This window comes from Macrotis lagotis, chromosome 1 (genome assembly GCF_037893015.1).
Source record: "Macrotis lagotis isolate mMagLag1 chromosome 1, bilby.v1.9.chrom.fasta, whole genome shotgun sequence".
Taxonomy (NCBI): Eukaryota; Metazoa; Chordata; class Mammalia; order Peramelemorphia; family Peramelidae; genus Macrotis; species Macrotis lagotis.
This window is the reverse complement of record NC_133658.1, coordinates 698042817-698331174: the sequence shown is the minus strand read 5'-3', so window position 1 is coordinate 698331174 and position 288358 is coordinate 698042817. Positions and strand designations below refer to the sequence as shown.

Here is a 288358-nt window from a genome sequence, read left to right as displayed (position 1 = left end):
GAACTCAGGTGCTCCTGACTCCAGGGCCAGTGCTCTATCCACTGCACCACCTAGCTGCCCCACTGCACCACCTAGCTGCCCCACTGCACCACCTAGCTGCCCCCAAATTTTTTAACAAATAGTGAGCTTTTATGCCAGAAGCTGTTGTCTTTGTGTTTGTCAAATAGTAGATTGCTGTAGTCATTTACTGCAACTTCTTTAGAACTTCTCCTAATCCAATTTTCCATTGTGCTATTTCCTAACTAGTACCAGGAAGTTTGGATGACTGCCACTTTATAGTTTTAGATCTGATAGAGCCAGGTCACCTTCCTTTACATTTTTTTCATTGGTTTACTTGCTATTCTTGCCCTTCTGTTGCTCCATATGAATTTTGTTACTATTTTTCCTAGCTTAGTAAAGTAGTTATTTGGTAGTTTGATTGGTATGGCACTGAATAAGTAATTTAATTTGGGACGAATTGCCATTTTTATTATATTAGCTTTACCTAACCATGAGCATTTGGGTGTTTGTGTTTGTTTGTTTGTGTGTGTGTGTGTGTGTGTGTGTGTGTATAAATGTGGTTAAGTGATTTGCCCAAGATCACACAGCTAGTCAGTATCAAGTGTCTAAGTTTGTATTTGAACTCAAGTTCTCCAGACTCCAGGAAAGAAGGACCTTGCTTGTTTTCATTGATAACTTTCCCACAATTCTCTGCTCAGAAATACCTATTAAATAACTATTCTTAGGAATTTTATGAGGTGATAAAGTACAATGAGTCTCTGTTTTGAAAAAAACTGAAATCCTAATGTAAGAATATCTCCCTCTTAAAGTCTTCTATCTCTGAATCACTGCTTTATATTTATTAGATGACCTATTCTCTTTTATTCTCTATCTATAGGTACTCTGTTTAAAAAACACCTCCTTATACTTTTAGTTTCCTACCCACCAAAAAGCTCTCAAAGGGGTCACAAATAATTTTCCATTATGTAGTTCAACATAAAAATAATTTTTTATTGGTTTCCTTGCTATTCTTGCCCTTCTGTTGCTCCATATGAATTTTACTTATTGCATTATCCAGCATTCTTCATTCAGTTCAAAGAGACATAATTGAAACAAATGCATTTTATGACCCTGAGAAGACTCTTATATAGCATTTGGCTGATGACTTTGAAGATTGACTCCTTTCACAAACAATGATTTTAGAGAAACAAAAACAAAAGAAAAAGAAAAATCTCTCTTTTTAGTCAACCAGTTCTTGGGTTTCAAATTACATTATCACTCATGCTGATTATAAACTTATAAAGGCATTATAAATTAAATGACATAACTATCATTAACTATTACAATTGGCTATTCTTTTTATTTTGCTTTTTAACATTTTATTGGTTTTCCAATTATATATCACGGTAATATGCACCTATCATATTTTGTAAGGTTTTGAATTTTACAATTTCCCCTCCTTCCCTCACCCCCCACAGAAGGCTGTCTGATAGTCTATACATTGTTTCCATGCTATACATTGATGTAAATTGAATGTGTTATAAAAGTAAACATAAGAGTCAACATAAAACCCCTCCCCCATAAGAAGATGAGAAACCTCAAGAATAGAGAAAGAGAGAAAAAAATGTACTTCAGTCTGTGTTCAGATTTCAATGGCTCTGTCTCTGGGGTGAGTTGTTTTCTTTATCATAAGTCCACCAAAGAAGTTGCTTCAGTATTTTCCCCACAGTTGCTATCACTAGCTGGACCTCCACTCTATTCTTCCCCACCCTCATTTATTCTATTCTCTTTCTCCTTTCATAGGCCTAAACTGGTTTTTGACATATTATTTTCTTCAGGATTTTGTTGTATATCTTTCCACCAAGCTTTTGATTTGGTTTTCATGATTTTTCTGTATCACTTTCGTTTCTCCTCCCAATTTTTCCTCCACCTCCCTTAATTGCTTTTCAAAGTCTTTTTTTGAGCTTATCTATAGTCTGAGTCCATTTTCTATTTCTCTTTGAGGTTTTGGTTACAGAAGCTTCAATTCTGTTGCCATCCTGAGTATGTGTTTTGATCTTCCATGGGAATAAAATAATTCTCTAATGGTCAGATTCTTCTTTTTCTATTGTTTAGTCATTTCCTCAGCCCAAGACTAATTTACAGCACTTCCAAGGTTTGGGGTATTTTTTGTGGGGGACACCCCACTGGGACCGTTATTCCTCCAAGGTCTTATGCTCTCTAGCCTGTGCTTTGATATGTAGATGCCCTGCCCCACTTCCCTCTGCCCTATAAGGAGGGAACCAGCTTGGCTGCTTAGTGTGGAAGCCCAAACTACAACCTGAATCTGAGTGTAGGCTCGCAGCAGAGTCCTACCATGAGGGAGAGCAGAAATCTCTGCAGAATTCCCTTACCTAAGTCTCTGGGGGTGCAGACTGCTTTCTTTAGATTCTCACTGCAGATTCTGTGGCCCTGCTCCTCACTGCACACTCATTCTGGTGAAAAAGAGTTCTCTCAACGCCCCTTCAAGCTGTTAGGGATGATCTCTGAGCTTCACTACAGCTGCTGCTTTTTTACAACCCCCTCATCCTGGTGAAACACCTTTCCCATAGAACTTCTAAGTTATCTTGGACTGGGAAAATGTATCACTCAGTCTTTCTGTGGGTTCTGCCTCTCTAAAATTTGGCTAGAGTCTTCGTTTGTTTTTTTGAGTTTGTGGGGAATGGAGTTTCTGGAAAATGCTGCCTTCACACCACCATCTTGGCTCTGTCCCCACAATTTGCTATTCTTACAAATACTGTAGAGAAAACAACTTTATATCCAATGATATAACTTTCTTACTTTATATTGTCCTTATTCCTATAATTTTAAACTGCCTACAATCAGAGAGATTAGAGGTGAATGTGGCAAGGTTATTAGAAAACATGACTCAAAGCCAATAAAATCTGAATTCAAGATCTGAATTTGATTACACATCAGCTTTATGATCATTGCCAAGTTACTTAACATCTAAGTTCTCTAGGTAACCCTCTAATTCTGTAAATTGCAGAAAAGATGCTGACTTACAGTGATAGGAGTTTCTTCTATAGTTATCTATTCCAATGAAGTTATAGGCCTATTTCAAGTAATTATACTGAAAAAAAGAATTGTCACCAAACCAATGTCTAGGTATCACTAAAACCATATTGAAAATTTCAGCTTTTAACACCATTAGATGATGTTAAGCCTTTTCTTTTCCTTCTTCCCATTTGCTAGGATAGCAAGCTGCACATTTAATAAGGAACTTTCTGTTAGCAACTGGTATCCTTGAAACAATGACCCTAGACTTTTCATGCTAGATGGCTAATCATTCAATATTAAATTAAAGCATATTTTTTTCCTCTAAAGAAGCTGCAAAAATGCTTTCCAAAACTCCATTATATTCATTTTTACATACATAAAATTGAGAAGGTGAAATGTGCTGGAAAAAAGGTGATACCTCTTGTGAGTTCAGAATTTCTCTTCTAATATTACATTCTACTAACATTTGCCTTATGTTCGTCCTTCCTTCCTTCCTTCCTTCCTTCCTTCCTTCCTTCCTTCCTTCCTTCCTTCCTTCCTTCCTTCTTTCTTTCTTTCTTTCTTTCTTTCTTTCTTTCTTTCTTTCTTTCTTTCTTTCTTTCTTTCTTTCTTTCCTTTTTTTTCTTTCCTCAGATACTTAATAATTCCTAGCTGTGTGACTTTGGGCAAGTCACTTAACCCTCCCCCCCATTACCTTGCAAAAACCAAAAAGATATTGTCAGTTATACCTTAGTGGTCACTGCTTGTTTTCAGGAGGTAAGAATGAATGTAACCAAAGAAGAATCAACTATTTATTGCTAAAGTATAATGGGAACAGTAATTCTCAGGGTATGAATTCCTTTTTTGGAAATTACTCAGATAAAGATAGAAATGATGGCAGTAAATCATATAAGAACATATAAGAATATAGAAAGAGTTGTCAGAGTAAATTTCTATCCCAATAGAAACTACATCTCAATGTTTCAACTGCACACTGATGAACATGTAAGGAACAGAGACCTGAACAATCTCAAAAAAATCATAGCATATATTGACATATAATAAATTAAAATATCATATACCAGAATTTTTCTGGTACTCCATCATAAATGATGCCCATGTAAAATATTATTATTATTGTTTTTTTGCATCAAAATCACATTAACCAACAGAATTTTGCTTTGGACCTTTCAAAGATGGGAAAGATACTTAAAAGATACAGCTTTTAAATCTTTCAGATCAAAGTAAAGAGAGCTTATCAAGTAATTATGTGTTCATCTGAGAAGATCTCTGAGAATGCTCAAATTCACTGTCAAGAACTGCAACAAAGTAATGTTTTCCTGGGAAGTCTCAGGACTAAAAACAACAAAAAAAAAACTAGTATCTTTCAATATATATAAGAAACATGTTTTAAGGGTTTTTGCAAGGCAGTGGGGTTAAGTGGCTTGCTCAAGGCCAAACAGCTAGGTAATTATTAAATGTCTGAGACTGGATTTGAACTCAGGTACTCCTGACTTGAGGCCCGGTGCTCTATTCACTCCACCACCTAGCCACCCCCTAGAAACATATTTGAAGCAAACAGCTACTCAAGGGGTAAAGGTAAAAGACTGGAGCAAAATATAGCATGTTTCAACAGAAGTAAAAAAAAAAATCAAGGATACCAATGCTAATCTCAGACAAAGCAAAAACAAAAAATAGATCTCATTAAAAGGGATAAGGAAGGAAACTACATCTTCTTAAAAGGCACCACAGGCAATGAAGTTATATCATTATTAAACAAAAATGCACCAAGTGATATAACATCCAGATTCTTAGAAGAGAAACTGAATGAAATAAAAGGAAACATAGACTGCAAAACTATAATAGTGGGGAACCTCAACTCCCTTCTCTTAGTAGTAGATAAATCTAATGCAAAGTAACCAAGAAGGAAGTTAAAAAGGTGAATAAAATCTTGGAAAACTTAAGATATGATTTATCTCTGGAAAATTTGAATGGGGATAGTACATGGCCCCTATACCAAAAAATGACTATGTATTAGGGCAGAAAAACCTTCCCATCAAATATAGAAATGCAGAAATTATAAATGCATGCTTTTCAGATCATGATGCAATAAAAATTACATGTAATAAAAGGTCAAGGAAAGGAAAACCAAAAATTCATTGAAAACTAAACAACCTAATTTTAAAGAATGAGGGGATCAAACAACAAATCAAATACATAATCAACCATTTCTTCTAAGAAAAGCACAATCATGAGCATCATACCAAAATTTATGGTATGCAGTCAAAGCAGTTTTTAGGGGAAATTTTATATACCTCTAAATTCTTATATGAATAAAATAGAGAAAGAGGAGATCGATGAATTGGGCATGCAACTAAAAAAGTTAGAAAAAAGAACAAAATAAAGATCCCCAATTAAATATAGAATTAGAAATTCTAAAAAATCAAAGGAGAGAATAATATATTTGAAAGCAAGAAAAACCATTGATCTAATAAATAAAAGTGTGTTGGCTTTTTGAAAAACCCAACAGAATAGATACACCTTTGGTTGATCTAATTTAAAAAAAAGAAAGGAAAAATACCAAATTACCAATGTCAAAAATGAAAAGGGCAAACTTGCCACCAATGAGGACATTAATTTTGTCCAACTATATGCTAATAAATTTGACAACCTGAGTGAAATGGATGAATATTTTCAAAAATATAAACTACCCAGATTAGCTGAAGAGGAAATAAAAAACTTAACCCCATTTCAGAAAAAGAAAATGAAGAAACCATTAACAAGTTCACTAAGAAAAGGTCTTCAGATCCAGATGGCTTTACAAGTGAATTCTTCCAAACATTTAAGGAACAATTAATTTCAAATCTAAACAAACTACTTTTTAAAAAGAGAATCAGGAGTTTTGCCAAATTCCTTTTATGACACTAATATGGTGCTGATACTTAAAACTGGAAGAGACAAAACAGACAACTAAAATTATAGGTCATTCTCCCTAATGAACATTGAGGCACAAATGTTAAATAACATTTTAGCAAAGAGATTACAACAAGTTATTAATAGGATAATACACCATGATCAGTTGGGCTTTATACCAGGTAGGTGGGATGGCCCAATATTAAGAAAACACTCAACACAATAGAATATATCAATAACAATACCAACAGAAATCATATAGTTATCTCAATAGAAGCTGAAAAGTCTTTGGCAACATCGATTTCTATTAAAATTTCTAGAGTATAGTAATAAATGGAGTTTTCCTTAAAATGATAAGAAGCATCTTTTTTATAACCAGCAGCAAACATGATATGTAATGAGGATAAATGAAGGATAAACATTTTCAATAAGATAAGGGGTGAAATTAGGATACTCATTATCACCACTACTATTCAATAAAGTATTTGAAAATTTAACTGTAGCAATAAAGAGAAGGAAAAGAATTTGAAAAAAATAGAATTGACACTGAGGAAGCAAAACTTTCACTCTTTGAAGAACATATGAAGGTATACTTAGAGAATCCTAGAAAATCAATTAAAAATTACTTAAAGCAATTAACAGCTTCAGCACAGTAAGTTTAAAAAATAAACCCACATAAATCATCTTCATTTCTATATATAAATCCCAAAGTTCAAGGGAATGAACAGAAAAAGAAACTCCATTTTAAGTAACTACAAACAGGCTAAAATACTTGGGAATCTACCTCCCAAGACAAACCTAGGAACTATATACACAAATACAAAATACTTTTCACACAAATAAATTTAGATCTAAATAATTTTTAAAATGTCAGTTAGTCACAGTAATTGAAATAACAATTCTATCCAAATTCAATTACTTATTCAGTGTCAGACCGATTAAACTACTAAAAAACTATTTCACAGAGCTAGAAAAAATAGCATTGAAATTCATCTGGAGCAATAAAAAGTCAAGAATATCAAGGGAATTGAAAAGAATGCAATGAAAGATACACTAGGTGTACCATACCTAAAACTATACTATAAAAAAGCAGTCATCAAAACTATCTGGTATTGGTTAAGAAATAGGAAAAATAGACAGTAGACTAGAATAAGTACAAAAGAAAAAAGAAATGGCTAAAAATCTTCTGCTTGATAAGCAAACATCCATTATCTTCTGGGATAAGAACTCATTATTTGTAAAAAACTATTGGAAAAATTGGAAAATATTATGGCAAAAACTAGGCTAAGAGTCATATCTCATACCCTATACCAAAATAAAGTCAAAATGGGTACAGGATTTAGACATAAACGGCAATATCATAGACCAATTAATAGATCAAGAAATACTGAATCTGTTGCATCTAACAAAAGGGAAGAAATATATGATCAAACAAGAGAAGGGTACATTTTTAAATTATAAAATTAATTATTTTACTATATTAAATTTAAAAATTTTTGCACTACTAAAACAATGCAGCCAAGACCAGAAGGAAAACAGGAAGTTGGGGAACAATTTTCATAACTAGGGAAACTGATAAAGGTCTCATTTAAAAATATATAGAAAAATGAATCAAATTTCAAAGGTTACAAGTTGTTCCCTAATTGATAAATGGCTAAAAGTTATTTACAGACAGTTTTCAAATGAAGAAATTAAAGCTATATATAATAATATGAAAAAAATGTATCAAATCAATATTGATAAAAGAAATACAAATTAAAACAACTATGGGGTATTGCCTCATACCTATCAGATCAGTTAAGATGATAAGAAGGAAAAATGATCAATACTGGAGAGGTTGTGAGAATATTTGGACATTAATGTACTGTGAGTGGAGTTGTGAACTAATCCAGACATTCTAGAGAACAAAAAGTGATTATTCCCTTTGACCCAGCAATACCTATACTAGATCTATATCCAAAAGAACTTTATATAGTACCAAAGAATTAGAAATTGATAGGATATTCATCAACTGGGGAATAATGGTTGAATAAGTTATGATACATGAATGTTATGGGTACTATCTTTTATAAGAAACTATGAATGATCAGACTTTAGAGAAGCATGGAAAGAATTACACAAACTGAAGCTGGACAAAAGGTACAGATTCAAGAGAAAATTGAACACATTCCCATCAGCAGTGAGTTGGTCAGCTGTGATTGGTGCAGCTCCTCTCAGCAATTTAGAGATCTAGGGCAACTCTGGGAGACTTGCAATAGGCAAAGTAATAGAAAATGCCATCTACATGCAGAGGTACAACAAAACAAAACAAAACACAGAATCTGTATGGATACTATGTTCACTTTTTAAGAACTTCTCTTATATTTTCCTTCCTATTCCATGATTTTCTTTCTTTCCTCTTAGTTCTAATTCCTCATACACAAAATGACTAATATGAAATAATATGCAATAAATATGCAACAACATGTACATCATAAATGAAATAGGTAAACTCACCACCAGTGAGGAGGAAATAAAAGTAATAATTTGCAATTATTTTGCCCAACTCTATGCCAATAAATTTGATAATCTAAGTGAAATGCATGAATATTTACAAAAATATAAGTTGCCCACTTTGAATGAAGAGGAAACTAAATACCTAAATAAACCTATCTCAGAAAAAGAAATTCAACAAGCCATTATTAAACTCCCTAAGAAAAAATCTTGAGGGCCAGATGGATTCATTAACATTTAAGGAACAATTGATTCTAATTCTTCTCTTTTAGAAAATAGGTGAAGAAAGAACTGTATGTAACTCTTTCTATGCCACCAATATGGTGTTGATACCTAAAGGAAGAATTAATACAGACAAAGAAAGTTATAGACCTACCTCTCTGATGAATATAAATGCAAAAATCTTAAATAAAAACTTAGCAAAATGATTACAAAGTTATCACTAGGATAATAGATTATAACCAAGTAAGATTTATTCCAGGAATGCAGGATGTTTCAATATTAGGAAACCTGTTAATAAAACCAATTATATCAATAACAAACCTATCAGAAATCATGATTATATCAATAGATATTGAAAAAAACTTTGGACAAAATTTAGCACCCATTCCTACTAAAACACTAGAGCATAAGCAGTATCTATCTGAAACCATCAAGAAGCATTATATGCAGTGGGGATAGGCTAGAGGCATTCCCAATAAGACCAGGGGTGAAACGAGGATGCCCATTATCACCACTATTATTCAATATTGTATTAGAAATGTTAGCTGTAGCAGTAAGAGAAGGAAAAGAAATTGAAGGAATTAGAATAGGGAAGGAAGAGATAAAACTCTCACTCTTTGCAGATGACATGATGGTCTACCTAGAGAATCCAAAAAAATCATCTAAAAACTACTAGAAATAATTAGCAACTTTAGCAAAATAGCAGGATATAAAATAAACCCTCATAAATCCTCAACATTTCTATATATATGACTAGCAAGATACAGCAGAAAGAGCTAGAAGGAGAAATCCCATTCAAAGTAACCTCAGACAAAAATAAAATACCTGGGAGTCTACCTGCCAAGGCAGACTCAAAAACATTTTGAAAACAATTACAAAACACTTTTCATACAAATAAAATCAGATTTAAATAACTGGGCAAATATCAACTGCTTATGGATAGGCAGAGCTAATATAATAAAATGACCATTCTACCAAAATTAAACTACTTATTTAGTTCCCTACCAATCAAACTTACAAAATAACTTAATGAGTTAGAAAAAATTATAAGTAAATTCATATGGAAAAATAAAAAAGTCAAGAATTTCTATGGATTTATTGAAAAAAGTACAAAGTGGCTTAGCTTTACAATATCTAAAATTATATTATAATCATTATCAAAACTCTCTGGTACTAACTATGAAATAGAGTAGTGGATCAGTGGAATTGAGTAGTACAAAAAAGACAGCAGGAAATGATTATAGTAATCTGTTGTTTGATAAACCCAAAGAATCCAGCTATTGGAATAAGAACATTCTTCTCAATAAAAACGTCTGGGAAAATTGGAAATTAGTAATGGCAGAAACTTGGATTAGACCAATATCTCATACCCAATACTAAGATAAGTTCAAATGGGTGTAGTATTTAAGACATAAAAGACAATATTATAAGTAAACTAGGAGAACAAGGAATAGTTTACCTGTCAGATCAATGGAAAGGGAATCAGTTTATGGCCAAGGAAGAGATGGAGAACATCATTAAAAAACTAGATAATTTTGATTACATTAAATTAAAAAGCTTTTGTACAGAGAAAACCAATGTAACCAAGATCAAAAGAAACGTAGTAAATTGGGAAACAATTTTTACAACTAGTATTTCTGACAAAGGATTCATTTCTAAAATATACAGAGAACTAAGTCAATTAAAAAAAAAAAACAAGCTATTCCTCAACTGACAAATGGTCAAAGGATAGGCAAATGCAATTTACAGTTGAGGAAATCAAAGTAATTTATAGTCATATGAAAAATTGCTCCAAATCACAAATTATAAGAGAAATGCAAATTAAAGCATCTCTGAGGTACCACTTCACACCTCTCAGACTGGTCAATATGACCAGAAAGGACAATGATCAATATTGGAAGAGATGTGGGAAATCTGGGACAAGAATACATTGTCGGAGCTGTTAACTCATCCAACCTTTCTGGAGAACAATGTGGAATTTCTCCCAAAGGGCAACAAAAATATGTATACCGCTTGATCCAACAATAACTCTACTGCATCTATACCCTGAAAAGATGATGAAAAAGGGTTAAAATCATCACTTGTACAAAAAATATTCATAGCAGCCATGCTTGTGGTGGCAAAGAACTGGAAATTGAGTGAATATCCATCAATTGGGGAATGGCTTAATAAAATGTGGTATATTTATGTGATGGAAAACTATTATTCTATTATTAGAAACCAGGAGGGATGGGAGTTCAGGGAAGCCTGGAAGGATTTGCATGAACTGATGCTGAGTGAGAAGAGAAGAACCAGAAGAACATTGCACACCCTAAGAGCAACATGGGGGTGATGATCAAACTTAATGAACTTGCTCATTCTACAAGTGCAACAACCTGGCACAATTTTAGCATATCTGAGATGGAGAATACCATCTTTATTCAGAGGAAGAATTCTGGCATTTGACCAAAGATCAAATACTATTACCTTTAATTTAAAAAAAACCCTGTTATATTATTATGTAAATTTTGTTATCTCTTATACTTTATTTTTCTTCCTCAAGGATATGATTTATCTCTCTCATTACATTCAATTTAGATTGAAACTATGGAAACAATGTAAAGACTAACAGACTGCCTTCTCTGGAGGGGTGTGGTGGGGGCAGGGAAGTGAGGTTAGGGGGAAAAATTGTAAAATTTAAAATAAATAAATAAATTTAAATAAATGAATGATAGTACATGTACAACTCTGACAAGACTATTTACTGCTGAGGGGAGAGGGATGGGAAGGGAGAGTGTTAGAAAATTGTTTAAATTTTAAAAATGCAAGTTGAATGAATATTGAAAAACTTTCATAATATGCAATTTGAATAAGAAAATATCATAAAAATACGCAAAATTAGCTCAATGTTGGATTTCATGAGGCAGAGTAAAAGAGACATTGCATTATTACAATGGCATGATAAGTGTGAGTCTATGCAAGGGCATAGAAGTAGAAAATGGTAAGTTATAAAAGAGGAATAACAAGAAGTCTAATTTGACTAGAACATAGTATGATAGGGAGGAATTTGCAGTTAACCTGAAAAGATAGGTTGAGGTCAGAATGTTAGGGGCTTGAAATGTCAAATATGAGGGTTTATACTTTACTCCAGAGACAATAGAGAGATAGTTTTCTGAGAAGAGCCTTGACATGATTAGATCTGTCATAGGAATATTATTTGAACAGATATACCTTATATTGAATTATAAATTAAACTAAAACAATTCATATGTACACCTTACATTGAATTATATACATATTATATATTATATATAATATATATATAATTCATATGAATATGAAAGTAAGTGACTATTTCATACAAAGCATTATTGTAGATACCTGACATTAGGTAAAAATGTCCTAATGGCAAAGAAAACTGAGAATGCTATTATAAATTTGAAGAGAGAAAGATCACATTTACTTAGTTCAGGAAGGAGACAGAATTGTGTTCATAAAGAATATGAAATCTTATTGCCTTATCCTGGGCAGTTTACAAACTTATGATCAGGGAATAAAACTTTTTTTTCCTATTTTTTAAATCCCACAAAGTAAGGTAAACAAATATAATCTAACAACTATTCAAATAAATGCTTGCCAACCAACTCTTTGTGTTCCACTGTAGAGATGTTCATGGCTTTTCTTTCACTCACATCACCCTAGTTGCAAAAGGGAAGAGGCTAATATGCTTGCTTGCACCCAACTTATAGCATCTTGATTCAATAAAAACATAACTTATTTCACAATAGTCATAAAGATAGCAACAGGAATCAATTCTTTTATCAAGATGAATTAGAGTCACCTGGAAACACTGGCAAATTTTTAATTTGAATGCAAACATTTTCTTGGGGAAAAAAATTTTCAAACTGTTAGGAAGCCTTTCCCTCACCCCCCACCCCCAAAAAAGAAGAAAAATGGAAGAATATGGTCACTCTAGGAAATTTGAACCCATAAAATGTTGCTGGGAGCAGATATACCAAAACTCTGAGCAGTATGGACCTTTTTTCCATTCCACTGAATGGCTATAAGTAACAAAGGGTATTCCTGTTAAGTTACCCAGGTAGCTAAATCTTAATCAAATGAACTCTGTTTTGTGGTTTCTTTGGAAGATCCTTATTTCCACCTTTGAACAACTATATTAACTTGGAAGATAAATGACTTTGATTTTAAAATATTTCTTTTTAAAAAGTTAGAAACAAAATTCTGTTTTTAATCATAGATCTCTAATCAATATACAGGGTTTACCTTTTATTAATGGTTTTCTTAAAAATTATTTTCTTTGCATTCTTTTTACACCTTTTCATTGCTCTTACGATTGTTCTCTTCACCATCTTTATCTTTCATCTATTTTTTTTTAAAAAACCAACTGACAGATTTGGAGTTGGAGTTGATCACCTACAACACCATTATTTGTAGTTAAGAAATCTGAGATTGAGGGAGATGAATTGACTTGCCCAAGATCTCACATGTGGTAAGTAGCAGAGTTCGGTTGCTTAGTGCCATAGATTTAGACTGGAGGGTACCATTAAGGTCATTGAACCCTATCAGTTTACAGATGAGGAGACTGATGGACAGAATAATCAGGTTTTTTTCTTATGATCCCAGTGTAATAAAAATCTACAGCAGGATTCAATCAAGGTCCATTACATATTACAATACTATTTTCGATTTCTTTGACCTCAAAGAAATCATGTTTCATTTATTGAAAAAGAATTTATTTTGATCTCTTTAATTACTTCTCATATGATTTTTAAATCCAGTGATATGACTTTCTAATAATTTCTTTGAGAATATGGTTTAATTATATTGCATATGAGTTTGTTTTCTAAAATAACTTTTTACATATATTGGTAATATTTACTTATCTTTATGTGATCTACTTTTTCATAATTAACTCACATTACCTGAGAAACGTAAACTTCCAAAAATCACATTAAACATTACTAGAACTAAAGAAATAATATAACATCAGCAGGGTGGGAAAAAAAACCCACAGTAATTATGAACTCTTACTAGGTTCCTTTTTGATGAGTTGGGTTGGAAAGGCTATTACCTAAGATTGCCACAAGGTGGCACTACCATATAAATTTTTAGGAAGGACAGACTGGAGGGAAATAAAAGTTCATCTTGGCTAGTGGTTCATAACTATTTTTAATACCCTTTGGCAGTCTAGTGAAGTCTGTTGACATCTTTCAGAATCATGTCTTAAAATATATAAAATAAGATAATAGGAAATCAATTATATATATATATATATATATATATATATATATATATATATATATATATGTATATAAATTTTATGGACTCCAGATGAAAATGGTATGATATAGACAACTCAGTCATTGCAAAAATAAGGAAATTGGAAGACAAATTGGAAAAAAAATAAAGTATACGAGATAACAAAATTTACATAATAAGATAATAGTAGTTTGCCCAAGGTTACCCAGGTAGCAAGCATCAGAAACAGGATTTGAATAGAAATCCTCTAATTGCTAACAGGCTTAATGATAAAAAAAAAAGTTTAAGGACTCTTGCTCCAACATCATGTTTTTGGGAACAAAAAGTCCATTTGAACACCTGGGGTGGGTACTTTAAACTTATGCAACTCACATTTCCTTTGGAGTTGCTTCATTTCTGACATGCTCAAAGAGCACAGCACCATGTTGAACAATCATTTCCAAAGTTCTTAAGAGAAACCTGTGTGAGTTCTCCACAAAATAATCTTTTTGGCAAGCCGTACATTTATCATTCAAACAATTCAACATGGCCAACCCATCAGAGTTGTGTTCTTTGTAGTAATGTTTGAGCTCTTGGCAATTTAGGTCAAGAAAGGACCTCAGTGCCTGGTATCTGATCCTGCAAGTTATCTTCAGAATCTTCCTGAAAATATTTAAATGGAAGTAATTCAATTTTCCGACATGGCTTTGTTATGCTGCCAGTTTTCACACACATATAACAATGCTCTGAAGACCTTCAATTTGGTTGTCAAATTAATACCTCATTCTCTCCCATACTTTCTTTTGAAGCCTAATAAATACTGAGCTAGCTCTCGCAATGCATATGTCGATCTCTTTGTTAACTTGTACCTCCTTGGAATGTATACCACCAAGGTAAATGAACTTATTCACAATTCTTAAAACTTCTCTATTTGCTGGAATCAATGGTTCTACATATGAATGGTGTGGTGCTGGTTGATGGAGTACCTGGTTTTCTTGGTATTAATTGTTAGACCAAATTTAGCATAAGCAACAGAAAATCAATTCATACTTTGTTATGTTTGAGCTTGAGAGGCTGCATTGAGTGCATAATCATCTGCAAATAGAACATGCACCAACACTCTCTCCTCTTTGGTCTTGTTTTATAACCTTTTTGAGTTGAAGAATTTGCCATCAGTGAAGTGGCTGACCTTGATGCCATATTCATCTGCAATGAAAACATTTGATAATGTGACTGCAAGCATCATACTAAAAAGCAGGGGAGCATGGACACATCCTTGTTTCACTCCACTGGTGACTGAGAAATCTTGAGAGCATCATCTGTTATCCAGAAGCTTGGTAATCATGATGTCATAGAATTGATGTACTGGCTACACTGATGAACTTCTTCAGGGTACCAAATTTTGATATAATTTTCTGTAAAACCTCATGACTGATAGTATCAAAGTTCTTGATCAGATCTTCAAATATTACATACAGATTTTTTTTACATTCCTGGTATTTTCCTGAAGTTGTTTGGCAGTAAATGTTGACTGTTCCTCAATCCTTTCTGAAGCCACACTAGCTTTCAGGGAGGTGATCATCTTCCAAGTGTAGGATCAGTCTATTGAGGAGGACTCTGGCAAAAATCTTACCAGTAATGAATAAGAGAGAAACTCCCCTGTGATTGTCACAGGAAAATCTATTCCATTTACTTTTATAGAGATGGACTGTGGTGGCATCCTTGAATTCCACATAACTTGGAAAACTTCAGTCATGCTTTGATGAGCTATGGAGTCCACAACTTGTAAATCTCTGTTGAAATAGAATCAGTACCAGGTACTTCGCCATTTGAAAGGAGTTTATTAGCATTCAAAACCTCTTCTTCAATTGGAACTTCAGCTAGGGAGGGGATTGACTTCAACTTGAGGTTAACAGAAAATGACTTTTGCATTGATTGATGACATCCTGTTAAGAATACTGTGGAAGTGTTCAGCTCATCTCCTTGAATCTCTCTAAGTTTCACTTGTACTTTACTTTTGATTGGAATAAAATGCTGCCTTCTTGGAAATGAATGAGTTGTTATCCTGAGGAATTCTCATTTTTCATTTCGTACCTTCTGTATTTACCGATCATTTTTATCAAATCAGTTTTGATGTTTCCAAGTGTTCTGACTCAGATGAGCAAATACAGTGCTATACACCAACTATCTGAACACTGCCTTCCCCTTTTCTGTTCCACTATTGTCAACTGTGTGTTGGTTCAATCTCCCCTCACCCTCCAAGGTAGCAGCAAATTTTTCCCCCTTAAATAAGTATTCTAATTTCTTGACTTTAATTCTTGTAGTAGTCATTTGCCTTGGGACCACCGATCTGATTGAATGTGAATATTTAGCTTGGGAAGGCTGAATCTGGAATGTACCACACATTGATTTTGTCATTCTCACATCCTGTCTGTCTCCTCATAATCACACAGTTTATTAGATGCCAATATGTGCGGCAAGGGTGACTTCAAGAAGTTTTTTGTTGTTGTTGTATTTGAGTAAACAGAAGACTGTGATGAAAAGGTCATGAGATGCACAAGTCTTCAGTAGGAGGTGACCATTGTTGCTGTTTCTAATCCATTCCTCCCAAAGACTCCTTGCCATGTCTGGGTAGTCTGAGGAGTCTACTCTAGCATTAAATTCACCCAGAATTATAAGTTTGTCCTCTTTTGACACATTGATGATAAGGATCTCCAGGTCTTCAAAACTTTTTCTTTGACCTCATCAGTGTTTGTCATGGTGGGAGCACAGGCACAGATGATGGTTTTGTGACATTTTCTTAAAAGTGGCTATCTCATTGTTATAACCTTGTTCCCTCTTTTTGGTAGGCATACAAGCTTACTGACAGCCACAGTTTTACTACTGCAACTGTTGCTGGTATTACCTCCTGAAACTAATATAGCTGCAGCTGTAGCTACTTGTACTACTACTACTACTACTACTACTACTACTACTACTGAAAATAATAATGGTCATCATATCACAAAAATGTTTTTTGCTGCCTAGTTTGTGACTGCCATGCCTTAACAGTTTGTAAGGGGATAATAGACAGAGTAAGTGGCCATGAGGAGTTCATCCTGAGAGTCATTGAGACCTGGGACAACAGGAATGTCCATACCAGAGTGCTCTGAACTCAGGAAGGAGCTCTGGCCCTTCTCTCTCTTTGTTCTCCTGCCTTTCATCCTTATCTTGTTGAATATTCTCAGGAAGGACCTTTTGTCCTTATCCCTCTGCCTTTCATCCTCATATTGTTCAACTGTCCCAGGAAGGAGTTCTGGTACTTATCTCTCTTTATCTTGTTAAAGATTCCACATTTTTCCAGGATACAGACCTTTTGTGGCATACCCATTATACTTCCACAGGCCTGGAGATGAGGGATGCTGATACAAGGGGACTAGGCTTATATATACCCTTATTTCAACTATGTGAGTCAGAGATGTAGCATATGCCTGCAATAAATTCCTTGCTTATCTCTCACTGGCTGACTGACTTTCATTATTGAACATGCGGGACATGTCCGGCGGAGCTCCCCGAAGAGTTGTGTGAAATAAACTGAGACCCGGCTGCCCAGAGTGGACCGCAACAGAATTGGCGTCCAACGTGGGACTAAAGGTAAGGGCAGGAAAGAGAACCGGGACCTTGTCAGTAGGACAAGAAGATAGTGAAAGTACCTTCGCTACTTGAGTAGGCGGGGAAGATGGGGAATAGGTTCCCATGGTTAAGCCAGAGGAAAGTGAAATTTGGGCCAGACAGTTATACAAAGTTATCAAGAAACAAGGGATTACTATACAACTAAAAGAATCATGGACATTCATTTAAAAAATACAGACTATATCACCATGGGCCCAGAATATAGAAATAACAAAAGATAAATGGCAGGTAATAGGAAAACAGATGACTAGCTATGAATAAGAATGCCCTGATTATCTTAAAGAACTAGATTTCTTGATAATTAGTATAGTGAAAAATGCTTTTGAGGGAATGGAGCGACATTTCTCTATAGAAAGCCAAACAGACAGTAAAACTATATTAAAAAAAAGAAAAGAAAAGAAAAGAAAAGAAGAGAAGAGAAGAGAAGAGAAGAGAAGAGAAGAGAAGAGAAGAGAAGAGAAAAGAGAAGAAAAGAAAAGAAAAGAAAAGAAAAGAAAAGAAAAGAAAAGAAAAGAAAAGAAAAGAAAAGAAAAGAAAAGAAAAGGAAAGAAAAGGAAAGGAAAGAAATAAAGTTGTACAGGAGGATGAAATTTGGCCTCCTCCTCCCCTGCCAGCTCCTTCTTACTAGTTTAAGAGAGAATCTCCCTTCACGGCATTCCTGAGACGTCAGGAATTTGCCATTGGTCTGTGTTTGTGGATATGTGTTGAGATTGTCAGTTTGGAAAATTCTATTGTGCTTGTGTAAACTGTGCTTGTGCCTTGTCTGTCTTTATGTGTTTAGATTGTCTGTTTACTTGTGTGTTCGGGTTCTTCTATTGATTTGCTAGATGGGGAGAAAAGTTCCCCTAAAATTGTCCTTGAGTTGCCTCATTTAAATTGCTGCTCTTTGTTATTTTGGCATCTAATACCCTCACTGGCTCTCCCCTTGAGCCTGCTTTCTGTGAGTAATCTGATCCCCCTCCTCTTCCAGGATTTTTTGTTTTTATTTTAAAAAAGGAATGGATTTTGGTGTTAAATTGACTGAGGCCAAACTACTCACCCTGTTATTTTACTATTATGAGGAGCCCCCCCCCCCAATTCCTTTTTATGTTCCCTTCTCTTTCCCATTCTCCTTGATTCTGTGCTGCAGGTGTGTTTCCCCCTCCCTCCCACTTTCAGGAGGGAGAGCTACTTCAGGAAGAATTAGTAAAGTAAGTGTTAAAAAGGACATTGAAGTTAAAGAAACAGCAAATATTACCAAATATGTTAAACAAAGAAATCATAGAAAGAAATGCTATTTTAATTTGAAAATAGGGAAAATAAATTTCAGAAAGACAAGAGAGTCAGATTAATCCTAAAGTGTATAATGTGGTTACCAAAATGCCCATATAGGGGAAATTAAATAATTAATTTTTTTTTTCCAGAATGATATGGCATCATTAGAACTTCAGGAGTTTATCAATATAGATTCAGATATTGTTAGTTATTACAGAAAATTATGGGACATGTAAGGGTTGAAGAATAGAAGACCACCACCCCCAGAAAGAATCTAGGATGGTCTCTCTCTATAAAAGTTATTTAGTTTACTCTATTTGAAGAAGGGGGCAGGGAATATTCTAATTAGGCTAAGGGATTTTTGAATGACTGCCTTCTCCAGGATTTTAGCAGTTGTAATCAAGAAATGTTAAATATTAAAACCTTGGAAGGAAAAATGCATTGTGAAAAGTGGAATCATATCTGTAGTTATATAGCTGTATAAGCTATGTGACTCTAGTTCGGAATAGTATGAATTAAAGTCAAGAAGAGCTAATGAAAAGGAATGGTGGAAAAATGTGAGTGGTATAGTTTGAGTAAGAGATTCTGAAAGTACTGGAAAGAAAATCCAGACTTAGAGACAATTGGGGTTTCTTTTGAAACATTTGTTAAGTATGGAAAGGTTTGAGCAGGGTTGACTTTGTATACAAAAAATGGATTTTGGGAACTTTGGAAAATGGTGTACAAATCATTATAAGAAAAGAAGAAAGTATAGAACTGTAAGTCTATAGGGACATATATGTTTATATGAGGTTGGGCTGATTTAAAATTGCATTAAATTGGTAATTTTTGCAATGTTTGGCAATGAATTGATTAGAAAAATAATAAACCCCATAAAGTAAAAAGTTTGATATGAAAGCAATTGTAAGGTAAATGTTAATTATGTTATTATTGATCCTATAGTATGCTAATCTAAAGATACATGTAAATTGAATTAAGGGGTTTGTAAAGAATATGTTTAAGTTTGGATTCTGATGTTTTATGGCTCCTCCAGAGTTATGGGAGTCAGGACAGACTTGTAAGTTAGCTTTAGAATAATTAAGAGGAAGTTAATATTTTACACTGATTGGAATGTGGATCATGTATCTGGGAAGAATCTGGAATGAGTGAGTAATGATAAACACTAAAGGTAAAGAATTAGTACATATCACTTTGATATCTCAAATTGTGGGGAATCTCTCATTCCCAGAATATAGAATGTTTTAATATTAAGAATTTAATTTAATAATAAGAATTTAATATTAAGAAATGTTGGTCAGAAGGATAGAAAGATTTTATAAATGAAAGCATTGAGAAGTTAGTATTGCACTGATAAAGATAAGAATTTGCAAAGTTTTTAGGCTTTTGAAAAGAAGATGATTTAAAACGAATTTGAATATGACTTTTGGAATTTAAGAGAAGTAGGAAGAAAATCTTATAGTCATAAGAAGGGATTTTTAGCAACAATTGGTCTTAAGAAATCTTTGTAATTTAAAAGTTTTAGGGAATAAAGCATGTCACTGGAATTCCTTACAATCCTACATGTCAGGCCATAGTGGAACATGCTAACAGAAATATTAAGGCGATCCTCGCTAAACAAGAAAGGGGAAGAGGACATCTATCACAAGGAATTCTAGACAAAGCAATATATATATGTATAATTTTTTACAAATTTCTAAATTGGACAATTTGTCTCCAGCCATGAGACATTTTATATAAATTAAGAAACAGTTGGAAAGAAAATACTTTAAAAATAATTCTGAAAATAAAATCTATGGTATTGGTAAAGGAGTTCGATGGCTCATGGTATGGACCTTACAGAGTATTAATATGGGGTCCAGGTTTTCTTTGTGTTTCCACAGATCATGGAGACAAATGGGTTTCTGCAAAAAGAATAAGAAATGTGGAAACTGAGGAAGAATCGACAAAAGAGAAGGCAAGGCAAAAGAGGAAGAAAGAATCATGCTCATAAAGACAAAGATACTCATAAGAACATTTATGATGATGCACGTGTTAACTGTAGGAAAGGCTAATATGACTGATCGTTGATGGGCTCTCATTCCATCTTCACCGTGGTTGAAAACACTATCCTGGACAGATACTATGCTAGAATTTATTTTACATGGAAATCTTTCTTGAATGTACGATGAAGGGAGTGTTGAAGAAATAACAAGTAATGAATCCATACAGAACTCTAACAAAACAATGACTTTCATGGGATTGATTAAAGGATTTCCTGTGTACTTGCAGAAACAAATAGGAGGAATCTGGTTGAGTACTGAATGGAATTACACTAAAAGTATTGTACCTGCTGATAGATGGTATACTCAGATTGTGGATGGAAGGATATATTTGTGGGATATTGCTGTAAAAACAAATAAGAATTCTATACAAATTGACACCAGGAAATATCACTTATATACATGGAGATTAAATGGTACTGAGATACCCTTGAATGAAACTAAGCAATATCAAGGAAACAGGTTAAGTTCTTGTAATTCTATTCACTTATGTATCATTATCCTGGTTTCATGCCCTTTAAATATTGTCATACTCATCAGTGCATCAAAGTACCTTTAGACTTTATGAATTATACAGAATATTTAATATCTTGTCATAATACCACAAGAGACATGCAAGATAGAGGAGCAGTAAATGATCCTCGACTGCAATATACATACATATATATATACATATATGTGTATATATATATATATATATATATATATATATATATATATATATATATGGATCTGGAATAGAGGTTAAAGGGATAGAAACATTTGTTGCATTGGTTGGGGGACATACTGTGCAAGGAATGCCTGAATTGGTTAATATTGATATAAGGAATAATATAACTAGTAATATTGCTATTAGTGCCAGGGTATGCTTGGGTAAGGAATATGCATTTTTAGTAGAAGGAAAATCTAATATTACATTAACTAAATATTCTGATGGGGTGTTCAATTTAACCTGTATGAATTGTTTAGTAAGAACCTGCATAGGCCCTAAATTTGCTGTAGGTAGAAAAGTTTTCAAAGTAACATGACCACATTATGCATTTACTATTGTAAAAACAAAAAAAAATGTTATAGAACATATAGTGATCATATTTTTGAGACAATTAATGAGAAAATATTATCCTTACAACAGAGAAACAGAAGATATATTTTTTTTGTGTTATTTTGGGTATTACATTACTGGTAGAAGCCATTGTGGCTTCTACAGCCTTTGCTATGTCAATATCTAATACTTAGAATCAAATAGTTGAATCACAGGGATTACAAGAATTAATGCAGAATGTTTCAGTGGAAATTAAATGCCAGCTTCAGGTAGATGAGCAATTTTATAAAGCATTATATCAATTGCAGAAAGCCACTATGTTTTTGGGAGAAGAAGTACAACATTTGGAATTACAACAAAGGTTACAATGTGATTATAGATATAATCAATATTGTTTGACCAAAGCACAATATAATGAATCTCAAGTAGAATGGAATGTTATTAGAGCCCAGCTGTATGGATAGAGTATGGAAAATGTTACGTTAGAATTGTCAAAATTAGCCCAAATAGCAGATTATATTGACCAGGCAGCAGATTCTGATCAGTTCTTTCATGCTCAATCTGGTGGTCTGTTGCATGTATTTTTACCGTATATATTGTTTGGTATTGGACTTTTATTATTTTGCTTGTGTGTGCCCCTTGTGATGTAAGTCCTCATCTCATGTATAAGAAAGGTTCTGATTGATGTTTTTGTTGATCCTCCAAGACAACGCTTTTCTGGGAATCTATAGGGCCCTTTGCGCTTAAACAAGAAAGGGGAATTGTAAGGGGATAATAGACAGAGTAAGTGGCCATGAGGAGTTCATCCTGAGAGTCATTGAGACCTGGGACAACAGGAATGTCCATACCAGAGTGCTCTGAACTCAGGAAGGAGCTCTGGCCCTTCTCTCTCTTTGTTCTCCTGCCTTTCATCCTTATCTTGTTGAATATTCTCAGGAAGGACCTTTTGTCCTTATCCCTCTGCCTTTCATCCTCATATTGTTCAACTGTCCCAGGAAGGAGTTCTGGTACTTATCTCTCTTTATCTTGTTAAAGATTCCACATTTTTTCAGGATACAGACCTTTTGTGGCATACCCATTATACTTCCACAGGCCTGGAGATGAGAGATGCTGATACAAGGGGACTAGGCTTATATATACCCTTATTTCAACTATGTGAGTCAGAGATGTAGCATATACCTGCAATAAATTCCTTGCTTATCTCTCACTGGCTGACTGACTTTCATTATTGAACATGCAGGACATGTCCGGCGGAGCTCCCCGAAGAGTTGTGTGAAATAAACTGAGACCCGGCTGCCCAGAGTGGACCGCAACAACAGTTCACATTGGTTTCTGGCTCTTAGACCCTACTCCTTGATATAGAAGGTGTGCTAAAACTTTAAATATAGTTTTAAAATACATTTGAGTCTAAAACTGAATAAGACTTTGGGACATCCTGTATTTAAAGATATATTTGCAATTTAGCGTTTTTATGACTGTAAATGCTATCAATATTCTGAATATGAAAATAATAACACTGATCTTATTAAATACATAGGACTTCCAAGGTGAAGTCACAATGGTAGCATGAAGCTAGTATGCTCCCAGAGCTTTTCCCTACACAAAGCTAAATGAAACCTCTGCACAGTCATTAAAGCTAAAGATCCCACCAAAAAAAGACAAGATCCAAAGACGTTTTCAATGGTAGACATCATGGAGAATATTCAGTGAATATTTGTCTCTTTGGGGTAAAAGGGGAAGTAAAACCCAGTGAAGCAGGAGAGTAGGAAAGCCAGCTAGAGACTTTTAGGTACAAAGCAGTCCAGGTCCAGGTTCCCAAAACTTGAGAACAGCATAGGTCCTGGCAGCTATACAGCAAACCAGCAGCGAGGGTTCCAGCCTCAAAGAAAATTTGAAGTCTGGGAACACTGGGATAAAAGACAGGACTGGGTTGGCAACAAACCTCTGTAAAGGCAAGACCTGGATGGCTTAGGCAATATCTTGACCAATGAAAAGTCAAGTTCCAATATAAAAAAGCTTGGATCTATACTCCCTATACCCTAGGAGCAGAGCTCAGAGAATAAAGATAAGCAGAAAAGCTAAAAGAGATAACAATACCACCTCAGAAGAAGAAAAAAGTGAAAAATTACCTACTGGAGACATCTCAAAAGAGACTATGAATTGAACTAAAATCCAAAAGCTCACAGAAGAACTTGCAAAAGAAATTAAAAACCAAAGAAGAGAGGAAGAAAAAAAATGGAAAAAAAAAAGAAATGGAGATGAAAAAATGAGCAAAGAAATTAACTCCCTTAAAAGTAAAAATAAGCAAATGAAAAATGTAACTTTAAAAATAAAAATGACTAACTAGAAAAGGAAACACAAAATCTAGCTGAAGAAAATAAAACCATAAAAATTAAAATAGTACAACTAGAAATCAATTGAATCTATGAGACTACAAGATTTCATCCAACGAAATAAAAATGTTGAAAAAAATTGAAGAAACCATAAATAACTTTTAGGAAAAACAAACAATCTGAAAAATAGAACCAGGAGAGATAGTTAACAAATTTTTGAACTACTGGAAAGCATAGATCAAAATAAGAACCTGAAAAATATCTTTCAGTAAATTATCAGGGAAAACAGTCTAAATCTGCTAAAGCAAGAAGACAAAATAGCAACTGAAATAATAATACACAGAACTCCTCTAGAAAGAGACCCCAGCATAAAAACTCCAAGGGCTATCGTAGCCAAATTCCAAAATTCTCAAATAAATGAGAAAATACTGCAAGCAATAAAAAAGAAGCTATTTAAATACAAAGTAAATACAATACTATTTACACAGGACTTATCTACTTCAACACTAAAGTAATACAATATATTTGGGGGTGAAGGAACTTGGATGGCAACCAAGAATTTACTACCCTGAAAAATTCAGAATATTCTGTCAGGGGAAAGAGAGACGTTCAATGAAATAGAGGACTTCCAAAAGTTTCTGATAAAAAAGACCAGAACTGAACAGAGTATTCAATCTCCAAATGTAAGACTCAAGAGGTACATAAAAGGAAAGCAAAAATAGGGAAAAAAGAAAACCAAACCAAATGTTTATCAAGAATGATTCTTAATAATTTTATTTCTCTAAGGATATTTGAAGGGTTGAAATTAATTGAAGAGAGTAGATTTAGAGGATATGGGTATGATTGTTTCTTGTCTTTCCATTAAATAAGATGACATCACTATGTTTGAGACAAAAAAGCCAAGATGAAAAGTTGAGGTGTTTCCTCTAAACTTTTCTATGTAAGTTTTCTTTGATCCAATCAGCACTTTCTCTGATAAGGATATCCTATGCTGGTTAGTCCAGAGAGTCAATGTCTCTCAAACCTTACAATCTAGTGTAAAGTTCTTAAAAGAGAGCTTCAGAGTGTCTCCCTACTCAGAACACTTAGAGACTCTAGTTAATTAAATGAGAAGTGACTTTAGATGCAGGGGGTGGGAGCCCACCAAGAAGGATGGAACTTAGTTCATATTTCGGTTAAATACCATGGTTGGGAAACCAAAGAAGGGGAATGTGGGAGAGAGCAAGTTTGGTATAAATGATTCATGAAATGATTTGGCTTTGCATGATGCTTTGACTCATGAGGTTTGTGTGTCCTTGGAGGGTAAATGAAAAGGAAATATGTGATAAAATGATTATAATTTGATATGATTCATGACTTTTGAGAAGTGTATTTCTAATGAGACAGAAGAGAGGAGGGTACTTAATGACTGTGAGGTAATTCTGGGTATCAAAAAATCAATCAATTTGTGATTGTACATTGACAGACTGAGTTTATCAAGCAATCCATTAATCAATCTTTGATTATTGGCACTTTGATTATAGTACTTGATTGATAGTACTTTTGTTAAACAATAACACCAGTCAAGGAGGCACAAAGAGTTATTATAGCAGAGGGAAACAAGGGAGGGTATGAACACTGAGTAAATTCTATACAAGAGATATGGCCCAGAGAGGAATAAGATACATTCCCCCTTGGGTTTAAAAAAAAATCTATCCTACTCTACAGGGAAGTGGGGCAGGGAGAGGAAAAGAAAAGGGAAGATGGAACTGGTAAAAGGGAAGGTGAAGATACAAGTGAAAATAAACTGAAAGTTAAAATTTTTAGAAAAGTTAAAGGGGAAAGGGAGTAAAACTTTGGTGAGAAGGAATAAGAGGAAAGAAAAGAGAAAACTAAAATGTGGAAAGGGAGTATGGAGGGAAATACAAAATTAGTATTCTTAATTATAAAAGTGAATGGGCTAAAAACCATAATCCGACAATATGTTGTTTACACATTTGAAGCAGAGAGATACATACTAGGTAAAAGTAAAAGGCTGGAGCAAAATATATTATGCTTCAGCTGAAGTAAAAACATCAGGGGTAGCAATCCTGAACTCAGATAAAGCAAAAGCGAAAATTAATCTCATTAAAAGGGATAAGGAAGGAAACTACATCTTCTTAAAAGGTACCATAGGAAATGAAGTTATATCATTATTAAATATGTATGTAATCAGTGGTATAGCATCAAATTCCTAGAGGAAAAGATGAGTGAAATATAAGGAGACATAGACAACAGAACTTCTATAATGGGGAACCTTAACCTCCCTCTCTCAGAACTTGATAAATCTAACCACAAAATAAAAAGGAAGTTAAAAAGGAGAATAAAATCTTAGAAAACTTAAATATGATATACCTCTGAAAAAATCTTACTGGGAATAGAAAAGAATATCCTTTTTTTCTCTGCAATATTTGGCACCTATACCAAAATTGACCATGTTCTAGTGTAAAGTCCCACCTCCTGGACTCCCTCAATCTTCCCCAGTTGAGTGTTAGAGGGGGGTGGGAGACACGAATTACAAAGGATTACAAAAATCCTATCAAGATCTCCAAGTGCTCCATATTCTCCATATTTTCCCTTTATTCAACAAAGCAACAGTGCCTAAATACCTTTTCCAGTCTCTAATCCACTCCCACTCCCATGGTACTTAACCAAACAATGTTCTGATGCTCAAAGGCAACAGGTGATGATAATAATAATTTACAATGGTTCCCAACATAATAGGGTAGAAAAACCTTAATAATCAAATGCAGAAAGGTAGAAATAATAAATGCATACTTCTCAGATCATGATACAATAAAATTATAGTTAATAAAGGGTCATGGAAAGATTAGTAAGAATTAATTGGAAACTAACTTAATTTTAAAGAAAGAGTGGATTAAACAACAATCATAGAAATAATCAATAATTACATCCAAGAAAATGATAACAATGAGACATCATATCAAAATTTATGGGATGCAGCCAAGGCAGTTTTTAGGGAAAATTTTATGTCTCTAAATGTTTATATAAATAAAATAGAGAAAAAGGAGATCAATAAATTGTATATGCAATTAAAAAAATAAAAAAAGAACAAATTAAATTAAATGAAATTACTAAATAATTATATACTATTAAATACTAAATTAAATACTATTAAATACTAAATACCCAGTTAAATTCTAAAATAAAGATTCCAAAAATCAAAAGACAGATTAATAAAACTGAAATCAAGAAAATCATTGACCTAATAAAACTTAGTTGGTTTTATGAAAAAAAAAGCAGAAAAATAGATAAACCTTTAGTCAATCTGATTAAAAGAAAGAGCATAATCAAATTATCAGAATCAAAAATGAGAAGGGTGAAATAACCACCATTGAGGAGGATATTAAAAAGATAATTCAGAGCTATTTTATCAAGCTATATATATATATATATATATATGTGTCAATAAATTTGATTACTTGAGTGATATATATTAATATTTATAAAAGCATAAACTTCCCAGATTAACAAAAGAGGAAATAAAATGCTTAAATAACTTCATTTCAGAAAAAGAAATTGAAGAAACCATGGTTAAACTCCCTAAGAAAAAGCTTCCAGGTTCTGATGGATTTACAATTGAATTCTATCAAACATTTAAGGAACAATTAATTCCTACTCTACATAAACTAATTAAAAAATAGGAGGAGTTCTGCCAAATTCCTTTTATGGCACCAATATGGTGCAATAGACAAAGAAAAGTATAGAGCAATCTCCCTAATGAATATTGATGCAAAAATCTTAAATGAAATTTTAGTAAAGGGATTACAGCAAATTTTTACTAGCATAATACACTATGATCAGATAGGATTTATATCAGGTTGGCAGGGGTGGTTCAATATTATGAAAACACTCAATATAATTGAACATATCAATAATAAATCCAACAGAAGTCATATGATTATCTTGATGTCAAAAGAGCCTTTGATAAAAAAAAATCCATTCCTATTATAAACACTAGAAAGTATAGGAATAAATAGAATTTTCATTAAAAAATAAGCAACATCTATTTAAAACCAACAAGAAATATTATATGAAATGGGGATAAACTAGGAGCTTTTCCAATAAGATCAGGGATGAAACAAGGATGCCCATTATCACCACCATTACTTTTCAATATAGTATTAGAAATAGTAACTTTAGCAATTAGAGAAGAAAAAGAAATTGAATGTATCAGAATTGGCAAAGAGGAAAAAAAACTTTAAATCTTTGCAGATGATATGATGATATATTTAGAGAAACCAAGAAAATCATCTAAAAAAGTACTTGAAACAATTAACAAATTAAACAAAGTAGCAGTGAATAAATAAACTCACATAAATCACCAGCATTTCTATATATAAACAGCAAAGCCCAAGAACAAGGGATAGAAAGAGAAATTCCATTTAAAGTAATTGCAAGGCAAACCCAGAAACTGCACAAACACAATTACAACGCACTTCTTACTCAAATAAAGTCAGATCTAAACAACTGGAAAAATGTCACTTGTTTGTGGTTAGGCCAAGCCAATAAATATGATAAACTACTTATTCAGTGTCATACCAATCAACTACTAAATAACTATTTTACTGAGATAGGAAAAATAGTAACAAAATTCGTCTGGAGCAAGAAAAGATCAAGAATATCAAGGAGACTGATAAAAAAAAAATTGTAAAGGAAGGTAGCCCAGCTCTACCAGATCTGAAACTTTACTATAAAGCAGCAGTAATCAAAGCTGTTTGGTACTGGTTAAGAAATAGAGCAATGGATCAGTGGATTAGGATAGGTTCAAAAGAAACAGTAATAACTGACTGCATTAATCTACTGATTGGCAAACCTAAAGACATTACTTCCTGGGATAAGAACTCATTATTCAACAAAAATTGTTAGGAAAACTGGATAGTATAGCAAAAATTAGGGATAGACCCCACACTTCACACCCTACCAAAATAAGGTCAAAATGGGCAAAGATATTAGGTATAAAGTGTGATATCATAGACTAATTAACAAAGCAAGAAATACTCTTTCTATCTGAAAGCAGCGAAATTTATTACAAAGAAATAGAGTACATTATAAATTGCAAAATGGATGATTTTGACAATATTAAATTAAAAAGGGTTTGCACTAATAAAATCAATGTTTTCAAAATTAGAAGGAAAACAGAAAACTGGGGGAAAAGATCTTCAGTTAGGGGCTCTGATAAAGGTCCAATATCTAAAACATACAGAGAATTCCATCAAATTTATAAGGTTACAAGTCATTCCCCAATTGATAAATGGTCAAAGTATATGAACAGACAGTTTTCAAATGAAGAAATCAAAACTATATATAATCCTATGAAAAAAAATGATCTAAATCATTACTTCTTAGAGAAATGCAAATTTAAACAACTATTTGATAAATCTAGCCACAACTTTAGGATGTTTGTACAGTATTTCAGTTTGTAGAGAATTTAAGTTTGTGCATAGTTTATCACTGTGGCTGCTGAGACCCCTCTCAAATTCAAACTACACCAATGGGCAAAACTACAAGGGAAGTTAGAACCCTCTAATCAAAGAAGCTATTACTTTTGCCTGGGGCCAATGCTCATAGAAGAAGCTTGAGAAGGAGCAAGTCTTAGTACAAGTTTCAGACCTAGGGGCTAGGATTCAAGGGATAATTACTGGAAATCCATTCAATTAATGCAAATGCTCTTTAGAATGAAATGCCAATGTCACAATTCCTTCAGCTGGCAATAACAATCAGAAAATACTATGAATTAGTAAAGCTGTATACATAAATGTTTCAGATTTGTCAATGAGACGAAGCCGAGGAAATTATAAGTAACAGTAATAATAAGGCATGTAAGAGTGTGTGTATGAGTGAAGATAAGTTCATAAACATGCAAATAGCAAAGACAGAGGGATCCATTCCCACAATGAAGTTGGCTGAACACAGTCAGCACAACATCTAACCTAGCCTTTCCTAGGCAGGTAAGGTGTATCAACAACAGAGGAGAAAAAATATATTTGTCTCCTCCTCTCCACAAAAAATAATTTAAATAAAGGATGCAATTCTTCAGATATCTGTTAATGTATTTCTTTCACTAGTTTTCTTCCAACTATCAGCAACAACAGAAACACCTGAATCTCCATAAGATTAAAATATCACTAATATAATGAAAGAGTGATTCTACTTCAAAACTGACTGGACAAAAGTCCATTCCCATCAGTGATCAGGTTCATCAGCAATGAATTTAGGAATAAACCTTTGAATTATTGAGATACAAAGTGCTGATGCAAGTGTTACAAAAATAATGAGGCATATTCAGTAAGATTGGTCTTACTGTTAAAACAATATCTTTAGATAGAGCAAATAATCTTTGATGTTTTTTTCTTTTTTTCCTCAAGGTTTTCCCCCTTAGTTCTAACTAATTTCTCTTTCACAACATGACTCATATGGAAATATGTTCAACATAATTGTACATATATAAGGTTGTTTAATGCCATGGGGAGGGGAAGAGAGAAGGGAGAGTAGAAGAAAAATGTGGAACGAAAGAAGCTTGCAAAATTATCATTGCATGTAATTGGAAAAAAGCAAGATAAAAAAAACCAAATTAAAAAATAGATACTAAATATCCATTTTTAGTTCATTATTTCTATTTTTTCATTGAATTTGTAATGATCAACATATATTGCTACAATAATATCTGTAATCAATTTATAAGAAAATTTATCTATATTTAGAGAAAAGCTCAAAATTTTTTTTTCCTGATAAAAATTGTTTTTTAATCATTTTTTAGTCATGTTTGACTCTTTGTGACCCCATTTGGGATTTTTCTAGTAAAGATACTAGCATGGTTAGACACTTCTTTCTCTAGATCATTTTACAGGTGAAGAAAATGAGGTAAATGAGCTTAAGTGAGTTCACCAGAATCACACAGCTAGTATATATCCAATTTGCATTAAAAAAAAAGTCTGGTCTTCTTGACTCTAGGCCCAGCTCTCTATCCACTATGCAACCTCACTGCCAAAGTGTTTTTGTTAGAAAAATTAATAATTTTTGGAGATCACTTGTCTAGGATATATAGATGAGATGAGACCTTATTTATGAACCTAGAATAGATTAGACATATTGTAGAAGCACTTGGAAAAATTGAAGAAATTTGTCTGTTTGGTCTTTGTAGTCACAATTAAAAAAAATCTTCAATGAATCCCACCAAGACTTTATATGTGGATTATTTTTCATGTTTCTGTTGCCTTTCCAATTTAACAAACTGCACGTGGACAAAAAAAAATATCATCCTTTCAGAATCAAGAAATAAGCCTCTAATCCTGATGTACTCATATATTAATCATCTAAAACTTTTCCAATTGACAGTAGGAGAGTGAAATCCATTAAAATTTGATTCTAATGCCTCCTTGGCATAGAGATGATCTAGGCCCATGGCACAATCAGAGAGTTATTGTTGTGACATATCTTACTAAGCTAGAAAGACAATAAATATGAATGTGATGTCTATTTTTCTGAAAACCTGCCTAACTAAATTAATAGAAATTGATCAGTAGGAGACTGACTTTTAAGTTGATTACACTTTCATTGAGTATACCTATGGAAGTATGAATGGATTTTGATCTATGAAACCAAAAGGAGCTCACATACTAATGAATCATTGTTTTGAAGAGGAAGGAAGGAAGGAATGAAAGAAGGAAGGAAGGGTGGAAGGAAGGAAGGAAGGATGGAAGGGTGAAAGGAAGGAAGAGAAGAAGGGAGGGAAAAGAAAGATAAAAAGTAAAGAAGGAAAGTAGAAGAGGGGAGAGGGATAGAGAGAGGAGGAGGAGGTGGAGGAGGAGGGGAGTAGGAAGGGGAGGAGGGGGAGGAGCAATAACAGTAATACCACTACTAGATCTGTATCCCAAAGAAATGATAAGAAAGGACAAAATCCTTCATATAAAAAAAAATATTTATGTCAACTCTTTTTGTAGTGGAAAAAATTTGGAAATTGAGGTAATGCCCATCAATTGAGGAATGGTTAAATAAATTATGATACATGAATGTGTTGGAGAACTGTTGTTTTGAAAGAAATCATGAGTGGCTGGACTTCAGAAAAGCCTGGAAAGACTTTCATGAACTGATGTTGAGTCAAGTGAGCAGAACCAGAGATCATTTTAAGTATTAGCAGTGACACTGTATGTTGATCAACTTCCCAGCAGAACATAATCAAAGACAATTCAAAAGAACTTATGATGGAAACTACCATCCACATCCAGAGCAGGAACTTCAGAGTCTGAATCTAGACCAAAGCATACTATTTTCAGTTATTAAAATTTGTTTTATGTTTCATGTTTTTTTCCTCTCATGACTTTTTCCCTTTTTGTTTTGATTCTTCTTTCATAGCATGGCTAATATGGAAATATTATAGCATGGTTATACATGTATTACCTATATTAGATTACTCTATCTATAGGAGGGGGAGGGAAGATAGGGACAGAGAAAAATGTTGAATTTAAAAACCTTACCCAAAAAATGAATTTTGAAAACTATTCTTACACACAGATGGAAAATAAATTTATTTGAAAAATTTCACAAGAAAATAAAGAGTTTGGTTTAAATCTGGTCTTAGACATTACATGATCTTGATCAAGTCATTGAACTTCTATTTGCCTCAATATTCTCAGTTATAAAATTGCAATAAATAAAACTTCCCTCCATGGGTTGATGTGAGGATCAAATTAAATAATATTTGCAAAATGCTTAGCACAGTGACCAACACAAAGTAGGCCTGGCATAAATGTTAGTTATTATTATTATTGAAAGTTAGGTAAGAGATCAAAGCAAAGCTTCTTTTTAGAAAGCAGGTGGAGAGATCATCCTATTGTGTATCAAATGTGTGCAGATATTATCAGCATTTATTAAATGCTCACTACAAGTCAGGCAATGTGCTAAGCTATGAGAATACAAAGAATTGCAAAAATACATTTTCTTCCCTGAAAGAGCTCACCAACTAATAGAGGAGACAACTAAGTCTACAAAATACATCTAGAGAGGATGCTTCGAAGGTAATTTCAGATGTCAAAGGATAACAAAGCAGGCATATGCTAAGCTATTGGGCATACTCTTATTGGTATGGCAGGTGAAAAATGAAATGACTGAACTGAGCAAGTTCAAGCTTCAGCCATATTAATTTATTAACCAATGAATGCCAGTTGTTCAACAAATGGGGAACCAGCAGCCTTTCCTCAGTTTTGACACTGGACATTGGACAGGGGGTGACAAATTTTAATGCATTAAAAACAAATAATCAAATAAAACTAATTAGTTAAAGGAAATAATTGACCAGTATAAAAAATAGGCAATCTGATTTTTAATTGGAGTAAAGATTAGGGACTTTCCAAGTTGGAAAGAGGAGAGCAAACAGGTGCAATTCCCCGGAATCAGCACAAGAGGTATTCCGCTCCCCCCAAGTGTCTATAAACAAAGGGACATGGAAACAAGTGATTGATCAGTACTTGGGCCAGTCTTCAGATAAGACATATGGGCTGCTTGAGATATATGATTGTGAGAAAACTCTTGCATCAATTTCCAGATATAACTGGGATCTGGTCAACATAATCTAGGCCCTTAATTAAGGATGTCTGAGTAATAGAGGCGGTCCAGTTTTCCAGTCATGCAGTGAAAGTTCAAACTATACTATGACTTTTTCCTCACAATTACCATAATTGAATAAAGTTTTTGCACAATCTAGAAACTGAACTAGATGCATAATTCAATTGAAAGAAAAGCTAGCTGCGGAACTGAGTCAGAAGATGGAGTCCATGAAGTCCACTCCATTCCCAGTATCACTTACTGCTCCAGTCGCCTCAATGCTCTCAGTGGGCGGCGGCGCTGAGTAATTGGGAGGTACAGAGTATCTATGGCCCTCATGGTCCTAGCTCTCATCTGGCTTAAAGTCTAGAAGGAGAACTGGTAGTAACAGAGTTTCTTATAATTCAGCCATTAAGTTTTTCCTCTTTTCCGCCGGCCAGGAACATGCCTTCCCGACGGAGGAAGATGTGGAAACTCCGCGGGCGCTTGAGCCACGGCCACGGTCTCAGTGGCAAGCCCCAGAAGTACCCGGGAGATCGCGCCAATGCGGGAGGGCGGCATCGTCCCCGCATCAGCTTCGGCAAATATCCAGGTTACCTCGGGAAAGTTGGCATGAGGCACTAGCACTTGAAGAGGAACCAAAGCTACTGCCCAACTGTCCACCTTGATAAGCTGTGGACACTGGTCAGTGAGCAGACCAGGATTAACGCAGCTGAAAACAAAGAGGGGCTTGCCCCATTACTGATGTGCAGTCGGGGTACTACAAAGTCCTAGGAAAAGGGAAGCTCCCCAAGCAGCCAGTCATCCTGAAGGCAAAGTTCTTCAGCAGAAGGGCAGAGATAAAAATGAAGGGGGTGATTGGAGCCTGTGTCCTAGTGGCATAAAAATCCAATGTTGTCAAATAAAACAAATTTCCTTATTAAAAATAATAATAGTACCAACAACAACAACAACAATAATAATAATAATTTAGACATTAAAATGCAGGGACAGCTAAGTGGCACAGTGAATAGAGAACCCGCCCTGGAGTCAGGAGGACCTGAGTTCAAATTTGACCCCAGACACTTAAAACTGGCTGTGTGACCTTGGGCAAGTCACTTAACTCCATTGCCTTGCAAAAAAAACCCCAAACAAACCCAAAATGCAGGAGACATTCAGTACTAATTGAAGACAACTCAGATTGCTTACAAGTGGAATGCTGGCAGGCTCTAGAGTAACCCATATTCATACATGTAAACCCTAGTTACAAAACAAATGGTCTCACTAGAATGACATTCAAAGCAGGTCAAGCAGACAGATTCCAAAAACAGACAGATAGACTGGGAAATGAGAAAAGAGCGATAAGAATGTTCCTTATACTTCTTACAAAACAACTGGCACCCAGTCAAAGACAAAAGCTCTTTGAGACCCCTTAAACTTGCAACTTCCATCTCTTTCTGTCCCTTTCAGCATTTCCTCAATTGCTCCTTTGAACTGTCTACCATTCACTGAATCTCTGGGGATTCTTTCAGGTAGATCTGAACTGGTACTACCTAAGAGGTGAGAGTTTGTAGCAAATACCAGGGCTGCTTCTTATTATCCCCCTTCCTTTCAGATTCATAATTATTCTCTTCTGGCAAAGACTATAGTCTGGTATCCTTTCTTCCAACCCCTAATTTTTCTCCCAGAATACCTCCCACATCCTGTGTGAGTTAAAAGAGGGGGGGGGCCTGCAGATTTCACAAGATGTTCTGAGAATGCTTTTTTTCCCCCCTCAGAAATGTAGTTGAATTTTTCCCAAAGGCCCCATTCAGTATCTATGGTCAACTTCATGAAGTTTATGTAATGGATAAAATGACTGAAATAAAAACAATAACAAAGCCAATCCATGAGGGAAAGGGGGGGGGGTTGGAAGAGAAAAATAAAAGATAGAGTAGCCATTATCCAAATATTTCCAAAGAATAGATACTGCCAGAAGGTCCTTCACTTTCTGTAAAGAGCCCCAAATTTAGAGTTGATAAAAACCTACCTCAGGCACTTATAATCCAAATAATCTTGAGCAATTTATCTATAAAACAGATGCTGCACTGAAATCTAAAATTCCCTCTAGTTATAAAGCTGTGATTCTATGAGTCATTTGCTTCTTTAAAATAAATTATTGATATCATTCATTTTTATATCAACTATATTTCCCAATATATACTTCCTCCAATCCCAAAAATATGACTTTTGTTTTCAAATTGGCAATTTTAACATCACATCAGTCAAATATGAATATACATACTTATACATATATTAGATATGTATGAATTATTAGACATATTAGATATGTATGAATAGAAAGCTATGATAGGTACTTTAAAAGTACAGCTATTATATGAAAGTCAGTTGATATTCTCATCTAGCTTAAAGTCCAGAAGATGTGATAGTAACAAAGGCAACTATAAATCAGACATCAAAATGCAAGATACAGTTAGTATTGTAGACTAGATAATCTTTAAATTCTCTCCAAATTCTAGATAGATAGATATATATTGAATTTTATATTATATATTATATGTCAGTATGTATGTACATATATGTTTACATACAAACATATACTAATATTACTAAACTCTTAAGTATATTCTGTGAATAGCCATTTTTGAAAATATATCTCCCTAAACAATTCTATGTTTTCCCTCTGAAATTATCAAGTTAAACAAATAATGCTATGATCATATCATGGATTTTGAGGTTGAAAGACAACTTTACTTCAATCATTTCAATGAGACCTGTGGAGATTAAATGCTTTACTAAAGGTTACATAGGCATTATTTGAAGTGGGATTTGAACCTAGGTCATCTTACTTCAAGCCAGTGCTAGTTCTAGTGCACCCCACTTCCTTTCAAAATTTCAGTAGGATTCTCACAGCTTCAAGATAATCATTTCACTCCTTCCTAATCAGTTTTCTGTGGAACTCTACACAGTAACAGTTTTAATCCTCCTAAGTCTCCGACCCCAGCTTTTCCCAACAATCTAAATCAGAAGATCTTGCCTTTTACTTTTTGGAGAAAATAATATTCACTCCGAATTCCAGAACTCATCATCTTAAAACGTCTAAATGTCTTCCCTCTTTCTGTTCTCTTTTACTCCAATCTTTAATGGCCTCTCTTGCAAAAGTTAAATTCTGTAATTGTATCCTGGTTCCTCCTTTCTCGCATATCATCTAACAAATCTTCCTAAATATCCCTTTTCTTTTGCTAACCATAAATATCTCCCATTAACTCATTCCCTTCAGACTATCAGCATATTCAATTCTTCTCCATTTTTAAAACAAACAAAAATCAAACACCATCTCTTGATGCTAACATCACTTCAAGCTAGTATCCTGTATCATTCCTCAGAATTTTAAGTCAAACAATTAAAAAAATCTGACTCTCCTGGCCTCTACTTCTCTTTACTCAAAATCTTCTTTTCCCTTGCTCTTCAAACCTTTGCACTCTGGCTTTGGATTTCAGCACTCAACTAAATATGCTGTCTTCTAAATTAAGAGATTTAAAATTTTCCAATCCATTGGTCTTTTCTCAATCTTCAACTTTCTTGACCTTCCTCTTCTCTATATTCTTTTTCTCTAAGTTTTTAATCATACTACTTTTCTTTGGTTTTCCTGCTACCTCACTTACCAATCCTTTCCAGTCTTCATTACTGGTTCATCATTTATATCATGCCCTTATCTGTGGGCATATTATGAAGTTCTCTAATGATTCTCATTTTTATATTTAGACTGCCTCTTATCTGTCTCATTGACTCCATGAAATTAATTATCAGGTACGAAAGACCTGAGAAATATATTTTCATTCCTAATTCCTCTCCTGAGCTCCACTACATTATTATTGTTTGGAATTCTCAACCTATCTAATAATTATCTCAAATTCACTATACATAAGACATACTTTATATTTCCTTCCAAACTATTCTTATTCTAAATTTCCTGTCTTCTTTGAGAGTACTATTATCCTTCTAGTTGACCAGATTTTCAACATTAGCATCATCCTTGACTCCTTATTCTCCCTCATCCCACATATTCAACAAGTTACCAATTCTGCATGTTTCCTTCTAATTCACTAGATATCAATGGTTTCACAGTCTGCTTCCCCATCTCCATTCCTTGCCCTCTGCAATTCATTCTCTGCTCAGCTATTAACATAATATTCCTTAGACTCAGATTTTCATTATTTTACCCCACTCCTGTGGCTACCTGTTTCCTTTGGAATCAAATATTAACATCATTTTTGGAGTTTAAAACCCTTCATATTCTGTCTCCAAACTACTTTTCCAGGCTTAATTTATATTACTATTCTTCTTCAGATGAGACAAATTGTCTTATTGTACCTCCAAAAGATTTTTCATCTTCTGTCTCCATGTATTTGTATAAACTGTCAACTTAATTGCAATACATTCCTTCCTCCCCCACAAGGGCAGCTAAGCGGTGCAGTGAATAGAGCACTGGCCTTGGTGTCAGGAGGACAGGAGTTTGAATCGAAATTCAGAAATTTGTCTCTCTCTCTCTAACTGTGTGATATGGTGCAAGTTCCTTAACCCTCATTACCAGGGCTATCTCCAGTCATCCTGATTCATAACTGGTCATTGTACCCAAATGGCTCTGGAGGAGAAAGTAAGACTGGTGACAGCACAACCTTCCTTACTGAACTCTAATTCATGTTCTTGTATCCCTGATGTTGTTCTCTTCTTTGAAAATGAAGGACAAACATTATTAATATTATTATTATTCCCCATACCTCCACCTCTTAAAATCCATAATTTTAGGGGCAGCTAGATGATGAAGTAGATAGAGCACTGACACTGGAGTTATGAGGACCTGAGTTCAAATGTGACCTCAGACACTTAACAAACAGCTGTGTGACCTTTGGCAAGTCACTTAACCCACTGCCTTGCAAAAACTAAAAAAAAAAATCTATAATTTCTTTCAAAGCCCTGGTCAAATATTGCTTTCTAGGTGAAACCATTTTTGATCCCTCCCATTTACTATATCCTTTCTTCCAAAATCATCAGCATTTGTATTTTCTTCCATATATACATATTTGTCCCTTTTGAATAAACTCTTTGAGGGTAGGTCCTCCTTATTTTTGATATGTTTCAGCATGGTGCATTATAAACAACAGATACTTAATAAAGGTTTTTTGACTGAGAAAGTATATGTTTTAAATGACTTTTTTGGAAATTCTTTGTATTTATATGCTTGGTGGCTTGAATAGCACCATTTCCCCCCACAGATATTGCCACTAGTGCTTCTTATATATGAGGAGAGAAGAATTTATTTAAAAGGGCTAATCAAACCAGTGCCCAACAATTTTTCCATGTCATGTCATGGAAAATGGAAAAAAAATTCAAATTGAAATTGTACATGCCTAGTTCATCATAATATAACAAAGCAAAATAGAAAGAGAATTGGACTTGGAGTTATAAAGGTTTTGGATCAAATCCTAATCTCTTTGTTGCATGTATTGTCCTAGAATGGGTCACGAAACCATATTATGTACAAGGCTCCTTATGTACAAAATGGTAGCATTGAAGTAAATGAACTCTAAGACCCTTTCTATATTAGATCTTTGGTTTCTAACATTAGCAAATGTTTCCATCTGAAAGAGAATGATAGATAATTTAATAGATGTAATATCTTTGGTTTGAAAGACTCTTAGAAGTCATCTATTTCAACTATTCACCTTAGGCAGGAATTCAATCTGGAGAAATCATCTGGAGTAATTCAATCTGTAGAAGCCATCTGGAGAAATTCAATCTGGAGATTACCATGTAATATTTATTTGAATACTGCAATGATAGGGCACTCACATCTCACAAGACAATACATTCCTGTTTGAGGATGTTTTTTTCTTTTAAGTAGTTTTTTTGTTCAGTCATTTTTTTTCTGGGCAAAGGTGGCCTGTGCTTGTGATTTCACATAAAACTTGGGACAGTAAGTGGGTAAATAACTTATTCAGAGTCACAGAGCCAGGAGGAGTCAATCAGAACTTAAATCCAATTTTTAAATCAGGCCAATTTTTAAACCAACCAACTCATTTGGCATCTAGGTGACTGGATAGATAGTGGGGCAGGCATGAAGTCAGGAAGACTCATCTTCCTGAGTGCAAATCTGGTCTTAGACATTGGCTGATTGACCTTGTGCAAGTCATTTTTTAATTTTTGTCCCAGTTTCCTGATGTAAAATGAGTTGGAGAAGGAAATGGCAAACCATTCCAGTACCTTTACCAGGAAAATCTTAAATGGGGTTATGAACAATACAACATGGCTTAAAAACAAATAAAAATACCAAGTTACCCCTCTTATGTTAATATTTTCCTCCAGATCTTCTCCACTAACCTAGTTCTATCTTCTGGAAATACAAAAAATTAAGCTAATATTTCTATTATAGTTCCTCAAATATTTCAAGTTTACTCACTGGTTACCTCCAAATATTCATTTCTCTCTACTCAGCATTGATTTCAACAAATTATCTCATGGACTTATTTTAAGTTCTCCCACCTTGACTACCCTTTTCTTGTTGTTTTTCAGGTGTGCCTGATTCTTCCTGACTTTATTTGAGGTTTTCTTGTCAAAGACACTGGAATGTTTTAACATTTCCTTTTCCAGTTTATTTTACAGATGAGGAATTGAGAAAAATGAGATTAATTAGTGACCAGCCCAGGGTCATGTAGGATCATGCAGTGATTAAGGTCAGATTTGAACACATAAAGATGAGTCTTACTGACTCCAGCACCTGACACATTGTCCACTGGCTACCTACCTTTTCTAGGCACATGTACTCCAACTTTACAGGGGAATTGAAAATATTTTTTATCAATGAACTTCCTAAGGGATATTTCTACTTTTACTCTTCTATCAGAAGTCTTCCTGGAAAATCCTGCTCTAAGACAGGATTAAGACACACACACACACATACACATACACACACACACACACACACACACACACACACACAAACACACACATCTTCTTAATTTTAATTCAACCAAGACCTCTGTTGGTATAATAAGGAGTACTTTTTTTTATCTAGGAAGATCATGAAAGACGAGGGGCAGAGTAAATCAAATCAATGAGAGTAGATATTTCTTTCTTTGTATTTGTCTTCTTTTCAACTAGCATACTGTTTCATAACTAGGCACATAAATGTTTGTTTATTTATAAACAGGTTAAAGGAGGAAGTGTGGTGTAGTGGAAAGTCTTCTGTCTCTGTAGTCAGAAGATTCTACTTTTGATGCTTACTACTTATATTACCTTGGGCATGTCACTCCCTGAGTCTCAGTTTCCCAAATCTGTAAAATGAAGGAATAGAAGTTGATAGTCTCATTCAGTTCTAAGTTTATGATCCTAAAAAAAATGAAGTTTAAAAAGTCATGGAGATTGTCTCCAGATAACTTTTTCGAAGCCAAATTTAGAAACGGTTTTCTTAATTTTTTTACCTACTTTCAATTCCTGGCCAATAGCTTAGAACTCTTCCTGGGTCAGTATTTTCTCATATTTTCTATCTCTACTTCATATTTATGCCTTATCTAGGACTTTCCTATTTAGAACCTAAAGACTATTTTACTTTGAAGCTGTGAATGAGCCTCCCACTTATGTTGTTTTTAAACTGTTTTTAGTTTCAATGCTCTGGTCCCCCTTCCTCACTTTTTTCTTTTGGAAACTCCCATCCAAGGATTCAGAAAATTCTCGTTTAAAAGATTGTCCAAAAATGTTTAAAATTCAGTCCAAATGAAGGCATTATGGATGATATTTGTGATATTTTAAAAGTTCTTTCCAGAGGTGTCACTTTGACAGATTGACCACAAGTCAACGATACTGGTATTAGAATATGATGATAACAAGGATCCTAGTGTTTTCTCCAAGCACTGTTATATCTAGTTACCTTTTCACTATTCTCTATGTCTGGATCCTTCTCTTGCCTATAGTCTCATTGCTATGATTTGTGTTCCCATCTCATAAGGAAGTTGACTTTCCCTTGAAGCCTATTTTTATAAAAATCACTGTTTTAAATAGACAGCATTAGTAGAGTCAAAGTCCACCACAATCAGAGAAGCTTATTTCAATTATATGGTTTTAAATCGTTGCCTTAAAATGTAGGGATGCCAGGACTGAAGACTATACCAGATGAATTCAGACTGATAGAGATAATACTCTACTTTTATCTATGTAGCCAATATTGATTTAAGGGGTATTTCTCTGTCCTATCAAATTGTCTACTAAATCTACTACAAACTGGTTAAATCTGCTATGTCCTCCCTACAAAATTTGCTAATATTATGCTTCTTAAAATTCATTTTTTAAATTTCTACCCGCATTCAATCCTGAAAATTCTTCCCCTACAGAACTGAAAGGTAAGAGATACAGCACTTACTTGCTGCCCCGCCCTGGTTAGCAGTCTGCCACTTCCACCTGAATGAGCTTGGGAAGACCCAGGATCAGATTCGTCCTCCTTCTGTATCTCTATCCTCACTCCTCCCTCTCTGTCTGCCAGCTGGGCTCTGCTGAGTAGGAAACAACTGGAGCAGACTGCTCCGCAACTTCAGTTTGTTCTTTCTCACAGAGCCCCACCCTCCTGTGGGTTGGGACTTTTCTATTTCCTCATCTCCCACCCCTCAAATGCTCACCCTGGATCTCAAGGCTTCCTTTCCCCATTCCTGCCTGCAGGACGGTGGTTGTACAGAGAACAGCAATAATGCTTCTTAGTGTTGTTTTAGTCCTTCATTCTGGATGAAGACCATGACATCAGGGAAGTGATGTCATGATAAGTGCGTGAATTGGATTTGAGTGAGGGGGTGCTGTGCTAGGTCACCAGCCTCACTTTCTCCTCCAGAGCCATATGAATCTAGTGGCCAGATAAGAATCAGGACAACTGGAGATGGTCCTGGATACAAGGCTGTCAGGGTTAAGTGACTTGTCCAAGGTCTCACAGCTAGTCAATGTCAAGTTTCTGAGGCTGGATTGGAAATGAGGTCCTCCTGACTTCAGAGTTGGTGCTCTACCCGCTGCACCACTAGCTGCTCCCAACCTGCCCTGCTTCTTAAAATGCCAAGGATTAAAGAATCACTGGGTTGGATTATTGTCCCTAGGACTCATGACCTGCTAAAGGGTGATAGTTGGGACACACCACTTAGAGCCACTGTGACCTCAGCAGCAGAATGAGCCACTTAAATCAGTTAATAAACATTATTAAGGACCAGTCAATCACATAATTTTTTTTTCAGTTTCCACATAAAGTGGACTGGGGAAATAAGTTAGCCTCTGAGCCTTTACATTTATCTTATCTTTGCAGTATCCCATGTACTACAGCTTCTCAAAAGAGGTTAAGGAGCCTTACCAGTAAAGATTAAATGGGGGGGGGGTAACAGCTTGGATGTCCCTCCTCCACACACACACACACACACACACACACACACACACACACACACACAGCAAGGACAAATACACAGTTGCCTGGAGGGTGAAGAGGTTCGATTCATCATGGAGGACCATTTCTCAAAGATGCTGAAGCCAGGACAGCCCTTGCTTCTGGAGGTTTGCTGATCTGAGCCTTGCAAGCACATATTGGAGGCCTTTCTGAAGAGATCATTAGTAAAGATGGATAGGGTGAACTAGATATGATGAACATTGAACCTGTGTTTGAGGAGTGGCTGTGACCAGGGGTAGGGGTGTGAAAGCTACTCAGATGCTGGCCAGTGTCAAGGCTGTACGCATCTCACTCTGTGTGATGGGTTGAGTGCCAGCTGCCCCACTTTACCCTGGAGATACTTGGAATGATCTATACATGTTCCTGGACGGTGTGGCCCTCATACTTGCATGAAGGTCACCTTCATCATCAGAGAGTCTTTTAAAAAATAAACCACTTGCCATGTCCCTGAAGGGCATGGAAGGCAAGCAGGAGGAAAAGGGGTCTACCACTGGGGACAGAATGCTGCTCCTCTCCCCTGGACAATGGTATACACTAGAGCAGGTGAGCTGGAAATGGGGTATCTAGAATAATAGCATCAGTGAAGACTGAGAAAGAGACTCTTCTCCTGGAGCACCACCATTGCAGTGGAACCACTACTGAGGCCTGTGGTGGACACAATGATCCAACCCAGGGATTCTTTATTCCTTGCCATCTTAAAGACAACATTTTGATGGGTAGAGATGCTGTACAAAACTGTGCATAAGACCTGGAACTCCAGCAGGGCAGCCACTTGGTCCACAGTCTACAGATGTCTGGGAAGGTAAAATTGAGTCAGGAATAGAGGTAGAGATCATGAGGGAAGTGGACTGAGGAAAGTCTGTCTTTATAAATTTGGTTCCCACCTGGTGAGCTCAGTAGTACCATGTTGTTGTCCAGGACTTTGCCCAAAAACATGAGGGCAAGGAAATTGCTGAGATCTTGGTGAGACCAGTGGTAATCTGTTGCTGGGGCAGAGATTGATATGTTTTATATTATCTTACTGTTTGCACAATTTTCCCAGATGAGAGGATATATCATTTAGTGTGATAAGACTGAAGGGACTTGGAGAAAAGTGGGTGCCTTCTTTGATTTACAAATCAGTTTTCTTCAGTGCTCCACCCACTCCTTTTTGTAGCCTAAATACTTTGGAAGAGAGTGTCAACTCTGAAAGAAGGTGGGCAATAATATCCCCAAAAAAGACCTAGGCAAATTTGAAAAAGAAAGCAGCCTATGAAAGAAAGAAAGAAAGAAAGAAAGAAAGAAAGAAAGAAAGAAAGAAAGAAAGAAAGAAAGAATTGGAATGTTTATTTTCAAGAAATTAGCATAATTTTCTCATAATAGAATAAAAAATGAAGACAAGAAATTAGAATCCCCTCATTTTGGGTAGAAATTCAGACTTGTCTAAGGAAATTTAGAGGAGAGTGGCTTGTTTGGGATCCTCTGGTCATTCCAGACCAGAAAAGCAAACCTTGTTCATAATTTTAAATTAGTGACAGATTTTTTTTATAAAGAATTCTTGTATACCTATACACTTACACTTGCACACTTAAGCGTTGTTGCCTTTGGTAAATAATGCTAAGATATGAAGTAAAGTGGGAAACTACCATTTGTAGTTTTTTAGAATGTCAAATTACTCAAATTGTTTCCATTTTTTAAAATAGAGAACAAAATGGTAAACAATGCCCTTTAGAGGAATTTAGCATGCCAGATCCCTTGAATCATTCCTATTTTTTTTTATTAAGAATGATGTATTCCTAGCAGAAAGTGACAGTTTGGCATCTGTTTTGTCCACTAAGTGGCATTAATATTGGAGGGTTGTGGAAAAATTAAGCTTGTTAGGAGCTATTCACCCTCCCCCAATGGCTTCTATTAATTGGAAGCATTGATTCTTTTTTTGAAAAGAAGCTCTGCCCTCTCCACATTCCTAGGGTGAGGCCACAGCTACTCGTGCCAGGCAATTGGTAAAATGACTTTTAACTGAACAAAAACCAGAGAACCAAACAAACATATTGCTCATGCAACTTTGAGAGTGTTAGCCTTTGGAATTCACAAATATAGTGATGATATTTTTCTTTCATATTCTCCCAACAATATGTGGTTCAAAATTCTGCACAAAGTGCTGATGCTCTCCATGAGTTTGGTATTAATAAAAATTAAATGAACATATATTTAACTCCAGAATTTGTACTAATAAAGGACAAATAGAATTAAGTCAACATGTGTAAGCCTCCATAGTTTCGTTTTAAGAAAGAACAAACAGAATTAGATTAACATATGTATTTATTGACGTCTCTAATTTTGTGGATTACATACAAATGAGTAGGTGCCTGGCTAGAAAACTGAACCCAAAATGGTGTTATGGGGGACACTCATACAATTACACAATCCGAAGGTGGGAATCTGATAAAGCTGCTTCTATACTTGTCCATCAAGGGAATAGCCCTTAAGTCAGGACATCAGTGTGCTCTAGTGACTGTTGATACAATGAGGAGATTCATATTTGTTAATGATATAGATAAAGGCAAATTTTATATTTTTTTGAATGATAATGACAGTGGACACACAGAAAATGCTTATAGATTGATAATAATTATGGAGATGATGATAATGATAACAATAACAATAATAATTTCATTCATACCTGTGCAAAAGAGCTTAAACAAATATTGTATACATTTAAAAAATAAGATATAACCCTACTGCCACCTGGTGTTTCAAAGAAACTTACTGTAGATGTACTTCATTTAATATTAATTAGTTCCAGGAAAACACAACTTTAGGTGAAATGATGATGCAGGGGATATTTAGTTTCATAGAAATAATGTTATAAATAGAAGATACATTTGTTACCATCAAAGGAAACCCTCTAAAAACATCTTGATCCCATCCCCTCTGATCTTCTCAAGCCTTCACTAATAATAACAGCTAGCACTTACACAGCACTTGAAGATCTGCAAAATCACACACACATATACACACAAATCTATATGTATACATACATATGTGTATATATGTATTTATAAAACATATGCATATATGTATATCTTAATTTATCCTCATATCATTGGAGGAAATTGCTTTTACCAATTCCATTTACAGATCATTAAACTGAGGCAGAAGTTAAGTGATTTCCAGGGTCAAACAGTTAATAACTGTCTGATACAAAATTTGAACTCAGATTTTCCTGGGTTCAGCACTAAATTGATCTAACTTCCCAGCTTCTTATCATCCTCAGCCTTGTTCTCATCTTTAATCTATCTTTATTTCCTTGATCCTATGTAGTAGCCTACAAACAAGTCCATGTTTCCCCAGTCATCAATAAAAAAAAATCTCTTGAAATTTGGAAGTAGTATTAAATTAACAACTAAATTCACTCCTTTTCAATGAAGGTATTCCATTCTGTTGCAAGGAAGGAAGAAAAACTGTGATTGGTTTGGGTGATGAAATCACCAGTCTTCTGACACAGGAAGGTAAGAAAGGTATAGACTTTAATTCACAGGTTGTACAAATGGTTTTCAAGTTACTACAAAAAAAGTCCAGAGGCTACCACATAAAAAGTTCACAAGTTAGGTTCTTTGGAAAAGCAGCCAGATAGTGAATTTCAGTGCTGCTGTGAGCCAAAGGGAAGGAGAAACTTAAAGGACAGGCTGATTAGCAGTAGTTGAGGGAAAGATATGCTAAAGCCATTGTAGGAAACTTGATCCCTAATGAGGGAGAGTAGTCACATGGAAATCAAGAAGGCAAGTTTCTAAGAATGTAATAAAGTTAAACAAAAAGAGATGATTACAAACTGAGATAAAAGGCAAGTTTCTAAGGAGATAGTCAAATTAAGGTGACAGTTACAAACTGGGAAAGAAAATTAGTTTCTAAGAAGATAGTCAACTTAAACAAGGAGAGACAGCTGGGGGAGTTAGCAAAGACAGTTATAAAAAGGAAACAAGGGGCAGCTAGGTGAAGCAGAGGATAGAACACTGGCTCTGGAGTCAGGAGGACCTAAATTAAAATTTGAACTCAGACACTTAATGATGATCTAGCTGTTTGACCTTGGACAAGTCACTTAACCTCATTACCTTGCAAAAATCCCCCCCCCCCCAATAAAGAAAAGGAAATGGAAACAAAGAATCATCATGGATCCAGCAGCATAGACTGGTCTCACATGGTTCTAATAGCATGGATTTGGAGCATGTTGATCCAGGTTAGAAAAGGAAGAGTAGGAGGAACTGGGAAGCAGCTTCCTGGCTAAGTCAAAAGGAAAAAGAGAGCAAGTCAAAGCAGAAACTTGCTTAAATAAATTTCTGAGGGGGGGTGAAATGAGGATGGCATGGGGGTGATGTTTAAGGAGTAGCAGCTTCTGCTGTACATACTCCAAGGGCAGAGCTTAATTAATACCTGGAATACATTAGCATTTTACTGTGCATAAGTGGCAACTGTTGTGCGTGCTCCCAAGGTGTGACCAAGATCATACACCTGGCTACTCACCAAATCTAGGCATTCAGATACATGAAGTAAGTTTCTAAAAAAGCAATTTTACAGTACAGAAAAATTACAAGAAAAAAAGACTGAATAATGTGAAAAATGAATTCCACCTATCTTGCTGTTTTTAGTCTTCCTAATTCACTATCAAGAGTTTATTAATCTAAATTTTCTTAAAATGTGGCATCCAGGTTAAAAGCAATTGATTTTCCTTACCCTGTGACTTCCTCTTTATTTTATCTGCAAGATATTATTTCAAATTCTTTTAAATGTTTAATTTACCTTTTATATATACAAATGAAGTTATAAATGATTGTCATTTCATACATTATTATTATTATTAATGTCAGATATTGCTCAAAAGCTGCTTTCTGCTAAATCACTTTCTAGATTTCTGAACAGATTTTATTCAACCAAATGTAGTTTGTCTTCTTGAATTCACTGAACACTATTAATTGTTTACCTGGAAGTCTTGTCTTTTTATTTTATTTTTTGCTTTTCTGCTTTATTCAGTGCTAAACAATTGCTGATGACTATTGCTTTGTAGTTAATTTAAAATCTAATATTTTGATGTCATTTTAATTTTTGTGTTATTCCTCTTGAGTTTCTTGACTATATTGTTGAAAATGAATCTTATTTTTATAGAATTTGTTTAGTTTAATAAAGAATTGCTTTACTATTGCTGTTTCATTAGTATTTTAAGGTTGCTTTCTATCCTTGCATTATATTTTCCCTGCCATTGTGTGCTTTTCTAGTTTTTTTTTTACTCATCTTTACTTCTTTTGTCATGAGTATCTTTGCAGATTTATCTTTTAGGATATTAGGTTTATTTCAAACTTTTATTTCTCTTTTGTTGTTACTCTTACCTACCCCAGCATGATCTGATAAGTTATCATTGCTTTAGACTTTCATATACCCCCTGGAATGAAAAATATAGCCTTTGATGTATCTTTATCTCTGTTATCATATCATGATTCCATTATCTTTATTTTTCTCTCATATTGAATCATCTGAGATAAACAATTTCAATTATACTTCAGTTATATAGAGCTCAGCATGGAAACCCTAAGCTTTTAGTTGACATTTCCCTTTGTAGGTTCTTATTTTTCTCCATCGGTAAATGTTTCTCATTTCCTTTACAGGACTGGAAAAATTCAATGAATTCCCTAAGTCACTGCCTTAAAAATACAGAATCAAAATCACTACAACTGAAGTTTGAAATGTAAATCTACCAGGTTCTATACTGGTATAGACTAGGGCTGGTTACAGTTATTGTGATCTTTAGCTTATTTTCTACAGTTATTTTAGGTTTTATATTGGTTATAGATGTTTTCCATCTTTTTTTTCTTATGTAAATCTTAATTACCATATTCTTAATACATGCATTATTGTCTTGGAGTTGTAGAATAATGGGGATATGCTAAGAGTTACTTTTAAAAAATATTTCTGGTCTCATGATTCTAGTTTTGATTTCTTAAGAGGGAAGGTGGATGCTTCTTCTAAATGCATTTCATCTAATGTACTTAGAAATGACATCTTCCAAAAATGATGAGAAGAGTTGGGAGAACATAAAGCTTCCCCAAGGGGAAACTGGGCTTGCTGCCTATGTCGATGGTATTAAGAAGTCATAAGAAGCTTGCTTTAATTGTTTCTTCCAATCTTCATTGTAACCTTTTGCACTCACTGAAGATAAAATGCCAAGTAATCATAAGGTAGGCCAACAAACCTCATAGTCATTCGGGTCTTAGCTCTCCTAATTCCTGATGGAATCTGTAATAGATCATTTATTAAAACAAGCATAGATATTCTATAATTCAATATTTCATTGTCCTCACAAAAACTAGAGGACCTGAGTCTTTTTGACAGAAATACACATCTCAAGTTCTAGAGATAGAACTAGAAAGATAAATTGATATTGATGAATTTTAACTAATAGTGTTTGCTAAGTAGAATTTGAATATTTTCCTTTCATTCACTTCTGGATTTTAGAGCAAGCATAAATCATAATCATTAAACAAGCTATTAGGAAAAAATATTAGATAGATTCATGTTTTATGTTTCTTCTGTGAAACTATTTATTTTGCTAAATATTAACAACCTTAGTGACCATTTGGACCATTAAGAAGAAAATTCAAATGGATCACTCCCAATTCAGCTTTTCAAATGGTTAATTATTTCACATCTTATGCATGATGCCTCTATATGGAATTTCTAGAATGGTTGAAGTATGCACATACATTTATAATGTGACACCCATTCTCGGAAACTAAAAGGCAGAGGGGCAGAGCCAAGATGGAAGCCTGAAGGCAGGAATTCCCAGAAACTGGACCCTAAAGCCATCAAATTATGACCAACAAAACTGTAGAAGGGCATAACCCACAGAAAGACTGCATGATACAAATACCCACTCCAAAACAGCTTAGAAGATCTGTGGGAAAGGTCTATTTCACCAGACTGGGGGGTGGAAAGAGCTGCAGCATAGCTAAGTCATAGCCACACCAGGCAGAGCAAACCAGCTCCAGTCTTCCCGGAAAAGACTGGGGGGTGCCTGGGTCTGTGACAGTGGGAGTGATTTCCTGACATCTTGAGCACTGGGGCCTGCTTGAAGGGCTGGTGAGAGAATTCTCCTACACCACACTAAGTGTGGAGCCTGACACAGCACAGGGCTAGGAGTAGCCCTGCGATGGAAAGCTGCAGGGCCACCCAAAACTTTCAGAGCTCTGTATCCACAGATCTTAAGGGAGTGGGGAGAGACTGCAGGGGTCTCCCTGCTATCCTTGGGGCAGCAATCTGCTACTTTTCCCATTCACAGATTCAGGTTGCATTCTGGGCCCCCATACTACCATAGAGGAACAGGAACCCTCCTTACAGTTTCAGGGCAGAGGGAGGTGCCTGTGGTCATCCACATACCAGAACACAGGCCAGGAGAGCAAAGTCTCTTATAAGACCTTGAAAGAATTTAGACTCCATGGGGGGGGGGTCCCATAACCCCCAAGACCTTGGAAATGTGGTAAATCAAATCATAGGCAGAGAAAATGAACAAACAATAAAAACTGAGACCTGACTATAGAAAATTACTTTGGTCACATGGAGGATCAAAATGTATACTGAGAAGATGACAAAGTCAAAGCTTCTGTATCCAAATCCTCCAAGAGAAGTAGGAAATGGGTTCAGGTTATCAATGAGCTTAGAAAAGATTTTGAAAAGCAAGTAAGAGAAGTAAAGCAAAAATTGAGAAGAGAAATGAGAATGATGCAGGTAAATTATGATAATCAAATCTGCAGATCGGTGAAGGAAATACAAAAAAATAACGAAGAAAATAACATGTTAAAAACCAGTTTAGGCCAAATGGAAAAAGTAACCCAAAAGGCAAATGAGGAGAAGAATGCCTTTAAAAAAGCAGAATTGGCCAGTTGGAAAAGGAGATAAAAAAACTCTCAGAAGAAAATAATTCCTTCAATTGTAGAATGGACTTAAAGGAAGCTGATGACCTTGTGAGAAATCAAGAAAAAATAAAACAATAGTAAAAGAATGAAAAATTAGAGGAAAATGTGAAATATCTCATCGGAAAACAACTGACCTGGAAAACAGATCTAGAAGAGATAATTTAAAAATTATTGGGCTACCTGATGGGAAAAGAGTCTAGGCTTCATTTTTCAAGAAATAATGCAACAAAATTGCTCTGGGATCCTAGAAGCAGAGGGTAAAAATCGAAAGTGAGGGAATACACCAATCACCTCCAGAAAGAGACCTCCCCCAAAGGAATATGAGAGTCAAATTCCAAAACTTCTAAGTCAAAGATAAAATACTACAAGGTGAAATAATGAAAAAAATCAATTGTCATTGGTGCTACAGTCAGGAATATACAGAATTTGGCAGCATCTACATTAAGGGTTTATAGGCTTGGAATATGATGTTCTGGAAATAAAAAACAGCTTGTTTTCCATCCGTGAATCAAGTACTCAGCAAAAATTAACATCCTCTTTCAGGGGAAAAGATGGATTTTCAATGAAACAGGGGACTTTCAAACTTTCTTGTTGAAATGACTAGGGATTAATAGAAAGTTTGATCCCCAATACAGGACTCAGATGAGAGGTTGGTTGGGAAGGACTAATTACAAGGAACTTAATGTTGAACTGCATTTATTTCTGCATGGGAAGAAGCTACTGATAACTCATATAAAGCATTTCTTTAATAAGAGAAGTAAGAAGGAGTATATATAGACAAAGCACGGGAATTGAATATAGCATAATATAGTATAAAGTTGGAGTCAATGGGTGATAAAAGAAAGTACTGGGAGAAAGGGAAAGGAGAAGTGGAATGATTTAAGATATTTCACATAAAGGGGTCAAAGAAAAAGTTTTTGCAATAGAGTGGGAGGGGGGCAGGCTAGGGTGAATGAGTGTGTCTTCATTCTCATAAGATATGGTTAAGTGAAGAAATTGCATACACACTCAATAGGGTTTAGAAACCTATCTTACCTTAAAGAAAAATGAGAGGAAAGGGATGGGCTAAGGGGGACAGGGGGAGGGGGGAAGTAGATGATCGAATAGAGGGAAGATTGTGGGAGAGGGTAGTCAGATGCGACACACTTCTGGGGAAGAACAGGGAGAGAGGGAGAATAGAATAAATGCAGATGGGGAGGAATAGAATAGAGGGAAATATAGTTAGTAATAGCAACTGTGGGAAAAGATATTGAAGCAAATGCTCTGATGGACTTATGATAAAGAAGGCAACTTGAATTCTGGACAAGATGTTGGATAGAAGCTACACTGTGCTAAGGTCTCCTGACTTTCCCTCAGAATTAATATGAATCAAGCCTCTTAACAGACAAACCTCAGAGCTGCCTCAGAAGCCTTGGATTTGTGAACAGGCAGGAGAGCAGTGCAGTGGGTGAGGGAGCTCCAGCATGGTGACTAGATATCAATATGATCAGCTCCACTGGCCTGGAAGACCAGGGCTGTGAGCCCCATATTTTCAGCAGAGTCCATGTATTTTCAATAGCCCCTCCATTCCTGTGAGAGAAAGGGACACTTCCTAGAACAAATACAGTCTGCCAGCCCCCACCCCCAGGCTCAAGTGTGGCCAACAGACTTCTCTCAGTACTGAGATTAACTAAATAGCCCAAGGACCCAGCCCACACTGTTCAAGGGGTATGAATATACCCCTGCTGCTTCCGCCCATCCCCCTGGCCTAGGAAGTGGACCACAAATCAAACTTACACACACTCCAGAGAAAGCCTCTACCACCCCTAATGGATGGCCCACTTGTAGTTTCTAAGCCCAGTGAGCAAAGCCTCTAGGGTTTTCAAAACCAAAAGTCTGTGAACAAGGCCCCCCCCCAAAAAAAGATCCTAGGAAAATGAAGAATGGCCAGCAGGAGGGGGGGGCATTTTGAAAGCTGCTTTGAAGACAAAGACCTTAACTGAGAGAGAGCCAGAACTCCTGATTAGAATATGAATTGGTGTCTAACCCAGAAAGACATCTTAGAAGAATTCATGAAGTAGTTTAAAAATCCATCGGAAAAAGTGGGAAAAAAAAACTCAAGAGAAAATTAACACCTTGTAACAAGAAAACAAAGCCTTAGAAAATACAACTGGGCAAATGCAAAAAGAAAATAATTCTCTCACATCCTGAACTACGCAAATGCAAAAAGAAAATAATTCTCTCAAAGCCTTAATTGGGTAAACGGCAAACTCCTTCAAAAATAGAAGTGACCAATTGGAAAGCAATTATGAAAAGGTAAATGAAGAAATTCTTTTCTTAAAAAAAAGAATTGAATCTGTGGAAAATGTAAAATACCTCATTAGGAAAACCACTCAACTCAAGAATAGATCCAATAGAAGCAACTTAAGAATCATTGGGCTTCCAGAAAACACTGAAGAGAAAAAAAGCCTGGAATCAATATTAGAGGATTTAGTGTTGGAAAAATGCCCTGTATCATGGAATGAGAAGGCAAAATAGTTATTGAAAGAATACATTGATTCCCTCCTGAAAGGGATCCTCAAAGGAAAACACCAAGGAATGTTGTAGCCAAATTCCAGAACTATCAGATAAAACAGAAATTCCTGCAAGCGGCCAGAAAGAAACAATTTAGATACCAAGGATCCACAGTAAGGATTACATAGGACTTGGCTGCATCAACATTAGGGATCAAAGGGTCTGGAATGTAATATTCCCAAGAGCAAGGGAGCTTAGAATGCAGCCAAGAATCTGCTATCCCTCAAAACTGAGCCTTCTCTTCTAGGGGAAAAGATGGATATTTCATGAAGTAGGGGACTGCCAACTTTTCCTGATCTAAGACCAAAACTAAATAGAAAATTTGGACTTCAGACAGGAAATTCAAGAGACACATGAAAAGGTTAAAAAAAGGAAAAGGGAGAAAATTGCTATACAAATAAGATGCAGGAAGAGAGAGAATAGGAATAAATACAAATGGTGAGCAATAGAACAGAGGGAAACAATTGTAACTCTATTGGAGAGAATAGACAAGCCAGAAGTGGTAGACACTCATGACTTATCCATGAATTTGATAGAATGAGTTAAAAACAATGTCTTCTTAAAAAGAGGGGACAGTAATGAAACAGGAGGATGGAGCCGATTGAATGAGGTAAATCACATTACATAAAGAGGTATAAAGGACGTATTGCAATAGAGGGGAAGAAGGGAGGAGGATCAGAACTGCATGAATCTTACTCTCATCAGACTTGGCTTAAAGTTGACATATACACACTCACTTATGAAACTTATCTTACCTTTCAAGTAAAAAAAAGGGAAGGGGAGGGGAAAGAAAAAAGGAATTAACAGAAGTAAAGAAAGGAAGAAGGAGCAAAGGGAAAGGGGAAAGAAAGGGGATGGGATTGGATATGAGGAAGCAAACAAACTGTAGTTAGTGGTATTGACAAACAAAATGCTGGGGAATATGGATAAATAAAAAAAGGGAAAAAACATAAACAGAAGGAAAATAGCATGGAGGGAAATAAAGAATTAGTGATTATAACCTGAATGTAAATGGGATGAAATTTCCCATAAAACGTAAGTGAATAGCAGACCAGAATCCTATGATATGCTACTTAAAAGGAACTCATTTGAAGCAGAGATACATATAGAGTAAAGGTAAAAGGTGGAGCAAAATATATTTTGCTTCAGCTGAAGTGAAAAAAGCAGGGGTAGCAATCCTTATCTCAGACAGAGGAGCTTCAAAAATAGATCTCATTAAAAGAGATAAGGAAGGAATTTATATCCTCCTAAAAGGTACCATAGACAATGTAGCTATTTCAATACTAAATATGTATGCTACAAGTGATATTGCATCCAAATTCTTAGAGGAGAAGCTGAATGAGTTACAGGAAGACATAAGCAGCAAAACTCCACTGGTAGGAGACCTCAACCTCCCACTCTCAGATTTAGATAAATCTAACCATAAAATAAAAAAAAAAGAAAGAAGTTAAGGAGGTAGATAGAATGTTAGATAAACTAGACATGATAGATCATTTGAAAGAAATTGAATGGGGATAGAAAGGAATAAACTATGTTTTTCTGCAGTACATGGCACTTACACAAATACTGACCATGTACTAGGGCATAAAACCTTATAATCAAATGCAGAAAGGCAGAAATAGTGAATACATCCTTCTTAGATCATAATGCCATAAAAGTCCAATGCAATAATGAGCCATGGAGAGATAGACTTAAAACTAACTGGAATTGAAATAGCCTCATTTTAAAGAATGAGTTGATCAAACAACAAATTATAGAAAGAATTAATTATTTTATCCCAGATAATGACTATAGCAAGACAATAGACAGACAATACAAAATACTGGGGGGGGGGGTCTATCTGCCAAGGCAGATACAAAAACTCCATGTATAAAATGCTTCTTTTATACAAATAAAATCAGACTTAAATAAATGGGCAAATATCAACTGCTCATGGATAGGTTGAGGTAATGTAATAAAAATGACAATTTTACCTAAATTTAACTACTTATTTAGTGCCTTACCAATCAAACTTCCAAAAAATTACTGTAATGAATTAGAAAAAAATGCAACTAAATTTATATGGAGAAACAAAAAAGTCCAGAATATCAAAGGATTTCATGAAAAAAGTGGAAAAGAAGGTGGCTTAGCCTTATCATATCTCAAATTCTATTATAATTATCATCAAAACTGTCTGGTACTGGCTAAGAAACAGAATGGTGGATTATTGGAATAGACTAGTACAAAAGAGACAGCAAGAGAAGATTATAGTAATCTGCTGTTTGATAAACCAAAAGAGTCCAGCTTGTGGAATAAGAACATTTCTCTCAATAAAAACTGTTGGGAAAATTGGAAGTTAGTATGGCAGAAACTTGGATTAGACAAACCTCTCATACCCAAAATACTAAGATAAGTTCAAATGGGTGAAGAAGTTAAGACATAAAAGATAATATTATAAGCACACTAAGATAACAAGGAATCTGATTCATGGAACAGGAACCAGTTCATGACCAAAGAAGAGTTGGAGAACATCAATAAAAATAAACTGGATAATTTTATTTACATTAAATGTGAAAATTTTTGCACAAACTAAACCACTGTAATCAATATCAAAAGAAATGTAGTAAATTGAGAAACAATTTTTACAATTAGGGTTTATGACAAAAGATTCATTTCTGAAACATTTATTAGTCATTCTCCAATTGACAAATAGTCAAAGGATATGCAAAGGCAATTTGCAGATGAGGAAATCAAAGCTCTTTATAGTCATATGAAAAATTCTTCTAAATCATTACTTATTGGAAAAAATACAGTTTAAAGTATCTCTGAGGTACCACCTCATACCTCTCAGACTGGTCAATATGACCAGAAAGGAAAATGATCAATGTTTGAAGAGATATAGGAAATCTGGGACACTAATGCATTATTGGTGGAGCTGTGAACTGATCCAACCATTCTGGAGAGCAATTTGGAATTATGCCCAAAAGGCAATAAGAATGTGAATACCCTTTGATCCAGTAATACCACCACTGGGTCTTTATCCTGATGAGATCATGAAAAATGGTAAAAACATTACTTGTACAGAAATATTCATACCAGCTCTATAGTGGTAATGAATCAGGAATTGAGGGTATGTTCATCAATTGGGGAATTATTAAATAAATTCATACATATATATATATATATATATATATATATATATATATATATATATATATATCTTAGTATTTTGGGTGTGAGAGGTTGGTCTAATCCGTGTATGTTTGGGTGTGTGTGTGTGTGTGTGTGTGTGTGTGTGTGTGTCTGTGTGCATGTGTGTGTGGTGTGTTATGGAATACTATTGTTCTATTAGAAAACTTGAGGGATAGAATCTCAGAGAAACCTGGCAAAACTTGCATGAACTGATGGTGAGTGAGATGAGCAGAACCAGAACATTATATGCCCTAACAGCAACATAGGGGTGATGATCCAACTTAATCAGTGCAATAATCAGGGACAATTTTAGGGGATCTGTGACAGAGGATACCATCTATATCCAGAAAAACAATTGTGGAGTTTAAACAAAGACCAATGATTATTACCTTCAACTTTTTAAAAAAGTTGGCTTATGTAATATATGTTTGTTATCTCTAATATTTTATCTTTTCCTCAAAATATGTTTTTTTTTCTCTCAACACATTCAATTTTGATCAATTCATAACATGGAAACAATATGAAGATTATCAGATTGCCTTCTGGGGGGGGGAGAGAAGGAAGGGGGGGAAGTGTAAAATTCAAATCCTTACCAAAAATGATAGGTAGAAATTGCTATTGTATATAATTTGAAATCAAGTAAAATATTTATATAATAAAAAAAAGATTAGGCTATTTAGTTCTCAACTGGTTTTAGAGCTATCTCTCTATGGTCCTTTATATCACATGATTTTTCTTGCATTATGTCTGAAAAGGATGCATTTAATATTGTGTGGGGTATTGAGACCCTAACCCAAAATGACTACTTGAAGTCCTCTCAAAGTGGCAGCAAAGAGTCAAAATTTATTTTGATTCTTGCAGGAAGCAGGGCAGGTTCTAACTCTCTATGAGAGAGAGAGAGCAGGAAAAGTTAAATTACAGAAGCTGAAGCAGGGTTAAAAAAACACAAAAACCACAACCCCCTTCTCCTCTTTTCTGCTGACTTTTACAATTGGTTAAACTTGATGGTCTGAAGAGAAGGGGGGCTGTCTTTGTTTACATCTTTTATGGTTAGGGTGACCTAATTTTTCTAGCCAGAGATCGGGGTTGTCATGCTCACCTGATTCTTGAGAAATAGAAACTGAGGCCTATGGTTTAGACTAATTTAGCACTATGTTTCTGAAAAGTCAGCATTTTGCCCTTCACAATATTTCTGCCTTTCTGCATTAAATTATGATATTTTTATACCCTAGCACATGGTCAAGTTTTGTGTAGGTGCTGTGTATTGCAGAAAATAATATATACTCCCTTTCTACCCCTGTTTAATTTTTTTTTTATAGATTTTTGCAAAGGAAATGGCATTATGTGGCTTGCCCAAGGCCACACAACTAGGTAATTAATTATAAAGTGTCTGAGGCTGGATTTGAACTAAAGTACTCCTGAGTCCAGGGTTAGTGCTCTACCCACTAAGCCGCCTAGCCACCCCTCCCTGTTCAGTTTTCACCAGAGGTCTATCATATCTATATTTTTAAAAATTTTACTCACATCCTTAACTTCTGGCTTATTTTATGGTTAGATTTATCTAATTCTGAAAAAAGGAAAGTTGAGGTCTTCCACCAGTAGAGTTTTGTTATCTGTCTTTCTAGGGAACTGAAGAATCTGGATGCTGTACCACTTGGTACATACATATTAGTATTGTACTTACTTCATTGTCTATGGTACATTTTAGGAGGCTATTGTTTGTTTCCTTATCTCTTTTAATGAGATCAATTTTTGCAGCTGTTTTGTCTGAGATAAGGATTGCTACCTCTTTCTTTTTCACTTCAACTGAAACATAATATATCCTACTCTAATCTTTTATCTTCATCTTGTGTGAATCTCTCTGCTTCGAATTGTTTGTTATAGGCAGCATATTGTGGGATTCTGGTTTTTAATCCACTCTGCTATCAAATTCCATTTTATGGGAGAGTTCATTCCATTCACATTCAAAGTTATAATTACTAACTCATTATGGTCTTCCATGTTATCATCCCTCCATTTATAATTTTCACCTTTATTTATCTTATCCCTATTCTCCAGTAATTTGCTTCTGAATTCCACCTCCTTCTGTGTGTTTAACCTCTTCTATCCAAAACCTCCTCCCTTTTCTTTACCCTTTTCCTACATTCCTTCTTCATTCACTTCCTTCTGTCTGTCCCTCCTTTCCTCCCCTCCTTCCCCTTTTCCCTCTTAATACTTGAAGGGAAAGATAAGTTTCTAAACTCATATGAACATATATGTTAATCCCTCTTTGAGCCAAATTTTCCTTCTTCTCCTCTATTACAATAGGTCCTTTGTACCTCTTCATGTGATGTAATTCTATTTCCCTCTTCATGTGATGTAATTTTATTTCTCTCTTCTTCCTGTCTCTTCATTATTCCCCCTTTTTTCAATGAGATATTATTTTTAAATCTTTCCGTCAAAGTCATGGATTTATTATGAATGTCCATTCCTTCTGCCTAAATATATTCCCTTGAATAGAGTTAAAATACTCAAGAATCTTCCTCCATGTGGAGATGTTATCAATTTAATCTGATTGTATAATAACTTTTTTCTTTTCCTCTATTAACTTTTTCATGTGTCTCTTGAGTCTCTTATTGAAGAAATTTTGAAAAAAATTTTTGTTTAGCTCTGGTCTTTTCATCAGGAAAGCTTGAAAGTCTCCTTTTTTTGTTAAATGTCTATCTTTTCCCTTGAAATAGAAAGCTCAGTACTACTGCATAATGGTTAGCTGTAATTCAACTTCCCTTGCTCTCTGAAATATCATTTTCTAGGGCCTTTGATACTTTAATGTTGATGCAGTCAGGTCCTATGTTATTCTGACTGTGACTCCATGGTATTTGAATTATTTCTTTCTTGTCACTTGCAGGATATTCTCCTTGATCTGATTGTTCTGGAGTTTCTCCACAATATTCCTTGGTGTTTTCATTTTGGGTTCCCTTTCAGGAGGGCATTCAGGTATTCTTTCACTATTTCCTCCTCTGATTCCAGGATATCAGGGCATTTCCCTTTCCCTATATCCTGAAGTGAATAGTCTAGTCTTTTTTTTTTTCCTCAAGGTTTTCAAGTAGATATAACATTCTTAAACTGTCTCTTCCAGATCTGTTTTCCAGGTCAGTTGTTTTGTCAGTGAGGCATTTTACATTTTCTTCTATTTTTTTGGTTTTTGAAAAAATTTAAGCAATTCTTGATGTCTCACAGAGTCATTGGTTTCCACAAAATCCAATCTATTTTTTAGAGAAAGTTTTCCTAATTTACCTTTGCATCTCTCCTTTTCCATTTGGTCAATTCTTTTTTTTTTGATGCAGTTATCTTTTTCTACTTGTCCAAACTATATTTTTGAGAGAATTATTTTCTTTTTCGTACTTGTTCAATTGTATTTTTTTTATTTCATTGTGCTAATTTTCTCTTGCATTTCTTTCCCCAGTTTTTCCATTTGATTTTTAAACTCCTTTCTGATCTTCTAAGAAGTCTTCCTGGGCTGGAGACCAAATCATATACTTGTCTGGAGCTCCATCATTTTCTGATCTAGTATCGTTATTTCCAATGTAACATGCAATAGACTCCACTTTGCACTAGCCTTTCTTCATTTTGGACCCTTTCCCTAGATTCTGTATTGAAGGAACACCTGGTTTGCAGACCTTTGATATTGAGATCCTTAGAAGCGTTGCTCCCTGGGTTTAGGAACTCCAGGGGGTTACTCAGTGGGCCCTCTAGTAAGGAATGGCAGAAGCATTCTATGGATTATCTGTTGTAGCTGTCAGTGATCCTCTCCCTAGACCTGGGGATAGATCTGTGTCAGAGGCTGTCTCTGGGTAATCAGCACTGGGGAAGATCTGGGGCACACATGCAGACCTTGGGGGTGTGAACACCTGGGCTATTTCTTTTTGTTCAGGAGAAAGAATCTCTCAGTGGAGGAAGGTGGGGTAAGGCTCACCTAGAAACAAAGGGGCTCCTTCACTGAAAATATGGTGGGGGGCTCTTGGGCTGGGTTTTCCAGACTAGTCAAGCTGGGCAGATAGATGCCTGGCTCTTTGCACCGAAGCTTTCCTGACCACCACCATGCACAGGGTAAACATTTCTGCTACTATTCTCAGGTCAGTCCCCCAGTCTCATTCCACTACCTCTGCACTGGCTTTCTACCCTAGGCATTCCCATACTTCCCAGTAACAGACTTTGCTGGGAGATGTCCCACTCTGCTCTTCTGTGGGTGCTGTGTATCCAAAATCTTGTTAAGAGGCTTGATTCATGTCAGGAAAGCTTAAAACAGAGCCTGGCTTCTCCACGCCATCTTGACTGGAAGTCATTTTTTACCCTTTTTCATGATCTCTTCAGGATACAAACCCAGTAGTGGCATTGATGAATCAAAAGGTATGCTCATTTTTATTTCCCTTTACATGCCCTATTATAACTTTCAGCATAATTCAAGACTGATATCCAGAAAAGTTGGATCTGTTCACAGCTCCACCAACAATGTATCAGTGTCCCAGATTTCCTACATCCCCTCCAACATTGATTACTTTCCTTTCTGTTCATATAGGCCAATCTGAAAAAGTGTGAGGTGGTATCTTTGAGATGCTTTAATTGGCATTTCTCTAATAAATAATAATTTAGAGCAATTTTTCCTATGACTATAGATAGCTTTGATTTCTTTATCTGAGATTTGCCTTTTCATATCCTTTGACCATTTATCAATTGAGGAAGAACTTTTTTTTTTATAAATTTGACTCTGTACTCTGTATATTTTAGAAATGAGTCTTTTGTCAGAGTCCTTTGTAAAAATCATTTCCCAACTTATTCATTTCTTTTTATCTTGGTTTAAGTGTTTTTGTTTATGTAAAAACTTTTTAATTTGATGCAGTCAAAATTATCCAATTTGTTTTTATAATATTCTCTATCTCTTCTTTGGTCATAGACTGCACAGAGATGACAGGTAAATTGTTCCTTGTCCTCCAACTTGCTCTATAATGTTAGCTTTTATGTCTAAACCTATACCATTTCCATCTTTTCTTGGTAAAGGATGTGAAATGTTGCTCTATGCCTAGTTTCTGTCATACTATGTTCCAGTTTTCCCAGTAGTTTTTACCAGAGTGCATTTTTTAATCCAAGAAGCTGGGGTCTTTGGGTTTATCAAATAATTGATTACTATAGCCATTTACTGCAGTCTCTTTCCTAATCTATTCCATTCATCCACTACTCTATTTCTTAGCCAGTACCAGATAGTTTTAATGCTTGATGTTTTATAATATAATATTAGATATGATGTGATTAGGTCACCTTCCTTTACTTTTTAAAATTCATTCCCTTGGTCAATCTGTAGACTCTTTTCAAGTGGTAAAGTGCCTGGTACTGATTTCATCTCAGCAGAGCTATAATTGAGGCAAACTAATACTTATACAGAAGTTGGCTGACATTTTTTGATTTATATAGCAGAAGAAGTTATCTTCAAGAGATTAAGGATGTCTCCATTGTTCATCTCTATAAATTAAAATGAAACAGGCTGTCCTGTTACAATCACAGGAGGATTTCTGAGTTATTGTTGGCAAGATCCTTCACCTGGAAGATGATGATCTCTCTGAGAGCCAGTTTGGCTTTTAGAAAGAGCCAAGAAATGATCAATATGGTATTTGCTGCCAGACAACTTCAAAAGAAATGACAAGAGAAGAAATGTTTGTTGATGTTACCAAGGCCTTTGATAGTGTAAGTTTTGAAGGCTTGCAGAAAAGCATGGTAAAAATTTATTTACCCAGGAAAGTTCATCAGTATTTTGTTTCATTTTCATGTTCACATTCTTAAATGGATTGTGGATGAACAATGATGCTCTTACTCTCTACCTGTCACCAAGGGAGTGAATCAGGGCTCTGTGCTTACTCCTATGCTTTGTATCATGCTTATTTCTGTGATGTTTAAAGAGATACTTCAATGAGGATGAAAATGGCATCAAGGTCAGCTACTGAAATGATGTTAAACTATTTTACTTGAAAAGGCTATAAGTCAATACCCAATTGGAAAGAGTTGTTGTGTGACCTTTTGTTCATAGATGATGGTTACACTTAAAACAGTATCTGAGACTGATATGAAACAGAGTATAAATCACTTCTCTTCTGTTTGTGCTAATTTTGTCCTGATAAGCAGTACTAAGGAAACAGAGGTCTTCCACCAGTCAGCACTGCACCATCCATACATGAAATCATTAGTCACAGTAAATGAAGAAACTTTGAATGTTGTGGATAAGTTCATTTAGCAGTCTACTTTCCAGGGATGTACATACAGATGATGAGGCTGAGGTATGCATTATCAGAAATAGGTAGGAGTTTGGGAAGCTATGAAAGAAAGTGTGGGAGAGAAGAACTATTAGCCTGTACCCCAAACTGAAGATCTATTGAGCCATTGTTCTGACTTCGCAATTGTATACCTGCAAAACTTGGATAGTCTATCAGTACCATCTCAGAAACTTGCACTGTTTCAATTTAAAGTATTTTAGGAAGATTCTTAAGATTATGCGGCAAGATAGGGTATGATAATGTGAGATCAACTGCAAACTATTCAGACTCTATTACAGAAAATGCAAGTGTGAAGGATTGCTTATGCAGTCTAAATGCCAAATAAATAATTCCCTAAAATATTATTTTATAGAAATTTTGCACAAGGCAAGTCCTCACATTTTGGTCAGAAGTGGTACAAGGACACGCTCAATGTCTGATAAAACATGGGGGAGATACTGGCACAGAGCCATCCAGCATGGCATGCCCCATCAAAGAAGGCACGTAATTCCATGAGCAAATTTGTAGCACAAAGCAAACATTAGATGCATGAATCCAGGCACATTTCCAATATAATTGTTTTAACAGACAGCCTGTGCCCAACCTGCAACAGGACCTTCCAAACTCAAATTGGACTGCTCAGCTATAGCCAAACAAATGGTACCCTGATCCCAACACTGTGATAACATTAATCTTCTTTGAAAATAAAAGGTGAATAACACTCTAGACAGCACAAACGCTCAGCTTCTGTGCGCTACTTATAATAACTCTCAAGTTCACAGAATCTTAGAGTTGGAAGCAATTTAGTCCTAAACTAATCCATAATTTCTCAATAAAAATTCTTTCCACAACATCTCTAACAAGAGATAAGTCATTCTCCATTTGAAGATTTTCTATGAGGAGAAGGACACTACTTTTCCATTTCACTTCAGGATAGCTTACTTTGGTAGGAAGCCTTTTCTTAAGCTGAACCTAAATCTATCGCACCTCCTGACTTTTTTTTCCCATTTTCCATCCATTTCCAGTTTTATCTTATGGAGCAAAACAGAAAAAAAAAACAAATAAATTCAATTTCCCCTTCCATATGGAAATCTTTCAAACACATTAGCTATCACCTTCCAGTTCTTCCCTGGTTTAAACAATTAAGATGAAGATAAGATGAAGTTTATAGAAATCTGTTCTTCCCATAGAAATAGTGACTTCATCTGACCTGTGACTTCACTGATACCAAGGAACTCTGAGTAATAAATTTACTTTAGATTTCAATTGCAGCTTAGATTAAGTGACTATCTAGGGTTACATAGTATCAGAGGAGGGTTCTGAACCCATGTCAGCTTGGCTTTTTTGGTCAGCTCTCAATTATGCAATTCTACTTCCTGCCTATAAGATAAAAAAAAATTCTTCTGTTAATTAAATAGAAGTTGCTATAAAATAATATCTAGTGAAAAGCAAGTGGAATTCCTTAATTGATTTTGCTCAGCTTTTTATTACAAATGAGAAAGCTTAGGTAATTTTATAATCACACCAATATATCAAGTTGACTTAATAACATTTATTAAGCACCTATTCTGAACCAGGTCCTATGCTGATTCTCAGGAAACAGAGAAAGGCAATAGAATCCCTCTTCTAAAGGAGATCACCTAGTATATGACCATTCCATTATATTATTTAATAATAGGATAAGATGGCAATTTCTTTGAAAAATGTTTCTTATCCTGTTATTAAACAAGCTATTGGAATGCTCGTATAATTGATGTCATTTATGATGAGTGACAGTCATACAGAACTGTGTCTGGACAAAAGTCACTTCAGTATCTGCTATTTTGCAGGAGAGTAAGGTATAGCTGTTTGCCTCTGAAGAAATTTTGAAAAGTTTTCATTTTTTTCTATGAAGAAACCTAAAAGACTTTGTTCTAATGTAAATTTGCAGAGGGTTAATGAAAAGACATAAGTGAATTGAGGGAGTTGAAAGCTCCGGCCATTCTGGAGTGTCTTACATATATTTGCATAATGTTCATACATGAAATTTTAACCAGAAATTCTGACACTACACCAAGGTTATATGATGTTCTAATCTTTCTATGAGTTAACCAAATGTATTCATCTTTAGTTTTAGTGGTAGCCAAGATGACTTGGCACATGTGTTAGTAGCTGATGTTAGTGATGTGGATTTGTTTCCAGGGGGAATTTCTACCAATGGCAGAGTCTAGTTCCAGGGATTCAATAGCATGTATGGTGAATATTGTGGCAGAAATTAAAATAAAAAACAAACTACAAGAAAACACTCACTTAACATCATAGAACAGTTTTTTTTAAATTTGCAAATGAGGGAGGTTGTGTATATGTGTATGAACATATATATGTTTTGAGTATAAGCTCTCTCCTAGATTTTATATAGAACACTTAATAAATAATTCTTAAAAGAACTGTTACATCAGGAAACATATTATGTACCAGGGAAATATCAAAATCTGCTGATGAAATCCTTACTCTTGAAGATGTTATATTATACTTAGTCTCCTATAGCTATTTATCGTATACCAGACACTGAATTGAACTGAAAATAAGAAGACATACATGGGTAAAATCCCTTCTTTCTGAGTGATTATACTTACTTGCTTGAGACAACATACATATCAAAGTATGTGAAACAAAAAATAAAGATGGACATGTTGGAAATGGATTAGTAGTTAGGGGAGTCATGAAAGGCTTATTGCAGAAAGTGGTAATTAAGTTAAATCATGAATGAAGAGATCATATATAAAATGGAACTGAAAAGAAAAATACTGATCAAAAGCAGTGATATAAGCATTGGTAAGATTAATATTTGATTGCTATCTATTAAGCAGAATTGTATTCCTGTAAGAAGTGAATCATATTTATATTGTTGTTTTGTCATTTCAATCATGGTTGCCTGTGATCCTATTTAGGTTTTCTTGGCAGTGGTTTGCCATTTCCTTTTCCATTTAATTTTACAGATAAGGAAACTGAGGCAAACAAGATTAAGTGAAAAGTCAAGAGTCAGGCAAATAACAGGTACCTGAGGTCAGCATTGAACTGAGGAGGATGACTCTTCTTAACTATAGGCCCCACACTTTAACTACAATGTCACCTAGTTGCCCTATAGTTATTGTTATATACAGAAATAAAAAATATAAAGGACATAAAAACAAAAACCTTGTGCCTGAATAAGACAATTCAGGGATTCTCTTCAAAGAAAGAAATAAAAAAAATCTATTGAATTGACTTCATCTTGAATAAGATGATAATTACACATCTTCTATAGCCAATCAGATTGCTGATTCTACCTTTCAAATATAACTCATGACCATTCACTTTTCTTTACTTCCTAGTTCTACTTCTCCTCACTTTCCCTTAAGCCTTCTGTAATAGCCTTCTAATTGGTTGATTGATCTCTAATCCAGTTACCATATAGAAGCCAAAATTAGCCTCAGAAGTCACATATCATTTTCTTTCTCAAATACTTTCAGTGGTTCCCTATTTTTACTTGATTAAAATGCAAACTCCCCAGTCTGACATATCAAGTACTCTGCAATTAGTCTCCCATGAAACTTTCCTACTGTTTTTTTATTACTCAATATCAGGCACTTTGTGTCCATCTCTTGAATCCCAAATTTTCTACATGATCAACCTACATCATTTCTGCATCTGTCTCTCTCTCTCTCTCTCTCTCTCTCTCTCTCTCTCTCTCTCTCTCTCTCTCTCTTTATCTATCTATCTATCTATCTATCTATCATCGAACTAGATATATGTATATGTTTGTCTATGTTTATTTATGTCCTTGATAATATATCTTCTGCCTCTTCCTGCTTACAAGCCATTGCTAGTTAAATTCTATAAACTTTTACAAATGTGATTCTATTGTTCTTTTGGTTATTTATTTTAGTTATTTTATTATAAAATATAACTATGAAACAAATAATTAAATAAACTATAGAAATAGAAACACAGAATATAACATAGCACACAACTCAACATTTAGAGAAGTAGAATTTAATAATTTAATTAAATTACAAATAAGGAAAAAATGTTTTTTCTATGTTCTATTCCATATTTTTCTAAAATGCTATCTTCTCAGCTTCCTCCCCCTTCTTCCCTCCCTTCCTTTCCTCCTTCCTTCCTTCCTTCCTTTTTTCAACCATCCTTCCTACTTCTTGTCTCCTCATATTGTCTTAATCACTAGAAATAGATATTTCCATATTTCCTCTTATATTTCATATTAATAATTTCACAGAAGTATAACATACTTTCCTTCTTATGGGGTTACTAATATTTGCCATTTCTTTCTTTGCAAATTATCTTTTTATTTTAACTTTGAATTGTGTACAATTTTGATTCTTCTAAGATGGTATATTTTATAATTCATAATCATAGAACATCAGGAGAAAATTATTATCATTAAAGATATCAAAACTGATAATAGCTAACATTTATATAATGCATTAAAGTTGAAAAGTATTTTTCAAATATTATCTTATTTTTCTCTTCAAAACAAGACTGAGTGCTGCATGCTATTATTATCATGCTAATTTTATAGATGAGGAAATTGATTTAGAGGTAAAAGACTAGGCCAAAGTCACCTCTGTTATGAGGGTAGATTTGAAATCAGGTCTTCCAAAATCAATGTTTAGTTCCCTATCCAATATACCACCTACTGATAGAGGTAGGCATTCAAAATAACAACCCATTTAGAGGCATTGATAACACTGAACAATTTCCTCTTTTGCTATCTGTCCCGGGGTCCTGGTGTTTCTGTAGGATGTTGTTATGTATGACAGGTCTAAGCTATCTGAATGTTTGCAAAAATAAACTGTTGCTGAATGCAAATTTTCCAAATAACTGAAGTTAATTCATTTTAAAACTAAACATATCTAATGTAATCATTTTTAGATAAAAATCATCCTAAAGTGAATTTTTCACTTCCCTATATTCTTACATAGATTAAAGGAATAGGAGGCAGGAGACTTGTGTTTGAATTTCATTCAAACCTTAACAGTTATGTGATCCTGTGTATTATGTGTAAATTCTTTGGCTTCCTGTTGTCTTAGAAGTCAAATAAAGGAATTGAAATAATTGACCCTCTAAGCTGAAAGGTAGTTGTAGGGATAGAAGACTGTTAGGGAAATATCATTCTCTGATACTTATCAGTTATCTCACCCTGGACAAGTCACTTTATCCTATTTGCCTCAGATTCTTCATCTATAAAATGAGCTGTAGATGGAAATAGCAAACCACTCCATTATCTTTGCAAAGAAAACTCCAAATGAGATCATAAAGAGTCTGACATGACTGAAACAATTGAAGAATAGCAAGCCAAAATACCTCTCCAAATCTAAATCTTGGTGTCCTTAATGAAAACCAAATATAGTACTATGGTGTTTTGTGATACTCCTCAGTGGTATTGCCTCTTCAATAAAGAAAGAATTCAAATATTTGCAGAATGGAATGGATCAAGTGCAATTGAGTTCTATTGAATTGTTGAGGTGTAAAATGTTGCTTGTTTTTACAATAAATGGTTCTACTTTTAATTTTTTTTCTCTATGAGTAGCAGTCATCACTTCTTTTGCCATTGTCCTGTCTATAGCTGCAGTATGCTTATCCTTTCCCATTTCTTTTCACTATACTGTAAACTGGGAAGGTAGCTAAAACTCAGTTATCAGTCAGAGAGATTCCTTGAAGATGCATTATTCCTGAAAATTGTAAATTTATGTGACCACACCCTCTTTCCTCAGTGTTGAGAGGACTTTCAACTTCATCTCAGATAATCCTAGTCATGGCATCTGCTGAATGGATAGTGTATATACTTTACTCAGAATCAGTTCATGTGAAAAAAAAGGATAAAAGATAATCCGGACCTCTAAAATTCTAAATGTCTTAGTTTAAAGGGAGAAATGTTCAAATACAATTATATTAAATTTTTCTAGACCCAAATATCATTATATTAAAACTTTGTAATAGAATGGGGCTTTTTTTGAAATTCAGATCCCATATTAGAGAAAACAATGCTGCTAATATCCATCGTGTCTCAAGAATCCTGCCCACACTGGTTAAAACCCCAGAAATCTACTGTACACATCATGAAATATTGTACAGTTATCTTTTCTACATCACAGAGATTAGGAGCATGGCATCTCCACAATATGGAAAATTTTAACCCTCCCTTCATACCAGGGGGAAAAAGTCTGATTTTTTTCCTTTTTAATTTTTCTGAGGTGTTTACAGTACCTTATTATAAAATTTGGGTTATTTGGTCAAATGTTCTGTGTTGTATGCTAGCCATTGTGTATCATCTGCAGCTTTTGAAAAAACTCCCCTAAAATTCTCATTTGATATGCTGACCCATGATATATCAAAACTATGGTGGGCAAAGTCATGATGTGGAAGGATAACTATTTGGAGATCATATGTCTGGGATCATCAAGAAGCAGAGAGTAAGGTTAAAAAAACATTCTAAGAATAATTGCTGTAGGTATTACAAAGTCAAAGAGAAATTTTCCATGAGAAATGTTTAATTGATAACTGATTATTTTGCAGATATCAGAATTGGGAAATAATTAAGAACAATATACTAATTGTCAGTTATATGCTGAATATTGAAGATGTTAAAGCAAAAATGAAACTGTTTCTGCTTCCAAGACACCTCAGGGGAGATGATATACACATATATTTGTTAAACAATAATCACAATTTATGAAAAGAGTGGTAGGATTCTTGAAATGAGTTGTGAAGAAAGGATGGGATTTTAGGAAATAAAGAGAAAATGCATTCTTGTCATCAGAGATAGTTAGGACAGCTATTCTGAGGATAGTGCCAGAGAGAGAGGCTTCCTTAAGGTCAATGGAATTTAGTCTTCTAGATCCAAAGGCTCTTGATCACAGAAGTAGCTGTAGAGAGGCTGGATTTGTCAAAGTGGGCTGGTGAGGGATCCTCAATACCCATTTGCCTTTGAAGCTCCTTTTTCCAGTTGCATTAGGCTTTAGCTCTTTCTAGAAGAGATAGAACAAATAAGGTCCTTCTCCTTAGGGTATGTGCAGATTCAGAATCTGGTGATTAATGGTTTTGGAAGTTAAGCTGTGTCTCCATGCAAACTATTGAGAAGAACTGTAGTCAGGGAGGAATCAGAGTTGTTTTAGGAAATGTTTGATAACTGGCTCTAAAACTAAATGATTACAAAGCATTTTTAAGTTTAATCTGCATTATTAATTTTTTTCTCATCACTTTCTTATGTTCAGATGGCCAACAAAATAATAAATTAAATTCTGAGTTGTAGCATTTGTTGATTTTCACCATGTTAACCCTGAAAATTTAACATTTGGCTATCATAAGCTGGTATGGACTGACTCAAGCAGATCCCTACAAAATATTGTGATGCAGTGATTGCTCACTTTACTGTTTTAGATACATGAGACTAAATTTGGATTCTGAAGTTTGGGATAAAATTCTGTTAGGTAAGATGAGAACTAGTCATTTCAAAAATAATATAATGTGAAAGAATCATGGAAGAGAAAGAAGAAGTTTCTGACCAGAACCTCTTTGGGTTAGCCAGTGTACAGTACTCTTTTTTGCAAGAGGCACAATATTACCCATAAAGCTGGCATTTGCACATGGCTCACTGCCCAGATTAATGGATGAAAAATACTTTACAGTATTTTAATTTCTTCTAATTACATGTTGATATAGTTTTCAGCATTCATTTTTGCAAAATTTTCTCCCTCCCTCCTTCCTCTCCCCCTTCTCCCAAGATAGCAAGCAATCTAATATAGGTTATACATGCACAATCATGTTAAACTTAATTCCATATTAGAACAAAAAAGGACAAGCTGTGAAAAAGGAAAAAAATACCCAAAACAAATAAAAATGAAAATGGTATATATTGATCTGCATTCAAACTTTATAGTTCTTTCTATGGATGTGGATAGTATTTTATCATAAGTTTTAGAAATATCTGTGACAGGTGACACAGTGGATACTGGCACTGAAGGCAGGAGAACCTGAGTTCAAACCTGGCCTCAGTTACTTAATACTTAGCTGTGTGACCTTGGGCAAGTAACTTAAACTCATTGCCATTCAAAAACCAAAAGAAAAAAATGACTTTAATCACTGTATTGCTGAGAAGAGCTATGTCAACTACAGTTGATCATCACACAGTATTGCTGTTACATTGAAAAGTATTCTCCCAATTTTGCTCACTTTACGTAGAATCAGTTCTTGTGAAATCTGCCAAAGTATTTTTTTCTTTGTCCTTCCCCTCCCATGACAGATAACTTTCCCAAAGCCCTTGAGTGTTGGAAAATAGAATAGTGACTCCCTCATTCTCTAGAGCATCCAGATCTTCTCACCATACATGTGAGACTGAGACTCCTGACTTTTGATGGCCTATAGGGCAATATTAAGAAGGTGACTTTGATCTGTCATTTAAAAGAGTTAGAACCAGAGGAAAATGGGAATAGGACATTTTCTTGTCATTGAGGAGATACTTCTGAATGCTTTTAAATCCTAAAATAACAATTGAATTGTTAAAAAGGACTGACAAATAAAATAATGGAACAAAAAAGTATTTTCCATTACAGAAATGTCTGATATTTTTAGACATGCTTTCCCACCATAATACTGAGGGAAGCCCTATTACCAAGCAATCTGAATGAAAGACCACTGGAATGGGAATAAAGTGAGCTGGTCTTTTATTTTAGTTCTGATAGCGAGTCTAGTTCTGTTCTTTCCTGTGTAAATGTGTCAGACAACATGCTCACTAAGGATCTTTCCAATTCTGACAAAATTAGTGGGGCTTTGAGAAGGGAGTTTCATTTGATTCTAAATCAGTTTAGTTTATTTGAATGCTTCTTCCTCTGTGACTTAAGGTAAGCCATTTGTAATTACTGTTTCCTCTCTATAGAAGGGAATTAAATGAAAATTTCTAACGTGATATTTTAAGATTTTTGTTGTTGGAGGCAGTGGCTTGAAAATCCTTTCAGTCTAATACCCCCCCCAATAAAAAAAAACTGTTTGATATAGGGATTTCCAAATATTCCTCCCCCTCACCCCACAATCAGGCTTTTTTACATTTCAAATATGAAGAAATTCCTTGTCTTGGTTTAAAATGAGACAATAATTTGTAAAGCCCTTAGGATAGTGCCTGTCACATATAATAAGTGCTATAAAAATGTTAGCTAATATTGGTTATTTTACCCAGATATTGGAAATAATAAGTTTTAAGATGACAGACCAACTGGCCTTTTTACCTGATGCTTTTGTTGCTTCTCTGTGGTCTTTGCATACTGCCATAGGACAGTGACTCCTCTGCTCAACCACTGAGAAAGCCCTGTATGTTACTTGTCTTGGGATATTTATGTGCCTGACCCAGGTGTGAAAGGATATAGGGTCACTCTGAGAAGTGTGAAATTTTCTTGCCTCCTTTTTCTTTAAGACCCTCTAATGAGAGCTTTTTTCCCCCTTGCTTAAGAGATAACTATTAGGCTTTCCTCTCTTGATCACTGTCAAGGATCACATTATCTAACTAAAGATATTCTAGATAAAGAAATAGATTGCTAAAATAAAGATAAAGAACTGTTTTATTTACAGCATTGCTAAAGAAAGCTTATTAATTTATAAAAAAGGGGGAAGTTGTATTCAATGAACTCTAAGTTGCTTTCTGGCTTTAGTAATCTATAAAATCAGGAAGTAATCTGTTGAAGTTCAAATTGATACATGAGTTAGATTAGGTTACTGACACATCTAAAAATAGCAATTCTTAGTAAGATATACCAAATTATGATCTGAAAAAGGATATGATTATATTTTTGCTTTGTTGATGTGAATTAACCCTGACAAAAAAGGCTACTGGAAGTTTATTAGTATTCTGCTAACTAAACAGCTTGTAAAAAGACCAAAATGAATGCTAAAAGGAGTCATAGTGGGGCAGCTAGATGGCAAGTGGATAGAGCACCAGCCCTGGAGTCAGGAGGACCTGAGTTAAAATCCAGTCTTAGACACCTAATAATTACCTTACTGTGTGACCATGGGCAAGTCTCTAAACCCCATTGTCTTGCAAAAAAAATAAAAACAAATAAATAAAAAACATAGTTGGGGTACTTGTGAAAGGCAAGCATTGAGGAATTTAATAGTAAATTGAATAGTAATAGTAAATAGTAAAAATAGTAATAGTAAATTGAAATGGTACACCTTATTTAAGGTATAACAGATAATTTTATTAGATTTGGGAGGATGAAGAGTTTACATTTACCATTTATACAACTATTAAAATGAAGAATATTTTTAAAATATCTGAAAGTACTACAGCAATCAGATGATAGTTTCAAGGAAATTGATAGAAATGCATGCTATTTAATCTGTAGTGGCAAAAGCATAATTTTTAAATTCAATTCAATTCAATTTATAAACATTTATTAAGCACATATTATTTATCAAGTTCAGTGTTAGTAATAGAAAGACAAAATGAAACAAAACCTTGCCTTCAAAAAGCTTACATTCTATTAGAGGAAAGCAAGCACATAGGTAAGTAAATATAAACTATTGACAAAATACAAGGAATTTTAGAGGGAGAAGGGGGATAGAGAGAGCATGATCACTATATTAGTCAGCATTTAATTGTTACATAATTTTTGTAATATAGATGTATGTTGGAAACTTTACTGTAGAGAAACATAAGAAGCAGGTCATCAAAAATTTGTATTTCCATAAAGTCTCTCCAAAGGAATAATAGTTATAATAATTTAGTTCTGGATAGTAGGCAGAGAAAGAAATAGGCCAATAGTTTGAAAAGGCAAATATAATTTGTGACGTATAATCTGCAGAAAACTGATACTTCATGGACATCAAGTGCAATATTTTAATTGGTAAAAGTTTGAGAAAGACCTTGCTAACAAATATTTATCCATCACCTATACAGTACATTGATATCTGTTATACTGTGTCCAGGTCATAGCTATTTGCTCAATCATGAAGCATAGCAAGTTTATTCACAGCAAGATTTTACTAAGAAATAAGCTCTTAGTTATGCTGAAAGCTGAAGATTGATTAAGAAATATCAGGAAATGAGAACTGAATCTAGGTCACAAAGTGCTTTGCAGTAAGGATATCTGAAGTATTTTAGGGTCAGAAAGTATAGAATTTGGTTTCATAGAAAACAGTCAAAAAAGATTAAGGAATTGCTGCCTTACTTCAAAAACTGTATTTTTATGATGGCAATGGACATCTTAAAATAATTTTAAAGCTCTGGAAAAATATAAATGCAAAGGAAATACAAGAAGATGGGATATTAGGGCAAAATATATTGCACATAATCTCTGCATTGCTTAGGTTGAATAATTGTTATATTAAATAATAGTGACAAGTCTTTATATTAAGAGAATTCTATAGACTTTAAGGCATAAAATAGTTACTCCTGGTGCAAGGTCATAATGATGGTAGGTGCTTTCATTTAGACAAAGTTTTTTTATGCAAAATGCTATGATTCTGTTCTAAATTTCCTTATGCATGAACTAAAAATCTCAGCAGCTGCAACTACTTTGATCACTGCAAGGAAGGGAACCAGTAAAACACTTTAATTTGCTGTTTTCCAAAGGAATACATTTTAAAAAGGAAGTACATATGCTCCTAATTGCATAAATTTGTTTGTGTGATGTTTATATATGTGTGGATATGTGGGCGAGAGAAAGAGAGGGAAGGAGGGAGGGGAGGGGAGGGGAGGGGAGGGGAGGAGAGAGAGAGAGAGAGAGAGAGAGAGAGAGAGAGAGAGAGAGAGAGAGAGAGAGAGAGAGATGGCAAGGACATTATAAGAAGAAGACAAAGGCAAAAAGTAAAAATTAGATTCTACTTCTATTAGTCTATAAAATGTACAATTCTTAGCAGCCTTTTTATTTTTTCTTTTACATAAGAGAATAAACAGAAAACAGATAACACTTAACAAGGTTGTTTTAATACCAAATGTTTTTTTTTTTAGTTTTTTTGCAAGGCAAATGAGGTTATGTGGCTTGCCCAAGGCCACACAACTAGGTAATTATTAAGTGTCTGAGGCCAGATTTGTAAGCATGTCTCCTGACTCCAGTTCCAGTACACTATCTACTGCACCACCTTGCCAAACCAATACCAAATCTACAATGAGTGAAGTATCACTATACTGTTAGATGCATTAACAATGTATTTATATTTTGTTTTTGTAAAAATCAGTTAGTTTGGCATAGATTTACCAAAATAGTCCTCCCCATAGAATAAGTCTCTTGAATAATTGTAGCCAAATATCAACAAAATAGAATTCCTACTTTTCCTGTTCCCTGTCAGTTTTGCCTTTGTATTCTTTTTCAGTTTGGTCTGTTTCATGTTTCTCTCTATCTTGCTCTATTCCACTATCTAAAAGTATGGAAGTGGGAGAAGAGCTCAGATCACGTCCTTTCTCTAGAGTTGAGTTCTCATGAACTTTATCAGATACTATTTCTTCATTAACAGTCAGCTTCTTCCTGTCTTTACCTTTGAGGTGATAGTTACACAATTTATTTTGCCTTAACAAGTGACGTCGAAATGCTCTCTGAATGACCAGAGCTGAAATCTCCTCTCGTTTTCGTTTTAGAGTAGTAGTAACTGGTTCATAGGAAATTTGAAAAAGACATGATGACAGAAACTGCTTACACATTGATAAATGGATGCAGTCAAATTCTTTACTTTGTCCCATAATGTGCTTTGTAAAAGCAAATAAGACATCAGGACAGAAAACTTGATCACCTCTGACCATGGGCAGATCCATGGCTAGGAGCTGAACTTTGTTTGGCTTTCCTATATGAAAAGGGGGATCCAATGAAGCAGCAAACTCAGAGAGCTGACTGTAGTCTATGAAATGGGTGGCATTGGGATCAAATTGCTTCCAAACCTCATAAAAATTGTCAAAAGCTTCTTCACTCAGAGACTGAGCATTTTCATCTGACACAATACTGCAAATCTCCAGGATAATAACAATGAACAAGTTTACAAGCACAAGAAAGGATATAATGATATAACTCACAAAATATAAAATCCCCAAAGAAGGATTTCCACAATCTCCTTTAACAGAACTTCCTGGGTGAATTTTTTGAGGGTCACAGTCTGGTGGTCCTGTGTTAAGAATTGGTTCTAGCAGACCATCCCAATCAGCAAATGTGGTAATTTGGAAGATGCAAAGTATGCTGTTGCTAAAAGTTTCAAAGTTGAATATGTCATTAATTCCAGCATCCTTTTTAACATAGGCAAAGTGGGACATTCCTAGAATGGCATAAATAAACATAACTAAGAAAAGCAAAAGCACAATATTCCAAAAAGTAGGAAGGGACAGCATCAGAGCATAGATTAATAAACCTATGCCCTTTCTTCCTTTAATGAAATTCAGGACTCGTCCACATCTGATGAGACGGATCACTTGTACCTGGGCATAGGTCAGGAGATATTTGTCTGTCAAATGAGGTTGTAATACAACTGTGGAAAAACATAAAAAGCAACATGTTTAAACATCTATCATAAATTCATTAAACACACATTTGCTGTTCTTCTTTTATTGAGAAATAGACCATGATCATTTGCATAACCCCCTTAGCCACCTGGTAGGAAGGTGAGATTCAGAAAGGCAAATGAAAACAGAACATGCATTGTTTTCTAAACCTTTCAAAGATCTTTAAAGCGTGTAATGGTTGAAGAGAGGAAGAACAGAGTCCTGGATCCTTGCTAGGAATAGAGTTAATTGTATAAGTAAGGAGGAGGAATACTTCCAGAGGTAAAAATTTGAGATTTTAAGGGGATCTCCACTACAATATTCTCAATACAGACTCTTTGAAGGGGATTTTTCAAAGAAGGTGGAACTCATTACCTCTCAACACAACCCATTCTACTTTTGGATAGCTTTAATAAAAAAAAAACTCATCTGTTTATGGGGTGTCTGGGTGTGTGTGTGTGTGTGTGTGTGTGTGTGTGTGTGTGAGAGAGAGAGAGAGAGAGAGAGAGAGAGAGAGAGAGAGAGAGAGAGAGAGAGAGAGAGAGAATGGAAAGAAACACTAAGCTCAAATCACTTTCTGCAACCTCATCCTACTACTCCTAATCCATGGAGCCAAAGAGAATACATCTAATCCTTCTTTTATATATGATAACCCTTAAAATAGGTGGACAGTTGTCATATGTCTCCTGAATCTCCTCTGGGAAAAACATGTCAAGTTCTCATAACTGATATTCTTATATTATGAGTTCAAAGTCCTTCATCATTGTGGTTGCTGTCTTCTAGACCCTTGCCAGTTTATTACTGCCATTCTTAAACTATGATGCCCATTACTCCAGATGATGTTGGATAAAGGCTGAATATAGTGTATTATTATCTTCCTCAAGGAAGTATCTCTTAACATAAAGTAAGATCACAATTATTTTGGCTTCCATGTCATACTGCTAACTCATATTTGAATCTGTAGTCCATTAAAACTAACAATATTTTTCTCATGCCTTCTTCATTTTATACTTATAAAATTGTTTTTATTTTTCTTTGAACTCTAGTAAAAGACAACATTTATTCACATTCATAAGATCCTGTGGGCTAGATATCATTCTTCCTAGATTTGTATTAACTGAAAAATTTGATGAGCAAACCCTTTAAGATTTTATCCAAGTCACTGGCAAAATATTAATTAAGATATGGCCAGGAATAGATCACTCATGTTCTGTCTACAGAAATCCTCTCCTCCTGACATTGAATTCTCAGCAACCATTCAAGTTCAGCTACCTAGTCAGTTCTAAATTCAAGTTATTGTATTCTCAAATGATTTGTATTCTCTATTCTCTATTTTCTTTCCATCTTCTCTGCAAGAACAGAATAAAGTACTTGATGAAAATCTTTGCTTTAAACTAGGTAAAGTATATACACAGCATTCTACTCATCTACCAATCTTGTAATCCTGTCAAAAGGAAATCATGTTAGCCTGACAAGAACTACCTTAGATAAATCCAAGATGGATTTTTGGAATCACCATCCATGATTCATTCTCTTATTTCTTTTAAAATCAAGGTGAAGCTTAATGATTTTTGGAGGAAAAACCCTATGCTCTCTCACTCCTTTTGTGAAAACTGAGACAACCTTTTCCTTTCTTCAGTCGTGTTAAAAGAAGCATGGCATAGTGGTAAAAGTACCACACTAGTAATCAAGATAATCTGGTTTTAAATTGTGCTCATGATTATAACTAGTTTTGTGATAAAGTTCAAGTCATTTAACCTCTCTGATTCTCCTATTCCTCAGGGATTAGAATAAATGGAATGAATGGTTTCTGAAATCTATTTATCAATTTATAATGATGTATTATTCTATTTTCCATAATCTTTCAAATATTAATAGGCACACACAACAATCTTTCAGTATTTAAGGATGCAGTTTATCTGATTCAGGAAAATGTAATTTTTCAAGGACAGATAAATTTTCTCTTACCACATATTTATGTACCATACATATCAATTTCCTGCTAATCATTTCGGTTCTGACATTTCCCCTGTAAAGGCCACTTTTTTTGTAGGGAAAACTATCAAAGAAATAAACAGCTCTGGATTTTATTGTCAGGCATCATCATTCTATTATTCCCGAAGACTATTTTAGATTAAACTCTGGTCATGTGTGCCTTACTTCAAAGAAATAGGATAGATAAAAAGGGAAACATTGCATATTACTAGACTATACTTATGTGAGGAAATCCCAACACCTGAAACAGGAAGTGTGATGGAGAATATCTGGGTTAAGGTCAGTCATGAGAGAAAAAAATGATTTTTTTTATTGTATATGTTTTGTGTGTGTGTGTGTGTGTGTGTGTGTGTGTGTGTGAGAGAGAGAGAGAGAGAGAGAGAGAGAGAGAGAGAGAGAGAGAGAGAGAGAGAGAGAGTATATACAAATTTATTAAGTACCTGAACACAAAGAAGATTTCTAGGTGGGATCTTTAATTCCTTGCTTGTTGCTTCAATTTTGAATAATTTATGTATAGATCTTTGATGCTGTAAGTTTAACTACTGGCACTTTCTTAGCTTTTCTTTCTGCAAATTTCTATCCTTTTTTAAAAAATTCCCTTTATTGTCTAAATTTGTGGCTATATATATACATATATATATATATATATATCAGTCTTCTCGCACTTCTATCATTAGTATAAAGAAGTTTGTACTTGACTTTCATTTTGATTTTCAAAAAATACAATACTATTAGACTTTCAAAAAAAGATATATTGCATTTCTGGGTAGGAATCTGCCAAATCTATATTATAAACTAAAGTATAGAAAGCTAAATCAAATTTTCAAATACGATATTCTTTGTTATTCAATTTTCAATTATTTCCTCTTTTTCATTCCTTGCCCTCATTGGAAAACAGTGAGGAAATAGAAACTGTATGCCTTGTGGTAATCAGTTTTTTGTCCAAATCTTCAGAATCACTGATAATACTCATGACATTCTTCTGAAAGTTTCATTTGGACCTCTGTGAATTACCAGAAGTGAATAGTTATTATCCACTTTGATTAATCTTGGAAGAATCCCTATCAAATTTTGACTATATGCATTAGGAAGACACAGGATCTATCCATTACTGTTCTGGGACTTTAAGTGAATGATGTAAGGGATTTTAAGAGTTGTAAAAAAAAAAGAGAGATGGGAATGTAGGATTAAAGACAAAGCAGGAGCAAATCATGAAGATATGAAGGCATAAGCTATGTTTATGTAGAAACATAGATTGGATCCAGATTATAAAAGACTGGTGTAAGTACCATAGTAGGTACTTAATAAATCTGTAAATACTTTTCTTATTATCTTTGGAAGACTGGCAGAGTGTTGTTCAAAGTATAGTATCAAGATTCTGATTCAACTCAAGTTGATAAAGTAGTGACATATTAACATCATTATTATTGGGCCTAGACATGTGACAGATAGAAATTATATTTTGCTTATACATAATTTTTACTGTGTCTTTTACACTCCTCTTAATCCTTGCCTTCCTCTAATGTACTATGTGATTCAATGACACTGTTCCAGCTGTTTCTCAATGAATACAAATCTCTTCTCCAGTCATCATCACTGGCTATCTGCCATAACTAGAATGATCTTCCTTCTCATCTCCATCTGCTGTTGTCCCTAGATTCCTTCAAGTCCTCTAATTTCTGTTATTTCTAATATTCTCCCTCTCTCAATTGTTTCCAATTATTTTTTATATACTTGTAACATAGTCCTTTGAATAATGTTTGAATCATCAAACTGCTAAGCACAGTGTTTGTCACATAGTAGGTGCTTAAAAGTTTTTAATAAATCAATGAATGATTCTATTCAGCATCAAGTACTTGGATAAAATTCAATCACCAAGTTCTAAAACAGAGGATCCAGGACATGGATATACACAAATGCATAATTGCACATGTGAAGTTTAGAAGGGATGTCAGAGATCATATATGACAGTCTAATCTAAAGAAAACTCTTCTATATAGTATTCATTTATATTTATAACATTAAGAAGTCTAATGCTTGAAATACAAAGATAAACACATGTTGATTATTAAAAAGTATTTCGACAGATGTTATTTGAAGATGTACAGTGAAGGAGAACCTATTACCTTGTAAGCAATTCATTACATTTTGGGAACAGCTGTGATTGTGAACAGGCTTTTCCTTCTATCAAGCCTAAATCTATCACTGCAACTTCTGTCCATAGTTCTGGGTTCTATTATCCTGAACTAAGTAGCATATGTTTTAATTTATTTCCTACATGTCATCCTTACAACTAATTGAGGATCACTTCTCTAAGTCTTCTCTTTTTTAAGAATAACCACCCCTAATTCCTCCTACAGTCAATCTTTGTCAAAATCTCCTTGAGGTTTGTCCTATTGCTCACGCATTTATTAATATGGTTGGCTATATCTTTCTTGAACTTTGTTATACAGAATTTAACACAATTCTCCCTAAATGATCCAACAAAGGTAAAGTATAGTAAAACTGACACAAATATTCTCTCTCTCTCTCTCTCTCTCTCTCTCTCTCTCTTGCTCTCTCTCTCTCTCTCTCTCTCTCTCTCTCGCTTCTGTCTCTCAGTCTCTGCCTCTCATACATGCACACACACACATACACACACACACACACACACACACACAATATTTTCACAGACAGCTCTAGTTTATTTTAATGTCCTTCATTTGTGAGGTAAGTTCACTGGATCCCAAGCAATAATCTCTGTATTTCTCTCTATTCAATTTCACCTTATTATATGTGGTCCATCCCACTCATACAACTGAATGAGAAATAATAGAATTCTGTGCTTGAAATTCCTCAGATTATTCTCCTCACCCAGGCCTTATTCCTATAATTCATACTGCAATTATACTACAAGCATTTCTTTCAACATGTTAAGTCAACACAACTTCTGTCTTGGTTCTGAAGCCAGACTGAAGGGACTAAAATTTGAGAATAACTCAGAGGATCAAGCTCATTGCTTAAGATAGTTCACTTTTTCAATTCTAAAAGAAGCAAAATATAGATAGGATGAACAATTTTTAAAATTTCAAAAAGTAATTTAACATTTTTTGTTACTTGATGTGCCTAGTCCTTCCAGAATTAATTTACTGCTTTAAAAGAAGGCAAAACATAATAAAAAAGACTAGCTCTTTTGTCAGCTTAGAGAACAATACATCTGCAAACTTTTCTTCTTGTTCTCTGTGCTGACAGATTTCTTTATTGATAACTTTCACAGATTTATTTTATTCTTCTGGCACTTTGACGCCAGAACTGAAATCATGCTCAAATATAAAATTTTATCACAAAAATTTTGAAAGAAATTTTTCTTTCATCTTTCTTTCAAAGCTGTTCATAATAATTTGGAAAAGATTCAAGAATCTTTAGGTCTTTCCTGCCTGATTTAAGATCATTCTAAATTGATATCTCATAAGTAAACATACTTACCCATAATGGAGAGATGGACTACCACGAAATCAAAGATGTTCCAGCCTATGGTAAAGTAGTATTGGCGGAGGCCGATGAGTTTCAGCACACATTCTCCCACAAAGAGACCAATGAACACCAAGTTGATCTGGTATAAAATGTTTCTTGTATGTGCACTCTGGTTATCTGTTTCCATAATCATGGTCACCATGTTAAGACAGATGAGTACCATAATGGTGATCTCAAAAGCATCTTTTGTTACTAGATCAAATATATATCCCTGGAATTTGTTCTGCAATAAGAGAGTGAATGTCAAATTGTAATTAAAATCATTAGACTCAGAAAATTCATCTATGTAAAACTATAGTCCTATGTTTTATCCATTTGATCAAAATCAAATAGTTTAGACATTTACTATAGTAAGGCACATGAGAAAAAAAATTCCCACACTACTGTAATATTATATTGTTTACAATGTTGATGGATTGTCAACTGGCAGTAGTATCAAATGCTTTGTCTCTTTTTTTCTATCTCCAGCTTCTCCAGCAAAATGTTAATCATCTATAAACATATGCATGAATGTACTACTGAGTCCCCTGAAGGAATTCTGCAATATCTTTTAATATTTCATAATGTAAACAATATTACAATATTTTTTTCTTTGTTGATTTTGGCCTCTTCCCATTGTTGTTCCTAAACAAAATTGTTTGTTTCAAAATGTACTCTCACTACCAATTTTCATATATTGTCTCACTAATACCTTAATGTATCTAGTGCTCAGCCATAATTTCATATATAAATAGAAATACGATAGTTTTGGATAACTTTTTCTGAGAGTCATTATAAAAATATTGAGCTACTAAATTTCTTAGAATTTGAATTTCACATTCATGATTTAATAAAATCAATTATCTAAATGCTCCTCCTCTATGCAATGCAATATGTTTCATGTTGAGACTGAGGTTGGAAACTTACAAATATAAATCTCTAAGGTAATAGAACATATCTGTATCTGTAGCACATTCACCCAACATTTATTCCAATGAGACAAGTTTTGGGAAAAATTATAGTAAAATAATTGAGGCATAATACTTAGAGTGTCTATCAGATTTGTTTTCTGATAGAAAAATGAAAGAAAAATAGTTAATAGTGAAATAAATCCAAGATAAATGAAGACAGATTAAGAGAATATCTAACTTTCCTCAATATTACTTCATTTTCTTGACTAGACTACAATCTAACATAATTATGTGGTACAGTGAATAAAGTACTGCTTCTGGAATTAGATCTGAGTTTAAATCTGATCTTTGACTCTTATGAGCTTTGTGACCCTGGTCATTTAAGCTATGCTTGCCTCAGTATCCTCATATATGAGATGGGGATATTTATAGCATCTACATATCATGTTGTTGTGAAGAATAAATGAAATAATAATTGTAATGTGTTTTGGACTATCTGACACATAGCATGATATAAATATTAATATCATTAGCTTTTAATAAAATGATGATGTGATGTCTGACAATATCAATGATATTTAGAAAATGGATAATGGAAAACACAAAAAACTATTGTTAGACTAATAAATCATGTTAAAAACAGGAGAAGCGAGATCCTTTAAAATACAGATAAGTAAATTGCTAAGTATAAACTCTAAGAATAAAGATACATAAAGACACAAGTCAAAATAAAAATGTAAAATAAAACATATTACCAGCTAGGTATTTATTGAACTAGAAATGTTCTATGAATAAAATGAAATATTACTGAAATGTAAGAAATGATGAACATGAGGAAAGTATTTTTTTTTAGATTTTTTTCCAAGTCAAATGAAGTTAAGTGGTTTGCCCAAAGCCACACAGTTAGGTAATTATTAAGTGTCTGAGGCCATATTTGACCTGAGGCACTCCTAACCCCAGGGCCAATTCTCTATCTACTGTGCCACCTAGCTGCCCCTGAAGCTTGGGAAGTCTTAAATGAAGATACCATATGAAGTGAGTACAAATGGGAAATCAATATATAACATGATTACAATATAACTCTTTTTGCCTATTTTAAGGAAAGGTTCATTGAATGAGTACAAAATGATTTTATAGCCACAAATCATTGACAAAACAAAGCCCAATAGTAAAGTTTAATATAAAATAGGCTAGTAAACTTGAATCTGAATCCTAGCAAAATATCAGAATGCATCAATAAATGTATGGTTTTTAGATGCATTAGGAAGGAAAATAATGGGCATTAAAACCATCATGGCTTCCTTATAACAAGTCATGCCAGTATAATGTAATTTTCTTCCTTTAACACAATTATTAGACTGGAGACCAGGAGAATATCTATATTTATTTTACATGGATTTCATCAAGTCATCTTTCCCCCCACCCCCCACCCCCACCCAAATTTTTTTTACTTCACTTGTCATTTCTGATATTTTCATGCAGAAAACACAAATATGATACCATTACTACCAACTTTGTTTTGAGACCTCAAGTCAAAGGGAAGAACAAAGTACTTTGTGGGGACACATTGAAAAATTATCTTACCATCTCCTTGGTGATGTTTATTTTTAACTGGTCAACCAGAGAGTGGAATAAGCTTAAAACAACAATTAAATGCAATATTGTAGTAAGAAAAATAGGAATAAAAATTTGCCCTATAAACCTATAACAAATAACCTTACAAATAATAAATATATGATCAGTTGAAAGGTTGAACACAAACTAAATAAACACAAGAAGCTACAAACATGAGAAATACTTGTGAGCAGAAGATTTACACAGTAAAGATAAACATGAAGGAACTACATGGTGGAAGAGTACTCAAGCAAAGGAGAATTTTATGTCTCCTATGTATTAGGACTATCAATTTTTTCTATTGGTTTTTCCTTGCTGATCTTATGGAACCACTCTTGGTTGGCTATGAAGTCTTTCTCAATCATAGAACTAAAGAAAGACATTGCCCTCTTTTTCCTGTACTTGCTTCCATTCATACTTTACAGGACATAAGTTGGATGAAGTGAAGGGATTGGACTTCTTGATCTATAAGCTCTCTTACAATTAAAAAAATAATAGTATTCAAATACCTTGAGATATATTGAATTAGTTACTGAACTAGGAAAAAGCATTTTTAGCAAATTTTATTTGATAAATACTTTATTTCTTAACTATACAGGGAACTGAACCAAATGTATAAAAATAAGTCATTGCTCTAACTGATTAATGGTCAAAGGATATGAATAAGACATTTTCAGAAAAGAAATCCAAAATGTCAATGATCATATTAAAAAAAACAATAACTCTAATTAATAATTAGAGAGAATCAAATAAGAAACTTTAAAAAATACACCTATCATACTGGCTAAAAAAGGAAAGCAACAAATGGAAAGAATGTAGAAAATGAATACATTCATGCATTGTTGGTAGAGTTGTGAACTAATCCAACCAGTGTAGAGAACAATTTGGAATTATGCCTAGAGGATTCTAAAAATGTATATACCATTTGATAAAGAAATACTTGATAATTAGGTTTATATCCCAAAGATATCAGAAGAAAAGAACCTATACAAGAATCTTTTAGAGTAGCTCTTTTTTGTTGTGCTAAAGAATTGGAAATTGAAGGAATATCCATCATTTGGGGAATGATTGAACAAGCTGTTGCATATAATTGTGATGGAATAATATTGTGATAGAAGTAAAAATGAATAGGATGGTTTCAGAAAACCCTGGGAAGATTTATATGAACTGATGCAAAGTGAAGTGAGCAGAACCAGGAGGACAAAGTATGTTGTGAAGGAATACTATGATGAAGATCAACTGTGAAAGACTTAGATACTCTGATCATTATAATCATCCAAGACAATGCTCTCCACTTCCAGAAAGTGGACTGATGAACTCTTAGTGCAAACTAGAGCATATTATTATCCACTTTCTTTTTCTGATTTTTTTTGGCAACATGGCTAACATGGAGATATGCTTTATATGATATCGCAGGTATAATGGGTACCATATTGCTCGATTTCTCAATGGCTAGGAGAGGGACTGGAGTGAAGAAGAAATAAAATTTGGAACCCATTTTGTAAAATTAATGTTAAAAAAGAAAGTTTATGTTAACTGGCTGTTCTGTTGCTCTACTCACCATCTTTATAATTTCCTTGATCAAAACTTTCTACCCTGGCTATCACTCCTAAATTTGGATTGTCTTCTCCACCAGAATTAAGCTACCTGAATGCCAAAGCTCTCATTTCTGTATTTGTATTCACAGCTTTCAGGATAACCCAGTCACATAGTAAGTGTTTAATAAAACCTTTTCATCTAAAAAAAGATATTGTTTGCAGCAGACTGTTAATTTGCTTTTAGATTATATCCTCAACTAAAGTTTTACAATGATACCTCATTGGCCTGTGGAGGTGATCTTTTGCTGTCAAAAGCTATGCCTATGTGGCACAAGCTTTGTTTGGTCCTAGCAAGTTGAATAAACTGGCAGTCCAGAATCAATATTGTAGAAAGCTTTGTTGTGGAAAAGTTTGATTTTTTTTGTGCTTACTTTTTTTTTTCTGATCACAATAATTCAGGAAACTTTAGAGAATAAAAGAGTTGAATCTAACACTGGTAGAAGAAACACATACAAATTACTGATTAACATAATAGACTGTAATTTCTATACTATATAAAAGGAGTTGGCATAAGTCTTAAATTTACAAATTATAAATATGATAAATGGTCATAATTAGAATAGGGAGATTTAGATGGTATAAAACTTATCAGTATTTCTTTTGAAAAAAATAAACTGGGGGGAGAGGCCAAGATGGCAACAAGAGGAAAGTCTCTTAGGCGTTCTCTCATAAAACTTCAAAACTAAGGACTTTAACTACATTTTTGAGAGACAGAACCCACAGAGGGTCCCAGGGATGCAGTTCTCCTACTCAAGGTAACCTGGAAAAGAGCAGAAAGGCTCTGCTCCCTGGGCTGGAGGGGCGGCCCGCCAGAGGGGTGGACTGCCAGAGCGAAAGAACTTTAGCTTCCCAGAGGCAGCCCCAGGGTGCTGGGAGCTGAGGGTCACAGCAGCTAGGGAGTTTCTTAAGCTAAGCCCCGGGAGCACCAGGCACAAATTGGGGGAACAGAGGGCGACCTCTGCCAGAGTGAGCATGTGAAGGCCAGCCCTCAGGGCACTCAGTGAGCAGCGAGCAGCAGCATGGCCAATGCAGACCAGGAAACAGAAGCAGGTGTAGCCCGTAAGGAATGAGCCCATTGAACCTAAGGAGGGGAGTGAAGAGAGAGACTGCAGACCTCTGTCCTCTGCCCCTGGAACAAGAATCTTGGGCTCTGACCACATTTAGATCCTGATCGCAGTCTAGGCCCCCCCCAATAGAAAAGCAGGGGCCCCCTCCACCTCAGCCCCATGGCAGAGGGGGGCGCATATGGTCATTCACAGACCAGGAGGGAGGACAGAACCTCACACACTGAGACCCTTGTGGGAGTGTCCCAAAAGGTCAGGAAGCACCCCCAAAGCAGGCTCAGGCTGGGAAAATGAGCAAGCAGAGAAAAAAGAGGAACACCATTGAAAAATATTTCATATATGAGCCCAGGAAGGATCAAAACATTCAGTCTGAAGATGAGGAAGCACAAGATCCTGCATCTAAAGCCTCCAAGAAAAACAGAAATTGGGCTCAGGCTATGACAGAGCTCAAAAAAGACTTTGAAAAGAAAATGAGGGAGTTAGAACAAAAACTGGGAAAAGAAATGAAGTCAGCGGCTTTGTCAAGGAAATCCAAAAAAAATGCTGAAGAAAATAGCATACTAAAAACCAGCTTAGGTAAAATGGATAAAACAGTTCAAAAAGTTATTGAGGAGAAGAATGCTTTAAAAAGTAAAACTGGCCAGATAGAAAAAGAGATAAGAAAGCTCTCTGAGGAAAACAAATCCTTCAGACATAGAATAGAACTCAGGGAGATTGATGAATTTATGAGAAATCAGGAATCAATACTTCAAAACCAAAAAAAAATGAAAAAATTAGAAGAAAATGTGAAACATGTCATTGAAAAAACAACTGATATGGAAAACAGATTGAGGAAAGATAATTTAAAAATTATTGGAATATCTGAAAGTCATGATCAGGAAAAGAGCCTTGACATCATTTTCAAAGAATTACTACCTTAAAATTGCCCTGATATCCTAGAAGCAGAGGGCAAAATAGAAATGGAGAGAATCTACAGATCCCTCCGAGAAAGAGATCCCAAAAAAACAACCCCTAGGAATATTATAGCCAAGTTCCAGAACTCCCAAGTCAAAGAGAAAATATTACAAGCAGCCAGAAGTACACAATTCAATTATTGTGGAGCTGCAGTCAGGATCGCACAGGACTTAGCAGCAACTACATTGGAAGTTCATAGGGCTTGGAATATAATATACCGGAAGGCAAAAGAGCTTGGAATGCAACCAAGAATCAACTACCCTGCAAAATGAATGTCCTCTTCCAGGGAAAAAGATGGACTTTCAATGAACCAGGGGAATTTCAAATGTTCCTGTTGGAATGGCTAGAGCTGAACAGAAGGTTTGATCTTCAAATACAGGACTTAGGTGAAGCATAGAGGTTGAAGGAGAGGGGGAAAATATGAGGGACTTAATGATGATGAACTCCATGTGTTCTTGCATAGAAAAATGATACTGATAATATTCATATGAACCTTCTCAGTTAATAGAGCAGGTAGAAGGAGCTTTTATAGTTGAAGCACAGGAGAAAGGTCAATTTTATGTTGTAAAAATGGAGTCAATAGAAAAAAAGGGAAATGTAATGGGAGAAAGAAAAATGAGGGGGGAATAGGTCAAGATATTTCATATAATAAGATTTTTCTTTATCACAATGAACTATTGCAATGTTATGGAAGGGGGAAGGTAAGGGGGAATGATGGAATCTTTGCTCTCATTAGAGGTGGCTAGGAGAGGAAACAGTATATATACTCAATGGGGTATAGGCATCTGGAGTAAGAAGCGGGGGGGACAGGGAGAAGGGGGGATGTGAGTGATGGAGGATAGGATGGACCATGGCGGGGAGAGTGGTCAGATATAACACATTTTCTCTTTTACTTCTTGCAAGGGGTTGGGATTGGATGACCTGACCCGGACCATAGGGCCAGTTGGATCCTGGGCCTAAGGGGTGGTAAGGGGGCTTGGGGCCTCTTGGCCCCAGGGCCAAGGATCTATCTGCTGCACCACTCAGCTACCCTACAGCAGAGTCAGAGTGAAAGGAGAGAGAAAATATAATATATGGTAGTGGAGAAATACGAAAGGAGGGAGTTGTGATCAGCAATGGCAAGGGTGGAAAAATATGGAAGTAACTTTTGCCATGGACTTGTCATAAAGAAAGTGATCCACCCGCGACAGAGTTGTTGGTGTTGGAACAAAGACTGAAGCACATTTTTATTATTATTATTATTGTTATTTTTTAGGGGGTGCAGGGCAAATGGGGCTGGGTGGCCTGCCTGGCTACATAGCAGGGTGATCTTTGGGTGTCTGAGCCTGGATTGGGACCCAGGTGCTCCTGGCTCAAGTGCTAATGCTCTGTCCACCACCCAGCCACCCCTACTATTATTACTATTTTATTTTATTTTGGGTTTTTTTTTCTTTTTTTGTTTTTTGCAGAACAGTGGGGTTGGGGTGGCTTGCATGTCACACACCTGAGTGATTATTGGGTGTACGGGGCCAGATATGGGCTCAGGTGCTCCTGGTTCCAGGGATGGTGCTCCATCCATTGTGCCACTTGACCATACCTACAATTATTACTATTTTTTTAATTTTAATTTTTTCTCTCCCCTTTACTTTATTGCTCAAGCGAGTCTATATTATTTTTATTAAATTTTTAAAAAATTTTTTTCAAGGCAATGGGGTTAAGTGGCTTGCTCAAGGCCACACGGCTAGGTAATTATTAAGTGCCTGAGGTCGGATTTGAAGCCAGGTTCTCCTAACTCCAAGGCCGATGCTCTATTCACTATGCCACCTAGCTGCCCCGAGTCTATATTTTTTTGTGGGGAGGGGGTATTTTGTTTACTCTTAAACAAGAATTTTTATTAATGTACAAAAACATTATTTGTAAAAAATGAGAATAAACATTAAATTAAAAAAAAGAAAAAAAATTAAACATTTAGAGGAGAAAGTAAAAAGAATCTCCTGACAATCTGGATGAGAATTAGCTATTTTGCTTACCTGGGGTCGAGGTATTGTTGTTTGGGGTTTTTTGTGCCTGAAATTTTTCATCAAATTGCAATATTTCTTCTGATTCTCTGTCATGAAGATACCTATACCACCAATGTAAAAAAATAAAGGAAATTATTATAAATTTTTTTTGTCTCAATTTTCCTCAATCAGCAAATAGTTATGGAAGCAGAGATTTTGATCCTTTCAGAATGGGATGTTACCCCTCTTGCATTAAATAAAAACCTGTCTTAAGGGATTTATGTATTTTTATGTCACTCTCTCTGTATAGAAGGATATACATACAAAAAATGCCCAGACTGCATAGGTCAGGAATGATAGATAGACACATCACCTGGTGGTGACTTAATCCTGATATGATTTGATCATATTCTTTACTTTCTGTTCACTATTGCTGCTTAAACTATTAAATTATTAAGGCCTTAATATTTGCTTGTTGATTGATGGATGAATTCATTTTCTTCATGAAAAGTGTTCTTTGCTCAAATTTTCCTTTGTTTAGAACTCTATCTCCAGTTACAATCTACATTAATCTATAATTAGCTTTGTAAATGTGGTTTCTGCTACTCCCCACACCCCACACAGTGCTCTGCTGGTTTCCATATTTGGAAAGAAATATGGGGGGGGGGTTTGAGGGATGGCGAAAGTGGATGTGTCCCTAATATCTAGTAACTTGGTATAGGATAGTTCTTTAATTAAAGTTGCTAGAATACAATTGGATTGAATAATTAAAGATTTGAAATACTTATCTTTATTTGTTGTTTGAAATGATTAATGACAACACTAATAAAGAAGACCAAGGGAAAGAATAATCCAAAGATAATAAAATTGATAAAGTAAAGACAAAAATAGATATTGTTCTCATATGTAGGCTGATAGTTTACCTTAAAAAGGAAGAAAGAACAACAAACATTAGCAAAAATCAATAATTATTGAAGAAATCAATTGAATATAATAATTATTAGTTATAAGCAAGAACATAAGCTTCCCCCCCTTTCTATCTTATTATCTAGGGGCCACCATTTTGCTTTGATTTAGTTTTAAAAGTTTGTTACCTACACTTAAATTAGTCATTCATAGTTCATGACAATCAACAAATAAACCCATGGGGTAGGAACCAAAGATATTCTAAAATCTGAAAATGAAAGTCCACAGGTTTCGCAAATTATATTAGCTCCACCTTTAGGGAGAAAGAAGTACTAGGCATTTCAGAAAACAATAAACATTTAAAACAAGGCATTAGTTCCCCAGGAGTTCTTGTGAAACATTTTTTTTTTTACTTTTTTAACAGATTCATTGTTCTTGGCAACTTGTCATTTAATTTGAAGAATTAGTTTTGAGAGCCTTAGAAACTGAATTAAAAATGGCCTACAGAAAGACAACAGAATACACATTAGAAGAAAGTGAAGTGTACTTGGAATAACGAGACACTCGTTTGAATCCTGACTCTGAGAAAGACTGGCTCTTAGATAGAGGGCAAGAGGTCTAATCTCTCAAAAGCTTAGTTTCCTTATCTTCAAAACAGAGATAATACACTACCTCTCTGTAAGGGTCAACATGGAGAAAACATTAGATGATTGTGAACTATTAATGAGTTTTGGTTATTTCTGTCTCTCTCTCTCTCTCTCTCTCTCTCTCTCTCTCTCTCTCTCTCTCTCTCTCTCTTAAACTGTTGATTATCAAGAGGACTTTTTCTAGAATTTCCTAGAAATCTATTCACCAGAGAAGCTTGCTCCACCTGTGAATTACTTCTCATACTTTTGTTTCTATGTCCTCTTCTTTCTGAATGTTGGCTCCTTTCAGAAGCAAAGAGGTTAAGACCCACTCATCTTCATTTCTTATCACTATAAGAATTATCTACTACTTTGCCCATCACACATTTCTTCAAGTTCCTTTTAGATGTAGTCTTTCCTTTTAGAATAGAAACTCATTGACCGCTTTCTGACCATTGACATTCATATATCTACTATTTAGCAGTGTCTGGCACACTTAAAAAATGCTTTTTAACTCACTGATTATATGTATGGTGGTGGTGGTAAAAGCACTTTTTAAAAAATGCAATGAAAATCTGGGTTTGTGCCCTTATTCTTCTATCTCCCAATTGTGTAACCTTAAACAAATAATTTCCCTTCTTGAACCTCAGTTTCTGTAAGATGAAGATGAAACTTCATATTTTATAAGCCTAAGTATTTTAAAGAACTTAGTTAACTTTAAATATTAATAGTTATTATGAGGTGATATATTGTCCCATACTTACTTCAACTATATCAACAGCTGCATACATGATATCCAACCATCCTTGAAAGGTGGCCTGCAAATATTACATTTATTAAATTTTGCTTCTAGAGATGACAGTTAAGAACAAGAGATGTTTCAACCTTACTTTAGGATAACTCAAAGACTTTAACTGAATGATCATTGATGAATAAATCTTATATTTCAAAGTATTGTTTTAACTTAGTAAAATATCTAGTATTAATCTATTCCTTTTTTTCTTCAATATGTCACATTTGATGAGTAAACTAATGCTAAGCTAAACTAATTGTACAAAGACTAATATATTATTATTAAACTCTACATCTTATTTTTGAACAATAGTTATCTAAATACAGCAATTTGAGAATTACCAATCATATGACTAAAGGTAAGTCATTTCATTTCTGAGTTCCAGTTTTCTCATCGGTAAAGTGGCTATTATAGGCACCATCTGTCTGATCGTTTCAAAATATTGATTTTTGAATTTTTTTGAATTCTTTTTAAATTTTGAAATTTTTGAATGTTGCCTTTATAAATATATATTCAGCATATGCAATCAAGTGATCAATCAAATAAAAAGTGTTTAACAGAGCAGATTGGAGTAGTGTATGGAAATCTGGCCTCCTAGTCAAGAAGACCTGTATTCAATTCTTATATCTGATATATATTAACTCTATGTCTTTTATAAGTCAATCAAACTCTCAGTGTCTCAGGCAACTCTCTAAGACTTTCATTAATAGTGGAGTTATTCATTTGCACTGATAGAAGAAATTTCCATGTAAAGACTGACAAAATGATAGACTTGGACAAAAAAAAGAAAAAAAAAAACCAGAACCTTGCTCCCCAAAGCCGTACTACCCACAAGAATACTATTACAATGGGTATATTAAAAATAAACCTTGGTTAAGTCTATTCAATTAGGTGTGCCTTTGCCAGACTCCATTCTAATCTAACCTACATTTGTTCCACAATGCTCTCAAGACCTCATGAAATACTTTGTCACATGTATTTTGATCTTTATATTTCTTTGTAAATTCATAACTAAACACAAAAAATAAAATTTTGATTTTTATTCCTCCATACATTTTTGGGAAAAAAATATCCTCATACAAGGATATGAGTGTATGTGTTGGGTGAATGAGCCACACACTGTAGAAAAGCTACTTACTAATTGAAGGAGAGAAAGGTAACCATTTACAACATTGTCAAAATTTGCTTTTCCATTCTTCCATTGAACTTCTCCACTATTGTTGATAAGTATCTTACATTCATAAAAATTGGTGACAGTAGTCCTAGAAAGTTTTTCACCAGTTGTAGTGTTAACACATTTGAAGAACTTTCCAGAAAACAAGTTCACTCCCATTAGGCTAAAAAATAGCCAACACATAAAGCAGACCAGCAGTGCTTTTAGGATGGATGGAACTGCTTTCAAAAAAATTTGCAAGACCACCTAGGAAAAAAAAAAAGAAATAAGAGTTGACCAGATTTATATCATATAAACACAGTAACCAATTTTAACATTTGATCAACTACTATTAGCCCAAGAATCATAGTCAATAAGAATTAGGAAAGTCAAACTTATAAAATCTCCTCTTAATAATTTTGCTTAATAATATTACTTTTAAAACAATGTGACTTAGTGAATAGAGAACTGGGATGGATGACAGGAAGATATGGGTTCATTTCCTTTCTCTGACATATACTGGATGACCTTGAGCAAGTCACTTAACCTCTTAAGTACTCTAAGCAAATCTCATAGAATTGTAGAGGAGGCAACAAGGGAGTGCTCTATACCATTTAAATCACAGTCTCAAACCATGTATTGAATAATGAAATTGGAATTTCTTCTGAAACTTTCAGATATTTTTATTTTCTGTGCCAAACATTTGTATGTTATGACATGTAAAGATATGAAATCTAAGTGATAAGAACTGATTTTTTTAGGGGCTTTTTTTGCAAGGCAAACGGGGTTAAGTGACTTGCCCAAGGCCACACAGCTAGATAATTCTTAAGGGTCTGAGACCAGATTTGAACCCAGGTACTCCTGACTCCAGGGCCAGTGCTTTATCCACTGCGCCACCTAGCCACCCCAATAAGAACTGATTTTAAGAATCTGCATGAGTTTGTGCAGTAGAATAGGATTTTATCTTGGTTTTGATACTAAAGAAGGATAGAGTTCAGTGTTTCTAGAATGTCTTACCTTCTACACAGTTTATATTACCTTGTTTGCAAGTATAAATTATTGTAGAATATTTTATGTTTCTTACCCTTACTTCTTCATATACAGATAAAATTCTTAGCATCCGAAGCGATTTCAGAATAGCAAGTTCTGAGTATCCTAGATAATAATCAGCTACCAAACTAACCAAAGAGATCTGTGTGGAAACAATGATAAATATTTCATAATTATTATTTCAGACCCATCTATAAAATGAAAAAGACACATTTTAAAAGGATGTTAAGGAATAATCAGATGACATTAAGAAATACTGCAAGAGAATAACAATTTATAAGAAAGTCCTTTCCTAAAATATTTGGGAGAAGATATATTTATAACAAGTAAAGGAAAGAACAAAAACAAAAAATATTGCTGTTGGCCTAAAGAGACCCAATAGAAAATATTTTTTGATGTTTATTATGATTAACAATTGCAGTTATACAAGCTTAAGGATTTTACACTGACAACATTAATGTTTCAAGTCCTGTAATGGATACTTTATTATTTTTTAATGAGAGTAACTTTAATTTTAAAATAGTGATACACAAACAACTGCTAAATCTTTATGTTTCCCAAATGTATTCCCAAAATATCCAGGTTGTGAGGTACTTAAAGTTTATTAAAGTTAAATTTTTCATGATAAGCATAAATAGTAAGCTACCCCAGTGTTCTAGATTGACTTACCCTCCTTCCATCTCATACCCCCTTGTCTTAATAAAAGGTCTTTAAACTATCATTTCATTCAAGCAGAAGTTGCATTTGTACTCTGTTTTTCAAAATTCTGTATGTGGTTACAGAATGCTGACATGCTGCATAGTCACAAAGATAATTCAACTTTTGACCCCATTAGATGGAAGTTACTGGCTTTATTTTCCTTCCAGTCTCATCGAAGCTTTCATAGAGATTAAATCTCTAAGAGAAAAATAGCGCAAGCCAATGTGACTCAGAGGCCCTAACATTAAGAGGGAAAAAGGAATTCACTGCCAAGTAACCTGCAGTAGTAGTAAGTACAGACAATACAACAATTGTAGTCAGTGCTCAAAAGAAAAAAAAGACTAAAGAGCAATAATGTCATGTAAATGAAATTATTATAAGAAGTTGATTTAAATGACACATATATTTATGTATATAATATATATGTCATTTAAATCAATATATATTAAATATTAAATGAATATATATATATACATACATATATTAGATTAAGTAATTATTTGCAAACTCAGGTCAGGTCAGCCTATTTACTCAAGACAATCGATGTTGCCTTAATTAAGCTATTCCTTCTCCCTTATCACAACCCCAAAATGAAAAGAGCCAAGATAAAACTGTGGAACAATCATTGTTGGGCAGATTATGGTACAGTCATTTAAAAAAATCTTGGAAATATAATAAAATAAAAAAGGGTTTCTGCGCCTTCTGGCCCTCTCCTTCAAAAGAGAACAGGAAGTAGATATTGGAAAGGTTGAAAATTTTGGAATTAAAGTAATATCCATACACCAGGCAGTGGTGCAGTGAATAGAATGCAAGCTGCAGAATTAGAAAGAAAAGTTGAACATAACTGAAGAACAACAGCCAACTTCTCTATTCACTGTCATGTTTTAATAACAATATTAATTATTAAAAGATTTTACATATAGATAGCTAATAAATATAGTTTTGGATTTCCTAATTCTTATATGACTCTTGGGATAGCGATATTTGATCATATGGTAAAATTGGTTAATACCTTTTTAAGATATAAATGTGGTCACCTATTATTTCTTCTTTCTTTTTCCTAAGTGTTTTTTCAATTTTTTTCAAATTCTTTTTGTTTATTTATTTTATATTATTACAATAATCTTGTGAGAGTGGTAATAATAACCCCCCTTCCCCCCCCAAAAAAAACCATGAGAAACGTCAAGAATAGTAAGAGAGCAAAAAAAAAAATGTACTTCAGTCTGTGTTCAGATTACAATGGCCCTGTCTCTGGGATGAGTTGCCTTCCCCACTATAGCCACCAGAGAAGCTGCTTCAATATTTCTCCCATATGTGCCATCACTAGCTGCATTTCCCTCTGGTTTATTCCTCCCCACTCTCATTTATTATATTTTCTCTCTACTTTCATCCTGTTCTTGTTCAGAAGTGTGTTGTATCTGAGTACCCTCTCCCACGACCTTCCCTCTCTTCTATCACCTACCCCCCCCCATTCTATCCCATCCCTTTCCTCTCATTTTTCTCTAGGGTAAGATAGATTTCTATACCCTATTAAGTGAGTATCTTATTTCCTCTCTGAGCCATTTCTGATGAGAATGATGGCACACTAATTCCCCTTTGCTTCCCCTCATTCCACTCCATTTAAAGATTTTTCTTGATTCTTATGTGAAATATCTTAACCCCTTCTTGATCTGCTTTTCCTTCCTCTCAGTACTTCCCTTTATCACCCATTAACTCCATTTTTTTTACTGTATTATATCATTATATTCAGCTTCTTCCTGTGCCTTGTCTATATATGCTCCTTCTAACTGCTCTTATAAATGAGAAAATTCATATGAGTTATCAGTATCTTCTTCCCAGGCAGGAATTCAAACAGTTCAATATAATTAAGTTCCTCATAGTTAGTCTTTCTCATCCACCCCCTCTATGGTTCCCCCAAGTCTTGTACTTGGAGATCAAACTTTCTGTTCAGCTCTGAATGCTTCAATAGGAAAGTTTGAAAGTCCCCCATTTCATTGAAAGTCCATCTTTTCCCTTGAAAGAGGATGTTCAGTTTTGCTGGGTAGTTGATCTCAGTTGTAAACCCAAGATCTTTAGACTTCTAGAATATCATATGTCATGCCCTATGAGCTCTTAATGTAGATGCTGCCAGATCCTGTGTAATCCTGACTATAGAGCCATGGTAGTTGAATTACTTTGTGTCTACAGTTTTTAGTATTTTTGCTTTGACTTGGAAATTTTGGAATTTGGCTGTAATATTCCTATAAGTTTTTCTTTTGGGATGTCTTTCAGGAGGTGATCGGTGAATTCCCTCTTTATCCTCTCCTTCTAGGATTTTAGAGTAATTTTGCTGTATTATTTATTGAAAACTCGAAGACTAGGCTCTTTTCCTCATCATGAGTCAGGTAGACCAATAATTTGTAAATTATCTCTTCTGGATCTGTTTTCAAGGTCAGTTGTTTTTCTAACGAGATAATTCACATTTTCCTCTAATTTGTGGGGTTTTTTTTGGTATAATTTTATGTCTTCCTGAGTTATGGCAAAGTCATCAGCTTCCTTTAGTTCCATTCTGCATTTGAAGGAGTTATTTTCTTCAGAGAGCTTTTATATCTGCTTTTCCAGCTGGCTAATTCTGCTTTTTAAGGCATTCTTCTCCTCATTTGCCTTATGTGTTGCTTTTTCCATTTGGCCTAAACTGGTCTTTAACATATTATTTTCTTCAGTATTTTTTGTATTTCTTTCACCAAGCTGCTAATTTGGTTCTCAGGATTTATCTGCTTCACTTTCATTTCTCCTCCCAATTTTTCCTCTACCTCCCTGAATTGCTTTTTAAAGTATTTTTTTTTGAGATCATTCATAGTCTCATCTATTTGTCTTGGAGGGTTTGGATACAGAAGCTCCGATTTTGTCATTATTTAAGTAAGTATTTTGATCCTCCATGGGACCAAAGCAATATTCTATGGTAAGATTCATCTTTTTCTGTTGTTTGCTCATTTCTTCAGTCTATGATTGATTTACTGCACTTCCAAGGTTGGGGGGGGTGGTTGGGACAACTCAAAGGGACCTTAATTCCTCCAAGCTCTTATGAGAGACTCTGGCTGCTCTTGTGCCTGTGTTTAGGCCCTCCACTCTACCCTGGAACTGTGAGGATGGTCACTGATCAGCTATGGTGGTGTGGAGGCCCAAACTGTGACCTGGATCTGAGTATAGGCACAGTTGAGTCCTTTCCCAGGGAGAGTAGAGAGACCTCTGTAGTCTGCCCCTGATCCCCTTACTCTCTACAAGCTGAGAGCTCTGGAATGCTGGGCAGCTCTGCTGACTCCCACTGCAGGTTCTCACCATAGGGCTGCTCTGAGGCCAGAGCTCTGCTCCACAGACACTCTAGTGTGGCAGAGTTCTCTCGCCACCCCTTCTGGCTGTCCCCAATGATCCCTCTGTCAAGGGGTCTGGAAACACCACAGACCCAGAAGCCTGGCATAGCTATGTTGCACTGTGACTAGGAAATTGCACCACTTGGACTGGGAAACTGTATCACTCAGTCTTTCTGTGGCGTTCTGACCCTCTAAATTTTGGCTAGAGTCATAATTTGATGGCTTTTGGAATGTTTTGGGGCATGAATTTCCAGGAATTCCTGCCTTCATGCCACTATCTTGGTTCTGACTCCTTCAAATTCTTTTGAAAACGTTGCCATCCATTCTAAAAGCCCTTCTGGTCTGCTTTATGTGTTGGCTATTTTTTGGTCTAACCCTAATGACTTGTTTGTTGGCAAGTTCTTCAAATGTATAAACACCACAGTGAATGAAAAACCTCCTAGGACTATTGCCAGATGAATCTAAGTTGCTTTCCAACAGTAGTGGAGATATGCAATGGAAGAATGGAAAAGCAAATTTTGACAATATTGTAATGATTAGTTTTTCCCGTTCAGTATGTAAGTAGCCCTTATCCCTATAGTGTGTTCCAATTGACTTTGGATATTATATTCAGATTGTGTAATTCCAATAGAATGCAAGTGCTTGAAGTCAGGGATCATTTCATTTCATTGTTTTTTTATTCAGCATACACACTGTTGACCTCTAACTCCTAATCCCATTGTATCAAAGATCACTAAGTATGCTAGTAGCCAAAAAGGGGAGATTCACATTTGAGGAAGTCTTGGCATACTTGATATGGCACAAAAATTCTGGGTTTGGGAGGAGCCACCCCTTCTGAGATTTACTCCTAGACAAACCTGCTAATATATCTAGCTCCATTCTACACTGATGGTTCTTCCTTTTGAGGGAGAAACCAGAAGTTTTTAGATCCTGCCTTCTGATACTGGAAGGTTTAAGGACCATGATTCCAGGCTGTATCTTTGGGGTATTGACTGTCTAGTAAAACCTCTCCCTCCCACATATACATGCCTGAATGATCAGTGAATTTAGAGAAATATTAATAAATGTGTGGTTAATCCAGTTAGGTAATACTCTTTGTTCTTAAGGTCAAACCCTGGAAGTTAAGTGTGTCTCTTTTTGGAACCTCAGAGTTTTAAGGTTTTTACAATTTTTATGTTTGACATATTTACTCTAATTATCATTTTTAAGGCCAAAACTCCCAGAGGAGCCCTCCTCATCATCATGGTACTTGACACATAACAAGTTCTTAAAGCTTATTGATTGATAAAATTTGAATCATATGAATAATCTTTTAAGAATCTGATTAAACATACGTACATTAACAATGAAGAATTCCAAGCAGCACCATACATTACTGAAATATGTTTTATATCCATATGCCATCCATTTTAGAAGCATCTCTAAAATGAAGATATATGTGAATATCATATCACCATATTCTAGAATAATCTTGATAGTCTTTCTCTTTTCAATGTATATATCTTCAAAGATCTGTGTAAACATAAAGCAAATGATTTATATATATATGAAACTTGCTATTTACAATGAGAGGGAAAAGGAAATGGTTTCTTGTTAAAGACATGTTGGAAATATTTTTCAAATCATGGGTTCAATTAACTATGCAAGCAGTTAAGTTTAGCAGTGGTTTTAGGGACACAACTAACACCCTGAGCTACTCATGCTACAACTTCAAGCTCTAGTTCATGAGAGGTCTACTCAGAAAGAGTACACATGTATCCCCAAAGTACTAACTAATTTTGCCTTAAAAAACAATAATTGTATTTGTTAGTAACTGGGAAAGGAGGAAGGGAAAAAATTAGGAAAGCATACAGGAAACATCTAATACATGCCAAATACTGGACTGTGCTTTACCTATTTGATCAATCCTGTGATCTAGATGCTATAATTATCCCCATTTTATAGATAAGGAAATGGATGTAGACAGAGAGGTTAAGTGAATTTTACAAGGTCAAACAACTAGCAATTGACTGAGGCTAGAGGCATTCTTGATTCCAGATTCTGGACTCTTATCCACTCTGTCATCTAACTTGCTTAATAAGACAAGGTCAGTGTATAAAACAGTATGTAAGACAGAAAGATTGATGAGATCCCAGAGAAGATAGATTCAAGTGCACAAGTAGGAAGGGTATGATAGAGTGAGAAAATAACTTCAGGGTCAAAGATTCTCATTAGAGTCATCCTTGCTTATTATTTCACTTACCAAAGCAACACAACTGAGCAAGATGATGAAAATTATGGAAATCTCAAAGCACTCATGTTTTACTGTTCGATAGCAGGTTTTCCTTAGGTTCCACCAAATCTTTCCTTTCCTAGATTTCACGTTAGCTTCACAGTAAGGGAACCTTCTAATACATCCTTTTAAAAGTAACATTGTAATGAAAAAACAAAACATCAGATAGTGAATTAAATAACTTTTTAGGTCCCAAATTTTATCTCAGTAGTTATCAGTCAAATTTTAGTCTGCTATCTCTATGATGAATAGTACAAGAATTTCCTGGAAGAGAAAAAGGAGAGAAAGATCAGGACATGCTTTTCCCACCATTAACCAAACCTCTCATCCCCACTTCCATTAATGTGTGGAAATTGTGGTGGTAGTGGGTCATACTACATATGAGAGAAAAATCATCAAAGGGTTCCTGGAGTAAGAAAGGCAGTAGTTGCTCTGTACATCTTGAATTGCATTGGAAGTAAGGAGCTCAGTGGCCATAACTTTGGAAAGAAAATTAAGAAAGTTTAACATTCCAAAATAGAAGTTACTAGGAGTCTGAAAGGACTGGGAGTTGTAACAAGAAACAATCAATTGAAAGAACCTGTGATAGTTATCAGAGAAAAGAGAAGAAACTTATAGGACACAGGAAAAAATATTTTCAAGAGTATAGTACAAGAGAACTATCATTATTTTGAATTCTATACTACTGCCATAAGGATGTCTGACACCTCTAAAAGGAAAAAAAAGTGCTGCTTTGTTCAGAGGCAGTTTATGCCCACTGTATAGAGATCACAGAAAATCAGAGTTTTTTCCAAGAAGTGAAAAAGAAGACAACTTCCCCCTGAAAATTTGGTTGTTTGTGAAATTTTTAAGATACAGAGAATCAGTCTGGAGAATTTTTTCAAATTATTTATACACTTTAATTTAAAAAATTAAAAAAAAGGACAAGTAACTAAGGGAATAAGAAATGTAAGCATTTATTCAAAAAAGTATTGCAACATTGAGGTTAAATCCAAAAATAAGTGAACATCAATATGTAACAGAGCCACTAAAAAAACTCAAATAATTAGAATTCCTTAAGTAACTATTATATACTAGCTTGTATGTAAAGTCCTCGTGATGGAGCAAAAGGCAGAATATCTTGCTCCTTCAAAGAGCTCCTATAATGAATGAGACAATCTAACTATATACAAACAATTTTTAAAGAATAAATTGGAGATTATCTCTGAGAGAATAAACAAAAATTAAATACTGGGAAAGATTTTTTTTTCATAAGTTTGAGCTTCAGCTAACACTTGAAGGAAGATAGGAAAAGTAAGAGGCAGAGTCAAAGAAGGAGGAAAGCATCAGTGAAAATACTGAAAGATCAGATATTAAATATTATGCTTGAGGAACAGTACAGAAATCAAAGTTCATTGGATTATGATACTTGGAGGAGAATCTGTTCTAAGAATGGAAAGGTAGGAAGTGGTCAAATTATAACGGACCTTAAAAATTAAGCAGATTTTATATTTGGTCCTAAAGGAAAAGGGAAGACACTGGAGTTCATTTAATAGCAAGGGGACATGTCAGACCTACTTTTTAGCTAGATTGTTTTGATAGTTAAATGGAGGATGAATTAGATTGGGGAAAATTTTGAGGCATGAAGATCAGTAGGCAGATTACTGAAGTAGAATCCATGTATAAATTGACGAAGGTTTGAACAAAAGTATTAGAGGAGGGGAAGGTGGCATATATGAAAGATTTTAGGAATAGTAAGATAGGATGCATCCTTTTTTTGGGGGGGAGGTGGAATGAAAGAGATAAAGGAATCAAGGATGAGGGCTAGACTGTCATTTGAGCTAATTGGGATGATGGTGGCATACTTGAAGGTAATAGGGCATGTAAGAAGTGCTAAGGATTTTGTAAAATATACAATGATTTCAGGTTGTATGTTGAGTATAAGATATGATGTCTAAAAGAAAGATGGAGAATCATGATTGGAAGTTGAGGAAAAGGTTAGGGCTAGACAAGTAAATCTAATAATCCCTAACTTGGAAAAGTCTTAGGCAAAACTTAAGAGCTTTATAAGCTGCATATGTGTGTGTGTGTGTGTGTGTGTGTGTGTGTGGGTGCATGGGGGGAGTATAGAGCATGCCAACAACATGAGAAAAGAGGAGGAAGGCCTTGAGCCAAGAAGAGTGTGGAAATGTCTCAAGTTTCACAGAAGCATGAGAAAAAGGCTTCAGAAACAAGTTCACCTTGTACACCAGTCACAGAATTATTAAGACATTAAATGGCAACCAGGCAACCCAATTATGACCTATAAAAGGAGATACAGCCAAATAATTTTTGTATTCTTGTATTCTTTTTGTATTTTGTATATTTGTATTTTGTATTCTTAAGCTCCACTTAGAAATACAAATGATGAAGCTTCAAATTAGAGCTTTCTGCAGTATTCTGCCACCTCTGGTATGGAATAGAAAGGGAGATGGGGCTTAATTTAGTAGCCTGGTGAGTTAAATCAATGTGTTGATTTGAATTGTGTAGCTGTGATCTCCATTTGATTGAAAACACAATATCCAGATGACTTACAAGCTTGTAAGTCCCAAAGATAACCAGTTTGATGAGCTTTTCACCTTTTTTAGATTAAAGAGAACTTAGAGAATCAGCAATGGCTAACTGAAAGATTTCCTAAATGATTATCTGTAGGTCAAGAAGAGAAAGTAATTTCCTCATCCATCAATGCCAGGCATTGAGCAAGAAGCAGTCATGTATCATATAGATTTTCTTGCCTATTACATTTAAGATTACAGTCAGTTATCCTTAATAGATTTTTTTTTTATCCTCAGGTACTTCCCTGTCAGATTTTGGCTTCTATGGGCCAATTCTTAAACAATGGATATTGAGTGCATTCATGGGAATATAGGATGTGATTTATGGGTACATTTTGATGTATTTTGTCATTTATGCATTTGTTATACTATATCAGTTAATGCCATTTTTTATTTTTCTCATAGTTAAATAAATTGTTTGTTGAAGATTAAAAAATATAGCTTAGTTAGATATATTATTGTGAGTGACTATAGATTGCTGCTAAAGAGTTAAAATAGTAGAGGGAAGAATACTTCCCTTAAGCAGAACCCTGGAAGAATTTGAATGTAACCATGTGTTAGCCAAGTTATATCTCTGAAATTATCTGCTATGGTGACTATATTAAATCAAAATTCAAGATTCCATTTGGTATCCGGGTGGGAGGGGTGAGTTGCTTACATAGTGTGTTTTGATTATATCTCCTTTGTTTAGATCTCAACTATAGTGCCATTCATCACCTGACTCTTAGAAAAATTAATATTATCCAAAAGTGGAATGGTCTGTTTCAGGAAGGTCCTTGTGGGGTTGTGTGTCCCAATAACACTCAAAATCTCAGGAAAAACCCCCCAAAACAAGCACAGGCTGGGGAAATGGATATAAAGAAAAAAAAAGAACCTGTCCATAGACAATTGTGTTCCTATGGAATACCAAACCACACAATTAGAAGATGAGAAAGTCCAAGCTTCTGCAACTACAGACTCCAAGAAATCTAGAAGTTGGGCTCAGTCTATGACAGAGTTCAAAAAGATTTTGAAAATAATTAAGGGAGATAGAAAAATATTAGGAAAAGAAATGCAAGAGATACAGGAAAAACATGAAAAAGAAGTCAGCAGCTTAGTCAAGGAGATCCACAAAATGCTGAAGAAAATAACATGTTAAAAACCGGCTTAGGTCAAATGGATAAAACAGTTCAAAAAAAGTTATTGAGGAGAAGAATGCTTTAAAAAGTAGAATTAGCCAGATGGGAAAGGATATAAGAAAGCTCTCTGAGAAAAACAAATCCTTCAGATCTAGAATGGAGATAAAGTAAGCTAATGATTTTTCAAGAACTCAAGTCACAATAGTTCAACACCAACAGAATGAAAAATTAGAAGAAAATGTGAAACATTTCATTGAAAAAAACAACTGATCTGGAAGACAGCTCCAGGAAAGATAATTTAAAAATTATTGGGCTAATTGAAAGTCATGGTCAGGAAAAGAGTCTTGACCTCATTTTTAGAGAATTTCTAGAGGAAAATTTCCCTGATAACCTAGAAGCAGAGGGCAAAATAGAAATTGAGAGAATACACCGATCTCCCCACAGAAAGAGATCCCAAAAAAAAATCCCTCAGGAATATTATAGCCAAATTCCAGAACTCCAGAACTACAAGCAACCAGAAGGACATAATTCAAATATCAGGGAGCAGCAGTCAGTTAGCATCAACTACATTAAGGGTTTGTAGGGCTTGGAATATAATGTTCCAGAAGGCAAAAGATCTTGCAATGCAAATGAGAATCAACTACCCAGCAAAAATCAACATCCTCTTCCAGGGAAAAGATGGACTTTCAATGAAATGGGAATTTCAAATGTTTCTGTTGAAATGACCAGAGCTGAACAGAAAGTTTGACCTTCAAGTATAGGACTCAGGTGAGGCATAGAAGGGTAAATTATGAGGGACTTAATTATGATGAACTATGTGTATTCCTGCATGGAAAGATGATACTGATAATACCCATATGATCCTTCTCATTTAATAGAGCAGGAAGAAGAAGCTTTTATACATGAGGCACAGGAGAAAGCTAAATTTGAATATATAAGCTATTGTAAAAATGAAGTCAGTGGGTGAAAGGGAAATGTACTGGGAGTAAGAGAAAGGAGAGGTAGAATAGGCTAAGATATTTCATGTAAAAGATATTTCATGTAGCTTTTGCCATGGTATAGAATGGGGAAAGGTGAGGGAGAATGAGAGAGCCTTCATTCTTGTCAGAAATGGCTCAAATAGGGTATAGACATCTAGAAGAAAAGGGAGAGAAAGGGGACAGGGAGGGGGAGAGGGATGTGGGTGATAGAGGAGAGGGTAGATCATAGGAGAGGATAGTCAGATATAACATTTTCTTTTTTACTTTTTGCAAGTTGCTAGGATTGGGTGGTCTATTTAGGAGCACAGGGCCAGGTGGTTGCTGGGTCTCTGGGATAGGATGTGGGCTTGGGGCCTCTTTGCCCCAGGGCTGGTGCTCTGTCCCCTGCACCACTTGGCTGCCCTACAGCACATTTTTGAAGAGGGAGAGAGTGAAAGGAGAGAGAAAATATAATAGATAGTAGTAGGGAGGAATGGATGGAGTTAATTACAATCAGTAATAGCAGTTGTGGAAAAATATGGAAAAACTTCTATGATGGACTTATGATAAAGAATGTGATCCACCCAAGAAAGAAATGATGATATTAGAACTGAAACATATTATTTTTTCTCTTTCTTTTACTTTATTTCTCATGAGGTTTTATATTTTTTGTGGGGGAAGGGGTTATTATGTTTACTCTTAAACAAGAATATTTTAGTAATGTGTAAATAAAAGAACAATTTAAAAAAGAAATGTTAAAAGATAAAAAACACAATAAATAATTATTTTAGTAAAACTTTAAAAAAACACTAAAAAAACAGAAAAGAAGTAAGCAAGGAGGAAGAAAGGAATCCAGGAAGGAAGGAAGGAAGGAGGAAAGGAGGGAGGGAGGGAAGAAAGGAAACTTTTGTATAAATAGTCATTTCACTGAGAGGAACTTCCCAAGTACAGCAGGAGAGAGAGAGACAGAGAGAGACAGAGACAGAGACAGAGAGAGAGAGAGAGAGAGAGAGAGAGAGAGAGAGAGAGAGAGACAGTCAGACAGACAGACAGACAGACTTAGGTACTAGTTATAATAGCTATCCAACATGAAGCTTTGAAGTAAAATAATGTATAAGGCTTTCAGTTTTCTTTGTGACCTTTCATGTGTTCAGAAATTGACTATTAGATTCTATTTTGACTCAGTTTTCAATCATGATTTCTTAAAATATCATATCTAGGCAAGTGTTAGTCATGATTTTTAGGTAGTTTTATGTTAGGTTATCTCCTCTTAACATGTGTTTTCACTATCTTGTTTTGGATAGAAAATCTTTAAATTTTATCTTCAATCTTTTTCATTTTAAAAAATATTTCTTGATTGTGTGTATGACTGTAAATGATGTAATTTATGGGGTTAGAACAGTAATAAATTATTTAAAATTAAAAGTATTACAAATTTTAATATTATGATTGATAAGAAGTTCAAAACAATAGTATAAAATAACAAATATTGGAATCTATCCACTTACCATATGTAAAACAGGCCCCTGGTTCATCTGATTTCAACGGTTTATCCAGTGCTTTTTCGCCTTTCTCAGAGAAAAGAATGGGAATCATGCTATCTTCAGAGGAACTAGTTTGGTTGAAGCACTAAAAAACATTCCCATCCCCCAAAGAAAAAGGAGGTTTTAATCTTTTGATTAACTTAAGGTTTATTTCAATATCATTTCGTATTAAAATAAGAAAAAATAAGCCAAATATCAATAATAGAATTGTGGCATAAAAGCATAGAAATATACATTATGGTTAAAATAAAAACCATCTGAAGTAGGGGAATTCTGTGCACAGAGCAAAGTTGTAATCTTTTTATATTAAAAACTTTTCTGAACTGTGGGGGACAGTCTCCATTCTGTGTTGCCTTTTTGTGAACTCCATTTCCTAAGTCTTTAACAGTAAGGCTAACCTTGGTCACATCCATGCTTAGTCTGTTCTTGCATAGTGAGTACTGTCTTGCTACTCCTTGGGAACAGCCCCTGTGGTATGTACATTGGACAGTACTTGAAATCGGGTGTTGAAACTAGTTTCCAAGCACTACCCTTGTCTGCCCAGCACAGAAATGTAATTGAGCAAGGTTTCAGGCTTGGCCTCTTTTTCCCTATTGACTCAGCTGGGCTATTGCTGCTCAGACTTCTTTCTTCCCTTCCTTTCTTTAATCTGGATCTACAAGCTCAGACTCAGGCTTTTGCTGAATCTATGTTGATCTAAACTTCTTTCCCCTTTTTCCTTTTTAAAATGACTGTTCTTTCACTGTTCTCAGCAGTCTCTCATTTTTTGCTTAATTCCATTATCTTCTTAGAAAACTACTATCTCCTTAGTAGCTACAATCTCTTTAAAAATTACTATCTCCTTTAAGAAACTTACTACCTAGCTGCATCTCCAAAGGACCTAAATTATTTAGTTTTGTATCAGTTTGTGGATTTTATGTGGTAAATTGTAAACTGTTTGTGCAATCTTTGAATTAGAATCTAAGCCATTTTTACTTTCCTGAGTCAGAGATTGGTGAGTTCTTCACCAAACAAACCCATATATACTCATAAGCCCTCTTTCCCCAATCCCATTTTCTCCAGTCTTCAAATTTACAATTGATTTTTCTTTCCATTCATACCTGTGTATTTGATTTGGTGATTGCATGGGGCCATCACCAATTCCACCTAATTCTTTTTTTTGTCTTATTTCAAGATCATGATTCACATAGAACATGAATCATGGATGGGAATGTGCAAAAAAGCAAAGGGAAAATTTCAAACATGAAAGCAAACAGTAGGATACATTCTAAGCAGTAGCAGAGTGAGGAGAACAATAGAAATTCAAAAGATAGATTTTATTTAAACCTGAAAAAATCTACTCCCTTGCAGTGATAAAAGTAATGTTCCAAATGGAAATTGAAAATAGGACTGCAAGTTTTTCTCTCCCACCAGCCCAAATATTCCCAATTCCACCAAAACTATGGGCACTAGTGGGAGAGAGAACAATCATTTAAAAGAAGGGATTTTCCTTGTTATTTTGCTATACTGTTTAATCAAGATTTTTTTTAACCACTGTGTCATATTTTGACAGAAATATAAGTAGGGACTCATGTACTATCAGTTTTGAAAAGTCAACTCCCAAATATCTAGAATTTGGATTTGTGGGAAGAAACACATATGATGAAACCCTGAATTTTAAATAGAAAAGAACAATCTTCTTGACACTAAATCAAAAATCTAAACTTTTTAACTACTTACTATATTCAAGTTACTTGTTTAGAGGATGAAGGATATAGAAGAACCCATAAGACAAACTATCTGATCTTAGGAATTTATACTACTTTAGGAAGTTTTAATGAGGTCACTGAACTTCAATAAAACACCCTTCTGGCAAGCACTCAACAAATCTCTGCTTCCAGGCACAAGACAAGTGCCTATCAATCAACAATACAATAAATTCTTACCCTAATCTGAAAGAAAAAATTGTTCAAATCTGTCAAACTACTTGAAGTCCATTTACTTCCATCTTATTGTCCAAATCTATCAAAATATTTGAAGCCAACTCATAGGCTCTTATTCCCCTCTTATTCCCCTCTTATTCAGGGCCATCACATCGACTTGAAACCTGCTGTACTTACATCCCATTATCTATTGTTTGGAAACTAAGGGAAGTCACTAAATTGATCTCTCAGGATATTTGCAATCTATGTGTTACCTACTCCTTCATCTCTCCCTACCAAGGCCCTAACTCTTCCATTATCCATTTCTCAACAATACCCTATACAACCCTTGTCTTATCCGATGCTGGATACTGTTGGCAGCCTAGTTGTAAATGTCCTTGCAACTGACCTAATTTTCTCTCCTGAATTTCTACTACTTTCTTAAGGAACTTTAAATAATTCTCCTAAGAAATCTAACCCAGTTGCAACAAGTTTATAACTGTCCTTAATTGATCCTACATAAATCCTAACCTTATTTTATGCTGATTACTGATTCAAACCAATTATAATTACCTTGCAACTGACCCTAATCTCTCTTCATTATTCTGTTCTCTCTTGAAGCTCCTTATTCCCTATTGGTTGCTGTGCCAATCAGCCCAACTGTAGCATTTATAACTGTCCTTACTTTCCTTCCTTACTTTGATTGATCTAGAGATTGATCTCTACTTAGTTACTTTAACAGATTAAACATTTTTTGTCCAATTTTGTAATTCATTTATATTCTTGAAACCTAGATTAGACAAGCCTAAAACATTTTCTCTGTCAGAGTATGAAATAATCACTCAAAAAACTATTATAACAATTTAGAAATGCATAGAAGAGGTAGCTTTGCCAGGAATGAATCCCATTAGAAAATATAAATCTTTTCTAGGAACACAGGCTAAGAGAAATAAAGGGGAGTAAGTCTCAGACCTGCCCTCCAAAAAATTAGGGTTAGAATTAGGAATGGTCTATAGGAAATTGGAAGGATATAACAAAAATCATCTGAGAGGAAGGGTAGGGAGCTACTCTGAAGTCCCTCTGAAGACCTTTAATTCTAATGTTGGCCAGCATGTCAACATCTATTCATATAGACTTATTAGCTTCTAAAACAAGGAATGTCTATGTCCTAGATGCCCTTATGTTTTGAATAATTATAAAGGATGAAAAGTTCCTATCTAAAAGTTGAAAGAAAAAGTCCAAAAAAAAAGAAATCAGGAAAGAAAAAAAATAGTTCTAGTATCCTGTTCATCCTAGCTTTGTTTGTGGAGCATAGAAAGTAACAGGACTTGCCACAGATTAAATGATTTCCACAATGTATTTTAAACCGAGCTAAAATATTTCCAATAACAAAAAAGGCTAAGAAATGTCATATTGTTCACATAGATAAGAGTTGGTTAAAGCTGAATGCTAAGTTGAGGAACCAGGGACAAGAAGCCAATTACAGATCAAATGGGTCAACAGAATTTGAAGGACAAGTAAATAAAAGTAGTCTTTGTGGTATATAATATAGTTAGATACTAACTAACCAAAGTGAATTTACCCCCCTTCACAGCCATAGAAAAGGAGAGAATGCTTAACTAAACGAATAAAAGACAATGACAAAAGATAAAACAGATCATTTAAGTAACATAACATTGAAAAACCTTTTCATGAACTAAATCAATACCTAGCTTGAGGGGGGTTCCTTAGATTCAGAGTACATAGATGCCTCCTTTGCTGTAAGACAAAAATATTTGGACTAGATGATAGCTTAGGTAGTTGCATTTGAAGATCTTCGAATAAGCACATTTGAAGAAGATAAGATGAGGTTAATGATGATGATGATGATGATGATTTTGTTCTTGAAAAAGACCATGACATCAAGGAAGTGATGCCATGACGAGCACATGAATTAGATTTGAGGGGGAGGTAGGGTGCTGTGCTAAGTCATCAGCCTCACTTTTTCCTCCAGAGTCACCCCCATCGAGTCACTATATATGACTATATATGTATCAGGATGACTGGAGATGGCCCTTGATGTGAGGCAATCAAGGTGAAGTGACTTGTCCAAGTCACACAACTAACATTTGTCAAGTATTCAGTCCTTAACCACCTCTCATCCAGACTACTGTAATAGCCTTCTCTCTGCTTCAAGTTTCTTCCCTCTCTAAACCAGATCTATAAGCAGTGGCCAAAAAGTATTGTCCTACAAGTCAACTCTGCTTATGCCATTCTTCTATATGAATATAGTCTCTTAGCCCCATATGAACTCTAGGATCAAAATATTATTTCATCTCATCTTAACTTTAAATTATAATTTTGAATGTTTTTGTGAATATACTTATTAACATAGCAGTATGACTACAGTAAGTAAATATAGATATATTTAAGTACAAAAATAAATGCTCAAAAATCTTACTGACAGAAAAAGTTCAGAGAAAACTGATGTAAGTCAAAATTGAATTAGAAAAAGAAGGTTGAAAATGGCTGAAATTTCAATACTTCAAAACTGGTCTTAAAAGCAAAATTCAAGGATAAAATCAGAAATGGATAAAGATACTGAAGTTGATTTCAATGATCATTTTTCTCATGAAAGTTTGTCACTGTACAGCTACAGGGGCATGGAAGTCAAAACTTCACCCAAATAAACCCTTTGAACTTTTTGGCAAATATCAAAAAATGTCAAGAAATCCAAGTTTGGAGATTAAAAGTAATCATGGTATTTAGTTTCTATAGTTTCATGACTATAAAAAATATAAAAGAATAAAAGATCATCAAAATTAGCCATGGCATCAGGTAAACCCAATATTATATGTAGTATTCGACACCCATAGGCACCCACCTTTGTAGAAGAGTAGAAAGTAATTCTGGAAGCTGTCTTTTCAAGATTTGGGAATTTGCATACTGGTTTCTTTCCTCTTTAAACCCAAAGAATTCTGACTCTCATTGATTGACCAATAATGGGCCCCAGATCAAGAAAGTACAATCTTTTAATTGAAGACCCATATTAAATAGGAGATTAAATGACTCCCATAAAGTGGCACAAAATGTGATAAAAATCAGGACTATAATCTAATTTTTTTTATATCTAAGGGAGTATTACAAATAAATCACAGTAGTGTTTCCCCACCTTGGATGCCTGGGAATTTATGCATTATTATAAGGGATGTGTGAATATACATACATAATTAACTTTGCCATTTTGATTTTTATTTAGCATTAATATAATATCATGAAATTATAATCCTTCTTAAGAGTGAATATGTCTTTCATATGTATGTGTTATTAAAAATCAATTATTTAAAGTAGGGATTGGCTTAAGGGCCAAATATGACCTACAGGTTTTCAATATAAGTCCAAGTAAAGAATGGTTTTGACATTTTTAAATTGACCCTTAAATTGACCCTTAGTTTCCAGTATATGAAGCATCACTGATATAAAGAATCACCAAATTTATAATAATATTTTGTCACAGTTCCATTGAAAGGCAGTAGAGAGAGAGAGAGGCAACCTCTGTGACAAGTTTAAATTCTAGCCTTATACAGATGATTATATGACACAAGGCAAGTCATTTAACATCTCATTGCCCCAATTAACTAAGGATTTTAGCTGCTAAATTGTTGTCAATCTGCCTTTCTTGAAGGTGTTCTTATCCTAGAAGATTCTTAAACTGACAAAATCATGTTGTAAGTCATTAAGTCATACTTTTTTCATTTAATGAACACCAACAGGCTAAAGTCAATGAAATTTTCTTTTAAAAAGAAATCTTTATCTTTGAACAACCTAATTCATATTGCTTTGTAAATGATAACATTATAAAAAACACTGAATGTAATGTTTTTTTTACCTCTTTGCTGCTTTCAATGTCCGTTTCATTCCTAAATTCTTTGGTGTAGACATTTTCAAAATCAGATTCTCCAAAAGCAATTAGTGATGGTCCCGAGAAATTAGGATTAGTAACAAGTAAAGGAGAATCACTTTTGTTTTTGACAGATTTCTCCAAGCTGGTTCCAATATTATAGATTCTATCTTTACCATTCTGGAAATTTTTATTTAGGTGATTAACTTTATGGTTGAATATTATATTTTTCTTCTCCATATTTAGATTTTCCTCTCTCTTGTTATAATTTGGAACCATTTGCTTCTTAGAAAACTCTCTTGTAATGAGGTTAAGTAAAGTTCGTTTCACATAATGTATTCTTTTTCGAGTCCTTGCCATTGCAAGCTGGAGATCATCATATTCAGAGCTCACTTGAATTGTTGCAAAGTTTTCTGAACTCAGTGAGCTCAACAAAGCCACAAACAGGATCAGTAACTAAATGGGGAATTAAAAACAAGGAACTTGGATTATAAATGCATCTCTTACGTTCTGAACAAAAAATAGTAATTGCTTTTAAACATGAACTTCAGGTCAAAGTACAGACAAAATGGATGCATTGAATGCAAATCTCCTCCCTCTCTTCAGGGGAAAAACAAATACATATATCATACACAAACACATTTCATATGTATATGTATATGTATATGTATATGTATATGTATATGTATATGTATATCTATATCTATATCTATATCTATATCTATATCATCTATATCTATATCTATATCTATATATATATATGATTTTGAACACTCAAGAAATATTTTCATAGAAACCCACAATAATCAGGTCCTCAGATACCAGGACAGATGCAGTGATAGGAAGCTGGCCTTGGAATCAGGATTTCTTGGGTTAAAATCCCATCTCATATAATTATTAACTATATGAACCTAGGCATACAGCATCATCTTTCAGTGTATTGGATTTAGCCTCTAAGATCCCTGCCAGATAGAATTTATAATTTTATCTTCCTATACAAAGTCAAGTATACATTCCAGCTCCATTTTCTCTTAGGTAATCCTGTTGCCTTTAATGGAATAAAGGAATTAGTCCAGAGGTTATCCTGGATATGGTTACTAGGCATCTATTGACCCATATATTCCATAGGAGACTCTTTCTTGGTCAATCCTTTCTTCACACTTCACATGTTACTGAGAAAGTAGAACCAACTTGCATGAGTTCCCTCTTCTCTTTCTCCCTACATTTCGAAACTCACTGACATTATCCACCCCCTTCTCTTCTGTGGTACTTCTATTTTTGAAAAAGAGGCAGTCCTTGTTTTGCTAGGACATTCTGTCCTACTACATGTATTCTTGATTAGCTATCTAATTCTATTTTTTTTACAGCAGATTACCTCTACAATCATTCTGTAATTTGATCCTATGACTACCTTATAAACTGGTTCCTTCTGTGACACCCATGTAAGTGTGTCTTCTCCAAGTCTTCTCCAACCTCACTTTATGATCTCTTCAAGCTCTCACCTTCTATCTCTTCTCTATTTTATTGTCAAACTCCTTGAAAAAGAGTGAACTTATTGCTACCTTTCAGTCTCCTCCCATTAACTTCTCAACCCCTTACTACTTAGTTTCCATTCTTATCACTAAACCAACGTTTTCTTCAAAGGTACCATTGGTGTAATTGACAAATCTCATACAAAAGAGATGAGTTATTCTATATGCACTTTTTTGACTATTAAATTTTTATTTTAAAATGTCCCCTGACACTAATGTATTGTTGGTGGAGCTGTGAACTCATCCAACCTTTCTGGGGAGTAATTTGGAGTTGCATCCAAAGGGCAATAAAAATCTTCATACCTTTGATCCAGCAATACCACTACCGGGTCTATACCCTGAAGAGATCATGAAAAAGGATAAAAATGTCACTTGTACAAAAATATTCTTAGCAGCCTTGTTTGTGATGGCAAAGAATTGGAAATTGAGGGGGATGTTCACCATTTGAGGAATGGACTAGGTATGTGATGGAACACTCTTTTTTATTAGAAACCAGGAGGGATGGGAATTCAGGGAAGCCTGGAAGGATTTGCATGAAATGAGTGAGATGCTGAGTGTGATGAGCAGTACCAGAAGAGCATTGTACACCCTAACAACAACAATAGGGGTGATGATCAACCTTAACGGACTTGCTCATTCCATCAGTGCAACAATCAGGCACAGTTTTGGGGTATCTATGATGGAGAACACCATCTGTATCCAGAGAAAAAAGTGTGGAGTTTGAACAAAGGCCAAAGACTATTTCCTTTAATTTTTTTTTAAAAAAAGTTATCTTATTATGTAATTTTGCTATTTCTTATACTTTATTTTTTTCTTAAGGATATGATTTTTCTCTCATCACATTCATTTTAGATTAATGTATATCATGGAAACAAAGTAAAAACTAGCAGACTGCCTTCTGTGGGGGGTGGGGGAAAGGAAGTGAGATTAAGGGAAAAATTGTAAAATTCAAAATTAATAAATAAAATAACATGGGACCTGAAGGTCAAAGAGAAAATGAGGAATCAAGGGAAATACTAACATTTCAAATTCAGGAAACTGAAAAGATGGTGGTGTCTTTGAGAGTAACACTAACAATCAGAAGAGGAATAGATTTAAATGGAATGATATTGTTAGGGATATGTTGAGTTTTAAATATATTTGGAATATACTGTTTGAATTGCCCAAAATATAAATATAATTGGTGATGTATAACTATTGTTGAGGAAAGATCTTAGTTCTGAATGTATAGATCAGGGAATTCATGAGGTCATTAAGTAGAAGAGTATATATATATATATATATATATATATAGAGAGAGAGAGAGAGAGAGAGAGAGAGAGAGAGAGAGAGAGAGAGAGAGAAAAGAATAGACATTCAGTTACATTTATAGTTTTGTTCAGTAATTTCAATCATATTCAATTCATCATAATCCCATTTAGAGTTTTCTTGGCTAAGGCATTAGAGTTGTTTGTGATTTACTGCCCCAGCTCATTCTCCAAATATGGAAACAGAGGTAAACAGGGTAAAATGACTTAGAGACAAACAGCTAGTAAGCATTTGAGGCTAGAATTGAATTCAAGAAGATAATCTTCCTGACTCCAGGCCCAGCACTCTATCCATTGGAGAACCTAGCTACCTCACATTTATAGTTGAGGATTGCTAGGGTCATGAATTAGAAAAGGAGAAAGAGAAGGGATGGTTAAACAAATGGAAGGAGAACCACAAGAAATTAATGTTACAAAAACCCAGAGAAGAGAGAAAGAGATCAATAGTCTCTTCAATATACAATAAGTTGACAATTCTTGTTCATTCCATCTCCTGAACAATTCTTGGATGTATTTCCTTCTCTCTGCTTATGTGACCAGACCCTGATTAAACACCTCATCAGTTCAAAATTGAACTACTTCAATAGTCTCTAAATTTGGACTCCTTTCCTTTCCTTCACTTGTCATATCTTATATTTGCCATATCGTCCTTTCTGCCATCTTTAATATCTCATTAAAAAGTTTTGTAGATTCTACCTCTAAAATATCTCTAATCTCCATAATACCTTTCCTCTCAAATACCTCTTTTCTACAACAGTTTCCTAATCCCCCTCACTTGCTTTCAACTTCTTTCCTCTTTGATATCTGTTCAAATGATATTCAAAGATGCAGATCTCTCCATGGTACTCACATATTCAAAAATCTTCAGTGATTCTCTATTGATTCTATAGCAAAATACAAATTCTTGACTTTAGCATTTTAAATCTTTCATATATGACTCCTTCCTCATGTTTCCATTATATTATCTAACTTCTCCAACAAAATCAGCCCTCTGGTTATTCTCTCAACTTGACATTTCATCTTTAATTCTCTTTAAGCTACAGCTTCCTAAATCAAGATTTACCTACTATAGAAAAATTTTCCTAATCTCCCCAGTTTTTAGTGCTATTGCTCACTCTAAAATATTTTGGTCTTATTATTTTTGTACATGTTTTATCCTTTTCAGTAAGATTTAAACTATTTTAAAGCTAAGTTAGGTGTAACTTTGCCTCTTTATCCCCAGAGTTTAGCATACTATCCATCACATAGTGATTAATAAATGTTTGATAAATTGAATAGATTACCACCAAATGATTAAGAAAACTAATAGCCTTGCTTCAAAATTATGTAATGGCACAGCAGTGCGTTTACCAAGAGTTAGAAGATTTAAGTTCCCTTAGCTCAAAAATCATCAAAATTTACTAAACATTTTTAATGAGTAGTTGAACTCTTTTGATTACATACCAGTAGTTTCCCAATAATCACCATCATCACAAAAAAGACAAGGCATTTACTTTGGTTTGCTGTAACCATACAGTTCCACATGGGTTCTATCCATTCACCACAAAGCACTCGGAACATCATCAGGAAGGCATGGAGGAAGTCATGCATATGCCAACGTGGAAGTGGACAATCAATACCATTCTTGCAGAAATCATCTGGGAAGCTTTCACCAAATTGCTGCATGCCAACCACAGCAAAAATGAACAAGGTGATGAACAATACTAATAATAAGCCGTGAAGGACTTCCACTGAAGAAGTAAGTATCAACCTTTCACACGTTGGCCAGTATTTTATTATTTTGAAAAGCCGCAACTAAAAAGTAAAAGGAAGAAATATAATTTTAACATATTGAGTATAATTATAAATCCTTTAGGTTTTCAAAATTAAAATTTCTATGGTGCTAAAATATAGATAAATCCAAGATTCTATTCATTTTTTTTTTAGTTTTTGCAAGGCAATGGGGTTAAGTGACTTGCACAAGGCCACACAGCTAGGTAATAATTAAGTGTCTGAGGCCAGATTTGAACTCAGGAACTCCTGACTCCAGGGCTGGTGCTATATTTACTATGCTACCTAGCCGCCCCTGGTTCTATCCTTTTTAATAAAACCTACAGACAAACAGCTTTTTTGATGTGTCACATGTCACTGAACCTCAAGTTTTGTTTTCCTTTCACTTCACTTTCCTACAAGATGACTATTTTGCACATTGTTCATTTCTGAAGAATTTGGTGAAGTCAGGAGTACCTAGGTTAAATTCTTGTCTGTGGTTCATTATTGCTATATAACCCTTAGTAAATCATTTAATCTGTCAGGGCATTTTAAAGAGAATGGGATTCAGAAAAGATGCCAATTTCTGGTAGAGTAAATTCTTCACCAGGATCACTTTACATAAAGGAAATCATAGTTCTCTCAAAAACAAGAGAAAAAAAATTGAAAGACATTAAGTTTTCTTAACAATATCCAGAAACTGGAAATGAAATATTATTTGCTCATATGCAACTTATATCCCCTTTTATTTCTTCAAATGATCTGTGATCTCCCTGGTAACAATTGTTCTTTCAAGAATTCAGTTTGCAACCCATTAATAACTATACATCTGTAGCCTCTCAAAACAATGAAATAGGGAGCAAGGAGAGTTCTCAGAATTATCAGTGATCCAGTGTTATATTTATGCTTTTCATTATTTGTTGCTGTATAGTTGTTCAATACAGTATTGTCCTGGCATTTTCTTGTTAAAGATACTGAAGTAATATGCTCTTTTCTTTTTCAGTGGGCTTTAAGCAATCACAGGTTAAGTGACTTGCCTAGGGTCATATATACAGAAGTCTCTTCCTGATTCCAGGCCCAGCACTCTATCTACTGAGCTATCTAGTTGACTCCTTCATTATCTGCTTATCATGATTTGGAATATTTAATCCATTGCCTAGTTCTGCTCCAAACTCATCATCTCCAGATTGCTTAGTAGCTTTAGATCATTGACTCTTTTTGAACATGAGTGTCTGTCTGAAACTTCTTGGGTCTAACCTGCTTCCATTGCTATCACCCATCTTTATCCCTGACTTTGAATTTGCATACTGGATCCATACTAGATCCACACTGGATTCCATACTGATTCCTGTCTATAACCCAGGGATGCAAAAGACTTTTTAGTAACATCCAATTCTATAATGCTTACTATATGCAAAATATAAAATTAGTTTGTACTTACCGGTCTAAACAACTTGAGCAATGACAGACCATAAATCTTTGCTACATACAGCTCTGCTAAAGCAAGTAGAACAATAAAGCTATCAAATATGTTCCAGCCTATTTGAAAATAATTGTATGGATGTATAGCAATTATCTTCAAAAACATTTCTACTGTGTAGATTCCGGTAAAGACCTAAAAAACCCCAACAAAACTGAATGTTATTTCAGAAACAAAGACCTGAAATTATACAAATACATGTATGCATATATATCTGTGTGTGACCTGGTTGAGTAAGACTGTCACTTGATTTTTCAGGAATCGAGTCTATTGTCTAAGAATATAAGGTGCAGAGAAGGTGCCAACTGGCATTGGAAGAAGATATATCCCTATCCAGGAGTTCCCTTTACTCACAAAAATTCTAGTTGTCCCTATTCTTATGTTGCATCATGCTAATTATTTTATTTAATGTTATAACAAAATGTATGTGTGTGTGTGTGTGTGTGTGTGTGTGTGTTTAAGAGGAATGACATTTTTAAGACAGAGTCAAAGGCCCCAACTCATCCATTTAAAATGTGATCTTTGACAAGCTACAGCTTCTCTCAATCTTTGTTTTCTCATCTACTATGTGGGAAATAATACTTCTTAATTTGTCTATCTCAAAGAGCTTCTGGGTAAATCAAATGAGATTGTGTGTGTGTGTGTGTGTGTGTGTGTGTGTGTGTGTGTGTGCATGTGTGCTTTGCAAACTCTAAAGACCTATAAAAATAAGAACTTGTTAATCTGTTTTTGTTTTTTCAGGATACATAAAATTACTATATGTGTAAAGCTTGTGCAACTTATGCTCTGAAGTCTGGGTATGTACCAAAGTTCTATCCTGGATGCTTTTTTCTTTATATAGTCTTTCATTTGGTTATGTAATCATCTCTCCTAAATTCAATTACTATTACTAAGCAGATGAATGCCAAAGCTCAGCTTTCAGCCCATTTCTCTCTTGAGATACCATTCTACCTATTAGACCTAACTACCTATTAGACCTAACAAAATGGATATACAAAAGACATATCAGGTTTAACGAGTCCAAAATTGAGCTCATTGTTTTTCCCTTAAACCCACTCATCTTCCAAACTTCCTTATTTCTGTCATGGGGCATTTCCATCCTCCTAAATCTCTCAGGTTTGTATTCTTGGTATTATTATGCCTCCTCACTCTATCTATATTGGAATGTCCCAGGTTATGATGAGTTATAAAAGTCAAGCAGAAAAAAAAAGTCAAGAAGAACATTTTATATTTTACCATTGGTGTATTAGGAGGTACCTGGAGGTATATGGTTGGAATTGCACTTAAGGAGACCATGGATTTATTTATTAGGAGGTACCTGGAGGTATATAGTCAGAATTGCACTTAAGGAGAATCATATTGGCAGCTTAGTGGAGGATACAGGGAAGTGACTTGAGTTATATATGAATTGAGTGAGTGTGAAATGCCAAAAATGACACTATGGTTGAGGAACTTCGTGCCATGGAATAGTAGAGAATACTTTTCTTTTTCATTTGTTTATGGCAGACTGGAAGAGGTAAAAAAAATAAGTTCTATTTTTAAAATGTTGAGTTTGAAGTGTCTTGACACACATTTTGAGGTGTCAAAAAGGTTGATGTTGAAAATTATGGTCATGAGAGAGACAATGGCTGCATATGTGCATCATAGGATTATTTACAGAGAGATGATTGAACTCATGAGAAAAAATGAGATGTCTAAGTGAGAGAATATAGAGAAAAGAAATAAAAAAATGATGCAGGGCAAAACCTTTGGAAGCATCTATAGATAGCAGATATGCTATGAATGAAGATCAAGCAGAGACAGTTAAAAATGACAAGGCTGTGGAAGAAGAAAGAGGAGAGAATAGTGTCAAAAAATCTAGTGAGGAGTAATTATTCAGGAGGAAAAATGTAAAAATACTAAAAACAGGTCAATAGACAAAGGACTGAGAAAAAACCATGAAATATATCAATTAAACAATCACTGTTAACTTTAGAGATAGTAATTTGAGTAGAATGATAAGACTGGACATACAGTTACAAAGGGTTTAGAAGAGAGTGTAGAGAGAGAAAGTGGAGGTACTGGTATACATGGTTTTTTCACATTTAGTTGAGAGGGTGAGGAAAGTTACAGGATAAGAACCAATTGGATCAAGTTTTTTTAAAGTACATAGAGAAAGATATAGTTTATTTTTTTAAGAAGCATAAGGTTCTTGTAAATAGGAATAGACTGAAAATAAAAGAGAGAGAAAAAGTCTATACTATATGCTAGAAAAGGATGGGATAGGGTGATCATAAAAGTGCATGCTGACCTTGGAATATACAAAGGTGAGTTCTTCATAAGAGATTGGCATAAAGAGATATTGGAGTAAGAGGTCTGAGTGGAAAAAAAATAGAAAATAATAGGAATAAAAGGGAGTTCTTAGGGGAAAAGTTCAATGATTTTGTTTCTGTCTTTTTGGGAAGTAGATCTGTGGGGAAAGGTGAGGGTACTTTGGAAAGTTTTGGAAGAGAAGAGGTTTTCAATATCTGGGAAAAGTGATATAGTGAAAAAAAATCAGAATAATGGTTTTGTTTCAGGGAATACTGAATTGAGATTTGATATGTAAATCTTTGGTGGTTCAATTCAGCATGGTTTTGTGATTTCATCCAGCTCTGTTCAGAAGCATATAAATATGAGTGAAGGAGATGGATTGTAGGATTAATACAATATAGGGCAAGAGGAAGAGTGGAGTTTAGGACAGTGTTGAAATGCTGAAAGAAAGAGAAATGACCAGTTCAGAGTGATGATCAGTGAGGAAAAGGGAGGGGTAAAGTTAATCAAAGTCATAGTGAGGACCAAAGGTTGTGTAACATAGGAAAAGAAGGAATGATAAAAGAGATAGTAAAGGAAAATTAAGAAGACAAAAGAAGAAGATGGGCAAGAGAACTATATTTTGTAGAAAAGTCAAGAAGAATGAGATGAAAAATGTTCATTATATTTGGAACTGAGAAATCATTGATAATTGAGGAGAAACAAAGATAAATTTGAAATATTACAAAATGATACCATAGAGAAGAAAGTCATAGTAACAAGTAACGAGTTATAAAATGATAAACTCACCAGGTTTCCCACAGAGAGCATATTGTAGAATTTCTCAGATGCTGGGTAGTGATCCATGGCCATAAAAATTATGTTAATAATGACACAGATGACAATAGCCAATTTGAAAAATGGATCCATTACAATGGTACAGATAAAATCTTTGCATTTTAACCAAGCAGGAGAGCAATTCCAGATCATATATGTGGTACCAAATTTGTGCCACCAATTTGTATATGTAGGCCTGGATTCATCATCTCCTGTGAAGAAAAATGTATAATGAAGAAACTCAATTGTTCTATTTCATTGTTTTCTAATGATAATGTAAAACTTTTGTATTCTAATTTTCCTAGGGGAATTTGAAGCTAGGGTTTGCAATTCAAGTTTGTTAACAGTTTTTCCATTCAGGATGAATAACACTTTCATGCTACAGGGATTAGGCAAAGAGAAAAATGAATGAAAAATACATTATATTAAAAATGAATATAGGTGGATCTCACTATAAGAAAGACACTTGCAAAATGGTGGTAAACATAAGAATGAATGATTTCTCAAAGTTAAAACTTCTTATTCTCCCCATGAAAAACCTTGTTAGTTCATATGAAAATTATGGAATCAAAAGAATAAAAGAGGTTGCCTAGTACAACATTTACCTTCAATCATACTCAAATTAGTATCAGTTAGATGGCACAATAGATAGGGAACAGGGTCTGTGGTCAGGAACACTTGAATTAAAATATGGCCTCAGATTCTTACTAGCAGGATGGAACTCTGCAAGACATTTAACTGTATTTGTCTCAGTTTCCTAATCTAAAAAATAATTTGGAGAAGGAAATGATGAATCACTCTAGTATCTTTGGCAAGAAAAGCTCCAAAATGGTTTCACAAAAAAAGCATCTTTGCCAAGAGAATGCCCAAAATGGTTTTACAAAGTCAGACATAACTGAACAAAAATATACCCCAAATATTGTAAACTACAAAGACTATACAGAGATGACAATGTGATACTATATTTTGTTAATACATTCCAAAATTGAAAAATATGACATTTTCATGAAACCTTGTTTTCACTAAATTCATCTGAAGTAACTCATAGGTAATTTAAAGTTAGTTCATAATTCTTTGTAAATTCAGAAAAAATTGTAACATACTTTCCATCGTGTTTAATACTTTAGTTCTTCTCATTGTTCTTTGCCTGATAGTTGGATCATCCAATATATCCATAGAAACACAGCAAGAATTTATTTGTCCTTCCTTTTGGTCTGTCCTTCCCTATAAGAATATTTGAAGAAAAGGCCTTAAGGCTGGATTTTGCCCACTGACTAAAGACATTAAATTTAATAATAGTAATAACTCCCATTTAAGTTTGACAGAGGATGTTTCTCACCTCTCTGTGAGGCAGTCAGTAATAATTCACTTATCTAGCATTTGTCTTCTTTAAATATTTTATTTAAATCAGTGGTTTTCAAAGTATGGTTTGTAGATCCAGCACATTCCCTAAAACACTTTCATGGGATTGTGAGGTAAAAACTATTTTATAATGATACTAAGGCACTCTTTACTTATTAAAATATTTCATTTTCTAAGTACTTTGTGAGATCAAATTTACATCACATAATTTGAACAAAAACAACATATTTTAATAGATTGAGTGTAGAAGAAGAGAATACATGATGTTCTATTAAAGCAGGCAATAGAAATTTGCAAAAACAAGTAAAATATTGCTACACTTCTCACTACATTGTTTTTGTTTTGAAAAATAGTTTTAAAACACTTTGTTTTCACATATTAGATTCACTGTTGTTTTTAAACAAATTTATAAATATTCTAAAAATCCATCCATTTCCTTTCTACTATGGTAAGTAATGAAAGCTGTAATCCAAACAAACACAAACTCTTTGTGGTAGGCATATTCAATGAAGGGGTCCTGAGATAAAAAAGTCAAGAATCAATCATTTTAGAAATTCCAGATTTGTTTCATAATTTATTTTCTGGGAGTAATTTTATTTTATTTTTTTTAGCAAAAAAGCAGAATCTGTATGGTAACATCAAGTGTTGACTATTAGTCTGGGTTAGCAAGGTCATTTAGAAGTCTCAGAGCACAAAGCAGAGGCATAATTAATTGCCTGATCTTCATCAATTATATGTTAGGAATACAAGAGTTAAACAAGGTTGAGGCAAAGGGTTAAATTAAAAGCTGAAATATAAGTCTAAATACTAAGTACAGCATAAAATATAGCTCCCTGTGAGTTCTGTATTTCCTAAGAAATCTGGCTGTCTAAAATATTTTCATTCTTGAAGATAGAATAGAGGACTGCTGGGGTTAAGAGAACTTAACTACAGTGATCTTAGCTACATTGATCTCAAATAGGTAGGCTATAGCCCTAGAGTTAGAGTCAGAAAGATCTGAATTCAAACCCAACTTCAGACAATTATTGGTGGTGTAACCTTGAGGAAGTCACTTTTCCTCTGCCTGCCTCAGTTTCCTCATCAGTAGTAACATCTATGTTCCAGGATTAGTTGTTAGGATAAGATAAGACACTCGTAAAACATTTTACAACTCTTAAAATATAGCCATGTATTCAAATACTAGTTATTATTATTATGTTGGAATCATCATCATTATCATCTGTATACCTTAAGTCAAGTAACAATCTTATAATGTCTGTGAATATTTTATATCTGTTTCCTATAGGAGAGTTCTATCTTCCAGTCAAATTGAAGACTTTTCACAGATCTCAGATTCTAGTAGTAGCAACAAAAAGTTGATAACTTGGGCCTCAATCTCTTCTTCTTCATAATATTCTTCTGATTATGTGCATATCTTAGCAGATCAGAGAACAGATTCCTTTAAAAATTTGTTGTCTAATTGTAATAAGCCAAAAAAAATATTAGCTCTGGCCAGGTGGGTCGATTGAATTCATCTTTAATTAAGCATTCCTCTGCCAGGCACTGATAAGTATTACACAGACTAAAACAAAATTGTCCCTGCCCTTAAGAAACTTCCATTCTACTGAAAAAAATGATTTGGTTTAGTGAGGATCTGAAGATAAGTATCTAAATGTATAGTGGCTAGAGAGCTAGTAAGTCTTGGGTTCATTTCTTATTCTCATGCAAGTTAGCAATGAGACCCTGGGTATGGTTTGTAAACTCTGAGTGCTCTAGACAGCTTTCTAAGACTTTAAGTTTCAGAGTAGGGAGAAGGATTTCTGAATGGAGATTTTTGTTATAGCAAAAAAATAATGGGTTTGATTTAAAAAAAAAGCATTCTGCTCAATGCTTGAAATAGCTAAACAAAAATGAGCAGTCCTGACCCAGTATACTGGAGGGCAATAGCAGATACAACTTCAACACCATTCTTTATCTGTATACAATTTGCAGTAATATGCAGGAAAAGGAAATTTAAGTCTCAAAATAGAGTCAGTTTTACAAGAAAGAATTACTTTACTTCACAAAGTCAATACAAAATGAAAGCAAAATAATATCAGAGGCAAGATCACTAAGAACTAAGGGGATCAGGCTAGACGTAATGCAGGAGGTGATACCTGAGCTGGGCCTTGAAGAAAGCTAGGGAATCTGAAAGGCAGAGATGAGGAGCAAATGAATTCAAGCCATAGGGCACCATCTGTAGAAAAACACACTTAAGGATCTATAAAGAAAATAATTCATGGTCTAATGAGTCATCCCAAATAAATCATTCTAATGTTATATTATTAAGTAATTTTACTATCCCATACTTCATTTTTCTTCCTTAAGGATATGATTTCTCTGTCATCACATTTACCTGATTTCAATGTATACCATGGAAACAATGTAAAGACTAACAGAATGCCTTCTGTGGGGGGTGGGGGAAGGGAAGCAAGAATGGGGAAAAAAATTGTAAAACTCAAAATGAATAAAATCTTTCTCAAAATAAGTCATTCTAGTTTTTGAGGGTTTATAGAAAGAGTGAGATGGGGTACACGCAGCTTAGAGATTTGCAGAGAGTAATAATTCAGATCCTAGCTCTGATAATTAGTAGCTAAGTCAACTTGGGCATGTCTCAGAGGATCTCTGAATCTAAGTGAAGCAATAAAGTTTCTATATGATGATAATGATGATGATTACAATGATGATGATGTTTTTCTTTTGTTTTTGAAGAAAATCATAACAACAGGAAGGTGATGCCATGACAAGCAAGTGAATTAGATTTGAGTGAGTGAGGGTTGTGCTAAGTCACCAGCTTTACTTCTTCCTCCAGACCCATCTGACTCCAGTGGTCAGTTATGAATCAGGATAATTGGAGGTGGCCCTTGTTTATTATGGAGCATTATGAGTAAAGTACTTTGTAAATTATAAATTATTATAGCCAAATATATATAATATGATACTATGTAAATAGCACACCAGGGAAGGTAAAGGGAAAGTGAGAAATATTTATATGTCACCTACGATTTTCTAGGCAGTGTGTTAAGCACTTTTTCAACAAACATATCTTATTTGATTCTAACAACTCTGGAAGATAGATGTTATTATCTATAATTGAAGAATGTGACTCAAAACATTATACTACCAGAAGCCAACTGAGCCCCTCATGGTGAATAATTATACCTTTACAGATTATTCCAACCTTTTTTATCTTTATTTTGCCACTTATCCTGTGGACTTCATTGGTACAGAGAATCCCTGAACTTGACCCCTCACCTCCAATAATGCAACTGTTTTGCACATTGTTGTCTGAAAAATTACCAGATATGTTGAGAGGGTTATACATCAAAAATACAAAGTAAATTAAATTACTTTTAACATTCATTCAATAGAGAGAACTGCCTTATATAAATGGCTAATTTCAGATCTTGAGAATATATGTATTTGGATAGTTAATTAATTCTTATACTGTGGTTTTACTTAGATCTATTACTTGAGCATAAAAAATAAGACATCCATAAGAAATATATGCTATCACTTCAAATGTATGATGAACAGATTGTTCATGTTGCTTGTCTTTTAAATAAAGATAAATATATTTTCTGGGAGTAATGTAGTCCATGTAGACGCAAAGATATATAAAGTGAAGGAAGTGCTAGAAACTGGGAGACCAATTCTGGCATCAACATTATTTTCACTCTCCAGATCCCTTCCTGACTTTAGACTTTAACACCATTGTTTATCTGGATGCAATTTGCAGTAATATGCAGGAAAATGAAATTTAAGTCTCAAAATAGAGTCAGTTTTACAAGAAAGAGTTACTTTACTTCACATAATTCCTATAATTCTGTAATCAGTGTGGAAAGACGTTCTGAGGGCCTCTCTTAGGAATGTGGAAATCTTTCAGACATAATTCCAGTTTTCCTCTTCATCAGGAAACCCAGCATGGAAAGGAACCTTTTGAATGTTATCAGTAATGGTAAAACCTTACATTATGTCATCCATTATGTCTCACCAGAAAATTCATATTAGATAAAAATTTTACCTCTATATTGAAAAAAGGCATTCAAATGGAGTATAGAACTTGCTCAACTGCAAATTCATTAATTCGTATGGCTTCCTCACCCTGAAGCACCATTCTGTTTGCCGTTCCTATTATTTTGAAGGGGGACTAAGACTAGCCAGTCTTCATTTAAACCTTCCTTGCTTTTGATTTTCTAGCTTTCATCATCTTTTGTCCATTTAGGTACATTCACTACCTTCCCCTACTTCCAGCTCCCTTCCCTATTAGCCTATAAATTCTTTAAGAGCATGGATTATCTTTCTTTTTGTTTATATTAGATCCTAGACATTTAGCATAGTGTCTGACATATTGCAAGTGTCTAAGTTTTTTCTTTTCCTTGTATAGGTCTATCTCCTCATATTATCATCCAGTTCACACAATTCTGAAATATTTCCTTATATTAATCAATAACTATACTCAGTATATATAGTATTGTGCCTTGCTACTTTCTTTTATTTCCAACTTATTTTTCTGTTCTTAAAAGCATTTCCCAAAATAATTCTCACATTTACAATTTCATTTTCACACAGATAGCCACAGAAGCAGAACTTTCCCATTATAAATGTGCTCAGCAATAGCATAATGTGCTTCTTAAAATCCTAATTAGATCATTGCAAAATCAATAGACTCATAAGGAAAAATGTGAATAGTATTCCTCAGAGTGCAGCTTATCTGAATAATGTTTATATAAGCGTCAGTACCTGCTGGGGAGAAGGTAACTTGGTCTTATTTGTTAGTCTCTGCTTTTTATCACCATGATGACAAAGTTGTCTTCTGATGTAGTCTTCTGTTTCAATTTGATGCAATTTTAGATCAATTTCTTTTCCCTCTCTATCAATTTGTTCCTCCAGATTATTATTCTTCCTTTGATCCTTTTCCCCATTAACATTTTTTGAGAAACATTGAGATGTTTCAGAAGAATTTTCTGAAAGTTCTATATTTTGATCAACAACTCTTTTATCTTCAGCTATTCCTTCTTCTACCATTGTCTGTCAGGTCAAAAGTTAAGTACATGTTAAGGAACAACACCAAGAAATTTCCTTGAAAAAAATCATAAAAGATTATTATAACAATTCAGCACCATGGGTTTGAAATTCTAGCCTTATTCATGAAGTAGATTATTTTTTTTATTTTTTCCCAAATCCAATCACATAAGCATTTTGATTATTTCTCATTCTGATATGTTCTGGAGTACCCAGCACACATAGCTATTTCCTTCTCATTTAATCATTAATACTTTCCTAAATTGCATTTATTGAATTAAATAATAGATGTTACCAGAAAGAAGCCAAGAGAGTGAAAGTAGTAATTGGAAAAATTCCAAGTTTATAGCGCTTGAGTTGTGAGACTTACATAGAACTCCACAATGTAATTGAATTCCCTGGGTAGAGATTCAGGGACATGTAAGGTTCTTGTGGGTCATTCTTCACCAGCTACTGTGGTTTTTCCAACTATGCTTTAAGGCGAATGACAGATATAATTAATTTGGAAGAATGAAATAATGAGTTAAAGTCTCTTTGGAAGCTGTTATAGATAACAGAGACTGGTGATCAGTTTTACCCCCATGTTTCTATGAAGATTTTAAGGTTGCATTGATAATACCTGAGCTTTTTTTTCTTCTCTTTTGTACTGATATAACAGTGCCTGGTATCTTATCTCTTTTTTCTTAGCTTCTTTAATAGTTATTCGATTCTGCTTTTCATAAGCCATGATTACCACAGCCAGGATCAAAGTCATCAGATAAAATGAGCAGAACAAAATTATGACAATAAAAAATATCACATAGGTCTTCCCAGCAGCACGCAGGATCTGAAAAAGGAGAAAGGAGAATTGCTTATATTTCTATCTCCTCATTTGCATTTTTTCAACAAGACAAAAATGTAAAGTTTTTTATCATTATTTTAAAATTTTACTCTCATGGATAAGCAATCAATAGAAAGATTGGGTGTTTTAATATCACCTCACACTATGTACATACTGAAAAATAAGGTTATATATTTTAAAAAAACCATCATATGGAGTGATCATTGGAAATGGAGTTATAGTATTCCATTTCCAATGATCACTCCACTGACCTCAATTAAAAGTCATCAATACTAAAACATAAAGTAGGTGGATGAGACCTCTTTAAATGAGGACTTAGGACTATGATTCAAGAACAGAAAAGGAGAGAATGACAAGGCAGTCAGGGACGAAGGTGAAGCACAACTTCAGTTGGACTAAAGTTTCTTAGAGCTGCACAGACCTGAAGATTGTGAGACCCTTTCTGGACAATAATGACAGTGGAACAAAGACAATGAAGTATCCTGCAATACTGCTGATGGAAACACCACAGTTGAACTTGTCATTGAATGCACCTTTTACTTAGTTTTTAAGAACTCAACTTTGCTAAAGATGGTAAACTGTGGAGGCTTGCTGCAAGTGGTTTTGACTGGAAAGCTGGCTGCAGCATTCACATACATTTTACAGGAAATTAGATATATGCCAATAACTAGTATGGTCTGACTGTCAGTAATGTATTTCACATCTCTAGAATGACTTTTGGAGAAAATGTCTACACTCAATATTTTATCAGCTTGCAACCAGAGGGAAGTCTAGAAATCCTAGAACAAGTTATGTTCTAGATTATATTTGTCCTTCATTTTCGAAGAAGACCATGACATCAGGGAGATAATGCCATTGCAATTCATGACGTGAATTGGATTTGAGTGAAGGGGTACTGTGTTAAGTCATCAGTCTCCTTTTCTCCTCCAGAACCCTCTATGAATCAGGGCAACTGGAGAAAACCCTGGAGGGGAGGCAATCCGGGTGAAGGGACTTGCCCAATGTCACACAGCAAGTAAGTGTCAAGTGTCTGAAGCTGGATTCAGATTCCCATTCTCCTGATTCCAAGGTCAGTGCTCTATCCACACTGGGCCATGTAGCTGCCCCTTTGTCCTAGATAGACCTCTGACCACAGAAGTTTCCTGTTAAGCAGATGCACATCTCATGGACTAACACAAGTCCTTCCTTCCCAACTTGAACACCCTCATAAAGGAGTAATTCATACTGTCCTACATACATGACTATTGGTAGCTTTATTTGATAGCCTGGATTGTTGGTTCTTTTAACTCTTTATTTGTACTTACCTAGTCATGCTTTGACACTATAATATTCCAAAGTTTAAGAAAATATGATTTTCCTAGGTTTCTTTGTGTTTTCTCAACTTCATATCATTGAAGATTCTTTGATTATAGTTCTACGTGTTGGCTCAGGTGCATGTCTATGCACAGTTCTGTCAGTTTAGAATTGCTTTCTTAAGTTTTCACGAAAGGGAAAAAGTTCTTTTTATCATCTCTCATCTAGATTATTACACAAGTCTTCCAGCTTATCTGCCTGCCAGTCTCTCTCTATTTGTAACCATCTAACACACAAATGCCAGTGATTTTCCTTAAATACAAATATGACTGTATGATTCCTTTAATCAATATTGGTCTTGGAAAATATATAACCTCTTCTGTTTGCCTTTTAAAGGTCTATATAATGAAGATTTCATAAATTTCTTATTTAATATAGATAACTTAGATTTCCATCTTTGTCTGCCATCTGCTATCTCCATACCTTTATGCTAGCTACTCAACACTATTAGAATACATTCCCTCCATTGAAACCCTCTCTTCCTTTAGGAGACAGCTTGAAGATTATCATCTGTATAGCATTCTTTTTCTAAAACTATTCTCTACCTAACACTATTGCCTATATTTATATCTGTTCTCTATTATGATGTATACATTTTTATATTTATTTGTTAATACTAAATAAGAGCAAAAAGATGTGACAAAATATGTAGCCTCAAAATAAAATAGGTTCTTAAAGTACAACACAAGTAAAGTTTTAATACTATACTAAGTGTTCTACATTAAGATGATAATTAAAGATAAAATTATTTGTTTTTCTTATTATTCATAAAAATATAGTGTTTTGCTAGGTTCTCACCTGTTGGTAAAGGTTTTCCCAATTGTCCAAGGTCATTAATCTAAATAGGGTCAGGATAGCCCAACTAAAATTGTCAAAACTTGTGTAGTTGTGATCGGGATTCATGCCAGCTTTCACACACATATATCCATCTGGACATTCACTACACACAATAAAAAAAGAAACATTCTTCACTTTAGATTGATTTCTGATTCTATCAAAATGCAGAAAATAAATAATATAGGAATAAATTTCAGGACAAAGAAGCAAATTCAAATATGGAACTTATTACCAAATGCTCTACATACAAATACAGTAACAATAAACAAAGCCAATCTCAAACCAATAGAGCATGTGGAGTGAGATGAATTTTAAATCAGTTTATGTATATTACAAGTAAATTCAAACAATCCTTTATATGGGTAATCACTATGGCACAGTAGAAAGAAAGCTGATCTCATCGTCTACAAGAGTTGGTTCAATTTTGAGGTTTGGTACTTGATTACCTGTCATCCTGACAGGTTATTTAACCTCTTAATACTTTAGAGTAGCACTAAGTTTATCAGTTACAAATAAGGTGACAGAATGTGGTAATAGAGGAAGTTTCTTCATCTAGATTGCCCTATATAAAGGAAATCATAGGCCCAATTTCTCTGAGTGGTTCAGTAGAAAAATATTAGATTTGATATTCAAATATCAAAGGTCTTTCTATCCAACCTTGGGTAAATAAGTTAGCTCTCTCTATTGCACTTTGTAAAATGTGGAGAGTAGATTAAATGACATGGAATTTTTGACCCAGTAAATGTCTAAATCTATGACCTTACATTCCAAAGGTTCTTATTAAACTTTTCATTGTTCACTCTCTTCTTTCAATGGAATTTCATTTCATTCAATAGATATCTATTGAGCATCATAGACAAGACATAAATTAGACTTTGTTTATATGATGAGAAAAAATTAGGTTGTACATTTTTGTATCCTTCATATTCTATCCCAATGCAATCAAAGGAAGACTATTTGACTAATTTTACAATACAATGTTATAATCTATAGAGCCAAATATTAGTTCAATATTACTTACCCTGAATATGTGCTGTTACCACAAAGGAGAGCATCCTTTTGTCCTTCCAAATAATAAAAATAGTCTCTTTGGAAATAATACAAATAGTCTATTTGGAAAGAAGATAATAGGATAACTTATATATTTAATAAATTTAATTAGTTAATTTATTAAATCTGCATTATCTTGGATGTTAGGAGTTCATTGATATCTGTACTAGATATAAAACCTGAACAATAGGCACATAATGTAGTAGATGAGCTTTTTCCTGCCCTCCCCTTTATTTCTTAGTATTAAGTAATTGAGAGAGGGAATAAATGTGAGAAATCATAAATTTCAAACCTTACTCTTTTACAGAAGGAAAAACTGAGGCCCAGAAAGAATATAAGACTCAGTCAAGATCATATATGTAATAAATGCCAAGTCTAGTAATTGAACAGGGAGCCTATAATTCCAGATTAATTACTCTCCCTATTCTACAACCTGGTCTCCTTCTTATCCCTCTATGTGCCCAGTCCTATCTTCAACTTTTAGACATATTTCACACTGAAATAGAAATTTCTGGAAGTATAATGAGTTACTATCCCTTGGAACACATATACCTTTCTGTTGCATTTAACTGTACTTAATAAAAAAAATAGATTTAACCTGAGTATAAGTCATCTGGCCCTTCTAAACTGAAAGATCCTTGTCTTCCTAAACTTGTTATCTCATCCTTTACTTCCAAAATTGTTTGCACATAATAAGAATTTTTTTTGCAAGGCAAATGAGGTTAATTGGCTTGCCCAAGGCCACACAGCTAGGTAATTATTAAGTGTCTGAGACCGGATTTGAACCCAGGTACTCCTGACTCCAGGGCCGGTGCTTTATCCACTGCACCACCTAGCTGCCCGCACATAATAAGAATTTGATAAAGATTTGTCAAATTGTATTATTATCACATGAAAACTCTGTTATCTTGGTTTTCAACTCTGTAACTTGCAGAAGAAATTATTTTGTAAGAACAGCACAAATACAACTCTAAGCCCACCAAAAAATGAATAACTACAAGTAGAATGTCAATTGTAAATTGCTTAAGTTTTTGTTTCTGTTTTTGTATCTTTAGCATCACATTGTACACCATAAATTAAGTAAAATGTTCATTGAATAAATATTAAGTATATTGAATCTCTCATTACAGTGTTTCAAATCTGATCCCAAAGCCCCATCTCTTTTTCTCTTCCTGACCCTTTTCATAGACTTAAATCCTTATTTTTTTAGTTTGATTTATCCCCTATGTCTTTGGTCTGATGTAGGAAAAGACACTAGCTTGGGAATTCTGTCCCTAGTTTTTAATATAAAACTATAGATAGATAGGTAGATAGATAGATAGATAGATAGATAGATAGATAGATAGAAAGAAAGATAGATAGATAGATAGATAGATAGATAGATAGATAGATAGATAGATAATTGTATGTATGTATGTATATGAGGGAGGAATTAGAAAAGAGAAGAAAGGAGAAGTCAGAAGAGAAGAATGAAAGTTTCAAAAAGATCCATAGGAAGAGGAGTGAAGAGGGGAGGGAAGGGAAAATAGGTGAGGAGAGAGAATGGGGAGAGAAAGAGTTGAGAGATAAAGGGAAGAGAGAAGAAAAGGAAAGAAATGGAGAGGAGAAAGGAGAAGAGAGAGAAATAGAGGAAGAAAGATATGAAAGGAGAGAAGAGAAGGGAAGAAGAGAAGCAAGAAGAAGTGGGAAAAGAATCAAATGCAAGAGAAGAAAAGATAGAGGAGGAGAAAGCAGAATGAACCTCATTTACTATTTATATAGTTCTCAAACATAAAATGAGACATGAATATCAAATTTGTGACTGACAAAGCAAAAATTTTTATATTCTCTCAAAATGTCTTTTCTGCCATTCCCTGAACTCAGAATTCAAGCTCCTGCTAATACTTCATACAGGCTATCTTCATTGCCAGAATGTATTCCTCTAATTATATTTCTAATCATTTTTAGGTTCCATCATGATCCAGACTATATAATGTCACTCAGAGAAAGACTGTTATGATCCCCAAACGTAGTGCTCATTCCTCAAATTATTATTTTCTATATTTATGAAATTTTAACTCCCCAACAGAAAATAATCTTCTTGAGCAAAAGGCTATCTATCTCACATTGTATATGCTTAAGAAATGATAGGTGGAGGGGGGAGCTAAGATGGCAAAATAGAGAAGCACTACCTGAGCTCTCACAAATTTCTTTCCTAACAACAGTAAAATGATACTTCAAATTGAATTCTGGAACCATAATCCAACAAAAGGTTAGGTGAAACAAATTTCAAGCCCAGGACAAATTAGGAGGACAGCAGGAAAGGTCCCTCAGTAGGGTGGTAGTGGGCCCCTGGAGCCTAGTACAGATAGCATAGGCTCTACATTGTGGGGTGGCTACATGGAAAAGCAGCAGTTTTGGAGGCTGTCATCCCACAGAGAGAAAGTGGTTAGACAATTATGTAGAGGAACAGAGGAGCAGGTAGAGGTTTTATAGTGGAGAAGAGTGCTTGTAGTCATTTATGGGAGAGTAGGAACTTTGGTCTCAATTCCAATAAAAGGGAAGCACTAGCATGAGAGCAGGATCTTGTCGAAGTCCCAGAGTCAAGAGGAATGCTACCATTGGTGGATACTAGAATTTGGGTAAAGGAACACATCTCTTCGTATAATATATCACCTTGTAAGCACCAAAAACCCAAAGACTCCCAGAGAGAGCAACTTTAAGATCAGTAAGAAAGGACTGAAGTTTGGGATACAGCTTCCTCTACCTGGCGGCAGAACCCAATTTTAATATAAAAGTTAAGAAATAGGTTAGAAAATGAGCAAAAAACAAAACTAGAACATAGTAAATTATTAAGGTGGGAGAGAATATCAAGACATAAACCTAGGAAAAAACAATGTCAAAGCAGGTATAATCAAAGACTCAAAGAAAATGTAAATTGGATACAAACAACAAAATAAGTTTTTATCATAGGAAAAGGAATGAGAGTTATACAAGAAATTAAAAAGAATTAACAGCTTGATAAGAGACAAAAATCCACTGATGAGAACACCTTAGAAAGCATATTAGAAAAAAAAAGGATAAAATTCACTGAAGAAAATAATACCTTAAAAAGTAGAATTGGGCAACTGGAATCCAATGACTCTATGAGACACTAAGAAACAATAAAACAATTTTTTAAAATTTTAAGTCCTGAAAATCAAAGGGGAGATGAATAAAATTGAAAGTAAGAAAACATTAAATTAATAAATAATATATAGAGCTGATTATGTGAAAAAAACAACAAAATATACTTCAATTTGATTTTTTTTAAAAGAAGAAAACCAAATAAAATATCCAAAATTAAAAGAAAGATGTTACCATCCATGAAGAAAGAAATAAAAGCAATTGTCAGATGATGTTTTGTCCAACTCTAGGCCAATATATCTGACAATCTAAAGTGAAATGGATGAATACTTAACAAATATATAAATTGCCTATATTAACAAAAGGGAAAATAGAATACTTAAAGAAACCAATCTTAGAAAAAGAAATTGAACAAACCATCAAGGAGCTCCCTAAAAAAATCTCCAGCAACAGATCAACTTGCCAATCATTTAAAGAAAAAAATATTTCAAATAATATACAAATTATTTTGAAAAATAGGCAGAGAAGGACTCCTGCCTAAATTGTTTTATGACACTCAGTTGGTGCTAATTCTTTAATCAGGAAAAGCAAAAAATTGAGTAAGAAAGCTGTTGACCAATTTCCTTAAGGAATATTGATATAAGAAATTTCAATAAAACCCTAATAAGTAGGTTTCAACAATAGATCATAAATATCATATGCCATAATCTGGTAGAATTTACACCAGGAATATTGAGCTGTTTCAATATGAGAAAAACTATCAACATAATTAATCATATTAATAATAAAAGAAACAAAAATAATATGACATTATCTGAATAAATGCAGAAAACACTTTTCAACAAAACATAATCTCATTCCTATTAATAACCCTAGAATGGTGTCTGAATACAGATTGAAGTATACTTAACTTTTATTTTGTTTTTCTTGATGTTTCTTGGAAGGGCAGCATAAAGCTCACTTTGACACGATGACTGTTGTGGTAATGTTTTGTATGACTATATATTTTTAACCTATATCAAATAACTTGCTTTCTCATTGAGGGGGAGTGGATAGGAAGAAGAGAGAGAATTCAAAATTCAAAGTTTAAAAAATAAATGTTAAAACTTGCTTTTACAATAATTGGGGAAAATTTGAAAAAACTATTTTATATTAAAAAATCCACTAGGAAATGATGAAATAAATGGAGCTTTATTTAAAATGATTATTATCTATCTAAAATCACCATCAAGGAATGTCTGTGATAGGGAAGATCTAGAAACTTTTCTGATGAGAGAGAGTAAAGCAGGGATTTCAATTATCACCTCTATTATTCAATGTAATACTAGAAATTCTAGTTATATCAATCATAAAAATTGGAGGAATTAGAAAAGGAAATGAGAATATGAAATTCTGATTCTTTGAAGATGATATGATGATATCCTTAGAGAATTCTAGAATATCAACTAAAAAACTAGATAATGAAAATTTTCACTAAAGTTGCAGGAAATAATATAAACCCATTAAATTCATCAATATTTTTATATATTACCAGAAATAATGTTTAATGTTTGTCCTTCATTATTGAAGAAGACCACATCAGGGAGGTGATACCATTACAAGCACATTAATTGAATTTGAGTGGGGGGATGCTGTGCTAAGTCAACAGTCCCACTTCTCCAGAGCCATCTGGGTTCATTGGCTAGGTATGTATCAGAATAACTAGAGATAGTCCTTATCAATAAAGTCTAGCAATAAATGATAAAAGAAAATTTTCATTTAAAATGTTGACAATATAAAATACTTTCTACAATACCTGACAAAACAAACCCTGGAACTATATGAGCAAAATTATAAAACACTTCACTCCAATATAGTGAGATCAAAAAAGTTGGAGAAATAATAGTTATTTAAAGGTAGGCTGAGATAATAAAACAAAATTGACACTTTTATCTAAATAAATTTACTTTGCTCCATACCAATCAAATTACTGAATTAGAGCTAGAAGAATAATAACAAAATTCTTCTGGAAGAACAAAAGAACAAGAATATTAATGGATCATTGAAAAAATATGAAAGAATGATGCTTAAGGGGACCAGATGTCAAACTGTATCACAAGGTGGTAATTGTCAAAATACTCTTGTACTGGCTGAAAAATAGAGAGGTAGATTGGTAGAACAGATTACATACATAATGCACAGTTGTAAATGACTATGCTAATCTAGTGTTTGATAACTCAAAGATCCATTTTGGGACAAGAAATCAGTATTTGACAAAAATTGCTGAGATAACCAGAAAGCAGTTTGGTAGAAACTAGGTATAGACAATGGCACATCACTTAGATATAAAGTTTGATATCATAAGCAAGTTAGGAGTGGATGGAATAATTTACCTGTCAAATCTATGAATAAAGGAAGAATTTAATAACAATATGTAAAGAACATTATGAAATGGCAAGTGGATCATTCTAATTATATAAAAAAGTCTTTGTAAAATAAAACCAATGCAACAAAGTTTGGATAGGAAGTAGGAAAGTGGGAATAGGAACAAACAGGTAATGTAGTAGATAAAAGTCCCAGACATGGAGTTAGAAGACCAGAGTTCAAATTCAGCCTCAGAAAGTTGCTAGTTATGTGACTCTGGGAAAATTTACTTAATCATATTTTCCTCAGTTTCTTTATCTGAAAAATAAACTAGAGAAGGAAATGGAAAACTGATCCAGTATCTTTGCCAAGGAAAACCTCAAAGGTAGTCACTGAAACTCAGATATGAGTGGAAAAGCAAAATAACAACAAAAGCAATAGGAAAAAATGTTTACAGCAAGTAAATTTGAATCATTTTCTAATTGATAAATGGTCAAATGATTTGAAAAGGTAGCTTTCAGAAGAAAAAATAAACGTTATCTACTGCCATAAGAAAAATGTTAATCACATGAGAACTGTGAATTAAAACACATCTGTGGTACCACCTCATACACATTATATTGGTCAATAAGACAGAAAGGGAAAATGATAAGTACTTAGAGGGGATGTAAAAAATTTGGTACACTGATGCACTGTTGGTGAAACTGAATTGATTCAATCATACTGGAGAGCAATTTGGAATTATACTTAAAAGGACCATAAAATTCTGCATACCCTTTGACCTGTATTCCAAATAAATTAAACAAAAAAGTAAGTGATACTCATACATGTTTACATACATATATTCATATAAAAATATTTAGTGAAACTCTTTTAACAAATATTGAAAATTGAGGGGAAGACCATAAATTGGGGAACAATTGAACAACAAGGAATTTATTGTGCTAAAAGAAATAAAAAGCAGGATGCTTTCAGAAAAATCCAGAAAGATTTACATGAACTGATACAAAGTGAAATGAACAGAACGAAGAGCATTTTGTACAATAATTGTTTTATATAAATATTGTTTGATGATCAACTGTGAATGACTTAGCTATTCTGAGTATTACATTGATCCAAAACAATTCTGAAGGAAAAATGTTGAAAATTGTAATCTACCTTCAGAGAAAGAACTGAAGAAAAATTAATGCAGATTGAAACACATTTTTGGCTTATTTATTTGAAAATTTATGCAGGATGATAGAGATAAGTATAAAATGTTTTAGGGAAAATATCTATGGATTTTAATGAATTTGAGAATTAATAAAAAAGATGATGTGATCTGAGATTATATTACAATGTACAGTCCTTATAAATGTTCATGACTATCCATCTGCACTCTGACCTAGTCATGCCATATCTTTAATATTATGCCAAATTAATTTTAAGAAGTTGTTGCAAATGTTTCACCCAAGAGGAAATGTGATCCTCCTAGATAACTGCTAGCTGAGGATACTCTTGATATAGATCAGAATAGAACTTTAATAATACTATGGAGATTTAAGTCAGATTTCCCATTCAAACAGAAAAGGAGATTTTGGTAGTATGACTTATCTAGTTCCACTGGGACTATTCTTTACATTATAAGTGCTGGCTCCTTTTAGCACTCACAGACCATGTCTGGGGCTCTATGTATCCTCAGATACATGAAGAGTAATTCCTTTATCAGAAATGTATGTAATCGAAGTGCTGCCTCTCTGATCTTGTGAACTTTAATCATTGTACTTGACAAACTGGTCCAGACTACCTTAACTTTTTTCTCCATATAAACTAGGCCTGAAATCAGCTGTAATGTAAACTAAGGACTTATTTGATATTGGAACCTGCCCTTTCCTTGAGCTGTAGCTGTTTTACTTAACAACTTGCATTGGTTATATCACAGACTTGTTCCAGTCCCAAAACTCCACTGTGAAATTTATATATTAGTAAGATATATATGAGAAATAATTTGGTTCAAAAGAAGACCTTTCAGGGTACCCTAATTAAGATTTTATGAGTAAATAAGTCAAGTCTGATAATATGAAAATATGTAATAAATAACTTCAATAAAAATAATTACATTTAGTCTCTAAAAAAATTCCCAGTTACTTTATCATTGTAGGAGGTTATTCTGGATTCTTAAGGGTTTTTATCTAATAGGTCATACCAAGCTGGAAAGATTGAGCAAAGAATATAGTATTATATCATCTCAGGACCAGATTAACAATTCTCTGAGACAATCATTACCAAAAAAAATGACCAACAGGTGATATAACAATATGAATACACACATATGCTTATTCATATATATATATATATATATATATATGTATATATATATACAATGATATGCATATAACTATATTCACATCTAAATATGAATATTCTATATACACACTTATTTTGGTTTGTTCTTATTCACTTGTCTTAGTCTTTATGACCCCATTTGGGGTTTTCTTGGCAAAGATAATGGAATGGTTTGCCATTTCCTTCTTCAGCTCATTTTACAGATAAGCAAACTGAGGCAGACAGCATTAAGTGACTTACCTAGGGTCACACAGCTATATCTAAGGATGAATTTGAACTCACAAGTATAAATCTTCCTGACCCTAGACCCAGTACTCTATCCACTACGACACCAAATTGCCATTTCCCCAACACATGCACACGTACACATAAAACACACCTCAGCAACTCAATGAAGGCTAAAGTTTAGAGGGACTACAGTTTATTACATTGATCAAGTTCATGGGGAAACTTCTGAAAACCCAGAAAATAAAGTTCTCACCCTAAAGGTCATTGGCAATGGTTAATCATTCAGTATCAAAAAGGGATTGTTTTATAAGTCAAAATGACCTCATAAAATGTGTTTTGCATAGCAATGTTATCTTTATACCCCATCCCCAGTGAATGGCCCTTCCTTTTGTATTGCCATAGTGTTTCTTAGACCATTACTTATTAATAACATCTTCAAAATGAACCCTTCTATAGGTGTTGTAATTCCTTGAGAGTAGGGATCATTTTGATTTTCTGGTCGAAAGTATTTACTTAATATATGCCTCTTGATTGATTTGTATCCCCACGGAGTATAGGGATTTTTCAATAATAACGAAAATGTTTTTCATTAATACTTTTTGCATGTAAGTAGATTTATGTCAAAGTTGAAATTAATGAGGGAAATATTGATGTTTGTATAATACACAAAAATTGACTCCAAATCTTCAGTATATTATAAGGCATAGAACATTGTCTCAAATTGATCACTAGACATATCCCTGTAAAATTTTTATAAGATCTGCAAACTCAAAATATCTTAGCTGAATCAACATGTTCTCTCTTAAACTTCTCTTCCCTGCATTTTTTAAGTGATCTCACTATTTTCCAAGTCAACCAGGATTTATAACCCTGCAATTCTCTTTTATTTTTCTTTCCCTGATATCACATATCCATGCACTGCCCAACTACCAAACATTTTCACTTCCTTGATCTTTCTTAGCATCAGATATGATCAACCTAGTTCAGGCTATAACATCCATATTACTGCACCAACTTCCTAATTTATTCAATCTATTCTTTAAATTTCTCTTTCATATAATTTTCCAAATTGTCTCATGATGTTGCCATTCCTCTAGAAAACACTGTCCTTTGACTAAAAAAAATATGTAAACTGACTGTCCTTTGACTAAAAAAAAATATGTAAACTACTGATATACTATAATGGGTCTTTATATTCATCATCTAACCACAAGTCTTGCTCTTTCTTTCATGTATTCAACTTCTAAACCAAACTGTACTTTTCAAAATTCATCCATGGAGGATACAAAAACTAAAATGAATTTGTGTTCCTAAAAAGTCTATATTTTGCTATGTTGTTACAACAACAACTATGTTGTTAGCAAAAACAACATAGCATTTCTAGAATACCATAAGTGTTACAAAATACAAATACAATTTCCTTTTATTCTGACAATAAACTAGGAAAGAAGATAGTATTTTATCTGCTTTTTACCAATGAAGAAACTGACTTGCCCAGTGTCACACAAGTAGTAGGTATCTGAGACTGGATTTGAACTCAGATCTTTCTGCCTTCAGACCATCTACTATTCTGCCTAGATGGTTGAAAATATGTAAACAACTTTTTTTAGTATTAAGAAAATTAAGAACACAGAGTACATTAGAAATAGTCTTAAATAGAACAAATATTTGAGAAAAATCAGACCTTGAAGACAATAAGGGATCTGAACAATCTGTACTCCAAATACAGTACATGACATGAGTAAATGCCAATGAGTAGATCCAATCAATAACTGAAGGGGTAATATTGTAAGAGTAAGAGAAATGGAGAGGGGGAAGACATTAGGAAAACATCTGTATATAGTGACTAGAAAATTTTAAAGAGCAGAAAATAATATTGTATTTAAAAGAAATATGCTTCCATTCCTCATGTAAAATTCATTTTTTTTATTTCACAGATTTTTCATTTTCTAAGTGTTTTCCTCTTAAAATCCATTAATTGATTCCATTTACTGAACACTATAAAGTCCAAAATTCTATGGGAAAATAGTTTCTTCCTTCTGTGAACTTCTGTAGCATTCCCCCCCCTATTACTTCTATGATATCAAATCCTAACATAAATTTTAATTTGTGTAAATGAAAAAAAAATCAAACATATAATTGGACATAGTCCCTACTCACAAGGAGCTTATCATGCACATATGGACACATTGCACAAGCAACTGTAATATTGAAAAGAATGTCATAAGAGGTATGAATAAAGTGCTCTGAGAATTCAGTGAAGAGAAAAATTAATTCTTGTTACAGTTATTAGGACAAGTTCCAGGGAGAAAAGAGAATTTCAGCCAGACTTGGAGGGACAGATAGGATTTTAATATGTATATGAAGAAAGATATTTTGGAGGAATGTGAAAAATTGTAGCCTGCATGAGTAAATGTTTTACTATATGTTTTAACCACTAAAAAAGAAATGCTCCTATATTGGAGAACCCAAATAAATATAGAAATGCTTGTATAGATTAGTTGAAAGATATTATGGCAATATTGCTTGCTTATTTTAATCCTGATCTTTGTCAAAAGGCCTAACTTTTCATGGTCCATCTTGTAGAATTTTATGTGATTTAATGGGTCCTGAAAAAGCTAGCCCAACACAGTTCCAAATATATACTTTCTGTGATAAATCAATCTAGACAGGGGCAACATTCATTTGCTCTCAACCAATTGGGGTAACACAGACACCCAAATCTCAGTCTGGGAAGTTAAGGAAAGAAGAAAACTCCTATTAACATCATCCTTAGAGGTATTTAATATTTTATTTTGTGGTAGAGATACACAGGTCTAAGAGATATTAATAGAGTCCAATTCGGGGGATCCAAGTAAACCTTTTCCTTTCAGATATTACTCAGCTGAAAATGAAACCTAGCAAATAAATATGACTTCATCATATATAGTTCATACATAGTTCACCTGATCTAAAATGAGCTAAGTGGTTTCAGTGAGGTTCAGATCTCAGGGCTAGAAGAGTTAATGATTGTATCCACATTGGACAAGGCTGAGTAGTCTCTATTTGTTCTGATGCAAGGATATTCCAGATAAGAGAATAGTATCTGCAAAAGCATAGAGTTATGCCTACTTAGAAAATGTTGAGGACAATTTGACTGTCACTTAGGATTCATTAAAGGAAGTCATATGAGAGAAAGTAGGAAAGATAGGTTGAGGCCAGAAAATGAAGTATCTTCAATAGCCAACAAAAATATCCTCCAGAATTGTAAAATGAGATAGCATTTATAAAGAGTTTAGCAAGCACAAAAGTGCTAAAATAAAATTACTACTACTACTACTACTACTACTACTACTACTACTACTACTACTACTACTACTAATGTGACTACTACTACTACAACCACTAATACCACTACCCAAACCTCACCACCACAACCAACCTCTACTACTACCAGAACCAGTACTATCATTATATTTTCTTTTTTTCACTTTTTTTTATTTTTCAACATTTATCCATATGCAAATTTTTATTTTTAAGTTACAAAATTTCCTTCCACTCTTCCTTCCCATCCCCCTCCCATCAGAAGCTAATTGTCAGATTAACATTATACATACAAATTTTTCATAAACATTTTAACAGATTAGTCATTTTAGGTATGAGGAATTAGCATTAAGGGAAAGAGATACATGATTAATTTTATAAATTGTTTATCAGATTCTGAAAGGTTTTTTTGTTTTCGTTCCTCTGGATGGGGATAACATTGTTTATAGCCAATCCAATACAATTGGTCTAGCTTTCTGAACTGCTGAGAGGCATTGCTTCCATCAAGATTGTTCATCTCACAATGTTGTTGTTAATTTATACATTGTTCTCTTGGTTCTCCTCCCTTTGCTCAGCATCAGAACCTGTAACTCATTCCAAGCTTCTCTAAGAGTCCCACCATTTATAGTTTCTTATAGATCAATAATATTTCATAGTATTTATGTACCATAACTAGTTTAGCCATTCCCCAATTGATGGACGGCCCCTCAATTTCCAGTTCTTTGCCACTACAAAAAAAAAGCTACCATGAATAATTTGGAACATGTAGGACTTTTCCCTTTTTGGATATAGGCCTGGGATTGGAATTGCTAAATCAAAGGAAATGAATATTTTTATTGCTCTTTGGGAATAGTTCTATATTGCTCTCCAGAATAGTTGAATCTATTCACATCTCCACCAGTAATGCATCCATTTCCCAATCTGATAGGTTGAGGTGATACCTCATTGTTTTAATTTGCATTCCTCTAATCAATAATGATTTGGAAGACTTTTCTTATATATAGCTTGAATTTCTTTATTTGAAAACTGTCCATATCCTTTGATTGGCTTATAACCTTATAAATTTGATGCAATTCTCTCTCTCATATATATATATATATATATATATATATATATATATATATATATATATATTCTAGAAATGATACCTTTATCAGAACTCCTAGTTGTGAAGATTATTTCCTAGTTTACTGCTTTCATTCTAAATTTGGCAGCATTGATTTTTATTAGTGCAAGAACTTTTCAATTTTATAGTCAAAATCAATCATTTTGCAGTTTATAGTTTATAGTTCTATTTTGGTCATAAATCTGTCTCTTTTCCATAGAACTGATAGACTCTTTCTTGATTTATTAATTTATCTATGGTGCCATCCTTTATGTTTAAATCCTGTACCCATTTTGACCTTATTTTGGAATAGGGTGAGATGTGCGTCTATGCCTAATTTTTTCCATACTATTTTCCAGTTTTCCAATAATTTTTGTCAAACAGTGAGTTCTTATCACAGAATCTGATATCTTTGGGTTTGTCAAACAGTATATTTTTGTAGTTTACTGCAGTTTCTTTTGAACCTATGCTAATCTAATGATCTATTACTATATTTCCTTAACCAGTACCAGGCCATTTTGATGACTGTCTCTTTATGGTATAATTTTAGATCTGGTAGAACAAGGTCACCTTCCTCTACATTTTTCTTTTCCTCAGTTCCCTTGCTATTCTTGAACTTTTGTTGCTCCAGATGAATTTTGTACCCCCCTTTTTTTCCAGCTTGGTAAAATAGTTATTTGGTAGTTTGATTGGTATGGCACTGAATAAGTAATTTAATTTGGGTAGAATTGTTATTTTTACTATAATAGTCTGACCTAACCATGAGCAACTGATATTTTTCCAAAAATTTAGATCTGACTTTACTTGGGTGAAAAGTGCTTTATAATTGTGTTCATACAGTTTCTGAGTTTGTCCTGGGATACAGATTCCCAAATTATTTAATATTATCTATAGTTACTTTAAATGGGATTTCTCTTTCTATCTCTTCATCTTGGATTTTGTTGTTCATATAAACAAATGCTGATGATTTATGTGGGTTGATTTTATATTCTGCTGTTTTTTTCTGAATTTGTTAATTGTTTCAATAGTTAATTGTTTTTTAGGTGATATTCTCAGGTCCTCTAAGTATAGCATCATATCATCTGTAAAGAGTGAAAGGTTTGTTTCCTCATTGCCAATTCTGATTCCTTCAATTTCTTTTCCTTCTCTTATTACTAAATCTAGCATTTCTAATATGATATTGAATAATAAAAGTAATAATGGGCATCCTTATTCCCCCCCTTGATTTTATTGGAAATACTCTGAGTTTATTCCAGTTACATATAATATTTGTTGATGGTTTTAGATAAACACTATTCATTATTTTAAGGAAAATTTAATTAATTTATTCCTAAACTTTCCAGTGTTTTAATAGAAATGGATACTGTATTATATCAAAGACTTGTTTAGCATCTATTGAGATAATCATATGATTTCTGTTGGCTTTGCTATTGATATGTTCAATTATGTTGAAAGTTTTTCTAATATTGAAACATTCCTGCCTACCTGGTATGAATCCTACTTGATCATGGTGTATTATCCTAGTAATAACCATGCTGTAGTCTCATTGCTAAAATTTTATTAAGATTTTTGCATCAATATTCATTATGGAGTTTGGTTTATAATTTTCTTTGTCTGGTTTCGCTCTTCCTGGTTTAGGTTATCAGCACCATGTCGGTGTCATTAAAGGAATTTGGCAGAACTCCTTCTTCTATTTTTTTACAATAGTATATTTAGAATTAATTGCTCCTTAAATGTTTGGTAGAATTCAGGGGTGGCTAGATGGTGCAGTGGATAGAGCACTAGCCCTGGATTCAGGAGTACCTGGGTTCAAATCCAGTCTCAGACACTTAATAATTACCTAGCTGTGTGGCCTTGGGCAAGCCACTTAACCTCTTTGCCTAGCAAAAAAAAATGTTTGGTAGAATTCACTTGTAAATTCATCTGGACTGGAGACTTTTTCTTAGAAAGTTTATTGATGGTTTCTTTAATTTCTTTTTCTTAAGTGGGGTTATTTAAGTATTTTAGTTTCTCTTCTGTAAATCTGAGTCATTTGTATTTTTATAAATATTCATCTATTTCAATCAGTTTATCAAGTTTATTGGCATATAGTTTGACAAAGTGGTTTCAATTTATCTCTTTAATTTCCTCCATATTGGTAGTGAGTTCATCCTTTTTTGCTTTCAAATACTAGTAATTTGGTTATCTTCTTTCTTTTTTTAAATGAGATTAATCAAAGTTTTGTTTATTTCATTGCCTTTTTTCATAAAACCACCTCTTAGTTTTATTTATGAGATCAATGGTTTTCTTGCTTTCAATTTTATTAATCTCTCCCTTGATTTTAAGAATTTCTAATTTGGTATTTAATTTGATATTTTGAATTTCTTCTTTTTTCCTAGCTTTTTCAGTTGCATTCCAGTTCTGTGATCTCTACTTTCTTTTCTTTCTCTCTTTCTCTATTTTATTCACATACACATTTGAAGATATAGTTTTCCCTCAAAACTTCCTAGACAATATTCCATAAATTTTGGTATGATACCTTAGTATTATTTCTATGGATATAATTACTGATTATTTCTATTATTTGCTGTTTGATCCACCTATTATTTAAGATTAAGTTGATTAGTTTCCAATTAGTTTTTGATTTATCTTTCCGTGACGCTTTATTACATGTAATTTTTATTGTATAATGAACTGAGTAGTGTGTATTTATTATTTCTGTTTTTCTGCATTTGATTTTGAGGTTTTGGTGCCCTTATACATGGCCAATTTTGGTATAGATTTCATGTATTACCAAGAAAAGATTTATTCTTTTCTATCTTCATATCACTATCATTTTCAGTATTAATGTTTGACAGAAATTCAGGAAACATAAAAGATTTCAGAGTGTCATGATCAGCATGATGCATTAGGAATTTTGACAGGGTATATTGAAGGTATTCCAATTGAAATGAAAGATAATGAAATACTGAATTGGTGTGAGGGTAGGCAGTGGAGATGTATTCACGATATATTAAAAAGTAAGATTAATAAGATGTCAAAGCTACTAGTTACATTTCAATAGACAAATAGAAAACTTAGATGATTCATTTCATGTGTGAGTAACTGGGACAATGTTGGAACTAATAGATGCAGCAAAATTCAGGAAAAAAAGACAGGTTTTTCCACATTTCACTTAGGGTATAAATGACATCTAAGGGGACTTGGTAAATATGTATCATTCATTTTCCTCTGGATCCATCTCTGATTTTCTGCACAATAAAAACAAAATACAAAACAACAGTAAATGGAAAGGGCAATAAAAATAAAGTAATCACACTTGAATGTTTCAAAACTTAAGTGAATAAATTTAGCTCCAATGAAGATAAATGAAAATGTAGCTTGACCCTCACCAATTCTGAGTATATGGCAAACTATGCTTATGTAATACAACATTGAATAACAGTCTTCAAATTTTGTTACTTTTTTGATTTCTTTTTCCCTTTGTTAGTCTTTGTTCAGTTTTGGGGAACAGGGGAGGATACAATAGGATATGTCAGGCTATACAAACAAGAGATAGTCATTAAAATTTTTCCAAAAATACAATATTTGAAGACGGCCATGAGAGATGGAAAAAAAAGGCATAGTAACCTAAGGAGACAATTTCATAAATAGGGCATATAAGACATTGGATTATAATAACAATAATATTATAAATGTATTTATATTTTTCCATCTTAAAAATACAGAAGAAATTAATATTTATCAATTTGTGCTATATATGATGATGCACAGGCCATTAAAGATGTCATTAAGGATGCCCTGTTCCAGGGCAGAGTCAAGATGATGGCATGAAGTTAACATACTCCTGGAGCTTTTCCCCATCAAAGATAAATGAGGACTCTGCACTGACATGCAAGATACAGATACCACCAAGTAAAAGAGAAGATCCAAAGAAATTTTCAGTGATAGACATAGTAGAGGATCATTAGCCAAGGGCTGTCTCTTTGGGGGGAAAGGGGGAAGTAAAGCAAAGAAGCAGGACGGCAGGAAAGCCAGTGGAAGGTTTTAAGTCACAGTGCAAGCCAAGGTCTGAAAGTTGAATAATAGCCGAGGTCCCCAAGAGCTAAATAGTAAGCCAACAGGGGAGGTGACCATCTCAAATAAAATGAGAATTCTGGGAATACTGGGGCAAAAGTCTGGATTGGATTTGCAACAAGCCACTGCTAAGTCAGAACCTGGACACAAAGGAGAAAATAGACCTCTGCAAAGGCAAGGCCCAGGACTACATAGGCAACATCTTGGCCAATGACAAGCCAAGAATCAAACTCCAGCCCTAGGAGAAAAAGCTTGGTTCTATATCCCTTATACTTCGGGAGCAGAGTTAAAGCAAAGATGAGCAAAAAAGTTAAAAGAGCACTCACTATAGAAAACTATGTTGTAGATAAAATATAATAGCAATGCCATGTAGGAAGAAGAAATCAGTAAAAAATAATTCACAGGGGAAATCTCAAAAGAGTCTATGAATTGGACTCAAATGCAAGAGCTCATAGAAGAGCTTAAAAAAGAATTTAAAAACTAAAGAAGAGAGGAAGAAGAAAAATGAAAAGAAGAAATGAGAATCTTGGAGGAAAATTATGAAAAATTGACCAGAGAATTCAATACCTTTAAAAAGGAAACACAAAAGGCAATTGAAGAAAATAAAACCCTTAAAAATTAGAATTGGACAAATAGAAACCAATGATTCTATGAGACTACAAGATTCCATAAAATAAAATAGAAAGGTTGGGAAAAATGAGGAAAATGCAAAGCATCTTTAAAGAAAAACAAATGACCTGGAAAATAGATTCAGGAAAGATAATCTACGAAACATTGAACTACTAGAAAGCCTAGAACAAAAAAAAAAGAACCTAGAAACCATCATGCAGGAAATTATCAGGGAAAACTGTACAAATCTGCTAGAAGAAGAAGACAATATAACTATTGAAAGAATATATAGAATTCTTCTAGAAAGAGACTCCAAGGACAAAAACTCCAAAGGTTTTTAGCCAAATTCTAGAAATCTCAAATAAAGGAGAAAATACTACAAGCAGCAAAAAGGAAACACTTAAATACAAAAGAAACACAATCAGACTTAAATAGGCCCAGCCTCAACACTGAAGAACCAGAGAACCTGGAATACCATATATTAAAGAGCAAAGGACCTGGGATCACAAGAAGAATTTATTATCCTGCAAAATTCAGCATATACTGTCAGCAGAAAAGATGGCTGTTCTTTGAAATTGAGGACTTCCAGGATTCCCTGAAATAAAGACCAGAACTTAACAGAGAATTCAATCACCAAATACCCAACTCAAGAGATTCATAAAAAGACAAATTGAAAAGGGAAGGGAAAAACAAAACAAAACAAATATTAGTCAAGCCCATCCAATTGTATAAAACCCCCAAAGGGAAGATATAACATGTCTAACTCCAAAGATATTAGGATAATTAAAGAGTCAAATATAATTGAAGAGACTGGACTTAGAGGATATGGGAATAGTTGGTCTTATTTCCCCAGTGAAGAAGTCCAAGATGACATCATTATGTCTGAGACAAAAAGCCCTGAAAAATATTAGGGGTGTTAATTCTAAACTTAAGTATCTCTGTATCCCTTGACCCAATTCATTTCTGACAAAGCTTAGCAATTTCTCTGAGAAGGGTATCATAAACTTGGTGATCCTGAATCAGTGTTTCCCATAAATTACAATCATTAATAAAGTTCTCAAGTGAGAACTTCTGAGACTTCCAGGAATTAGAGCCCTTCAAGGTTCTTACAGTTAATTCAATCAAGGTTAGACTTAAGACTTACTTTATTTAACAAGGGCTTAAGTACCCTGGGTGGGGAAGTAAGGAGTAAAGTATGGGAGAAAATAGGCTTAGGGGAGGGGAGTAAATACTACATGAAATGATTTGGCTTTGGATGACACTTTGGTTCATAGGATTGTGTGTACTTGGAGGGTTCTTGAAAAAGGGGAAGGGTAAAAAATAATTACAATTTGATGCAATTCAAGATTGTAGAAAAGTGTACTTCAAATGTGACAGAAGAGGGGAGGCTACTTAGTGACTTTGAGACAATACTGCTTATCTAACAATCAAGCAATCAATCTGTAATGATACTTGGAACTTATCAAGAAATCAACTAATCAAACTTATCAAGAAATCAACTAATCAAACTGTGATTGATGGGCCTGATTAATAGCATCTGAGTAAAGATGTACACAGATTTATAATTTTAGAGGGAAAGAAAGGAGAAGGTGAATTCTGAGTAAATTCTATTCAATAGATTTGGCTAACAGGGAATAAGATATATTCCCACCTGGGTTTAAAAAATCTGACCTACTCCACAGGAAAGGAGGAGATGGGGGCAGTAAAAGATAAGTGAAGAAGGAACTGATAAAAGGGAAGGCAAAGATTTAAGTGAAAATAAATTGAAAGTTAAAATTTAAAATAATTAAAGGGGAAAGGGAACAAAATACGGGTGAGGAGAAATAAATGGAAAGGAAGGAGAAAAATATAAATGGAGAAAGATAACATGGTAGGAAATACAGAATTAGTAATCTTAACTATAATTTTGAATGGTATGAACTGTCCCATGACACAGAAGCAGATAGTAGAAGAATTAAAAAAGAGAATCCTACAATGTTGTTTACAAGGAACATATTTGAAGCAGAGAGAGATACATTCAGGGTAAAGGTAAAAGGATGGAGCAAAATATATTATTCTTCAGCTGAAGTAAAACAATCAGGGGTAGCAATCCTGGTCTCAGATAAAGTGAAAGCAAAAATCAAACTCATTAAAAGGGATAAGGAAGGAAACTACATCTTCTTAAAAGGCACCATCAATAATGAGCTTATATCATTACTAAGTGTGTATGCATTAGTGGCCTGGAATCTAAATTCCTAGAGTAAAAGCTGAGTGAATTACAAGGAGACATAGACAGCAAAAGTCTGATAATGGGATGCAGCCAAGGAAGTTTGGAGGGGAAACTGTATATCTCTAAAGGCCCACATGAATAAAATAGAGATCAATGAATCTGGCACTCAACTAAGAAAGTTAGAAAAAAGAACAAAAGATCTCAAATTAAATACCAAATTAGAAATTCTGAAAATCAAGGGACAGATGAATAAAACTGAAAGAAAACCATTGATCTAATAAAAAAAATTAAAAGTCACTTTTATGAAAAAAAAAAACAATGAAATACTTCCCCCATCTCCTCCTTTCCTGTGGAGTAGGCTAGATTTTTTAAACCCAGGTGGGAAAATATCATATTCCCTGTCAGCCAAATCTATTGAATAAAATTTACTCAGCATTCACATTCTCCCTTCTTTCCCTCTAAAATTATAAATCTGTATACATCTTTACTCAGGTACTATCAATCAGGCCCATCAATCACAGTTTGGTTAGATGATTTCTTGATAAGTTCCAAGTGTCATTACAGATTGCTTGCTTGATTGTTTGATAATGGGGGACCTCAACCTCACTCTATCAAAATTAGATAAATCTAACCACAAAATAAATGAGGTTAAGAAGGTGAACAAAATCATAGAAAACTTAGATGTGATTGAACTCTGGATGAAAATTTAATGGGGAAGGAAAAGCACATTCTTCCCCATTACTTGGAAGTACATGGCACTTCTACCAAAAATGACTACCTACCTTGCCATAAAACCCTTATAATCAAATGCAGAAAGTCAGAAATAATGAATGCACACTTTTGAAATCATGATAGAATATAAATTACATGTAATAAAGGGTCATGGAAAGATAAACCAAAAACTAATTGGAAACTAAATAACTTAATTTTAAATAATGGATAGATCAAACAGTAAATAATAGAAATAATAGTTATATCCAAGAAAATGATAATGAGATATTATACCAAAATTTATAGCATGCAGCCAAGGAAGTTTGGAGGGGAAATTTTATGTCTCTAAAGGCATACATGAATAAAATAAAGAAGAGATCAATGAATTTCGCATGCAACTAAAAAAGTTAGAAAAAAGAACAAATTAAAGATCTCAAATTAAATACCAAATTAGAAATTCTGAAAATCACAGAGATTAATAAAACTGAAAGAAAACCATTGATCTAATAAATAAAATTAAAAGTCACTTTTATAAAAAAATAAAATAGATGAACCTTTGGTTAATCTGTTTTAAAAAAGAAGATAAGCAAATTACCAGTATTATAATTTTTTGAAAAGAGAGAATTGACTACCAATGAGGAGGAAATTAAAGAGATAATGTGGAGCTACTTTGCTGAACTGTAAGCCAATAAATTGGAATACCTGAGTGAAATGGATAAATATTTAGAAAAATACAAACTGCACAGATTAATAGAAGAGGAAAATAAAATACTTAAATTACCCAATTTCGGAAAAAAATTGAAGAAACCATCAATAAACTTCCTAAGAAAAAGTCTCCATGTCCAGATGAATTTACAAGTGAATTCTATGAAATATAAAAAACAAATAATTCCTATTCTACATAAATCATTTTTAAAAATGACAGTTCTGCCAAACTCCTTTTATGACACCAACATGGTCCTGATATCTCAACTAGGAAGAACCAAAATAAACAAAGAAAATTGTACACCAATCTCCTTAATGAATATTGATGCAAAAATCTTAAATAAAATTTAAGCAAGGAGACTACAGCATGGTTATTACTAGGATATTACACCATGATCAAGTAGAATTTATAGCAGGTAGGCAGGGATGTTAGAATCTTAGAAAAACACTCAACATAATTGAACATATCAATAGCAAATCAACAGAAATCATAGGATTATCTCAGTAGATGCTGAAAAAGCCTTTGATAAAATACAATATTCATTACTAGTAAAACATTAGAAACTTTAGGAATAAATGGAGTTTTCCTTGAAGTAATAAAAAGTATCTTTCTTTAAACCATCAACAAATATTATATGTAGTGGGAACAAACTTGGAGCATTTGTAGTAAAATCAGCAGTGAAACAACAATCCCCACTATCACCTTTATTATTCAATATAGTATTAGAAATGTTAGCTTTAGAAATAAGAGAAGAAAAAGAAATTGAAGGAATCAGAATTGGTATTGAGGAAGCAAAGCTTTCATTTTTTGAAGATGATATGATATCATACTTAGAGAACCTGACAAAACTATCTTAAAAAAAATCCTATTTGAAATAATTAACAAATTCATCAAAGTAGCAGGAGATAAAATGAACCCACATAAATAATCAACATTTCTATATATGAACAACAAAGACCAAAAGCAAGAGAGAAATTCCATTTAAATTCCATGTATGGATAACATTCAATACTTGGGAATACACTTCCTAAGACAAACCCAGAAACTGCATGAACACAATTATAAAGTACTTCTCACCCAAATAAAGTCAGACCTGAATAATTGGGAAAATTTCAATTGTTCATGATTACGTTGAGATAAGATAATAAAAATGACAATTCTGCCCAAATTAAATTACTTATTCAATGCCATACCAATCATACAAAATGACTATTTTACTGAGCTTGAAAAAAATAGTATCAAAATTCATCTGGAGCAAGAAAAGATCAAAAATAGAAAGGGTACTGAAGAAAAACAAACTAAAGGAAGGTAGTCTAGCTCTACCAAATCTAAAATTATACTATAAAACAGTATTCATCAAACTGTCTGGGAGTGGTTAAGAAATAGAGTAATCTCAGTGGATTAGAATAGATTCAAAAGAATAAGTAGTAAATGCCTACTGTAATCTACTATTTGAAAAACACAAAGACATTAGCTTCTGGGATAAGACACTATTTGACAAAAAATTGTTGGAAAAAATTGGACAATAATATGACAAAAACTAGGCAAAGACCTACATCTCACACCCTTTATCAAAATAAGGTTAATTTGTGTACAGGATTTAGACATTGAGGGTAATACCATAGATAAATGATAGAACAAAAAATACTCTATCAGATCTATGGAAAGGGGACAAATTTATGACCAAACAAGTAATAAAGTACATTATAATCTGCAAAATGAATGATTTTTGACTATATTAAATTTGTACAATAGAATCATAATGCAGTCAAAATCAGAAGGGAAGTAGTAAGTTGGGAAACAATCTTCACAACTTGAAGTTCTGATATAGGTCTCATTTCTAAAATAATAAGATTGCATCAAATTTATAAGGTTACAAGTCATTCTCCAATTGATAAATGTTCAAAGAATATGAATAGAAAATTTTCAAATGAAATTAAAGCTATATTCAACTATATGAAAAAATTCTCCAATTCTCCATTATTGATTAGAGAAATGCAAGTTAAAACAATTCTGAGGTATTACTTCACACTCTCAGATTAGCTAAAATGAGAAAAAGGGAAAATGATCAATGTTGGAGAGGTTGTGGGAGGATTTGGACATTAATGCAAGTTCCAACCTTTCTGGAAGTATGCTCAATAAAACTGTTTATTCCCTTTGATTCAGCAATTCCAGTTATAGGTCTTTATCTAGAAGAAATCACAAAAAATGGGAAAAGTCCCACATGTTCCAAAATATTCTAGAAATTGAGGGGATGTCCATCAATTGGGGAATGACTTAAATTATGGTACATGAATACTAGGGAATATTAAGCATGGGATGAGTTACAGAATCTGATGCTGAGTGAAAGGAACAGAACCAAGAGAACAATGAACACATTAATGACAAATTATGAGATGATCAACCTTGATGGAAGCTCTTCTCTCAGCAGTTCAGAAAGGTAGGACAACTGTATTAGACCAATCATGGATAATGCTAACCCCATCCAGAGGAAGAAAACAAAAATCAAAATAAATAAAATAAAACAAAAACCCTTGGAATTTGATAAACACTTTATAAAAAATATCTCTTAAGTATCCCTTTCTCTTAATCTTAATTCCTCATACTGAAAATGACTAATCTGTAAACAAGTTTATCACAAATATGTATGTTCAATGCTAACCTGACTGCTGCTGATTGGAGGGGGGATGAGAACGGAGAATGAAAGAAAATTTTGTAACTTAAAAATACACATTTGGAAAAAAACTAAAGCTATTGTGGCTTGTGTTTGGAAAAACAATTCAAAATTAAAAAAATAAGGATATCCTATCTTTATTGCTTTCCTTATATTCTGACATATTTCCATTTATATAGGCCTGATTAAATGGAATTGGGGATACTTTTACTAAGAATTCAAGGATCATAAGTAATATTAACAGCATGAAAAAAGTTCAAAAAAAAAAGATAGGGACAGAAATAGTCCTCCTAATATAAACTCTTAAAACACATTAAGATTTGAAATATAACTCTTTAATTAGATTTTACAAAAATTTGGAAAATAATGTTGAATTTATCAAGAATACTTAAGACATGAATTAATATTCACTATTGTAATCACTTTACCCACTCAAACTTTATATTATGGCTTGAAATATCAGTTAATAAAGGTGTGAAGCTATGGCAACTAGTTAGATATTTAAAACCAATCATTTATGGCTTTAGTCAATTTTTTAAAAGTCTCAAATATGCACTCTTAAAAATTTCCATGACAATGGAATTTTTCTAACCTTTTCAAAAATCTTCAAATTTAAGACTTTCAGTGGCTTGCGAATGCATTTGTTAAAAATAATAAAGTTCAACTTTTCCTGACTGGTTCAAATTAGTAGCTTATTAACTTTAGGGAAAATCGAAATTTACTTACTGAATGTCAACAAAAACTAAATGGAGCTGTTGGTAAAGTGGAAAAGGATTAACTTGATTTAGTAAGCATAGACAGAAAAGGTCTTTCTACCCTTTTGGATCTATGTATTTTGAAGTACAGTTTTTCAATTAAGAGGGTATTAAAGCTAGGTAATTATTAAGTGTCTGAGACCGGATTTGAACCCAGGTACTCCTGACTCTGAGACTGGTTCTTTATCCACTATGCCACCTATCTGCCCCAATATACTCATTCATATTGCTGATCAAGAAGAAAGTTTATGTGGTTGTTAAAAATATTGCAAATCTTATAATTATATATATATTTAATGTATATAACAGTACAATCATATAATTATATAATTTATAAGTAAATATGTGCATGTTGGATGGTGCTCAAAAACTTTTACTTGTAGGGATGAGAAATCAAATTTTTGGAGAACATTACCTAAGAGATTACAGCTAAGAATTTTTTTAATATAAGAGAAAAAGAGCTTTTCTTACCATGAACTAAAAAGTATCCCCTATTTTATGCATGAGTGTATATATATATATAATCTTTTTGAAACCAATAGAAATTTGATTGCTGAGAAAAATATTTTCAACATTTTTTATTGAGCTTTAAAATATACAGTTATGATGATTTCATAAGAAGGAATACTTCTGGCAGAATTGCACTTGAAAGACTCACTTTGCATAAAAGAATACAAATATATAAATCCTTGTAAATGTACAGGAATAAAATAAGTTAATTTCTTAGTGGATTGGATGAATGTTCTTTACAGAATATTGGTAAATATATATTAATTTTTTAAATTTACAAAGTGATTTCTAAAAAAAAGGCAAATCTTGTGAGGTAGATCACATAATTAAACATCTCTATTTTCCAGATAAGGAAAAAGTACCTCAAAGGAGTTAAATGTAATAGTTATAGTGATAGAAACTTGGACTTGGACTCAGTCTGAATCTCCTGACTTGAAGTCTCTTTTCCTATAATATCATGATGTCTTAGCAAGTTTAGCTTTTTAAAGATAAATTCATTGTTTTCCTTTCAAAAAGGTCTCTACATAAGGACTCAATTTAAGTCTTTCTCAGGAATCATTAAAAGACATTTTGACAAATTTTGCAGGTTAATTCCCTTGTTCATTTTTCTTAATTTGAATACCTACAGAGAGAACTGAGATCTTTTCAACTTGGAAGGGAAAAGAGATGGCTAATTAAAAAAATAATAATACAAGACTAATATAGATTCCTACTTACTTTAGTTAATTCATTTGATTCATTATGTTTTCTCTGATATCTTTCATTAACACATTTGCTTGAAATCTACATGTTTCAGAGTAGTAACACTTACTTTCATTGTCCCATGGTATTTCAGTGATATTTCCCTCTCCTCGAGGCCATCGCAGACATTTCTGCCTCAATTTGCCCATAAATAGTTGCATCCCCATGACAGCAAAGACACTCAAGCAAAACATAATCAGTATCACTGTCTGAGAAAATATCTTCAGTGATCGAGTCAGTGTGCCTACAACAGATCTTGCACCTAAATTTAGGAGAGACAAAGTAGCAATGCTTGGATGAAATAAAACATCAGAGTGTATCCATCATACAATTTCTTATCTTTTAGAAAAGATGTCAATGTTTTAAATCAATATAAAACCATGAAAACACTGTTTAGCTCTCAGTGAAAGTTTCAGCTCATTGTTTAAATTAACCTGTTTATTGTTCGTATTACTAGTCCATGTTTCCTGGTGGCAAACTGCTTCCTTAAAAACTAGCTTAAATGTTCAAATTAATGAGCTGATAGTCAAGAATTCCTCATATAAAGAGGAATCATTCATTTAACTGGTTAATGAATAAAAATAGATCATCTATTAATGGGATATTGGGGGAGTAAAAAGAAAATGCAAAGTTGTAATTCCTGAAAAATGTTTTCAATTAAGATTTACTGGTATTCACAAAAAAATCAAGATTTTAAAATTTTGAAAGATTACTTCACATACTTTATTTTCTTTCAGCCTTTCAACAATGATGTATTTCAGGGATCTTCTTTACAGGTAAGGAGAACAAGCCTCAGGGAGTATATAATGACTCTCTGATAATGATGACCGCACAACTAGTAAGGGTCAGAAATAGAATCTGAACCCAGATCTTCCTGAGTCCATGTGTAGTATTCTTTCCATTATGCTAATCATATTACAAACCACTTCTGTGCTCCTTCAGACAATTTTTCCTCACATTGGTGATAAAAAATACTATTAAGAATTCAACTTTTCTAGTAGATTGAAATGTCCCATTTTTCACTAATCAACACTATTCATTATTATTTTGAATCAGTAGAATACGTCTCTATATTTTAAATCAAATACCTTATATATAAAATTAAAAATTCATACTTTGAAGTTTTTTAGGTTGATTGTGATTAGAAAGTCAATTTTAAATATGTAAAGAATAATTTCCCATTTAAAATATGTCAAACTACAATTCATACTTTTTGCACAAACAGCTATCAAATAATAAGGATCGTGATAAAAATGAACCCCTCATCATCTATTTTTCTCATACCCTACACCCAAAAATCAAAGTCACTAAAAAAATTTCAGAGGTTTCAATTTCAGAGCTGGAAGGTACATTAAATGTCACCTAAGCTACACAGAAATTACAAATAACTGGCCTTAGGTTTGAATTCAAGACCTTCATTTCAAATAAAAACTCTGTCATTTTATTATGCTTCGTTATTCAGCTCTTTTACTCTAACAATCTACTAATGTTTAATCTCGTTATTCCTTATAAAACTGGTATCTATTCTGAATGTACAATAAAAATATTGAACATTATGGCTCAAATCTCAAAGGAATAGCTATAAATTGAAGTACCCAAAATGTCACAAGAAGACAGAGCACTGAACTTAGGAGTTAGGAAGACCTGAATTAGAATCCTTTCAAGACCTGGCCTATCATTTGGCTTTTGTGAGCATCAGTTCTTCATCTGTCAAATTTTGAACACCAAATAGTATCTATATATCTAAATTCATCACTCTCTGATTCTAACAAGGCAGTTGAGGGGCATAGGGTGGATTGCCCAATCTGGAGACAGAAAGACTCATTCTTGTGAGTTCAAATCTAGTGTGAGATTCTTACTAGGTGTGATCCTGGCCCACTGTTTGACTCAATTTCCTCACCTATATAATTAACTGGAAAAGGAAATGGCAAAAATTCCAATTATCTTTGTCAAGAAAATCCCAAATGGGGGTCAAAAAAAGTTAGAAACAATTGAACAACTAAAATTTCCTGACATTTAATACAGTGTGTCAATTGATAGAACTCTTACTTGCAGTAAGAAAGATGGCACACTAAAATACCATCTTTTCCTCCATTCTGAACACATACAGTGAGGGAAATAAAGATGCAAATAGTTCATGCCAATCATTTCTTACCTATAGTTAGAGAAATAGCTTTCACAATTCTTAATAAAGAGAAAATTCCAAGAGCTGAATCATTGATCAGATTTACAAAGAGGCAAAGATACCTGTAGAATTAAATTAGAGTTGTACAAAATTTAGACATCTTCAAAAGCACCTTGTAGCATTATTTAACAGGCTTTTAATGACGTTTTAAAGTTAGCAGACTTTTATCTTCAGGCATTTTGTTTTAAATATACTAGAATAAAATCTAATTTTAACAGAAAGGAAATAGACAGAATCCCACATTTATTTGGAAGGGATCTCTGTGTCCAGTTAGACCAAGAAATGAATTAAAAACCACTTATATGAGAACTAACCTTTGGAAACAATTAGTGAGGGGAGACTCATTACTTTTAGAGGTCTTTCTAAATTTTCATCTACTGTTCCTCCTTCCACCCTCTGAAGTCAAGAATAAAAAATCCCATAAATCCTATCCCTCTTCAACAGGTCAACCCTTGAAATATTTCAAAATAATTGTCATTTTTTACAGAATTTGCCCATCTCTTACCCTCCCTCCCCCCAATTGCTAGGTTCTTGCTGTTAGAGCATAATGCAAAAGAGAAGTAACTTTGGATTTGGAGTTACATTATAAAGCTTCATGCAAAGATTGACTTAATATTAATTGAAATGGGTCAAAAAACAAATCACAAAATCAATAATTTCATCCAAGACAGTGAGGATAATGAGACACCCTAAAATTTGTGGGATGCAGCCAAAGCAGGCTTTAGGGGAAATTTTATATCTCTAAATACTTACGTGAATAACAGAGAGAAAGAAGAGAGCAATAAATTAGGCATGCAACTACAAAAGCTAGGAAAAGAACAAATGAAAAATTACCAATTAAATACAAATAAAAAATACTGAAAATTAAAGATTAATAAAATTTAAATTAAGAAACAATTGAACTAATAAATAAAACTAAAAGTTGATTTTTATGGATAAAACCCTTTAAAGTAGATAAACCTTAGGTTAATTTGTTTTTACAAAAAAGAAACCAAATTAGCAGTATCAAAAATGAAAAAGTGAATTTACCACCAATGAGGAGGAAATTAAAGTAATAATTTAGAGCTATTTTGCTGAGCTACATGGAAATAAATCTGATACTTATAAATAAATTTAACTAAAATAAATATGAATAAATAAATATAAATAAAAAGTGATACTTATAAATACCTACAAAAATATAAATTAGCCAGATTAACTGAAAAAGAAATAAAATAATTAACATAATTTCAGAAAAAAGAAATTGAGCAGACCAACAATGAATTTCCTAAGAAAAATGGATTCAGATGGATTCAAAAGTGAATTCTACCAAACATTTAAAGAACAATTAATGCCATTCCTATATACCCTGTCTGAAAAAATAGCAGTTTTGCTCATTTCTTTCTATGACACCAATATGATACTGACCCCTAAATAAGGATGAGTCAAAACAGAGAAAGAAAATTATAGAACAATTTCCCTAATGAATATTGATTTGAAAATAAAAATGTAGCAAAGAGAAAACAGAAATTTATCCCTATGGTAGGCCTCTATGATCAGGTAGCAGGGATGGTTCAATATTAGGAAATCAATCAACATAATTAATCTTATCAATAACAAAATAACAGAATTCAGAGGATCATCTCAATAGATGCTGAAAAAAAGCTTTTAACAAGATACAGGTAGATACCTGGGGCAGCTATGTGGTACAGTGAATAGAGCAATGGCCCTAGAGTCAGGAGGATCTGAGTTCAAAGTAGGCCCCAGCTACTTAATGAACTAGTTGTGTGACCTTGGGCAAGTCAAGCTTTGTAAAAAACAAAAAATACTAATAATAACATAAAATAAAAAAGTAAAGTACCTGCAGAAAACATAAAATACTTGGGAGTCTACCTACCAAAACAAGGTCAGAAACTATATGAGCATAATTACAAAACACTTTCATACAAACCAAGTCACATCTAAACAACTGTCAAAATGTTCATTGCTAATGGGTAGGTTGAGTTAATATAATAAATATGACAATTTTATCCAAAACAAATTACTCATTAGTGCCATCCCAATAAGATTAACAAGAAATAATTTTTATATAAAAAAATAGCAACAATTCAACTGGAAGAACAAAGGGTCAAGAATATCAAGGGAATTAATGAAAAATATATAAAAAAATGGCTGTATAGCCTTACCAGATCTAAAACTATATTATAATGTAATAGTCATCAAAACTATCTGGTACTAGCTAAGAAATAGAGAGGTTTATCAGTGAGATATATTAGGTACAAAAGAAACTAGTAAATGACTATGGTAATCTACTGTTTGATGAATCCAAAGATTCTAGCTTCTGGGATAAAAATTCACTGTTTGACAAAACCTGCTGGGAAAATCATATAATAGTATGGCAGAAACTAGACATAGGATAATATCCCAAACCCTATACCAAGATAAGGCCAAATTTGCTACATAATTAAGACATAAAGGGTTATATCATATGTCAACTAGGAAAACAAGGAATATTTTGTCTGTCAGAACTATAGAGAGGGGAGGAGTTTATAGAGTTCGAGAATGTTTTAAAGTGCAAAATGGATAATTTTGATCAAATTAAATTTAAAAGCTTTTACAGAAATAAAACCAATGCAACCAAGATTAGAAGGAATGCAGAAAACTGGGAAACAATTTTTTCAGCTAGTGTTTCTGATAAAAGACTCAATTCTAAAATATATAAGGAACTGAGTCAAATTGGAGTATGACCAGTCATACTACAATTGATATAATGTCAAAAGTTATAAATAGGTAGTTTTCAGATGAAGAAATTAAAATTATAGTCATATACAAAATCTATAAATCATTATTGATTAGAAAAATGCAAATTAAAACAATTCTGAGGTACCTCCTATGAGATTGGTTAAAATGACAAAGAAGGAAAATGACTAAAAAGGAACATATCTGATGTTGGAGGTGTTGCAGGAAAAGTGGGACACTAAAGCACTATTGGTAGAGTTGTGAACTTATCTAAACCTTCTGAAGAGCAATTTAAAGTGTACTCAAAAGTCAATAAAATCATGCATTCCTTTGAACCAAGCAATACCACTACTAAGTCTGTATCCCAAGGAGATCATAAAAAAAGGAGTGGGAAGATCCACATGTAAAACAGATATTTATAGCAGCTCTTTTTGTAATGGCAAAGAATTGGAATGCCTATCAATTGGGGAATGGGTGAACAAATTGTGGTGAAAATGAATGTGATAGAATGCTATTATTCATAAAAAATCACGAGTACTTCAGAAAAGGTGGGAAAAATTTGCTTGATCTGATGCTGAGTGAAATCAGCAGAAGCAGGAAAACATTGTACACATTAGCATTTACATTGTATGATGATCAATTATGATGGCCCTGGGTCCTCTAAGCAATACAATGATCAATGACAATTCTAAAAGACTTGTGATGGAAAATGCAATCCACAAAAAAATAAATAAATAAAATAAAAACTGGAGTCTGAATGCAGACTAAATAAGATTATTTCACGGTTCAAAACTGGTATTGTGTTTTTTTCTTTTTTCATGCTTTTTTCCATTTAGTTTTGATACTTCTTTCTCAACTTATATATATATATATATATATATATATATATATATATATATATATATATATATATATGATTACTCACTTTTCTAGGAACTGTCTAGGGATGGAAGGGAGATAGAGAAAACATGGAACTTAAAATGTTAGAAAAGGTGAATGTTGAAAACTATCTTTGCATGTAATTAGAAAAATAAAGTAAAATAACATTTATAAATTAAAAAAAAAGAATTCCAGACTTGGTTCTAACTTTAGGACATTGACCAAATTCATTCAGTTTCGCTAGGTGTGTTTATTCAATCTATAAAATGGTTACAACACAGAAACTATTGGGTGATGATCAAATGATTTCCTTTATAACGTGGAGCACTATGTGAATGCATTATTATTGTTGCTAATACTACATAATAATTCTCATATATCCAATTTTTTACTATATTTTACCTAAGGATATAATGGAAAACCATCAGGTACTCTGAAGAATTTAAAAGAGGTAGCTAGTTAGCACAGTGAATAGATCCCTAGTTCTAGAGTTAAAAGGACCTGAGTCCAAATTTGGCCTTAGGTCCTTGTCCAAATGCAGCCTCAGACACTTGATACTAGCTGTGTGACTGAGCAAGTCACTTAAGACTATTTGTCCTACCAAAAAAAAGGGAAATAAATAAAAAACAACTTTGAAAAATTCTAAAAAAAATCAATATGCCAGCTTCAAGAGGTAGTACTGTGCAGTGAAAGAGATATGTTGTTAGACTATGGGCTCTTCAACTTGCTACTTGAATGACTTTCAGTAAGTAATTTCACCTCCCTGAGGCTCAATTTCCTCATCTGAAAAGTGAGAGGCTGGGGCTACACAATCTCTCAGATTCCTTCAAGCTCAAAATACAATGACCTTACAGTTATCCATATTATGTTATTGAAGGGAGGGGTAATGGTGGTGGGTGACAGTAAATATAGTTTTAGTTTCCTATATAAGTATGGTGTTTGTAAAAGAAAAGCTACCAGTGTATAGTATATTAATGTTTATAACTACATGTATTATTATATTGATTAGTATAAAATAGGTATTTAAATGCATGTTGCTTACTCACTTGTTATCATGCAATCCTTAAAACAATCCTATAAACTGAGTACTATAATAAAACACATTTTATATATTAGGAAACAAATCCTGGCAGAAGATATATGACTTGGCCAGGACTATCATCTAGTAAGTATTTGTTTCAGGATTTAAGCTTAGGTCTCCTGAGACCAAGTCCACTGTTCTATCCATCACAGTAAAATGAATGCCCTATATACACACTGCAATTTTTCTTATGAATAGATGAAATATAAATAAAATAAAGCCCATTATTATATTAGTTGGCAAGATAAAAAAAATTACTATATCTTCATCACAGCTAAAATGAAAAGCTTTGACAAACAAAAATGGAAAGCATGCATTTTTCAAAACAATACAAAACAGTTGGTTTAAATGAATTAAGTCCAGTATAAATATACTTAAATTATGAAATTCTAGAATATTTGTTAATGCTTAAGAAAGGTGAACTAAAAAAAGGACCAGTAGGTTGAGAATTAGGAGCTCAGTGCTAATTGCTTCCTGGATTCTTATCCCATTTTCTCAAGTCAACTTGGACAATTCACAGATCACATATTAATTTCCCTAGCTTTAAAAATGTAAAAAAAACCCTAAATCTTCTATGTATTATAGAAATATCTTATCCAGAGTCTGAGGACTAAAGTTGACAATAAATATATCATTTGAAGTTTGTTAAATGAATCAAATGGAAAATTAGGGTTTGAACATTAAGGTTCATGTAATTCTTGAAGAAAAATCCCAAACCTTCAAATGCTTTTCTTTTTTTTTTATCATATTGTTTATTTAAAATGAATCTTACTTACGCCATTATAAGAATAGGGATATCAAACCAACTCCAGGGATCATTTAGGAATGTGAAAGGTCCAATGACAAAGCCTCTTGCCAAGATTTTTACAAGTATTTCAAAGGTGTATAGTCCAATAAAAGGTAACCTAAAATCAAGTATCCACAAGTATGTTAGTTGGAAGAATGACATATCTACAATCGTGAAATAAATTTGTGAAAGCTAGTGCAATACTCTATAATAAATGAGTGTCTTAGAAAGATCAAAGGCAGAATTTTAAAGTAATTGTATTTTGGTATTAGCATCTTCTCCATTACTACCATAGCAATAATTGAAATAATATATAAAAGGAAAGGCAATGCTTAGGGCATTTTATGTTCCTTGGGAAAGAACAAAAATCAAAATTTAAAAAAAGGCAAATGAAGGGAAAGATGCACGCATAACAAATTACACTGTTGATAGAATAAAATACTGGTAAAGTTGCTCAAAACATCGCTAGGTAGCACCCCAGTCATTAATGTGAACAGAATTAGGAATATGGGTAAGGAGTTCCTCTCTCATAAAAATATGGAAGAAATTATAGCTTACTAGGCAAGTCACTAATTTTCCTGTAAAAGCACCAATTTTACCTCTCAGGGGGGTAGAGTCAAGATGGTGAAGGACTCCCTTGCATTCTCTCTCAAACCCTTCAAAATACCTTTAAATAATGCTCTTAAACAAATTCTGGAATAGAAGAACTTCCAAAAGAATGTGAAATAATCTAACCAAAGACAAATTTGAAGGTCAACAAAAAATGTTTGTCACAATGGATGAGAATGTAGCACAGACCAGTGTAGGCATTCACAACACAGCCCAACATGAGCAATGCAAAAGTCGACCTTGGGAATCATTGAATCAGCAGTGGCAGCTGTTTCCTGTAGAATTCTAAACCTACAGAAAATAAGGGTAGGTGTCAAAAACTGGTCAGAATGAGATTAAAATGGTCTCTTTATTGGCACTGGGAGCAGGACTCTATTACTTTATCCATAGTTGAATCTGGGTGGCAGGTCCAGCATGAGGAGGAGTACTATCATAGCAGAGTCTCTTAGCTTCAGTGAAGCAGGGACCTTCATCATAGTTCTTGGGCATAAAAGAGTGCTTTTGTACTCTCACAGACCAGAACACAGGCCAGGAGATACTAAATACATCTCCTCTTTTGACCTTACCACCTTGTACCAAAAATTTGTAGGTCCATAGAAGTATCTGGGAAAACAGTTGTACAAAATCCTGGAAAGTTAGGGACAATGTGTTCCCAACCCCAGAAGAAGAACCTCATTTTATCAAAAGAATTAAATATCAAGAAAAAAGGCTGAAAATGAGCCAACAGAAAAATTCTGACTATAGAAAGTTCTACAGTGACAATGAAGATCAAAAGTAACACTCAGAAGAAGACAACAAAGTAAAATTCCTGCATTGAAAGTCTCAAAGAAAAATATGAATTCTGGCTATGGAAGAACTCAAAAAGAATTTTAAAACTCAAGCAAGATGATGAAAAAATTGGGAAGGGAGATAAAACTGATACAAGAAAATCATGGGAGGAAAAGTCAATAGCTTAATAAAAGAGGCACAAAAAGTTCTGAAGAAAATAACATTTTAAAGATGAATATAAGTCCAAAAACAAAGATAAATATATCCAAATGGTAAAAAAAAAAAAAAGAATACAAAAAATCCAATGAGGAGAAGAGTGACTTGAAAAGAATTGGTCAAATGGAAAAAAAGATATAAAAATTCACTGAAGAAAAATAACTCCTTGAAAAGTAGAATTGATCAAGTAGAAGCTAATAACTTGGGGTGGCTAGGTGGCACAGTGGATAGAACACTGACCCTGGAGTGAGGAGTACCTGAGTTCAAATCCGGTCTCAGACACACAATAATTACTTAGCTGTGTGGCCTTGGGCAAGCTTAGCCCCATTTGTGTTGAAAATAAACCTAAAAAAATTAAAAAAGAAGCTAATAACTTTATGAAACTTCAAGAAGTAAAACCAAAAGAATCAAAAAATAGAAGATAATAGGGAATATCTCACTGGAAAAAAATGACCTAGAAAGTAGAGCCAAGACAGATAATTTTAAAATTATTGACTACCTGAAACCATGACTAAAAAAAGAACTTTTATATTTAAGTGATTATCAAGGAAACTGTCTTGATATTCTGGAAATAGGGAATAAAATAGAAATAGATATGAACTATTTACTATGTCAAGAAAGGGACACCCCCGCCCCCAAGATGAAAACGCCCAGGAATAGTCTAGCCAAATTCCAGAGCTTCCAGTTCAAATAGAAAATATTGCAAGCAGCCAGAAAGCAACAATTCAAGTATCAAGGTGCCATAGTCAGAAAAGCACAAGATTTAACAGCTTTTACATTAAAGGATCCAAGGTATTGTAATAGGAAATCCTGGAGGGTAGAGAACCTAGGGTTAGAAACAAGAATCACCCAACCATCAAAACTAAGTATAATCCTTCAGGGGAAAAAAAGTGGATATAAAGCATTTTTGATAAAAAATAAAAGACTAGAGCTGAACAGAAAATTTGTATTTCAAATACAAAACTCGAATTGTTAAAAGGTTAAAAAAATGAAAATTATAAGCTTAAATTATTTACATTCCTACATAGGAAAATGATTCTTGGAACTCAAGAATTTTCTCATTATTAGCACAGTTAGAAGGAATATACATACATACATATATACATATATATATATATATATATATATATATATATATATATATATATATACAGAGGGCTTGTGTGAGTTGAATATGAATAGAAATCTAAAAAAAATAAAATTAGGGGATGAGATAAAGTAATGCCCTGGGAAAAAGGGAAAGGGAGAAGGAGAATGGGGTAAATTATTTTGCATAAAAGAGATAAGAAAAAGCTTTAACAGGAAGCTGGGGGAGCTGGTGGGAAATGCTTGAATCTAACTCTCATCAGAATTGGTTCAAAGAGGGAATAGCATGCATAGTCAATTGGCTAGAGAAATCTATTTAACCCTATAGGAAAATAGAAGAGGAAAGGAATAAGAGAAGGGGATTTACAGAAAGGCAAGCATATTTGGGAGGATGGAGTTGAAACAAAACACTTTTGAGGAATAACAGTGAAATAAGAGAGAGGAATAAATTTGGGAAATAGGATGGAGGGAAATACATTTAACAATTTTTGAAAATAGCTTCTTTTGAAAAAAATTCTTCATTTTTAAACTATATGTCATTTTTCAGTCATGACCAACATTTGAAGACCCCCACCAAATATTTTCTGGGCAAAGATATTAGAACGCTTTGCCATTTCCTTTTCCAACAGATTAAGGCAATCAATGACTTGCTCAGAGTCAAACAGCAATTCATATCTCAACTATAAATATAAAGAATTGAGTAAAATTTACAAAAATAAGAGCCAGTACCCAATTGAAAAATGATCAATAGATTAAAATAGTATCAGATGAAGTAATCAGATCTAGCTATAGCCATGGGGGGGAAAGTGCTTTAAATCACTATTGATGAGAAATCCAAAGTAAAACAGTACTGAGGTACTACCTCAAACCTATTACTTTCACTCATAGAACAATAAAGGAAAATTACAAAAATTGGAGGGGATGTGGGAAAATTAAGAAACTAATGCATTGTTGGTGGAGTTGTGAACTGATTCAAACATTATGTAGAACAATTTGGAGCTATATCCAAAGGTCTATAAAATCTTACATATGCAATGGCTCCATGAGGTTTGTATCTTAAAAGACATACAAAAGAAAGAAAGAATATGTGTGTGTGTGTGTGTGTGTGTGTGTGTGTGTGTGTGTGTTTATATAAATTCTTTTCTGGTGATAAAAATTGGAAGTTGAGGGGATGTACATCTATTGGAGAATGGTTGAACAATGTGTGATATATGATTGTGGTGGAATACTATTCTGTTGTATGAAATGATAAGCAAGATATTGTCAAAAATACCTGGAAATACTTACATGAAGTGATACAGAATGAAATGAGTAGAACCAGGAGAACAACACACACACAGTAAAAGCAATATTGTAAGAAGATAAACTGTGAAAGCAATTCAATGATCCAAGAACTCTGAAGGATTTAAGATGAAAAATACTATTCATCCCTAAAGAAAGAACTGATAGTTTATGGATATAGATTTTTTCCCCTTGGGTTTACTATAGTTTTCTTCTATAACATGACTTACATGGAAATTTGTTTTGCAAGACTATATGTATAGCCTATATCAAATTGCTGGTCTTCTCAATGAAAGCTATAGGGAGAAAGGGAAGGAGAGAGGCAATGTGGAACTCAGAAATTGTTTTATGTTTTTTGTTTTTAAGATTTTATTTATTTTGAGTTTTACAATTTTCCCCCAATCTTCGTTCCCCCTCCACAGAAGGCAGTCTGTTAGTCTTTACATTGTTTCCATGGTATACATTGTTCTAAGTTGAATGTGATGAGAGAGAAATCATATCCTTAAAGAAGAAAAATAAAGTATAAGAGCAGAATTATATAATAAACATTTTTTTCTAAATTAACGTTAATAAACTTCAAACTCCATGATTTTTTCTCTGGATACAGATGGTATTCTCCATTGCAGATACCCTCAAATTATCCATGATTTTTGCACTGAAATGGAATGTGCAAGTCCATCAAGGTTGGTCGCCCCACCCCCCATGTTGCTGTTAGGGTGTACAATGTTTTTCTGGTTCTGCTCATCTCACTCAGCATCAGTTCATGCAAATACTTCCAGGCTTCCCTGAATTCCCATCCCTTCTGGTTTCTAATAGAACAATAGTGTGGAACTCAGAATTTTTTTAAAAATGTTAAAAATTGCTTTGAATATGATTGGGAAATATAAAATAATAAGGTTTTTTCATGTTTCTGAAAGTGAAAATGCAGCAATTCAACTAGATCACAAGGAAAATAGAAACACAGAAAATAGAAGTATTGGCAAATTTATATAAGGGAAAGGAATCTGTGGATCCATTTACAACATGCAACTTTAAATTATATTTTGCCAACTTACTTTAGAGTCTTTGCCCAGGTTGGAGATGTACGCATTGTCAAGAATAAGCAATTGATAATAAAAGTGCCCATAATAAACATGTTGAATAGAGTAAGCGAGAATCAAGGAAAATAAAATGATAAATTTTGCTACAGATTTCCTATAAATGTTCTCAGTACATTTATCCAAAAACTGGCAGTCTATAGCTTCTTACTTTAAAGAATTACTAAATCACATACAAAAATTATTTTCTCTCAGTTTTCAGTCATTGATACTGTTTTTCAAGTTGACCACTAGCATACCTATTTATCAGATCAGTATATCTTCCTGATTATCATGAGAGTTATAATTACTACCATTTATTTAGCACTCTGAGATTTGAAAAGTACTTTGCAGATATTTTTTTTTTATCTTCACAACAAATCTAGGGATAAGTCCTATTATTTCCATTTTATAAATGATTAATTAAAGCAATCAGTGGTTAGATGACTTGGCCAGGGTCACATAGATGGTGTCTAAGACTGAATCCATTTTATCCTATCACTAAGTCCAGTACCTAATACATTACAATTCTTAACTACCTTTTGTGTTTTCCTACCCAATTAATGGGAAATTATAATGAATTAAAATGGGAGATTTTTTAGATGTAAAAAAGCAACATTTGGATGATGAAAAAGTTGTATTTCTTTAACATTATTATTGTTATTTTATTAAAGCAGCAACTTTGTCAATGAGCCCCTAGAAAAGGATATAAGTTTACTAGAACCTTAATAGATAGTCTTCTAATCAGATTGCAAGGAGTTAAAATGTATAATGCTGGAGTGGCATTGAATCTGAAGATCGTTTTCCTTTCATTCAATACTAAGAAAGTCTGCAGAAGGAAAGATAGAGAATGAAATTAAAACAATTTAATCATTTTTAACATATCCATTTTTTAGTCTGCATTGATCATTGTTGTTGTCATTTTTCAGTCAGTACCAACATTTCATGACCCCACTAAATATTTTCTGGGCAAAGATATTAGAATGTTATGCCATTTCCTTCTCCAACAGATTAAGTCAATCAATGACTTGTCCAGAGTCAAAGAGCAAGTAAGTGTCTAAGACAAGGCTTGAACCCAATCCCAGTGTTCTATCCACTAAGCCACTTACCTGTCTCTAATAGCTGTTTTGGATCAAATTAAATAAATATGGGCATATACTGCACTTTGTAGCTGAAAAAATATTTGCAAAGGTAGATTAATAAGAGTTTATAACTAGAAAATTATTTAAAGAACATCAAATCTATTACTGTCCTAAGACAATATCATATAAGGTCATGAAAAGTTGGTCATAACTGAAATGACAGTACAAAAAAAAATCTGTTACTCAGTCTGAAGGTAAAGCAATATATGTCTTGGAAAAAAGAATTAAGGATATTAAAACTTGAAAAGATAAAATAATAAATTTGTTCAAGTATTTAAAGATCTGTGTCATTTAGTATAGGCTCTAGACTGGTTTTGCTTGACCACAGAAGGCATAATTAAGAATAAGGAGAGTAAATTTTAGAGATGAACTTAAGTTTGATAGAATTAATATGTCCCTAGAAATCAAAACTGCCCCAAAATGTAATGGGTTAACTCGCTTATATATGGATACTCCTCAGGATTAAATCAACTAGATCATCTTAAAGATCTCTTCCACCTTAGAGACTGGGAATTATGAAAAGCTTTCTAACAATTATAGCTATCAGAAACTGAATTAGACTGTCTCTGTAGGTTGAAATTTCCTGCATACAGATGTGGAATGATCATAGGATCATAAGTTTAGAGTTTTTTCTGTATAGGTTATACATAGGTCTCATTTTTGCAGCTGAGAAGTTAGAATCTCAGATAATTTAAATGAGAAAGGTTGTCAATGTCTCAGAGTAAGATTGAACCCAGACCTTTTTGACTTTAAATCTAGCAATCAGCTATACTCTCTACTATATCAAGATAAGCATCTGTGATAAGCTATATCACAACATATATAAAATATAAAATATAAAGAAGTCTTTGGAGATTGTCCAGATAAATAATTAGAGGATCACACATTTTCTGTCTAAAAAGCACATCAGAGGTCATTTTAATTACATGCCTCATTTTTAAATTTGAGGAATTTGAGGAAAATGAGGTACATAGATATTAAATGATGTGTTCAAGGGAACTGTGGGAATAAGTTGAAGAACCAGAATTTAAAATTAGGCACATTTCACAGGAAACAGGATATAAGCATCAGCTTGAGTTACCACTAGACAAAGCAGATTTTTAAAAAGGTCAGTTGCAACCTTCACCATCCTTTACACTTTAAAAGCACAGAAGTCAAGACTTCAATTACAAAAGTGATTTTGATTAAATATAACAATAGAAGATTGTTATAAGTTAAATATTTACAATGTTATTCAGTATATTTGTCAAATACAATCATACTTCAATTCAAACATTTTCATACATTAAAGATAGAATAGAAACATTTTCCTTATAGCTTAAAGAAATGCTTACATTTTTATCCTTGTAGTATGGATCTAATTCTTCCAAGGGTTCTGACAGCATCTCTGGAGGAACATTTCCATAAATAAATGACAGCTTTTTACCGGCTTCTAAGTCACTCCTTGGTTCCAATGCCTCTTCCTCCTCATCACCCTTTCTATCAGTTTTATGTTCTTTAGCAAGAGATTTTCTGGTGAAAAAACTGAGGTTGCTGGGTTTTGCCATCTTTTATTTGGTAAAATTTTAATTTTTCTTCACTTCTTAGATGATATTCCTATTTTTTAAAAAAAGGAAACAGGGAGAGACTTTTTGCTATAACTAAAGATTAAAATATTTAAGTGATCAAAAATGCTATGAAATTCCAATTTTTAACCAAGATTAGTAATTGAAAGAAGGGTGAATGCTTTATTTTGAGAAAATAAAAGTTGACAGTAAACAATGTAAATTAAGAATCTATACATTCCAGTGATTTGTCTTTCAATTCTTGCCAGTAGCTTCATTTCAGTTTGATAATTACTATGCATCTGTTTAGATATTATAAAATATGGATGCCACTTTTTTCCCCACTTTTCAATGTGGTTTTAAAGGTACTATTATGTTTCTATCTGCTAGGTTTTTAAAATATTTTGCTATTAATATTCTTGAGCAGATTATAACTTTTTCCAAGCTAAAGATCAATGATTATGTCATACTTTTTAAAAATTCCATACTAGTCTTTTTGTTAATACTACTAAATTCATTAAATTAGGTTTGGCATGGGGATTCTAAGTGTCTCCACGTGGTCTTCCCTTGCCTCCAATCTTTCCTCATCCATGCTACATACAATTGCTAAAATAATAATTTTCAAATGTTTTCATAATGAAAATCTGTCTTTCACTTCCAGAAAAGAACCCCAATATTTTCCTCATTTCCCTCTCATTATTTCTTTCTTTCAATCCCTATGCATCTCTTGGGGACACAGTAGTGTGCATTGCCTGATTGATCTCCCTTCACGACTCAGCCCAGTTTCTGACATTTCAAAGAATTATCCCTGGAAATTTCCATTTAATTACTACTTCTTCCTTTGAGGCAAGTTTCTTCCATTTAATGAAATTTGTTTTGACATAATTAGGGTAGGTATTATTAAGTGTATTCATAGAAGAGTCTTAATATTTGTCTAATGGAATATTTGCTTACGAGTAAAAATGCATTTTGATGAGTTCGCCAGGAAATATCCAGAAATTTAGAAAGGGATTTTAAAGTCCATGTAGTAAAATCCACACCTAAAAAGTAATCAAACATTGAGACATTTTTTTTAAAAAAATTCTCAATGAGTAGAATCTACTATTTTTTGAAAGACCCCATTCTATTTGATATGGCACTTTCCTCATTCAAAACTAAATTTGGGGGGTGGCTAGGTGACATTAATGGGGTGGTTAGGTGGCACAGTGGATAGAGCACCAGCCCTGGAGTCAGGAGTACCTGAGTTCAAATCTGGCCCCAGACACTTAATAATTACCTAGCTGTGCGGCCTTGGGCAAGCCACTTAACTCCATTGCCTAGCAAAAACCTAAAAAATAAAAAAAAAGACTAAATTTGCCTCAAATTATTTTCTTTGTTAATGGGGTGATTCCAGTTCAGTGAGTACATTAAATCAAGATATAACTGCGGTATAAAAAACAAATAGTATCAATAGCGTTTTTAAAAAAAATAACATTTACTAGCAAGTGGGTCCTTTTGTTACTTAAGATTACTTTCAGTCATGAATAGCAATACTTCTTTAGTTAGGTCACACATGCACCTTCCTGTTTAATATATTAAGAAATCAACAAGTATAACAAATAGTCTTATAGTTGTGAGATTCAGTTGTTTACATACATTATTTCTTCTGTGTTATTCCTTATTTGTAATATGTGTGGTCTGTTCATATTCACCACATGTCTTTCCATTGTCCTTTTGGTGACCCTCATTTTTTAGTTCTTTGAGGATTGTAGTATTACACTACACATCTGTATATCATTGGAAGTACACTGATGTTTTGTTTTGTTATTAATGGGGCTTTGTTTTCAAAAAGATACTTTAGATCATTACAAGAATACTTCTGCCCCTGTTCAATTTGAGGTCAAGTTCCCCACATTTTTTGTTGTTCAGTGTCTAAATGATGTCTGACTCTTCATGATCCTATGTACACCAGGCCCTTTTCTCCCCCACTATATCTCATAGTCTTTCCAAGTTCATGTCTGCTGTTTCTATTATACTCCTCTCCTGTCTCTCCCCCCCTTTTTCTTCAATCTTGTCCAACATGAGGGTCTTTTCCATTGTGTCCTATCTTCTCATTATGAGGTCAAACTATTTAAGTTTCAACTTCAGTATTTGACATTTCAATGAATAACCTGAATTAATTTCTTTAAGTTGTAACTGATTTATTCTCCCTGCTGACAAGAGTTGCAAAAACCTGCCCTAGCACCACAATTCAAAAGTGTTGATTTTGTAGTACTCAGTTTTTTAAAATAGGACAGCTCTCCTAGCTATATATATTGCTACTGGAAAAACCAAAGCTTTGGTTATACACCCTTTATCAGCAATGTGATTTCTCTGCTTTTTTTAGTATACTGTCTAGATTTGCCATGATTTTCTGTCCAAGGAACAAGCATCTTTTAATTTCATGGCTATAGATAGTCTCTTGACTTCAGTGATCTTGGCGCCTAGGAATATAAAATGTAATACTGCTTCCATTTCTTCTCTCTCTGTTACCAAGAAGTGATGAGACCAGCTGCTAGGATCTTAGTTTGTTATGTTAAGCTTCCAGTCAGCTTTTATAGTCTCTTCTTTCACTTATATCATGAGGTTTCTTACTCCCTTTTCACTCTCTGCCAACAGAGGTGGATTGTCTGTAAAGCAGATATTGTTAATACCAATGTTCTTCGTACCTTAATCTCAGCTTTTGATTCATCCAACCTGGCATTTCACATAATGAACACTGTAAACTTCTAAGTCATGTTAGGTCCTAACTGTAGTTTCTTAGCCTACATACAGGTTCCTCAGGAGACAAATAAGATGATCTGGTACTCCCATCCACACATTCAAAGGCTTTAATTTAGTTATTGAAGGAAAAGTAGATGTTTTTCTGGAGTTCCAAAATCCAGTGAACATTAGCAATTTGGTCTCTACATCATCTGCCTTTTTGAAAAAACATCCTTCTCTTTTAGTAATTCTTGGTTTACAAATTATGAAGCCTAGCTTGCAGAACCTTAAACATAACCTTGCTGGTGTGTGAAATGAGAATAATTGGTTGGTAATTTGAATGTTCCTTGGCATTGACCTGCTTTAGAACTGGGGTATAAACTGATTTTTTTCCAAGCCAATTGCCAAGTAATAGTCAAATTATATGACTATTCCAACTGCATAATTCTAAACAAAAGGCATTCATCAACTACTTAGTTTTTACTAGTCATTTAGTCACGTCCAACTCTGTGACTTCATTTGGAATTTTCTTGGTAAAGATCCTGGAGTGTTTTTGTCATTTCCCTCTCCAACTCATTTTACAGTTGTAAAACTGAGGCAAACAGTGACTTGACAGGGTCACATAACTAGTGACTGAGACCAGATTTAAACTCAGGAAAATGAGTCTTCTGATTTCAGACTCAGTTTTCTATCCATTGTACCACCTAACTGCTTAGAGTGACTAATAATGGGTTTTCAGGTTAACAGATAAAAAGACATCTAGATTGGTGATTTGATAGCTTGGTGATATATGCTGTACTAGATACTTGGAAAATCATAGATACTCTTATGTTTAGTCTTTCCTTAAGGAAGTTAAAAGTTACCATAGGTATGATTTTTTTTCTGTGGTCTACTAAACGTATCTTCTTTTCACTCATGCAACTCTCATACAGACCTTTGCCACAGAATCCTGAAAGCTCTAGCTGGAATAAACTTCAGTGGTGGCAGATATAGGATCTCTAAGAATTTTCTAGGTAACCCTCTTTCCTAATGGAGGTAGAATATATAGTACTTAGCAAGTTAATTGAAAATCAGAAAATGTAAGAATGTTATTCTTTAGTCATGTGCAACTCTTTGTGATTTCATTTGTGATTTATTTTTTTGGCAAAGATACTGAAGTGGTTTGCCATTTCCATCTCCAACTCATTTTTACAGCGGAGGAAACAAGGCAAACAAGGTCAAGCAACTTGTATGGAGTCTCACAGTTAATAAGGGTCTGAGGTCAAACCTCACGAAACTGAGTTTTGGGATTCAGTTTTTTATCCACCTAGATGTTCTGATTTTATCCATACTGTTTTTATACCAGAGCTACAATATTTCAGGAATTACCTGATACAAGTAGATGTGTCTCCTTGAAAAAGATCCCCTGAAGTAAACCATATGGGAATGAGAGGGAGAAAGCCTGTGCACACAGTAAAATTACACCTGGAAAATTTTGGATAAAGTGATATTCAGCTTAAGAAACCAATCCCCCCCCCACTAGCAATACATCCTGATTTATTTTTTTTGGCAGAAATGGAGTTTCCATTAAGGGAAATCTGGGCCAATACTCTGAGAGTATCTCTAAAACTATAATCCTTGCTTTCAAGTTTTTATGATTATATAAAAATTAAGCTATATGTTTGAAAAGAATTCATTAAATAAAAAGAACATAATTATTTTTAAATTAATACTAACCAAGAGGGTTTTGATAGAAGCCCTACTCTTAGCATTTTTAGGCAAAGGTGTAGCAATTGAATGCTTACTGTCAGGTAAAATGAATAACTAAGTGAGATAAATATTAAAGCAAGGAAAGAAAATATTTTTAATCTCATCTTTTGATTTTTGAGTAATTATGACTCTGTTTTACTTGTTTCTTCGTCTATGTTTGTGTAAGGATTCCCAAGATTAGCTTGTTAACCTAAGGGAATTGAAACAGTCTGAGAATCTCTCAGGAGTTAGTCTGAGAAGAATAATTAGAGAAAGGATTTCTGAGTTAAAAATATGAAGTTAGCATTTTAACTTGCAGGTGAGAACATCTCAGACCAAGAAGTGAATATCTTTCTCTGAGAATAAGATAGGAAAGGTATTTTGTTTTTGCAAAGCAATGAGGTTAAGTGACTTACCCAAGGTCAGACAGGCAATTATAAAGTGTCTGAGTCCAAATTTGGTCCTCCTAACTCCAAGGCTGGTGCTTAAATCTACTGTTCCACTTAGTTGCCTGGTAAATCTTCTTAATTTGTTTTCCCATATAAGAAACCTGTCCACTTAGTTTCATATTTATGTAGTTGCCAATGCCTTGAGGTCCAGTTTTAAAAATTGTTGTAACCATGTCCTTGTTTATAACACTCATAACAAATCTATCTTATCACAGTAGACTACAGCAGAATTTTGTTATTGCAATCCTGGATCTGTTACTATTTAGATTAATACTAAAGCATCTGAATTATTGTAATAAGTAGTTAGTATGAAAGAGCTTGCTGTTTTGATCTGAATAATAGTTATTCCACAGCTTAAGCAAAAGTTAAATTTAGTGCTTGTACTTACATGCAATTCCTTTAAGTATCTGATTATTTCAGAAGTATAAGTAAACAAAATTAAAGAAACTTGTGAGACAAAGATATGGATCTATTAAATTGTGATGTTGCTCATAAGCATCTTTTTGTTTATGTTTTAAAGAATAGTATATAAATACAGTCAGTTATACTAGTGAAGAATAGCAACATATGAGTTATCTTATCCTACCTTAATGGAAAATATGATTTTACATATGTTTGTTATTTAATCTTGGATTATAACTTGTGGAGAAATGCATGCAAAAAATTTAAGAGTTACCATATAGATGTTTCCATTGTATAAAAGGATTCTGAGAGCAGTAGTTTATTTAATTCCATTTGAACATGATCAAATACTAAGCATGTTTTACTATAGACAATGCTCTATTTAACCTGTTCTCTCTATACAATTTGGAATTATTATATTTACACATCTCATTGCAAGTCTTTTGTTCTATCTTAAGCAATTTAAAGCAAAATAATTTGTGTAGCATTTAACTTAAGGATGAAAAGGTATCTATTTGGTATGGGTACTATTTATATCAAGATTTAATTTTTGTGAGGAGTCTTTTACTGTTACCAGTGTGAGAATACAGTCAATGCTAGTTATCTAGAATATGTAATCTTTAAAAGCTGAAGCTACTTTTGAAGCTCTGATGATTGGAACTTATTATTTAAGATCTTTTGGGACTGTTAGTTGATATTACTCGTAGTCTGAATCCAGGTATGATTATCAAGTAATACTATTGAGCCAATTAACCATCATGCCAGCAACCCTATGGGATTTTTCATGCATGAACTGCAGTAGGAAGTCTTATGGGAAAAGATTGGGAGAATGACTTTTGGAATGAGCTAAAATATGATTCTCCTGATTCAATTTTCCCCAATGTGACCTTTCCTTTTGAAAATATCCCACCTGTGTATGTTAAGATTTTTTGGTTTCTCACAATGGTATGAGGATAATTAGGCAAATGATGCTAAGACATGTGAAACCAGGATATAAATATGGTTTTTGATATCTAGGATATGTAACCCCTAAGATCTAGGAGATGATATGATGATTTAACTGTCTTGGTTCTGTTTTAAGGACAAGAATATCAGTACAATTAGTTATCTTAGAAGGAGAATAACTTGTGATCTATTATATAAATACCTTAAGAAACATCCACTTTTGATAGAGACTATTCAATTAAACATGGCTAGAAGTTGATAATGTTTTATTATATATAATTTAATTGATATTTAAAAGATTACCATATGTATTTATGTATCCCATCCCAGAACCTTATGTTACAACTGAATTTAATCTGGCAACTTTTGAATTAATTTATTTTTGTATTTGTCTACTTTTTTAAATGAAAAGTATTCTGTTATTAATTCCTTAGCAAAATCTTTCAATAGAATCAAATGGTGGAATGTGAGAAATGCTTTTAATAACCAATATTGGGGAGGGGATTCAGAACTCTCCCCTCTCCCAAAGCCCTCATATAAAGTTTTCTCTTGAAGAATATTACCTTGACAATACATTGCAATGCCAGAGCTAGCTCAGAATTTGGAAGGCTCCAAAGGTTGGGAGAGAAGAGGAATTAGACTGACCACCAAACTGAAATTCTACAGAGACATTATGCTTATCTCATTGCTGTATGCCTGTGAAACCTGGATTTACCAGCACCATTTAAATTGTTTTTTTGAAGATTCTGATTATCACTGGTCAGGAGAAGATACCTGACATGAAGGTCCTTTCCCCAGCTAAACTGCCAAGCATTCAAATCTCACTACAGAGAGTGCAACTCCTATGGGCTGGCCATGTTGTTCAAATGCCATGCATAGACTTGTCAAAAAGACTTTTTGTAGAGAACTCACACAGGATAGGTACTCACAGGGGAGTCAGAAGAAATAATATGGGGACAACGATATTAAGAACTTTGGAACTGATTTGTGTAACATTGGAAACACTGGCACAGAATTGCCCAGCATGGTGTTGCATGAGAAGGTGTTACACTCTATGAGCAAGGCAGAATTGAAGCAGCTCAAAGGAAATATGAGATACATAAGTTTAGAGTAACTACCACAGGCATTTGCATGTACCCAACCTGTGGTAGAACATTCTAATCTTGTATTGGCCTGATCAGCCATAGTGGGACATTCTGTAATTCATCTTTAATATAATGATGGCATTTTTGGTTTGATAAGAAGTTCAAGAACCAATGAACCAGTTGATGGGATTGAATTAATTCTTTTCATTTTGGTCAGACCTCACCCAATTTTACAAGGAATTTAATCTAAGGTGGGGAAGGGACTGTGTTCTACTCAAGCTTGGGTGGAGATAGATGCTTTTGTCTAGATAGCCCAAGGGTGGGAATGGTCTGGTGCAGACATATTTTCTCTATCCAAGGATGACATCATGATGAGTGACATTAGTCCCTTAAAGGAAGGGTATATAAACTGTGGGTCCACTGACATGACTGTCTTTGGTCTAAGAGAGATTGCTAAATGACCATCCTTTTATTAATAACTTGAGCCTTATCAACAAAATGACTAAATTATCCAGAAACCATGTCTCTTGAACCTTTGTACTTGCCACATAAGTAAACTTCAAAATTTAGCATTAGTTTCAGAAGGTAATATTGTCCCTAAAAGTCCAAAGAAATTTCTTTAATTAGACTAATAAATGTGTGACCTCTGGGTGTCCTCCATGTACTTCTTAACTTTTAGCTTGGCAGCCCAAAGTCTCTATCAGGAACAGATGTTCTTGAGTAACCTAAGAAAAACTCCCTTCTTAACTGATCAGTTCATCTTTAATTATTATTTATGTTTCTTAGGTAGACATATAAACATTTTAAATTATATCATGTAACTATAAAATTTATAGCCATTTTCTACATTTCAGAGTGCAATAGAAAATACAGCTATGTCCAACATGCAATTTTTTCATATTATTCTTATTCTATAATAATATTCAGTCTATAAGCAGAAAGAATGGAAAGGAAGTGGAATATACATACATACATATATATGGATGGATACATATATAAGGATGGATGGATGGATGGATGGATGGATGGATGGATAGGTGGATAGTCCATTATCCTTCAGACCCTGTGATAGGAACTTTTTACAAATACTATCTCATTTAATCCTCACAACAATCCTGCAAAAATAGATGCTATTACCCTCAATTTAAAGTTGAAGAAACAAGTTTAGTGATTTGCTAAGGTCACAAAAAATAATAAGTGTATGAGACCAGATTTAATGTCAGGTCTTCCTCTGCAAAATCAGTAAAAAAAGGAGTCTGTATTGGAAAAGAAAGATCTACCCATGTTAATTTATTTCCATTCATAATCACTCTACTTCTCTGCTTTCCTCAAACTAGTGAATATATAACCAACATTGAGCTTCAAATGTGTAATTTCTACTCCCTAATTCAAGGACAAGCAAAAGTTATCAATATTTGGCTTCTACAAAATCTTTCTCATAGTTTTTATTTAAATTCTAAATGACAACCTTTCTTTCCCTTCTAACATTAATCAATACAGCTGTCTGATAGTATTACCATAGTTTTCCTGTCAGCAAAGTCTAAGCCAAATAAAAAAAACAAAGTTTCACTGGCAATAAATAATTAATCAAATAGAAATATGTGTACAATTTTACATTACATCAGAGCAGAACAGCTTCTGTAAAGTTCTTCTATGCAATTTGGGTTTGACATCATTTTACAGGCTGAACTCCTAAAAAAATTATATTTGAAGAATATATAGCAAATTTCATATTGCTCAAGTGACTAACTTGAAATTAAAATTACTCTCTAATCAAATAGCTCATCCAGACCTTTATTTGTATAAAATCCTTAATAGGAAAACCAAATATATTTAATCTCTATCCTGTAAAATAGACAATAAACAAATATGAGATAACTCACTTTATTTAGTGATTTTTGTCCAAAAATTTGTAGAGTTTTAACTAGTGTGAAAAGATTTTGACTTCTGAAGGAGAATATGCTAAATCTACTGGTCCCCTAGGTTGTAGATGCATGGGGATTATGACAAAAGAGAAATCAAGATTGTCACCATGGAAGAAAGTACAGACTAAATGACAAGTTGTGCTAACAGAGACCTGGTATTTCCTCCACACAGACATTTATTTAAATAAAAGGTCATATAATCAAGTGTTTGTATCTTTCTGAAATTGGTTCTTTAGGAATTTGTATGTGAAATTTAATGAAGAAAAAAGGAGGAAAGGAAAAATTCAGATAGGAAGTTTTTGTCCAATGGAACAGAACAGTTGTTCTGACCTTTAGTATTTTCTTTCTGTGTGTACCATTCATCAAGGACACTATCAATGAAGGAGCTAAGGTACCAAAGCCATGCATGTTCTCTCTCAAAATATATAGTTGCTGTGGTGAAGAAGACATATATAAGAACCTAGGGCACCATAACATAATTAGGCCTATCTCATGATTAAAAATTATCTTTTTATTTAGTAAAGTTCCTGTTGAATACTATCAGAGAGAGCTCCATCCCTAACTGAGCAAGGAAAGTTGTATGCACTGACTCAATTCTGTTTAAGGTATTCAAATTCCAACAACATCTGTTAAACCTGTTAGGAGAGGACTGTGTCAAGCTCTGGGGTTGTTGTCAGAAAAAACAAACAATCCATGGTCTAAGCAGTTCTTTAGTTGTAACTAGATTTTTCAAGAGTGGTTATTTCTTTCAACCACCATTTTCCCCTATTAATAAGATCTGAGACTTATTACAAAATGTTATTAACTATTCTTTCAATTATAAGAATCATCAGGAAATGTGTCTTCTTCAACTTGTATATCTCTATGTATAGACTGATATATAGCTAGATATTAATATAAATGATACAGATTTAGAAATATATAGAGAAGTGGAAATAGAGTTGAAGAGTTAGAGACACTTCTAATCTGATCACTTTTCCTTTCTACTCTGAAATTAGCATACAGGTAAGGTTGTTTCTCTGTATTTGATGGTAAAAAATAGTTGCTGTTATTATCTTTACATTATTATATTTTAATTTTTTGAATGTGTTTTCTATTTTTTTATTCATTTCTATATTTTCATTTATTTTTTATTTTTCTTAAATTTTATTTTAGTTCTCCTCCTTTATTCTGTCCTACACCAATTGAGAAGGTAAGAAAAACAAAAATCATTGCAAATATGTATGGTCATGTAAAACAAATTCTGTGTTTAAGCCTTGCCTGTACCACCCGCCCTCTACCCCACCCCCCCAAAAGAAAAAAAATAGGCTTCATTCTGTATCCTTCTGTGGTGAGAAAGAACTGGAAATGTCTATGAAGAGTGGAACAGTAAAAAAGAAGTTAAGATGATGGAATTCAATGGTGATGTAAAAAATCTAAGGGGGTAGTTTCAAAAGCATCTGAAAAGATTTTCAGGAACTTATATAAAGTGAATTAAGGGGTAGCTAGATGGCACAGTGGATAAAGCACTGGCCCAGGAGTACCTGGGTTCAAATCTGGTCTCAGACACTTAATAATTACCTAGCTGTGTGGCCTTGGGCAAGCCACTTAACCCCATTTGTCTTGCAAAAAAAAAACAAAACCTAAAAAAATAAAATAAAGTGAATTAAGCAGAATCAGAACAACAATTACCTCAATAATAACAATATTATAAAGATAATTGATTGTCCATTTTAATCCTTAATTTTCTTTGGGATCACTCTATTTAATTAGATCTTTTGTCAAACTTTCTTTTAAACTATTTTATGTTCCATAGTACCCTTTAACTTTATGTAATCATGCAAAACACATTTCCATGTATGTTTTGCTGTGAAAGAAACAAATGTAAAAAATAAAACTAAGGAAAATATCTTTGATCTGCATTTAGACTGTATTAGTTTTTTGGAGATGAATGGTATCTTACATCAAAAATATTTTAGAATTGTCTTGAATCATTGCATTCCTGAGAAGAGCTAAGTTATTAACAGTACACTGCTGTTAATACATACAGTTTTCCTAGTTCTGCTTATATCACTTTACATTAGTTCATATAAGTCTTTTCAGGTTCTTCTGAGAGCATCCATCGCAATCATAATATATCACAATCATATACAATTGCTTAGTCAGTTCCTAATTGATGGACATATCATCAATTTTCCATGTTTTCCACCACTGAAATAGCTGCTATAGATATTTTTCTACACACGGGTCCTTTTTCTTTTTGTTGTTTTATGACTTTGGGATATTTCTAGATCAAAGGTCTGCACAGCTTTATGGTTCTTTGGGCATAGTTCCAAATTGCTCTCCAGAATGGTTGACAACTATACATCACGTCAAGCATTTGTTATATGATAAGTGTGAAATGATACCTCAGAGTTATTTTAAGTTGTATTTCTCTAAATCATAATATATCACAATCATATACAATTGCTTAGTCAGTTCCTAATTGATGGACATACCATTAATTTTCCATTTTTTGCCACCACTGAAATAGCTGTTATAGATACTTTTTTTTACACACAGGTCCTTTTCCTTTTTTTGTTGTTTTATGACTTTGGGATATTTCTAGATCAAAGGTCTGCACAGCTTTATGGTTCTTTGGGCATAGTTCCAAATTGCTCTCCAGAATGGTTGACAACTACGCATCACCATGAGCATTTGTCATATGATAAGTGTGAAGTGATATCTCAGAGTTATTTTAAGTTGTATTTCTCTAAATAATATTGATTTAGAGCTTTTTGTCAGAGAAACATAGATAAATTCAATTACTTTTTTCTGAAAACTGCCTGTTCATATTCTTTGACCATTAATCAATTAAGGAATGATTCTTAGTTCTATAAATGATTTATTTTTCTTTATATTTGATAAATGAAATCACTGTAATTTATTCATAGTAATTATTATCCACTATGCATTTACCATCATCATATATTCCCTCTATCTGTCCTATTCTCTTCCCCACCCTATTACCCTATCCATTATCAATAGTATTTTACTTATATTTTTAATTTCAACCAAGTTGACCTGCCTTCTATCAGCTCCCCCTCATTTTTTTATCTTGTTCCCCTTTTACTTTTCTGTATTGTAATATGGCTTTCTATAACAAATTAGTGTGTATGTTATTTCCTCTTTGGGAGAATTCTGATAAAAACTAATGTTCATGTGCACCCCTCCTCACTTTCCTCTTTTCCCCCTCTACTGTAAAATGCCTTTAGGACCTCTTTTATGTGAGATAATTTATTCCTTCATACCACTCCCTTTCTCCCAGTGTATTTCTCTTTCTCATCCCTTAAGTTTTTTTTTGATAAAATCCATTCACATTTCATTTAAACCTGGGTCTTCTAATTGCCCTAATAATGAAAAAGTTCATGAGTTTCAAACATCATTCCCAATGTACAAATATAGAGTTTAATGTTATTAAATTCCTTATACTATCCCCATTCTGTTTTTTTATACTTTTGAGAGTTATATATGAAAATCAAATTTTCTATTCAACTCAGGTCTTTTTATCAAGAATACTGTATTTCATTGAATATCCATTTTCTCCCTGAAGGATTATACTGTTTTACCAGGTTGTTGCTGTTGTTGTTAGTCCTTTGTTCTTGAAGAAGACCATGACATCAGGGAGGTGTTGCCATGAAAAGCAAGTAAATTGTATTTATGTGAGGTGAAGCTGTGCAGAATGCTTTCAGAAAATCTTCCCCTCCAGAATCATCTAGGTACAAATGCCATATATAAATCATAATGATAAGACATATAACAGGAGACCTGGGTCTTTTTAAGTTAAGGTCTTTATCAGCTCTTAATTGAGGCAACTTCCATTCCTTGACTGATGCTTGTCCTTCACTGTCATGACATCAGAGAGAAGATGCAATGACAAACATATCAATTGGATTTGAATGGGGGGGGGTGCTGTGATAAGTAACCAACCTCACTTTTCCCTCTGGAACCATCTGGATCCAGTTGTCAGATATGAATCAGGATGACTGGACATGGTTGGAGATACAAGATAATTACAGTTAAGTTTTTTGCCTAGGATCCTGTAGCTACTAAATGGCAAATTTCTAAGGTCAGATTTGAATTCCTCTTCTCCTAGTGTACTCATGACTCCAAGGCCAGTGCTCTATGTACTAGCTGCCCTCATTCCTTGATTAAGGAAGGCAAAAAAAATGAAGCTAAAAATGACTTCATTTGCATAGTCACATAAAGAGATGGGAAGACCCTCAGGGTTTCTAGAAAAATTTGCAACCCAAGTGGGGTTAGCCTGGGACCCATTGTTGGCCAATCAATTGTGCTAGCTCTTGATATTGAAAAACCTAGGATTTTTAATGTAGAAGCTGATAAATCTTGTGTTATCCTGACTGCAGTTTTACAATATTTGAATTGCTTCCTTCTTACTGTTTGCAGTATTTTCTCTTTTGACCTGGGAGCTTTGGAATTTGACTATAACATTCTTGGCAGTATTCATATTTTAATTTAGTTAGAATTTTATTTTTGCAGTTATACATAAAAACAGTTTTAACATTCACGTTTTAAAACTATGAGTCCCAATTTCTCTTCTTTCTTCTGTTCCCTCGCAGTATCTCATTTAAGAAAGCTAGCAATACTATATAGGTTGTATATGTGTAGTGAAGCAAATCATTTTTGTAATAGTTATGTTGTGAAAGATAACAGATTTTTAGAAAACATCAAGAAAATTAAAGTAAAAAAGTATATTTAATTCATCAATTCTTACTCTGGTGACAAATAACATTTTTCATTATAAGTCCTTCAGAATTGTCATGGATCACTGTATTGTTAAAAATAGCTAACTCATTCACAGATGAGTTTCTAAAAATATTGCTGTTACTTTGTACATTTCACTTTGCGACAACAGTTCATGTCTTTCCAGGTTTTTCTGAAAGCATTCATCATTTCTGATAGTAGAATCATATTCCATCACAATCACATAACACAATCTGTTCAGCCATACCCCAGTGGACAGGTATTAGTTTCCAATTCTTTGCCTCCAGAAAAGACTTGCTATAAATATTTTTGTATATATAAGTTCTTTGCCTTTATGTTTTATATCTCTTTTGGAATATAGACCTAGAAGTGGCATTGCTAAGTCAAAGGGTATATATGTTTTCATAGTCGGTTTAGTTTCAAACTGCTCTAAAGAATGGTTGGATCAGTTCACAACTTCACAAATAGTGAAATTAATGTCTATTTTTTCCCATATCTCTACCAACATTTGTTAATTTCCTTTCTGTCCTATTAACCAATAATATTGTTGTGTATTTGTGTATTTCTTGTGTATTTCTCCAATAAATAGTGACCTAGAGTGTTCTTCATGTGGCTATTGACAGTTTGGATTACTTCATCTAAAGACTGTGCATATCTTTTGATGATTTATCTATTGGGGAATGAATTTTATTTTATAAATTTGCCTCAAATCTCTGTATGTTTGAGAAATGAGGCCTTTATCAGAGAAATTTCCTTGCTTCAGGTTTTTTTCCATAGTTACTCTTACTAACTGTATTTTCCTCCATCCTACTTCTCTACCTTTGTTCTTTTCTTTTTCTCCTTTCACCCCATCCTTCCACAAGTTTTTTTTTTTGCCTCTGACCATCCTTTCCCTCAATCTGCCCTCCCTTCTATCACATCCTCCTTCTCTTCTTCCTTTCCTGTAGGGTTAGATAGATTTCTATGCCCAAGTGAGTGCATATTATTCCCTTTTAAAGCCAATTCTAATTATAGTAAGCTTCACTTACTCTTCCTCCCCTCCCCTTCTCCTCTCCATTGTTAAAGTTTTTTCCTGACACTTTTATGTGAGAAAATTTACCCTACTCTACCTCTCCCTTTCCCTTTCTCCCATACATCTTTCATCTCTTAATTTTGCTGTTTTAGATATCATCCTTTCATATTCAACTCATACCTACCTGTGCCTTCTGTCTATGTAGTCTCATTTAAATTACCCTAATATTGAGAAAGTCCTTATAAATTATATTTTTCTAATGTAGGAATATAAACATTTTAACTTTATATATATAAACATATTAACTTTATTAAATCCCTTAAGTCCCTTACCTGTTTACCATTTTATGCTTTTCTTTGGTTCTTTATTTAAACATCAAATTTTCTATTCAGCTGTAGTCTTTTCATCAGGAATTCTTGAAAATCATCTATTGAATGTCCATTTTCTTCCTTGAAGGATTATGCTGTTTATCGGGGTGGGTGAGTCTTAGTTTTAATCCTAGCTACTTTGCCATCATGAATATCAAATTCCAGGCACTCTGGTCCTTCACAATAGAAGCTATTGAATATTGTGTTATCCTGATCATAGCTCCACTTGTGTCTTTCTGACAGCTTTGCTTATAATATTTCAAAGAGTTTTCATTTTGGGATATCCTTCAAAAGGTGATCAGTGGATTCTTTCAATTTCTATTTTACCCTCTTATTCTAGAATAGCAGGGTTATTATTTTATCAGGTTTTTAGGAAGTCCAATAATTTTTAAATTATGTCTCATAGATTTATTTTTCAGGTCAGTTGTTTTTCCAATGAGATATTTCACACTGTCTTCTAATTTTTAATTTTTTGGGGGGGTTGTTTCTTGATTTTTCATTAATTCATTAACATGTATTTTCTATTTTTTAAAGAATTATTTTCTTCAGTGAACTTTTGTATCTCCTTTTCCATTTTGCAATTCTACTTTTTAAAGAAGCTTTTTCTTCAGTGAATTTTTGTGCTTCTTTTTCCATTTGGCCAATTTTACTTTTTTAAGGCATTCTTCATCTTATTGACTTTTTTTTGTACCTCTTTTGCCATTTGGCCTATTCTGTTTTTAGGGTGTTGTCTTCTTTAGTATTTTTGGTGTGCCATTTTACAAAATTGTTGACTCTTTTTCATGATTTCTTGCATTACTCTCATTTCTCTTCTGAATTTTTTTTCTTGACTTCACTTAATTGATTTAAAAAAGCTCTTCTTTGGCCTGAGATCAATTCACAATTTTCTTGGAGATTCTGACTATAGGAATTTTGACTTTGTTATCTTCTTCTGAGTGTCTATTTTGATTTTCCTTGTCACATAGTAATCTTCATTGGCAGAGTTTTTCCTGTTGCTTGGTCATTTTCACAGATTATGACTTGATTTTTACCTTTCATTAAAAAAGACTCTCCTTCCATGGAGGGTGAACAATCCCAGACTTCAGCGGTTTTGTCCAGCTATTTTTAGAAAGACTTTTAAGGACTTATACATTTTCAATTCTCCCAATGTGGTAAGATTTAAGAAGTGGTTAATACTCTCCAGTATTGTGCACTGGTCTGTGAGTGACCACAAGCACTCTTATCTGCCCTGTAACTGTTATGAGGGTCCCTTCTACACTGTGGTCACAAGCTCTGGTATGCTAATGCTCCTCCTCATCCTATGACTACCACCAGAGTATGGGAAAAGCAACAAGAGTCTTGTCTCAGTGTTAGCAAAGAGACCCCTGTAATCTCCTCACCATTTGTTTGACCCCCTTACCAGTAGAGAATGAGAGCCCTGGAAGTAGCAGTTGTCACTGCTGATTCAAGGAATACCAAAACCCATGACTATGCTAACTTGACATATGCTGGACTGTGCCCTTTTACACCTTGATGTAGTAAATCTTTCATGCTGACCCTCTAAGATGTCTTGGAATGTGGAAAATGCTTTTACTTTATCTCTTTATGGCTCCTGCCACTATAGAATTTGTGTGGAGGCATTATTTAAAGGTCTTTATAGGGTTTGGGAAAGAGCTCAAGTGAGTACTTGCCTGTAATCTGTCATCTTACCTCTACCTCCCTGGAAGTTTTTTTTTGGCAGGGGGAATTTCTTTCAGGAGGAGATCAGTGGAATCCTTTCTTTTCTATTTTAACCCTCTGCTTCTAGACTGACAGGACAGTTTTCTTTGATGATTTCTTGGAAAATGATGTGTAGGCTCATTTTTTTTTAATCATGACATTCAAATAGTTCAATAATTCTTTTTTTGTTTTTTAGGTTTTTGCTAGGCAATGGGTTTAAGTGACTTGCCCAAGGCCACACAGCTAGGTAATTATTATGTGTCTGAGGACAGATTTGACCTCAGATACTCCTGACTCCAAAGCCATTGATCTATCCACTGTGTAACCTAGTTGTGCCAGTTCAATAATTCTTAAATTATCTCTCCTCAATCTATTTTCCATGCCAGTTGTACTTTCAATAAGATATTTCACATTGTCTCCTACTTTTTTTCATTTTTTGATTCTGCTTCATTGTTTTAGATGTCTCAAAGAGTCATTGGCTTCCATTAACTGAATTCTTAGTTTTAAGGAATTATTTACTTCAGTGAGATTTTTTATGTCTTTTTTCTATTTATCCAATTCTGCTTTTTTAAGAGTTCTTTTCATTGAATTTTTGTACCCTTTTTACCATTTAATCTATTCTGTTTTTTAAGGTGCTATTTTCTTCCATGTTTTTAGGTGCTTCCTTTACCAAGATGTTGTTTCCTTTTTTCATTATTTTCTTGCATTTTTAACATCTTTTCTCAATTTTCTTCCATGTCACTTGATTTTTTTTTTTTAGGTTTTTGCAAGGCAACAGGGTTAAGTGAATTTTCCAAGGTCACACAGCTAGGTAACTAGTAAGTGTCTGAGGCTGGATTTGAACTCAGGTCTTCCTGACTCCAGGCCCTGTGCTCTATTCACTGTGTCACCTAGCTGCTCCTACACTTATTTGATTCTTAAAATCTTTTTTTAGGTCTTCCCAGGGGACCATTTTAGATATTTGCAATTTTGACTTTTTTCTCTGCTTGACAAGAAAGTTAAATGTCTGATAACAAAGGTATTTTCTGTACTCTTATGTTCTTCTAGTGGCAGTAGGCATATAAAAATAGATCTGGATAAAAGTATCGGCATCATTTCTGTTGCCAATTTACATTTACATTCCTAATTCCATATTTAAATACTTCAGTTTCAAGTTTTTTCGATTATAAGCTATATATTTCTCTTAATATTCTTTCCAATTTCTTCTCAAAATGTTACTGTTTGTGTTTAAGTCAGTTGACTGATTTAACCAGGTAGCTGACTCAGGAATAATTTTCCACACAAACAGCAACATTGTCTCTTTCCTTTCTTTTTATATATAATCTACTCTTTGTGATGTTATTTTTATTCCACCACAAAATCTAGTCAATTATTTTAATTAAAGAAAATGCTCAAGAAATAAAGGCAATAAGCTCTTTGTAGTTTGAGGAATGACTTTTATTCTTATAAATCACTATTGGAAAACACATATATTAATGTGCTGTTAGTAGAGCTGTGAATTGGTTCAGACCCAAAGATATCATTAGTCAGCCTATAACCTAGTGATCAAAGAAGAAAAGAAACCATGTAAAAAATATTATAGTTCTTTTTGTGATAGAAAAGAACAGGAAACTAAAGAGGCAAGTATTAAATTGAAATTGAACAAATTATGATTATATGAGTGCTATTCTGCCTTAGGAAATAATGAAAGTTTCAGAGAAATTAGGAAAATCAATATCAGTCATTCACAAATTCCCCATCATACAATACTGCTATACTTTGTACAATGCTGTCTTGGTGCTTCTCACTTTACTTTGTATCAGTTCATATATGTCTTTCCTGGTTTTTCTGAAATCATTTTGCTTGTTATTTTTTATAGCACAAAAATATTCAATTAGAATCATAGCATACAACTTGCTCAGCCTTTCCCTAACTAAGGAGCATAACCTCAATTTCCAATTCTTAGCCACCAAGTACTGAAATCTTTTCTTTTGTCTCTTAGATATAGAGCTAGAAATGGTATTGCTGAATCAAAGGTTGTGCCCAATTTAAAGTCCTTTTAACATTTACTTCCAAAAATGTTTGGTTCATTTCACAACTCCACAAACTATGCAATAGTGCACCTGTTTTTCCACATTACTTTCAAACATTTATCATCATTTTATTTTTGTCATATTAACCAATCTGATGAGTATGAAGTGGACATGAGTTATTTTAATTAGCATTTTGTCTAATTGTCAATTATTTAGAGCATTTTACATATAATTATAGGTAGTCTGATTTCTTTTTCTGAAAACTGCCTGTTTGTATCCTTTGATCATTTATCAATAGGGGAATGACCTGCATTTTTATTAATTTGACTCAGTTCTCTATATATTTGAGAAATGAGGTCTTTATCAGAAAAATTTCACCAATTTTCTGCTTTCCATCTAATTTTATTGACATTGGTTTGTTTACACAAAAGTTTTCTATTTTATATAGTCAAAAGGATACATTTTACATTTCATAATGTTTTCTAGTATGGAAGTAATTTCTTCCTTTATGTATAGATCTGACAGGCAAAATATTTCAACCTTGCTTAACTGACTTACAGTATCATCATTTATCTGCAGTTTATGTTCCAATTTTGACCAGTCAATTTTGGACATGAATTCATAATATTAGCAGGTTTGTATGACAAGTCAGATCTAGGGATTGCCACACAGTAAGCTTTTAATAAAAGTTTATTGATTAATAATGCTAAACTAGAACAAAGTTTCAGAAAATTTGATTACATCTGTGCCAACAAGAAGCATTTGATTGAGGCATAAATAAATTATATGCCCTTGTAATTATCAATCAAAAACTAGTTTCAGGCGTTTAATGTTTGACTGTGTCAGGTTTTCAGACTTTATTTCTGGACATTGGAGAGATGATGAACCTCTCCTGTAATCCCAAACAATGTGGCAGAAAATATTTTCTAAAAGGATGCTTATGTGGCAAGTCTCCCAGCAGACCAGGAATATAAAAAGTAACTCTGACATATAACTTTTGTATCCTAGTGAAATTTACTGAAAATTCTTTGAAACATTAAAAGGTGTTACACATATTCCGAGTATTTCAGGAAAGTATATACATTTAGACAGATAATAAATGTATATGTGTTCATATAATGCAAATATATTATATAATCTACACACGCAATCTATGTATATATACACACATGCCTGCAAATGCATATATTTATTTTTATGTATGTTCATGTATATGGCTATATTTTGACACACATGTGGCATATGTGTGACACATGTAGCACGTGAAGTGGTATATATGTGACGTGTTGATAAGAGCAGAGGCCAGTACAAAGTCTTGGAGTTCACCTGTCTTTAGAAAGCAGGATATAGATTTTGATGAAGTAAAGAAGAATGAAGAAGAATAGGAGGAAAACCAGGAGAGCAATATCTAGGAGGAGAATGTGTTCAACAATGGCATACGCTACAGAAAGTTTAAGGAGATGAAGGATTTAAACATATAGTCATAGCCTTTGCAAAGAGATACCTCTATTTATGTATATATCTATGTATCAATGTATCTATTATCTATCTAATAGCTAACTTCTTACTGAGTCATCATGTCTCCTATCCAAACATTCTTTTTCCTGTATGTTTTTATGTCAAGGACAGCATTTTTTTTTCAGTCATGCAGAATTAAACCTAGGATTCAATTAAAATTTTTTACTCTATCTCATTTCTTAAATCTCCATCAATCTATCTTTTTTTCCAATTGCTACTTATAAAGATACTATTTATCAACTCTATTTCTTAGGAGTTGAGACTGACCTGTATCCTGCCTCTGCTTGTCCTTAATTTATTTGCTCCCCATGTCCTCTTAAAATTCTATGTTTCATTCAAAACTTAGCTTAATTATACCAGATATTACAGCTATTCCCCTCTGCTTAATATGATCTCAGTTCTTACTTTATTCATCAACATTCACACTTGAATGTTGACATGAATTCCTGGACAGAATTTAAACTCCTTCAGGATAGGACATTCCTAGTATCTATCATAATTTCTGGCATATAGTATTCACTTAATAACTGCTTTTTGATTTACTGGACATGGATAATAACTGTTGTCTGAGGACTACACCAGCCAAATTCATAGCAATTAATTGCCAGAAGGTTGTCTTTTAGGTAATTAATATTTTCAGTCACTACAACTTATGAATACATACTGAGGCATGGAGGTCTTCAGCTCAGTGATACCAGATGGAGTACCCACCATAATGAGTCACTGAATTATAAGGGGGGAAACTGGAGAAAAACTTGAAGCATTTAGGTTGTGGGGTTTTCCCAAAGTCATTCATTCCAAATAGAAAATGTGAAATATACTTGAAATACCAGTTATGCACATAAATAATCATAGTACTATTTCCATATCTTCTCTCTCTCTCCAAATAACTATAGCAGAGATTTAAGCAAACTGGATTCAGAGCTGTACAAGGTGGTGAGGAATATACAAAATATAAGTAAAAGACAGTCAGAAAGTGTATTAAGGAGCTAATGAAAAATAAGTTAAGAGAGTTATAACTAAAATATTGATGTGAAAATTCAGGGTACAGTGGGAGTAAACACATTTTTCTATTTGTGATATTTATTTTCTTATTAATAAACTTTTTACTTTCTCTTCCACCTCCATTCTCCAAATGAGAAAAGTAAAATAAAAATAAAGCCCTTACAGTAAAATAAACCAAATTCCCATATTGGTTATATTTAAAATATCTGTCAAATTTTGCTCAAGTCCATCATTTTCGAAAGCAATTTACATTATGCTCCACATTCCATTCCATTACCTTCTGTCCAGTAATACATGTCAACATTCAATTGTGAATGTTGATGAAATTAAAGTAAGAACTGAGGTCATATTAGGCAGAGGGGAATAGCTGTAATATCTGGTATAGTTAAGCTAAGCTTCGAATGAAACATGGAATTTTAAGAGGACATGGGGAGCAAATAAATTAAGGACAAGCAGAAGCAGGATAGAGGTCAATCTCAACTCCTAAGAAATAGAGTTGAGAAATACAATGACTATACCCAGTCAGTTTCAGTTATTTCAATGATTCAGAGATAAAAATATTAGGTCTATACCCCAAATAGATAAAAGAAAAAAAGAAGTCATTATATATAAAACCTCTTATGTAAATCACATTTCTTATAAAAATCACAATTCTGATTGTTTAGAACTGGTTTTATGAGGATTTGGGAATTTGACTATATATCCAAGCTGTAAAACAGTCATTTTCATTAGAATAGCATGCCAAGCAGACAGATTCTGGTAACATTCAGGCTGAGAACTGAAGAAACAGAATACTGAATGTTCTCTATGCCCCTTTCAAAATATTTGTCACTCAGCCAGTGACCATAAGAACTCTCTCAGGCTCCAAAGCTTGGAATTTCCCTCTCTTTTTAATTCTCACATCTCCCCTGCTGCAGCTGTTGATTCTATCCCACTGACTTCATCTATTCTCACTCTATCTTTGGGTCACTAAAGGACATATCTCAAATGAAAGGACTTGCAGAGAGAGAGAGAGGACAAGTTGATAAACCTCTTTACACTGTTAAAAACCAGGGTTGGCAGTGACCCCATCCTAGGATCACTTTGTTCAGACGATTTTGTTTTCAAAATTCTGATGCTATCCCAGATTTCATCAAATCCCATGAAACCATAGAAAAAGCTAACTATAGAATTAAAAGGATTTGAATGAACTTGAAGGGTGTTCCAGCTGCAAATCCATGATCCCAGTAAAGATTTAAACAAGTAACTAGCTTTTATAAAAATGTTGCTTATAGGACAGGTTCTGTGACTCAGTGAATGTGACTCCCTCTGGAGAAAGGAGGACCTAAGTTTAAATCTGTAAATTTTTAAATTAACTGTATGCCCTTGGGCAAGTCATTTAACCTTGATTATTTGCAAAATTAAAAAAACAAAAATATTACTAATAGTGTTTGTTTTCATATCACCTTCCTTTGCTGGTAGCAAAGGCTTCTTTTATACAGAATATTTTAAAAGAAAAAAAAAGTTAGCAAAAGTAATAGTCAAATAGGTGTGATTTAGTAGCCTACTTTGACAAATGAAATAGAGAAATATTTCTGATTTTTCCTGTTACTAAGATTTGTCATCATAATTTCTTACCATTCACTTCTTATTTTATTGTTCTCTCAATTTCATCACTGTGCATGTTGTTTTCCTGGTGCTGCTTCTTTCATTTTCTATTTTTCTACCTTCCCAAGTTTCTTTCATTATGTTTTTTTTATATTACAGTATGTTCCAGCCCATTTCTAAACAATTTTTACAATCATCTCACAATTAATAGGTATCTATTTTGATTTTAGTTCTTAGTAGCAGTGTATATAGTGGAAGTAAGTGCATCATTCCATCTAGTCAGTCCTTATTGTGGTACCTGATTTATATTGTTCTATTTTCAGTGCCTTATATATTATGAACTGCAAATAAATAATAGGAATGCTCACCCAAATGTACAATAAATCTTGCTTAGGAATATGATTCAAGTAGAAACATATTTTGTTCTTGAATGTGAAAAATTACCCCCTCAATAGCCTGTATGCCTAGTTGGTACTTTTCAGTATCAAAAAATGTCTAGGAAAACTCCAAGCATGACAGGCCAAATGTCTGGAAATATCAACAAGAGGCATTGATTAAGGTCTGGTAGGACAGACCAATTCATATCCCTGAAGAGAATACTCACAGGAAGGAAATCACCAATTTATTAAGGTGTAGAAAAGCAGTTAAGAAAAGCTAAAACAAGTTAAAATCTCCTCCATCCCAAAGAAGCTTCTTTTATACAAAATAATTTCCTCATTTTACAAATGAGGAGACTGAAAAAAGAAGGGATTGCTAAAAGCATAAAGTAATTTAGTGAGAGATCCAGATTTCTTATTCCTTTTCCAATACTCTACAATGTCATGTTGGACTTCCTGAATTAATATTATTTCCCTTAAGAGATATATTCAGGCTCCAAATATTGGAAATTGTATTATTATTTCAATTCATGTTACATATTCAGATTGGGCTGAAATTAGTTATCATTTACCTATAATGTTATAATTCCAGTTCAATATAAATATGCAATGTAAATATATATATATGCAAATAAATATATATCATGTATGCATTTATATAAATTTATACTTATGTATATAAGTACATACTGTGTTTATATGAATTTATATATATATATATATATATATACACACATATAGTTCCAGCTATATGTGATTTTTTAAAAAAAATCCCTACAAGATGGGCTGACAGCGTATCTTAACTTTTTACTTAAAATGGAATTTAGTGGAGCCAAGTCGTAGAAAAGGCAAAATATAAAGAAAACAAAACAAAACAAAATAAAAGAGAAAAGAAAAGGTTGTATATTTTTTAAATCTCCCAATTGGTGTAGTACTGAACTTAATTCAATGGAGTAAGTAACTTAGAAAGTCTCCTTGGTTTCACTAAAATTTTATTTACTGTGCATCCTGAGGTTGAGAAACACACATAAAATGGCTAATCTGATATATTATGCTTCAAAAAACACTATCAAAGTACTAGGGGCTTAATTAAAGGCTGATGTCAATAAAGAACATTCTAGAAATATCACTAGGGAGTTATTGTTTCAATAAATCCTCTAAGATCAACAGCCCATGCATCAAATTTATAAGGTTTCAAGTCATCCCCCAAATGAAAAATGGTCAAAGGATGTGAATAGTCCGTATTTCAAGTGAAGAAATTAAAGCTATATATAATCATATGAAAAAATGCTCCAATCATTATTGATTATAGAAATGCAAATTAAAACAACAATGAGGTATCATCTCACACCTATCAGATTGGCCAAGATGAGAAAAAGGGAAAATGACCAATATTGGAGACTTGGTTGATGCATTGCTGGTGGAGTTGTGAATGGTTGCAACCTTTTTGGAGAGCAGTATGGAACTATACCCAAAGAGCAATAAAACTGTTTGTACTCTTTGACTCAGCAATTCCAATTCTAAGTCTATATTTAGAAGAAATAATAAAAAATGGGGAAAGTCCTACATGTCCAAAATATTCATAGCAGCTCTTTTTGTAGTGGCAAAGAACTGGAAATTGAGGGCTAAACAAGTTATAGTACATTAATACCATGGAATGTTATGGTTATTGTTCCATAAGAAACAATTGGACTCTAGAGAAGCATGGAATGACTTATGGGATCTGATGCTGAGCAAAGGGAGTAGAATCAAGAAAACAATGTACACATTAACAACAACAACGTGGGATGAGCGCCTTTGATGGAAGCAGCTCCTCTCAGCAGTTCAGAGAGCTGGGACAACAGTATTAGACCAGCTATGGACAATTTTATCCCCATCCAGAGGAACAAAAACAAAACAAAACACACCAAAAGAAAAAAAAATCCAACGCTTCAGAATCTGATGAATACTTTATAAAAATTATTGCTTTATGTATCTCTTTCCCTTATGCTAATTCCTCATACCAAACATGACTAATCTGTAACCATGTTTATCAAAAATAAGTGTGTACAATGCTAACCTGATTGTTAACTATTGAGAGAAGGGGGTGGGAAGCGAGGGTGGAATGAAATTTTGTAACTTAAAAATATACATGTGCTTATGGAGGGAAAATAAATAAATAAATAAAATGAAAAAAAAAAAATCAACAGTCTGCTCCAGGCATAGAGGATGATATGCATGGAAATACAGTGGTAGAAGAGAATATATGAAATGAGAGAATAGGAAATACTGTTTTGCCAGAATAATAACCAATCTTTATTAAGTGCCTACTATGTGCCAGGCACAGTCCTATGTGCTCAGAATGCAAAAGAGGGTAAAAGACAATTCCTATCCTCAAGGAGCTCACCATCCTATGAGGGAAAATAGAAAATAAGGTTTGAGACAATTGGTTAGTTGCTTCTTGACCTTCATCAACAAAGAAGACCAAAATGACATCACTATGTTATGTCTATTACAGTGTGTCCAATTGTGACTGTTCAGACCAAGCCGAGCCTGGAACGCTCTACCACAGGTCAGGCACAAATGGTTCATGTGAATACCTGGGATGGGTACTCTAAACTTACTCCAATATTTCCTTTGAGCTGCTTCCATTTTGCCTTACTCATAGAGTGCAGCACCCTTACTGACAAGCCATGCCATGCTGGGTGGTCCTGTGCTAGTGTCTCCCAGGCTGCACAATCAATTCTAAAGTTCTTAAGAGAGACTTTCAGGGTGTCCTTGTATCACATTTTCTGTAATAGGAAAACAAGTTCGTGGAAGGTTTTGAATCCCCTGGAAAGTGATGGAGGGTGTCTTGTTGGGTAATATCTAATAAATAAAAGACAATAAAATTTAGTAATGGTCAATGGTAAGGGACTGCAGAAAGTCAGATATGTTAAAACATGCATGGTGGAACTGTCAATTCGTTCAACAATTCTGCAAAGCAATTGAGGATTATATTAAGAAAGTGATTTAATTCGTCCATATTCTTTGACACAGTGATATTATTGCTGGTTATTGAATAATCTCAACTATTCTGAGAGAAATATTGAACTTGAAAATGCCATATTTATTTGAAATAAAATTATGATGATTCCATAACAATTGTCTATTCTTATTCTCCTACTTCTATAAACAGGGTTATTATAAAAAGCACTTATATTTTGAGTACCAAAAGTATAGTGAAAAATAATAAAATAAATTTATAAGAAATATTTGAATTTTATAAAACTGAGCTTTCTCTTTAAAGTGAGTCTAACAGTGTTACTATCTTGAGGTGACAAAAAATTAAAGAGGTCAGTTGGAAACAGTTTATCCACAATTAAACTTATAGAAAGAATTGGGATATCAGAATAGAAAAATGAGGATTATGACAAAAATGGAAATGTATGCTATTGAATGGGTTAGGGAAAGGCACATTCACTTTTTTAGTTTTGAATTGGAACAATAATTCTGAAAAGCAATTTTGAATTATGCAAACAAAATAATTAAAATGTCTAAAGTTTTGATAAAGACATAGCCATCTCAACTGAGGTAGACAATTATGAGAAAAAAAATCCCCCATCTACAACAATATATGCTTATCTTAGCATTTCTGTGATGTCAGAGGAAACAAAAGTAGATGTCTGTTGATCGAAAAATTCAGGTACATGTATCAATAAATAGGTATTAAGTATCTACTATATGGAAGACGCTATATTTTAAAAGATATTATACCTTATAATGATTCCCTGGTATTTGTCAATAATGTATTCATGAAAATAAAAATGAATATATTACTACTATATTTTCTTAAAATGAATATCATTTGTTCTCATTATTTTTCTTATGAAATCATTGCAGAATTGAAGATAAACAACATTAAATCTGAGTTGGAATACTTTCCAAGTAATTGCTTAATTTTATCTTGAACCAAATACTCTTTTACTAAAGCAAACTGATTTTATTAGAAGTCGAGTCTAACAGTAACTTCCTAGAAAGGTTATTATATGATGTATATTTGTAGCAAATAATTTTTAAAACTACTTCAACTGCATTCCCCCAACATATTTTGACAGGATGCCTAAAGAAAAACATTAGTCTATTTCACTACATGAGAAAGAATTAAAAAGTACCCTTTTGGGGAGATTGTCATATGCTTGAATGATGATTGATTTTTGACTGAATTCCCTTAATTTGTTGGTACTCTGGGGAAAATAGTCCATTCCAAAGTTTGACAGATTTTCAATAATTTAATGAAAGAGGTCAGGAGGGAAAGGGAGGCAAAGATTCCATTTCACTTATTAATTGTCCTTTTTTAGCTCATTGTATAAAATGAAGCAAAACTTGGCTTTAATCTTCAAAATGAAAAATCCAGTATTTTGAGTGAGAATTTACAAAATTATGAACAGAAAAAATTCTACCTTATTTTGAAAATGTTAATATACACCTGATGTCTCCAATATGTGTTTCTTTCTTGAGGTGGAAAAATCATTTAACTACACAGAAGGCTTTTGGAAATAAGCATGGCAAAGAATATATTTAATATCTGTAATAGGTATCAGCAAAACATCTACATATGTACTAATCTTTGATCTAGAAATACTTTTTCACACGTGAAAGTTATGCCTTACAATGACTAGAATTCTTTCCTTCCTTACTTTTGCCTCTAAGTTTCTTGGTTTCCTTAAATATTCATTTAAAATTTCGTCTTTTGGGGCAGCTAGGTGGCACAGTGGATAAAGCACCAGCCCTGGAGTCAGGAGTACCTGGGTTCAAATCTGGTCTCAGACACTTAACAATTACCTAGCTGTGTGGCCTTGGGCAAGCCGCTTAACCCCATTTGCCTTGCAAAAACCTTAAAAAAAAAAAAGATGGATAAAATTTTGTCTTTTGGGGAAGGTCTTTTCAAATCCCCCTAAGATGCTAGTCTTCTCCCTCTTGTATTGCTTTCAATCAACTCAATATACATATATATATATATAAAACAACTACATATTATTTGATTAAAAAGGCAGGGTTGTATTAGCTGAGAAAACCTTCAATCTATATTTATGCATCTAGCTATACATTTATGTTTACGTGCACATACATTACAAGATGATAATTGAACAGGGTTAATTTTGTTATTACAGATTCCAAGGGACCCTTAAATAATCTTGATGCATGAATGGAATACATACACACTGATAGTTGCTTTGATTAGTAAATTGTCTTAAGGACAGACATTGATACAATATAACTAAGAATAACAATAAAAACAACAGCTAATATTTTAAAAGCATCTACTACGTTCCAGACATTGTGCTAAGTTCTTTATAAATATAATATCATTTGACTTATTCTGTGGGGAATTTGTCCCAAATAAAAAAAAATTTGACTTTTAAAAAATATAATTAATTTCATTCTTTCTGGTATTATTTAATTTGCATTGGATCAACATTTTCCTAATTTTTTAATTAATATTAAAGATTTAGGATCCTTTTGCTCCTCCATAATATACACATTTTTAGTCTCTCCTTTCTTCTAAACTATATTTTCACACATGTCCCTACAAAAGAACATAAAAGAAACACAAAAGAGTATAACTAAAAAATTAGGGAAGAAAAAACAGAATTTGAACAATAAAAGATCTATGGAAATTATATATAAGACTATCAAGTTTTCCTTTCTAAAAAGAGGGAAGAAATTAAATTAGTAATATAAATTATTTAAAAAGTGAAATCATTATGAAGAATGAATAAAAAAGAATTATGAGAAATTATATAGTTATAAGCAAACAAAAATGAAATTTCAAAAGAAATAAATAATTATTAAGAAATATTGAGAAATAAGAAATGGAAATTGAATTTGTGAGTTCATTGATAGGCAATATTTGTTTTTTTGTTGTTGTTGTTTTTGTTGTTTTTGCAAGAATGCGGTTAAGAGACCTGCTCAAGCTCACACAAATAATTATTAAGTGTCTGAGGTCTGATTTAAACACAGGTCCTCCTGACTCCAGGGCCAGTGTTCTATCCATTGCACCATTGAATTGGCCCAACAGGTGATTGGTAAAGGAATATGTTCCTTTTATCAATGCAATCTCTTCTGAAACTAATCACTGAGAGTAAGTGATTTGTACAGGATCATACAGACTGTTTCACAAGAAGTGCTTAAACATAGGTCTGTTTGCTATATGCCCATTATACCACAACCATTTCTACAAAAATGTGGAAAACACAATTTAAAGATAACCAAGATTAAAATTATAATCAATCTAGCTTCAGAAAAGTAAACTCAAGTGACTATAATTAATTAATTGAAGAAAAAACAAACCCTGGTCCAATCAGATAAATTTAAAAGAAACTATTATGATACTTTTATTTTTAAAAGAAATAGTCATATTTTATTTTTTCCAATAATGTGTAAAAATTAAGTTTAATATGTGCATATGATTTTAAGTACCAAACTCTTTCATCCATCAAGAGGCAAGCAATTGATATAGACATGTATATGAAGTAAAGGCAAAACATATTTCCATATTAGCTAAGTTGAGAAAGATATCAAAAGCCAATTCCTTCTATCATCAAAAAAGGAAAAATAAAAAATGTTTTGATCAGCATTCATATTACACATGATTTTTTCCTCTCTTTTGGAGGTGGATAGCATTTTTCATTTTAATAATCTTGCATCATTTCTTTATACAATTTTTTAAAATTTAATGTAACTAAAATTATTCATTTTACTTGCGGTAATGTCCTTTATCTCTGTTTTATCATAAATTCTTCACTTCTCCATATACCTAACTGGCAAAATATTTCATACTTTCCTAATTTTTCAATTATATTTATATTTAGTCATATACTTAATTTTGACCTTATATTGATACGTGGTACAAAATATTGGTAATATACCTAGTTTCTGACAAACTCCTTTGTAGTTCTGTTATAATTTTTAGTCAAAAATGAATTTTTGTCCCAAAAGCTTAGATCTTTGCACTTATCAAACACTAGATTATTCTGTGCATTTACTACTCTGTATTGTGGAGCCAATCTATTTCAGAGATTCTCTGCTCTATTTCTTAGCCAGAAACAGATTGTTTTTGATGATGACCACTTTGTAATATTATCTGAGATCTGCTTCTTATAGGCCACTTTCCTTCAGATTCTTTACAACTTATTTCCCTCGATATTCTTGACTTTTGATTCCTCCATATAATTTTACTATTTTTTGTAGGTTTATAAAATAATTTTTGGTACTTTGATTAATGTGGCACTAAATAAGTAAATCAATTTAGATAGAATTATTATTTTTATTATATTGGCTTGGTTTCCTGATAAACAAATAATATTTCTCCAGTTTTTTAGACTTGATTTATTTGTATTTAAAGTGTTTTGTAATTGTGTTCATTACATAGATACACATAATATGTATTTGTATAGATCCTGGATTTGTTTTGGCAGGTAGACTTACAAATATTTTACATAATCATGATTCTTGTCCTTTATTTTGAAGAAGACCAAAATAACATCACTATGTTAGAGATAAGTTATAGCGTGTCCAACCTTGGCTGATTAGCTTGGAATGCTTTATCCCATGTCACGCACAATCAGTCCATGTGAACACCTGGGTTTATTACTGAAAACTTATATATCGCATGCTTCCTTTGAGGTGCTTCTATTTTGCCTTGCTCATAGAGGACAGCACCTCTCTTATTAGGGTATGCAATATTGAGTAATCCCATGCCAGTGTCTCCCATGCTGCAAAAGAGAGAGCCTCAGTGTAACCCTGTCTTGCTTCTTCAGATCCCCCCCGTGTGCGCTATGTGAGTTTACCTTGAAATAGTTGGGTTTTTGTTTTTTTTTTTGCAAATATATGCCTGGCATTTGAACAACATGACCAGCCCATCATAATTGCACTTTCCATAGTAAGGTTTGAAGGTTTGGAAGTTTAGCTTGAGAAAAGAACTCAGTGTCTATTATCTTATCTTGCCAGGTGATCTTCAGAATTTTTCCTGGTGCCATTGTTGGCAATATACAGAAATGCTGATGATTTATGTATGTCTGTAACATGAAAGTTTGCTTAAATTGTTCATTATTTCCACTCTTTTTTATTTTATTCTTTATTATTTCTAAGTATATGACCATATCTTCAAAGAGAATTTTGTCTCTTCATTATCTATTCTAATTCTTTTATTTTTTTCTCTAATTACAATAGCTAGCATTTTTAGAACAATACAGAATAATAATGATGATAAGCTTTCATCCTTTTTTCACCCCTGATCTTATTAGGAAAGCTTTTTACTCATTTCTTATACATACATACATACACACACACACACACACACACACACACACACACATATATATGTAAATGCTTTTGTGATGATTTTAGTAAGACATTTCTTATTTTTAGAAAAAACTCTATTAAGCTGCTATTCAGTTTTTTTAAATAGGAATGTGTCATATATTTAGTCAAAAAGTTTTTCTGAAGCTATTGACATAATTACATGATTTTTGTTGGTTTTATTATGGATATAGTGAATTATGCAGTTAGTTTTCCTAATAATAATCCAACACTACATTCTTGATATAAATCTCACATAGTCAAAGTGTATGATCTTTGTGATATATTGCTGTAATTGTTGGTGTTTGTTTTTAAAAATTGCATGAATATCATTAGGGAAATTGGTCTATAATTTTCTTTATTTAACTATTTTTTCAAATAGTTTATATAATATTGAAATTAATTACTATTTAAATGTTTGATAGAATTCACTTGTGAATTCATCAGGCACTAGAGATTCTTTCTTAGGGTGTTCATTGATGGCCTATTTAATTTATTTTTCTAAGATATGGTTATTAAATATTCTATTTTTCTTTTCTATTAATCTGGGAAATTTTTTAAACAGAGATTCATCCATTTCACTCAGATTATCAGATATATTGACACATAAATTAATAAAATAGCTTCACATAATAGTTTCAATCTTTCCTTTACTGAGGATGAAGTCACCATTTTTATTTTTGATACTAGTAATTTAGTTTTCCTTTTTTTAAGTATATGAACTACAATTTATCTATGTTAATTTTTTATAAAATCACATCCTAGATTACTTTATTACTTCATTAATCTTTTAAATATTAATTTCATTAATTTCTTCTGCAATTTTCAGAAGCTCCATTTGGTATTTAATTGGGGATTTTTCTTTTGTTTTTTTCTACTTGTTTTTTTTTTTCTTTTTTAGTTATATGCCAATTTACTGCTCTCATCTCTCTCTTCTTTTATTGATGTAAGCACTTAGAGATATAACTTTTTCCTTAAGTACTGCTTTGGCTGCATCTCAAAATTTTGGTGTGTTATCACTGTTATCATTCTCTTTTGAAAATTATTTATTATTTATTATGTGTTTTTTCCTATTCATTCTTTAGGATTAGATTTGTTTCTTATTAATGTTTAATTTGTTTCCATGGCCATTTATTGAATGAAAATTTTATTGCATTTTGATCCTTTTAATACTTCTGCTTTTGTCCACTTGGTTATTAGGGTGTTTGTTTCAATATGTTTCAATTTGTTTCAATATTGTTCCTCATAGTTATTTTTAAGCTTCTTTCGAGTCTTGTATTTTAAAGTTAAAACTTCTATTCAGCTCTGGTCTTTTCAACAGGAATGCTTTGAAGTCCTCTAGTTAAATTCATTGAATATTCATTTTTCCCTTGAAAATTTTACTCAGTTTTGTTTGGTAGATTATTCTGGATTGTGATACTAATTTCTTTCCCCTTTGGAACATTATATTACATTACAAGTTCTAATCATTTAATGTAGAAGCTACTAAATCTTGTAATCCTGACTTTGACTTTATGATATTTGAATTGGTACTTTCTGGCTACCTGCAATACATATACACAAACTATAACTACTGCATTCATTGATAATCAAGTGAAACATGATGTCTAGGTCCTTGTTTAATATGGTTTTCATGTAGCCCAATAATTCTTAAATTATTTCTTCTGGATCTATTTTCCATGGATTTTTTTTCCAATGAGATATTTCCTTTTTTGGCAAGATAATGGAGTTAAATAAATTGTCCAAGATCACACAGCTAGGTAATTATTAAGTGTCTGAGACCAGATTTGGACTCAGCTCCTCCTGACACCAGGGCCAGTGCACTATCCACTGCACCACCTAACTCCACCCGCACCATGAGATATTTCACATGTTCTATTATTCATTATTTTCTTTATTTTAATGTTTCTTAATATTAGCCTCTACTTGCCCAATTCTAATTTTTTAAGGTTTTTGCAAGGCAATGGGGTTAATTGCCTTGACTAAGGTCAAAGAGCCAGGTAATTATTAAGTATTTGAGGCTGAATTTGAACTCAGGTCCTCCTGGCTCCAAGGCTTGTGCTCTATCCACTGTGCTACCTAGCCACCCCTCCCATTTCTATTTTTTAAGGAATTATTTTCTTCAGTGAACATTTCTATCTCCTTTTCATTTGTTCAGTTCTGTTTCTATGTTATTTTCTTCTGTATTTTTGTGCTTCTTTTACAAGTTGCTGACTCTCTTTTCATGATTTACATATAACACTCATTTCTCTTTCCAATTTTTCTTCTACCACTTTTATTTGACTCAGAATTCTCTTTTGAGCCATTCAAAAAAGTTTTATTTTGATCCAGGATCAAGTGACATTATTCTTTGAAGTTTTGCATTTGATTGTATTGACTTCCCAGACTTCTACTGGGTTTGTGCCTTGATCTTCCCTGTCCCCATAGTAACTTTCTATGATCAGGTTCTTCTATTGTTTCTTGCTAATTTCCCCCCGCATATTCTTTGATAAAACTTTATGCTAAAGTTGGGCTCTATTTCTGATTTGGGAAGGGGCATTGTTCCTCATTTTAAGTTTTTCATCTATCTGTTTTCAGAAATAATTCAGGGGTTCTATAAGTTGTTAGTGCTTCTAATCTAATGAGAAGTATGATTATTGCTCTACTGGTTTGTGTTTGTGAGAAGTCAGAAACACTCTTCTCTGCACTGGAACTGTGACTATGTCCCGTAATACTCCTGCCCCTGCAAGTGCTAGTGAACTAGTGTTCCATTTAACTCTGGGACTGAGACCCAGAATTATGAATAGGCAATGTGACAGTCTTCAACCCGGTGATAGCAAAATATTCCCTCTAATCCCTTTCTGATCAGTTATTCAGTTATTTCATCCCTCTTACAATACTTCTTTGAGAATTCTCAAAAATGATGCCACTGCTTCTCATTAATTGCCTTCAAAGATTGCCAGGAGCAATCTCATGCACAGCACTTACCCTGGGCTCCAAGTCCTACCATCACTTCCATAAGATCTCTTCTGTCAAACTCCTAAGCCTCACACTGAAAATTGATTAATCCCACTTTTTATTCTATTGCTCTAAAATTTGATTTTGAGGTATATTTTAACATTTTTTGGAGGGGAATTTAGGAGAGTTCAGGTGAATGATTGTCTGTACATTGCCATCTTCTTTTCCCCTGCTATCAAACTTTTAAAAAAACAAGCAATGTATATAGCATCAAAAAAAAATTCTTAAAAGTTGAATAAAAAATTTCTCTTCATCAACCTTTTCAACAAATGATTAGATTATACGGCTATTGGTAAACTGGTAAAATTAAAGAAATAGAACTATGAGACAATAATATCAAATTGATTTTAAGAGGTGGAGCCAAGATGGCAGGGTAAAGACAGGAATTTGCCCGAGTTCTACACCAAACTCCTTCAAATACCTTTAAATACTGATTCAAAACAAATTCCAGAAGAAATCCACAAAAAATGGAGCAAAGTAATTTTCTACTCAAGACTTGGAAAGCCAGCAGGAAAAGTCTATTGTACCAGAGTGAAAGAGGGGAACAGTCTAGTACAGTCTACACTAGCCCAGCCATAGCAAAAGCAGGGCTCCAGGAGACTGAATCAATAGAAACATTGGCAGCATCCAGAACTCTCAGTCCACACACCAAAAGTAAGTTTTGAAGGTCCATAGCAAAGATTTGTTGCACCAGTTGAGAGTGGAGCACAGGAGAAAATCTTGCAAGCAGCAACAAAGAAACAATTCAAATATCATGGAGCCACAGTCAGGACAACACTAAATTTAACATCTACTTTATAGGATTGTAAGACTTGGATATGATATTCCAGAAGACAAAAGAGCTTGAATTAAAAACCAAGAAACACCTACCTAACAAAACTCGACATAATCTTTTAGGTAAAAAAAAAATGGATATTCTATGAAATAGGAGACTTTAAAATTTTCCTGGCACAATGACCCTAGCTGAACAGTGAATCTGATCTTCAAAGACAAGGCTCAAGTGACACATAAAAAAGTAAGTAAAGACAAATTCATAAGGGACTAAATGATGTTGAACTGCTTATTTTCCTGCATTGGAAATGATACTGACAACTCAAATGAACTTACTCATTTATTAGGAAAATTAGAAGGAACATCTAAAGAAAAGGCCTGGGAGGATTTGATTTCTCATTAAATATATTAAATAGCATTACTATGTTAAATATCAAAAATATTTTATTCATTTTTATTAAATATATTATTTTTTGTAAAAGAGAGTCGAGCACCATCCAGTGTAGGCCCTGCTGGCACAGTCCTAGACCAAGAAAACCAGAAGCAGGCTTTGGGAGTCACTAAATTAGAGGAGCAGCAGTTGCTTCAAAACTCTCAGGCTACAGATGATAAGGGAGTCAATCCCCGGGTCAAAAGGAGATTTAAGGTGGGGGGTTCTCTTTGCTAGCCCTGGAACAGGACTACATTGCTTTGACCATAATCAGATCTTTATCACAGTCCTTGATTACAGTACATGGACAGGAACAGCACTAGCATTAGAGCTTGAAGCTGCAGGGGAGTACGGATTCCCCTCATAGTTCCAGAAGAGTGGTTGTGGTCACACAAGCCCAGAAAAGAGTCCTTGTGGTCACACAGTCCAAAGCAAAATACAGGAGAGTAGTAAGCACCTCTCCTTTGATCATACTACCTTGGAAGAACTAAAAACTTACAATTCCTAGAACTACTTCTGGAAACATTCTGGGGAAAAAGAACCCTAGAAGCATGGGAAACTATGCCCTCCACCTTGGAAGGAGAGCCCTAGTTTAACAAAAAGTTAAAACCAAATCATAGGCTGGGAAAATGAAGAAACAATAGAAACAAAATTTGACCATAGAAACTTACTCTGGAGACAACAAAAATGAAAACACAATCAGCAGCTAACAAAGTCAAAACTTCTATATCCAAAGTCTCAGAAAAAATAAGGATTTGTGTCAGGCGATGGATGAACTCAGAAAGGATTTTGAAATTTAAATAAGAGAGGTCAAGAAAAAATTGGTAAGAGAAATGGGATTCATTTGTTTCTACATTGTGGCCTAAACATTTGGATCTTAGGGTTTCAAATATGATATTCCAGAAGATAAAAATATTTGGATTACAACCAAGAATCAATTCCTCAGCAACACTGAGGAAACTCTTTCTGGGGAAAAGATAGATATTCAATGAAATAGTAGACTTTCAAATTTTTCTGCTGAAAAGACCAGAGACAAACAGAAAATTTTTATCTTCAAATAAAAGACCTCAAGAGAAGCATTAAAAAGGTTAAGCAGGAAAAAGAAATCATAAGGAACTTAATGATGTTGCACTGTTTATATTCCTACATAGGAAGATGATATTGGTAACTCATGACAACTTTCTCATTATGTGTACAAGTAGAAGTGGTATGTATATGTATATATACAAACAATTGTTATCCATACCTAGAGAAAGAGTGGATAGTTTTCAGAATACAAATTGAAGCATACTTTTTTTACTTTATTTTCCTTGAGGTTTCTTTTTGGGGAGAGTGAAGAGTCTAACTTTTCTTTCTCCTCATGACTATTATGTAAATGTTTGGATGATTATACATTTATAACCAACATCAAATTGCTTGCTTTTGCAGTGAGGGAGGAATGGAAAGAATTTGGAACTACAAAGTTTTAAAAACCATTGTCAAAAATTGTTTTACATGAAATTGGGAGAAAATAAAATAATAAATAAAATTTTAAAATATTAATTTTAAATAAATCCCTGACAAAGACACATAATTATACACTATGATCCTACCTTGCATTTATTCATGGGATATATGTATATTAAACAATGGGGACACATTTATCATTATCATATTAAAAAAACTAAAGCATCCCAAGCCATATGATTATATTGATATTTGTAATAAAAACAGTTGAAAAATACATCACACATTCATATTAAAAAACAAAGCAAATAATTAGAGTATATATAGTTATAACTACACATAATCTAATTATTATTTAATATAGCAAGTATCTATCTTAATCCCATAAGAAGAATGAAATCATCATTATCTAAGTTTATATCACTTCTGCTTTTGACAGAATAAGAACAGTAGAATATGCTTGGATAAAAAGTTTCTTCATAAAACCACCTGGAATATCTAAATCATGTTAAAGTCACTTTCCCAAAATAATTCCCTTCCACTGAGGTGGGCAGTCATATACTTTTTTCAAAAAATATTGTAATTGGTTAATATCAACATAAATGGTTTTCAACATGCTTCTTCCTTTTGGTTTCTGGATTACTTCACTTAATTTCTTCGCTCTTTTTGTTTTTCATTATCAAAGATGACCAAAATGACATCACTGTGTTAGAGACAAATTTTAGTGTGTCTTACTGTGACTGATCAGACCAATACATGCTCATAATGCTCTACCACAGATCTGGCACAAATAGCTCATGTGAACACTTGCAGTGTTCATTTTAAACTTACGTCTTTCATGTTTCCTTTGAGCTTTTTCAATTCTGTCTTCCTCATAATACTTCTCTGATGAGGACATATCATGCTTGGTGTTTCTCTACCAATATCTTCTATGCTGCAAATCAATTCTAAAGTTCTTAAGCAAAACCAGGGTGTCTCTATATTGCTTCTTCTAAACACTCTGTGTGAGTTCTTGCCCTGGAGTTCACCATAAAATGGTCTTTTATTGGCAAGCGTCTGTTTGGCATTTAAGCAACATGCCTGGTCCATCATCATTACAATCTCTGTAGTAAGGTTTGAAGGATTGTCAGTTTAGCTTGAGACAGGACCTCAGTGCCTGTTATCTTCTCCAGTTAGATGATCTTCAGAATTTTCCTTAGACAACTTAAATGGAAGTGATTCAATTTCCTGTCATGGTGCTGGTAGACTGTCCAGGTTTCTCAGCAATGCAGCAATAAAATCAGTAGAATGGCTCTGTAGACCTTCAGTTTGGTAGTCGGTTTAATGCTTCACTTCTTCTCTCTTACTCTTTGAAGCTTCCCAGATATTGAACTCTGGCTATGTGTGTGTCAGCCTCATTGTCAATGTGAACCTCCCTGGAAAGAACACTCCTGAGGTAAGTGAACTTGTCCACAATACTCAAAACTTCTCCATTTGCTGTAATCAGTGATTCCACATATAGATAGTGTGGTGCTAGCTGATGGAGCACATGGGTTTTCTTCTTGCAAATTATTAGAGCAAAATTAGCACAAGCAGCAGAGAACTGTTCCATACTTTCTTCCATTTCAGCTTCAGAGGGTGCACTGAGTGCACAATCATCAGCAAATAGAAGATCATTCACCAGCTCTCCCTCCATTGTGGTCTTGGCTTATAGTTTTTTCCAATTGAAGAATTTATTATCAATATGATAGCTGACCTTGATACCATGTTCATGCTCAATAGGCAATGGATAATATGGTTGAAAACATCTTGCTAAAAAGCATGGCAGCAAGGGCATAGTCTTCTTTAACTTCATTGGTGAATGGGAAATCACAAGAGCATTGTCCACTAACCAGAATCCAGGCAAGTATGCCGTCATGGAATTGATGTACAATACTGATGAAATACACTGGGTAACCAAATTTGACATAATTTTCCATACATCCTCACTACTGCTGAGGGCAGTCTACAAACATTTTCAGACCTCTTTTCTGTTATTAACATTTTTCGGGAATTGTAGAGCAGCAAACACCATACCAACTGTTCCTCGGGTTTTTTCACACTGTTTCTCAGGTGACCATCTTCCAGGTGAAGGATCAACCTATTGAGAAGGACTCTGGGAAGAATCTTACCAGCAATGACTAAAAGAGCAATACCCCTGTGATTGACACATAAGTATATCTTGATAGTAGCCAAAGTTATTCTATTGCCCCTCATGTATTGTTCTGAATAGGCATACACAACTACCAACATTTTCCAGAACTATATTAGTATATCAGTATCATATATGATTTTAAAATTTTAGCCATTCTTTATCATCTATTTTGGCCAAATTTTACCTGTGCTTCCTGTATTTGTACAAGGCTATTTGAAGCTATTAATTTTATTGTTAACATCGTAGAAACAATGTCATATAGATTATGAGCAATCTCTTTACTTTCAATTGTATAATTCAGTAACAAATACTACTCTCCAGACAGTGTATTTTTAAAATTAATTTCCAATCATACATAAATTTAGTTTTCAACAATTATTTTTATAAGGCTTTGAGTTCCACATTTTTGCTGTCTCTTTTCCCTTCCCTCACCCTTAGAAAGTACTCTAATATAGATCATGTATGTATAACTATGTTAAATATATTTACATATTAATTGTAATATGAAAGAATTTTCAGAGCAAAAAGAAAAACAGGAGAGATAAAAAACATAAAGCAGAACAAATTTTAAAAATTGAAAATAGTATGCTTCAGACTTCATGATTCCTTCTCTGAATGTGGATGATATTTTCCATCACAAGTCCTTTAGAATCATCTTTGATTATTGTACTGCTTAGAAGAGCAAGTTCATCATAGCTGATCATCTTAGAGTGTTGCTGATAATGTACTTCTGGTTCTACTCACTTCTCTCAGCAACAGTTCATGCAAGTCTTTCCAGGCTTTTTCTGAAGTCTGGCCACTCATGATTTATTACAGAACAATAGGACTACATCACATTCATATACCACAATTTATTTTTTTTAGATTTTTCAAGGCAATGGGGTTAAGTGCCTTGCCCAAGGCCACACAGCTAGGTAATTATCAAGTGTCTGAGGTCGGATTTGAACCCAGGTACTCCTGACTCCAAGACCAGTGCTCTCTATTCACTGCACCACCTCCCCGCCCTGATATAGCACAATTTGTTCAGCCATTCCCTCATTTATGAACATCTCCTTAATTTCCAACTTTTTCTTCTGCAAAAAGTGCTGTTTTAAATATTTTCAATATGTGGACTTTTTCCCCATTATTATTTCTTTGTGATACAGACCTGGTTGTATTACTTGATCAAAGGGTATGGAAAGTTTGACTTCCCTTTAGATATAGTTCCAAATTGCTCTCCAGAAAGGTTGGATTAATTCAGAAACCTACCAACAGTACATTAGTGCCCCAGCTTTCACTTATTGTCCAACATTAATCATTTTTCTTTTTTTATCATATTGTCCAGTCTGATAGGTGTGAGGTTGTACCTCAGAGTTAGTTTAATTTTCATTTCTCTAATCAATAATGATTTAGAGCTTTTTTTATATGACTTAGGTAGCTTTAATTTCTTCATCTAAGAACTACATGTTCATTGAACATTAGGAAATGACTTGTATTCTTATAAATTTCACTCAGTTCTCTATGTATTTTAGAAATGAATCCTTTATCAGAAACACTAGTAGTAAAAATTGTTTCAAAACTTACTGAATTCCATTTTTGAAATCAAATATTTTATTTATTTTTCCAACTGCACACAATGATAATTTTCAACAATCATTTTTTGGCAAGGTTTTGAGTTTTACATTATTTTCCTTTCCTACATTTCTCCCCCCACCCCTTTACCCTGGCAAAAATCTATACATGTTTAACTACTGCATTCATTTTTAATCCTGATTGAATTGGATTTATTTGTTCAAAACCCGTTTCTATCCAAAGTAATTAAAATTAGCCATTTTGCATTTTATTATATGTTCTATCTTTTGACTATTCTTTAATTTCGTAACTGGCTTATGGTATCACATTTGATGCCTATGTCCTCCAACCATTTTGACTTTATCTTGGCATGGGGTGTGAATGTTGATCTATACCTGGTTTCTGCTATGGTATTTTCTAGTTTTCCAAGAACCTTTTTTTTTTTGCTAGGCAATGGGATTAAGTGGCTTGCCCAAGGCCACACAGCTAGGTAGTTATTAATTGTCTGAGACCGGATTTGAACCCAGATACTCCTGACTCCAGGGCCAGTGCTTTATCCACTATGCCACGTAGCCGCCCCTTCCAAGAAACTTTTTGTTAGAGTGAGTTATCCTAGTAGCTGAAGTTTTTGATTTTATCAAACAGTAGATCACTATAGTCATTTACTATTGTTTCTTTTGTACCTAATCTATTCCACTGATCCACCAATCTATTTCTGTTCAGTGTATTTTAACATCTTTTGCCCAGATTTTCAATCTTAAGGTAAATATATTTTTTCTAAGACCTTTCAGAAGCTCTCTATTACTGGTTAAGACCTGTATTTTAGACTATTTGCATTACATCTAATAGTCAACTCATCTAACAATCAACTTTCCAAACATGACTATTCCAAAGTTCCTATTTCAAAATATATTTGTAATTATACCACCACTTGCAATTAAGGTTTTCTACTTCTTGTCTAAGATTTCATAAATCCTAGTAATGTTCTTTAGACTTCTTCTTTAAATACAAAATAAAGAATTCATGGTTAGCAAATTAAGGACACTGACTTGTACCTGAAATATGAAGACATATATAGCACGTTACTTGAAGATCATCAAAATTTGATTCTTATAATTTGGTCTCAATACATCATTTGGGATTTCCTTGAAAAAGAAAATAGGCTTCCCTCTGTATTCACCACTGGGTTCTTAGTTGACAAGGGCATATTTTATTCTTCTCCCTACTTACTAATTGATCAGTAATTTAGCAGATGCTAATAATCAATCATTAGTTCATCTGGATTTGAGCACAGGCTCTTTCAATCATCACTAGAACTCAAAAAGTTCCTCTTCAAATACAGTATCTCATACTCATTTGCTCCTGAAATGATGAAAACAAAATTTTATTGCAGGATAATGTTTTTCCACTGTCATGACTGGGGCATCTGATAGATGTAAAAAAGAAAAAAAATGTTTCTTTACCAACCAAACAAAATGATCAGATGATGACATGACTGCAGTATCTTCATGTTCTTCTGCAAAACAACTAATGTATTTTTAATCATTTTATCTAATGGATTTTACTGTGCAAGTTCCAGATACCCATTATTAATGCTTTTCCTCCAACACAGCATAATCCTTTAATTTTATTTCCTGACTTCAAGATTAGAGTGAAGCAGTTCTTTCAAAAAATTCCCCAGTGGATCATCAGTACTTCTTATAGTCAGGATATAGAAGGAAAAATATCTCCAGCATTAGAAATGGTGAGAATATATAGAAATGACAAAATGTACTCTATAAAAGTATTCAACTTAGATGTACTGCTAATGATCTTTAATTGCTAATGATCCAAGACTCTTAATGACTTTAAAAAAGTCTTATATTTGTCTAGATGAAGTCTAATTTCCATTTACTGGAAATCTTCCTAATCAAGAGTAATTATTAAATTCACCCTAAGTATAATTGGATTCTGACCCAAATATGCCTGCAATATACTGTAAGATAAAAATAGTTTTCAAGCACCTACCATGTATGTATGTATAAGATCTCAGTTTATTAATTACTTGGCTAATGCATGTAGGGCCTTGATGCTATATGCTGACTGTAAAGTCAAAAAAAATCTTTGCATATAAAGAAAGAGATTCCTGCCCTCAAGAGAATTACAATTTAATTGGATAAAAATTAATTCAATATGCTTAGGGTAGGTAATTGGACGAGGATGGGGAGCTAATGATGGTACTGAAATGTGGGATCTAGATTACAGAACCAGAAAAACCTGAATTCAAATCTCAGTTCTGCTATTTATTAAGCAGAGTGGACAAAAAAAACTCACTCGAGCTCTATGAGGCTCATCTTCATCTGTGAAATGAAGGATTTGGTTTAGAAATCAGAAGTTGATAAGCTACTGCCTGCAGGATGGAGTTTGCCTACTAAAAAGTTTGGTCTTAGGAGTTAGAAAACTTGGGTTAAATATTCCAGTCTTTAACAATCAAGACCTGTGTAAACCTGATCTCAATTTCTTCCTCTGCAAAATGAGAGGGTTGTAATAGATGATCAATTCCTGACCTATGATTCCTTCTAATGCTCACATTTTCAGTGAAACTGATGATACCCTTCTACTGTATTTTTAAACCCAACTTCTTGAATAATATTTTATTTTATAATGAGAACCTAGTGATTGTGAATGGATAATTCAATTTTTTAAAGATTCTTTCAGCTAACATTTTAATAAGAGAACTGTAAAAAAGGACTTCACTAAAGAAAAAAAAGCCAACTCAAGACAAATCAATGCCCCTCAGACTTGAACATTCTACTACTGTTAGTTACCACATCCCTTTAGTAGAGACAGCAGTCTCTACTAAACAGATACATTTTTGATCATGATTACAAGGGATAACTTGTAAACATGCTGATTGCTCCAAAGGTATTCTCGTAATGCAAAATGAACAGTAATCAAGGGGCCAATCATATTCATAGATTCTAAGAAAAATTTATGGAAAGGTATGGACAAAATAGCATAGTATAAACATGTATAGATGTGTTGTTATCACTGGAGAAATATTAACTGTGTTATCACACTAATTTTAAAATGAGCATATTTTTAATAAAAAAAAAGTTAATGCAAAGGGGCAGCTAGATGGTATTGTGAATAGAACACCTATCTTGGAATCAGTAGGATCTGAGATCAAAGCTGGCCTCAGACACTTACTAGTTTTATGACCCTGAGCTTAAGTCACATTGCCTCAAAAAAAAGTTAATGCAATATGTATTTTTGGTCTCAGTGACAATGACACATCTGCCTATTCATTTTCTTCATATACTTATAATATCTTAAGCATGTTATACTTAACTTGTATCTAAAATATTATTCATGTTCATGAACTCACCAAAGTAATACTATTTTATACTATTTTACTCAAAACTTTTTGATAATGTCAAAGAAAATACTGAAGTCATTTCATGAAGGTGAATGTGGTTCAGATTTAAACACTGATGGCAAGAACTTAATTCAAAGTTAAAATTAACTACTATACAACAAAAAATTCTACAAAGATGAGAGAGTAAAATCACAACTAGAGAATAAACCATTTTGGATGATAAAGTCCAACTCAGATGCTTCATTATGGTTTGATTTTTCCAAAAATTATGCCAGAAGGCATATCATACAGGAAATGCTTTGGGTATGGCTCTAACAACAGTTTTTCCAAGGACTGCCTCATCTAAGCATAGGGAAGGTACCTATCTAATTGGTGGGTCATTTGGTGATCCTTTTTTGGTTATAATAATTCATGAAGCAGAAAAAATACAATCTGGCCCTTAATCCTGTGCAATTCTACTCTATCCCTAAAGTAATAGCAAATGGCACCTTAAAAAAGCTGACCTTTTAATAGGACATAGAGATCTCTCTGAAAAGTGTAGAAAATAAATTCTATATGCAACATTTAATAATAACCTGGCAAATAATAAAGACCCATAAATAAAGGATTAAAAAGTAATGGAAACTGAATAACAATAATGGGTAGATTACAGAACAAATTTTAGAAATAGAAAAATTCCAAAGAAAAATGACAATAATGAGGCAACATACCAAAATTTGTGGGACAAAATTAAACAGGTTCTTAAGGTATGAATTACTATGTCTAAACACTTTCATGAAGAAAAGAGAAATAGGTAAATTCATTTTACTTGAAGCTAAAAAAGAACTTGATAAATCAACTAAACTAGAAAGTAGAAATGCTGAATATTAAAGATATTATAAAATGGAAAGCAAAGGACCACCAAGTTGATATAAACAAATAATCTGACTGAAGAGAGGAAAACTACTTCATTTAAAAATAAAACAGGAAAATTCATAATTGAATAGAAAATAAATTATTCAGAAATAATTTTGCCCAATTATATGCTTACAAAAGTGGTACTAGAACAAAATAATGTGTACTTACAAAAATATAAAATATGTGGTGGCTAGATTGTGCAGTGGATAGAGTATTGGCCCTGGAGTCAGGAGTACCTGAGTTCAAATTTTGCCTCAGACACTTAATAATTACCTAGCTATGTGGCCTTGGGCAAGCCACTTAACCCCATTGCTTTGCAAAAAACAAAACAAAACAAACAAAAAGATACCAACCAAACTAAAACTGAACTAAACTAAACTAAAATAACCTGATTCACACACACACACACACACACACACACACACACACACCCCACAAAATAAAGAACAAGAGCATTAAATTGACCAGACAATAAATGAATTTCCAAAGAAAATAACTGGAGGACATAATGGATTTCTAAGTCAATTCTATCAAATATTTAAAGAAAAATTAATTTAATATTGCAAAACTGCAACAAGAAGACACTGTTCTACTTTCTATAATACAATTATGGCCTTGTCATCAAAACTGGGGATGAGGGTGGGCAAAAAAAAAAAAATACACATTTAAATTTCTAATAAACATATGCAAAAATTTTAAATGTTATGGATAGTATATACTATTAACAGCTCAATTATATAAGGAATACACTTTTCTACATAAGGAAAGCTATGTTTTATTAATAATTTGTGTTTACATTCATATGGTTGTATTAATAGATGCAGTAAGTATTTTTCAACATTTCAGTGCCTAAAATTTCTATGATACAAATAATGTACAAATAATTTTTTTTATATATAAACTATATAAAGGAGAGGAACAAATGTTTTTTTTTCCTTAATATGATAAATTATATACATATATATTCAGGAACTAGCTTTTTATATAACAAAATACATGCTTTCCCAATAAGATCAGGAATCAGTTAACCATTTTTAGGTATCAAGTAAGTTGAAGGAACTTGCGTCAAGCACAAGAAATAAAAAGAAAGGCAAAAGACAAGGCCTACTGCCAAAAAACTCACAATATAATGATGACATTCAAGCAACTATGTACAAGCAAGCTAAGTACGTGTTAAATAAGTGATAAACAGATAATAAATCTGATTAAGAGGGATTACGAAAGTGAAACTTTAGCTGAGATTTGAAGGAAGGTAGGGAAGCCAGGAGGAAGATTATTCAATGCATATGTAACAATAAAAGCCTGCAGTCTAAAGATGGAGCGTTTTATTCTAGAATAGCAAGGAGGTCACTTTAATCGGAATGAAATGTGCATGTTGGTTTAGAGAGTATAAGAAGACTAGAAAATTGAGGGGGAGAATTTTGTCAAGAGTATTAAATGCCAAAAAAAAAAAAAAGAGGATTTTATATTTAATCTTGAGAAAAGGAGCCATTGGAGCTTACTGAGTTGGTTGGATCAAATCACTTTTGTGACTGTGTGAATGGTTCCAGTAACAGGGGAGAGATGATAGTGAATAAGCAGCAAAAAAAGATGCCCATTAATCAACATTGCTTAATACCACGATAAAAAGGATAGCTATGGCAATAATACAGGAGAGAGAAATGGAGAAAATAAACAGACAATAAGGAAAATTAGTTTCTTTTGCAGATGATATTTTATTTAGAAAATCCTAAATATTCAATTTAAATTAATTGAAACAAATTCATCACATTGATGGGATTAAAAACGAATTCATCTACCTAATCGGGATTCCTGTGTATCACTAACAAAACCCAATCGGAAAAGCTATAAAAAGAAAGCTCAGAGCTGGCCATTGGAGAGCCAAATGCTCCAGGGTCCTAACACGGGCACCAGGCGCTCCAGGGGCCGGGGGTGATGGCGGCGGGCCGAGGCGCATCCCGAACTCACGGACGCCCGGGCTCAGCACGCCCTGGTCCCGGTCACCACTGACCATTGCAAGTATCATGACCCAGGTGATGACCAAGCTCACGAGCTCTATGAGGAAACAACTGTCACCAAGTATGGGCGGAAGCGTGCCGTGCAGAAGCGGGACAGTGCCACCTGCACCCTCAGGGCATCCTGAGGCTAGACCACACCTCATCTGTGAGATGTGAGCCCCGCAGCCCTTTGTTGCCCACACCTGGTCTGCGGGGTGGCGGGTGCAGACATCTGGTGGGGGGAGAGGAGGGGCAGCGGAGCCAGAAAGAAGCCGTGGCTAGGGAAAACTCCCCACATCCTGGGCAGGGCACTCAAGCTGCCAAGTCCGCAAATCCCAAGGGTAGGTTCAGAGGTGGCTGCCTGGGTCATAGCGATAGCCCCAGAATGAATTCCACCTGACATGGACCCCCTCGTGGGCCATACGTTTTCATCTGCAAGCCAAGGGGTGGGCACGTTGGGTGCCTAGTTCTGTTTCTTCCACAGCGCTAGGTGATGTTAAGTCCAGGGATAAAGGATGATTGGCCTGGTTAAGGAGAGCATTTTCCCGGTAAAGGAGGGGGGGAGGATACTCAGTTTCTCTTCCTGGATTCCAAAGCCCCACCCCAGCTCCAACATCTCAGAGGAGTTTTAGGAACCCAGGCCGGGAATTTCAGGTTACAATTTCCTTCCTTTGCTTTTCAACAGCCTCCCCTCCCTCCAGTTTCCTGGTAGTATGGCTGAAGGTGCAGGAGAGGCTGGGGCTGGGGTTGGTTTCTCTCAAGGAGGCAAGGGGATTCAGCACTTTAGAATCAGTGTCTCCTTGCTCTAAGTGAGCAGGACTCTGCGTTCCCCTTTCCCTAATATTTCTGGTCATTTTAGACATTATTTTGATTCCTTTCTTCCCATAGCGAGGGCTGGTCTCAATCCATCTCACAACCACCCAGCTCCCCTGACCTTCTCATTTCCGGCCCATAATTAGTTCAGCCTGCTGAAACTGGAAAGCATTAGAAGACCCCCATCTGGGGTGGGTTTCACTTCTGACACTGTGATCCTCATTTGACTCTCATCTCCTATACACAGAGATCTGATCCCTGAGGGGATGGTTGGAAATTGAAGGCACCATAGCTCTTCTCAATTGGAACCCTAGAACTGGGGGAAAGGCACAAGCATAAGGATCTGAGAGTAGGGGGCCTTGCTCAGAACCCCTGCTAGACTGAGAAGTCTCTCATTCTTGGGAGAAAGAGGGGGAGTTGCCTCACACTACACTTGATGGATCCTTCAGTCCTATTTCCATCAACTCTGAGAGCACATTTCACAACCAAACTCCTACCATTATAATAGGCAATTTTGCCCACCTGGCTAACTTAGCATTATTCTTTAGTGTCCTAGTGCCTTTTACCTGGTATTGTTCTGGCCTTATCCCTCCCCAGGCTGCTCACCACCTGTTTGTGGGCATGGGTGACTAGGTGCAACCTTCTACTCCCCAGGGTCAGTCTAGGCAGAGGTTTATGTAATAAGGGACCATAGAAAGGAGACTTAACAATGTGAAGTTTTGTAAATACTCTATATCCATGACAATTCTGAAGCAGAAATTAAGTCTGTTTGCTTTTTTAGGATTACATTTTAAAATTTCTTTCTGTGCAAATTTTATATGAATATGACAGATCTGAGACAGAGGTGATGGGGGGGATGGTTGTTCTCTGTCTAGCCCAGGATGGTATACCCTATTGTTCAATTTTTAAATAAAATTATTTGTAGATTAATAAAAACAAAAATCAAAAAGGAGCAATTTCAATTAAAACAACTATAGAAGTTTGAAAATATGTGTGAATATTTATTGAGATACACCAGGAACTACATGAATCCAATTACAAAACTCTCTAGAAATACTGAACTAGGTAATTAGAGAAACATTAATTCGTCATGGTAGGTTGTATTAATATAATAAAAATGCTGATACTCTCAAAATTAACTTATTTGGTATATGCTATAGTACTGCAAAATAATAAAAAACAGAACAACAAAAGGTCGAGTCTCAAGGGTAAAATGGAAAAATGGAAAATGGAAAGGTAGTCTATTAGTACTAGATATTAAATTATACTATAGAGCAGTAATTATTAAAATGACTTGGTTATGGGAGGGGAAAGGAGAGAGAAAGAGAGAGAGAGAGAGAGAGAGAGAAGTGTCATTGGAACAAATTAGCTCAGAAAATTCAAAGACTATATTTATGGGAACAATGAATCATTATTTGAGAAAAATTGTAGGGAAACTGGAAAGAAATCTTTCAGAAATTAGATTGAGATCATCTTACACACCATATATCCAAATAAGTTTCAAATAAATACATGACTAGATATAAAGGTCACAATACCTTTTCATATGCATGGATAAGGGAAAAGTTCATGATTAAGTAAGTGATAACACAGATCACTGATGATAAAATTAAAAGTGCATTTTTTTCTCTATGTATTTTCTATAAACGCTGGTTGAACTCAGTAGGAGTGAAGTAGAGGGCTCAATGAGGTTATCATGAGACTACAGGCTAATAACAATGATGATAATGATAATTGACATTGATATAGTGCTCTAAGATTAGCAAAGAGCTTTACATATATTACCTTATTTGAATAATATAACACCCTTTCTTACATGCTCACTTCTTAGATTGTGAACTATAATGCTATACAACCAGGAAAATCTGAAAAAAAATTTATATCACACCATCATGAATACTCAAATGGTCTAGATTTCAGTGCTAATTATTTTTTAAATTTGTTTTTAAATATGTCTTGATTGAATCCTCCCTCATCACAAAGAATATCCAGCAAAACTGTTTTATAAGGAGACTTCATGACAATATAGACACTATTATTTCTTAGTAGTCCACTACTTTTCGGCCATAAAGAGGCAGATATATTCTTGGATAGCCTTACTCGCTTTATGTTAGCTGGGATTCAAATTTCTTTTAATTTCCTTTTCACTGGTATCGTCATCAGAGTTGTGTTATTTTTCTCTTCACTGCATTTCTTTTATTCTTCAATTGATCCAACTCTTCCACTTTTATCCAAATCCTCAAACCTATCATTTCTTAACTGTTCAATAATATCCCATTACCATTGTAATATCAAGCCTTTTTTTGGTAATTCCCCAATCACTGGACATCCCCTTTATTTCTAACTCCTTGCTAAGATGCTGAATTTTAGTATACATAAGGTTTATGTCATTTTCTCACTTCCTTGGAGTAAAAATTATGTAGGTTCAAACTTTTCTCATTTACTCATTAGAGAAAGGGAAAATGAGTAGGATTTGAAAAAAATTCTATTCATATGACTGAATGTTCAACAAACATTTATTCTGTGCCATTCATTAAGCACCTATCATTAAGCACCTAATTTACCAAGTGTAAGGGAGAAAGAGCATAGCAAAAATACCTCAGCTAGTATTCTCTACACTGGTGAAATAACAAAGTAAAAGAAAATGAATAATTCTGCACAAGGTATTTTAGATTATATTAATAAATAAAATATCAATTATTCTGGGAAACATGACAATGGATAAAATGGACAGGATCAAAATGACTTCATCATTCCTGATGCAGAGCGATAATCAAGGAGTGGCAGAAGGTGCCCTGGCTGTCAAGTGTAGAGAACCCTGAAAGACTATAAGAACCTGAATACATTTGTAGCATTTCAGCAAAACTAACAAAGGCTTAACACCTAGTTTTCAAAAAGAATTAGTTAAATTTCTAATTGACCAGATGGCCTGCCTCTTTCCTCTGTGTTACTTAGCATTCTTCTTATGTCCCTACTTTTTCTTTGCTTGTAAATTCTCCACCAGATAAAACAGCAAAAAAAGGCACAATACTCCACAATCACATAAGAGGTAACATAATTCTTTTTCAAACCAAACCAGTGAAAAGTTGTTAAAGACTCTCTTGGTGGAGAGTCAAACTTTATAGGCCTCCCCCTCATTTAACATATTGAATACAGTATGGCAAATAATTATTCTATCTTTGCAATATCATGGGGATCTGGGCTGTGTTCCTCCTATATTTTGCCATCTGCATATTTAAGTGCTGCCCACATGAATGAAGTCATTGATCCTTTGAAGTACTTGTCAAATAAAACTCTTTATGGAAATATTATAGACTGGTGGTAAAATGTTCCAGTCAGTCCACAAAAGCCTATATAATAAAATAATATTCTTTAAAATCTGATCTCCATGTAAAGTAATAGTTGTATTATGGGAAAATAAAACCCATTTTGGAGAATCATCTTACCCAATTTTCACAGAAATGATGAATACCTCCCCTATTCCAAGCTTTTACAAGTCTAGAAGCAGAGTATCCCCTGGGGACAGTTCTTCATTTTGACCTGGCATCTCAGTCATCTTTACTTATTTCCAAGGCTTCTGGGATTGACTTATCTATTCTCTTCTACACTGTTGCTATCTATTGTCTTTGGATGGTAGGATCATAAATTTAGAACTAGAAGGGATCTTAGAAGCCAACAAGTATAGCATTTTCATTTTAAGATGAGAAAACTGAAGCCCTGAAAGGTGAAGGGATTTTCTCATCTCACAGCTAATAAATAACTGTCAGCTGCCTGCTGCAGTGGGTAGAGTCCAGGCCTCACTTTCCTGACTTCAAATCTGGCCTCACACAGTAACTAACTGCATGTCCTATGGCAAGTTACTTAACTAAGCTTTTGTCAATTTCCTCATTTGTAAAATGAACTTGAGAAGAAAATCACAAGAAAAGCCCAAATGGAATCACAAAATCTGAATAGAACTGAAGAAAATGCCTGAACCATAGCAACAATGTATCTGGGGTGAAATATGAACCTGGCTCTATCTTACTCCAAGTCCAGTGCTCGACCGTGTCATGCTGCATAAGATATGGTTTCTCCTCTCACCGATTAACTATGGAATAGATCACTCTCATAGGTTTTCTCCTTTTCAATCAGAATCAAAGAATTTCATAGTAGGAAGGCACCTCAAAAATCACCTAATCTAACCTTTATCTAAAAAAAAAGAGGGCTGACTAGGTGGCAGAGTGTATAAAGCACCAGCCTTGGAGTCAGGAGTAGACACTTAATTACCTAGCTGTGTGGCCTTGGGCAAGCCACTTAACCCCATTTGCCTTGCAAAAAACCTAAAAAACCAAAAAAAAGGAAAAAGAAAAGATCCTATTACTTAATCCTTGCAGCAAAAGGACTTTTGATACTTTTGAAAGTATCAAAAGTATACTTTTCAAAGTATTTATGGAGAATTTTTGGTCTAGTGACATTGAGAAACAGAAAGGAAATATATTAGTCTTGGCTAAACTTACCCTCAACTCCTATAGTCCCCTGCCCCTCTCCCCTCTCCTCTATTTCTCCTCTTCTTCCTTACTCCTCCACCCATATATTAGGTCTTGATTTGGTCTTTTGGTCATAGTTATTTACATTTCAGAAGAATAGAAGAAGTATCTTTAGTCATTTTTCCCTCAGGGCCTAAGACAACACTGGGGATTTGGGGGTGACAAGAAAGATAGAACTAAGAAAATGGAGTACTCCAAGAGTTCACCATTGGGGTTGTTAGGGATGTTGACACCGAGGAGATTTCCCCTCCCTATCACTATTATAACTACGTAGCCTGTCTCCTCAGAATGACCCTGGTATGGTCTAGAAATTTTGGGAGAATTAGTGAGGTGAGGGAGACAGTGTACGTGGTGACAACACAAGAAATGTGAGAAAGGAAAGGGAAAATAATTAAATTTCATGCTAAAGGAAGTGAGGGAAGAAAAAGAAGTCCCAAAATGATGAGAGAGAAATCCCAAATTGATAATAGTTCTTGTGGCTATTGGCTGGATGACAGTTGTTTAGGAAGGAACAGAAGGGGGTCCAGGGTAAATAATTCAGTGGCAGCCTCTACAAAGTGATGGTTGGCTAGGATTATTTTCTTAAGGGTATGGTCTTATGCATTTATCCATTCAATATTTTTAATTGAATGTCTACTTACAAGCCAGGACTGTATAGTATCAAGTTACTATTGACTAACAAATCAATAAGAACATTATAAAGTTCCATTTATTCGTATTTCAAGGAAATGGAGAAAATTAATTGGAAGTTACCACTATCCAAAAGGCTAGATGATAGAAAGCCTGACTTCACAGATTGTCTTAAGATTCTTCTCCATGATATTCAAACAAATAAATCTTTAAAAAAAATGTAAGGGAAAAATATGATACCCACTTTTCTAAATGAATATAAAAATAGCATTTTAAAAATATATTGACCATTCAACTTATTTTATATCACTCCTATATTCTTTGTATATATTAAACATTTCATGATCCAGAATCTCTGTCATTCCATGCTAATTACCAAATTTCTCCTTTTTTACTTTGAAAACCAGATTAGCTTCATTTGTCTTCATAATGAAGTAATATCTGAACTGTGCATCCTTTCATTTTTTTAAATTCATATTTACGATTATTACAATCTGTATGAGTCATAAGCACAGCATTTTGTTTAATAATTCATAAGAACTGAAAATAATGGTTGTAATGACTTTTAGCCTTTTAACTGTCTTGGTTACAACTAATTAAAGCTAAGACATGTTTTGACTCTACAACCATTTTTTGCTACCATTCAAATTATTTAAAAAAATTTTTGAAACTTAAACCATATATATGCATAAAAATAAATAATGCATAAAATATTTTGAAATATCATTTTGTTTAACCCATATACAAAATAGCCTTAGATAATATGTGCTAGAATAGAAAGCTAAATTTAAAGTTCCAGAGTCCAAATTCAGCTGCACTGCATCCCACAGTATAATGCTATACAAGTCATTTGACTCCTATAGGTTTCAATTTTCTGAGCTGTAAAATGGGGAGGAGGTCTAACTCCAAATCTGTGATTTTATCTTAAGTCTCTTCTGTCAACTATCAAATCTGCATGGAAATTTACTATATGCTTCCCATCCCCTTAAATCTCTGGAAAAAAAGTGATTATATTTAAGCTATTATCTCATAGAGAAAATTGTTTTAAAATGAACTATTTAGTATCATAATATTAATTGGATGATGAAATGATATTTTCCAAAGAAGATAAATGAAGCATAGTTAAATACAAAGTTAAAAGATGAAATAAGAATTCCCCTTGCCCAAGGATGGGAATCAGGGAGAGGAGTATTATTTAGTATTCTTCCCATTCCAGTGTAAATCACAAGTCCTCTTTATAAATTGAAATTCATGTTGCTTAAAAACATTGCAGCACTGAACAAACATATTTTTGGTTAATAATGCTGATAATAATAATGCCAGTGTTGGTGTTCTGGTACTGAAAAATAGTTATGACACTGCAAGGGGTACTTAAAATCTGATCACATTTACTCAACTGCTTGCTGAGTGGAAGAGCATGGAAATCAAATTTTCCAAGAAAGTCAGTCTACACTGTGGCATATTCAGCAAAATACTGGATTTGAATCAATGAATTAGTGTTTTCTAGTTGTTTTGGTCATGTCTGGCTCTGTAACCCCATTTCAGGTTGGCAAAGATGATTATATTGTTTTGCTATTTCATAACTGAGAAGAAGAAACCGAGGGAATTGGATTAAGTGACAACCAGGGTCATAAAGTTGTAAATGTCTGAGGCTATTTGAACTCAGGTCTTCTTGACTCCATATGCCATTTACCTCCTCCATAATTAGTGAGACCTGGCTTCAATAGCCAATTTCTAACACTCATTAATTGTGTGATCCTCTGCCAGTCATTTAAACTTTGAATATGTGGACCTTCATGAGGACAGATGACAAAAATCATACTTCTAGTACCTACCTAACAGGACTTCTGTTGGGCTCAAATGAGAAAATTAAAGACAATGATTTTCTTAGGTGGTCTGGTAGAATGAGTGCTTAGTTTGGAGTCAGGAAGACTTATCTTCTTGACTTCAAATCTGGCCTCAGACTCTAGCTGTGTGACCCTGTACAAGTTACTAAATCCTGTTTGCCTCACTTTCTTCATCTGTAAAATGAGCAGAAGAAAGAAATGGCAAACTGTTGTGGTATCTCTATCAATTCTCTCCATGACCCCTAAATAGGATCATAAAGAGTTGTACACAACTGAAGACTAAACAAAAATAAAATGATTTTGCAAATTTTAAAGAACTATATAAATGCCAATTGTCATTTTTTGTGTTCTCCATCTCTTAGAAACCTGTCCAAAAAAACCCCCCCCCAGATGTTTCTATACCAAAAAAAAAGACTAATCATGAATTTAAAATAGTTTCTTCAGTGTCTTTTGGGCCATGTCTAAGATCTCCATAACTCCTTATATTATCTGGGTGCTGATCATAAAGTGTCTGAAACAAAGGAATATATCAAGATCCACATAAAGAGAAACATTAGAGTGGAGGAAGAACTGGAGACCTGAGCTTTTATCTCAGCTGAAACTTATTTCCCAAGTGGTCTAGAGCAAGTCCCTGAATTGCTCTTGGCACCAGTTTCTTCATCTATAGGAATAAGACATTGGAATAGATGATATAGATCCCTTCCAACTTCAAATCTTTTTGTTCCCATGATTAATAAGTAACTGGATCTGAAAGGCACTGGCAGAAAGCCTATTACACAATAAATCTTGGGTTAGACAGAAGCTCAGAAATCATATGCTCCAATCTTCTACCCTGATACAAAAATCTTTTCTGATGAATTTTGAATAAATAGACTTTTACTATACATCTTCATATTAACTGGTATTTACCAGTTTACCAGTCCTGACTGAACACCTCCAATGATAGGCAACTCTTATCTCTTAAGCCAATCCATTCTATTTTAGATTAAATCTATTTGACAGAAAGCTATAAGGGAAAATATAAATTTGAGATGGGGGGGGAGAAGTGGTCTAAATTTGTGATTTCATCAGAAATGTATAGCCTTCAAGAATTGACTGGGGGTATTGAAAGATTAAATAATTTATCCATGTTGCACAGCTTTTGGCAGAAGCAGAATGTGAACTTAGATCTTTCTGATGCCATTCTATACTATGCTGCCTCTGCCCAATCAAAAATTTCCCTCTTTAAATGTCCCCCATTCTACTTCTATTATCAAAGGGAAGAAAACCAAGATGATATTCCACCAAATATTTTAAGATTGATAATGACAGATTTTCCCAAAATCTTTTTTTGCCTTAACTAAACATTCCCAGTGACTTCAACTATTTCTTGCAGGAAATTTTTTCCTTGTTGTCCTCCTTGAGAAACAAACAAATAATACCTAGATCATTGGAAAGTAATTTATACTAAAGAAATTCAAACACTTCAAGGTTATTTCCACTTTTAACTCTTCTGTTGCCACAGTCAGGTTTCTGGGAGATGTTCTTGCAAAAAACACCTGTACTAGTTTGAGCAAAAACTGTCTCACTCTTAATTCTACCACGACTATTTTTTTTCCAAATGTGGAAAACAAAGGGGGAAAAGACAAACAAGACAAAATGCAGAAATGAACTTGTAAAGCTTTAATAGTCTAGACCTATTCCAGGACTATATATACTCTTGATTCCCAAGTCATCTCTCTTTCTAAACACTAACTAAACTAGGGGAAACACATTTGAGTTTTGAGCACTGTAATTTTTAAGACAGAAATATTCTTCCATCTCCTCACCTAACTTTCTTTTCACTTTCAATGCTCTAGTGCCCTATTGAAACCTTTGAGTGGATTTTGACTCTAAAATGAAGGTGTTCACTAGTTTGCTTTAGATTATTATTTTTTTTTAATGATTAGGGCGGGTCTAGTTGGGATCCTGCTACTGGCTCCTTTTACTTCACTCTAGTCTCATCGCCATGATTTGTGTTCCTCTCTTACAGGGATGTGGTCCATCTTGTAATTCATTTAATAATCTGGTAACATCTCAATTCATTCAATAGATACTAATACTATAACTACTATCCAGCTGCAATAAGAAAGGATTTGTTTCATCTGAGGGATCTAGTCTCTCAATGGTTATCTTAAAACATGGAGCTGAATACATTTTTCCCAGACGTGTTAAAAGAGGATAAACTACAACGTGCCCTTTTAGTCCCGATTGTACACTTTATTCGTTTTACTTGACTAATTTATTTAGGGTTTTTACCCCTGCTTTATCATACTGCTGCTTCATATAGGGATTTTAGTTGAATTAAACTTTATATGTCCTTCCTAGGAGAATTTGACTTAAACTATGTCTATGTTTTGAATTCAAATATGAAGCTTTATATTTCTCCTTAAATTTTATCTTGTTCCTTCAGATGTGTAAGTTACCCACCCACCCATCAGAAGAGTAGGAGAAAAAATACTTACTCGGTACCATGCCCGTTAGTCAGGCACGGTCCCCTCCACCTGAAAAAGTCTGGCCTGCAGACTCAAGGTGGGGGCTTCCGTGCCACTGCCACCACAGCTCCCTCTCTGCCTCTATATTCCTGTTGCTCTGCGGGCGTCCGCGACCACTCCTAACAGCAGCTGCCACCCTGCCCAGGACAGCAGCAGGTCATCTGGGCTTTGCCAGATTAGGAAAACAAAAGCAGTAGCGTCTGCGCAGCCTCTCTCAGAACAGGCGCCCCCTTCCTTCTCAGGTGCTACTAGAAGAACCACGCCCTTCAGTGATTAGGAATTCTACAGGACAGTGAAGCGACAAGGGGCTCAATGCCTTTTCTTTCCTCCCCCGCCTCCCCTTTTCTTCATCTGCCCAAGTCTTTTTACTGTCCCATCTAAGAGACGCTAATCCCCGTTTCCTAGGCTCTTTTATTCTCCATCCTCCAGTGTTGGGTGTTTGCTGCTTAGGGAGCATCTAGTCCCGGTGGTCGATTAAAGAGGTCTGAAGACGCAGAGGCGCTGGACCACAGTCTCCCTTTCCCTTCACTAACCACCAAGCCCAAGGGCAACTTCAACCCGCCAGACAGGACGCCCCTTCTGTACTTGTTAGAATCTGTTTTAGGTTCCTGGAAACTTTAGAGGATGACTTGTCCAGCAGGGCCTGTTATCTAGGTACCGCATAGATTTTGCGATTTGATGGAGAAATTGAAGCAGATCACCTTGGAGAGGCAGGGAGGGAGGGGGCAGCTCAGTAAGGTCAGTGAAGAACTCTTGAATTTAAAGGATTTGCCTTTGAAAACTGCAGCAGTTTCAACAGTGGACTCCTGTTGAGACCACCTGTTGCTTTCTGCAGGAACACATCCTGGTTAGTTGAGAAAGTATTTATACTTGATGAAAAGATTTTCTAATTAGTTGGTAGATCTCTGACAAAATGCACTTCTGTCTCCCTCTTATTCCATTAAGTCTCTCCAGAGCCTGAAATTAGTTTTTAAAAGACAGCAGGAGAATGTTAAGGAGACCACTGATAATTGGATAAGGAAAGAGTCAGAGAAAAGTTGCAAAACAACACTGGAGTGTTTATTTCTTAAGACAAACAGGGAGTTTTTCTCCATGCAATAGAATACAAAGTTAAAAGCTGAAATAAGAATTCCCCTTGCCCAAGGACGGGAATCAGGGAGAGGAGTATTATTTAGTGTTCTTCCCAGTGTAAATCACAAGCCCTCTTTATAAATTGAAATTCATATTGCTTAAAAACATTGCAGCACTGAATAAACATATTTTTGTTAATAATGCCGATAATTTCCCTTGGGATATTCCTGATTCTTTTTTTGTTTTTAGAAATGATGCATTTCTAGAAGGAAATGTTGGGGTAGAAGCTGTTATGTTTCTGCCTCTTTGAAGGTATTATCCACCATCTCCAAGTGCTGCTATAAATTTGGACCATTGACAGGTTTTTAGTAGAATTTATATCTTCCCTACAATCTTAGGATGCAACTCCAGCTTTCAGTGGTAATGTAATAGCTATGATAAAATATTTAATTCAACAGAGAGGACAGAATTAAAAAATGCAGTCTGGTTTTGAAGATTAAAGACATAAATTTATAATTTTCTAAATAGATTTCTAACAGTGTATAGTTTAGAGTTCAGCACACAGTGGGCCCAAGGAAGTGATTATTGATTTAAAACAATATCTTCCATATCTGATCTCGGAAAACATATAAACATATGTTAATCACAAAAATAATCTCCTACTGCCACCTAGTGTTTAAAAGAGGTCCTAATATAAACTACTTCATTTAATATCATTCGTTCATGACACACCAACATTATGTTCAAGGAACATTTAGTTTCATACCAACTATGTTTGTTAGCTGGATTTTGGTCATTAGTGATCTCTAAATCACAAAATCCGATGTAATCTTCTCAGTTGTCATCCTTCTTAACCTCAGTGTGAAATCTGACACTCCTTCTTTGTGAACTTTCACGAAAGTTCTTTTTTTTTTGTCTTTGTTTTCTTTTCTTTTACTTAATAGAGTAAAATCTGAAAGTCCTTACAACATTTCTTATCTGCAATGAGATTCTTACCTTTCAAAAAATTAACAGAAGTCTATTTTCTCTATACACCATTTCTATTTTATTAAAAAAGAAAAAAAAAACTTTGTAAAATATGCATAGTCAAGGGAAAAAATGCCCTAAATATCCATATACAAAAATCTTTTCATCTCATACTACTATCTAAATCCTTCACCTCTCTGTCATGGGATGCATGTTTCATCACCGGTCCTCTGGAATCACACATAGTTATTACATTCACCATATTGCTTTAAAAGTTGTCTTTAAAGTGTTGCTGCCAATATTGTCATCCTTTATTTATCATGTTCCTTTTTTGTCATGTTTACCACTTTAGTGAATGTGAGATGAAACCTCAGAATTATTTACATTTGCATGCTTCAATTAGTAATGATTTAGAGCATTTTTTCAAATGTTTATAAATAGCAAGTATTTGTCTCCCTTTAAAAATTACCTGTTCATATCCTTAGACAATTTGGAAAATTGGCTTTTTCTTATAATTTTCAATCAGTTTCTTAGGTATCTTGGAAAGAGACCTTTATCTGATAAACACAGAATATTTTTTGCCAAGTTTCCTTTTTAAACTTAGATATATTAGACTTGCTTATGGAAAAACTTTTAAATTTTAAGTAATCAAAGCCATCCATTTCTCTTGTTAGCTATTTCATGTTTGACTATGAGTTTTTCATATATATATATATATATATATCTGATACATTTTTTCCTGTGACCTTTTATGTCTCGTCTAAATCTAATAGTTTTCTATATAATTGTCCAATTTTCTCTTAATTCTCCTGTCTTACTCCTAGTTTTCCATGTTGGTTGGTGGAATTCAATATAGCTCATGTCCCTTAGCTAGGTGGGCTCCTCAATGTTCTGCCATGTGTACTCCTCCCCCTAAATATTTTCTCTTATGGATCTCATTAGTGCCCAAGGCTTAAATTTTCATCTCTCAGTAGATAACTTCTAGATTTATATATTTAATTCTTGTCCCAAATCATCAGTTCTCTTCTGGACATTTAAAATTAGATTCCGTGTAGATTGAATAGAACTCATCATCTATCTCTTCCCCAAAAGCACTTCTCTTTGATATTTTTTCATATTAAGGTATCTCTACTATCTCAGTCTCAATATAATCCTTGATGTTTTACTCTTAACTACCCCACATCTCCAGTCTTCCAATCTTATCATTTCCATGTTATAACAATTCACATATCTATCTTCTTTCCCTGCTCACACAATCATCTTGTCTTCAATAGCCTTTTCCTCCTTATACCATCTTAAAATAAGCATACTTTTGTCTCCTTTTTACATATTTTCATTTCTGTAATTTATCTTTCATCTCCCTATAACTGTCATTTTGAGTTTGATGTCAAATGATTTGGGGAAAGAGAAACAGCTTTAATTTATCTCTCTGGGTGAGGTCTGTACACCTTGAGTCTGTTAGGATTTCATTCAACACCATCCACTATCTCTAATAATCTTAGAGAGTCTCCCTCTAAATATATGCAAAAAATGATTTTTCTAAAGCATATGTCTCATCATGTTACTCTCCTATTTAATGAACTTTAGTGACCCTCTTGACATTCCATCTCTTAGATCCTTAACTTTTCATGTTCTGTTCTTCTTGCCAGGAATCCACTCTCTCCTCACTTTCATTTCTTAGAATTCTTAGCTTTTTAAGGTCAGTTCAAATGAACTTCTTTATGAAAACTTTTTATATACCACCACTCTAATCCTTCACATTTATTCTGTAATTCTTTTCTTTAAACCTAAGGATCTAGATTTTGTCTTTCTCAGGTAAACTGCAATCTCTCTGAGGCTGTTTCTCTTATATCCTCAACACTTAACACAGTGCCCTGACAGTAGTAAGGACTAATAAATGTTTTTCGCTGAACAATATTTTGAGTTGATTAAATGTTGATGAGGCTGAAAGGAAATTTAACAATCTCAAAGTATATAGATCTTATCCAGGGATAAAGCAAAATTGTCTTACTTTCCTACTATCCTTTGTTAACAGTATTAGCAATTATAACTATAATTTTAGGATAAGAAAAACTAAAGCAATGATTTTATATAACAAGGAGGCAAAAGTTTTCCTATTTTAAGATAATTTAATGATATACTTAGAAAGCTCCAGGAAATTAGCAAAGAAACAAACAGCAATGATTCGGAAATGTTTCAAGTGAGCATCATTCAAAGTAACTATATAAAATCATAACATTTCATGTTTACTAACCAAAATTAGGAGGAATGATTAGAAGATAATTTATGTTGAAACTAACAACAAAAGGCATATGCTATTTGGGAGTTTACCTGTATGACACACTCAGGACGCATAAAATTAAGACTAAATCATTACAATGTAATAAAATAGGCAATACTACCATGAGAGCAGCATCTAGATTGAAATTAAAAGGACATGCTAGTCCTAGGACCAAGAAAATGATATCACACTTTAGGGATGCATCAGAGGCCAAGATCTGGGCACCCTATCTAGTAATACCAGATACAGATCTCTCCGTGGAACAAATTCTCAAACTAGAAATTAGGGCCACAGGCCTGGGCAAACAAAATTAAACTCTTAATCCAATGGAGAAAACTATGGGTTTATAAGAAAAGTATAAATTTAAATAGTTTTAAGTTTTCATCTCACATATACCAGGTGGCTCAAAATGACAAAAGAAGAGATAATTGTTCGAGAGGTAGATCAAAGAAAGTTTGGTAGAAGAGCAAATTACTTCAACTAATCATCAAAACAAGTTAGATCTGACTCAAAAGATAGTAAATGGCATGTCCTTCAATTGAGAAATAATTCCTTTAGTATAAAGAAAGTGTTTGAAAAAGGCTTAAGTCAGTGACTGGCATATAGTAGGTGCTTAATAAACATCTGTTTCTTTACCTTTCCCCATTCACACTTTTGGGCAGGCACAAAAAAAAGATCAGAACAGACAAAAGTACATATATATTATATCTATATCTATCTATCTATATAGATATATAGATAGATACAAATATATAGAGATTTTTGTAAGCCCAAGAACTATGTCAGGGAGGAGAAAAAGGACCTAGAAATTGGGAAATGTTTGATAATTGAAGGTTAGGAATTACTCATTCTTCTTCATTATCAGCAATAGCATCTGGTGACTAAATGTCACCAATGAGCATATGGACACAAGAAGCCTGGGAATGGTTTGGTTATCCAAAATAATTTTTCTGTTCTCTGCCCAATCTTCAAAGTCATCGTCTGCAAACCAACTCCTATGAAGAAAGAGAGCTACCAATTCCCACTAACTACCAAGCAACTACCATGATCAGGGTGAGAAAACTATTTTAGCTGAAGTGGCAAATATCACATGAAAGAGAAGGGAAATTGAGCAATACAAAAAACAGAGCAAGATTCTAAACCAAAGAGCCTTTGGCATATTACCTACCATTCTTTTTTTTTTCCTTTTTTTTATGTTTTTGGAAGGCAATGGGGTTAATTGGCTTGGCCAAGGCCACACAGCTAGGTAATTATTAAGTGTCTGAGGCCCGATTTGAACTCAGGTACTCCCGACTCCAGGGCTGGTGCTCTATCCACTGCACTACCAAGCTGCCCTATTATCTACCATTCTTATAAGAAACTATCTCCAAAGTTTAATGATAAGGGGAAAAAAACAGTGAAACAAAGTCAAGACTAAAAAATCAGAACATATGAGATATTTACTATTTTAAAAATTAAAGACAAACAACTGATCTGGAAACCAACACAAGGAAAAATTGTTTTAAACTCACTATATGTTGAAACCACTATCACACAAAATTCCTTAAATAACACATTTCAAGTAATAATTAAATTCCTAGAATTATCAGAACTGAAGAGTAAAGATAGAAATAATCCATAGTCACCACCTGATAGTATTTAACAAATCCAAAATCATCATAGGTCCAAACTGGGATCTTTATGTCAACCAAGAAAAAGAGAAATCAAGTCTGCCTTGTTTTCTATCCAGTATTCTCCCTCCCCAACCTATACTCCATCCCATGAATAAAGGGATATATCCTACAAAAAAATAATGAAGGAAGGGCTGCTAAGTGGTGAAGTGGATAGAGGACCAGCCCTGGAGTCGGGAGTACCTGAATTCAAAACTAGCCTCAGACACTTAAGAATTACCTAGCCGTGTGGCCTTGGGCAATCCACTTAATCCCATTTCCTGGCAAGAAAAAAAAAACTAAACTAAAAAAAAAAGTAATGAAGGCTGTTTTAGTGAATGTTGGGAAAATGTAGGGTCATAAAACTGATAAATGCGAAAAGAAATTAATTCCCAGAAAGGGAGATGGTCAGCTTCATTCCTATATTGGTTAAAGGATTGGTTAAAGGAACAAAAAGAATGAATACCTAATATGTAAATTGAACAAGGTGTACCAAGTGTTAAATTTGAATTTCCTTTTAATTCTTTGTAAGTAACATAAGTAACAAAGTGGACTGAATGCTTCATTTGTTCTCAGGAAGAATTAAATTCATATCCTTACTCAGATATTCTTTGTGACCCTAGGCAATACAATTGTATCCTCTCTGAAATTTTGTTTATTTGTCTATTAAACAGGGATAATACCATCTACTTTAAAGAATTATGTTGAGTTCTGGCTAAGATGGAGGAGAGAAGACAGGCACAGTTCTAAAGTCTCCTGATCTCTTCCCCATCTATCACATGAAAAAAAAAACCTTGTAAAAGAAATCCGAACCAGGAAACCCAGAAAGAAAAGCCAGGAGAGGAACATTTACCTCAGGATTTGTCTCCCGCAACAGACTTCGCTGTGTACCCGTGGGTGAGTCTGGGCTCCAAGGGAGGAACAGTCCCAGATCAGCCAGATTAACTGCTGAATTGGAACCAGGAGTCTGAGGGCCCGAGAGCTGCACCTGCTGGATCAGCGGTGGGGCTGGACAAAAGGGGCTTGGGTCTGCCGGGAAGCAGAGGCGCTGGTGTTGGTGCTGTGCCCCTGGAACTTGGGGAAGGTGCCGCATTGAGAGGTCTGGTGCAGGAGAGCTGCTGACGCCATCCCTAGGCTCCTCAGGTCTGAGAAAATCTGAGTCCACGCCTCCATTGCACTGAGGCCTCCTCCAAAACAAACAGTTGCAAACTACTTCTGCCTCAGGCCCAGGTGTGTGAACCAAAGCACCAGCCCAGCTGAGGAATGACCTCAGGCCAGGGTAAAGCCCACCATTGATTGAAGGCAAAAGAATTCAATAGCTCCAATTCCTTCCCTCAAGCCCAACCAAGGTCACAGACACTCCAGAGAAAGCAACCAGCACATCCTACTGGCCAGGAATTAGAATTGGGAAGGAAGAGACAAAACTCTCACTCTTTGCAGATGACATGATGGTCTACCTAGAGAATCCCAAGAAATCATCCAAAAAACTCCTGGAAACAATTAACAACTTTAGCAAAGTAGCAGGTTATAAAATAAACCCTCATAAATCCTCAACTTTCCTATATATATCTAGCAAGATACAGCAGGAAGAGCTAGAAAGAGAAATCCCATTCAAAGTAACCTCAGACAAAATACTTGGGAGTCTATTTGCTAAGACAGACTCAATCTTTTTTGAAAATAATTATAAAACACTTCCCACACAAATTAAATCAGATTTAAATAACTGGGCAAATATCAACTGCTCATGGATAGGTAGAGCTAATATAATAAAAATGACAATTCTACCAAAACTAAGCTATTGGTTTAGTGCCCTACCAATCAAAATTCCAAAAAATTACTTCAATGAGTTAGAAAAAATTGTAAGTAAATTCATATGGCGAAATAAAAAGTCAAGAATTGCCAGGAGCAAAGAAAGGTGGCTTAGCCCTACCTGATCTAAAATTATATTATAAAGCATCAGTCATCAAAACTGTTTGCTATTGGTTAAGAAATAGAGTGGTGGACCAGTGGAATAGATTAGGTGTAAAAGCAGGAGATGATTATAATAATCTGCTGTTTGATAAACCAAAAGAGTCTTTGATAAAAACTGCTGGGATAATTGGGAGTTAATATGGAAGAAACTAAGATTAGGCCAACACCTAACACCCTTTACCAAGATAAGATCCAAATGGTTACAGGACATAGACATTAAAAAAAAATACCATAAGCAAAGAAGATCAAGGACTAGTTTACCTGTCAGATCTATGGAAAGGGGAGCAGTATATGACTAAGGATGAGTTGGAGAACATCACCAAAAACCAATTAGATGATTTCTATTACATTAAATTAAAAACCTTTGCACAGATAAAACCACTGTAACCAAGATCAAAAGAAATGTAGTAAATTGGGAAACAATCTTTACAACTAATGATTCTGACAAAGGACTCATTTCTAAAATATACAGAGAACTGAGTCATATTTTTAAAACCAAAAGCCATTCCCCAATCGACAAATGGTCAAAGGATATGCAAAGGCAATTTACAGATAAGGAGATCAAAGTAATTCATAGACATATGGAAAAAATGGTCTAAATCATTAATTATTACAGAAATGAAAATTAAATCTTCTCTGAGGTATGACCTCACACCTCTCAGATTGTCCAATATGACCAGAAAGGATAATGATCATTGTTGGAAGAGTTGGGAAATCTGGGACACTATTACACTGTTGTTGGAACTGTGAACTCATCCAACCCTTCTGGAGAGGTATTTGGAACTATGCCCAAAGGGCAACAAAAATTTGCATACCCTTTGACCCAGCAATACCACTACTCCGGTCTATACCCTGAAGAGATGATGAAAAAGGGCAAAAACATTACTTGTACAAAAATATTTATAGCAGCCCTGTTTGTGGTGGCAAAGAATTGGAAATCAAATAAATGTCCTTCAATTGGGGAATGGCTTAGCAAACTGTGGTATATGTATGTCATGGAACACTATTATTTTATTAGAAACCAGGAGGGATGGGATTTCAGGGAAGCCTGGAGGGATTTGCTTGAACTGATGCTGAGTGAGATGAGCAGAACCAGAAAAACACTGTACAACCTAACAGCAACATGGGACTGATGTTCAACCTTAAAGGACTTGCTCATTCCATCAGTGTAACAATCAGGAACAATTTTGGTCTGTCTCCAAAGGAGAGTGCCATCTGTATCCAGATAAGGAGCTGTGGAGTTTGAACAAAATTCAAGGACTATTCCCTTCAATTTAGAAAAACAGAGATATCTTATTGTTTGATCTTGTTCCCTCTTAGACTTCTTGTCTCTTCTCTAAGGATATGATTTCTCTCTCATCGCACCCAATTTGGATAAAGTTACAACATGGAAACAAAGTAAAGACTGACAGATTGCTTTCCATGGAGGGGTGGGGCGAGGGAAGTATGATTGGGGGGAAAATTGTAAAACTCAAATAATATCTTTAATAAAAATTAATTTTAAAAAAGTGAATTAGGGATATAAAGGGTATGCTTTCCTAAAAAGTGGCAGAAATAATTGCATTAGGTCATTTAAGATGTAGAAAAGCAAATTAATTACATTTCTTACTAAAATGTGTGAACTGGGACATAGACATATTTGATAATAATGAAGTCTTTCTATAACGAAAACCTCTAAGCTTCTAGGCAGTGGAATAAACAGGTGATTCTCAGATAAATTCCATGCCTCTAATATCTATAATAAAAAACAATTAAAAATAAAACACTTAACACAATTAAATACAACCACAATAAAATGAAAAAAATTATATATTTAGGGGGACCAAGATGGTGGCAGAAGAGCCTCTGAGCCTCTCTTAGGTGCTCTGTCCAAAATATTTCAAAAACCTTAAAATTATGTCTCTAACTAAATTTTTGAGAGACAGAATCCACAGAAAGATCCAGTGAGGCAATTCTCCAGCCCAAGGCAACCTGGAAAATAGTGGAAAAATTGTGTTCCATAGCATTTAAGGGGTGGCTGTTGCAGAGAGAAGGAACCTTAGACTCCTAGGAACAGCTCCAGGAAGCCTAGGACCATAGTCTCCCAGCAGCAGAAGCAGCTTCCTGACATGTACTCCAGGGAGCACCAAGCACAACTTGGAAGATCAGCAGGGAAACCTCTGCCAGAGCGAGCATGAAGCCTGGCCTCTCAGCATGGTTGTGGCACTCAGTGCAGCCCAGATCCAGGAAATGGAAATAGGCCCATAGAGCCACCCAGCAGGAATCTCCAGGCAGCTTCTCCCTGAGTGTTTAACACACTGAAGGTAAAGAAGTGGAGGGAGACTGCAGAGGTCTGTCCTCTGTCCCTGGAACAGGACTCTGGGGCTCTGACCACATTCAGACCCTGGTTACAGTCTAGCCCCCCCATAGAGTAGGGACCTCTGCCCTGTGGCAGAGAAATGAGCTTGTGGTCTTTCAGACTAGGAGAGCAGTCAAAGCCTCACACACTGAGGTCTTTGTGGGGACAGTCCAATAATACTCAAAAGCTCAGGAAGAACCCCCCAAACCAGGCACAGGCTGGGGAAATTATTAAACAGGAAAAAAGGAACCTGACCATAGACAATTACTTTGGTCCCATGGAGGACCAAAATACTCAATCTGAAGATGAGAAAGTCCAAACTTCTGCATCTAAAGACTCCAAGAAATATAGAAGTTGGGTTCAGGTAATGACAGAGCTCAAAAAAGATTTTGAAAATCAAGTAAGGGAGATAGAAGAAAAATTCAGAAAAGAAATGAGAAAGAGGCAGGAAAAACATGAAAATAAAGTCATCAGCTTAGTCAAGGAGACTAAAGTTGCTGAGGAAACTAACATGTTTATAACCAGCTCAGGTCAAATGGATAAAACAATTCAAAAAGTTATTGGGGGAAGAATGCTTTAAAAAGCAGAATTGGGGTGCCTCATACTACGTGAGTTACCCATATCCTGCAGGATTCATGAATAAAATCTAAATTTTCTCTCATTCTAGCAGTTTTTTTTTTATCTCATTCATTTATAACAATATGGGGACTCATGTCCAGGATACATAGAACCCACTTGAAGAAGTCCCAGAAGAAACCGGAGGAAGGAGCACTCATAGCTTGATTTCTTTTTTTTTTAGGGTTTTTTTTTGCAAGGCAAATGGGGTTAAGTGGCTTGCCCAAGGCCACACAGCCACAAATCCGGTCTGAGACCAGATTTGAGCCCAGGTACTCCTGACTCTAGGACTGGTGCTTTATCCACTGCGCCACCTAGCCGCCCCTCATAGCTTGATTTCAAGCCAGGTCTCCCTTTCTTTTCCAGGGTTCCCTCAAGTGGATCTCTGAATGGACCTGAAACCCTGCCATTTATGGGGGAAGTGATGGAAAATTTTGGAAATGACCCAGAAAGGTAGGAAAACTTTAATTTTTACTTTTCAATGCTTAGAATTCCCCATTCTAGATAATTCCAGAGAAGAAAGATCCTAGATGGGAGACCAAGGGATCCAAAAAGGTACCTGGGGGGTTGAGGAAGAGACCCCCTCCCTATGAAATACCCAAGGAGAGGTCCTTTGTGTAGGAACTTAGCTTGGATGTCAAGGATGCTGTCTGGAGTAAAGAGAAAAGTTTAAATATTTTTTTTAATAACATGATACCTTTAAAGAAGAGACAGTAGGATTCGCAGTATGTGGGATAATTGGGGATATAAAATTATTTCTAAGTAAATTAGAAAGAGATAAGAAACATAGGTGGGATCCTCTGGCAATATTGCCTCTGTCCTACCCCCCCATCCCCTGATTCTCAGTCTACTCCAAGTTCTCCAACTGCTCCTAGAGAGGGGGAGGCTAACAGTAGAGCCCAAGAGGAAATGGTAAGTTTGGAGAAAGGAGAAAAAGACAATGGGAGGACAGGGATGGGGGATAGGTTATGTGAATGCCCCATCAGAAGTCAACACATTCAAAACGGAGATGGAATCTTTAGTAGAGGATCCAATAGAAATATCTGGCCAATTGGAACAATTCTTAGGGACCAACCTCTTCACATGGGGAGAATTAATGTCAATCTTAAATGTCCTCTTCACAAGGGAAAGAAAGGGAGAAGGAGTGGACAGAATGAATGAATGTTTTAAATGTAATAAAACAGGACATTTAAAAGAGAACACCCTTGGAGAAAGAGACACAGATCATGCCCTTCATGAACTTTGACTAGGAAACTCAGGGGACTCTTGTCCCTCAAGCCCAACCAATTGCTCAGAAACCTGGGGGATGGGGACTTCAGAGAAAAATGTTTGCGTGTATGTGTCTGTGTGTGTCTGTGTGTGTGTGTGTGTGTGTGTGTGTGTGTGTGTGTGTGTTCTATGTCCTGTCTTGGGTAAATGTCTGTGTTGTGTATTTCTGGGTCAGAAGGCACAGCTTGTTTTCAGCTGGGGGAGCTGGGAATTGGGCTGAGGCTTTGCAGAAGGTGGGGGTAGAAGGAAGTAGTTATGCAGGGGCCCTCACGTGGAAATCAGCCCTTTCCTCGCTGAGCCAAGTGGTAGCTGTTTTGATGTGTAGAGGCAAAGAGAAGGGGGAGGGGGATTCTTAAAGAATTGTTTGAGGAAAGTTTAGAAGTGTTTAGGGGAAAGATTAAGAAGTTAGAGGATGGAAGATTACTTGTCCTTATGAGTGTCTGGGAAAGATCCCATGCTTTTCTCCCTGGGTTAGGGAAAGGGGGGTGGGTTGGATGTGTGGTCTTAATCCCATCCATTCACCATCTTGTTAAGTCTTAAACTCTGTACTAAATCCAGCTGAGGAGTGCCCCAACTGCCCATTGAAGAAGGTGGGAAGAGAGGAGACCTCAATGACTTAAGCCTTAAAGAGAAAGAGACCCCATCACAGGTGGGATATGTGACAGGAAAGGAAGAAAATATAAAATTCAGGGGTTAGGAGACTCGTTTATTGAAAGGAAATCACGTCTAATGAATATTTGCTCTGGCCACATGGCTTGAGTGATGCCTCTCATTGTTTTTAAGGTTTCTGAACTAGAGTTTTGGGAAGCACCCAGAGGGTTTTAAAAGAGGGATATTAGTATTGTTACATTCTGACAATTTGTACAAAATGGGAGGAATTAAACAACCTAGATTGTTAAATTAGTTTGGGATTATAATCTATTTTAACACTATTGTAACTATTGCAAGGAGTTGAGTGGTTTGGGATTTTAAGCTTTATTGTAAAGCCATTGGGTTAAAGAAAAGTGCTATTATGTTACTAAGAAGAGAAATACCTATGTTACCAAGGATCTTTACTGATTTATTTTGGGGAAAAGAACTCTAATTTGCTTTAATGTTAAGCCTAATAATGCTGACAATTTTATTTTGGATAGAGCTTTTGGAATGTGAGTGTTGGGTTCTCTATATAAGGTACTCTAAAGTTTTTTTTTTTTTATCAAACTAAACTGTTGGGAAGTTTAGTTGTAATTGCATTGGGGTTTTAAATGTATCATATGTATGAGATTGGATTCTGAGAATCTGGGTAAAGAGACAAAAGTGTAAAGATCATGGGATATTCATTTTGCTCTTGTTCTAAGAGAAATGAGATGTTTAAATAAGAATCTTATGATTAATACATATTAATGTATGTTAACAATGTATGTTTAATTTTAAAGAAGTCAAGAATGTGTATTTCTCTCTTGTTTACTGCAGACAGCTGATATGGGGGCTCTGACACATGTTGTAAGGTAACTTATTGATGAATAAGATGTATTTATCAATTATGTTATTATATTTGTAATATTTAGTTATCTATTGTGAATATGTTATTTAAGTATTGTATTGTTAAAGTATGGGATTAACATATGATTGCTTTTAAGGGCAACAAGGGAAATATCAAAAAGTATGGCCCATTCTGGACTAGATCTGTGAGAGCATGAATAATGTAATATTGGAAGGATTGCTTTGTTCCATCTAGTAATTTGTGTGTTACTCTTATTGCTGTTCTGTTATATTGAAATTATGCATAATGGAAATTTGAATCCACTTATGATATTCTAAATGTTTTACAGAAGTCTGAAAAGTAATTCATATGTTATGCGGCAGCTAGGTGGTACAGAGGATAGAGCACTAAGCCCTGAATTGAGGAGACCTGAGTTCAGACCGGGCCTCTGACACTTGGTGATTGCCTAACTGTGTGACCTTGGAAAAGTCACTTAACCCCAATTGCCTTTCCAAAACAAAAATAACCATTTGTATGTTGAGAATGGCTAGTAGGTGAACAAATTTGTGTATAGAATTGTCTAGTTATATAACTGAATTGGGAATATTTTGGATATGTGTATATATATATATATATATTTCAAAACTGTGATTGTTTGCTTTGAAGTAAAAACATGTAATATGAGAAAGATAAACACAAGATAATTTGATATTTTCCTGTGCAATCTCCTGGACAAAGGTGTTAATTGGATGTCAATTATAAGAGGCTAGAAGGAGGTTTCTCTCTAGCCAAGGGGAATCTGATATACCATCTTTATATATAGAGAGAGATGGATTTCAGATAAAGGATTGTCTCTAGCAAGAGGTAGGAGATGAGGACTATAAGGCCCGTCATAGTTAGAACACCTGGTTTTAGCCAAAGACACAGGAAGGATACTCTGAGCTTTAGGTGGGGGGTTTCATTAATTGGGACTCCATTAAGATTATAATTGGAATTTAGTGAATTGTATTCACTGGAAGTTCTAACTAGATAAAACAACTATTTTAGATCACAGGACTTTTAATCGATTTTCTCTTATGACAGATACCAGGATGGACAACAAAAGGAAATGCTATTGGGTAAATATCATGTTCTTGGCACCAAGGAACCACATGGGCTAAAGATGTCAGGTGACAGCGATGGGCAGCTGAAGGGGCAGCTTCTTTGTATAGCTGACATTGGACCCTTTTGACTTGAATTCCCCAAAATGACATTTGGATAATGTCTCACCTGGAAGAATAAATCTGGCCTAAGACATTTGACTACCCACATGACCTCTGCCTGGACACTGACATGCAATAGTTATATATTTAAAGGAATTTTACTTTAATGTCTTGGATATAATAGCCAGAGATAGGTTAGTTGTCTGGTTCTGACACCTGCTATCAGCTACATGTTAAGATAGGAAGTAAGTTTCCTTAATTTATATTTAGAGGGAATATTTAGGTAATAAGGAGAATAATGGGAAATTCTTAGGATAATTACAGTTTCAAGTTCCAGTTTAGGGAAAGGAATGTGAATTAGATAAATACACCAGGAAAAGGAAAATATGGGAATATTTTGAAAAAAATTCATTTTAGTTAAGGATATTTGAATCATTATTGTAATGAGAGCAAAGATTAAGATTGCTCATTTTAAGCCAGATGCCTGGGTACTCTTTGAATGGAAATTAACTGTTGAATGTAAACATTACAGCTTGAGTCAATGTGATAATTCTCATTGGAAGTTTGCTCATATAGTAAAACAATAATGAAACTTTATTGTGTTAAAGTGAAGTATATGCATCAATATGACAATAAGGCAAAATGAAAATCATAATAAGCTCCAGAATCTCATTGTTTTGTGATGGAAACGTTTTTTGATCTGAATAGGCTGTTAAGCAGTTTCTCTATCAAAAGCCAAGGTCTCAGCTAGTCACCAGAGCTGAAGAGGACTTTTTGGAAGAGATTGAGAAGATACACAAAGACATTGGAAATCTCCAGGGGAGAAGAGAAGAGAAGAGAAGAGAAGAGAAGAGAAGAGAAGAGAAGAGAAGAGAAGAGAAGAGAAGAGAAGAGAAGAGAAACTGGACCAGTTCATGTCCACCATCTCTCACCTTTGTATACATTGTTTCTCTGTAACTTCCCCTTGACTCTGTAAGTGTGACACCCCTACTTATGCCTTTCTCCTTATGGAAAGGAGGAGGGGAAGCAGGATGAAAATGTTCTCCACTAAGAGAGAAAGAGGGAAACTATTGGGTGGCATGATTATCTTACATGAGTCTGTATATCCTTTCTAGGGAGAGTCCTATCTCTGATTTAGACAATGGGGTACAAGTAAAAGGGGAAGAATCTAGCTGACAGAAGTCAATGCCCAGTCTTTTGGTGTAGTTAACTGATGGACATGCAGTAGGTCACAGTAGTTTGAGAATTGGCCTTGGGTGACAGTACACCCTGGGTCTGGCCTAGATTCTCAGTTCCTGTACAGAGGTGCACTGTGGCACAGGATTCTGATGCAGAGGAGAGAAACACCAGTGGCATCTGACTGAGTCAGTTCCTGGTGACTATTCCATACATCAGTCTTGCCAGGATATTTTCCTGGGTAGTAGCAAATGTCTGGACATGTACAGAAGCAGGGTACAAGTATTCTTGACTGTACAACTTAGCAATAGGTGGCCTCAGACTCATGTGAGATTAATAATGGTACCTGAATCCCTTGTAAAGATGTGCAAAGTGGGGTATTTGTTAAGGGAAACTGTGATTATGAGTTAGTATGGACTTGCAACAAAAGTGCTAAAATGGCCATTTGAAAGAAAAATAATTTGAGGAGTATCACTAGGAATATTAGTTATTCTTGGTGTTGGTCCAACGGCACAAGATATTTTAATCAATTTTGGAGCCAGAGAGACCTTTCTAAAGACATTGGTATAAAAACTTGCCAGTGGAAGGGGGTAAAGTACTTTGAAAATGTACATATTATCATGATGATTATATGGCCTATTTAAGAGGGCCCTTGGAAGTAAGGAGGAACAACAGTATTATCCATTTATTGAAAACCCAAGAAACTATATTCCTGGAAGACCAACTTGCACTAGAGGGACATTAGTGGATGTGTAGGACTACTGCCTACACTCAGTTGTTCAAAGAGTTGGTCAGGGAATTGCTATATAGGGTTGGTCAGGGAGTTAACTAGACTTAGTAGGCCTTGCTACCTGAGCACAGGATGGGAGTTGGGGCTATGGAATCCCAATTTATATCCTGAATACACTAAGACTCCAAATTGTAGTGGAAAAATTATCAACTAAACAGATAAGGCCTTGGACTTGCTGACTGACCAAGCCAAGCAAACAAGGGAGGCAGTTGTTCAGCATACATTAATATTGTACTACCTGTTGGCTGAAGAAGGAGGAGTCTGTAGTAAACTGAACTTATCAAGTTGGTTTCTAAAGATAGATGACTATGTAAAGCTGGTAAAGGAAATAACAAGGGATATCAGAAAGTTGGCACATGTTCCAGTCCAATCCTGGACAAGCACCTTTAGTATCTTTAGTACCTCTTGGATGAATGGGTTTACTGATTCATGGTGGAACCAGTTACTGGACATCTTACTATTGACTAAATGCTAAATAGGGATAATCCTATTACCCATGTGTGTCTCCCATGTATGATGTAGTTAATAACCTAAACAGTACAAAATCCTGTCAGTAAATTAGTATAGATATATGACTCTAATAAGGAAGAGGTGAAGATATTGATAGTAAAAGTCAATAGTCTTATCAAGGATGAGGACTGTAAATTAATTTGAAGAAGACACTGCTGGTGAAGTGTGAAGACCAAGTTGTTATTAAGATGAAAAGGGGGAGTTGTGAGGAATGGAGGGTATTGGTCTTCACAAGATGTGGAAGGGGGCCCCTAGGGTTCCAAGGGTGAATGGCCCCAACTAATCACAAAACTGGTAGAGTTTTTCCTAATCCCATTCTAGAAATGGCAAACCCAAGATTAGAAGAATCTTGTTTTCAAACAGTCAAGAGTGACCTAGAGATATTGACTTAATGCAACCGCATTTGTGCGATTAGGTAATTGAATATTATACCACATACACCATGTGATGATTGGGGTTCATCAACATATCATGTGTCATATGATGTGTAGGGGGGAATCATATTAGAGACATTTCATGGAATGGGTGGACCTCTTAGATTGTACCTCAAAGTCTGAGAGCCTATGAAAATCCAAGAGGGAGGGGAAAGAGTTTCTGAAGACTATAAATTACCTGATGTTCACATGCTACTTCATGCCTCATGCTAGGTGAGATACCGGTATCCTGCAAGATTTGTGAATAAAAGATACAATTTTTTTCTCTCCAAAAAAAGCAGAATTGACCAGATGGAAAAGGAGATAAGGAAACTCTCTGAGGAAAACAAATCTTTCAGATGTAGAATGGAGCTAAAGGAAGCTGATGATTTTTTGAGAAATCAAGATACAATAGTTCAACAGCAAAAGAAGAAAATGTGAAATATCTCATTGAAAAAACAACTGATCTGGAAAACAGACTCAGGAAAGATAATTTAACAGTTGTTGGGACATCTGAAATTAGTGATCAGGAAAAGAGCCTTTATCTCATTTTTTTTGTTGTTTAAGATTTTATTTATTTTGAGTTTTACAATTTTCCCCCCAATCTTCCTTCTGTTACCTCCCCCCAACACACACAAAAGGCAGTCTGTTAGATCTAAGTTGAATGTGATGAGAGAGAGCAATTATATCTTTAAGGAAGAAAAATGAAGTATAAGAGATAGCAGAATGACATAATAACAGGTGCTTTTTTTTTCTAAATTAGAGGTAATAGTCTTTGGTCTTTGTTCAAACTACATGATTCTTTCTCTTGATACCGATGATTATTTTCCATCACATGTATCCCAAAATTGTCCCTGGTCGTTGCACTGATGGAATGAGCAAGTCCATTAAGGTTGGTCATCAATGCCATGTTGATGTTAGGGTGTAATAATGTTTTTCTGGTTCTGCTCATCTTGCTTAGCATTAGTTCATGCAAATCCTTCCAGGCTTCCCTGAATTCTCATCCCTCTTGGCTTCTATTAGAACAATACTGTTCCATGACATACATATGCCACAGTTTGTTAAGCCATTCCCCAAATTAAGGACATTTACTTAATTTCCAATTCTTTGCCACCACAAACAGGGCCATTATGATTATTTTGTACAAGTGATGTTTTTACTCATTTTCATAATATCTTCAGGGTATAGATTCAGTAGTGGTATTGCTGGATCAAAGGGTATGCACATTTTTGTTGCCCTTTGTTTGTAATTTCAAATTTCTCTCCAGAAATGTTGGATGAATTCACAGGTCCACCAACAATGTATTAGTGTCCCAGATTTCCCACATCCCTTTGCACACTGTTCATTGCCCTTTCTGGCTTGACCTCATTCTTAAGGAATTCCTACAGGAAAATTGCCCTGATATCCTAGAAGCAGAGGGTAAAATAGAAATTGAGAGAATCCACAATCTCTCACAGAAAGAGACTGAAAAAATAAAAAAAAAAAACAACAGCCCCCAGGAATTTTAGAGCCAAGTTCCAGAACTCCCAAGTCAAAGAGAAAACATTACAAGCAGCCAGAAGGACACAATTTAAATATCATGGAGCTGCAGTAAGGATTACCCAGGACTTATCAGCATCTACTTTATGTGATCATAGGGCTTAGAACCTAATATTCTGGAAAGCAAAAGAGTTTGGAATGCAACCGAAAATCAACTACCCAGCAAAACTGAACATCCACTTCCAGGGGAAAAGATGGACTTTTAATGAAACAGGGAAATTTCAAATTTTCCTGTTGAAACAACCAGAGCTGAACAAAAAAGTTTGATCTTCAAGTACCAGACTCAGGTCAAGAATAGAGAGTGGAGGAGAAGGGTGAATTGGGGGGGGGGGGGCTTAATAATGATGAACTGCATGTAATCTTGCATGGAAAGATGATACTGATAATACTCCTATGAACCTTCTCATTTAATAGAGCAGGTAGAAGGAGCTTTTATAGATGAAGCACAGGAGAGAGCTGAATTTGAAGTTATATTGTAAAAATGGAGTCAATGGGTGAAAGGGAAATGTACTGGGAGTAAGAAAAAGGAGAGGCAGAATAGGCTAAAATATTTCATATAAAAGATATTTTGTGTAGTTTTGCAGTGGTATGAAAGGCGGGAAAGCAAGGGGGAATGAGGGAGACTTCATTCTCATCAGAAATGACTCAGTGAAGAAACAGCATACACACTCAATAGGGTATACACATCTAGAAGAAAAAGAAGAGAAGGGGGGCAGGGGGAAGGGGAGGTTGTGGGTGATAGAGGAGAAGGTAGATCATAGGAGAAGATAATCAGATTTGACACATTTTCTCTTTTTCTTTCTGCAAGGTGCTAGGATTGAGTGATCTGTCCAGGATCACTGGACCCTATGATTGCTGGGTCCCTGGGGTAGGATGTGGGCTTGAGGCCTCCTGGCCCCAGGGCTGGTGCTCTGTCTGCTGAGCCACTTGGTTGCCCCACAGCAAAGAGGAACAGAGTGAATGGTGAGAGAAAATATAATAGGAGGTAGTGGGGAGGAATGGATTGAGGAAATTACAATCATCAGCAGCAACTGTGGAAAAATATGGAAGTAACTTCTATGATGAATTTATGATACTGAAAGTGATATACCTGAGACAGAGCTGATGGTATCAGAATACAGGCTGAAACATATTTTTTCTCTTTCTTTTACTTTATTTCTCATGATGTTTTATATTTTTGTGGGGAAGGGGGATTATGTTTACTCTTAAACCAAACTATTTTATAAATGTGTAAATAAAAAATAAATCAAATCTTTCTTAAAATATTTATATATTTATTTTCATCCATATGTATATGCATATTTCCAAGTTACAAAATTTCCTTCCACCTTCCCTTCCCAGGTCCCTCCCCTCAGCAAGGAACAGTCAGGTTAGCACTTTATAACTATATAAATACATATATATATATATATATATATATATATGTACATATATATATATATATTGTTAAACATAGTTATAAATTAATAATTTTTAACATGAGGAATTAGGCTAAAGGAAAAGATACATAAAATAATTTCTACAAAGTGTTCATCAGATTTGAAAGGGTTGGGTTTTTTTCCTGTGTGTTTTGTTTTATTTTATTTTTCTTCCTTTGGTAGGGGATTTATAGTCCATATTTAGTCAGATACAGTTGTCAAATTGTCTTCTTTTTCATCAGAATTTAAAAATTGATTTCCATCACAGTCAAACAGTCAATAAACATTTATTAACTGTCTGCTATGTGTCAGACATTCTATAAAGCATAGGGGGATACTAAGAAAGTCAAAATACAGTCTTTGATTTCAAAAAATTCACAATCTAATGTAAGCACAACATGAAAACAAACCTATATAAGCAAGCCATATGTAGAATAAATAAAATATGCAGTAAATATCAATAGAAGGAAAACAAGAGAATTTATAGATAACAGGAAAAATGGGATATAATGTGCAGAATGTAGGATGGGTCTTGATAAAAAAAAATGGAGATGAGGAAGACCATCCCATAATTGTATAATGTTTAGTCATTTGTGTTATTTTCTAATTTGTTTAACTCATTTTTTCTTCTTTTGTTTATTGGTTTGATTGGCAATTTTCTGTTTGGGCAGCTTATCATCAAAATTTATTTTTCATCTTGTCTGCTTCTCTACTACTTTCCTAAGGTCTTTATTTATTTATTTTTAGGGTTTTTTTTTTTCTTTTTGCAAAGCAAATAGGGTTAAGTGGTTTGCCCAAGGCCGCACAGCTAGGTAATTGTTAAATTTCTGAGGCCAGATTTGCAATCAGGTACTCCTGACTCTAGGGCTGGTGCTCTATCTACTGTACCACCTAGCTGCCCATTACTATTGTCTTCATGATGAAATTTTAATCAACATATATTTAGCTTATTTCTTTTATATTATGTTCAAGATGGACTTTCTCTGAGAACCATATTGGTAGTGAGTGATATGTCATTGGTTTTTACTTCTCAACTGTGAAAAGTGGATATTTCCATCATATATACATTTCACTTAATATACATAGAATTAATGTGCTCTAAAACTGAACAGAAGAGTTAGTTATTAGAATGTAATGTTTTAGAAAGAATTCACTGGGGTTGCTATGAAATTGGTTATATGAGGAAGCAAGAAGTTCTGTCTAATTAACCCTTGTAGTCTATATTAAAAATGATGTACTCAGTAAAGACAAAATGACACATGTAAATGGTAGGGTAGGTTAAAAGACCTAAAAGGTCCTGGAATTAGATCACTAGATTCCTACTTGATGATTTTATAATAAGGTGGTCATTCACTATACTTGAGCACAGACATTCAGTCATCTTACATTTCATTGTGGTCAGTTTGTAATTAAAAAAATAAAAGACCAGAAAGGTTGAACAATTGTCAAAATAGATGTTTCAAAATAGTGATGACATTAGAGAGATTTGTTTTGCTGTTGTTCATTTTTTGCATTCTGATTAATAGTACATGCCAACTAGATTTGGAAATATTGGCCTTTAGTTCCATTCTGTTTTTACAACCAAGAAAAAGCAATACTATCAAACAGGATGGGTCTGTTTTAGCATCTACATTGCATGAACACCAAAGTATTAGTCTAAAAATCAGAGGGAGCAATACAGAGACTAATAATACTGCTTAGGTGCAATAGTTTATCTTGTTAAATGTCAGCATCACCAGTGGCCTTTTGGAACATTTAGAACAAAATGCAAAAATGTTAACTCCCAATTCAGATTTTCATGTGGGTTAATTATTTCACCTCCAGTGGATTTGCTCTGTGTGTGTGTTTTTTGGGATAGCTAAAGCCTGCAGTGACATTAAAAATGGAGTATCCAGGTCTGGAGCTTGTTAATGAGAATCCAGACTTTCTTCTAGAAAAGAAGGCAGTTTTAAGAAGCAATTTCACTTTAAGGGGATAAAAAAGCAAAATTTGGAAATAGAATTCTTTATTTGTTCATTAATAAAATATTAATCATCACCTTAGTTTAAAAATATTTTCTTAAAATATTTATTTATTGTACAAACAGTATTACTTTTATTTGTAATTCTGGTTTTTAAAATACTCTGTTTCGTGCTAACAAATGTCATTATCTTTACAACTTTGATAGCGTTTTTCTGGTAATTGTGAGTTTTCATCTCTTTTGTTGATAAATACAATCCAATGCACATAATCTTATAGTTGGAAGGGTTCTGACATATAGTATTTATAATAAATGTTTGCTTATTGTTTGATGTAGTCAAACATATACCTGAGTAAGAATCTCCTTTATAACATACTTAGTAGTTGCTACTCCTGCCTTTGCTATGAAAAATTCCATTGAGGGTCAAGGCACTGCTTTCTTAAAAAATGTTTCATTTTTGTCTTTTTAATGTATTTTAGCTACTATAGAGTACCAAGAACACAATAGATACTTTATAATGATACTTTATATTAATTGAATCACACAATTTTAGAGATCAATTAATATTTGTCTATTATTAATTTCAATTTAAACTCATTTAATACCACAAAAGTGGGAGGTGAAACTTTAGACACATAATCGGCAACATGGTTGGTGGAACAAAAACCCATTTTATTTTTGAACAGATTTAATTTTTAGGAAATTTTTTCTTTGCCTAAAATATATCTGGTAATTCACTGATAACTGCTATATTTTCCCTCCTCTTAGACCAAGCATAAATTTAAACTTTTTAAAATTATATAACTTTTATTTGTTTTCCAATTATATACAATAGTAGCTTTTACCAACCATTTTTGAAAGTTATTGAATTTCACAATTTTCCCCTTCCCACCCCTCCCCCCAACAGAAGGCAATCTGATAATCTTTAATTATTTCCATACTATGCAGTGATCAAAATTGAATGTATTGAGAGAAAAAAAATATCCTTGAAGAAGAAAGAAAACTTTAGAGATAGCAAAATCATGTAGCTCATAAGACAACTTTTTTAAAAATTGAAGATAATAATCTTTGATTTTTGTTTAAACTCCACAGTTCTTTCTCAGGATATATCACACATAGCCTTAATATACCTTGTAGGATTGTAAAATTGACAGTAACAAATTTCGAAAGTATGCTAGCTAGTATACTAGTAAGAACTTGTTCAAAATTAACAAAACATAGGGCCTATAATCCTAAAATAATTATGAACAGGTGAAATTTTTTGACCTAACATTAAAGAGGAAAAATATTGCTAAATATAGTTAGAGTCACTATAGGTTGATCAAAAGCCTTTCTGCCCTCCCACCCTCCCTCCCTCCCTTCCTCCCTTTCATCCTTCCTTCTTTCCTTCCTTCCTTCCTTCCTTCCTTCCTTCCTTCCTTCCTTCCTTCCTTCCTTCCTTCCTTCCTTCCTTCCTTCCTTCCTTCCTTCTTTCCTTCCTTCCTTCCTTCCTTCCTCCCCTCTATCTACTTTCTTGCTTTCTCTCTTTCTAATTGTGTCCTAGTGGCCACTCACTGTTCTTATTCCAAATAAGGGTTTTTTTCTTTTTTCTGTTTTGTTTTGTTTTGCTTTTTGGAGCTGATTTCATCTGTTCCTCCATAGAAACCTATTGACCCCAGATCCTAAGGACTTATCATAATAGTGTTGAACTTAATGCAGATTCCACCTTGGTTTAGACCCTACCACATCCAAGAACTTCCAAATTTATATGATCATTTGATCTCATTCTCCTTTAGTAGTAGGTATTAAAGTCATGTACCACTCCTGGCCTTATCCAAAAATATCACAAAAATAGCTGAATCATGTATTTTGTTTGTGGGTATGGAGACATTTATAATGGGATATCATGAATAAGTCATTGCCACTAGAAATCATAGAAGCATTATCTTAAGGAGCCTTGACTTAATGAGCAATATAGATTATGGGATCATGGAGAGTTGGATACTTCTGAAAAATGAGCTAACAATAATTGTCAACTACAGTATTAATAGAAGAAGCTGTATAATACATCACTTTGGATTGTAAAAAATTAGTACCTATTGAATACCTACCAAGATATCAGCTAATGATTTCTACTCTACTGACAGGGAAAAAAACTTCCATACTACAAATTCAAAGTTTAAAATGTTTTGAACAGCCCCACCAATAAAATTTATAAGAACAGACCAATATCATCAACAAAAATTTTGCCTGTAATCTATGACAACTTACATTGATCCATAAAAATTAATAAAAATTATTTTATCATAACAATGTTTATAATGTTCAATACTTTCAAATGAAAATATTTATTAGAAAAAACACAATCATAAGGAAATAGATTGAAATATATATATCGTTCCCAATATCCTGCCTGTTCTTGGAATTAAATAAAGATGCTTTGGACATATACTCATGATAGAATATAGAACATACCTCGTAATATTGTTATTCAGCTACAAAGATGTTATTTTATCCAACTACAAAACATAACAGGGCAATTAGAATTATATATTAAAGCTAGAAAGGACCATAGAGGCCACTAATTGAACTTTCATTTTACAAATGACAAAAATGATTCTTAGTGAGGTAAAGTGACTTGCTCAAGGATGCATAGAAATTAAATAGTGAAAGCATAATTTTAACCCAGATAATTTACTCTAAAATTGGCAACCTTTTGAATATACTCTGTTGCCTTAGTAAGTAGAAGTTTAAGGGGAAAAAATCTTAATTCCTTAAGCAATTTGCCTTGTAACACTTATAATACAAAGACTTCTTGAAAGGATCAGACTCAAATGGCAATAAGAATATGACATTTAGAGGTAATGTAATTAGCAAGTTTTATAGTCAGAATAATTTTTGAATACTCCTTCTTGCCAGACATCCCTCTTCCTTTACTTGTCATGCTTCCCAAAGTGAGAATTGCTTGCAATACAAAGTGTTACCTCTCAAAAACCAACAAAGTGCAAATATATTGTTACTGTGATCTCACTAATTGATTCCCAAAATATCTCTTATTATTTTTCTGGTTGCAGAACAAACATTTTTCAGAAAAAGGGTCATATTCCTAATCTTAGGGGTGACCTCTTAGTAAATTTCCTGAGACTTACTCCTGCCAGGACTACAAGTGAATTTTCCTGGACTATGGCAATTTACATGCCTTATGTGTCTAACAGATCTGAAAGTTAAGATGTGTGTGTGTGTGTGTGTGTGTGTCTATGTGTCTGTGTGTTTGAGTGTATGTTTATAATTCAATTTATATAGCTAAGTACATTTAGAAAGAGAAGAAAGAAAGACTGACCTATTGCAGGTCAGAATCCATCATATTGGAGGCAAACTTTTTATTGGAATTTCCCCATATCAGTTGTTTCTGGTCCAGTCATCACCATCAGCAGCAGCAGCAGCAGCCATATTTCTATAGCACTTTAGATTTACAATGGATTTTTACTAGATTCAATTTAATCTAACAAACATTGTTATTTATCCCTTTATCTCAAGGACTTTATTTTCCTACAATGGATTTTTACTAGATTCAATTTAATCTAACAAACATTGTTATTTATCCCTTTATCTCAAGGACTTTATTTTCCTATTAGGTGGTACAGCATATAAATAGATAAATAAATACAAAATAATTTGATAAGAAAAATGGCACTAACAAAGAAAGTCACTGTCACCCTCAAGAGGTTAAAAATATAACTAAAGTTAAAATGGTTGAGGATTATAAGATTTCAAAATGAGGAGAGATAGACTAGAACTTTTTTTTTTACTAAAAATAAGTAGTACAAACCTTGAATTAAGTTCACTAAAGAGCATCAATTGAAGGGATGGATGGGCTCCAGGTCTTCAGTGCAAGATCATAGTCATAAAAACCAACAAGGCTATCAAGTGTAAGGGATTAGGTGATGGGGAAGGGGTTATCCCAGTCTATCATCTGGTAGCTTCCTTCTTTTAAGTAACTCTTCTTGCTAACTATATAATTTCCTTATTTTCTGCAAGTGCTAGTGATGGCTTTGATTTTACATATAGCAGATAATCCTTGTAAATGTCAAAAAGAAGAAATAGAATCATGAGTCAAAGGTTACTGCAACCCCTTCATAGCTAGCAGAATTTCTTGTACTGTAATCACATTTTAGAAGGGATTATAACAAATGGAAAAGTTAAGTTGTCCCTGACAAAATAAATTAATCTATTAGAGGGTTCTTATGAGTCAGACCTAATTTAAGAACTTAACCTAAGATGATACTTATTCATAGGTTTGTCTGGATGTTGGACACAATATGGATATATAAATAAAGATGTTAGAGATGGCTAGATAGGTGGTATTTGTTAAGAGTGTATCCTGAGATGGCACATGGATAGCACATTGAATTTAGAATCTGGCCTCAGATACATATGTGACCCTGGGAAACTCACTTAACGTTGTTGCCTCAGTTCCTCATTTGCAAAATGAATTGGAGAAGGAAATGGCAAACCACTCAAGTATCTCTTCTAAGAAAATCCCATATGGGATCATGGAGAGTTGGATACTTCTGAAAATGAGCTAACAATAATTGTCAACTACAGTATTAAGACCTGAAGATACAAATACATGTAAGCAAGACAGTCTCTACTGTCAGTGATCTTACATTCTTCCATTTTAGTGTGTGGAAACCACATAAAAGAGCAGCGGAAAATAGAGGATGGGGAAATGGAGTAGACTGCAAGTGAAACAGACATAGACAGAATACTTCATGAAGTGGTAGCCCCTCACCAAACCTGAAATCTCCAGATCAAGGGCAAAGCCAGATTGGGAATGATATTAATATTTGCGAAAAGAAAGAAGTCTAGAGGGTGAGGGAGTCCACACAGCAGTCATATCTTTTTTTTCCCCTAGGTTAGAAAGATACAGTACATGGGTAATTATACATATAAACATATACATATCAAACAGGCAGTTTAATGGATCTTTCAGATTAATATAGTGGTTCTCCCCAGTGAACCTGATCATCCAGACCTTTTCACCTTCTCATAAAATTGTCCATCCTCCCACAAAGAATCCATTCAGTGGTTTAAGAGACTTAATTTCAATCAATTGACATTACATGGACACCAATGGAGGTCATAGATTGATGTTCATCATTTATTTCTGACTTTTAACTGAAAGACTTGCTTTCTTTTTCTGTCACGCATTTCTCTTACATCATTTGTACTTCTTTTTCTGGTTGTAAAAGGTTGTATCTAATAAATGATTCACAAATATATAAGGAATTTATTATCAGACATACACAAGGTTCTACATGATTCTCATCTATGATTTTTTCTTTTTTAAAAATTATTTATTTTCATCCATATGCACATGTATATTTTTAAGTTACAAAATTTCCTTCCACCCTCCTTTCCCACTCCCTCTCCTTAGCAGCGAACAGCCAGGTTAGCATTATACATACATATTTGGATAAACATTTACAGATTAGTATGAGGAATTAGGATCAAGGGAAAGAGATGCATAAGAGATAATTTTTATTAAATATTCATAAGATTCTGAAGGGTTTTTGTGACTTTGTTTTGCATTTCTTCCTCTGGTAGGGGATAATATAGTCCATAACTAGTCTAATACAGTTATTCTAGCTCAATGGATTACTGAGAGGAGCTGTTTCCATCAAGGCTGTTCAGCTCACAATGGTGTTATTGATGTGTACATTATTCTTTTGGTTCTTCTGTTCCCTTCACTCAGCATCACATCCTGTAAGTCATTCCAAGTTTCTCTAGAGTCTGAACTTTATGGTTTCTTATATAGAACAATACTATTTCATAGTATTCATGTACCAGAATTTGTTTAGGCATTCCCCAATTGATGGGTCAATTTCCATTTTTTGCCACTACAAAAAGAGCTGCTATGAATATTTTGGAACATGTGCAACTTTTCCCTTTTTCTATAATTTCCTCTTATTATAGACCTAAAATTGGAATTGAGTCAAAGGGTGTGAACAGTTTTATTGCTCATTGGTCATAGTTCCATATTGCTCTCCATAAAGGTTGGATCCATTCACAACTCCACCAGCAATGCATCAATGTCCCAATCCTCCCACAATGTCTCCAACTTTGATCACTTTCCCTTTTTTCTCATCTTGGTCAGTCTGATAGGTGTGAGATGATACCACATTTTTGTTTTAATTTGTATTTCTTTAATCAATAATGCATTTTCATATGATTATATCTAGCTTTAATTTCTACATTTGAAAACTGTCTGCATATTCTGACTATTTTTTTAGTTGGGGAATGAATCATAACCTTATATATTTGATGCAATTCTCTATAGTAATTTGAGAAATGAGGCCTTTATCAGAACTCCTAGTAGTGAACATTGTTTCCCAGGTTTCGGTTTTCCTTCTAATTTTGGTAGAATTGATTTTATTAGTGTTAAACTTTTTAAATTTAATATAGTAAAAATCATTTATTTTGTATTTTATAAACTGCTCTAATTCTTATTTGCTCAAAAATTTATCCCCATTCCATAGATCTGATAGAGAATTTCTTGGTCTATCAATTTATCTATAGCATCCCTTTTCATGTCTAAATACTGTACCCGTTTTGACCTTATTTTGGTATAGGCTGTGAGAGGTAGATCTATGCCTAGTGTTGCCATACTATTTTCCAGTTTTCCAAAAATTTTTGTTAAATACTGACATCTTATCCCAGAAGCTGATTTCTTTGGGTTTGTCAAATAGTAGATTGCTATAGTCATTTATTGAGAATTCTTTAGTACCTATCCTAATTCACTGATCTAATACTTCATTTCTTCACAAATACTAGACAGTTTTGATGAGTGACACTTTATAGTATATTTTTAGATCTGGTAGAATTAGTTCACCTTCCTTTACATTTTCTCTTCATTAGTCTCCTTGCTATTCTTGATCTTTTGTTGCTCTAGATGAATTTTGATAGTATTTTTTCTAGCTCGATAAAATAGTTCTCTGGGAGTTTGATTGGAATAAGTATTTTAATTTGTGTAGAATTGCAATATTTATTCTATAAACTTGACCTAAACATAAGTATTTGACATTTTTCCAATTATTTAGATATGACTTTATTTGATGTGAAGTGCTTTATAATTGTGTTCATACAGTGTCTGGTTTTGTCTTGGGAGGCAGATTCCCAAATATTTAATGTTGTCTATAATTATTGTAAATAGAATTTCTCTGTCTTTCTCTTACTCTTGGGCTTTTTTGTTCATATGTAGAAATGTTGCTGAATGATGTGGGTTTATTTTATATCCTGCTGCTTTGCTGAATTTGTTAATTGTTTCAAGGAGTTTTTTCGATGATTTTTCTCAGGTTCTCTAGGTATATCATCATATCATCTGCAAAGAGTGAAAGTTTTGCTTCTCCATTGACAATTTTGATTCCTTTCATTTCTTTTTCTTCTCTTATTGCTATTGCTAGTATTTCTAATACTATATTGAATAGTAATGGTGATAATAGACATCTTTGTTTCACCCCTGGTTGTATTAGAAATGCAATTGTATTGGATTGTATTGGAAATACAAGTTTACTCCCATTACCTAAAATATTTGTTGATGGTTTTAGATAGATATTATTTATTATTTAAAGGAAAACTTCATTTATTCCTAAACATTCTGTTTTTAATAGGAATGGATTTGTATTTTATCAAAGACTTTTTAGCTTCTATTGAGATAATCATATGATTTCTGTTGGTTTTACTATTGATGTGTTAATTATGTTGAGTGTTTTCCTAAAGTTAAACCATCCCTGGTTCAACTGGTATAAATCTGGTATAAATCTTACCTGATCATGTTGTGTTATCCTAGTAAGATCTTGTAGTCTAACTGGCAGACTGCAAGAATGTTGGTGAGTTAGGGGGATGTCTTTCATTTCAGATTTTTGCATCAATATTCATTAGGGAGACTGATGCATAATTTTCTTTGTTTTGTTTCTTCCTGGTTTAGGTATGGGCACCATGTTAGAGGCATAACAGGAGTTGGACAGAACGTCTTCCTCTCCTATTTTTTTTTTCAAAAATAGGTTAGGTAGAATGGGAATTGCTCCTTAAATGTTTGATAGAATTCACTTGCAAATCCATTTGAACTTGGAGACTTTTTCTTAGGAAATTTGATTGTTTCTTCAATTTCTTTTTCTGAAATGGGGTTATTTAGGTAATTTATTTCTTCTCTTAATCTGGGCAGTTTGTGTTTTTGTAAATATTCATCCATTTCACTCATTTTATCTAATATATTGGCATACAGTTCAGCAAAGTAGCATTATCTCTTTAATTTCCTCCTCAATGGTGTTAGTTCACACTTTTCATTTTTTATACTAATAATTTGGTTATCTTCTTTTTTTTAAATCAGATTAACCAGAAGTTTTCTATTTTATAGACTTTTTCATAAAATCAATTCTTAGTTTTATTTATGAGATCAACGGCTTTCTTGCTTTCAATTTTATTAATATTCTCCCCTTGGTTTTCAGAATTCTAATATGATTTTTAATTGAGGATATTTAATTTGTTGTTTTTCTAGTTTTTTAGTTGCATATCCACTTATTGATCTCTTCTTTCTATATTTTATTCATATATGCATTTAGAGACATAAAGTTTCCCCTAAAAACTTCCTTGACAGCATCATATAAATTTTATTATGCTTTGTTAATTATCATTTTCTTAGATATAGTTATTGATTATTTATATTATTTGCTGTTTCATCACCCATTATTTAAGATAAAGTTATTTAATTTTCAATTAATTCTTGATACATTTTTCCACGGCCCTTTATTACATGTGATTTTTATTGCATCATGGTCTGATAAGTGTGTGTTTCTGTGTGTGTGTGTGTGTGTGTGTGTGTGTGTGTGTGTGTTTATTTCTGTCTTTCTGCACTTGATTATAAGGTTCTTGTGCCTAGTACATGATCAGCTTTGCTGTAGGTTCCATGTACTGCCAAGAAAGTGTTACAATCTTTTCTATTCCCTTTGAGTTTTCTCCAGAGATCTATCATATTTAAGTGTTCTAAGATTTTATTCACCTTCCTAACTTCCTTCTTGTTAATTTTGTTGTTAGATTTATCTATTTCTGAGAGAGGGAATTGAGGTCTCCATAATTAAAACTTTGAGGTTTAGGTCTCCTTGCAATTCACTCAGCTTTTCTTCTAAGAATTTGGTTGCCAAATCACAAGGTGTATACATGTTTAGTAATGACATAACTTTGTAACTGTTTGCCTTTTAAGAAGATGCAATTTCCTTCCTTATCACTTTAAGTGACATTGATTTTTTGCTTTCACTTTATCTGAGATTAGGATTGCTATCCCAAGTTTTTTACTTCAGCTGAGTAAAATGTATTTTGCTCCAACCTTTTACCTTTACCCTGTTTGTATCTCTCTGCTTCAAATATGTTTCTTATAAAGAACAAATTATAGGATTCTGCTTTTTAATCCATTCTGCTATCCACATCTGTTTTATAGGACAGATTATTCCATTCACATTTATCGTTAAGATTACTAATTCTGCATTTCCCTCATGCTATCTTTCATATTTATGTTTTTCTATTTCTTTTTCTCTCATTCTCCTCACTAAAATTTTATTGCCTTTCTTTCCCCTTTGAATTTTCTTTTAAAAATTTAACTTTCAGTTTATTTTCACTTATACCTTTGCCTTTCCTTTTATGAGTCCCTCCTTCCCTTATCTTTCCTTTGCCAAGTCCCCCCTTCCCTGTAGATTAGATTTTTAATCCAAGTGGGAAGATATCTTATTCCTCACTGTACTAAATCTATTAAATAGAATTTACTCAGCATTCACATTCTCTCTTCTTTCCCTCTAAAAGTATAAATCTTTTTGTCTCTTCCCTTGGTATCATCAATCACAGTTTGATTATTTGATTACTTGATAAGTTCATATTGTTATCAAAGTATCATCAGAGATTGTTTGCTTGATTGCTTGATAAGTAGCATTGACTCAAATCTCATCAAATTATAATTATGTTTGTTTTTTACATTACCCCCTTTACAAGTATCTCTCAAATACACACAAGCCTCCTCATGAACCAAAGTATCATCCAAAGCCTTACCATTTCTTGAACTATTTGTGTCTTTCCCCTCCAGGCCTGTTTTTTCTCACACATTACCCCACCTCTCCCTCCCTCACCGAGGAAAATGGTCTCTAACCTCCTTATTAAATGAAACAAGGACTTTTTTCCTTTCATACTTTACTTACCCCCCCCCCCATTTGGGGTACTTAACTCCTAGTTAAGTGAAGCAAGACCTATTCTCTCTCCCACTTTATACCCCCCCCCCCCCATCCCCACCCAGGGTGCTTAAGCCCTTTTAATTGAAGGAAGTCTATTTTCTTTCATACATTACCTAGCCCCTCCCCACCTAGGATACTTAACACCTTTCTAAGTGAATGAAGGCCTATTGTCTCTCACACTTTATCCCCCACCCTTACCCAGGGTGCTTAATCTCTTGTTAAATGAGGCATGTGTTACATCAAACCTTAAACAAGTTCTAAGTGTTGCGAGACTCTGAAGGTCTAACTTGAGAACTTTGTAAATGAGGTAAGTTACAGAGATACTGACTCAAGTCCTTACATTTAATGATGTTTAAGGGGCTTTAAGTACTGAGTGGCTCTAGAGGTCTCATCTGAGAACTTTACAAATGATTTTAAATTACAGAGACACTGTCTCAGGACCAGTTTATGATTCCCTCATTAGACAAGATGCTAATCACAGAAGGAATAAAGTGGGTCAAATGATAATGAGACACAAGTTTAGAGTTAACACTACTGCTTTTCATCAAGGCATTTTCCTTCAAGCATAGTGATGTTGGACTTCTAAAATGGAGAGAGATAAGGCCCAGTTATACCCATATCCTTTAGGTTCATTCTCTTCAATTATATTCTACCCTTTAATTATACTAAGAGAAGTAAAATTCTCCAAAGTTAGAAATGATGTATCTTCCCTTTTTTTTGAGTTGTATACAATTTGTTGGTCTTAACTAACTTTTGTTTTGTTTTGTCCTTCTCCTTTTTATTTACCTTTACATACATCTCTTGAATTGTGTACTTGGTGATTTAATTCTCTGTTCAATTCTGGTCTTTGTGTCAGGAAATTTGGGAAGTCCTCTATTTCAGTGAACATCCATCTTTTTCCTGGACAGTATATATTCAATTTTATTCTGGGTTGCAATCCAATGCCCTTTGCTCTCTGAGATACGTTATTCCAGGTCTTCTATTCCTTCAGTGTTGAGGCCAAGAGGTATTTTGTAAGTTGATTGTATTTTCCTTTATATTTGAATTGTTTTCTCTTTGCTGCTTGCAATATTCTCTCCTTTATATGAGAGTTCTGGAATTTAGCTATTACAGCCCTTGGAGTGTTTTCTCCCCCTGGCATCTCTTTCTGGAAGGGTTCTATGGTTTCTTTCTTTTTTTTCTTTCTTTCTTTGTTCCCATAAGGGGGATTAAGTGACTTGCCCAAAGTCACACAGCTAGGTAATTATTAAGTATCTGAGGACATATTTGAACTCAGGGCCTCTTGGTGCTCTATCCACTGTGCCACCTAGCTGTCCCTCTGTGTATCCTTTCAATAGTTATATAATCTTGTTCTAATAGATTTGAATAGTTTTCTCACATAATTGCTTGCATGATATTTTCCAGGTTCTTTTTTTCATCCAGGCTTTCTAGTAGTCCAATGAGTCATAGATTGTCGCTCCTGAATCTATTTTCCCTAGATGTACTTTACATTTTCTTTAATTTTTTCAGCTTTTTAAAATTTTGTTTAATGGAATATTCTAGTCTTGTAAATTCATTGGTTTCTATTTGTTTAATTCTATTTTTTTAGGGTTTTATCTTCTTCAAATAGTTTCTGTGCTTATTTTTCTAGTTGGTTATTTTTACTTTTAATAGAGTTGATTTCTTTGATCAATTTTTCATAATTTTCCTGCATGACTTTCATTTCTTCTTTCCACTTTTCCTCTTCCTCTCTTCTTTGATTTTTAAATTCTTTTTTTAGCTCTTTGATGAGCTTTTGTATTTGAGTTCAATTTATAGATCATCTTGATACTTCCCCTGCAAGTGGTTTTTCACTGTTTTCTTCTTCATCTTTGTCTGTATAGTATTCTATAGTGAGTGCTCTTTTAGCTTTGTTCATCTTGTTATTTCAGTTCTTCTCCTGGGATATATGGAGTATAGATCCAAGCTTTTATTTTTCTGGGTCTGGGGTCTGTTCCCTAGCTTGTTGTTGGCCAAGATGTTTCCTTTGCAGTCCAGGCCTTGTCTTTACAAGGTTTGTTTCCTCCTGTATGTCAAAGTTCTGACTTAACAGAGGATTCTTCTCAACCCACTCCTATCTTTTACCCTGGTGTTCTCAAGGTTCAGATTTGTTTAGGGTTGGGATCCTCCCTGCTGGCTTGCTACCTATCTGCTGGAATATATGATAGTATTACGTTTTTGGGATCTGGATTAAAAGCCTCCTGCAGACTCTCCCTGCCTCTTTGGACTTTACTTCCCATTTTCCCCCAAAGAGAGAGACCTTCACTGAAGATCATCCACAATGTCTACAGCTGAAGACTTCTTTGAATCTTCTCTTTTACTTGGAAGGATCTGTAATATGTCAGAGTAGAGACTTCATTTATCTTTGGTAGGAAAATACTCCAGGAGCAGGTTAGTTTCTTGCCACCATCTTGGCTCTGCCCTGGGAGTCCAGCATGTGTTCTTGTTGCAAGAAGTCTATGATCGTTATTTAAAAGAACTTTGTTAGATTTCAAAGACAATCTAATAATTTCCTGCAGTCTGGTCAAATTTTGACCCAATTTATATCTCTTTGTACTGTCTTTTCTAGATAAACAATTTCTATGACTGTTAAAATGAATATCAAGCTTCATAATATTCTCCATCCACTTGGATTTTCATTGTAGAAAGTAATATAAAATTTATTTAGAATGTTCATAAAATGTTTGAAGTGTTCTGGTAACTGTTCTAACCATAACATTATCCAAGCACAGGAATATAAGGCAAATCTCACTATGTGGGGAAATCTCCCTTTAACTGAGATTATGCACTGGACATACTATCTTATAGTGATGAGCTTAATGAACATAAATCTATGTTTTATACCATGTCCTGTTGTTTATGTTCTGAGTCACTGACTACATTATCTCTGTAGTATTTTTCAAGGAACCTTGAATTATTTTGATATATATTAGTGGTGAAAAACTTTAAAACAGTGTGCTGCTTTACCAATTCAAATACTTTTATAATCTCATTTAATTTATTTATTTTTATATTACTACAATAGACTTATTGTTAGAATAAACATAACCCCCCCCCCCAAAGATAGAGAAACCTCAAGAAAAATAGAGGGAAAACAGTGTACTTTAAACTGTGTTCAGATACCATCAGTTTTATTTCTGGGATGGATCACATTCTTTATTGTAAGTCAATCAGAGAAATTTCTTTAATATTTTCCCCACATTTGCCATCGCTAACTGAATTTCCCTCCTTCCTATTCTTCCCAATTTATTCCCATTTATTCTATTCTCTCTCTCTCCTTTCTCCCTGCTCCTCCCAAAAATTGTATTGTATCAAACTACCCTCCCCATTGATCTTCCTTCTCTCTAATCACCTACTTTTTTTTCCATTTTTCCCTTCCCTCTTGCTTTTTCACATAGGTAACATAGATTTCTTTACTCTACTGAGAGTATATATTACATCCTCCATTAGCCACTTCCAATGAGAATGAAGACTCACTCATTCCCCCTCATTTCCCATTCTGCTCCATTGCAAATTTTTTCTTGCCTCTTTTATGTAAAATATCTTAGCACATTCTACCTTTCCTTTTCCTGTCTCCCAATACATTCATTTCTTGACCATTTACACAATCTTTAATTTTTTGTCTTAAGTTGTAAAAAAATATAAATATTTTTTCTTTTTTCAATTTTCAAACTATAATAGTAGTTTCTAACAATCGTTTTTTGCAAGGTTTTGAATTTTAGAATTTTTGCCCTTAAATCCTTTCCTCCACTCAACAGAAGGCAAACTGATATGGTGTTTCCATGTTTCCATGGCATGCATTGCTTAAAATGGAATGTGTTGAGTGAAAGACATATCCATAAAGACAATATTATAGATAGAAAAATTATGTAATAAATAAGGCAACTTTTAAAAAATTTAAGATAATTATCTCTGGTATTTGTTTAAACTCTGCAGTTGGTTTTCTGGATGCAGATGTTATTCTTCATGATGGATCCCCTAAAATTGCCCATGATCATTGCACTGATGAAGTGAGCATGTCCATCAAGGTTGATTATAATCCCATATTATTATTAAGGTGTACAATGTTCTTCTGGTTTTTCTCATCTCACTTAGAATCAATTCATATACATTTTTTGAGGTTTCTCTGAAATCCCAGCACTTTTGATTTCTAATAGAATAGTGTTCTATTACATACATATACCACAATTTGGTCAGCCGTTCCCCAATTGATGGACATCCCCACGATTTCCCATTCTTTGCCACTTCAAAGAGAGCTGCTATAAATATTTTTGTACATGTGAGGTTTATACACTTTGTCATGATCTCTTTAGGATCTAGTAGTGGTGTTGTTAGAACAAAGTAGTGGTATCATTAGATCAAAGTGTCTGCACAATGCTCTTTGGTTATAATTCCAAATTGCTCCAACATAAATGTATTAGTGCCAAAATTTCCCACATCCCTTCGGACATTGACCATTGTGCTCTCTATTCTTATTGGCCAGTTGGAGATGTATCAGATTGTACCTCAGAGATGCTTTCATTTGAGTTTCTCTAATCAGTAATTATTTAGAAGAATTTGTCATATGACTATAGATAACTTTGATTTTTGTCTTCAAATTGCCTTTGCATATCCCCTGCCCATTTGTCAATTTAGGAATGGCTTCTTCTTTTGAAAATTTGACTCAGTGTTCTGTATATTTTATAACTGATTCATTTGTCAGAAATATTAGTTGCAAAAATTGTTTCTCAATTTACTACATTTCTTTTGATCTTGTTTACAGTGGTTTTGTCTTTGTAAAAGCTTTTTAATATAATGTAACCAAAATTACCTAGTTTGTTTTTAATGATGTTCTCCATCTATTCCTTGGTCATAAACTACTTCCCTTTCCATAGATCTGACAGGTAAACTACTCCTTGATATTCTAGTTTGTTTATAATATTGTTTTTTATGTCTAAATCCTGTATCCATTTGGATCTTATCTTGGTATAGGGTGTGAGGTGTTGATCTAATCTAACTTTCTTCCATACTAACTTCCAATTTTCCCAAGTATTTATCAAAGAGAGAGTTTTTATCTCAATAGCTGGGTTTATCAAACAGTAAATTACCATAATCATTTCCTCCTATCTCTTTTGCACCTAGTCTATTCCACTGATCTACCTCTTTATTTCTTAGCCAGTACCAGACAGTTGTGATGACTGATGCTTCATAATATAATTTTAGATCTGGTAAGGCTAAGCCATCTTCTTTTGCACTTTTTTTTCACTGAATCCTGGGAAATTCTTGACTTTTTATTTCTCCATATGAATTTAACTTTTTCTAACTTATTAAAGTAATTTATTAGAATTGTGATTGGTAGGGCACTAAACTGGCAGTTTAGTTTTGGTAGAATTGGCATGCAAAATTGATGTTTGTCCAGTTATTCAAATCTCATTTTATTTGTATCAAAAGTGTTCTGTAATTGTTTTCAAAAAGTTTCCGAGTCTGTTTTGGCAGATAGTCTCCCAGGTATTTTCTATTGTCTGAGGTTATTTTCTATCTCTTGCGGCTGTATTTTGCTAGTCATATATAGAAATGTTGAAGATTTATGAGGGTTTATTTTATATCCTGCTACATTGCTAAAGTTACTAATTATTTCTTGTAGTTTTTAAGATGGGTTTTTGAAATTCTCTAGGTATACCATCATGCCATCTTCAAAGAGTGAGAGTTTTGTCTCTTCTTCCCAATTCTCTTATTTTTAGGTTTTAGGGGTTTTTTTGCAAGGCATTGTCATTAAATGGCTTGCCAAGGCCACACAGTCAGGTAATTATTATTAAGTGTCTGAGGCCAGATTTAAACTCAGGTGCTCCTGACTCCAGGGCATGTGCTCTATCCACTGCACCACCTAGCTGCCCCTCTCTTCTTCCCAATTCTAATTCCTTCAATTTCTATTTCTTCTCTTATTACTTAACCTAACATTTCTAATACAATTTTGGATAGTGGTGGTGATAACTGGCATCCTTGTTTCACCACTGATCTTATTTGGAATGCCTCTAGCCTATCCCCATTGCATATAATGGTTGTTGATGGTTTCAGATAGTTTCTACTTATTATTTTAAGGAACAATTAATTTATTCCTATGCTCTTTGGTGTTTTTAGTAGGAATGGGTGCTGTATTTTTTCAAAAGCTTTTTCAGAATCTTTTGATGTAATCATATGATTTCTGATAGGTTTCTTACTGATATATTTTATTACACTGACAGTATCCCTAACATTGAACCAACCCTGCATTCCTGGGATAAATTCTACTTGGTCATAGTGTATTATCCTAGTAATAACCTGTAATAATTTTACTAAGATTTCCTTTAAGATTTTTGCATCTATATTCATTAGGGAGACAGGTCTATAATTTTCTTTCTCTGTTATAAGTCTTCCTGGTTTAGGTATCAACACCAAATTGGTGTCACAGAAAGAATTAGAGTTCGGTCTTCACCTATTTTCCCAAAGAATTTATATAGAATTGGAAGCAGTTGTTTCTGAAGAGTTTGATTGATCTCACTCCAGGGCCCTCTGGCCCTGGAGATTTTTTCTTAGGGAGTTCAATAATGGCTTGTTAAATTTATTTTTCTGGGATATGGTTATTTAGGTATTTAATTTCCTCTTCATTTAATCTGGGTGGCTTATATTTTTGTAAATATTCATCAAGTTCACTTAGATTATCAAAGATATTGGCATAGAATTGGGCAAAATTATTCTGAATTATTACTTTAATTTCCTCCTCATTGGTGATGAGTTTACCTTTTATTACTTATGATACTAGCAATTTTCTATCCTTCTTTCTTTTTTTAAATCAAATTGACTAGAGGTTTATCAATTTTATTTTTTTCATAAAACCAGTTATTGGCTTTATTTATTAGTTCAATAGCTTTTTGCTTTTGCTTTTTATTAATTTCTCCTTTAATTTTAGAATTTCTAAACTGGGGGCAGCTAGGTGGTGTAGTGGATAAAGAACCGGCCCTGGAGTCAGGAGTACCTGGGTTCAAATCTGGTCTCAGACACTTAATAATTACCTAGCTGTGTGGCCTTGGGCAAGCCACATAACCCTGTTTGCCTTGCAAAAACCTAACAAAAAAAAAGAATTTCTAAACTGGTATTTAATTGGGGTTTTTAAATTTGCTCTTTCTCTAATTTTTTAAATTTCATATTTATTTCATTCATTTCCTCTTTCTCTAATATATCCATATGAGCATTTAAAGATATACTGTATCCCCTGCCTTGAATATATTCTATAGGTTTTGGTATATTGTTTCATTATTGTCATTATGCAGGATAAAATAATTCTTTCTATAATTTGTTGCTTGATCCATTCATTCTTTAAAATGAGGATTTTTTAGTTTCTAATTAGTTTTGGGTCTATATCTCCCTGGCCCAATAGTGCTTGTGATTTTTATTGCTTCATGATCTGAGACAGATGTATTCACTATTTCTGCCTTTCTGCAGTTAATCATCAGGTTTTTATGTCCTAGTACATGGTCAATTTTTGTGTAAGTGCCATGTACTGCAGAAAAGAAAGTATATTCCTTTCTATCCCCATTCAGTTTCCTCCAGAATTCTATCATGTCTAGGTTTTCCAACAATCTATTTACCTCCTTAACTTCCTTCTTGATTATTTTGTGATTAGATTAATCTAAATCTGAGAATGGAAGTTTGAGGTCTCCAACTAGTTTTGCTGTCTATATCTTCCTGTAGCTCTTTCACCTTCTCCTCTAAGAATTTGGAAGTTGTACCATTGGGTGCAGACATATTTAGTATTGAAATTACTTTTTTGTCTATGGTACCTTTTAGGAGGATATAGTTTCCTTCCTTATCTCTTTTAAAAACACTATCTATTTTTGCAACTGTTTTGTCTAAAGATTGATACCCCTGCATTTTTCACTTTAGCTGAGGCAAAATATATTTTGCTCCAATCTTTTCCTTTCCTCTATATGCATCTCTCTGCTTCAAATGAGTTTCTTGTAAGAAGCATATTTTTGGATTCTGGTTTTTAATCCACTCTGCTATCTGCTTATGTTTTAAGGGAGAGTTCATCCTATTCAGATTTAATGATATAATTACTAACTTTTTCTTACCCTACATGTTATCTTCCCTCTGTTTTTATGTTACCCTTTTCCCCTCTATCCATTTTCCCCAGTATTTTGTTTCTGAATACCACCACCTTCTGTGTGTTTTCCCTCCTATATCAACCCCCCTCCCCATTTTCCCCCCTTTCCTTTCCCCCCTCTTCCTTCCCTTCCTTCTGTTGGTTCCCCATTTCCTTCTTCATCCCTTTTCCCCTTTTAACACTATAAAGATAAGTTTCTTCACTTAACTTAGTATATATATGCTAATTTTAAGCCAATCTGATGAAAGTAAGATTCAGGTGGTTTCCACCTTCTCCCTTCTTCCCTTCTATTGCAATAAGTTCTTTTTACCTCTTTGTGTTATGAGATTTACCTTATTCAGTCTCCTCCATCCTCCCATCTTTTTACTGTCCCCCTTTTAAAGAGATATTGTTTTAAAAATCATTATATCTGAGTCACACATTCTATCTGAGTTGGTCACTTCTGGCTAAATATAGTGTCTCTAATAGAGTTAAAATTCTCGAGAGTCAGTAAAGTCTTTCTCCCTGGTAGGGACATAGGCAGTTCCATCTTATTGGATAGCAGTTTTTTTTTCTTTACCTTTTTTTTAACCTTTTCATGTTTCTCTTGAGTCTTCAGTGTGTTGTTCAAATTTTCCATTTAGCTCTGGTCTTTTCATTAGGAAATGTTGGAAGTCTCCCATTTCATTAAATATTCATCTTTTCCCCATCTTTTCCAATTAGTTTTGCATCTATATCTCCCTGTTCCAGTATTGCATATAACATTCATTGCATTATGATCTGAGAAAAATGTATTCACTATTTCTGCCTTTCTGTAGTAAAGCATCAAGGTTTTATGTCCTAGTACATGGTCAATTTTTGTGCAACTTTTATGTAATGAAGAAAAAAAAAGTATATTCCTTTCTATCCACATTCAGGTTGCTCCACAAGTCTATCATATCTAGGATTTCTAACAATCTATTTATCTCCTTAATTTCCTTCTTATTTATTTTTTGTTTAGATTTATCTAAATCTGAAAGTTGGAGGTTGAAGTCTCCCACTATTAGAGATTTGCTAACTATGTTTTCCACCTTCTCCTCTAAGAATTTGTAAGCTGTACCAATGGGTGCATACATATTTAGTATTGAAATTACTTTATTGTCTAAGGTGCCTTTTAGGAGGATATAATTTCCTTCCTTATCTCTTTTAGTGCTATCTATTGTTGCTGCTGCTTTATCTGATATAAGGATTGCTTCCCCTGCTTTTTTTCATTTCAGCTGAAGCAAAATATATTTTGCTCCAACCTTTTACCTTTACTCGATATGTATCTCTCTGCTTCAAATGAGTTTCTTGTAGAATTGGTTTTTAATCCACTCTGCTATCTGCTTACATTTTAAGGGAGAGTTCATCCCTTTCACATTCAATGTTATACTTATTAACTCTTTATCACCCTCCATCCAATCTTCCCTCTGTATTTCCCCCCTTTTTTACTTTATCCATATTGCCTAGTATTTTGTTTCTGAACACCATCTCCTTCAATGTGTTTACCCTTCTATATCAACTGCCTCCCCTTTCTTTCCCCTTTCCCTTTTTCCTCTTCTTTCCTCCTTTCTTTCTGCTAGTTCCTATTTTTCTCCCCCTCCCCATCCTCTCCCTTCCCTTTTCCCCTTTTATTGTTTGAAAGGCAAGATAAGTTTCTTAACTTAACTGAGTGTTTGTGTAAGTTAACTTTAAACCAAGTCTGATGAGAAGAAGATTTAAGTGTTTCTCAGCTCCTCCCTTCTCTCCCTCTATTATGATAGGTCTTTTGTTCCTCTTAGTGTAATGAGATTTACCCCATTCAATCTCCTCCATCCTCCCTTCTCCTTACTGTCCCCCTTTTAAAGGAGGTATTGTTTTTAAATTATTCTATCTGAGTCACAGAAAAGTCATGAGTGTCCTTCACTTCTGGCTAAGTATATTCTCTCTAATAGGGGTACATTCTCAAGAGTTATGAGAATCTTTCTCCCAGGAGGGTATATAGTCAGTTTCTTTTTATTGTATAACAGTTTTTTTCTTTACCCCTTTTTTACTTTTTCATGTGTCTCTTGAGCCTCCCGTTTGATGTCCAAATTTTCTATTATGCTCTGATCATTTTATCAGGAAATGCTGGAATTCTCCCATTTCATTAAATATCCATCTTTTCCTCTGGAAGAGAAAGCTCAGCTTTGCTGGGTAGTGGATTTTTGGCTGCATTTCAAGCTTCCTTGCTCTTCAGAATATCTCATGGCAGGCCCTTTGATCACTTAATGTTGATGCACCCAGGTCCTGTATAATTCTTACTGTGGCTCCTTGGTATCTAAATTGTTTCTTTCTGGCTGCTTACAGGATTTTCTCTTTTATCTAGTAATTCTGGAATTTGACCCATCATTCCTTGATGTTTTCATTTTAAGACCTCTTTCCAGAGGTGATCGATGCATTGTTTCAATAGCCATTTTCCCCTCTGGTTCCATGATATCAGGGCAGTTTTCCATAACTAAATCCTGTAATATTGAGTCCAGAATTTTTTTTCTCCTCAATTTTTTCAGAAAGACCTATAAATATCAGGTTGTCTCTTCTCAATCTATTCTTTAGGTCAGTGTTTTTGATGATGAAGTATTTTACATTTTTTTCTATTTCTTCGAATTTTTGGTTTTGTTTTACAGACTCTGGCTGTCTCATGAAATCACTAGTTTCCACAGAATCCATTCTTTTTTTTTAAGGAATAATTTTCTTCATTTAGTTTCTGCAACTCCTTTTCCAATTGGTCAATTATTTTTTTGAAAGAGTTTTTCATTTGACCAATTGAGGTATTTTCTTTTTATATTTGTCCAATTGTCTTTTCCAATGATTTATTTTCTTGTTGCAATGTGTTAATTGTCTCTCCCAAATTTTTAAATTGATTTTTAAACTCCTTCTTGATATCTTCAAGGCAGTCTTTCTGTGTTGGAGACCAGATCAGATCCTCCTCAGAGGTTCTAGGTCTCTCTGAGTTAAGGTCTTTTCCTTCTAGCAATTTTTCTATGGACTTTTTCTATGGACCCTCCTTTCCACTGACTTTCTTCATTTTCTTAGACCTTGTGATGGGGAGGGGATTGTTCATAGAGGTTTGGTGTTGAGATCCCCAGAGGCTTTACTCACTGGGTTTATTAACTCCAAGTGGGCTGGCCAGTAAGGTGTGTTGGTTGCTTTCTCTGGAGTGTCTGTGACCTTAATTTGAGCCCTTCTCCCTTGGCCTGCAGGGGGTGGTTGAAGCTGTTGAATACTTTTATCTTTGAACAATGGTGGGTTTTGACCTAGGGCAAGGTAATTGCTCTCTGTATTCACTGCTGAGCTCTGTTGCTCACACCTGGGGCTGGGGTGGAGGTGGGCTATAGTTGTATTTGTTCTTAGAAGAGACTTCAGCTGAAATGAAGGTATGGACTCTAAGTTCCTCCAGACCAGAAATCCCAAGAATCAAAGTCTGCAACTCTCCTGCACTGGAACTCACCTTCCAGCCTTGCTGACAAGCTCCAGACCATCAGTGCCATAATCAATGCCTCTGCTCCCCAGTTGGCCCATTCCCCCATGGCTGATCTTACTAATCCCACTCTCAGGTTCTCAGACTCACCCTGTCCTGTGCTCCCAGCAGAGTCTGCACTCTCTGCCTGGGTTCACTCACTGTCCCAGAAGACAAACCTTATGGTAAGATTCTCTTTCTGGGTTTTGTCAATTGGATTTATGTTAATAGGTTTGTTTCATATTACATATGAGGGAAGATCAGGAGACTTTAACACAGTGCCTGTCTCCTCTCCATCTTCTTGACCACAAGTCCCAACAACAACTTTCTTGAAGAGAAGTTGATTAGGTGACACAGTGGATAGAGAACTCACTGCTTATCATTTTTAGGAACAATCCTTTTATTTCTACACTCACTGGTATTTTTAGTAGGAATGGGTGATGTATTTTGTTAAAGATTTTGTCAGCATCTATTGAGATAATCATGTGATATCTGTTAGATTTGTTATTGATATAGTCAATTATGCTGATAGTTTTCCTAATATTGGATCAGCCCTGCCTGCCTGGAACACATCCTGGTTCTTCATATGGTATCATTCTAGAAATTACTTCCTGTAATCACATTGCTAATTTTTTAAAAAGATTTTGCATTCATATTCATTAGGGAAATTGTTTGCAATTTTCTTTCTCTGCATTGACTTTTTCTGGTTTAGGTATCAGCACCATATTGGTGTCATAGAAGGAATTAGGCAGGGCTCCTTCTTCACCTATTTTTCTAAGAGTTTATATACACTTGGAGCCAATTGTTCCTTGAATTTTTGATAGAATTCAATTGTGAATCCATCTGACTCTGGATATTTTTTCTTAGGGAGTTCATTGATGACTTGTTGAATTTCTTTTTCTGAGACAATATTTAGGAACTTAATTTCCTCTTTGTTTAACTTGGGCAATTTATATTTTTGCAAATATTCATCTATTTTACTTGGATTATCAAATTTATTGACATACAGTTGGGCAAAATAGATCTGAATTATTACTTTAATTTCATCCTCATTGTTGATGAATTCATTCATTTTCATTCTTGATACAAATAATTTGGTTTTCTTCTTTCTTTTTTTAATCAATTTAATCACATTTAATCACAAATTTGTATATTTCAAGGGGAGGCTAGTTGGTGCAGTGGATAAAGCACTGGCCCTGGAATCAGGAGTACCTGGGTTCAAATCTGTTCTCAGACACTTAATAATTACCTAGCTGTGTGGCCTTGGGCAAGCCACTTAACCCCATTTTCCTTGCCAAAACCTAAAAAACCCCCAAATTTATATATTTCATTTTTTTATAAAATCAACTCAGTTTTACTTATTAATTTGATAGTTTTCTTTTCTTTTTGATTTTATTAATTTCTCCTTTAATTTTTAGAATTCCCAATTTGATATTTAATTTAGAGTTTTTGATTTGTTCTTTCTCTAACTATTTAGTTATATGCTCAGTTCATTGATTTTCTCCTTATTTTGTTAATGCTAGCATTTAGAGATTTAACATGTTCTCTAATAACTGCCTTGATTGTATCCCATAACTTTTGATATGTTGTCTCATTATTGTTGTTGTCTTGAAGGAAATCATTAATTCTTTCTATGATTGGTGTTTTTTCCATTCTTTATTTAATATGAGGTAATTTAGTTTCCAATTAGTTTTAAGTTTATCTTTCCATGGTACATTATTGCACATGATTTTTATTGCAGTATGGTCTGAAAAGGAGGTATTCACTATTTCTACTTTTCTGCATTTGATTATGAAGATTTTACATAGTACATGGTCAGTTTTGTGTAGGTATCATATATTGCAGGAAAAAAATGGTATATTACTTTCTTTTCCAATTAAATTTTATCCAAAGGTCTTTTTCTCCACCATGTCTTACATTTGTAACACTCTCAATATCTCCTAAGCATGCAACTAAAAAAAATTAGGGAAAGAAAAAATAAAAATCCAGATCTTTTCTTTTTCTCATCTTGGCTAATCCAATAGGTGTGAGATGATACCTAATTGTTGTTTTAGTTTGCATTTCTGTAATCAATAGTGATTTGCAGCATTTTTCATATGATTATATAAAGCTGTTTGATCCACCCAATATTTAAGATAAAGTTATTTAATTACCAGTTACATTTCTTTTGCAAGTTAAGTGGGGTTAAGTGACTTGCTCAAGGTCACACAGTTAGGTAATTATTAAGTGTCTGAGGCTGGATTTGAACTGAGGTACTCCTGACTCCAGGACCAGTGCTCTATCCACTGCACCACCTAGGCAACCCTCCAATTAGTTCTTGATTCATTTTTCCATTGCCCTTTATTAAATGTGATTTGTATTGCATTTTGTTCTGAGAAGTGTATATTTATTATTTCTGTCTTTCTACATTTGGTTATAAGGTTTTTGTACCCTAGTAAATGGTCAATTTTGGTGCAGGTGCCATGTACTGATGAGAAAATGTATATTCTTTTCTATCCCCGTTAAGTTTTCTCTAGATGTCTATCATATCTAAGATTTCTTAGATTTATTCATCTTTTTAACTTCTTTCTTTATTTTTTTTAGAAATAGTTTATTTAGTTTGAGTTTTACAATTCCCCCCCATTCTTGCTTCCCTATCCCCACCCCCACAGAAGGTATTCTGTTAGTATTTGCATTTTTTCCATGGTATACATGGGTCTCAGTTGAATGCGATGACAGAGAAATTATATCCTTAAGGAAGCAAAATAAAGTATGAGATAGTAAAATTACATAATGTGATAACAGGTTTTTTCCCTAATTTTAAGTTAACAATCTTTGGTCCTTGTTCAAAGTTCATAATTCTTTCTCTGTTTACAAATGGTATTCTCCATTGCATATAGCCCAAAATTGTCCCTGGTTATTGCACTGTTGGAATGAGCGAGTCCATCAAGGTTGATCATCATCCCCTTGTTGCTGTCAGGATGTACACGATTTCTGGTTCTGCTCATCTCACTCAGCATCAGTCCATGCTTCAGGCTTCCCTGAATTCCCATCCCTCCTGGTTTGTAATAGAACAATAGTGTTCAATGACATTCATATACCACAGTTTGTTAAGCCAGTCCCCAACTGAAGGACATTCACTTAATTTCCAATTTTTTGTCACCACAAACAGGGCTGCTATAAATATTTTTGTTCAAGTGATATTTTTACCCTTTTTCATAATCTCTTCAAAGTATAGCCCCAGTAGTAGTGTTGTTGGATCAAAGGGTATGCACATTTTGTTGCCATTCCATCCTTGATCATTGTCCTTTCTGATCATATTCACCAGTCTGAGAAGTCAGGGGTTGTATATCAGAAGTGCTTAATTTGCATTTCTCTAATAAGTAATTATTTGGAGTTATTTTTCATATGACTATGAATTGCTTTGATTTCCTCAGCTGTAAACTGCCTTTGCATATACTTTGACCATTTGTCAATTGGGGAATGGCTTGTTTTTTGGAAACTTTGACTCAATTCTCTTTATATTTTAGAAATGATTCCTTTGTCAAAAATAGTAATTGCACAACATGGTTTCCCAATTTACTACATTTCTTTTCATCTTGGTTACAGTGGTTTCATCTGTGCAAAAGCTTTTTAATTGAATGTAACTAAAATCACCTAGTTTGTTTTTAATGATGTTCTCCATCTCTTCCTTGGTCATTAACTGTTTCCCTTTCCATAGATCTGATAGGTAAGCTACTCTTTGATCTTCTAGTTTGCCTATAATATTATTGTTTTTTATGTCTAAATCTTGTATCCATTTGCATCTTATCTTGGAATAGGGTTTGAGGTGTTGTTCTAACCTAAATTTCTTCCATACTAACTTCCAATTTTCACAACAATTTTTTCGAAGATAGTTTTATCCCAATACTTGGACTCTGGGTTTATCAAACAGCAGATTACTATAATCACTTCCTGCTATTGCACCTAGTCTATTCCACTGATCCATGATTGTGTTTCTTAGCCAATACCAGGCAGTTTTGATGACTGATGCCTTATTATATTCATTTTATATATTAATATATATTTATTATATAATATATATATTTATTATATTATTATATATAATTATATATATACATATATTTTTTATTATATAATTTTAGATCTGGTAAGGCTAAGCCATTTTCTATTGCACTTTTCCTCCCCATTGAATCCCTGGAAATTCCTGACTTATTATTTATCCATGAAAATTTACTTACAACTTTTTCTAACTCATTAAAATAATTTTTTGGAATTTTGATTGGTAGGGCACTAAAAAATTAGTTTAGTTTTGGTAGAATTGTCATTTTTATTATATTAGCTCGACTTATCCATAAAGTGTTGTTGTTTGCTCGGTTATTTAAATCTGGTTTTATTTGTGTGAATAGTGTTTTGTAATTGTTTTCAAAAAGTTTTTGAGTCTGTCTTGACAGATAAACTCCCAGGTATTTTATTTTGTCTGAGTTTACTTTGAATGGGATTTCTCTTTCTAGCTCTTGTGAATGTATCTTGCTAATCCTATATAGAAATGTTGAGTATTTATGAGGGTTTATTTTATATTCTGCTACTTTGCTGAAGTTGCTAATTATTTCCTAGTAGTTTTTAGATGACCTTTTGGAATTCTCTAGGTATACCATCATATCATCTGCAAAGAGTGAGAGTTTTATCTCCTTCCTTTTTGTAATTCCTACAATTTCTTTTTCTTCTCTTATTACTGAGCTTAACATTTCTTATAAAATATTGAATAATAGTGGTGATAATGGACATACTTGTTTCACCCCTGTTCTTACTGGGAATGCCTCAAACCTATCCCCATTGTATATAATGCTTGTTGATGGTTTCAGATGAATACTGTTTATTATTGTAAGGAACAAACCAGTTATTCCTACACTCTCTAGTGTTTTTATTAGGAATGAGTGCTGTATTTTGTCAAAAGCCTTTACAGCATCCATTGATATGAGCATATGGTTTCTGATAGGTATCTTATTGATATAATTATTTATAATAACCATTTTCCTAATATTGAATCAACCCTGCATTCCTGGGATAAATCCTACTTGATCGTATTGTATTATCCCAGTGATAATTTGTTGTAATTGTTTGGCTAAGATTTTATTTAGGATTTTTGCATCTATATTCATCAAGGAGATAGGTCTATAATTTTCTTTCTCTGTTTTAAGTCTTCCTGGTTTAGATATCAGCACCATATTGGTATCATAGAAAGAGTTATTCAGAGTTCCATCTTCACCTATTTTTCCAAAGAGTTTATATAGAATTGGAAGCAATTGTTCCTTATATGTTTGAGAGAATTCACTTGTGAATCCATTTGGTCATGGAGATTTGTCTATAGGGAGTTCTATAATGGCTTGTTAAATTTCTTTTTTCTGAGATAGGGTTATTTAGGAATTTAATTTCCTCTTCATGAATTTAATCTGAGCAATTTATATTTTTGTAAATATTCATAATTTTCACTTAGATTATCAATTATTTTCACATAGAGTTGGGCAAAATAATTCCCAAATTATTCCTTTGATTTCCTCTCTTTGGTGGTACCTTCACCTTTTTCATTTATGATACTAGCAATTTGGGTTTATTCTTTCTTTTTTTAATCAAATTGACCAGAGGTTTATCAATTTAATGCTTGAAATGTAAAATGTTAAAAAAAAGAAATGTAATATGTTTCTTAACTTAACTAAGTGTGTCTAAGTTAACTTTAAACTTGATTTTTCATAAAACCAGCTCTTGTTTCATTTATTATTTCAATAGTTTTCTTGTATTCAATTTTATTAATTTCTTCTTTAATTTTAAGAATTTCTAATTTAGTATTTAATTTAATTTAAATTGTTCTTTCTCTAATTTTTTAGATGCGTATTTATTTCATTGATTTCTTCTTTCTCTAATTTATACATGCCAGCATTTAAAGATATAATATGTCCACTGAGAGCCACCTTGAGTGTATCCCATAGGTTTTGGTATGTTGATTCATTTTTGTCATTAACTAGGATGTAATAATTAATTCTTTCTATACTTTGTTGCTTAATCCACTTATTCTTTAAAATGAGGTTATTTAGTTTCCAATTAATTTTGAGCCTATACTTCCCTGGCCCAATATTGCATATGATTTTTATTGCATTATCATCTGAGAAGAATATATTCACTCTTTCTGCCTTTTTGAAATTGATAATTAGGCTTTTATGTCCTAATACATGGTCATTTTTTAATGTAAGTGCCATGTACTGCAGAAAAGAAAGTATATTCCTTACTATTCCCATTCAATTTCCTCCATAAATGTATCATATCTAGAATTTCTCACAATCTAATTTATCTCCTTAACTTCCTTCTTAATTATTTTATGATTAGATTTATCTAAATCTGAGTATGGGAGATTGAGGTCTCCCACTAGAAGAGTTTTTCTGTCTATGTCTTCCTCTAGCTCTTTCACCTTCTCCTCTAAGAATGTGGATGCTGTACCATTGGGTGCATACATATTTAGTACTGAAATTACTTTATTGTCTATGGTACCATTTAGGAGGATATAGTTTCCTTCCTTATCTCTTTTAACACTATCTATTTTTGCAGCTGCTTTGTTTGAGATAAGGATTGCTACCCCCTGATTTTTCACTTCAACTGATGCAAAATATATTTTCCTCCAACCTTTTACCTTTACTCTATTTGTATCTCTCTGTTTCAAATAAGTTTCTTGTAAGGAGCATCTTTTAGGATTCTGTTTTTTAATTCACTCTGCTTTCCACTTATGTTTTAAGGGAGAGTTCATCCCATTCACATTCAAAGTTATAATTATTAACTCTTTATTGCCCTCCATCCTCTCTTCCCTCTGTATTTCCACCCTTTTTCCTTTATCCATATTGCCTAGTATTTTGTTTCTGAATATCACCTCCTTCAATGTGTTTACCCTTCTATATCAATTGCCTCCCCTTTCCCTTTATTCCCCTTCTTCCCTCCTTTCTTTCTGCTAGTTCCTCCTTTTCTTCCCCTCCCCATCCCCTCTCCTCCTTTTTCTCCTTTTAATGCTTGAAATGTTAGATGTTTCTTAACTTAGCTAAGTGTGTCTAAGTTAACTTTAAGCCAAGTCTGATGAGATGAAAATTCAGGTGGTACTCACCTCCTCCCTTCTTCCCCTTAATTGCAATAGGTCATTTGTAACTCTTGATGTAATGATATTTACCCCATTCACTCTCCCTCCATCCCTTCTCCTTACTGTTGTCCTTTGTAAGGAAGTGTTATTTTTAAATCATTCTGAGTCACAGAAAAGCTATGAGTGTCTGTCACTTCTGGCTTTCTATATTCTCTCTAATAGAGTTACAATTCTCAAGAGATATGGCACTCTTTCTCCCAATTTCGTATATAACCAGTTTCATCTTACTGAATAGCATTTTTTTTTACCTTTTCATGTGTCTCTTGGACTTCCTGTTTGATGTCCAAATTTTCTATTTAGCTTTGGTCTTGTCATCATGAAATCTTGGATGCCTCCCATGTTGTTAAATATCCATCTTTTCCTCTGGAAAAGAAGGCTCAGCTTTGCTGGGTAGTGGATCCTTGGCTGCATTCCAAGCTCACTTGCTCTTCAGAAAATCTTATTCCAGGCCCTTCGATCCCTTAATGTTGATGTGTCCAGGTCCTGCATAATCTTTGCTGGGGTTCCTTGGTATTTAATTTTTTTTCTTTCTGGCTGCCTGAAGGATTTTTTTCTTTAATCTAATAGTTCTGGAATTTGACCACAACATTCCTTGGTGTTTTTATTTTTGGATCTCTTTCCACAGGGGATGGATGCATTCTTTCAATAACTATTTTGTTGTCTGGTTCCATGATATCAGGGCCATTTTCCATCACTAAATCCTGTAATATATATTTTTTTCGTCTTCAATGTTTTCAGGAAGGCTGATAATTCTCAGATTCTCCTGTCTTCGTCTGTTGTCCAGGTCAGTCTTTTTGCTGATGAGGTATTTTACATTTTCTTCTATTTTTTTGATCTTTTGATTTTGTTTTTCTCAATCTTGTTGCCTCATGAAGTCATTAGTTTCCACATATTCCCGTATTTTTTTTAAAGATTTTTCCTACATTTATCTTTTGCAACTCCTTTTTCCAGTTGGTCAATTCTATTTTTGAAGTAGTTTTCTATTTGTCCAAGTGTAGTTTTGAGGGAATAATTTTCTTTTTTCATTTAAGCAATTGAAGATCTGAGAATTATTCTCATTTTGTATTTGTCTAATTGTTCAAGGATTTGTTTTCTGTTTGCAATATGTTAATTTTCTCTTGAGTTTCCTTTCCCAAATTTTCCAATTGAATTTTACCTTCCTGATTTCTTCCAGGAAGTCTTTCTGGCCTGGAGGCCAATTCATATTCTTCTCAGCAGTGCTAGAGCTCTCTTGGTTAGAATCTGTCTCTTCTAAATATTTCTCCATGGTCCCGCTTTTCCTCTAACCTTTTTTCATCTTTCTAGGATCTTGTATTAGGGGGTGGGACTCTCAGAGGTTTCCTTTAGAAGATCCTAGAGGCTTTGTTCACTTGACTTAGTAATTCCTAGGGCCAGCCAGTTGGGAGCACTGGTTGCTTTCTGTGGAGTAATTGAGGTCCTCAAGCAGCAGGGTCTCTGTTGACCATGAACACTGGACTGGGCCCTGGGGGAGGGAGTTAATCTCTTTCTGTTCAGTGAACTCTGTTGTGCTGATGGGCTGGGGGGGGGGGTGTTGTTGTTTATTGTTTGTTCTGGGCAAAGGGCTCTGCTGAAAGTATGGAGCTCAGGTCTTTAGTCCAGCTGGTTGTTCTCCAGGCATGCTCTAAGTCTCTGTGCTGGAACTCACCCTCCCATAGCTGCTCTCCCCTGGCCAATGACTCCACAGCTTAAGTTGGATTTCACATTTGCCACTCTCTGAAGTCTCTATGTCTGAAGCTGGCCCTCTGTCTTCCCTTAGATGCTGTCCTCATGTTGATCCTCTGCTCTTGTCTCCTGGTTCACTCACAATACCGCTGAGACAGACCTTCTGGGTATGTGTTCTTCTCCTAACTTCTCTTTCTGGGTTTTTTTGATTGGATTTCTGTTAAGAAGTTTTTCTCATGTTGTTTTTGAGGGGAAAGAGGAGCACTTATCACAGTACCTGTCTTCTGCCATCTTGGCCAGAAGCCCTTCTTGCTTTTATTATTTTTACTTTTATCTAGTTCTGAGAGAGGGAGATGGAGGTCTCCAATTATTAAAGTTTTGATGTCTATGTCTCCTTGTAATTCACTCAACTTTTCCTCTAGGAAACTGGATGCTAATACCACTAGGTACATACTTGTTTAGTAATGATATAGCTTCATTACCAATGGTCCCTTTTACGAAGATATAATTTCCTTATCCTTTTTAATGAGATTGATTTTTGCTTTAACTTTATCTGAGATTAGAATCACTACCCCAGATTTTTTTACTTCAGCTGAGGCATAATACATTTTGCTCTAAACTTTACTTTTACCTTTACCCTTTGTGTATCTCTGCTTCAAATGTGTTTCTTGTAAGCAGTATATTGTAGTACTCTGGTTTTCAGTACATTCTGCTATTCACTTCCATTTTACGATACTGTTCATTCCATTCTCATTTATGGTTATAATTTTAACTTGTATATTCCCTCCATGCTATCTTTCTCCATTTATATTTTCTCTTTCATTTTCTCTTATTCTTCCTCACCAAAATTTTACTACCTTTCCTCTTTGACTTTCCTTTTAAAAATTTAACTTTCAGTTTATTTATTTTTATTTTTATTTTTTTTTGAGAATGAAAGTATTTTAATTATACAACACAAGGAATAGATTGATTACAATAACATCCAATACAGCAACTAATACATTAAAGACAATGGGTTAGTAATAGTATAATCAAAGTAGAAGAAAAAGATAAAGATAACATCACCAATTCGGGGGAGCACCAACTCTGAACAGTCCGTGGCTGGGAGAAATCCCATGTTCTTTTCAGCCTTTCTGTTAAGGCCCGATATTTGGGAAAGAAAGGAAGAGAGAGAGAGAGAGAGAGAGAGAGAGAGAGAGAGAGAGAGAGAGAGAGAAAGAGAGAAAGAAAAGTCCCAGGCATAATCAATTCTCCATGGATGAGATTCCTGCCAATGCTTGGAGCCTCAGAGTATTTATCAGTGGAGAACAAAGAAGGCTAGATGCTAATTTAGTTGGGAGGGATTCCCTTAGTTGGGAGAGAGTTCCTTTAACAGTAATATGGGAAAAGTCTACAAGTCTACCAGTTTGAAGACTTCAAGGAAATGCCATAGGGGGCCGGAAGATTTTACTTTGAATAAGGTCAATACTGTGAGAATAGCCAGTTCTCCCCAGTACTACCTGTGTATTCCAAGGAGTGGCTGGCTCCTGGAGTCTTTAGAATGCGGCCAAATCACCTATGGAATGTTGGGGGGGGGGGAGGTAAATTCGTGAGGAAGGCACATCCTCATACAGGCTTGAGAGAACTTATTGATAAGAAAACTTCATTTTCTTATTCATTTGGCCTTAAGGTCATGAGAAATGTATGAGGATGGAACTATAGGAGTAAACCTATTGTAAATTTGTTTCATTTTAATATACATATAAAAATTACAAAGGCATAATAATAACAAGAAAATCATTAACAATAATATGGGAATAACTAAACTGTTAAAATATCTAGTAGCAGTTGCTGATTTAAACAGGAAATCACTTACAATAGTGATTAGTATCAGTCGTTACTAAATGAGAGGCCTCGACTAAATGTCCTGCAACTATGTGAGTCTGTATTCGATGTTCATTCAAAGCACGCTGATTAGACACTAACAGCTTCTTTAGGATATAAGATTGATTAAGAATAGCAATTAAAGGTTGTAGAGATAAAGAAGTATGGGGAAGAGGTAACAATTTGGGTACCCAAGTCAAATTCTTAACAACATCTATATCAGGGGAAAAGTAAAAATCATCACCCTGCCAGTGAGTGTTAAAAAGAGATGTTAGTTAAAACATCCAGAAAAATGAGGTTTCTGAGAGACAGAAGCTAAATCAATACTATTATTAGAGGTTAAACAAATGTGTTGAGAAGATACTTCATATAACATTGAAAGGTTAGAAAGGTTAGAGGAGTGTGAGAGAAGGCAGGGCTCCAACCGCCTATTCATCATCTCACACAGGATGCCTTTGTTAGTGAAAGTACAGTCCTGTAAAGTATAAGTTACATTGTCTTGATCTATATAGTTACTATTTATACATGGTAAAGCAAAATAATCATGTAACACAAAAGGAATCACATGGAATTGATGCATCATTTTCCATATATGAACTTGATAATATACTACAGTCTTACTACACCAAAGGGAGGTACACTGAGCTCGTTCAGGCTTGATCTGTTTCCAGTAATTTGCCATATAGGGTAATGCTACATCCCAAATGTTAGTATCTCCTTCTTGTAATAACCTTTGAGCATTCTCTTTTTATATTAAAGTGTACATGTTTTGCAAAGAACATTTGGTCCAGCTAAACAGGGCACTTATATTAGCATCAATCCGTATATTAGCTAGAATGCTATCATTAAAAACTTGTAAGAATTGGCCTTGGTATTTTAAAGTATTTTGGTGTGGCAGGATCGTCATGTTTTATCAATGAGATATTTTACATTTCCTTCTTTTTTTTTCCTTTTTCTGATATTGTTTTTTTTTTAACAGATTTTTGGTATCTCATGAAGGCATTTATTTCCACAGATTCCAATCCTTTTTAAGAGAAGAATTTTTTTCATTCACCCTTTGCATCTCCTTTTCCAATTGATAAATTCTATTTTTGAAGAAGCTGTTGCCTTTTCCATGAGTCCAATTGTGTTTTTGAGAGAATTATTTTCTTTTTTCACTTGTCCAATTACATTTTCAAAGAATTTATTTTCTTGTTGTAAGATGTTGGTTTTTTCATGCATTTCTTTTCCCAATTTTTCCAATTGATTTTTAAACTACTCTCTGATCTCTTCTAAGATGTCTTGCTGTCCTGGAGACCAATTTACATTCTCCTCTAAAGCTCTAGTACTCTCTGAGTTAGGATCCTTGCCTTCCAGGTAACATTCAATGGACCCTGCTTTATGCTGGCCTTTCCTCATTTTGGGACCTTTTCCTAGTGTTTTGTTGGGAAAGGGGCTGGTTCACAGATCTTAGGTACTGAGATCACTAGAGGTCTTGTCCATTCCATGGGTTTTACTCTGTGGGCCTGTAAGAGATGCCAGAAGCTTTCTCTGGATTGTCTGTAATATTGATTAGTGGCCTGGGAGCCCATAAATTTCTGAGCTGTGATGTGAACTGGGACCTCAGGCTATACAGTTACTCAATTTCATCTGCAATCAACACTTGGAGAGATCTGTTGCCCACACCTGAGTCTTGGGGCAAGTTGTAAACACCTGGGGGCTCTTACTGTGTTTGCTTTGGATAAAATTTTCACAGGAATGGGAGGAAGGGGCTCAACTAGAAATATGGGTCTCTGGTCTTCTAAACCAGCAGAACTGATT

General features: G+C 34.0%; 2 protein-coding genes, 1 long non-coding RNA gene and 1 pseudogene across 3 annotated transcripts in view; 2 read left to right on the top strand and 2 right to left on the bottom strand.

The window, feature by feature from the left end:
- LOC141507803 (sodium channel protein type 9 subunit alpha-like) overlaps positions 1-42360 on the bottom strand; it is a 142359-nt gene extending 99999 nt beyond the window's left edge. Inside the window, exons 1-2 of the mRNA XM_074215794.1 lie at positions 42181-42360; positions 41061-41098 (exon numbers count right to left, since the gene is read on the bottom strand). The gene's annotated coding sequence lies outside the window, so the exon portion shown is untranslated. The remainder of the gene's footprint in view (positions 1-41060; positions 41099-42180) is intronic.
- On the top strand, positions 34230-34687 carry LOC141507804 (large ribosomal subunit protein uL15 pseudogene; annotated as a pseudogene).
- Positions 42361-73444: 31084 nt separating the features above from the next.
- On the bottom strand, positions 73445-231503 carry LOC141507801 (sodium channel protein type 9 subunit alpha-like). The gene is made up of 27 exons (XM_074215793.1): positions 231332-231503; positions 173306-173567; positions 171540-171658; positions 170809-170898; positions 165783-165911; positions 161082-161135; positions 160299-160390; positions 158214-158405; positions 132735-132822; positions 131675-131816; positions 129302-129508; positions 128401-128688; positions 123381-123501; positions 122251-122489; positions 119131-119304; positions 117384-117734; positions 113090-113557; positions 107285-107405; positions 101097-101251; positions 100193-100366; positions 94840-94947; positions 93741-94022; positions 92574-92627; positions 91066-91200; positions 90308-90412; positions 82131-82401; positions 73445-76657 (listed from the first exon to the last, which is right to left on the bottom strand). The coding sequence occupies exons 2-27, from the start codon at positions 173516-173518 to the stop codon at positions 75474-75476; spliced, it is 5556 nt and encodes a 1851-aa protein (XP_074071894.1). The 5' UTR covers positions 173519-173567; positions 231332-231503; the 3' UTR covers positions 73445-75473.
- Positions 95697-119992, top strand: LOC141507802 (uncharacterized). Its single transcript, XR_012474272.1, has 3 exons — positions 95697-95793; positions 117457-117678; positions 119911-119992. It is a non-coding gene; the product is annotated as an uncharacterized LOC141507802 (long non-coding RNA).
- Positions 231504-288358: the final 56855 nt, after the last annotated feature.

What these genes read in the sequence shown, in the direction of transcription:
- LOC141507801 (XM_074215793.1), bottom strand. Translation starts at nt 173,518, where the DNA reads ATGGCAAAACCCAGCAACCTCAGTTTTTTCACCAGAAAATCTCTTGCT. An exon ending in ATTAAGGTTCTAGTAAACTT is followed by an intron (nt 170,899 to 171,539) that starts ATATCCTTTTCT and finishes ATTCTCGCTTAC; the next exon opens with TCTATTCAACATGTTTATTA. An exon ending in TGGAATTCTTCATTGTTAAT is followed by an intron (nt 94,948 to 100,192) that starts GTACGTATGTTT and finishes GTTTCCACACAG; the next exon opens with ATCTCTTTGGTTAGTTTGGT.